This window comes from Lissotriton vulgaris, chromosome 3_1 (genome assembly GCF_964263255.1).
Source record: "Lissotriton vulgaris chromosome 3_1, aLisVul1.2, whole genome shotgun sequence".
NCBI classification, from domain to species: Eukaryota; Metazoa; Chordata; class Amphibia; order Caudata; family Salamandridae; genus Lissotriton; species Lissotriton vulgaris.
In genome coordinates this window covers 1,081,160,139-1,081,448,496 of record NC_141689.1, presented here as the reverse complement: position 1 = coordinate 1,081,448,496, position 288,358 = coordinate 1,081,160,139, and the positions used below count along the sequence as shown (strand labels likewise).

The window sequence follows — 288,358 nt, the reverse complement described above, 5'->3', positions numbered from 1 at the left end:
GAGCTCTATGCCATTAGCACTGAGATGGATATTACAGACTCATCATGCTGTAAATCCATAATTGTGTGGAAAAGCATCATTACAGCACATATTGTCTTTCTCAATAAAAAATTCATAACACTTTTACGAAGTTTTAGTAACTTTTATTGCACAACTGCTCACCAAGCTAAAGTTTTAAACCCCCAAAAAATTATTGTTAATCACATAGGTGGAACCTAATGCATTTACCAATGCTTGTTTTTTGTGTCCCCTTGATGAATCACCAGGAAACTTTGTATCACCTGCCAATGTAGAAGAAGCTATAGGTCTGCAATGGTTCATGGAGAGTTGTCAAAAAGGCAAAAAGTTATTACTGGTCAAAAATATGAGAATTTCCAATCTCTGGGAACTTTAACTAAAGAATTTCTACTGAAACTCTGTAAAAAATATATATATAAAATATATATTGACTTAAAAAAACAAAGAAGAAGGTTAAAGTAATGTTATAGTTAGGTGAAATGTTCAGAAAAGTTCAGTAGCAATGTAGCATTTTAAACTAAAACAAAAACACAGAGATTCAGAAATTCCCCAGTTAGAGTTATAGTTATCTCAAGTAAGTATAAATCATGCTGTAAGGTAACTATAACTTACGCTCCCCACCATGCACAGTTTTCTAATAAAAAATGTAATTGGAAATGTTGCAGTGATATAATCAATGATGTCATGGAAGATGTCATGAGTAATGTGGTATCTGGGGTAATTAACAGTGGATGACTAGGGCACAAGTTATAATTACCTTAAAGCACACGTTATAGTTACTTTGTATAACTATAACTGGTGAATTTCTGTGTTTTTGTTTAGTTACATTACGTTGTTACTGAATTTTCACCTACCTATAACGTTACTTTAACCTTTGATTTCTTCAGTGAATTTCTAGGTTTGTTTTTAACATAAAGTAATATTTTGTAACCATAATTTAAGCCAAGCCCATGGGGCACGCTGCCAAAGGCAGCCAATCCCATTCCAGACATTGCTTCCTGGCATGTGCAATCTGCAGTTGGTCTGGTTGTTCCTGGCTGCACTTCGGCCATGGGTGGGATGGAGTTGGCTTTACATATGTTTTTTATTTTAAATCTGTTTTTATTGTTTAATAAATCCACACAAAGAACTCATACATCAGTGATTAACATTTTACCTTACAAAGTATTGTCAGTTTCTGTGCTCCCATAGTTTCTCATGACGAGCCATTCCTCCTTAAAAATCTAACACAATATAAGTTACTTCACAGTAGACATCTGGTTATACACATACCCATACTAATAGGATCACATTGTCAATACTGTTTTTAGCAATGTAAGCCTGATAATGAACAATAAGCCAACCCGATCAAACTCCCTCCCCCCCTCCCTCTGCCTCAGGTGCGTCCAGACGTATAATCGTAGAAACCACTATGTTCCTCAGGTCCTTCAAATCTTGTTTTGTGATATTTTGGGGGACAATACCTGCCGATCTCCATGCACCCCACATTATCTTATTCATTCACCACAGGGCTAGGCCCCTACTACCATATCTGCTCCTTGTTCGATCAAAGGGAACCCTCTGGAGCCTCCCCAGCAGGGCCCTCCTCCGAGTCAGTTTTGGGTACTTGTAGTGCTATCACTAGGGCTTCCCACGCTCTTGCAGCTTCCATCGCCTTCTCATTATTAGTATGCATAGCCTGCTGCAATCTAACTGCACTCTCACTTTTGGACCATTTGAGTAGCTCCGATTTCCACTTCCCTATCTTAGGCCCTTGTCGTGACTTCCATTGGGCCGTGAACTCTCTCTTAGGCAGCAGTAAGCCTGGGTCCAGAAACTTGCTTGTGATTTTTGTCTTAGAAGTATGTGGAAACCAATGTAATATACAGGTACCCATGTCAGCATCTATGTGTCGCTCGGTAATTCCACAAAGCAGTTTGACTACCTCCCTCCAATATGTTCCCAACTGTCCACAAGTCTACAGCATATGAGGTAACTCAGCCCCCCCTAAGTTATAGCACGGGCACTGGGCGGTATCCATTTGAAAATATCAATTAATTCTGGCTGGAGTTAAATAAGTCCAATGCAATATAAAGAAATGTATAAATTGAAACCTAGCATTCCGTGTTCTCTAAAACGGTACAAAAAGGATGATGGATTAAACCCAGATCTTTTGACTGGGTGTGAGTGTTTGATTGATTCAGATGCTCCGTCCATCACCACCCCCCTTTTGTACCGCTTTTGGTCACCATAACTGTGGCAGGGTATGCTCAGACGTGAGTCCCTTGCTCACTTTGCCACTGGATTCAAGCAAGACGGGCTGAAGACGGCTAGAATGCCAGAAACCGGTCCTCGGAAGCTTGTTTCTGGTCCAGGGAAGACATGGCTTGGCAGTTCGGGCTGGACTGTTCCCATGAGGCACAGGGTCAGACTGATTTGCATATAGTCACGTCTGAACTGGGGTGGCAGAGTAGGCTAAAGAACGGTGATGGATTAAACCCAGATCTTTTGACTGGGTGTGAGTGTTTGTTTGATTCAGATGCTCTGTCCATCACCACCCCCTTTTGTACCGATTCCGTGTACTCTTCCAGGCCCTTTCAATCAATTGAGCCCACGTTGCTTTCGGTATGTCCTTCCCGAGATTCTCCTCCCATTTTCCCCGTAACTCCGTCAGTGGGTGCAGGCCTTCCATAACCAAGTGCCTGTATAGACACGTAATCGCCTTAAATGTGCCTGCTGCCATCACCACGTATTGACACGTCATAGAAGTCTGGGGTTCTGAGAGCCCTTCCTTCCAGTGGGGCTGTATAGCTGAGACCAGTGCTGCATGCAGCAAATAATCCCCTTGTGGCAGGTCGTACCTTTCCTGTAATGTTTGAAAAGGCAGTAGCACCCCATCCTCATACAAATCCCCCATGACCTGGACTCCCACCGTCTCCCCAACCAGTCCCTCGTGAGGAAGGACAGTGCACATGCCCAGGTGGATCTCGGGTGCATATGGGCGACTAAGTTTGACTTTGCAGTGGCTCCGGTTCCAGCATTGTCTCAGTGTCCGCTCCTCGGCAGTGAGCGACCCAAGATGCAAGGGTTGTTGTAATATAGTAAATGAGAGTACATGCCGCAGGATCCACTGACCCTCTTGGCCTTCTGGGCCCCAAAATTCTTGAGCCACCGCCTGTGTGAGCCACCGCAGCTGAGCTGCCAAGTAGTAAAGTTCGAAATCTGGTACTGCTATGCCCCAACTGTTCTGGGTCGCATCATGGTAGGTAATGCCACCTGCCTCCTGCCATTGCCCCATAAGAAGCCCTTACCATGGAACTAATTTGCCTGAAGATTGCCCCCAGTATCCAAATCGGCAATGTGCGAAAATAATGCAGCAGGCGGGGGAGCGCCACCATCTTCAGGAGCGCCGCCCTTCCTGCAACCGAGAGTGGCAGAGCACTCCAAAAAGCCAGGTTCCCTCGCAGACCACGAAAGGCCCTTCCCACATTCCCTTCCAGCAGATCCGCAAGGGTATGATATATACTGGTCCCAAGATAGGGCAAAAACAACAGTTCCCATCGTATTCCCGCTAGTCGATCAGGGCCTGCTGCCACCAGAACCACCAAGAAGAGATAGGTCTTCCCCCAAATAACCCTCAGTCCCGACATCTCTCCGAACAGCCGCAGTAGGCGTGTCGCTCCATCCAACGCCACCCCTGTGTAAGCCAGGAAAATTAGTAGGTCATCAGCATATAGGGCTATATATTGTTCAGCGCCCCGCCTGGTCAAGCCCTGATAATGACGCCCCTGTCTAGCCTCTACAGCCGACAGTTCAATAGCCAACGCAAATAACAGTGGGGGCAGTGGGCATCCTTGTCACGTTCCTTGACCTACTGAGCAGGGGGAGGATATCGTCATCCCCGTCCGCACACTAGCTGACGCATCTATATACAGTAATCCCGCCCATCCCACAAATGCCTCCCCAAGGCCAAATGCGCGCATACCGTGGTACAGATACGGCCACTCCAGACAATCAAAGGCCTTCTCTATGTCCACCGAGAGCACCGCAGCACTGGGAGTGTCACCATGATCTGCATCCAATATACGTAGGAGGCACCGTACATTAACGGCTGTGTTCCGAGTTGGAATAAAACCTGCCTGGTCACGATGGACTACTTGTCCCATGTGGGGCAGGAGCCGCAGCGTCAAAATTCTGCTTAATATCTGTTGGACTTGGCCCTTCTGGCAGGTTCACCCCTAAATGTTTTGCTTATGAATGTGAATTGGTGGTAGTGATTTTTGGTTTCTGTGCACTTTACCACTTTGTCCCAGGGTAAAGTGTGTGCGTGTAGTGAGGTTGGCCTGCCCTCCCATAGGAATGCATGGGGAATGTGTGTGACCATGTTAGTTCCTGATGTGTGGGGAGTGCAGGCTCGAGTTTGGTATGTGCGGACTCGTGTAATTAAATGCTGCGCAATGATGGATGCGGCGTGATTGTGTCTAGTGTGGAAGTGCCAATTCTAGACATTGGTGTGCTTGTGCAGTGAAGGTGCTGGCTTGTGATTGGCTGGAGCTGGGTGGTGAGCCTGGCTTCAGGAGTCAGGATGGGTCTGCCCCGGTGGTGAGTGGAGAGATTAGCATGCTGATGTGAGGGAGGGGTGCACCTGTGACCTGAATAGGGCTGGGCTTTCCCCACACAATGCTGGCTCCGCCCCCTGTGATGCCACTGATGACCCTAGCCGGTCCTCTGAATAGTTAGAGGGGCTGAGCACATCAAGGTGCTCCAGGGCGCCACTTAACTTGCAATGCTGGCTCCGGCCCCTGTGGTGTGTCTGATGTGCCTGACCCACCTTGTGAATAGGCAGAGGGGCTGAGCAAAACAAGGTGCTCAGGAATCAGTTGTATCTGGTTCGCCCCTTGTCTGCACCTTGTACAACAAAGAATTTACCTGTATAAAAAGGGGCTGTGTCCCCTTGCAAAATGTTCTCTTCCTGATCCGAGCTAAGGGGGGCTGCTGCTGCTGTGCGCCAGGAGGACCGCCACTGGGGATTGCCTCCCTGCCTAGGAGGACCCTGGGAGCTGGATCCTGGGCCCAGCCTAGCCGCCCCCACCCCTAAAGGACTTGTTGCTGGACTTTGGGGGCATTAGCGCATGATAGTGCTTTACTTTTACTTTGCTGAAGCCCTACAGCGCCTGGGAGCGCTGGGTTTGCCCCTAGCACTCAGAGCGCTTTCTTTTCACTTTGGCGGCTACCCACGCCGCATATTGCCGTGTTCCTGCCCTTATTTGACCCCTGACGGGTGCCCACCCCGCCAGGCACCCTGCCATAATTTATCAAGAATTTATCGAGGGAGTCCATCCCTCGTTTCGGCCTCCGAGATCACCGCTACAGCACCAGGGCCGAGAGGAAGCTTAGGGAGCAGCCGCTGACGTCACCCGGGAGCCGCGCTGCCATTGGTGGAGGCTGCAGGAGGCTCCCCGGGCGACTCGCGCTGCGATTGGCCCCCAAGCAGGAAGCAGACGGGAGCCTACCCCATGCTCCTGTGCCGAAGAGCGAATGTTGCCATTCCCCCCCCCCCCCCTTCCCCGGGCTCCCAGGGGTGAGGGAGAGCCCCAAGGAGCGAGAGAAGACCACGAAGTGGGGGAGCCCCGAGGAGCGGGACCTCTCCTGCCCCAGCCGCCACACGAATCTAGTGAGTGCACAGTTGGGAGGAGAGAAGGGGGCGTCGGGGGACATTGCTGGTGCCCGCCCCCTCCTCCAGTGGTGCAGGCATCCTTCTGCAGGCAGTGTCCAGGGTAGAGCGGCCCCGGCAGGCAGCAGGCCGCTCCCCGAGCAAGGCGGCATTTTGCATGTAGAGCCTACGAAGGCTCCGGGCATATTTTTGTTCTTGAGTCCCCCAGAGTGGGGGGGCTCCAACCGGGCGGCAAGTTGCTTCTCGAGTCCAGAGAGGCTCAGGGGCATTAGTAATTCGAGCCACAGAGGCTCTTGGCGGAATAGTTTTACTACAAGCCCGGAGAGGCTCAAGGGGGCATATTTGTTTTACGAGCCCTGAGAGGCTTTTGAGTGCCGCATTTGTTCTCGAGCCCTGAGAGGGTCCAACGTCTTCGGGGGCAGCATTTTCCTTCATGGTAGAGTCGTCCCCGGAAGGCAGCGGGCCGCTCCCACCTTGCCCCACAGTTTGCTCTCGAGCCCAGCAAGGCTCACGGGGCCACAAGTGTCTTGGTGGCCAGAGCCTGCGAGGCTCCACCGTGTTGGTCCCATCATTTCTACAGATGCCCAGCACTTAGTGGGCAGCTGCTCCATTTAGGCCCCCCTGACATTGGGACACAGGGCGTTTCAGCCCCAGAGAGGCCAGTTGGCCTGGGGACAGTCACAGGTTGTGGCCAAGGTGATTTCTAAGCAATTGTTCTTTGCTGCACCTCTGAATGTGTTTTTATGCATCATGTGCTTTTCCCTACACTGCTGAATGTATGTTTATGCATCATGTGTTTTTTCCTACACCTCCGAATGTTGTGATGCATCATGTGTAATGTTCTTATGCCTATACCCTTAAACGTACAGTGATACTTAGGTGGTTGTTCTTCCTAGTACAGGTGTTGCTAGTGAGGTCCTGGTTCCCTGCGTGACATTATCCTAAGGTGGTTAGGGTTGCGTAGGTGGTACTTACCTCCCACCAGTGGTTACTGGTTGTGTGCTCTATATTCTATTTTGTGTTACAGTTATTATTGTTCTAGTTCTAAAAGTGCTTATTCCTGGCAGTGGTCCATGTGGCCCTGTCCTGTCCATACATCCCCTGTAAATTCTGCCCGTGCCTGTTGGCACATTGTAAAGTGTGTGTTTTTATCTAATGTGTTTGGTACATTACAAAGGCTATTTTTATATATAACCTTGTGTGGAGTTTCCTTTGTGGTGGGCCTTGGGTGTTGTTGCTGGGTGCGCGTGCAAACACTTAACCTACATTGCCTCCGGGATAAGCCTTACTGCTCGCGCCACGATGCCTAGAGGGTGAGCAGGGGTTATCTTTGGTGTGTAACTCCCTTGCCCTGACAAGAGTGGTGGTTTCTGCCTGGCTTTGGCGCAAGCCTCAGGCAACCCGAAATCGCCATTTCTAACAATATCTTATAGTCAGATGTCAGCATTGATAACGGGCAGTACTTCGACCTATCCAATGTGTCCCTTCCTGTTTCGGAAGTGGGACAACAACAGCCTCCCTCATAGAAGTTGGAAGCCTCCTAAGTATGTCAAGTATGTCAATATAAGTGAAATAAAACTCAATAGGTAGGCCATCCAAACCAGGCGTCTTATTATGCACCATGTGCTCAATGGCACCTCGTATTTCCCCTACGTGATGCCCTGCCCTACCAGCTCCGCTTGTTCCTCCTCCAGCAGGGGCCGTTGTATACCCGCCAAAAATGTCTCAAGTGCATCATCAGAGACACTCGAGCAACTCCTATACAACCCATCATAGTATTCCAAGAACAGGTCATTAATCCCTATCTGGGTTTAGACCGGTGCTCTAAATGGAGAGTTTAGCGCCAGGATAGGTGTGCGCAGGGTACCGGGTTAGCCAGCCAAGCCAGCAGTGCACTCGCCTTGTCCCGTTCTGCGTGCATCCGTCCTAGGTAAGCTCAGTGATCATAACAACACAACCTCTCTATCTGACTCGCCATCTCCTCACATGCCCCCACCTGTTCATCCTGCACTTCCGGGCGCTCAGTCAGCTCTCTCGCTACCCCTCGCAGCTCTCTTTCTGCCACTTCAACTTCCCGCAGTAATGTCTTCCTTACCCCCACCTGTTTGGCAATGCACATTCCCCTCACCACCACCTTAAAAGCATCCCACTCTATCGCTTTTCAGATGCCGCCCCTTCGTTGTCAGCAAAATATTGCTCTATGCCAGTTTCTATTTCTCCACGTAAGACAACATCCTCTAGCGTCTCCGGTCTTAAGCGCCACATCGGTATTGCTGGCCTCTCCTAAACCCACCTAATCGTTAAAATTAGAGGGTTGTGATCTGATATTGTTCAAGCCAAATACTAGAATACTCACTGCTGAGCACCTTTGCGTGTATGTCAGGCGTGCACAATATGGCATCCAAGCGCACATGCAGGTCATGCAAAGCAGAAAAGAAAGAAAAGAAACGATCCTAAATGTGTTGCATTCGCCATGTATCTACCAGTCAACATTGATCCTGCCAGTCTCTTCTGGCCGTAGATATTCTATGTACAGGGGCCTCCGGCAATGGAGATGCAACCTATCTATATCAACATCAGCTATGGAGTTGAAATCTCCTCCTAATATCACAGGGCCAGTCAAGTAAGGTGCCAGTTTCCCTGACAGGAGATTAAAAAAGGCCATCTGGTCAACATTAGGGACGTATATGCTACATAATGTTACCTCCAAACCATTCAGTAACCCCCCCACCACCACAAGCCTCCCTTCTGGGTCAGCAAACTGGCAAGTCATCTGGAAGGTCACCCCCGCTCGAACCCATATTAATCTACCCCTAGTAAAAGCTGAGTATGTTGTACAATAGACCTGCCCCGCCTTCTTTGTTGTAACGCTCTTCCCTCCGCTCAATCAATATGGGCCTGCTGTAGGAAGTCTATATGCACACCCCTTCGCACCAAATAGGCATGTACCTTGTGGCGCTTCCGCCTTGTATGATTTCCCTCTCACATTCCACATTAGGCACTTAACATCAAGTAGGGTCCCCATAGTGGTCCTCCTCTCCCTGGAACCTCTGCATCTCTACCATGGACACCCCGGCAGCCCCTCAACCCCAAAAAACTTGCACAACATTCCCCAACTACCCCTCCCCAGAACAGGTCCTAACAAAGCGGTACCCATCCAAATTCTCCACTAAATTGCTTCCTCAGTAGCTACTGGGGAGTGCTATCGACAGTAACAAGAGGGGTGCCCAAGAGCCAGATGCTGCAGAATCAAAATTTCACAACAGTCTCGCACCATACCCCACTCCCATTAACGCAACAGCTCCTACTGCCGTGCCCCAAGTTGAGGAGGCTCCACCCCAAGGCCCTCCCCCTAGCCCTCCACCCGCACCCCCTCCACCATCAACTCACAGTCCACTCCATCAGAAAACAAAGGGGAGTGTTGATACACAAAAGCACCACAGAGTCTTGGAGAATGTCTTACTGCGCTACACATCGACCAGCTCGTCTGCAGTCACTGGTGTGACATGAGGCGGAGTGACACACGCTGAAGCCGATTCCTCTGATGCTGTCCCAGCTGACCTCTTCTCAGAGTCGGTCGATCCCCTCTATTTTGGTCCTTTTCTCTTGAGATATCTCCGTCACTGTTTTGAGCGCCGCTGAGCTTTCTATCTCCGTCTGAGATGTTGTTGGCCACTGGGAACGAAGCCTCCATCTCCCAAAGCCATGGCCGATGAGTGCGCGGCCTCTAAGCCTCGACCAGCTTCTCCCTGTCCAGCCTTGTAGGTCTCCAGCCAGTCCCATGCTTCTTCAGGGGTGCTGAAGAAAAAGGTTTTACCCTCCATGGCCACTCTTGAGTGTGCTGGAAACATCAGAGAGTATTGTAAACCTTCCGTACTGAATGCTTTCTTGACCTCTAAGGAGGATCGCTGGTGCTGCACTTCAAAGATATTGTGAGAAATTAGCGTCACACTACTGTTATCCACCTTGAAGGGTACCACAGTGCGTGCTCTATTCATAATCAGATCCCTGTCGTTGTAGTGGAGTAAACGTGCTCACAGACCTATGTGGCCTCCCAGAAGTCAATGGACGTGCCGGCACCCTATGCGCCCTGTCCACGGTGAAGATAGGGGGCAATTCCCCTGGGGCTACTTCTGACCTCAACCAGCCCTCCAGATAGTCCACCATGTTGGTCACTTCCACTCCTTCAGGTAGTCCAATCACCCGTATGTTGTTCCTTCTGTTCTGCCCTTCAGCATCCTCAGCTCTCTTTTCCAAGATTTTCTAGCAACGATGCACGCCTCGCATCTGTGTCTCAAGCACCTTGTGTTCTGGATCCAATACATCCAAAGTGGCCTCGGTTTGTTTTACCCGGTCTGCTAGTTTTGTGTGGTCTGCTCGAAAAAGTCCCAGCCCCCTCATACCTGTGTTATGTCCTGCTGAAGGGCATCTCTAGTATCTGCAATGGCTATAAGTATCACTCCCACTTGCTGCTGTGCCATTCCCTCAGGTTGCGACTCCAACGCCTCCGTGTTCTGGCTATCTGTTGTCTCCTCCTCTTTTTCCGGGGGTGCGCCCCCTGCTTGCCACACGGCTTTCCCATTTTCGCCCTTTCCCCAGGCCCAATGAAAACGATGGTATCCTACCATTTCTCCTCCAGCCCTCAGCTCCTGCCAGAGATAGTGCTCGATGTTCCTCATTGCAAGACGTCTTCCCCCCACCTCTCAGTAGAGGCCGGACATCCCGCGGCCCTCAAGGCTCGCAGGGCACTCTCCCGGGTTTTTATTTTTTTACCAGTCACAACTCCACCCGGCGCGGTGCTCAACCAGACCCCTGGTTGTCCAGGCGGGTCTACTCTCAGGAATACACCTCAATGTTGGGCTTTGAATCAATGGCTGCAACCATCCTTATCGCAAGTATAATGTTCCCGGTGAAGAGCGCTCAACCTGTCCACCATTGCACTTTGCTGTACGCAGTTTTCCAGGACCCCTAATTTCTGCGCCCTGGCCTGAGCCTGTGGGTGGCAGCATCTGCTCCCTGTCCTGGTGTCACACTTGGAGTATATACTCACAATTTAGCAGGTAGATTTTGCCACCCCTAGGTCGCTGGGGATAGAGACTGCTTGTACCCCGCCACAGCTAATGGGCAGCTCCAGTTCCTGCTCCAAATAGCCCTTTTCATGCCTCAGAACCTCAACTGATGCCTCTTCGCTGCCTCCTCATGCCACAGTGGCAGAGATATGGGTGGTTCCCCAGGTTCCTGATTTAGTGGCCCAGGAGCTCCTGTGTAGAGTGCTAGTGCTCGGCCCGTTCCGCAGGATCCACTTTCACAGGGGTCTTTCCCCCTACAAACTTACCACCAATGCAGGTGAGGACTGTCCCTGTAGCTGCTTAAGCCAGAACTATGCCGCACCTCCGTGGCTCAAAATGGTGGCTGTGCAGGGATCGCGAGCAGTCCACCTCCAATGCAGCCCGCAGTCCAAGGCAGGGGAGATCCTCTTTGCTGCACCCCCAGTCCGCTCCTGTGGCGCGCCAGGGTCCCGCACCATCAACCCTCCATTCACTACCACCATGTCGTGATCCCAGCACACCATTGGGAGGAGGAGGGCAGGATGGGGGAGCTCAGTTTCCCTATGCGGCCGCCGCCTCTCCAGCAGCACCTCTGCAGCACCAGCCATGGCCTGCACCTGGAGCTCTTCAGCTCTTGGCAAGTAGTGGTGGCAGTCCGTTCAGCCGCTCTGCTGGATCACTGGACTTCCGCCGCTCTCTCCACAGCTCCACTCACTGCGGCCAGACCCTGTGCCATTTTGAGCGACCAGGGTCGCGCCGCATTTCTGTCCCCGCACCTCAGCAGTGATGTCGCTTCTGTCTATAAGTGACACTTCCAGAATTATATGGCAAGTCACCAGATGAATTTGTAGCCGCAAAATCGGTCTCCAAGCAGGATAAATGGCGGGGTCGGCGCGGAGCCCTCAGCTCACGCTGCCATCCACATCGGCTCCTTTGCCACGACCATTGCTTTACATATGGTAATGCCCATCTTTCCACCCCATCCTGCAGGCTGCGAGGTTGTCCTCAAGACCTGGGTTGCAGCCAGGCCCAGTGGCCAACATCCCACACAGGCAGCCAACCCCACACTGCTCAAAGCTTTGGCCCTGCTTAGTGTGAGGGTTGGCCACAGGGTCAGTGATGTCATCAATTATGTCATTTGAGATGTCATCAGTGATGGTATAAATTATGTCATGGAACAGAACTTGAGTGATGTTAAATGTGAAGTCATAAGCAGTGCTGGGCAGGGAAGCAAGTTATAGTTAGGCTTGCAAACCATAACTGGTGTATTTATGTGCTTTTTTTTTTTCAAAACGTTAATGTTGTCGCTATAATGTTATTTTAATCTTTGTTTTTTTCAGTGAATTTCTATCATTTTTTTAAACAAAACCTGATCTTTTATCAGACCTAACTATAATGTTAAGTTAACCTTTGTTTTGTCAGTGTACTTTTAGATTTTTTTTAACGTAAAGTAATATTTAATTACCATATATCAAACTCCCGCCACGCATGTCCTTCTGCGGTGCACAGCAGGGAGTTGGCTGCAGGGCCTGGCCTGTGGCTTGGCCCTGCGACCAACCCCCCACATGCAACCAACCCCACGCTGCACATGGCCTTCCCCATGCCCAGCGAGGGTTGGTCACAGGGCCTATGCGCAACCCCATTAGGTCATCCAACTCCGTATTGCGCAGGGCCTTTGGTCGTGCACAAAGTAGGGTTGGCCATAGACCCTGTGGCCAACCCTCGGCATGCAACCAATCCAACACTGTGCATGGCCTTTGACTGTGCGCAGTGAGGGGTAGGCTACAGGGCCTGACCTCTAGACAGGCCCTGTGGCCAATCCAATTAAAGCCCGCAAACCCTACACTGCACAAGACACTCAGCAATGCCGGCGGGGATTGGCTACAGGGCCTTGCCCTGCTGACTCCATTTCACAGGGCCATATGTATTTTGAAGGGGAGGGGGCAATGTGACACCCCTCCCCAAGCCTCATTAGGCATTGGAGACCCATTCCCCAGTACCACATTTGTTTTAAAGGAGAGGCGGGATATGTGGCACCCCTCCCTGAGCCTTATTACGTCCTGGAGACCCCATACTACAGGGCCACTCATTTCAATAAAGAGGATGTAAAACCATGCAGCCCTCTCCCCAATCCTTGATAGTCTCATTCCCCAAGGCCACTCATTTATATAAAGGTGAGGGGGCGCTAGGCCACCCTTCTTGAGCTTTGTTAGGCCTTAAGGACCGCATCCCCCAGGGTCATTACTGAATATAAAGTCAAGAGGGGCTTCCCAGGGGCTTTAGAGGCACAGGGAGGATGGCTGCACAGACCTCCTACTTTTATAAACTGATTTCGAACCCAGGGTAGATTCCCCAAGGACCTATGGAGGCTCAGGGAGGGAGGCTAGATGGCTCCCTTCACCTAACATGCACATTTCGGCCCTGAGAGTTGGCTCCCTGGGGCCTTTATTGGCTAGGGGAGGGAGGCTGTGCCACCCCTTCCCCTCTTTGATGTTTGCGGCCTCAGGGGTGTGCTCCCTGGGTCTTTAATGATTTGGAGAGGGGAGCCGTGCAGCCCATCTTCCCTTTATGAATACAGCCCCAGGGTGGGGTTCCAGGAACATAAACTTCATAAATGCGGCTCAGCTGCCATTTTTTTTTCAATCCAGCAGGATTTCAGCATGGGGTGGTCAGGGTATCCCTACCCTGCCCCTTAATACTACTTTTCTTTTTTTACTTCAGGACAGGGAACTAAGGGCCACATGCATCAAGCAATTTTGCCCTTGCAAGGCTGATTTGCAGAATCGGGCCGTTTGCGAGGGCATAAAGGCCTTTTCTGATGCTTCAAAGGCTTTGCAATTGAAAACTAGGTAATCACAATTTTTGTGATTACCTAAATTGCAAATGCATTTGACATTCCCTAATGCTGATGCATGTAGCCTTTCCTAAATGTGAATTATGCATTTAGGAAACGCTAATTACCATCAACTTCAAGTTGATGGTAATTTGCACATGAAATGAAAAAGGCACAATTTTTTTTTTCTAAGTGACAATTGGCGCACACGTACCTTTTTGGGGGGTGCATCAGGTGGGCCCTAGAATTTGGGAATGCATTGCCATTCATTCCTATGGGCCAGTAGGCCCATAGGAATGATTGGAGTAACATTACCTAAATTGCGAATCGCTATTAGGGAATGTTAAGGAATCACAATTTATTTTGCGATTCCTGCTTGCATAAGGGTTTGTGATTCCCAAATAGCAATTCCTTCAAAAATTGCTGTTTAGGAATCGCAAATCCTAATGTTGATGCATGTGGCAGTAAGTCCCTGAGTCCTGTAATGGCTGCTTGCAACATTTTTCTCATGTTGTTGGCAGCCATTCAGAGCATTGGCTCCCATGGTTGTTGACTCATTCACGAGCAAGATGGACCAAGAGAAATAAAGCTCCCTGGGCAAATCAGAAAGCTCATTATTTACTATGCATACAGGCAACCATTGTCATCAGGAGCTGATACAGAGGCAGTAACCACATTGATAGTACAGTTTGTCTAGTACTCCTATTGGGGATGGTCAACAATACATTGTCATTAGTCCTGCGACTACTCCCCCATCTCAGAGCAGCCGGTCTCATTCCTTTATTTGCAACAACAAAACCAGTAAAGACAACACCAACCCCCTTCCCTCCCTCCCCTCAACCCCAGCACATCCAGGAACTCCATACATGTTAAGTAATACTACCCATGTTGCGGCTAGGGACACTTTGCCAACAGCTTCATTGATTCTCTGCATCTTTGTTTGCTTGTGTGCTGGTCAGTACCATCCAGTTATCGTCGCCTTCTACATTATTCATCACAGTCAGAGTGCAGTTCATCCGCTATCATGTCCGTCTCGTTGGCCTCGCGATGTGGCATGTCAGCGCAGTCTCTAAGATTTTTCTCAGACTTATCATGATTCATTTGTTCGTACTTTCTCGAGGTGGACTTCTTCTGCCATGCCCAATCCAGAATATCATGTAGCCACTTGTCTGTCGTAGGTCCCGTGCTGGTCAGCCATCGTATTGCTATCCGTCGTTTCACCAGCTAGAGACCCAGTTTTGTTAATCTCTATTGCATCGCTCGTTTTTGGGGTCTGAGCATTTGGCCCAGCAAGCAGTGATGTACCATTCTCTGGACACGTATACCAGTCACTCGTGTCAATTGCCCAGTCACTGCTTCCCAGTAACTCGTCAATACCCTGCGTGTCCAGGTCATGTGGATGAATGTGGTGCTTGATCTAAGCATCTAGGGCACTCTGATGTCCAATTATTGGAAAATGTCTGCAACCTGTCAAGTGGCATGTACATCCTGTGTAAGTATATGGAGCGAATAAGGTTGAATCTGGTGTTGTCAGTGATTCCCTGTACCTGTGTACAAGCAGATGCCTATTGCGCTTCAGTCAGGGGCATCTTCAAATCTGCATCCCACGCTTGTCATGCCCTAAGCAGCAGCCTTGGACGATCATCTGCCAGAGCCCAATACATTCTAGTAATTAGTTGTCGACCCATCCCCCTCCAGTAACATCTCACACATTTGGGACACTGGTGGTATGTTTGGAAAGTCTGTCCATATCTCTCATGTGGTACTCCCTATCTTTTAAAATTGCAAAAACTGCCCTGCCGTAACCCCGAAGCCTTCCTGGCCTCCTCAAATGTGATGAGCATCTCTGCTGGGACATATCTTCTAGTAGGAGATAGTCCCCTGCTGGCAACTCACTCAGGGGCTTCTTTATGAAAAATTTTGCATCACTGTGTGAAAACAGCAATGCAACAGTTTCACTGTGCCCTCCTTGCGACACGATGGATGCACTGTATTTACTGTATGGCACTCCATGTCGCAAGGATCGACAGATGCGTCAGGAATCCTGATGTGTCTGTGGGCGCAAAAGTCATGCCTTGATAGATTGATATATGTCACTGCTCCACTCCTACGAGGCTTTGTTGTGTGGGAAAGCCCAACCAGCTTACATTATACCTGATGCAGCAATAATGTGGCGCAGGGCTTTACAAGGTGACGTATCTGCCTAGATTTGTCACCTTGTAAATATGGTGCAATGTGGCGCATTATTTATGCTGCTGCTGTGTCACGAAAAGTACCCCAACAGCATCGCAAAAGTGTTGCAAGTTCTTCATAAATAAAGCCCACAGTGTCATAATGACATCAATTTGTCAATAGGGTTCTCAGTCAGTCCAGTGGGAGAGACTTGAGGAATGGTGGATGTTTGAGCACCCTGCAGACTGCCATGTCCCAGACGACCGCAACCTGAGCCACCACAGCTGGCACCCCAGCAGCCTGACATGATGTTGCATCTGACAAACAGGCAGAGAATTTGCCTCTATCAGGCCACTCAGGAGACATGTCTCCCAGTTGAGTTCACCTGCACACCACTGCATCGCGTGCTGCAGCTGTAAAGCAATGTAATGTAGTTCCAGGTCCAGCAGTCATATTCCCCCCTTCTCTCTGCTCAGTTTCGGCACCTCCAGGCAGGCCGTGTTTTGTCGCCCAGTCCACATTAAGGTAGTGAGGAGTTTTGTCTATTTCTTGGAAGAGCAGCAGCGGAACTGGGTAGAGAGTGTTTTGGAGCATGTGTAGGCACCTAAAGAGCAGGACCATCTTGGCAAGCGCTACCTACTATATTACTGAGAGGGGGAGCATTTTTCAGAATGCGATGGAAGATCTAAGTCCCTGTAATATTAGCTCCATGTTGAGCTGATGATATTGCGTCTGTCACCCATATACCAAGGTAGAGGAATGCACCTCCCTCCCATGGGATCCCGACCTCAGGTAACTCTTCACTAGGGACACCAGTCAGGGTCAATCACAGGTATAGCACCATCTTCTGTCTATTGACTCAGAGCCCTTCTCAAAGGCCATCTCAGTACATGGAACAACAGTGGGAGGAAGTCCTCTGTCTGTGCCAAATACACCAAAGTGTCATCTGCGTAGATGGATACAATGGGGACAATAGGCACCCCTGTCTAGTGCTGTGCTCAATTGACCACAGAGGCGAGAGCTACCTGCTGGTGCAAAGCCCCAGGACCTTGTATAGGAACTGCACACACTTCTGGATTTGTGGGCCAAATCCAATCCCATGTAGAACCTCAAACATGTTGTCCCAGCTTAGGCAACCAAATGCCTTCCCAGTATCTAAGGCCACCAGTGCTCCACTCAATGCGACATGTCTCGCAGAGCACAGGATGTGTCTGAGGCACCACAGGTTCATCATGGTGTTTCTACCTGGGATAAACCCGCATTGGCCTCCGTGTACTAAAGCTCTCATCTTCAGGAGAAGCCTGTTTGCAAGCACACTAGCCAGAATATTAATGTCTCCATTTAACATGGAGAGTGGTCTGCATGAAGCCATTCCTATCAGGTCTTTATACAGCTTGGGGACCATCACGATGATGGCCTCCATCAAGGAAGCAGGGAGAAGGCTGCTATCCATTACCTAAATACACCTCCGGGAGGTGAACCGCAAGGATGTCTGTGTAGCACATGCCTGGTAAACTCATTGGCAAAGCCGTCGCTTACCGGGATCTTCTCCACGGCTAGCCCTTGTTTGCAACCAGTACGTTCTCCTGCATGGGTGCAGCTTTCAGTCCCACCCTTTGGTGTCATGTCGGCAGTTGAAGGTCTGCCAAAAAAGCGTTCATTCCACCCTGTTCAATGGCAGGTGGTCTCGTATAGAGGGTCGCCGGGTATGTCATCAGTTCTTTAATTATGCTCGCCTGTGTCACAACAGTCTCTGTGTTTGCTTTTTGAAAAATAAAATCTGTGCGTGCAGGTTCTGACATTTAAGGAGCCAAGTGAGCATTGGGACCAACTTGCCCCCTCTGCATGAAGTCTCTGCCTAAAATCCTGTATAGTGTGCATATTGAAAGCATTCCATAAATCAGCGATCTCTCGGCGCAACGCCAGGGGAGGTGCTGACATAGTCTCATCAGCCTCACTGTGGTACTGCAATCCTGCTGACTTACCTCCTTCCACTTTAGTTCACTCGTCAAGTGCTTTTGTTGCCATAGGTTTTTGACATACACTCTCCACTCAACACTGCCTTCAGTGGCTCCCTCTCATTTACCAGTATTTGCACCTATCCACCGTTATGCCTCAGGTAGTCCTCCAGTGCCTCTCTTGTGGCCCTTCAGGAGGGCTGATCCATCAGCGCTCCAGGGGGCAGTCTCCACAAGGGGGGCCCTGAGTCCCCACTTCGTCCCACATATGTTATCAGTAATGGTACAAGATCTGAAAGAAATGTATTTAAGTATTGTGCCATTTGCATCCCTGGGACCAGGGTATGGGTCACCAATATGCAGTCCAACTTGCTTTGTGTGTTGTCGGTGGCAGAATAACACGAGTAGTAGCCAGAAAGTGTGGGTGATGGAGCCAGTGCCCTACAATACCATTGGACAGGGCCCTATGAGGGAAAAGAAAGAAAAAGGAAGGCCACCTACTTGGTGGGCCTCAAGAACCCCAGAATCCCCTTAAGGCAATGCCATGTGAATCACCTCAAACCCCACTACGAGTGTTCTGAGGTCAACATGCTTCAGTGGAATGTGTCAACCTCTCTCCTACCAATTCCAGAACAGCAAAGGGACTGTCACCAGTTATTGGAACACTTTGCCTCACCCTTCACCCTCATTACTGGTCTTACACACTTGTGTACCCATAATATAGACACCGGAGACAGCCTCCCTGTCACAAATAAAATCTACAGGCTGTCAGATAAAATGAAGGCCAGCATTAAGGAAGATGTATCCAAGATGTCAGAATTCAGAGTGGTTGAGCACTCCAATAGTCCCTAATCCAGCCCAGTGGTGCTGGTAGCCGAAGACTCCCCTAAGGGCACACCCCGGAACTAAGGTTCTGTGTGGATCGCAGGGGGCTTAACGCAGTCAACAAGACTGATGCTCACCCCATTCCCAAATATGATAAGTTCATAGAAGGGTAGCAGGCTTCCAAGTTCCTAAGTACTTTTGATCTTAATTTGGGGAACTAGCAGATAGCCCTAACTGAGGGGGCAAAAGAGTGGTCAGTGCTCTCTACCCCAGAAGTCCACTTTCAGTGATGCTCTTTGGATTGAAGAATGCCCCTGTCACCTTCTAAAGGTTGGTGAACAAGGTCTTGGATGGGATGGAGGCCTTCAGTATTGCTTACTTAGATGATATAGCTGTCAACAGCTGCAGCTAGGAGGGCTACTTATTTCACCTCCAGGACTTTTCTCAGGCCCTGCAATAGGCTGGCCTGACTATCAAGGCCACTAAGTACCAGATAGAGCAGGGTTCAATGATGCACTTGGGACACCTTGTGGGTAGAGGCAACATGCAACCCGTCCAGGCTCAAAGAGAGACTATCCTGGCCTGGGAATCCCCCAAATCCAAACAGAAGTGAGGGACTTCCTGGGCATCACTGAATACTACAGGAGCTATGTTAAGGGTTAAGGCATCATTGTTGCCCCCTTAACTGAGCTGACTTCCAAGAAGCAGCCCAAGAAGTTGATCCAGATAGAGGTCTGTTTGAAAGCATTTGATTCCCTCAAACAGGCCATGTATACAGCACTTGCACTCATTGCCCCTGACTTATCTAAACAGTTAATGCCTCAAACAGACACTTGAAGCATGGCATAGGGGCTGTGTTAGCACAGTTTACTGCTGAGATGGTCCATCTCCCTGTAGGGAATGGACTATAAGGGTGAATACTCCCCTGGGTCAGACCACTCTAAGGCTAATGGTCTTTGCGGATCACTGACAGAATATCGAAATCACAAATATCGACCTACAAGAATATCGAGTCAACAATATCGAAGGCAAAAATATCGACATCCTATCTACAACATGGTAAGTACAAAAATATCGAAAATTTAATATCGATGTAAAAAATATCGATGTTAAAAATATCGATATTTTTTTAAATATATATAAATGTAAAATTAAGTATATAACACTAATAAATAAATTATACATATTTAAAAGTATCTAAAAATGTTTAAAATTAAATAATTAATACATATATATTACTAATACATTAATTAAATATATACACTCAATATATAATATATAAATACAGAACAATAAGTATTAATACTTATTTTACTAATTTATAAATTAATAAAATATATTCTAATTTACTAATTAACATTTACAAACATAAAACAATAACATAAATAAAATGTAAGTAATAAAAAATGAAAAATAAATTTTTTACAATTAATTATATAAAACATTGGATAACATAATGGTAAAAATTACTATTCCTACTCCAGAGAGTGCAACAGTAGTCAAAACTGACCCTGATCCCTAAAAATACCCCTTTACCCAAAAACTGAAAACTGACCCTGAAGCCTAAAAATACCTTTACCCAAAAACTGAAAACTGACCCTGAACCCTAAAAATACCCCTTTACCCAAAAACTGAAAACTGACCCTGAACCCTAAAAATACGCCTTTACCCAAAAACTGAAAACTGACCCTGAAGCCTAAAAATACCCCTTTACCCAAAAACTGAAAACTGACCCTGAAGCCTAAAAATACCCCTTTACCCAAAAACTGAAAACTGACCCTGAACCCTAAAAATACCCCTTTACCCAAAAACTGAAAACTGACCCTGAAGCCTAAAAATACGCCTTTACCCAAAAACTGAAAACTGACCCTGAAGCCTAAAAATACCCCTTTACCCAAAAACTGAAAACTGACCCAGAAGCCTAAAAATACCCCTTTACCCAAAAACTGAAAACTGACCCTGAAGCCTAAAAATACCCCTTTACCCAAAAACTGAAAACTGACCCTGAACCCTAAAAATACCCCTTTACCCAAAAACTGAAAACTGACCCTGAAGCCTAAAAATACCCCTTTACCCAAAAACTGAAAACTGACCCTGAAGCCTAAAAATACCCCTTTACCCAAAAACTGAAAACTGACCCTGAAGCCTAAAAATACCCCTTTACCCAAAAACTGAAAACTGACCCTGAACCCTAAAAATACCCCTTTACCCAAAAACTGAAAACTGACCCTGAAGCCTAAAAATACCCCTTTACCCAAAAACTGAAAACTGACCCTGAACCCTAAAAATACCCCTTTACCCAAAAACTGAAAACTGACCCTGAAGCCTAAAAATACCCCTTTACCCAAAAACTGAAAACTGAAAACTGACCCTGAACCCTAAAAATACCCCTTTACCCAAAAACTGAAAACTGACCCTGAACCCTAAAAATACCCCATTACCCAAAAACAGAAAACTGACTCTGAACCATAAATATACCCCTTTACCCAAAAACTGAAAACTGACCCTAACACTAAAAGTACTCCTTTACCCAAAATTAATTAATATTACAATTATATTACTTCCCACCCTATTCCCCTATAAACCCACAACCCGCTCCAGTAGTAAAACATATAATTTACTTAAAAATATACATAAATTATCAATTAATTAATCAATTAATCAATTAAAATAATTAATTGACAATTAATATTTAATTATAAAATAATTAATCTTTTAAAAATAATTATTTAATTAAAAATAAATTACTTCCCACCCTATTCCCCTATAAACCCACAACCCGCTCCAGTAGTAAAACATATAATTTACTTAAAAATATACATAAATTATCTATTAATTAATCAATTAATCAATTAAAATAATTAATTGACAATTAATATTTAATTGTAAAATAATTAATCTTTTTAAAAAAATTATTTAATTAAAAATAAATTACTTCCCACCCTATTCCCCTATAAACCCACAACCCGCTCCAGTAGTAAAACATATAATTTACTTAAAAATATACATAAATTATCAAATAATTAATCAATTAATCAATTAAAATAATTCATTGGCAATTAATATTTAATTGAAAAATAAATTAATCATTAAAAAATAATTATTTAATTACAAATAAATTACTTCCCACCCTATTCCCCTAAAAACCCACAACCCGCTCTGGTAGTAAAACATATAATTTACTTTTATATTTCTTTAAGTTATAAAAACATATTAAACACATATTATAACAATTACTTTAAATACTTAACTAAAATTTCTAACACATATTAGTAAATCGAAATTACTTACATCGATATATATGCTATCGATATTAGTGATTTCGATATTACTTACATCGATATATATGCTATCGATATAAGTAATTTCGATATTACTTACCTTAGGGTCGATATTCTGGCCATCGATATTCTGGCCATCGATATTCTGTCCTATCGATATTTGCAACTCGATATTAGTGTGGTCGAAATTACTGTAATCGATATTTTGACTGTTTACCGGTCTTTGCTGGTTGTTCCGTGTTATTGATGAGAACTTCCAGTAGATTGGCAAGTTCTCCCCCCTTTCAGCTGGGGGCACACATGTTAGACCTGTAACTCTTAAGGTACTTTTCACCCAAACCTTTTACCTTCATCTTTCTTTTTTTGCAGAATTAATTTTTGTTGGCCTTCGGTCTCTGCACTTTACCACTGCTTACCAGTGCAAACTTGCTTCTGCTCTCTCCCTAAAATGTGTTAAAATTTGCTTACACCTGATTGGCATACTTAATTTACTCATCACATCTTCAACAAAGTCAGCACAGCCATTGCACCCCATCTCCGGAAAGTAATCAACATCTCCTTCGAGACAGCAACCTTCCCGGAAAGCTGGAAGCACGCCGAGATCAAAGCCTTACTCAAGAAACCCAAGGAGGACCCCAAGAACCTCAAGAACTTCCGACCCATCTCCCTGCTCCCGGTTCCGGTGAAGGTCACAGAGAAAATTAGCTGACCTGCTTCCTCAAGCAGAACAGCATCCTGGACCCGTCCCAGTCCGGGTTCCGCAGCAACCACAGCACCGAAACCACCGTTCTCGCCGCCACCGATGACATCAGGACCCTGCTCGACAATGAAGAAACAGCTGCCCTCATCCTCCTTGACCTGTCAGCTGCCTTTTCCACCAATGGCTCAATAATAGGACTGAGTATATCAAATTCAGTGTCCAGCATTCTAAATACCGACTACCGTTCCTAGATGTGGAAGTATATTGTACGAATGGAGCTTTAGTCGCCACATTATATAGGAAAGAGACAGATCGCAACAAAGCATTGCATTTCTCTAGTTTCCATCCTTGAAGCCTGAAAGAGATTTTACCCCTGGGTCAATTCCTGCGTATCCACAGGAATTGTTCCTACAAGGACGAATATATGCAACATGCCAATGCTCTGACGGAGAGAATACGTAGTCGTGGATACCCAGCAAAGTTATTGAAACGAGCCTTAAAAAGAGCCTGGTGGACTCCTAGAGACACACTCCTCGCCAAGAAAGAAAAAACTGACCAAACTAGAATAGTTTGCGTCTCAACATTTTGTCCAACCTCAAATTGGCTAAAGAAAGAAATATGTAAGAATTGGCATTTGGTAAAAGATTGGACAGCCAATTGACAGAATTGCCGCTATTCACATTTAAAAAGGATAAAAGCCTGGCAAACAATATAGTTAGAGCAGCCATGCCCAAACAACTGCCTTTATCAATGAGAGACTATCTCAACTTACCACCGATTACAGGACACCACCAGTGTGGGACATGCGTTTGCTGTCCACTAACGATAGAGGGTGACTTATTCCAACACAATGGGATCTCATGGAAGCACTGCAAATTCACGAATTGCAAGACAAAGTTTGTCATCTATGGAATATTGTGCCCATGTAATAGACTGTACATAGGCAAGACCAGCCAAGAAGTGCGACAAAGAATCAGCAAGCACAAATCGAGAATAAAGAAAGCTATTTTGACAGCACCACTTGTGCAACATTGGATATATCATGAACATACAGAAAATGACATAAAATGGACAGTGATCTCAAAGGTAGAACCGGACCAGAGAGGAGGTGACCTTGAGGCCAAATTATCTTAAAATACAACTCCGCAGTCACAGGATTGAATGTGATGTCCGAGCTATACCATTTATGACGGAGGTACTGTTCACAATTCACCATCTTTAACCTACCAAGATGATTTGCTTTTAAACAGATTTGTCACTCACGTATACAAGACTAACCACCTTTCCTAACTTGGTCCTTACGTTTTACAACTAATCTTTAGCCTGCCATTTTTCAGACCTAACAGCACACAAGTTCCAAAAAACCTCATATACCAGAATCCTTAGAACTTGATTAGGAAAATGAACTCAGAACGTGGCCCTCCTACTAAACTTGACAGCTCATTAAGACATTGGGTGTCTAGTCAAGTGCTAAACTACAAATCCCAGATGTCCCTTAACTAACTCCGTGTATACGATGCTCTCGTTGTTTTCATTACGCGACGGCAGATTCAGAGACGCCGAACGCGAGAGAGGAGGGACGCAGCCCGAATGCAGGTAAGCCGCCATCGAGCTCTTTCAGTCCCGATTAGTTCACCGCTGTCAATTTTATGCCCACTATAGAGTTCAACCAGCCAGTTAGTACAATTACGGTCCCGTTCTTTTTTTATTTGCAGGGAATATAAATTTGTGCTTTAAAGGGACACAAAAGAGAAAGGAAAAAGTATCAGTGTGTGGCACCCGACTCCATTACAAAGGTAGGAGTCCTCGTTAGTCTTTTTCAAGTGTTTTGACACATTCGGCATTCTTAGACATAGAGGCAAAACTGATAGTTTATTTTCACCTACAGCCCAGTATTTTCGCAGTACCACTATTTTGACAATGGATTTGTCATAGGAGAACGAGGTTTCTTCACAAGACAAGGTAATTTGCTTTGTTTTTGCTGACCCGAAGACAAGTAGAAGGTTAGCTCAGTTTCAAATTTAGTAAGACAATGTTCTCTTTTTTGTTTTGTCATTTCAGGATTTATTCCCGTTAGGTCCTGAGGAGAACCCCCATATTAAAGGGGCTTCGAAACGCGTCGACCTGTTTTTCTGCTCTTTGATTTGTTTTCCTTGTTTGGTTCAGCGGCCAATCTTTTGGAAGTGAATGTAGTTGTATATAGATTAACCTACATATTGTTTAAATGGCCTGTTATACCATATATTGAACAGTGATGTTAAAATAATATTAGTGCCGCACCATTCTTCGAATAAATTGTTTGTTCGTTTTTTGGTTAGGATACTGGTTCTTTCAAAAAGTAGCTTAAAAGCACTCGCTTTGTAGACATTAGGAATTCTTCCTTTTTTCTTCTTTTTCACTGCGCACTGTCTGTCCTGACTTTTTGTTGTTTGTCCATTTATCGCTGTGAGTTTGAATTGCTGTATGAAAGGTCTGCACAAAGCAAATGTGGAATGTGAGTTTTTGAGCATCATTCACTTATGTTGTATTTGTCCTCACTTGTGTGTATCATCTCACACCTTTTCGAATTTTAAAATATTAAATAAATCAAATAGACTCCTCCCCTCCCCAACATTTAGATTCTGTAGAAAATTTAAAATTTGTCAATTTTTTGTACACTTTTGAAAAAGAAAAATTAAAAATATTGAATTTTGAACATATGGTGGTCATGCTCCAACTGTTTGATATCATTGGACATTGAAAGTTTGTTGATCTATTGCGCAGTATTGGCAATTGTTTTGTTTTGACTTTGACACAGTCCGCCACCACACACTACGAACACGCCTACACGACTCCGGGATCCGAGAGAAGGCCTTGTCTGGACCACATCCTTCCTCTCCGGCAGAACCCAGAGCGTCCGCCTGCCCCCCCTTCCACTCCACTGCCACCTAAATCATCTGCGGCGTACCCCAGGGCTCCTCCCTCAGCCTGACTCTGTTCAACATCTACATGGCACCGCTAGCCCACGTCGCCCGACAGCACAACCTTAACATCATCTCCTACGCCGATGACACCCAGCTGATCATCTCACTCACCAAAGACCCTCACACCGCCAAAACCAACCTCCACGAAGGAATGAAGGCCATCGCCGAATGGATGAGGAACAAACCAAAGGAAGGTCCTCATCCTCGGCTCCACCCCCTCAGCCTGGGACGACTCCTGGTGGCCGTCAACCCTAGGAACAGCCCCGACTCCCACTGACCACTAATGCAACCTGGGGATCATCCTCGACTCCAACCTCTTCATGACTAAACAGGTCAACGCCGTCTCCTCATCATGCTCAGAATTGGTAAATTACATTCTACTAGTAGCCCTGAAGCACTTATTGTGCCATCCACATCAGTGCCTCATAAAACATGTATCAGGCTTGCCATTGCATTCTGTTAGCAGTTTAAATCTACCAATTCAAATAAAGAGTGTAGGGCCTAATTTAGACCCTGAACAGCCCATGGTACAGAGTAGATTTTAATTAAAAAGAGGGGCAAGTCCATTCAAGTTTCACAGGTCATGGTACTGAGAAATAATCAATCTTTTTGTTTTTCACTACTGTGAGACCTACCTCTCCCACAGGATAACAGTGGGTTACCTTATTACATATGATAGGTTCTAACTTTTGTTTGGCAGCAGGTTCAGAAAGTCATAATTATGGAATTGTAATTTTAAATCCTCTTTAATGGTAAAGTCGAATTTTTAGTTACAATTCTGAAAATGCAACTCTTCTGAATTAACAGTGGCTTGAGGTGATCCACTGACACAGTTTGCACGCACTCATCAAAGAGTTTTTCATGCATGCATCTTATTAAGGAGAGGAGTGCAATCTCTTCTATGATGGTTCTACTTTTAAAAATTTGTCACTTTAGTGATATACATTCAGAATGTCTAGTGTAAATATTGTTATATATGTCCATTAAAAGGGTGCACTCCATTTAACGGACACACATATTAACGCTCCAAACCAAAAAAATAAATATTTGTCACCTTGAAGCTGAGTGACTCCATGCTCAAGACCACTGGAATTAGGCGATTTTGGGAAAGAAGATGGCGGATTGATGCCGCCACAAGAGCGGTGCCCTGAGTAATCATTGCACTGCCCTTCCATGGCACCGCGGAGCACGCTAGCATGGCTGCACAGTTTTGCCTACCTGGCGGATGCTTCCTCCATGGAGGCTATTGCTGAAGGTGGAATCTGCCGGGACGGGCTGGTTCGGGCTCCGGCACCGTTTTGGTGGGTTTCAGTCTCGCAGCAAAGGGAGGCCGTGGCGGCGGGCTGGGAGCCTTCGGGGTACCTACAGACGCTACCGCTGCACGCAATCTCAGTTGGGGGAGCTGGGTGTGTGCAGCTCGGATTTCTGCCTCTGCTGCTGATACTGCACGCACCCGCCACCACAAGGGACGTCTTTGGAGGAGGCTGCTTGCTTGACTGAACACTGGAGCAAAGTGGAACGTGGTATTTTATTTTTTTATTTATTTTATTGAGTTTTATATAGCACTGGCTAGACCTGGAGGTATCAGAGCACTTTACATGAGGAAGAAACATTGTTTCAGAACATGGTTACAAAGTTACAACAGTTACTGGAGCTTAGTTGCAGGAATTACATGAGTACAAAAGCATAGCATAAACATGAGGAAAAATAGGCAAGGAAAGAGAAGATTAGGGGAGAGAGAGGAAAGGAATAGGGGAGGTAGAGGAGAATAATAGGGGAAGAGGAGGGGGAGGGTATATGAGGCACAAGGGGGAGACGAGGAAAAACATTGTCCGACGGCCAGCCGTGTAAGTGACGGCCGAAGGGCGAACCAGAGAGAAACTCCTCTATAGCTGTGTGGGACAGCTCCACCGGTCATCAGCCAAAGGTTGCTTGGGCACCGCAGTACATACAAAAGGGTTATAGTTTCCGCCTAGAGGGGCACAGTCCAAAAAGTTCCATCGAGCGTGCCGTCACTGTGTACAGTGCTATGCTCCCAGTGGTAATGGGGTAAGAACCCAGGCCTCTGCATTGTGACACTGCCTTGTTGCTGTGGACTCTCTCAGAGGGGTCACTGAGACTCCAGGGCATAAAGTCTGGATCCCTCCCCAACAAGGGAAGAGGAGTGCTTTGGAAAGGGGGCCACTCATGGTGGCCATTTATTAGAAAATTGATGTGTCAGATGTCCTCAGAGGTGGCCATTTTGACCTAATATTGCTTCAATAGACCGGATAAGCTGGTTCGGCCAGGCTGAGTACTTTTATAGACTTGTATACAACAGGGAGGTGCAGGATTTCACAAGCCTCCGTGCTCAGAGGGTGCTAGCTGACAGTATTTTGCCCAGATGGCTGGCATTTAGTTAGGATATCTGCTAGTCAACTGCTCAACGAGGAGCGAGCCACCATCTAGAGGTCATGCAGAGTTAGGCGTGGAGTTAACGGACATTGAACTCCCGCTCGAGTGTCCATAGAGCTGAGTCCCCTGTGGTCTCGCTACACCACACTCTCTCCAGGCTGGCCCGTGGTTGCTCCTACCTTCTTCGCCGCATTGGAAGTCGGACGTCCCCATACGTGTGCCTCGCAGCGCAGCTCTCGGTCCCTGCCACGTTCCTCCGAGGTCTTGGGCCACCCGGAGAGGCTCACCCCGTCACAGGCATTGGCTCCAAGGGCCGTACAGGAGAGCAGTCGTGCTAGTGGGTCACTCGATCTTCGCGCGGGGTGAGCCGGCATTCAGCAGTCAATCAATTCAATTCTTTCTTACTAATGAGGGATTTTGCTTGACAAAGAAACACTTGCCAGGGAGAGGCTTCATCCAGGTAATCTGCAGTCAGGGTTCTTGTGAACTAAAAAAAAAAAAGGATTTTCCAGGAAAGTTGGTTAGAATCAAAATTACCCAGTGTGTTCTGGATCTCAATAGGCTTCTCTGTGGTTAGCAAGATCTCTTTGCCATCATAGGGGGACTTGAAGTGCACGCCTTCTTCTTCAGATAACTCGACCGGACACACTCTCTGGAACCCACTGTTGCGTGCTTATCTAGGTTCCTGATCGATACTGTGACCTTATGCCCCTATTCGGCTATAAATCCATTTATTCCCTATATTGGCATAACCGTTCAAGTGCGATTTTCTGAAAAGTCATCTCTGGCCTCACACGAACAGAGCCACATTCCAGCATGACTCTCTGCTACTTCCTTTGCGACCAATTAGTGCAATGACAGAGCAGCAGTCACTATCTGATATTCCTAGATAACACTCCGAGTTCTTCAACAAGATAAAAACTTAGCAAACCTGGAAATCCCCGCTTGCTATGTTTTGATTAGTAATGGAACTCTAATGAGCAACTGATAACTGTCACTTCCTAGTGACATCTTTAATTGACGTCTTATGTCCAGCAAACTTGCGTCAAACCCGGCACCTGTCAGGTATAAATATTACCAACGTTGCCTTAAGCAATGAGAGAGATACGAGCTGTGAGTTCGTTGCCTGTTGCTGATGCCAGCTGCCTGCATGACCCTGTGTTGGTAAAAACTAGCACTCTGTCGCTGCAGCCTGCTATCCTGTGGTGGTGAAGCTGCTGATTACCATTATCGCCGCTACAGCGCGAACTATGGTGCAGTACGCTTGAGGAGCCGAGCAGCCGTCCTCTGCGAAGATATCCAGCCCAGCTGCCCGCGGACGCTGTCACCCCTCCTTCCTCGACACGCTGAGAGAAGCCGCTGCATTTCTCGTGCAGAGAAATCCAGCCCCGGCGCTTCCGGTTTACCCTCGCGGGTGACTGGGATATCGAGAGAGACCCCTGAAGGAGATACCAATCCTCCATCATTCTATTCAGAGGTATGGTGTTGACTAAACCCTTAGACGAGAATTCTTGAAACAAACCTTGGCAAAACCAACTTAACTAAAGCTACTTACTTACTCCCCCTTTCACGTGTTAGGCTTAGGTCAGGCACACTGGGGTAGGCTTAGTTAGAAGCACCAGTTGAGGATGTTAGCCTAATGTATATATGACTGTATATATGTTTTATTACTTTTAAACCATTGTATGGCTAAGAAACCATATCAATGCTTTTACAGTTCTATTTCGCAATACTTATCTTACTGTACGTACTTTTTACAATAACAGTTATTGCAATTGTGGCAATACATTTCTCTTGTACGAGAAGAAAGACTGTTCAATAAATGTTAACCCTTTATTGATACACGCCCGTCTCTCTATTCTCTACATACTGTGAAAGTAAACTGCACTAGACTGACTGAGTGAAATCTATGTCTATTGTTTCACACGACCCTAGAGATCGACTCTTGATCTGAGGAGCAAAGTTGTCATGTTGCACGGTTGTTGGAAAGCTGAATCCCTTCTTGTCTGTGCCAAGGAAGCTGATCACTTCCTATGCAGAGAAGAAAGTTTCCAGTGACCTCTGAGCTAGTTGGTAACACAACCCAATTAAGTTTAGCATAGTCAGTGGAGGCCTGGAATATCCGCAGTTCCACGTCGATACTACTGTTTATGTTATTCCAATGCGCAGGGCCTAGTGGGAAACTAGGAACTACACTACATGGCGCCCAACGTTTGGTAAGGCGATAAACTAACGCAAGACTTGTAGAGTAACTCAGTCGTGCATATTTCACACCCCTTTCTCCCGTAAATACTCCAATAGACGTCTGGAGTGGGTGAAAGGTTAAAATCCGCCCGACCTTAGTAGGAAGAGATTCCTATGTAAAGCTCTGGTTTATTCAACGTTGAAGGATACAGTGTTCCAAAATATTGTGCACCTAATCTTTGTCTCCTTGGAGACCTACTCTGCAAAGCCTGCATTTTTTAAATGTCAGACAATGAAGAAGAAAGGGAAGCAGCTAGGCTGGCTTCCATACTAATAGAGGAGGACTTGAGTCTCCTACAGGCAGACCCGGATGCTATTATCATCCCGGTCCACTTAAGAAGATCTATAACTTTAAAACTTATAGAAAACGGACTGACACCACAAGGTGGTACAGTAATTTTCGTGATAGAGGCTCACGAGTATCGGTAGACAGAGGTATTCTATTCATGGATAAACTTTCCAGCGGTAAACGCTATAACAAAAGAGTTTCACTATTACAAAATAGAGGAACCTCCGGAAGAGTACGCTCCTTTCGAGGAGATTGAAATTCCACTTAAATTTCAAGAGCACCTGCTCTGGTTTAATGGCGCCCTAAAACACACTGATCAAATAACTATGCTCGGTCCACTAGGTAGACCAGGAGCCACGTGGCCGGTTTTAGCTAGCTACACACCACATCCTGACATTGCAAGAATGTCTAGAGAAGAGCTGTTAGCACAGCTAAACACATTAATAAAAATACATAGGCAATTAGTCCAATATGTAATGCGGACTGCAACAGTCCAGCCAGCTGTTAATACGCCACAGCTGACCCCTCATCAGGGGAACACAAATAAAATTACACCACAGAACATACAGTCATGTCTTGGTAAAACACCCGTTAAACGGGAACAAATTCCTTTCTGGTTAGCCCAGAAAATCACTCAAATAGAGGCAGTATTTCCTGATACTACCCCTATTGAGAAACACAGAATCTTGACCATCTGCCTTCCTATGGGAATCGCACCACACGTGGAGGACTGTGACACTTGGGGTACAGTCTTTGCTTCCATTTACACAAAAACACACGGTGTTCCGTCTATGGCGGTAATACCAGAAGTGCTAAAACAGATTCAAAATGAATTCGGTCCAGAGCCCGCTTTAAATCTAGGTATGAAATTACTGAAAGACTTCAAGCAGGTCACGGCTATATTATTAGCCAACATAAAGGGAGAAGCAGCATCTGTGGCGATTCGCCAGAAGTTGAGGGAAACAGATATAAAAGATCCTGTTGAGCTTGCAAAAATCATAGAAAAATGCTATGAAGAATTAGGTAGAGACAGCTTGGGTGGGAAACCAGTTAAGCCCCAACTGCTCGAAAATCCTGAAAAATTATTTATTAAAAATAATTTAAACACTCCTAAAAAGAGCTGGGATGGAAATAAACAATCCACTCCCAAGGAAAAAGTTTTCCAGTCCAGAGGAAGGTCTCCTCGACGGAGGGAAAGAACTCCGACTCGAGAACACCAGTCTCCCCAGAGGGAGCCCTCTGAGAAAAGATATAACCTTAGAAATAGGGATAATCTGAAAAAACCTGATAGATATCAAAGTATTGATACACGTCCCTCTCGATCTTTTCCACCGAATTCGGAAAGAACAGGATGGTCAGACCCAGGAGAGCACACCAAGTCCAAAGACAAGGAACCTGCTCAAAATAAGAAATCTCAATTTCCTAAAAAGAAGGTAGCCAGTATTAGAGTAATCAACCATGCCGAGAATACTGAGGACACAGTTGAAAAACGGGGAGTGGGCATTGACAATGTTGGACAGTGCAGCAGAAATAAGTATAGCGCGCAAGATCTTGATGAGTCATCTGGAGACAGTGGACACGAATGAATTCATTCAGGTTGAAACTGCCGACGCCAGACTTAGCGAGCCCCATAAAATATACGAAATAACATTGCGTATAGAGGGTGATAAGACTAGGAAAATTAGGGGTCTATTTTGGGATAAGCTCTCAAAAGGCTATGATATTCTGTTAGCTGAAAAAGATTGGCCCCCAGAGTTTGTCAGGGAGTGCCCTCGTGGCGAAGAAATGATTATGCCTGCCTTCTCGAATCACATTCCGATTCACAAAAAATATACTTATGCAAGGAAATGGGCAGTAGCCCAGGCACCTGCATTGTATAAAAATCATGTAGGATGGGATGAGGATTCACCGCCTCACAAAATCCAATTAAAAAGTGAACCAACTGCCCAGCGGCAGTATCCCAAACAGCAAGAAGCTAAGAAACAAGTCAGGGAGATCTTAGATCAACTTGAGTACCAGGGGGTGATTGAAACATGCACCTCTCAAATGAACAATCCTTTGTTTCCTGTCTCCAAGCCAGACAATTCATATCGTCTAGTTTTGGACTACAGACATCTTAATACATGTTGCAAAACTTTTGCAGTACAAAACTCGCATAGTGCAGCCCTAATGAATAACATAGTTAGGAAAAAATATAAAACGACATTAGACATTTCTAATGGTTTCTTTTGTCTTTTGTGAGAAAATTCTCGTCCCACTTCATAAAACCATGCAAGCCTTTGGCTTTCTTAACCAGGCCTGGGTCCGGGTGCATGCCCAGATAGCATGTATCCCCGAGGCAGATGCAGCAACAAAGTGCCCGCAACTGATGCACCGTGACTCCTTTCATGGTGCCCTGTGTCCCTACGGGCATAAAGACTGGAGTAAGTACCTCCCCATGAGGCAATCACAGCTCACATGCCTGGGCTTTGGATACGCTGCATTCCACTAGCAGTCGTAGAGAAAGCTGCGCTGCTGTGCTAATGGAGGCTGCCATGCTGCTCCTCCTGCTATTACACATTTAGCTTGCATTAGTTATACATAGCTTAGTAGATGCTACTACACGTTGCTGCTGACTGCTGGGAACACTACTTATACCCTCCTTGCTACGTTGTTTCAAGGAATTGTTTTATAGTGGATCAATTTGATTAAGCAAGGAGAGGCATTGTTAAACTGACCTGTAACTCCTCAATGCTGTTTAGGATTGCTGGGAAATCGCGGCTTTGGCGCTTTGTTTGGTGCTCCCCTCTTCTAGGGTCTCCTTTTGTGTCTTTCTCCCCAGTTCCTGAGCTTGATTGTCCAGAATGGCACCTACTAAAACAACAATTCAGAAAGGGAGCAGAGCTGCCACCTGCGCCCTTGCAGCCGCCTCTGACCAAACTACATTGAGTAAGGAGGAACCACAGCTTCAGTCTTCAAAAGGCACTGCGAATCACTCTACTTCTAAGGTTGGGTGTCCTATTCTTAAAATCTTGCAGTCATAAATCCACCTCCGGAGGGAGAAATGGTAGAAGCACTACTGGAGGCTGTCCAAAATGGCTCAAAGCAGTCGGTTGCGCACTCTTCGGACCACTTTTCTCAGCTCAGTACAGAATGTCTTCATTCGCAGGATTCTATACTACCTTGCTCATCTGGAGAAGCGCTGATTGATGAGGTCTCGAACAGTTTATCCCTAGTAACTCCATCTAAACATGATGACCATGCTACAATAGGGAACACGCAAATAAGAGATCTGCTATCAGCACCCTCTCAACAAGCGAATTCAGGACAATCCCCTAATGTAGACAGCGTAGATTATGTTTCTCTACCTGCTGAACAATACACAGACAAGAACAGTCAAATAGGCAAAACTCCATTAGGATCTGATGTTGATGCACAGCTTGATGATTCTCAGGTTTTTTTCAATGGTTAGGCAAGTCACCTTTTCTCCTGTTTCCTCAACTACTAATGGGGCTCAGATACATGGTAAAGATGGTACTCTTCAAAATTATTATTTACTGGCAAATACTTCTGGCAATAAGACATCCAGCGACACATAGATAACAGACCAATTGATCTGCTTATCTAGTGGGAAGAAGAAGAAGAAAAGACCTAATTCTAATAATAAAGTCACCAGAATTACTGAATCTGTTTCCACTAAACTGGCCATCACTAATAGCCCGCTCCGCAAATGGATTTTTGCAAAAGGTGGAGTGAAAACTCTGAAATTGAGACTCTCTGGTTCTAGCCTTGGCTCTGACTCTGGCCTCTCTAGCAGCCGCACCGTGGGTCCAGGGCTCGCTTCTGGCTCCGTCTTGCCACGTCAAGACTTAAGCTCACCACGGGACTCGATCTTAAAATCTGATAACGTCTCAAGTCACTCAGTAAGTCCTCCTTCCTCTTTCTTCAACATCTCTAGCCTCTACTCAGCTTCAACTGAATGCTCCACCTGCTGTCTTACTGGACTCTTCTGCCACTGCTGTTCTACAGGCGCTACAGGGAAGATGCCCAGGCATGCTATACGCTGGCAAAAGTAGACAGCTCAGCAACTAAGCAGACCCTTGCGTAGGTAAACAACAAAGTAGCTGCATTAACTGCAGATATTATGGAGTTGCAACAATGAGTATCAGATACGGAGGACCATATGACAAGGGTTGTTAAGACCTCTGCGCACATGAAAATCAGCTTATTTTCTAGCAAAGTAAAGTTGAGGATTTAGAGAACAGGTAACAAAGCAATACCATCCGCCTGTTTGGTGTGCCTGAAAATGAGGAAGGTGCTGGCCCGAGAGCATTCATAGTAAAATTACTCAAGAGTGCATTTCCAAAGATGGATGATTGAGACTGGGACTGCCAGATACAACGCGTGCATAGATTACCTTCTGTTACTAACAACTCGGCAGATCGCTGCTTCCCTTGGCCTTTCCTCATCTTTTTTGGAAACTATCTTTTACGACAAGCAGTTTCCATTACAGTCCGTCCTACTGCCCCTATTAGGGTGGGCTCTCACTCTGTCTTCGGCAGGTCAGATCTGTGCAAGCACACGATGGACAGACGATGGAAAATGCGTCAGTTGATAGACCCGTTAAAAGCCGCAGGAACGCAGGTTTTCCTACAAGAGCCAGCTCGTCTGAAAAAAATTAAAAATGGCCAAGTTCATTTAGTGCATACTGAGCATGCTGCTCAGCAGGTTTTGGCAAAGTTGCAGTAGGGAACTTTATAATGTTGACTTTTTGGTTTAACCCTTTCTTTTTTACTTTAATGACATTATAAATGAAACGGTCAGGGAAAGGAGAACATTGATATTTAGGGGATTGTACTCATAGCAAATAACACACTGTTATGCTGAAGCTGATAGTGTTGGCTTTATTGGGTAGGGTTCCCTTTATTATTAGTCTTGCCCTTGTTATTAGAGGGATTTCCCCACTGAGCTATGATTGACACAACTCTGTTTCCCCCTCTTTCCTCAACTCTTGAGTTTTCTATATATTTCTTCGGCTGAGCAGACTTTGCTGAGTTTTGCAGTGCAGTGGGTGGGTGGGTGAGGTGGTTATCAGGATGCTGATGCTCTCAGTAGCTGTCTAATCAACGACAGCAGGGAGGGGGCAAGATTATTTTCCTAGGACACAGTGTGGGATCTGGGTGGGTTAGTTTTGGGATGCTGGGTGGGTGCTGGTTCAAGGGATTGGGTAAAAGCAAAGGGAGTATACTTACCACAAAGCAGAGAGCAGGTACTAAGCTGATTATGTGCTGGGGTGGCACTAGGATTCAGGGTTATACTACACGTATTATACTAAAAAGGATTACTTCTATGTATGGGAAACTCTTTGTATTGGGTCATATCGTGTTCAATCTATGATGGCTTATGTTGCTACTTAAATGTTTATGTTGGAACGTCTCTGGTTTGAATGCTGCTAGTAAACGCTGACTTGTCCGGGAAGAGCTGAATCTATAAAAACCACACTTAGTATTCTTATCAGAAACCCATTTAGCCCATAAAGATAGTAGACTTCTTAATGACGTGAAATTTCATATTGTCGTCTGTACATCACAAAATCTTTCAATTAGGGGAACTGCTATTCTTGCTATCAAAACACTTACAGACACAACACTTAGAGTCCTAGCGGACCCAAGAGGAAGGTGGGTAATAGCTCAGATGTTTAGTTTTGATGTGAAATATGTTTTAGTTAATTTGTATGGCCCCAACGTTGATGAATCCGGGATTTTCAAAGAGCTACTGTTAACCTTTCTGGCATTACAGGGGCTGCTTATAATTATGGGAGATTTTAACTGCGTGATGGACTACTCTATAGATTCCACTAGTCAGCGCACCGCCATTAGAATGCGCAAAGTTAGGGCAGGGATTCTGGAATTAGCACGCATACATAATCTTAGGGATATATGGAGAACGCTATAGCCAGGTCTCTCAGGTTTTACTTACTATTTATGCCCACACAGGCAGTATTTCACGATCGATATTGTGTGGGCTCATGATCAAATCCTTAAGACGGTGAGGATCGAGCTGTGTCCTAAAATTACTTCGGACCATAACCCTCTGAATCTTAGCTCTCAAACTTGTCAACAATCAAAACTAGACGCACCTTCTCTTTCCCTCAATACTTATTGTCAGACAATCAGTATACTCTACATATGGAAGGACTCTTGTTAAAATTTCTCCAAAACAATATTAACTCTAAACATTTTTGTAATCTCTGGGATTCAATGAAAGCTTATATCAGAGGTACTACTCAACAGTTTATCTGGAGAGAGAATAAAACTAAAAAGGCTGCAATTAAAACTGCTTGGGAGCTACTTGCCAATTTGGAAAGATCTCACGCTATTGCTGTTAAAGATAATGAAGCGAGCCAACTTCAGATCTACTCTGTCCTGGTCTCAGCTCAAGCTTTAGCTGGTCGCTCTTTAAGGGAGAAAGTCGCTGCAAACTACAATAAACTCCGATCCTCGCAGTATGAATATGGTAAAAAGTTGCGTCAGATATTAGCATATCAAATGGCCGACAAAAAAGCTAAAAACTCAATTAAGGCAATTAAAGGAACTGATAATACACTTACAGGCACCAACTTGATCCTCAAACAGTTTACAAGATACTATGAAACGTTATATGCAGAATCTGATTTGATAAATACTTTTTTTTAGTTGAAGAAACAATTTACATAATTGCTATGCTTCACTTTTAGAGAACGCTAATTTCATGACAATTCTTTATTCATGACTTTACGCATTATTTCTTGTAATGTAAAAGGGTTAGGTTCACCTAGTAACCGAAAAGAGTTCTTACTCATTTAACCAAATGAAATGCTGATATTACTTTGTTACAGGAAACTCATGTTACTGAATTGGACACCAAAACACTTGTTAGACTTTGGGGGGATATGCATTTTCCTCACCAGGTAATGGGAAAAGTAATGGCATTGTAATTCTGTATAAAATACATGGAGATTACCTCATTATCACAGGAATCAGATCAAGAAGATCGGTGTTTTCTCGTAAGATTACAAGTAAACAAATTACAAATCTCTATTTTTAACATGTATGCACCCACACATCCTGATAAAACATTTTGACCCTCAATTACACCCAGAAGGATGTCTATCCCTGATGGCTACTTAGAGCCTTATTTATGAAGGCCTGCAACATGTTTACTCTGCCGTTGTATCACTATTTGTGATGCTGCGGTTTAAATAATGCGCCATGTTGTGCCATATTTACAAAGTGAAGCTTCTAAGCAGATGCATCACTTTGTGAAGGCCTGTGCTACATTATACCTGCATCAGGTATAATGTTTGCAGGGTGGGCGTTCCCCCACAACAAAGGGTCATACAAGTGGTGCAGTGAAATCTATGTCATTTCACTGCGACTCATCTAGGACGCCACTGCGTCAATATCTGGCAGGCCCCTTCACACCGGGCTTGCCTCATGTGAAAGGACACATTGCTGGAGTTGAGTCTGTTATCAGACTCACCCCAGCAATGCATCACTTTTGCACCTACAGATACATCAGTAATACTGATGTATCTGTAACTTCTTAAGACATGGAGCGCTGTACATTAAATACGGCACATCCATGGTGTCGCAAGGAGGGTGCAGTGAAAACTGTTGCATCGCTGTTTTCACTCAGCGATGTGACAGTTTTCATAAATGAGGCTTTATGTTTTGGAGGGGATTGCAATCTGGTAATAAATCCTTTTTTATATTGCTCCTGAAAGTCTTCTCTTGTCCCTTCCTACATTCACAAACTATTCCCCACAGCCATCAAACAAAGATCCCTCATTGACTACTGGAAAACATGCGACCCCTGTTTATAAGAATATAGGGACACATGCATCAACCAAAATACCATTTGCAAACAGGCTGATGCGTAGAATCGGCCTCTTTGCAACAGGTATTTTCGCATTTGGGATGCATCAACCCAAATGCAAGTTCGCAAAATAGGTAATCGCTAAATTTGCAATTACCTAAATTGCAAATGCATTTAGGGAATCACAAATTGCAATTCCCTATTTGGGATGCAACAAGCCTTTCCTAAATGTGACTTCGCTTTTAGAAAATGCTAATTATGATCAACTGCAAGTTGATGGTAGTTTACAAAAACTTTGAAAAATGCACAAAAGTGCATTTTTCAAAGTGCCATGTGGTGCACAGACATGCCCTTGGGGCATTTGTGTGTACCACATGTGCACACATGCCAATTTTGGGGGTGCACCAGGTTGGCCTTTTGGTACTCACAAATTGCGCATGCCATTCCCATTCATTCCTATGGTCCTCTAGGCTAATAGGAATGAATGGGAAGCTAGTCCTTAATTGTGAATCATAATTTGCTATTTGCAATTAAGGAATATGTAGGTATCACTAATATTTTAGCGAAACCTACATGCATAGGCAATTGCAATTCCATAATTGCGATTCCTTGATAATCGCAATTGCCTACCTTGATACATGTGCCCCATAGTTTATGCTCACCTGTACATTTCTCTCAATCTAGGTTTGATCACCTTTTTGTTTCTGCACATGAGCTGAGATAGGCACTGTTTTAATTTCTGATCATGTCCGGTAATTCTAGATCTAGACTTCCTTCCTCGTCCTACCAGAGTTAGACATAAGCGATTCAATACTTCTCTTTTATTGGATACCTTTCTTTACACAATGTTTTGATACTTTTATATCATAATTTTTTGCTTTGAATGAATCTCCTGACTTATCATTTCCAATTATCTGGGATACAGAGATGTTATCATTACTTATGTTTCCATCAAAAAGAAAATAATACATTTGAAATAAGCGCTGTATTTGACTAAACATATTATATCTTTAGTACAATCCTACTTTGTACCCATATCCTAGACTTGTTTAGATAATTTAATTAAGGCCAAATTTGATTTCAATAAATTCTCCAAGGACGAGGCTAATTCTTATCACCGTAAATCTAGTTCCAGATACTATGGTGATCAAAATAAAGCAGGTAAACTCCTAGCAGATTATCTTAAAACTAAAAAGAAACAAACATATATAGAAACTATTTTAAGAGATGAGTCCATACCTCTTTTTAGAGACAATGATATCCTAAATTATTTTACTAAATTCTATTAAAATTTTTATACACTAGAATTAGATGCTCTACAATCTGATATTAACTCATATCTTTCTTCTATCCATAAGGAATTTGATTTAACTACTGATTTTTCTTCCCATGATTCTGATATCACAGCTTATGATATTTGTACTACCATTAACTCTATAAAAAAAAGGTGAAGCTCCTGAGCCTGAAGGTTTTCCTATTGAATTTTGCGTTCATTTCTCTAAACAATAAATACCTAAACTACATTGATTATTTACTTTCTTTACTTCTTCCAATTCTGATTCAGGGACATATCAAGAAGCCTTAATATGCTGTATGAAGTCATTTGCTTGGATGGTGAGAAAGCTTTCGATCGCATACACTGGAAATTTGTATTCTCTAACACTTTCAGGGTTTATGTTGGGGTAAAGTTCATTAACTCTTTTATATTCTTCCCCTTCCACATCTATATTTGTCAATGGCCTAATCTCAGCTCATTTTACTTTACACAGAAGTGTACAACAGGCTGTCCCCTATCACCTCTTCTTTTTATTCTGGTTCTCAAACATTTTCTATCTAAAATTCGACAAAACAGTGCTAAACAAGGCTTCAAATATGGAGATAAATTAAATTTTCAGTCTATACTGACGATATTTTTTTTATATATGGCCTCTCCTGATTCTTCTTTAAAACCCTTTTTAAATGCAGTTTCCACTTTTGCCTCATTTTCAGGTTATGAACATAATTCTGACATATGTGAAATCCTTCCACTTAACAAATAGTGTATCAAACAAGATTTCCTCCCCTCAGGATTTCTTTGGACCCAGTAAAAATTAAATATTTGGGCCTTTGGTTCACTGCTTCTATAAAAGACACTATAAGACTCAACACTACTACTTTACTGTCTACTTTATCGAGCCATACTTCAAGATGGAATCCACTATTTCTCTCCTGGTGGGGTATCTTAGATTCTATTATGATGCTGTTTGTCCCCATTACCCTTTTCTATCTTTCAGCAATTCCAATACCTTTCCAACTTCTACTTTAAAAAACAATTTATTCTATTCTCATTGAATTCTTATGGAATAATAAAAAGCATTGTATATCTTTGTGCAAATGACAAAGGTAAAAGCAGTAAGGGGGAGTTAATATAAATTTTCCTCATTTCCAGTCTTACCAAATACTTAAATACTTTCTTGTTAAAACAGTCAAGACATTTTCAAGATGGCCTAACCACAATTCCATCTCCCTTATGGACAGAATTGGAGTCATCTTTTATTTAACCACATCGCTGCTTGAGAGTTTCCCCTGCTGTGCTGGACAGCAATGAAAACGGGTGTGGTCATGACAAGCTCAGCTCGTCATGAGCACAGGAGCACTGTGCTGCATGACGAGCTGAGCTCGTCATGAGCATGGAAGGGGTTAACCTTTCTACTTTGCAGCATTTTCATCCTTTACTCAACACCCTTATTTCATGTCTCTTCCTATTCTCAAAAATGCTTGAAGAATATTACATCCATTTTATATTTCTTCAATTTCAACTCCACATCAATTCCTTCAATCCTCGATCAGGTATAATACATTCATTAAAATTAATGATAAAACTATCTTTTGGAAAGGCTGGAGAGATAAACATCTATTATGGACTCCTAAATTGATAAATAGCCACTCACCTATCTCTTTTTCACAGGCTCAATCCATCTTTCACTTTCCTCTTTCGTATCAACACAAATTTCAGTCACTGATCTCTTCAATTTCTACCACATATTTTCACTTTATTTGTTGCCCATTTCCTTTCTTCCTATTTCACCTATACCAACATTACTGCTAACTGCCCCTACTTCTTCTCATATATATATACCCATCTTACCTCTCCCCCTGTTGACTGACAAAAGCCAACCCTAGAATTGCAATGGGTATTAGATCTTCACACCTCCTATCCTATTCCCTTGTGGAAAGTATTATGGCTTACAATTCGCAAGACATAACGTGCTGCCAACGCAACTCAAACACTCTTTTTTATTTATAACTGCCTCCTAATCACACCTGCTGCTTTACATACGTTTGATAGCGCCACTCAGTTGTTTTGTTGGTCGTGTTCTGAATCAATTTCTGACAATAAACATATGTTATTTGAATGTCCCACCACCTATCAATTTTGGTAACAAGTATGGAAACAAATTAATTCATTCACATATACCATTCTCCTTTACTAATTTATTTTTAGGTAGTCTTTCTGATGATTGGCATTGTTGTACTTATGATATACAAATTGTAGATTTATTATTTGTTGTCACATTGCCACAGGTTACTAGAAACTGTAAGAATACTCTACATATTTCCTTTCAAGCATGGTGGTATGGTGTTTGTTATAATCATAGACTAGATAGAGTGTATACTGTGCCAATGTCTCTAACTAGTAAACAGAATTCTCTCTGGTCTCCACTAACCATTTTTCTAGATTCCTCAGTTTTAAAGACTTTCATACATCAAACCTTAACTGATGAAGTATCTAAATCTCCTTGAATACATCATTTTTCTTTTTTGATCTTCCATTCTAATAGTAATCTTTTGCTTTTTTGTTTCCCTGATAATATGTGCCATATGGTTTTTGCAATTCCACTACTGTTTAAAATGATGCTAATTTCAATATATGAGAAGTGCTTTTATTTTTTCCCTTTCTATTTTCTTTGTCCGTCCCTCTTATCCTATCTTCCACATATAATTGCAAATAGTTTCTTGTTCTACCTTATTATTATCCAAATGTTTTCTGTACAGTTATATTATATTGTGAACCTGTTGTTTTATTATTTCCCATTTTCCTACTTAAAAAACTTTACTTTTCAATCTTAAAATAAATAAATGTCATCATTAGTGAAATAGGTGCAGTGACACTTTTGCCCTGGGCACCCACTGCATCACAATTATGAATGTTTTACAATAAAGAGTAGTCACTGGGGTGTAATAATCCTAGCTATTATTAGGGAAGATGACACCCTTGGTACACAAAAAAGGAGAACTGCATGCAGTAGCTCATTTTCTCAGTAGGAGACTGGACTTGTTTCAGCCAGACATGGTGGAGAAGGAGTGAAAGAGGAGGAGGTATCCTGCTTCTCTGGGTTGCAGCCATCATTAGTGCAGCAGGTGGAAGGCATTGAGTCTACAGCACCAAATTTATGGGCAGTTGTGCTTTTGATCAATTCTACATTTACATTTATTCTTGTTTGATGCATTTGCTTTTTTATAAGTCCCACATTTAGGGGCCGATTAGGATGGCGGACGGATGCATGACCGCTGGGTTGGAGGCGGCGGAAAATGTACCTCATCGTCCGCCATCAGCGGGCCTTCCGTCCGCCATATTAGGGAGGGGAACAGGGCACATTTACTGTCCGCCGCGTAAAAACAGGATCCTCCGCGGGAACACACCAGACACCATGACGTCCCGACCGTCCGCAATATTACGATGTCGCAAACAAACCAGAACACTGCAGCGGAAACACCTCCATCTCACAACGGAGAGGGAAAGCATTGCCACGAGACCCACCGCAGGGACCCGACCGCCATGGACCCAGCCCTACACGCCTTCCTGGCCCGGTTCCTACTTCACTACCAGCAAGTGGACGCCGCCGCAGGTACGCAAGCATGCAATACACACATACCACGCCACAGCATGCATGAACACTGGTACCTGTCCACACCAGATACCCTGGTGGGGACAGGAACACACACAAGTGACCCACATTAGTCCCACCTCAGCACAATCACCCCCCCGCATCAGGCACACGCGGCCCACGCAACACCACAGCCAGCCCACGGACGGACTCCACTGCACTGTCGGCGGTTGGGCCTATTACCACGGCCACTCCATCCGCGGCGGCCGGTTTTTGAATGGTTCCGTCCGCGGTCGGCGGTCTTTAGAGACATCCGTCCGCCGCGGTCGGGTTTTGCTGGAGGGGAATCCTAATAGCACTGCCGATTTCCCCACAGTGCGGTCGGACGGTCATTTCCCATGAGACTGGCGGTCGGGACACTTTCCGTCCGCCATCCTAATCGGCCCCTATGTGTGGAGTTCGTGCTACAGAAAAACACCTCTGAAATGATCTCATGATCCCTGCCCCCTGCTATCGTCCCTCGCCCTCCCACTCCAAAGTTCTTCCCATGTAGTTTTGGAGGTGGACCCAACTTCAAAACATTTTGCTTGGGGGGATTCGGAAGCAAAAAAAGGTTTGAAGATGTCTGCAATAGAGGGTCTGTGTGTTGGCAGGATGGGCCATCTCTGACTTGATAAGGGGAAGAGTTCTCACCTAACACACTTGCACTTCAAAGGCACTGGCTCAGCTCACACAAAAGGGCTTCACACTAGTCTATTGTACCCTCAGGACGGGGAGGCATGAAACTCAATATTCCTCCATAAGGGGGAAACTCAAGAAGGTATTCTTACTTAAAAAAGTGGGCACCAGGAATAAATATTAGACTCTCAGACCCACTCTTCAGTACACTTCTGGAACTGTGGATACTATAGAAGACAAATGCTCTCTTGCCCTGATACTTGAGGCCTACTCTGCTTGCAAAGAAGAAACACTGGACCTGTTCCCTTCTCTCAAGGCTGAGTCACTTCAAGGGACCTGCAACTGGAACTGCCTGAGCCCTGCTTGCCTCTGCAAGAGTGAATTGTTGATCCCCAAGAGGTGCCTCTCCTGGTCCTAGGCTGGCATAAGAGTGCACCGCTCTGACTTAAAAAGGAACAATCCTCACGTTTTGGGCTTTCGTGACCATGAGTTTGTCTGTTCACACAAAGAACTTGCCTTCCATACTGATCGCCAGTGAAAGCGAAGCTCCAATACACCCAGCTTTTCATGCTACAACGTCTGCCAGCGATGACCTTCCATGAGAGATTTGCACTTTGCTCTACAGCATTGACAGACCACACTGCCTGCCAACACAAATCTCCAGGAAAGACTTTCCATAACGCTCAACAGTACCTTGGTACTACAGTGACGATTTTCCACAATGCCAGGCCTACTTTTTGGCTACAACAACCATCCAGGACACTCTCCCTGGTCCTTGTGGCCAGAACTCTTCATGCTGAACTTTAGAAGGTAAGTTTTTCAGTGGTTTAACCTGGTCCCTTTATCCAGCCTGTGCTCCATCCTGGTCATCTTGAACTTGTGACTTACACTCGGTCTCGCAGAACCAGATAACCATGATTGGCATTTTGTGACTTTAGGTTCTATACTTACCGTAAATTATTGAAATTTAATATCTCCTGTTCTGCAGATAGGATTTTTGTTGCTTTGGAATCCAATAATGAATTACCAATTTTTCTAAAATTTTGTTGGATTTTTCTTGATTCTATTATCCCCTTATTAATATTTGTTTGCTACACAAATACTTTTCACATATCCTCTAATGTAAGCCTACCTGCTTTTGTGCCAAGCTACCAGAGGGTTAAGCACGGGGTCATTTAGTGACTTTTAGCGATGAACCCTGACAGGAATTGTGGCTATTGTTTGAGCAGAGCTTGACCAAACTGGACCAAAAACCCAACTTCTCAGAAAATCTGTCTCATCTAAGAAGCACTGTTACCGTTGACATTGCGCACATTGTTCATAAAGCACACTTCCATCTCCACACTTCCATCTGCACGTGTGGCAATACCCTTTTCGATTAGTGGTATTATTCCCCTTGCAATGAGGAATAATCACAAAAGCCAGTCCTTATTCCTCTATTTCGTCAGGTTTTCCTGCAATTTTGAGCACTTCTCTCCTGATATTTGTTGCCTTCAATTGACAGAAGAAATATGTCTTGGGGGAAAAAAATTGAAGGTATGGATTTGATCAGATATCTTGTATTACCATTTCGGATGTAATCTCCCATTTCCACATGTATCAGGATGCAATGGGGTCTGTTTTGTGCCATTGAGTGGTATGTCTTGAATGTTAAATCTTTACCTCATTTTTCTGTTTAGATGCCCCTGGATTACACATGTATCTGGGAGATAAACATTCCTGTATAATTTAGTTTCCATTAAACATTTTCATGTGATGATTTCTATATGCACATGTGTGCCTGTGGAGTTCTCAGGATGAAAGCGTGAGGCTGTATACATATTTCCTGTGTGTGCATGTGAGCATGCAATGTCGGTCGGTATATGTGCCTATATACGTGGGCCCAGATTTACTAAACTTTGATATAATACTACCTAGCAAGCTAGCAAGGCAAGTTGCTGTGCTGTGTTGTGTGAAAAAGAAAGAGACGAAATGTGCATTAGCTACTATGGTATGCTGCATCTCTGCTCTCTTGTAACGCTGGCACACTTTTTGCTGCCTAGTGCCAACTCAGATACCCTTGCAGTACGATTCAGGGGAGCCTGCAAGGCGGTCAGAATTGTTTTTTTTGGGGGGGGGAGGGGGCATGGCTTGCAGCTGGCAAAGATGGCTGCATATTGAGTGTGCTGCATCAGCCGTCACTGGATAACCCCTAAAATATCTGCCATAATCCGTCCTGAAGAAGGCATGAACGTACCCCGGCACTGGAGGTGAAGGCGTGAGATGGGTGAGCTACCTGGAATGCCGCGGGTAATGGAAAGACCAAGTAAGTGCAATATACAAGGGCAGCGCTCAGAAAAACAATATGGCGTTGGCCGCAACCTGTGGCTAAGTAAGGCTTGCGCTGGCCTACAAAAATCCTGACCGAGCTGACTAGTGACGTGAATAACTTCTCTGTTGGGGCTCCCGGCTGCACAACTGTGAGTGAGGAAACACCCATTTCTGAATGGAGCCTACGCCAACTGTCCGCTGAACCAGGCGCGAGTCCCAAAGAAATTTGGCTGCAGGGGAGAAACAGCGCAAATCGAGCCCAGTGTTTAGAGCCCTCCTGGGGTAAGGAGACTGTCGCTAACTGAAACAGCAGGGGCAGGTGCCACAGGAGTGCAGGGGTCAGTGCCCCGGACCTGCATTTGGCTCTCCTTAAAAAGGAGAAAACAAAACGCCCAAATGAGTGGCCTGTGGGGAAGCAACCGCCACGTGAAACCAGAAGGCCCCACGGAAGGCAGCCGAAGTCGGAGACACTGCCAGGCCAGGGACAAGAGGAACAGTGAATAAGATCCTCACCCCAAACCCCCGCGCCTTGTGAATAACATATCGCCAATACCCTGGAGGGCATCCTGGCGGGAGCAAGGGTGCCCGATGAGAGAGGACCCATAAAGTAACACATCATCAACTACTTAAGAAGCGGGGACACCACCTCCTGCCCCCACCATATGTTGTGCACTCCTGAGACCCGTTTAATGAGGTGCATGCTGATTGAAGAGGCGAGTTGGCACTCCTACCCTGGATAGAGAAAGTTGGATTCATCCTGTGTCCATCGACGTGGACACCACGCGAGAAAGGGAGTATGCGTGCTACAGAATGTTCATGATACTCCTCCCTGACACAAGGTAATGTAAAGCGGTGGTATCCATTGCATTGCAGTAATTCGTTTTTTTACAAACCACACATAGCCACAAAAATCAGGCTTTGTGTGGTTTAGTAAATACCAAAGCCGTTTTTATGTCAGGGCTGTGACCTCTATATGTGCATTTAGCATCTTCTGTCTGCACATTTCATATAAGAAATGCCGACTCTAAGGACAAAAGTCCTTGCTATCTGGTGCAGCAGGGGTTTGCATAGTTTTTCAACTTTTGTCCTATTTGTTCCCACTGTGTTTATCGGCCCCTGGCAAGAGTGTCAGGACACTCATAATGTTTAATTGAATATTGGATGCCTGTGGTTGCTCATAGGGGAGAACCCAATTCGATTCCTCACCTGTAGAACCACCAGGCTTGTTCCAGTCCCTGGATGGTGTAGTGGAATGTAATTTTTGGTATACCATTGTGCACCCAGGGGAATTGCCTTCGAGACTCCTCGTTCTAGAGGCTTTTTGGCGAATGTGACGCTGTTTGTTTTTCTTATTAAATGTAGTGTTTATGAACATTACCTACTGCTTTATATGGAACAATACTTTACAAAATCATTCAAGTCTTCTTGAATTAAGAAAAAAACTTTAAGGGGCACATACATCAAGCAAAATACTGGTCACAATCGGGCCGATTCGCAGAATCTGTCCCTGTGCGACCAGTATTTTGCCATTTGGGATGCATCAACTCAAATGCAATGACCTATTTTGCGAATGCAGTTAGGGAATCGCAATTTGCATTATGGTTTCGCAAATTGCATTTTCGCAATTTGGAATAGCAAATTACTATCAACTTAAGGTTGATGGTAATTTGCATTTCCTTAGAAAAAAGCAAAAAAAGGCATTTTTCAAAGCGCATTGTGGTGCATTCACATGCCCTTAGGGCATGTGTGTGAACCACATGTGCATACTTCACTCATTTGTGGGTGCATCAGGGTGGCCTTTAGGCCCCCTTGAACCTTTGAAATTGCATGCACAATTTGCAAGTACCTATTTAGAACTCGCAAATTGTGAATGCAATCCCATTCATTTCTATGGGCCTATAGGCCCATAGGAATGAATGGGAAGCCATTGCCTAATAGCGAATGTGTAGGAATTGCATTTTTTTGGTGATTCCTACATGCATAAGGAATTGTGATTCCTTAATAGCGATTCCTTAACAATCGCTATTAAGGACTCGCAATTGCTTACTTTGATGCATGTGCCCCTAATAGTATTGATGACATGCCTAAGTTAGGGTCATCGGTAGATCTGTGCAAAAATAGTTGTAACATAATAATGCTGTTTGAAAGGTGGAGGGTGCTTGCTGCTCTCAGACAACACTTTATCTCCAAATTTTCCTTCTTACTCTTCTTTTGTCAGAGCTAGTCTGTATGGAATATGCATTGTATCCCACCAGAGTAGCACATGTAAAGCTCTCTTCTGAGAGAACTTGAAAATTGGAAGAGGATCCTGCTTACCGACACTCCTTTCTGGGAAATCGCAGCCTGGTTTGTTGGACCTTTACAGTGTTGGAATGCACTAAACCGTGATTGGACATTGGACTTCAGCCAAGTGCCCAATTTGTGTATAAAATGAGGAACTGCCTTGAAACTCAGTATGCCTGTATAATCCTTTGCTGCTGACGTTTATCTAGAGTGTGGATCTGATGTATGTCCCTCAACCCTCCCAGCAAGGATCAAACAAAGACTGTGTTGAATATCGTATTGCCTGCCTTACTGTTGCTTCTAACAATACCCACCATGGAAGTCCCAAGCCAGCACAAACAATCCTGCATGCCTACAAACCAACAGATGCCGGGGGAGGGTGTTACGAAAGATTCAACCATGTTGGAACCACATGCTTTTTAGCATCTGTTCATCCCATTTCACATTATACCAGTAGCAGAGACGGCTATATTGACTATACATAAAAATTGTAGTTACTCAACCTGCCAGCCACACCCCTCGATGTACTTTTAGTTAACAATATTCCCTTGGTTCAATTTGTTGACCAGCTGCTTTGGTTGGGTAGCCCCTGCTGGATAGATATCCTGCCTAATCCAGGGACTCATTTACATGGACCCTAACAGCACTTTTGCACCACTGGAGCGTCACTTTTTGGACGCTCTGGTGGAGCACTATGCTGCAGCATATTTACAAGGCCACACCAAGCCACTTTGAGTAGCTTTTCATGGCCTCCAAAAAAATGTGCCCCTTTCACACAGAACATTGCGTGAAAGGGGTATTCCATGGGTGTTGCTGTGGGTGTTCCCAAGCAATACCCATGGATCTAAAGCATTCCCAGATTTACAAGGAATCGTAAATCTGGGAATGTGTTAGATTCTAGCGACGGGGTGGCGTTAGGGAGGCACAATGAGGTGAAATATCTTATATCTCCTTGGAAATTGGAAAACAACTCTTGTGATTGTTTATGGGCAGGAAAGTGTCCCTTCCTACACATAAACAATTTGAAATGGTGTTTTGTAACTTCTATGTGTGCTGCTTTGTGAAGCACAGATAGAAGTTGCAGCTACTCATTTTCTTTTATGATTGTTTATGTGCAGGAAGGGACACCTTCCTGCATATAAACAATCAATGGTGTTTTGCTGTTTCTATGTGTGCTGCACAATGGAGCACACATAGAAACAGCAAAAACAAGGAGAAAAAAGCATTTCTCCTCATTTTGCCCGGGTAAGACTAGGTTTTTTAGAGCTACACTTATTCTGTCAGTTCTCTTGATTAATTTTCTTTTCTATTTTCAAGTTTTCATAATGATGTCTAATATTAATGGTATTAAAATTGTTTCTTTCAATGTTAAAGGCTAACGGCACTCTGTTAAATGTACTAAGGTATTGGATATTTTAGCTAAACATAAGGCTGATATTTGTTTACTCAAGGAGACTCATATAGATGACATTGTCTTATCATACATGAACAGAAAATAGGTTTGGGAAGAGTATCTCTTCACCTGCTCATAATAAGAAAAATGGAGTTGCTATTTTGTATGCAAAAAAACTGCATCTTCAAATTTTACACAAAAACTCTGACTCCAATTGTTGTTTCATTATAACTAAAGTTAAAATTGATGACACGGTTTAACACGTGATTAATCCTCCCAATTCATATTCTTGAATTGATTTTTTATCAATATCCCGTCATTTAACACCCTCTATTATTGATCCTTGTATCCAAAATGTTGATATTTCTGATCATGTGCTTGTTTCATGCATTTTAGACCCTAATGTTTCTCAATATTTTCGAGGAAGATGGCGCATGAATATTAATGGTGTTCATAACAAAAAAGCTTGTTCATGAGTATTTTTCTTTTAGTCCTGAAGGTTCTACATCAATTGTTAATCGATGGGATGCTTTTAAGCATATATCAGAGGGGCTTCAATTTATGTTATGACACATAATTATAAAATATTTAATGCAAGAATTCAAGAATTAGAAAAGCAAATAGCTAAGTAGGAACGTCTTTTCATTTCATCTCATCACATTAAATACAAAGAACAACTACAAAAACTTTCTTTAAATTACATATTAAATACTAGAGCAGGCATACAAATTTATCATTGTAAAGTTAAATTTTGTTTTAATGCTAATATGGAATATTTTTAGCCATTATCTTCGTATTAAGAAAGATAAAAATCAAATTAATGCTATCCGCAATTCTAGTGGTCAAACAGTTTTAACACATAAAGCAATAGTAAATGAATTTATTAGTTATTATTCAACATTATATATTAAGCCTACTTCTAAGGATTTATCACATATTGATAATTTTTTTAGAGAAGTGTGGTTTACCTAGAATTACATCATCAGCTAGAGATAAATTTGATGTGCCAATATCCTTAGATGAAGTACATTTAGGTATTAAATCAATTAAGTTACTTAAATCTCCAAGTCCAGATGGCATTCTGACAGAACTTTCTAAAGAATTTGCTCCTTTCCGATTGTCGCATTTAGTCAAACTAGTTTTTCATTTTAGCATTACAGGAGCAACTTCAGGATCCTGAATCTTTGATTATAGTCCTTCCAAATCCCGATAAAGATCCCTCTATTGTTTCAAATTATCGCCCTATTTCTTTGATTAACCAAGATTGTAAACTTTATGCAAAGCTCCTTGCAACTTGGTTGTCTTAAGTGTTGCCTACCATTGTACATATTAATCAATCTGGTTTTATGAAAACAGACATTCAGTGAATAATTTTAGATTTTCATTTCATGTGATTGAAGTTGGTTCATCATTACCTCAACCAGCTGGTGTCCTAGCGAATATATGTCGAAATTCCGCATACAATCATCCCGCATACCATCATCCCGCATTTTTCATCCCGCATATACTATAAGGCCGCAAACTAAAAGAACTAAAACTTTTAGATCGAATATGCCTTTAGCACGCATGCCTTTACAACGTAAAAGCATGCATGTTAAAGGTATACTCATTGTAAAAGTTTTAAAGGTAAGTGAAAGTACACTACCCTACCATACACTACCAAACACTACCCTACACTACAGTCCTTTTACTACATTTACACTACCCAGCACGACCCCCCAACACTACCATTAAGCACTTTACTTCCCTACACAAGCACAACAACAGTACCTTAATACACTACCCCCAGCATGACCCTACACAACACTACAATACTACACTAAACCACTACAGCCCAGCATTACCCTACACTACACAAACACTACACCACTACAGTAAACCCTAAAAGACAACCCCCAGCATTTTTTTTTTTTTTTTTTTAAATATATTTTTATTGCAGGAATCAGTAAATCAGTACAGTAGCGACCAGCACAGTATCACAAGCAACATTAACAGAATAAAGCCCTCTGGCCCCCCTCCGTAAAGTCTGTACACAGCCAACCGGCCCACAACCCTGGGGTCGGGCGGCGAAATGCAACGGGGGTCAGTAGGATGCTAGAGCTGGTCCGGATAATACACTGTCCGTCATCTGCTTTTCCAAACAAGCCTAAAACCCCCAAAACAAACCCCCCCCCCCAAAATGTCTACTAACTGAGAAACCCCCCCCCCCCCACCACCAGCGCCAGGGAGCTATCAACATAGGATCTGCTATTTGACCCACGGGGAAGACAATAGGACTGTCAGTGCTGACGTTCATCGGGACTCGGGGCGAGTCGCTTCTTCACTTTCAGAGTCGCTGGGGGCACAATAATCCCTGAGGGCCTGCACCAGCATTTCCCACTCCAACGCGGCCTCCTGCGCCTTCTCATTACCCTGCCTCCAAGCCAGTTGATACCTCAGCGCGCTCTCTCCCGCCGCCCACTTCAAAAGCTCACTGTGCCATCTGCTGCCTGCCGGACCAGCTCGTGCCTTCCAGTTCCTGGTCACCTCTCGCTTAGCAAGGAGGAGCCCCAGGTCGATAAATTTACTGGAAATTTTATTCTTGGGGGTATGGGGGAACCAGTGCAAGAGCCCCACCGCCGCATCTAATGACAAGAGTCTCCCTGTCACCTCCTCCAGAGTCGTCGCTACCTCCTGCCAGTAGGACGTCAGTCCTGGGCAGGCCCATAACATGTGTAGGAGGTCCGCCTCCTGAGCCGGGCATCTAGGGCATTCCGCCGAAGCCGTGGCAAAATAACGCCTGATTTTCACCGGGGTCAGGTACGCTCTATGGAGAACATAATAGTGGACCAGTTGGAAACGGGCGCTACGCGTGCCCTTCCAGGCCCGTCTCACCAACTGGGCCCAAGTCGTCTCCGGGATCTCCCTACCAATGTCCTCCTCCCAGCGGGTCCTCAGGGTGGTGAGAGGAGCCAATCCCTCGGCAATCAACCTGCCGTAGAGGCAAGTGACCGCCTTCACCGTGCCCGCCGACATCATTACGTACTGGCACACCTGAGACAAGTGGGGTTCCTCCTGCCCGTTCTTCCAGTGTGCCTGGATCGCTCGCACTATGGCCGAGTGCAGCAGAAAGTCACCCCGGGAGATCCCGAAGCGGTCAATGAGATCCTGAAAGGACAAGAGCGCTCCGTCCTCGTACAGATCACCGACGAGCTGTAAACCAGAATCCTCCCAGGCCGCCAAACGTGACCAATCCCCTCCGTGGGGGAGGGCCGTCAGCATCCCCAGCGGTATTTCAGGCGCATACGGTGTTCTCAGTTGGCCTCGGGCGTGGGCCCGATTCCAACACAGTCGGACAGTCCGCTCCTCCATCGACAAGTCCCGCAGGACCAAACGTTGTCGCAGCGCTATAAAGGAGAGAACATGCCTGGCCATACCCGTCCCTCTACCGTCTTCCGGGCCCCGGAATTCCCTGGCGATCTCCTGGGTGAAGGTCTGGAGCTGCGCCGCCAGATAGTACTTCTCGAAGTCCGGCACAGCGAGCCCCCCCTCGTCTTTCGGCCTCATCAAGGTATTGAGGGCCACCCGCCGCCGGCCCGTTCCCCAGAGGAATCCGACCACCATAGAGCGTAAGCGACGAAACGTGGCCGGTGGGACCCAGATCGGCAAAGTTGGAAGTAATACAATAACCGGGGAAGCGCCACCATTTTGAGCAGGGCGATACGTCCCGCCACTGAGAGCGGCAGCGTGGTCCAAAAGTCAATGCACCCTCGGAGTGCTCGAATGCAGCGGGCAATGTTCCCATCTAGGAGGTCGGGGTGGTCGTGGTAAACGAATACCCCAAGGTACTTAAAGCAGTCGGGTTCCCATCTAATTTCCCTACTTAGCGCAGGGGTGGGGGTACCCCTGCGTACTGGAAAAAGACAGGTCTTAGACCAGTTCACTCGGAGGCCCGAGACCTCTCCGAACTCCGTGAGCGCCAATTCCGCTCCCCGTAAAGCGCCGACCGGGTCCTATAGGAAGAGCAACAGGTCGTCCGCATATAACGAGACATAATGCGGGCCCGCAGACGTCCATAAGCCTGTATAGTGGGCTCCCGAGCGAAGGTGCATCGCCAGTGGCTCCACCGCTAGCGCAAAAAGAAGCGGGGACAAGGAGCACCCTTGCCGCGTGCCTCGTTCCACCAGATACCGCGATGAAATCAATGGGCCCGCTCGGACCCTGGCCGAAGCAGAAGCATAAAGAACCGCAGTCCATCTGACAAATCCCTCCCCGAGGCCGAATCTCCGCAACACCGTGCAGAGGTAGTCCCACTCTAGGCTATCAAAAGCCTTCTCCAGGTCCACCGACAAGACTACCGGGGACGGGGCATCCACAAATGGTTCCCCTAGCAAGCGGAACAACCTACGAATATTCATAGTCGTGTTCCGCCGTGGGATGAAACCGGCCTGGTCCTCATGCACCAGGGAACTCATATGTCCCAGCAGCCTCGAGGCCAAGATGCTGCTCAATATTTTGTAGTCCACCGTCAACATTGATAGGGGACGGTAGGACCCCGGGTCGGATGAGTCTCGGCCCGGCTTGAGGAGAGGAACCACCAACGCCTCACACATCGAGCTCGGGAGTCGCCCCAGCCTCTTCGCCTCCCTGTAGACCACCAGTAACCGAGGGGCTAGGAGGTCAGCGTAAGCTGCATAAAACTCCACTGGTAGGCCATCTAGGCCCGGGGTCTTGTTCCTCGCCATCCGTTTAATGGCCCCGCGGATCTCACCCAAGTCGATGTCGGATCCCAGAGTTTTCGCCACTTCCTGCTCTACTGTGCGGAGCTCCAGTGGGCGAAGATAATTATCAAGCCGGTCTGGGTCACGTGCGGAGTGACTGCGGTATAAACATTCATAATACTGCCGGAAGCAACTAAGAATCTCCGGTTGGGTGCATACCTCGGTCCCGTCCGCCCCACGCATATTCGTCGTCGTCTGGGACTGGCGCGTAGGGTTGGCCAACACGCACTCGACCTGTCTCCCTCCGCGATAGACCGGACCGTATAGGCCTTATAATCAAAACAGCGGAGCCGTTCGACCTCCACCGCTACCCTCTCCCTCGCCTCCGCCGTTTGTGTTGGCAATTCCGGGTGTCCGGGGCGGCGAACTTCAAGCTCGCGGAGTGCCCGGTCCGCTGTGTCCAAATCAGCCAGGATGACGCGCCTCATGCCCACCTTCTTAGAGATACAGTAGCCCCTCACCACTACCTTAAAAGCGTCCCATTCTAACGCCCTAGTACTCGCGGAGCCGCCGTTGGACGCAAAATAATCCGATATTCTCTCCCCCAAGTCCGCCTTGAAGACACTGTCTTCGAGGATCTCGGGTCGCATCTTCCAGGTGGGCACCGCCGGCGTCCCAGGAAACCAGCGAAGGTCTAGCAGGAGGGGGTTATGGTCCGAGATGGTCCTCGATAAGTACTCCGATCGGACCGCTGCCGAAACCAGTTCGGGCGAACCAAGAAAGCCATCTAGTCTGACATGCAGCTCATGGAGGCTCGAGAAATATGAATAATCCCTAGATGCGGGGTGATGCGCCCTCCAAATGTCCGTCAAACCCCAGCGGGTCTGCCAATCCTGACGACCCTTAGCCGTGCGACGGACCGGGGAATCGGGAAGCGGGGGATGCGAGCGGTCTATGTCCACATCCACTACGGAGTTAAAGTCTCCCGCCAACAGGAGGGGCCCGGCAAAAAAGTGGGCCAACGAGCCCGATAACCTGGAAAGGAAGGCAGTCTGGTCTACATTAGGAGCGTATACACAGCAAACGTTCAGGTCTCTCCCTCCTAGAGTGCCTGAGATGGCCACGAAACGCCCCTCTGGATCCAACACTGACCTCGTGACTTGGAAGGGGACCCCCGCCCTGATCCATATTAGCGCCCCCCTGGCATAAGCAGAGTACGACGTGGAAAAGACCTGCCCCCGCCATCTACGCTGAAGCGCCGCCCCTTCCGCCTTGTTCAGATGAGTTTCCTGCAGCAGCGCCATTTGCACTCCCCTACGCACTAAATAAGCATGGACCTTGTGGCGCCTGGACATAGTGTGAAGCCCCCTCACGTTCCAAGTAACACATTTCAAGTTAGCAACATCAGCCATTGTCCCAGATTGTTCTTGCACAGTCCCCCCATCCGGGTCCCCACAAAGAAAAGACATCAATCCTCCCAGCGCTGATGGCGGCCATTTTCCCCAACCAAAACCAAACCACCCAAGAACCAACCAAACCCCCCCCCACCCACCCCAGAACAGGACCCAAACTGCACCATCTAGATCCCATCCAAACCTCGTCTTTCATCAACCCCAGAACCCCCACTAATCCTACCGTCGCCACCGTAGGAAGGCCTTATGGGCCAGGTGCGGGCTGGGCGGAGGCAGTGGGCCCTCGTCGCCCAGGCCACCAGGACTATAACAAGCCCCAAACAGTGCCAAAACCTTCCGGGGCAAAAGCAGAGGCCCCCCAACCCTCTCTCCCTCTTTGTCAGCAATAAAGGACGGCAACCGCCTCCCCCCTGCCGGGCCCCCACCCAAAACAAGGCAGCATACCCCGTTACCCTTGTCCATCTAGAAGGTCCTCCACCGATTTCGGTGTGATCACCGGTGTATGGGTACTATCTGCCACTGAATCCTCCGAGTCCGATGGTGCCCCCTCAGCACCCGGGTTTTCTTCCTCCTCGATGACTTCACCCCTTGCTCCCGACAGCTCCGACAACACTTCCAGCACTCCCCTCCGTTCCGAAGATGTCTCCGCAGTCGAGGGCCCTCCCGTGCGGCCGCGGCGATTCCTGACCCTCTTGGATCGCCTCCTTTGTTCCGGCTCATCTGCCTGTTGGGACGAGGAGCCAAAACCATCTTTCCCTGTCCGGTATAGTTCGAGCCAGTCACAGGCCTCCTCCGGGGTGTCGAAGAACTGGGTTTTGTCATCGACAATGATGCGGAGCCTCGCAGGATAGAGGAGTGAATACTGAATCCCCTCGCTCCTGAGTTCGCGCTTAACCGCTAGAAAGGAGAACCGCTTGCGCTGCGTCTCGTAGGTGTAATCAGGGAAGATGTTCACCTGACTGTTCGCTACTTGGAACGGGCCATTGTGCCTGGCGGCATTGAGGATTAAGTCCCTGTCCCGAAAATGCAGCAACCGCGCCACCACCGGCCGCGGGGTATGTCCCTGCTGTGGGGGCCGTGCAGGGACTCTGTGGGCCCGTTCCAGAGTGTAGAAGGAGGACAGACCCTCCGGGACCACCGTGTCTCGGAGCCAGGTCTCCAAGTATCGCACCATGTCGCCATCCTCGATCTTTTCCGGCAGGCCCACCACTCGGATGTTGTTCCTCCTGTTGCGGCCTTCCGCATCCTCCGCCCTCCGTTCCAGGGTCTCAATTCGGGATAAGGCGTCCTTCATCGTCGCAGCCAAGGTTCGCTGCGCCGGCTCCAAAGTTTTCACCGTGCCCTCCACCTCCTTGACCCGGTCTGAAAGTTTGCTATGGTCCGCCCTGAGGAGGCCCCGGCTCGTCGCCACCTGCGCAATGTCCTGTTGGAGGGCCGATCTCGTAGCCTCTATCGCCTCTAGGACACGGTCGAACTGTTGCTGCATCGGCGCGCTACCAGAACTTTTTGGGTCCCCATGCTCCTCTTTGTCTTGGGCTTCAGAGTCCGAGGTGGTCTGGGTGGATCCCTTGGCTCCTCTAGGTTTTCCCATGCTTCCAGGGGCACTCCGTGAGGGTCCCGGAGTAAGCGTCTCCGTGCACAGGTGACGATCACGACCTTCCCGGGTGCTTGTCCTCAATTCGGGTATGGGCGACCTCCTTCTCCAGAGCCTGTGGAGACTCCGCCGCTTCGGCTCACGCCACCGCCACGGCGTCCGAGGGCACCGATGAGGGGGCGGAGACAGCCGTCGCCTAGTCGGGCAGACCCGTTCACCCACTATAGCCCCGGGGCGAGGGCCACCAACTCCCTCGGTTGATCTGTGGCGCCAGAGTGTCGCGCCTCCCATATAGGTGGACTGGCCAGGAAGACGTAGCTAGTTGCGGAGTCGCGAGGCGGGCCACCGCTTGGATCACAGGGCGTCCGCTCCCGGTGCCCTCCACTGCGTGGGCACCCGTCCGGCCGTCCAACCGAGTGCAAATCCGTTGCAAAAGGTCCAATCTAGTAGATGTCCAATGTCCAGAACAGCCGGGGATGGCGAAGCCGGGCGCCAGTCGACGCCCGCGGCACCTCTTCAACTCAGTAGTTCCGACCAGGGGGACAAAGGAGTCCGGGCGCCATGTTGGGTCGCACTCCGCAACTCCGCGAACTTCGGTAATACTCCGGAGCAACCCTCGTCCAAGCTCCACCAGGGGCCCCGGCAGGTTGCCGTCGGCACGCTCAGCAGAATGCGGGGTCTGGGGTGCCCCGCAGCCTCCGATTTTCAGGATAATCCCGGGCTTAGTCCCGGAACCGAGCTCTCAGGCGACCATCGCCATCGGCGCCCAAGCCACGCCCCTCGACAACCCCCAGCATGACCCTACACTACACAAACATACAACACTACCCTAAACCCTAAAACACTACCCCCAGCATGACCCTACACTATGCAAACACTACAACACTACCCTAACCCCTAAAACACTACCCCCAGCATGACCCTACACTACGCAAACACTACAACACAACCCTAAACCCTAAAACACTACCCCCAGCATGACCCTACACTACGCAAACACTACAACACTACCCTAAACCCTAAAACACTACCCCCAGCATGACCCTACACTACGCAAACACTACAACACTACCCTAAACCCTAAAACACTACCCCCAGCATGACCCTACACTACGCACACACTACAACACTACCCTAAACCCTAAAACACTACCCCCAGCATGACCCTACATTACGCAAACACTACAACACTACCCTAAACCCTAAAACTCTACCCTCAGCATGACCCTACACTACGCAAACACTACAACACTACCCTAAACCCTAAAACACTACCCCCAGCATGACCCTACACTACGCAAACACTACAACACTACCCTAAACCCTAAAACACTACCCCCAGCATGACCCTACATTACGCAAACACTACAACACTACCCTAAACCCTAAAACACTACCCCCAGCATGACCCTACACTACTCAAACACTACCCTAAACCCTAAAACACTACCCCCAGCATGACCTTACACTACGCAAACATAGAACACTACCCTAAACCCTAAAACACTACCCCAACCCCTATTACACTTTCCCCAGCACGACCCTACACTAAACAACCACCACAACTCAACACTACAGTAACACAACACCTCACTACACAATCACTACCCCAGCACGACCCCCACCCTTAAAAATGAACCCAAACCCACTTACCTCTCTCATCGTCGTGGTTTACAACGCAAATACATTTACCATACATGCCTTTACAACGTAATTAGTTGTAAAGGCATGCGTGATAAAAGCACATGCGTTATAAAAAAATGCGGTGTAATGGTATGCGGGCTGAAAGCAATTGCGGGATTATAGTATGCGGGCTAATGGTATGCAGGATAAAAAATACGGGATAAGGGTTGATTACCGTCCTAGCATTAGATGCGGAACAGGCTTTAGACAAAGTACATTGACAGTATCTTTTACGTACCTTGTATTCATTTAATTTGGGCTCCTCTTTTATTTGTATGATTTTGGCTCTATATTCTGGTCTGTCTGCTCATCTTTCTTAATGGTCAGATATCTAATACATTTTTACTTTACATGGTACTAGACAAGGATGCCTGTTATCACTTTAACTTTTTCTGCTTGCTATTGAACCTTTACCAATTGACATTGGAAACTCTATTGAAGTTGAAGGTCTTATTATTAATAATGTTCCTATAAAAACATCAGCCTATGCTGATGATGTACTCCTTTATATTGGTGATAAGGCTGCTTCCATTCCTCCATTTATATATTTCAGCAACACTTATTCTCAGTTTTTAGGATATATGCTAAATACTAATGAAATGTTCATTATTTACCTGTTATGGTTCCAAACAAAGAAACTATTTGGACAAAAGACAAAATCAAATACATTGGTATATTATTTTCACATAACATAAAACAATCGGTTTCCTTAAATTGTTATAGCATTTTTGATTATATTAAGGACAAATTTTGAAAATGGTCTGCACTACATTTAACTTGGTGGGGAGAAGTAAATGCTGCAAAAAAGGTTATTGCTCCAAAACTTGTTATCTTCTTTCTATGATACCCACACAGCTTCCTCTTAAGTTCTATAAAAAATATGGATACATTTATTGCCAAATTCATTTGGGATAACAAATCTCCTCATCTAAGTTATAAGAAATTAAAACTGGCTAAGAGCAATGGTGGTTTCGGTTTACCAGATATTTTAAATTATCATAAAGCTTCCATTTTAAAACAAAGTATTTTATGGTTTCACTCAACGGCACTTAGTGATCCACCTGCAATTTTTTTGATTGGACCATTTCCTCTGCCTATATTAATCACTATAACTAACTCTATTGTTTTCCTTCAGAGATCAGTGTTATTGAAGACTACAAAATTAATATTACAAGATGTTGATTCAATTGTTCCATTTCCTTTGTCACTTACACTACATTCCTCATTATGGTATAATCCTCTGCCAAAAATAACTTGCAACCAAACATTTGGAAATTCCTGGATTAAAGCTGATATTGTCCATTTAACCTTTTGCATGCCGCCCGACGTCAAGGTGGGCGTGTGGATCGGACCGCCGGGGGCCGTCCGGACCGCGCACACGTGGAATTCGCCCACACCGAGGGGGAATTCCAGCCGCATCTAAGGGGGTTAAACGATATTCATCATAACAATGCATTTGTGACCTTTGATGAATTACAACAACTATGTAAGTTAAAGTCTTCAGATAGCTATAAATATGAACTTTTGTGTAATTCAATCCTTGATTCCTATCCTAATATTTTCCTCGCTTCCCACCTCTGACTTGGCATTGTATATTCAAACTATTGCTTTCTCCTCTCACGCCGTGTCACTCTTTTATAAAAGAAATTGAATGGTTATGCAGTGGAAAATATTAGCTTTCTAACCTTTTTTTGGAATAATTAATCAGAGTTGTCATTTTCCCTGGATATTTGGAGGAAAATCTGGCTGAATAATATTCGGGATGGTTTCCTGTTTCACTATATCAAACTAATTAATTTATAATATTCAATTGCCTGTGGACTCCTTTCAGGTTATTTAAGGCGAAACTGTTGAATTCGTATGACTGTTGGAATTGTTCTATGCATGTTGGATCGTTGAGACACATGCTTTATGACTGTCCTGTTATTGGTCAGTTTTGGTAGGCTGCTTGGAATGTCATGACCAAAATATTGAATATCGCAGATAATTTTTCTTATGCTATATTAAATTGTAAGTCAGTCTCACCTACAACAAAATTGTCTGATCTTCATGGCAAACTTCTAGATGTTTTAATTTCCACGCCATTGAAATCCATTACTGCCAATTGAAAAAAAATGCTTCATTGCTCTCAATGCAGACATGGTGGGCATGGATAATTTTACTTGAAGAGAAGCCAATTTGTCGCTTACAGGTGTTACCCATAATGCTTCTAATTATCATTTATTCTGGAAACCAATTGATGAGTATATAGCTTTACAGTAATACCTAATCTTATTACTGTTGATTAATTATTGCATAAAAGGATCTATTTGTTAAATTTAAGTAGCTCTATCTAAGATTTATTATGATAATGACAATATCTTCAACTTTTTATTTTTGTTTCCTCTTCTTTTTCTATATATTCCAATTGTATTTTTTTGGCACTCAAGAGTCTCTTACCTATTAATAATTTGCTGTATATTTGTTATTGAGATGTGAATTGCTTGTATCTCTTTTTGGTGCACTTATCTGTATGGTCTTTTCTATCCTTCATCAAAAATCAAAAAAATATTTTAAACACAGTCATACAGACAGACAGGCATGTCAGGAGAAAGGCAGCTAAAGAGAGATTGATAACAAAAAGAACAGACTGTCAGAGATAGGGCAAAAACAGTGATAAGTAATGGGTCGGTATTTGCCTTGAGTTTCCTTTTTCTGAGTAGCTTTACATCAGTGTGTACAGGCCTCACAGGCATGAGGCTCTGTATTTGGGTGCACAAGGCACTTTTCAGTCATGGTCACATTCCAGCAGAAAATTACAAAAATAGCAAGTCATTTCAGAATATTTATTCTTCACTGCAAACAAGACGAGCAGGGGATAGCTGAGATGTAGCATTATTTTTCTTGTGATGCCATTCTTGTTTGAAGCAGGAAATCAGAGGATTATTGTTCAAGGTTCGGAATTGTGAAGTAACGATGTCTTGGCTTGGACATATCTTTGGATCTTTTCATTTCTGCAATACAAAAATAAAACCAAGAAAATTTGAAGTAGTCACATGGTGCATTTGTTTTCAAGCTGTAAAAATAATGTATACACAATCAAAAAACCCAACGCAACCAATAAGTGGAAATTACCGAGGTGTAAGGAAAGAACATATACATTAAAAAAGAAGTCTGTGCCATGCTAACAGTAAAAAGTGCTACACAAATGCTGATAACATAACACATGGTATTGGACAATAGTAAAGGAAAGGCTACCTCTGCACTTGCGAGTACCGTAAACATATGGATTTCCTTTTAAAGGTCTGTATGGAGAGTCAGGTGCAGTCATGGCTGGCATCTACGGGGAGTGGTGGGGTGGGCAAATGGGTGGTGGGTAAAAATAAAAAACCCTTACCTTAAACACGGCCTCCACCTCGCTGCACGTCCTCCTCCTGCTGCTGTAGTCTGACGTAGGCCCCAGTCAACTGCCTTAACCAATTCTGGTGCTGCTCTCACCAGCACGAAAGAAGCTCCAGGATTGGTGGGAACAGCCTCTCTTGCTTCTCCTGAGGACACTACAGCCCTACAATTGCTCTAATCCGGCTGTCTTAAGACAGCTGCGTTAGAGCTTTCAAAGTGTGCATGTCAGGCTTGCTGTCATAAGCCGGCCGGCCAAAGGAACATGCGCACTTTGATAAGTGCCCAGCAGCCCTCCCTCCTCCCTGCTGCCGTCACTCTGCAAACCCCCGCCCGTCCTGACCCTCAGTTTGGGAATGGGGATGAAAAATAAAATGGTAATAAATTAACTTTATTACCATTTTAATTTTTGTCTCTGGGGCTTTGGGGGGAAATTTAGATGGCGGGGTGAAGCTCCTCTACTCTCATGGAGACCCACCCTTGGTCAGTTGTATTTCGACCTGTGGATATCTGCTTTTAACTGCTAAGGATAGGAAAATTGATTGATACCTAGGGTGCAGAACAGCCTCAGTTTTCATGTGAGCTGTGGTGGAGCTCTCTAGAAGCTGAATAAACTAATGCCTACAAGGTAAAAGCAGGTTTCTGTGAGGACTACTTGCCTTCACTTTGTAGCTGTGGATTAAGTAACAGACATCATATAAAATGTGGTTAAAGCCTTTGAGCACCAGTAAAAAAGATTATATTCAAGAAAAAAATGAATACCATTTTAAAACCACTTTAGTAAAAGAAGAGAACAAGGTCAAAAAAAAGTTTGGGTATTTAGGAATTATGAATTTGTAAAAGAAAAAGCAAAAGGCATCTGCAGAAAAAAATTGGAATCTCAAATCATAGCGCCAGTCTACATGGCACTGGTAACAAGGAGGAACTTTTTCAGGCCTACCCTGGTCAAGAGTAAATTGATTTTCTAACTAAAGTAGAGGATAATTTGGAGTCTGGAAAATATGGGACATATGTCAAAAATAGATGGATGTCCCATCCACTCTCTTTAAAGTTTCTAAGTGTGGCAGACAGGACATCTTTCTACATTTGGCAGACAAACTCTAAATCGACCCTTAAATCAGAAGGAACAACTGTTGACAGTGGCACACTCATGCTCCCTTGGCAGTTACAGTTTGTTAATTTGTCCCATTCAGAGCATTTGACTGCTTATTTTAAAACTTTGACAGGATTTTATATTTGATGTATCGGACCTGTGGAGCCTATCACAGCCACGGTTCCATGCCGTGTCAACAAGAGGTTTATGACTTCCAAAAAAAGAGTAAGAGTTTGATTTGGAAATTGGTGGATGCAGTGCATATGCCAAAAATTTGTGGATGTTCAATCCTCCATATCGAAACACTCTAAGTCAGAAACCTAGTATCTTTTTCAGAAAGTGAAAAGCTCCAACGGCCCAACCTATGGCTGAGATAGGCACCAGATTGTCTGAGTGGGATAAACCTATACATTATAGCCACCAAAGGATCTTTATTGCTGTGGTCATTTTACAGACTATACCTTTCTTCATTTATTTTATAGAAGTAATCATGTAGTGATTGATGATGCCCTATATGCATCACTATTCTTTCCCAAGCTCGAACATCACTAGTTTTAAGCAGTTCCTTTGTTTTATGATCAAAACTATCCAAATATGCATGATTCCAAAATAGTGGAAGGAGGTCTCCAGCCTTCTCATCTCATATGGTCTCTAAACCCAAATGAGGCTGGTACATTCTTATAACCTGCTTCCATCTCCACTTAAAAGATAATCCCTCTTCAGCTTGTCACTCTGCCTACTCCCCCTCCCGCGCCCCTACCGAGGTGATAGGATCCGTTGCAGCTGATGGAAGACTTACATCAATAGTCTTTTCCTACTCAGGTTCACTGTTGGAATGGGACTAAAGAGTTAGGAATACATAACATGCAATGGGAACCTGGTTGGCTGTTTCACCTTGTCCAGAGGTCAACATGTATCAAATGTTCATTAAAAATGGTTAAACGTAAAATAATAGGCACTTTCATACAGTTTATAAGGAAACCCATTACACAGTTTATCTTAGAGAAAGTCTGTGATAAATTGGCATCTTCCTAAACCTCCTCCTATTCCAGTACCTTATCCCACCTCACAGCAACACAAGTGTCCCCTGTGGAGAAGCACTGCAAGAATCAGGTAAATGCAAGCACCTGTAAAAGGCCTTACCCCGGCTAAAAGAGGTGTTGATCTTAGATACATCTGTCCAGAAAAGCCCACGGCAATGCATCAAAGAAGATGCCTGAGACCCAAAGTAAGGAGGTTGATGAGGATATGGTCAACAATGCTGTCAATGACTCCTCCTCCTTCTTTGTCCAGTGATATTGATGATGGCTTTAACCTAGGTGATTTTCCTCAAGATCTTCTTCATGGTGCCACTGCTACACTGGCCCACAAAGACCTTACCATCTCTATATCCTCCATTCGGAATTTGCTAGGAGAGCCTATGTTTGACGCTCTGAGAAACTCATTGACTCCAAATATTGCTCCCCCTCGCCACACGAAACAGGCATTGTCCTCCCCTGGCTCTCTGCACCACTGGAGAAATCAACTTGGTGCCCCATCCACCTTTAAAAAGGTGCACCCTGCGCAAAACAATGAAAATGGCCCCTAGGTCCATGAATGTGCTGCCCCCAGGGCAGCCGCGAACTCGGGCTGCCCTGGGGGCAAGGCATTTCTTTGAAAAACAGAGCAGCTGCTTTACAGCCCACTCCATGTTTTCACAGTGGAGGCAGCAACGCTCCTGCACGTTTAAAGAGAATTAGAGATCCCTTGCAGGCGGGTGCAGTGAGTGACTGCAACTGCCTGCAAGGGTATGACTGCTTTCCCCCTGCCAGAGGGCTGCACTCAGTGCGCCTTCTGAAAGCGTCTTTGCCTCTGTGCCTGTGTCTTTAATAGGGCGCGGGCCCATGGGCAAAGTGATTCCCTCATTTGCATGGAGCACGCCCTTATGCAAATGAGGGAACACCCCCTCAATATAGCGCTGGTGCTTTATGTGCGCTAGCACAATCGCTATTACAGAAGGGGCAGCACAACTGTCTGCGGCCCCTTCTATAATACCAAAGTGCCCCGGGGTCGTGCAAATGCCCGTTGCACCCCAGGGGCACTTGATGTAATACGGCCTATGATATTTTGTACATCTGTCAAATTGGTGACTGCCATCACATATGGTGACTGAGAAGAAATTGGTAGGGTTTTATGCATGAGGAGTAGAAGTATGCATCATTCAAAAGTGAAAAGAAAAACCTAAAAAACACTAGCTTTCAGAAAATATTAATTTAATTGTACAAATCCGGCATACGTTATAATATGATACAACTAGGCTTACTGTCTGTGTCCCCAAATTGTAGCATTAAAACAGCCACATATTTTGAAACTTTGGAAGAAAGTATGCATTCTTGTACATTTGAGTTTAAAGCGTTATTTTAGGACTGCTGGTCAAACAATACATTTAATATTTGAGTTGATGTATGGTAAGAAAAGGTTGTTGGCACTACATGTTTGTAATTGGGCCTTTCACTCACGTAAATAACCTCCATGCTTTTTAATCTGTTCAGCTCTTTCCGTCTTCATAACCCCCAATCCCCCACACTCTGGCTTCTGTTTTGCAGCTTGCCTATGCCATCATCCTAAAGTCTGACTTCCATATTTAGAGCCTTTAGAGTAAGCGACTGAGACAGTGAACTCCATTTTATGAAGCTCTGAGAGTGAGGGCCCTATCTGCCAGCTTCCATACCCGACAATTGCCTGTTTTTAAAGTTAAACTACAGCTTCGGCGTTGCTCTTACTTCATTCTAATTATTGCACAAAGGGCAGGCAAAAGGCATGTCTGTGGGCAAGTTCCACACAGAAAGAAACATTAGTCTTTCTTTCATTTTCATCATTTTCATGTTGTCTAGCTTAGAGTCACCATACATTGATATTTTGGCTACGTCAATGCATCCGAACACCACCATCATATTCCTTCCTTTGTACATAACAACCTTTCAATCATGCATTGAAATGCATAAAGTAACGTGTATTTGTATCTTGGTGCTTAATAGCAGATGTTCATTGTTATTAGACAGTACTCACTTTAACACCTGGAACGACGGAAGGCTGAGTGAACCCACTTCAATTTGGACATTGTGACCATGAGGTCAAACACAGACTCCTGGAGAGGACGCATCTGTTCACTGATCCAGTATCTGTTTGTGTCTTTTATTAAAATATTTTCAACGTGCTTTACATGCAGTTGTGGGTTGAAACATTTAGAGAAGGTGAACCAGTGGTGGATGATGCTTGCAAATGACTGGCATTGAGAAAAGAATATACTACGCATGTTTACCCGGGGGTCTGGAACCATGGGGGAAGTATGAAGTCTGAAATATCGAGTATGACAAATTATTATACCGTACTATCATAGACAAAATAGCGGAGACGAAAACATTAAACAGTAAATGCAAGTAGGGAAGTATAAAATGTACTATTCTTAACTCTACTTCTATGCACAGTGAAGATATATATTACAATTTGGCGGTAGCCACTCTGTAGTTATAGTTAGGGTTAGCAGAGATAGGAATTCTATGGATTTTTCACCATTATTAACTTTGGGCCTGTTTGGCGAACCTTGAAAAAACATTTGCAGACCTACTTCTCTTTCTACATATGTGGAGTATACAAGGGGGTAATATATATATTACAGAGTGGCAGTTGCCACTCTGTAACTACAGTTAGGACAGTTAGGATTCCTAGAGATAGGAATTACTCAGATTTTTGTCTGCTAATATCCTTTCCACCATTTGATGAATGTCCACAAAACTTTTCAGACCTATTGCTTTTCTACTTTGGCGGACGATGCTAAGTTTTGCTGAGATTTGTCTAGGGACCCCAAAGAAACAAGCATTTACAATGCAACGGTCTCGCCTTTGCCAAAGTTAGAGCTATTGGCATTGTAAATGACAACATTTTTATTTATGTGTTGGTTTTGAAAACAGATAAATAAATGGCATTGTCATTTACAATGTCAATAGCCATACAACTTGTAATTACATTACACACACAGAGGCTCACACGCACACATACAATCTTACTACCACACACAATTTCTCTCTCACACAGTCTTCTCTCTCCCACACAATTTGTCTGTCTCTATCGTGCACACACACTTACAATCTCACACAAACGCTCACACATAAACTCTCAACCACACACACAATAATTATCACTCTCACATACACACTCACACACAATCTTTCTGAGGCAAACACTTGCAATTATTTCCACACACACAAATGATCTCTCTCACGCACACATAATCTGTCTATCTTTTACACACACAATCCCTTTTACAATCTGCCCCCCTCTCTCATACACACAGACACACACGCAGTACGGAGGTGACAATCAGATGCACCCCTGAGAAGCCTGCCTCAGGAGACAGGCGTCTGTGGAGACACAACCAGGATGAGACAAGCACACACTCTCTCAGGAGCCGTCACGGGTGGAGCGAGCCTATTGGCACCAGCTGCGCGTCACCAGAGAGGCCTTAATTCGGGGTTATTCACACATTCATGGAAAGGTGAAATGAGGAGAGGGGGTTCAGACTGCAGGCACGAGCAGAAATGTGCACAAACGCGTCTGCACGTATATAATTACACACTGAACATACGTGTGGGTGTGTAAATAATATCCAATGTATAGCTACATTAAACTGCCTCACTACAACCACATATAAATGTTATTATATACGTATCTATATGAGCATAGATTATGCAGCCCTATATCACGGAAATAAACGCCCCCTTCATCGCCGTTCCTGCCCGGATCTCACTGTCCTCAAGAGCAGGTTCAAGCCTCGGTTGTTTTAAATGTCTATGCTTCTCAGAAGTAGCGCCCAGATGCCCCACCCGGGCATTATAGAGTAGGGATCAGATTTAGATAAAATAAAGTCTTAAAAAAACAAACGCGTGCCTTTCATTGCTATCCATGTAGACTCCAAACGGACTGTCATGAAAAAGCACATTAGGTACAAGCCGACCAGGCAATCCGAGCAGAGTGAAGCTGAACTGCCCGTAAACTGCTGAGCTGCCGGTAAATTATTATAATGCAGCTACAATCTATTGCCGGAACCTTCAGAAGACTAGAATATCATAAGCAGCGGCTGCGTTTTACTATCATATGGCACCTTACCTAATTGAAAACACTGCCCCATCTTTAAAAAAGTACACTTAAAAGCCAGCGCTGTCACAATATTAAATCAAAGCCATCAACGAAATCAAGTAATAGCCGCTCTAATGACTTACCACCGCTGAACCGTAATTACAATGTTTTCCATTGTTTACTAGCTCCGACAGCGGAAGCGAAACCTTCCTTGGGGCGGGACTTCCGTCTTTGGAAGCCCGCGCACGCGCCCACGGAGAAGCAGTGCTGGTGACACGGGGCTCATGCCCGAGGGAGGGCTCATGCCCGAGGGAGAGCCCCGCGGAGGCTGCAAGACTTTAGAATGACGGTAAGTAGGGGGGCGCTTGCATGTATGCGGGGGGCGGAGCTTGCATGTATGGGGGGGCGGCGCTTGCATGTATGCGGGGGGGCGGCGCTTGCATGTATGCGGCGGGCGGGGGCGGCACTTGCATGTATACGGCGGGGGCGCTTCTATGTATGCGGCGGCGGCAAGGGGGAGGGGGGCCCGCCTCTATGTATGCGGCGGCGGGGGGAGGGGTCCTTCTATGTATGCGGCGGCGGGGGAGGTGGGGGGGCTTCTATGTATGCGGCGGCGGGGGCCTTCTATGTATGCGGCGGGGGGGAGGGCGCTTCTATGTATGCAGCGTTGTGGGGGGGAGGGGGGCCTTTGTATGTGTGTAGGTGCGTTCCTGTGTGTGTGTGCCTTCCTGCCTGCATGTGTGTGTTCAGTGTGGCTTTCCTTGCGCATGGGATTATGAGGCACGGCGACGTGCGCTCTCACGAGGTACAATCTCCGGCAGGAGAAGCTCGTGACAGTCTGCTGTCCACATTCCCCCAAAAGTGATTGCATAAGTTGTCTCGCCCTAGACGCAAAAGCTTCGCCTTTGCTTCGTCTAGGCGAGACCTAAAAAGGGGGTCTCAAAACGCCTAATTCCACCAATGCATTTGCCATAGACTTCGCACTCTTGCATAGCGTGAGAAATAGCAGTCGGATTTGAATTAAATTTGGCAGGAATATAGTTTATGGTATGTAGCTGATCCTATTTGATAGTAGAAATAAATAGGGTAAGTATTTTTAAAGATATAAGGCTCTAATAGTTAGTGATGCATCAAGCTTCTGTTTTTTGTGGTCATTTTGCTGTAGTTCTGTGGTACTTGCCAAAGACAAGGCAGCAGCCAAGTTATTTTTTAGCATATTCTGCCTGTGTTGTGGATTAGGGCCTCACATAAAGAGTAGTAGGTTTTATATTTTTCCCTATCTATTACCATTTTAATAGAGTGGTAGGAGATAGGTTTATAGGTTTCTATATGTTTTTTTAAAAAGGCCACACCATATCTAGGAAATACAGTGGTACTTAAAAAATGTATTGCAAACATTAAATATGTTAAAAAGTTAACTATATACTATTCTACACTAATTTACAAATATAGTGTCCTACAGCGCATTTTTTACATATTTGCTTTTTAAAAAAAATGGAAAAAAGAAAAATACACTGAACTGCACTATATATCACAAATCTAGTGTCTAACAATGTATTTTTTATTTAACATATTTTTTAAATAAAAATTCTGGTAACTACAGTGTTACTTTTAGGTACTAGCAGGGTACTGCCTAAAACTTTCTTTTAAATATATAGAAAATATAAATACATTTTCTTACCTATTGCTACTTTAATAACGTGGAAAAGGTCAGTGAACAACAATAAAACCTACTACTTATCTATATCCAAGGCCCTAACCCAGAACACAGCCAAAGTGCGGTGAAAACAACTTTTCTGCCTTTTATATTTGTAAACAATATATTGCCTTGGGATCAGCATTTATCATGGAATACCACAAAGTTACCACGGTATACGTGGCCCAAGATAGCTGAGTGTTTTGTCACTTATAACTTTAGAAGTACTTACCCAAATTTGAGCTAATATCTAAATGTACCCTTTCCATAACATACATTCCTGCCAATTTTACCTACATCCATTCAGCCACTTACACACTACTTCTCTTTAACCCTTTAATTGCTGCCGACGGCCAACGGTCGTCACGAGCGCTACCTCCCCAGTGCTGCGCACGACCGTTGGCCGTCGGGTCAGCATTCGTTCTCCGAACGTTCAGCACTGGGCGCTGAACGTTCGACGCGTAAAGTACACTCTAATACAGCACACTCCACTCTACTGTATGCCACTACACACTATGCCACTACTCTCTATGCCATTCCACACTAGACTATTGGACTCTACGCCACTCCTCTATATATGTCACTCTACTCTATGCCACTCCACTCTATCACACTCCTATGTATGCCACTCCACTATACGCTATTCCACTCTATGCCACTCAGATCTACACCACTCGATGCCATTACACACTATGCTATTCTACTCTACAACTTTCAACTATATGGCACTCAACTCAATGACACTCCACCCTATGCCACTCCACTATACATTATTCCACTCTATGCCACTCCATTCTACACCACTCCATGCTACAATACACTATTCTACAGCACTCTACACCACCCCACTGTACGCCAAAACAATGTACACTATTTCACTCTATGCCACTCCACTCAATGCTGTTCCAGTGTAAGTGGCAGTGCACTCTAGTCAGCACTCTAGACAGTTCCACTATATGCCACTACACTCTAGACCTTTCCACTGTATGCCACTCCACTGTACGTCACGCCACTGAACATCACTTCACTATATGTCACTCCACTGTACGCCACTCTACTTGGCGCTATTTCTCTTAATGCCACTCAACTCTACACCACTCCACTCTACTCCACTATATGCCCCTTTACTCTATGCCATTCAACTGTGCGACAATCCACAGCAATCCATTGTACGGTATTCCACCCTATGCCACTTCATTATGTGCCACTCCATTATACACACTCAACTCTATGCCGCAACATGCTACGCTATTCTACTCTATGCCAATGGTCTCTATGCCTCTCCAATATTCCACATTATGCCATTCCACTCTATGAAACTCCAATCTATGTCACTCCATTCTATGCCACTCCACTGTACACCACTCCACTCTATGCTACTACACTCCACACCACTCCTCACCTTGCTCTATGCCACTCCACTCTATGTCACTCCACGCTACGCCACTTCACTCTATACTACTGTAAGGCACTCCACTTTAAGCCGCTCCTACTCTACTGTATTCCACTCAACTGTACGCCATTACACTCTATGCCACACCACTCTATGCCACTCTGCTGTATTTCAGTCCACACTATTGCACTCTACTGTACACCACTGCACTCTACACAACTCCATTGTATGGTACTCCACTCTACGTTATTCCGTTGTACACCATCTTACTCTGTGCCACTGTACACAACTACATTTCACTCTACACCATTCCACTCTATGACACTCTACTGTACACTGTTCCACTCTGTGCTACTCTGCTATACACCACAACCCTGCACGCAATTCCACTCTATGCCACTCCACTCCATCCTACTTCACCCCACTCCACTATAATCTGTTCCACTCTATGCCACTCTACGCCGCTCCACTCTTTGCTTTTCCACTCTACACCTCTACACTCTATGACACTCCACTCTACACTGTTCTATACACTCAACAGTACACCACCTCACTCCGGGTCACTCTACTTTACATTATTCCACTCTATGTCACTCCACTGTTTTCCACTGTACGCCACTCCACTCTACGCTATTTCACTGTTTCCACTTCAGGCAACTCTACTGAATGTCACTCTACTGTACACCAATGAACTCTTTGCCAGTCCACTCTACACTATTCCATTGTATGATACTCAACTTTACACCACTCCACTCTTTGCCACTCTACTGTACACCGGTGAACTCCACCCAACTCCACTCTATGCCACTCCACTCTATGCTAGTCCACTGTACGCCACTCAGCTCCATGCTACTGTACTCCACTACACTCTACGCCACTCCACTCTAGGGCACTCCGTTGTTCACCACTGTACTGTATGCCAATCCACTATCTCCCACTCTTCTGTGCCACTCCACTCAACACAACTCAACTCTATGCCACTCCACTCTACTCTACTCCACTCCATTCTACTCTAGTCCACGTTATGCCACTTGACTGTATGCCATTCTGTGCCACTCCACTCTCCGCTATTTGGCTCTATGACACTCCACTCTACACCAATACACTCTATGCTATTCCACTCTACACCACCCCACTCTGCACCATTCCCCTCTTCATTATTGTACTCCATTCCACTCAAATCTACAGCACACTCCTGTACACCACTCAACTCTATGAAACTTCACTCTACCCAACTCCACTCCATGCATTTCCACTCCATTCCACTTGACCATATGCCACTGTTCGCCACTTCACTGTACACCACTCCACTTTACATCATTCCAATCTACGCCACTTCACTTTTATGCCACTCCACTCTATGCCACTCAAATTTATGCTACTCCACTCTACGCCAAGCCAATGTACCCTATTGCACTCTACGCCAGTCTTCTCTGTCACTCCACTTTATGCTATTTCCCTCTATGGCACTTAACTCTTTGCCACTCTATGCCATTCACTCTAAACTATTCTACTCTACATCACTCCACTTTACACACTCTACTGTAAACCCCTCTACTCTAAGGAACTCCACTCTATGCCTTTCCACGCTATTCCATTCTATGCCACTTGACTCTATACCAGTCTACACTGCAACACTTTACAATATTCGACTCAACACCAAATGACTCTATGGCACTCTATGCCCCTCCATGCTATGCTATTCAATTCCACACCACTCTACTCTACATTACTCCACTATATGCTATTCTACTCTACGCCATTCCACTCTGCTCGAATCAACTCTGACATTCAACATTTTGCTACTTAACTGTACCACACTCCACTCTACCCCATTCCACACTATGCTATTCCACTCTACACCACTCCACGCCACTTAATTTACTCTATTCCACTCAATGCCACTACACTCTATGCCACACTAGTGTATGCTAACCAATCTGCAAACCTCCAGTATACACCACAACACAGTACGCTATTTCACTCTCCATTCCACTCTACTTCACTGCACTCCACTTCACTCCACTCCACTCCACGATATTCCACTCTGCACCACTCCAATGTAGCCCCCTCTACTGTACGCTAGTTTATTATATTCCACTCCACTCTATGGTACTCCACTCTGCATCACTCTACTCTATGCCACTCTAGTGTATGCCACAACACTGTATGCCCCTCTACTCTACACCACTCCAGTACACTCTATTGTACGCCACTCCTTGCTAAGCTACTCTACTTTATGCCACATCACTCTACGCCAAACCACTTTTACGCTTTGACACTGTGCACAAGTTCACTCTATGCCACTTCACTCCATCCTACCCCACTCCACTCTACATCACTCCATTTTATTCCAATCTACTCTACACCACTCCACTCTATGATATTCCACTCTATGCCACTCCCCTCTATGGCACTCTACTCTACGTTACTCTATTCTATGCTACTGCACTCTCTGCCACCCCACTCCACTCTACTTTTATTCCACTCTACGTCACTCCACTCCCCTCCATTGTACGCCGCTCCACGCTATGCTGCTCCACTTTATGCCACTCCACTCTACCCCACACTACTGTACACCATGACACTGTACACTATGCAACTCTATTCCACTCCACTCCATTCTACCTCACTCCACTCTACTGTATTCTGCTCTACACCACTCCACTTTACGCCACTCCACTATATGCCACACCGCTCCACGCTATGCTACTCCACTTTATGCCACTACACGCTACCCCACACTACTGTACACCATGACACTGTACACTATGCAACTCTATTCCACTCCACTCGATTCTACCTCACTCCACTCTACTGTATTCTGCTCTACACCACTCCACTTTACGCCACTCCACTATATGCCACACCACTCTAAGCTATTCCACTGTATGCCACTCCACACCACTCTACTGAACATCAGTACACTGTACGCCACGGCACATTTCACCATTCCACTCTATGCTATTCTATTGTATGATATGCTACTCTATATCAACTCAAGTAAGCTTTATTCGGCTTTTGAATTTAAAACCATAAAAGCAGCAGAGAAAAAATACAGACATGCAAAAATTAACTCAGCAAGTCAATTCATAATTAAAAGAAAACATTTAAAACAAACTAGAACGGTTTAGCAAATCAACTATTCAAAATAATAACCCAAGATACACAGAGTCCTCCTTTATCACCAGGTATTGTGGTGATTTGGTACTCGGGGGCCAGGGTAAAAGTCATGCAGGTCCCAAATACGAATGGAGCCATCTCCAACTTTGTGCTGGGTAGAACGTAAGTAGGGGGCAATGTTCCTGTGTTTAAATTTAATTAAAATCAGATCTCCCGGAACGTCTTTTGGCAGAGAACCAAGCCACCCCACCCTCCTGACGCTCAGTATCCCGCCATTTAACACAGATAGTAACGGTCTATTGTTTTTGAGCCAAAAAATTGCTTTATTCAGTAGGTCCTGGTGTAGTTCACGTTTACCCGGGCTGAGTGCAGGGACCCCAGATAGAACGGTAACGTATGGGGCGGCTTCGGGGGGTAGATCAATTCGATGCCTTCTTTCTGGTACTCTGTGAGGGGCATGTTTGAGATTAAGAGGAGCATTGCGACCACTTAGAATGGATGGTATAAAAGGGGGGTCACAAGTTGGAAGTATACTGGAAGCATTGTTCACAGACCTTTCATGAGTGTTAGTGAGGGTAGAGCATGTGGGTGTCACGGTGTTAACAGTTAGCGGATAGGACCTTATTACAGTGTTTTCGATCCTGGTCAGCCTGTCCCCCAAATCATTAATTTTTTCGACCAGTGGTGAAAGAGCAGTGTTTAACAGTCGTTCGATTTGGGCCAGTAGGGTCGAGTGAAGGGGGGATACGGGGTCATTTGGTCGAGTTTCAGCCTTATCCAATGTTAATAAGACTGGGTTTGGGGCGGATAAATGGGGGCTGCAGATATTTGTTTGAGGGGGGGTTGTTTCGCGGTATGCGGGGGGAGTGCAAATTGCTTGGTCAGTGTCTCTAGCCGCAATAGGGGTAGTTAGTACATCCTGGACATAGGTTGTGCCACACATGGCATTCAATTCTTCCCAGATGGACATCGTAGTTGGGAGACAGGATGCCGGAGACAACAGTATACAGTACACAACGGTAGAGATGGGAAGGATAGCGCCTGACTGTACCTCCTCCTGTGATGGAGCCAAGTGTAGTGGCCCGTCCCGTCCTCCTCTGGCCTCTGAGGGCCACAGAGGGCCCGCCCTTTGCCCGGGCTTCGCCCGCGCGTGTCCCGCGACGCGGGAGCTCTGCTTCAGATTTAGGCGCCGGCGGGCGCGGGCACAGCGTCAGCGGCGTCCTGGCCGCAAGTATTGCCGGGATTTGTAGTCCCCCGGTCAGGAAGCACTGCGGAGGTGACCCAGTGTCCTCCGTGGGTCTGGGTGCCTGTGTTGTGGCGTGGAGGTAAGGAGCGTCGTCCTCCGTGCTCCGCTCTATGCCCCTTGCTCAGTCCTCTATATCACTATACACCACTCCACTCTATGTCATCAAACTCTATGCCAGTCCAATCTATGTCACTCCACTCTGTGCCACTGCACATTTCAACAGTCCACTCTATGCTATTCTATTGTATGATATGCTACTCTATATCACTATACACCACTCCACTCTATGCCATCAAACTCTATGCCAGTCCAATCTATGTCACTCCTCTCTGTGCCACTCCACTCTACGCCAGTACACTGTACGCTATTCAAATCTGCGCTACTCCACACCACTCTACTGTACACCACTGCACTCTATACCACTCCACTGCATGTCACTCTACTCTACACTATTCCCTTTTTTTGGTCCTCATCCTGCCAATTAACCTGTTGGCAATACTCACTTCCCCCTGCGAGAACAAAATGGGAATAGAGTCTTTCCAGATAAGAAATCTAGCTGTTTCAATTCCAACCCCTCTTACACATAAGACGCAAGAATACCAAAGAGAGGGAATAGGACCGACAGCTATTTGTTGGCTTAATCATTGGATCCCGTTCCTCTGGCACCACTTAACCAACAAAGCCCAAGTCATTCCTCGACTTCTAGGATCGCACACCATATCTTGTTGACTTATATATATGATGCTGTTTTTACAATCCAAGACAAGGGGTGGGACAGCCGCTTTCCACGCTATACAGATCTCTCTTCCTCCCAATAAAATAACATAAAAAATTAGCCTTGCCGCAGGCTTATTTGAAACCAAAGTACCATCCTGTCCTAATCCGAAAAATATAAGCATAGGGGTTGCTTCTATTGGGATTCCTGTTACATCTGTCAAAAACTCACATACTTCCTGCCAATATTTTGTAATTACGGGGTAAGTTAAAAACATATGACTATCATTTGCAGGGGGATCCTGACATCTTGAACAGAAGTGCAGAGTTACTGTAAATTTTGTCAATTTCGCCAGGGACCAATAAGCCCCATAAAGAGTATAAAGATGGTTTCATTTAAGGTAAGCTGGTTTAACTGTATCACAAAGCAATGTGAACGAGCTCAACCAAACATCGCTCAAATTGATAATATCCACATCATCACCCCAAAGTTTTTGGATATCCTGACTCATATCATCTTCTGCTTCAATCAAAGTTTGGTACCACAAAGCCACCTCTTCTTTGATGCTCCCAATTCTCATAGCTTGAATCAACCAGGCATCATCCATCTGTTCTTCTCATTGTTGCCGAGCCCACCATGCGGACAGTTGATAATATTTGAATCTTGTTAATTGCCCACCAGTACATGATGTCATAACTTCCCAGCTCATCAGGTCCATACCAGTTTTTAAATCTCCCCAATGAGAGATACCTGCTTGTTTCAATGGTAGGCTGAGTAGGTCATCTAAACATGCGGGAGTGCATGGGGACCCCCAAATTGGTGAATAATCTGAGTAATATGTGGTTCCCAATTGTTTCCGTATGAATACTCATTTCTTTAGCGTCTGTAGGAGAACTTTTAACCTTATTCTCTTAAAGAATTTCGGGTCTCCGAACTTAAACAGGAACTGATCTTGTCCGTTCCCCAATTCACTAAGTAATGCTCCATACATTATGCCTAATGCAGAGTCATCTAGCTTACTTAATAACATTCGAAAATTCTTAAAATGAAATACATGTGCATAGACCCATAAATCCAGAAGAGCAAGACCACCACTCTTTAACCTTCTCCTCAGCCTTTTCCAAGATATACGCGGGCCTTTTGACACCCAAACAAAGCTTCCTATCTTGCCCTGTAATTTTGCTACCTCGTTCTTATCAAATGGGAGGGGTATATTATTAAAAAGAAAAGTAATCTTGGGAAGTATAATCATTTTGATCAAATTTACCCTTTCATATACATTAAGGGGAAGATTAGCCCATCTGATCAATAATCTTCCAACCTCCTGGCTGATCTTTCTCCAGTTGACCCCGGGGAGATCTACTAACTTTTGTGTAATTAAAATGCCAAGATATCGCATTTGAGGTTTCATTCCCAGGGTCTGAGAGGGTTGATTCCACTCCATTACCTCAGTCTTATCCCTATTTATGATTTATCCGGAGACCTTCCCAAATACATCTGCTTTATCCCACATGTTAGGAATAGCCTCCTTAGGATTCTGAATGTAAAGAATAAGGACATCCGCTTATAAAGCTAGTTTAACCTCAAGATTTTTATATCTAAAAGGAAGAATAGAAGAGTTCTGCCTAATTAAAGCTGCGAAGGGTTCAATATATATCTTAAACAACAAGGGGGACATTGGGCATCCCTGCCTTGTTCCCCGCATAATACCGAACCAACCGGTTAATTCTCCATTAATGAAAACTCTGGCTTTAAGTGTACTATAAAGCAACTGTAATGCTTTTATGAAGTTTGTAGGGAAACCGTACATTCTTAGAGCTTCCCAGAGGTGCATCAAGTGAACCTGGTTGAACGCTTTAGCAGCATCTACTGCCACCATCGTTACTGGGAGATTAAAAGATTCTGCCAAATCGATTATACCCATCATTGTGAAGGTAAATTCAATAAGCTGCCTTTCCGGGATAAACCCCCTCTGATCTCCTTGAACTATACTCTTTATAATCTTGGCTACTCTAGTTGCCAATATCCCTTTGAACACTTTATAATCAGTGTTCAACAGGGATATAGGCCTATAGGACTCTACTGCCAACGGATCCTTATTTTGTTTCAAAATTGAGACGATCGTTGCCTCAGCCCAGGATCTCGGAGGGTCCTCGCCTTATATCAAAATCTTATCAAACAGCTCTTTAAGTACTATTATTAGATTATCCTCACAAGATCTATAGATTTCTATCGGAAGACCGTCTCCCCCAGCCGCCTTCCCTGTCGACAATCTTCTCAACTGTGCTTGGAACTCTTCTTCACTTATCCCCGAGGCAAGATAGTTTCTTTGATATTCACTCAGGGAAGGAAGCTCAACTCTACCAAAAATGCTTTAATCTCATCCAACCCAGGTGTAATATCCTCTTTATATAATTTAGCCTTATAGCCCCGGACTTCAGCTCCTATTTTTGTACTTGTGTCTAAAATCTGGCCTGTTGAACTCTCTCTCAGAGTATTTATATAATTGCGAACTTTATCAGTTTTAGCTTTCCAAGACAAAAGCCGGCCACTTTTCTCCCCTTATGAAAAATTATGCAATTTACTGACCTTCCATCTATTTATTATAATCATATCCAGTAGCCCCCGGTATTCTGATTGAAGGTTCTCCAACTCCTTAGTAAGACGGGAGACCTCACTAAAAGAGTCTAAGGAAGCCCTCCGCAATTCAAACTCCTTAGTTTGAATAGATTTCAACAAGTCATGCTCACGTTGCCTAGAGCTATGTTTCTTCCCTGCCATTATTGATGTTCCCAAGGCCCGAAGGTGCCTTGAGCGCATCCCAAATGACCTGACTTTTTGCTGACCCGTTATTATCTTTAAAAAAGGTCATAACCTCTTCTTGAATCTTCAAATGGACCTCCTCATCTAATAAGATTGTCTGATCTAGAGTACATCTGGTTAATGCCCTTTTTCCCTGAAATCTCAACGAGAGTAATACCCCAGAATGATCAGAGAGAGTAGCTGGAAGATGTTTAACCTTTTCAACTTCCTCCAACAAACATTGATCTATTAAAAAGTGATCTATACGGGAATGGTGGCCGTATTTTTTACTAAAGAAAGTTTAACCCTTCTTAATTATCCCCCGTTTTAACTCTCCAGACATCGGCTAAGTACTCTACACCATTCCACTACACCCATGAACTGTACACCACTCAACTCTATGCCACTCCACTCTATAACGCTCCATTCTATGCTATTCCACTCTATGCTTCACTACTGTACACCACTCTACTCGCCGTTATTGCACTCTATGCCACTCCATTCTACGTTACTGCCAATCTATGGCACTCCACTTTGCACTATTTGACTCTATTAAGCTCCACTCTATATCAATCTACTCTATGCCACTCCTCTCTACGCTACTCCACTCTAGACTATTCCACTCTATGTCACTCCACTCTATGCCACTCCACTCTACACTATTGCACACTATGTCACTCGACTTTACACCATTCTACTGTACGCCACTCAAACATCTGCCACTCTATTCCACTCCACCTAACTCTACTCTATGACCCTCAAATCTACGCCACTGTACTTCACTTCACTACACAGTATTCCACTCTATGCCTCTCCACTCTATGCCACCCACGGTACGCCACTCACTGTTTGCTGGTCCACTCTATTCCACTCTGCTCTATGCCTCGAAACTCTACACTATTTCACTAAATGCCACTTGACTGTATGACACTGTATGCTACTCATTCTATGCTATTTTACTCTCACTCCCCTCTAAGCAACTCCACTTTACTAAACTCTACTACACTCTACGCTATTTCCTTTTATGCAACTTGACTCTATGCCACTCTACACCATGCCAGTCTATGCTATTCAACTCTAGGCTACCCTAAGCCCCTCCACTCTAAGCTATTTAATTCTATGCCACACAATATAAGCCAGTTAAATCTATGCTGTTCTACTCTATGCCAATAAAATCTACGCCTCACCATCTATGCACTCAACTCTATTCCACTTCAATCTATGCCACTCCACTTTACGCTACGGTACTCTGTGCATTCCACTTTATGCCACTCTACTGTATGTTATACAACGCTATGCCACTCCACTTTACTAAACTTCGCATTATGCCACTCTACAACCTGCATGGCTCTCCACTGCATGGTTTTTCACTCTACACAACTCTGCTCAATGACATTCAACTCTACACCACTCTACTCTACGCCACTCAACTTTATGCCAATCCACTGTACGCCACTCTACTCTACACTATTCCACTGTAAGCCACTCCTCTCCATGCCACTCCACTGTATGCCACTCCACTTAATGTCACTCCACTTTATGCTATTCCACTCTACACCACGTCACTTTGTGCCACTCCACTCTACGCTGTCCACTCTACACCACTTCATTTCACACCACTCTATGCCAATAACTCTATGCTATTCTACTTTATATCACTACACTTTACGCAACACTACTGCATGCTATATCACTCTACACAACTCCACTTGTTGCCACTCTACTCTACACTATGCCATGACTAGCCACTCGACTTTACATCACTCTATGCCACTACACTCAATATTTCACTCTATACCACCCCACTGTACGCCACTCCACTCTATGCCATTCCACTCTACGCCACTCCACCCCATGTCACTCCACTCTTTTCCACTCCATTGTACGCCATTCAATGTTATGTAATTCCACTCTACTCCACTACATTTTATGCCACTCCACTCTATGCTATTCCAATCTGCCACTCTGCTTTACACCTCTCCACTGTACACGTCTCCACTGTAAGCCACTCCACTCCACTCTATGCCACCTCCATCTATGCTCTTTCACTCTATGCCATTCCACTGTATGCCACTCCACTCTATTCCACCCTACAACACACCATTGTACAACACTACACTGTACAACACTGTCCCTCACTGTACCCTATAACACTCCACTTAACATTACTCCACTCAACGTCAACAATACTCTCCACTATGTTATTCTACTCTACACCACTCCACTCTAGGCCACTTCACTCTACGTGACTCAACTCTATTCCACTTCACTCTACGTCACACCACTCTATGCCAATACACTCTATAATATTCCACTCTACTCTACCTCACTCCACTATAGTCTATCCTATTCCACTTTACTCCATGCCACTTCACTCTATGCCATTCCACTGTATGCCACTCCACTCTATTCCACCCTACAACACACCATTGTACAACACTACACTGTACAACACTGTCCCTCACTGTACCCTATAACACTCCACTTAACATTACTCCACTCAACGTCAACAATACTCTCCACTATGTTATTCTACTCTACACCACTCCACTCTATGCCACTTCACTCTACGTGACTCAAATCTATGCCATTTCACTCTACGTCACACCACTCTATGCCAATACACTCTATAATATTCCACTCTACTCTACCTCACTCCACTATAGTCTATCCTATTCCACTTTACTCCATGCCACTTCACTCTATGCCACTCCACGGCACTCAACGCCACTCCACTTACACTGCATGCCCCTCTACTCTATGCCACTGGACTCAATGACACTCAACTCTACGCAACTGCACTCTATGCCTCTATGTCTACCCACTCTATGCAGTAGTAATAATCTTTATTCAGTAAAAATTGTTCACCATAAAAGAGTACATATTCACAATAAATGTACAATTCCCCCGCTAAAAACAATGATAAAATATAGCAGCATAATTAATATAAACCTAAGATGAAGCATACTCAACAGTCACTAGATTAAGTGAGGGTATCTTCAGTTACATACATCAATCGATAGGTAACCTAGAATACAACTTCAGTAACCGTGAGCGCGTCAGCCAAACACTACTCAAAAATTTTGCCACCCCGCATATCATGACAGTGGATGATGAATCGGTAGAGAGTACACGTAAGGCCAGACTTTGACACCTCAACCCCAACTCCCTACATACAGGTTTCAGCCAGATTTTCCGGGCCACTTTGTAGGCAGGACAGGCAAAAAATAGGTGGGCCACAGTCTCCTTAGGTACTGCACAGCCGGGGCACGAACGCAAGGGGGCACCAGATTTGGACCACCTTATGGTAAAATCATACACCGGGAGGGTCCCGTACCTTAGTTTTAAATATAGCGCTCTGTCTAGGGGTTTGGTTATCAGGTCAAGGAAAGGTTCCAATTTTCTCACCCATTTAAATTCCTAAAACCGATCAGTAAGTGAACCCCCAACCGATCCACATAATGCCTCGCCCTGTACCCAATCCCAGTATAGCTTCTTGATCACTAGCTTGGGTGGCGGCATTTGTGACTCCCATGCATCTCTTAGTCCAAGTTTGAAAACCAGGTCTCTCACATTGTTCAACCATCCAATTTTATTGCCAGTGTCGAGCAGTAGAAGGTCATCCAACCCTTCAGCATATTTAGCAAGCTCCTCAGTCCTTCTTAAGCGGGCCCAGAAGAGCAATGGGCATAGCCTCACTAGGTCCTTAAGGGCTCGTCTACCCAAGTCTAGTCGCAGGGGGATCAGCGGAGTAGAGGCAGGAAGAGCCACCACCTCCCTCAAGAACGTATTTTCTGCTATGGAAAGTTCTGAAACATTTTCGAACCCCCAGAGCTCAGAGCCATATAATGCCGCCGGGAGTATCTGGCCCTCATAAATCGCCATGGCCGGGGAGACAGGTTTGCTAGTTGACTCACGAAGCTCCCTCAGAGTCACCCCAGATACTCTTTTGTGACCGAGTGACATTTTGGCCAGATGGTCCTTCCAAGTCATTCGACTATTTATCCGAACTCCTAGATAGTCAAATGAGTCGACCATCTCCAGGGGGGCCCCATTAAGCGAAAAGTTATTTTTAAATCTTTTGGAAGGTGAGAATGCCATCAATTTAGTTTTCGAGGTGTTGATGATTAAGCCTCTGTTAGTGCAAAAGGAGCTAAATCGATTCAAGAGTTTTTGCAGACCCACTGGGGATTTGGAGATCAATAAGGTGTCGTCGGCGAAGAGTAGGGTGGGGATTCTTTCCCCCGCCATGGATGGGGCATCCGACTCTTCCCCTTTCATATGGTCCACCACTCCATTCACAAACAGGGAGAAAAGAGTCGGGGCCATGACACAGCCCTGGCGTACTCCCCTCCTCACAGGGACCGTATCCGTTAACTGGCCCTGGGTACCCCATCTGATCCTCGCATAATTCCCCTCGTGGAGCTTTACAATTAAACTCAAGAGTCTGCCGGGGAATCCCATCCCTCCTAGGATTTCCCACAATTTAACCCGAGGGACCAGGTCAAAAGCTGTTTTAAGATCTATGAAGGCCATATATAAACTGCCTTTTTTGATGGTAACTGTCTTCCAATAGATAACAAAAAAGCGAAAGACCTGGTCCATCGTGCCTACCTTTCTTCGGAATCCTGCTTGGAAGTGGGAGAGGATGCTAGCCTCCTCCATCCAATCGCCAACCCTTGAGATAATGACCCTGCCAACCACTTTCTGGATTACATCTATCAGACTGATAGGTCTGTAATTGGCAGGGTCATCTCTTGCCCCCTTCTTAAACACTGTTACCACCTCAGCCCCCTTCCACGAATCTGGCACAGGGTGTCCCCTTACAATCAAGTTCATTATTGTGGCGATTAGGTTGGCCCAAGCCCGAGGTTCCGCAATCAAGAGGTCCCCAGGGATCCCATCCGGACTGGCCGCCTCCTTGGGGGTTAGGTGTCTAATAGCCACTGCAACTTCAGAGGCCGTAAATGGGAGGTCGTCCACCCCTGTGGGATCCCCATCACCAGAGCTGGCTACCCCGGGGCAATTTATATCCTCATTACCGCCATATAAGGCTAAAAAGTGATTAAACCATTGCTGGCTAGTTATGTGAGCTGCTAATGGTTGCGATCTCCCTTGTCTAGCTCTGTTAATTAAATCCCAAAAAAGGTTTGGGTTCCTCCTACTCACGGCATTAGTTAGGTCTTGCCAATGCTGTTCCTCCCATTCGCGTTTAGCCAGCGCTAATACTTTCAAATAGTCCTTCCTAGCCGCTCTAACTAGTAAAGGATCCCTTGAAAGTAGGGCTTCAGTCAGATTTTTCCTTTTGCCCTTGCACTGGTCCGAATACCAAGGTTTACTTGAGATGGGGGGTGTGGTGTTTTTCCTATGGCTTTTCCCTTTGGTGGTAAAGAAGTGACTTACTTGCTCAATTGTGGCTTTATAGACTGAGTCAAGGGAAGTGGGAGGGTTCATGCTAATCTGGTTTTCACAATCCCAAACCTCCAGATCCGAGTACAGGCCCTCCACAAGGGATTTAATGGTCCCTAGATCGTCCTCCTTCAGGTTTGCCTTATCCCATTTCAATCTGCGGTTATTGTTGTATGGGATAATCTCTTTAGTTATCTTTGTGGGGGCACTCACCCTCCTATCTTTAGAGATACCCCACTTAAACTTACTACACAAGGGGTTATGGTCGCTATCCTGACTTGGCAACACCTCCATATCAATTAGGTCAGCCCACAAACTAACATCCATTAGGATGTAGTCAATTTGGGACGGCCCAGTGAGCCTAATAAAGGTCAGTGCACCTGCCCGGTCGGACATGGTCCTACCTTTAAGAGCTCTTAACTTGTGATCCCTAGTTAGTGCATTGATTTGGATTGCCCTAGCAGACCATTTCCTAATAGGGGGCAAGGACAGGGTTGGGATGGACGATTTCGAATCTTCATCTTCAATACCCAAGGGGTCGTCTCCGAGGAGGGGTTCAAACGTACAATTGAAATCCCCCCCACAATAATTTTCGCTGCAGGAGGGCAGTTAGCTAAGGCTGAATCTAGTGATAATAAGGTTGAGAAGGTGGTATCCTCTGGTGCCCCTCGGGCATACACGTTGAATAGATCAAGCCTACATCCCTCGGTGTGACTCCTAGAAGAGAGGTGAAGTATGTCACTACACTCCGAGTCGTGGTGGGTCACATCCCAGTCTAAATCAATTTTTATCCAGACCGTGAGGCCTCCCGCCGGTCTGCCCTTCCCTCTGCTTACTGCTGGGGAAAAATAGGTGGTGTAACCCGGTTTGTTTATGGGTAGCAGGCTCCAGGTTTCCTGAAACAGACAAACATCGAACTTCTCGATGAATGTATGCCATTCCAGTATATCCAGCTTCCTTTTTAACCCCGCTACATTCCAAGATAACAGGTTTATTACCCATCGACCCTTGGGTACTTTGGTATGGACCCCCTTACTCCCCCCATCATTACCCACCGTGGTCGTGCAGCTACCCACCTCCCGAATAGAAGATTTAGGGTGTACAGGGCAACTAACCGTGCTGACCATACTCACATCTACCAATGGAGCCCCAATAGTGTTGGTGGTAGCGGCAGTTTGAACTACAGGCTATCCCTCCTGCCCTATGTCTGTACTGCCACCTGATCGCGGAGCCTCCACACCTAACTGACCACGTCTCTCCCCCTTAGACAGTGAACATCAATCACAGTCTTCCAGCCCGGAGAGCTGCGAAAACCGATTATAAGTGTCCAGAGGGGTAAAGGGTCTTAGGTGTTCCATCCTAATGTCGTGGTTCATTGTGTGTCTATGGGGCACTGTAATCCAGGCAGAGTGGTCAGCAGCCAGGGCAGAGTACTACCCATGCTGAGAATAAATGTTGCTGTATGGTAAGGGAGGGGATGGTCTACAACAGTGGAACTTGTTTTGGTATTTAGGAGGAAAGGCCTCTGACCTGGGATAGAAATAAGTTAGGGCCCGAGGAATGATACGAGTGTCCCCATTTCCAGGTGGCCAGTTTAAGATGTAATCTGCTACCCGAGGGTCTCTAAAGTTAACCACCACTAAGTCCCCTTCAATATCTTTACGTCTGCTACCCAGCCAGTTAATCCGCCTGACATGGACTATATCCCCATCTATATTATGTGCTATGGGCCTATATGTCCTTAACCAGTGAATGATTTTATTTTTTAATTCAGCATATCCCTCCTTCTTGCTTTCTGCTAACGGTGGGACCCCAGTCAAAACTACCACAAAGGGCACTGCTTCTGGGGGAATTTCCACTTGCGACACCTTTTTCCGTGGGTCTCTAATATATCTGCCTTCCCCATGATCATCCCGTTTGTTACTTGTGGGGGCCTTTAACACTGGCCTTTTAGAGTCACCACCCGTTACAGTTACTGGGGTGTTTAAGTGTTTAGGAGGGGGTGGATTTTGGGAGCCGAGGTCAGCCCTACCCTGGGGCTGTGACTTCTGTTTAGTCGGCTGGGGTGGGGCGATTGGGGTGTTAGCAACATTGGTAGCGGGTAACCTAGCTGAAGGTGTGGGATGCACCACCCCGCTCCCCTGGGCTTTGGTTAAAGTAACCATGCTATTTATAGCAGTCTCCAAGATTGTCAGTCTAATTTCAACCTTTTTAATGGTCTCATTAATAGGTAAGAGGAGAGATCTCAATAAAAATTCCAAGTTCCCTATTAATGTGGGGGGAGATGGGATATCTGGTGCTACAACCCCAACATTACTATCTGAATCCACGGCCTGTGTAACTACTTCAGGTGATCTGGTTTTTGGCGGTGGTGCCTCAGCTGATGGAAAGTCCGGCCCCTCTACTAGGACACTCTCATTTGAAATGGGAGTTTTTAACCCTTTACCAAAGTCAGAATGCGGGATTTTAGCTTTACCTTGGGCCGCCCTTGATTTCCTCCTTTTTTTACTTGGTGGTGGGCGGTGAATCTGGGCAACAACTAATTGCTTGGGTTTCGGCTTCCTAGGCTTGGCCGTAACAGTGATACGGCCGGGACTAGGAATAGGGGAACCAATTACAATATGTTCTGAGGGCAAGCAGGGTGTGGGTGTACAATCACGCAGCAGAAGGGGAACACCTTCTTGGCTAGCATTTTCCCCACTCATGTCTAGTAAACCTCCCTCCCGGGTCAAAGCAAGAGGAGTACTGTCAGTAAGGGATCTGTTTTTCATACTCTCGACTGAACGTCGCCGCTCAGCCTTGCGCTCAGCTAAAATAGAGTCCTTATCACCCTTACATAGAACCTTTGGGAAGTAGTTGTCCTAAGACCCATTGCGTAGTCTTCCTCTTTTCCCAGGGGTTTCCTCCTCCGCCAGCATAGCCATTCGCCTGCCGGAGCACGGACCACTGAACTACAGATGTAAATGGGTGGGCCCAGCCCAGCCTACGAGGGCCTCAGAGGGCCCGCCCTTTGCCCGGGCTTCGCCCCGAGCTCCGTCCCGCGCGCGTCCCGCTGCGCGAGACGGTTAGGATGATTGTATACTCCTGGGTAAAGGGGGCGGGGCCGCTGCGGGAAGAGGCTGCAGGTGTGAGGACTGCCTCGCAGTCCCGCAGCGGTGTGGTCGGTGAGGGCGGGTCCTACCACCAGCGACAGCAGCTCCCTCTGCAGAGCCGCGTCCTGGGCGTCAGGGGTTCAAATCCAGCGGAGATCCAAGCAGGAGCAGCACAACGCCCAGACAGGTCAGCCCACGACACAGACACAGACCTTGAGTAGCTATACTCTATGCTATTCTAATCTGTGCCACTCGAATCATCACCACCTTACACCACTCCAGTGTATTATATACCACTTTATGCCACTCCACTGTACCCTTATCCACTATTTGCCATTCAAATCTTTGCCACTCCTATCTATGCCAATCAACTTTTTGCCACTCCACTGTTCACCACTCCATGGTACACTACTCCACTCTGCTCTATCCAACTCCAAATGTACGCTACTCCACTGTACATCAGTCCACTCTACAGCACTCCTCTCTGCGATATTCTACTCTTCACCACTCCACTCTGTTATTCTACTCCACGTACTTGCACTACACGAGTTGTGTTAGAGCTCGAGGGGGGAAACTTTCTAAGGACAGGTTAGGGGTCTAGCCTTCACACCAACTCACGTCAGGCCGGCCACGATAAATTGCCGATGAAGCGACCGCGCTTTGGCGCCAGTCGGCAAAATCTGTGGAGAAAACCGTTATTACTTTGTCTCACATTTTTAATCTGATTTTAAAATTTAATTTAGAAATTATATTGCACATTGAACTTGCACATTTGCACTTTGTACTTGCACTACACGAGCTGTGTTAGAGCTCGAGGGGGGAAACTTTCTAAGGACAGGTTAGCGGTCTAGCCTTCAAGCTAACTCACGTCAGGCCGGCCACGATAAATTGGCCGATGATGCGACCGCGCAGCGGACGCGCTCAGCGGGTGTGCCTAAGGCATGCCAGTCTGCGCCCATCCGTGCCCATACGGGACCAGGGGCAGGAACCCATGCCGGTTTTGAGAGGATAAGAACTATCTCTACTACTGCGCAACTCTATGACCTTAGAAGGGATGTACGACGGTACGACGCATGGTTTTACCATGCGTACCATTACAACGCGCTTTTTACAATGCAAGTGATTACCACAACTTGCGTTGTAGGGGTGCGGACTTAGGAATTTTTTTATTTACTATTCCAACACCAGCCTACGTACAGTAGGGAAGGTGTTAGATAGTAAAATAAATTATTCCTTGTCCTGTAGCGACCTCCAGCGCAAGTCGTGGTTACGACTTGCGTTGTAAAAGACGCGTTGAAAGGGTACTGCGGAGTAAAATCCGCGTTGTAAAGGATGTTCCCCCCTTAGAAGAGAAGTAGATATTAATTGCGCCCATGCTATGCCCCCTGATAATGCTAGCTCGCATTGCACTCATTGCAGTTTTCACTTTCAAACCTTAACACAAAGACCAGTAGTTCCTTCATTTAAAAGGCAGGTTAATATGCTTTTGCTTAACTGCACTTGTTCTCTAAACATTCTACTGAAATGTATCTTCTTCTTGAAGAGAGAAAACCTGATGCTTTATAGTTTTTACCGAGACGTGGCTTAACAAATACACAGACTTTGATATAGTCCAATCTTTGCCCCCGTATTATGTCATTCAAAGGCTCAACCGTAATATAGGTCGCGGAGGCGCCTGGCCATAATTCATAAGGATTAGGCATGGGCGGATTTTGCGGATCCACGATCCGCGGATTTTGCGGATTTGCGGATCGTGGATCCGCAAAATCCGCGGATTTTGCGGATTTGCGGATCCGCGGATTTGGGGCGGGGGCGGGGCTTCCATGCGAGTGCACATGCCTCTTGTGAGGCCTCTACCCAGCATCACAGCTTATTTTCCACGGTAGAGTTGGGAAGAAGGCACACCTGTCCAGCCTCGACGACGCTCACGATTGTTTTTGGGCTAATGAATGAGTCACTGAATTTGAGCATCAACTAGTTCGAGCGACCGTGTGTGTGTTACCGATTGTTTTTGGGCTAATGAATGAGTCACTGAATTTGAGCATCAACTAGTTCGAACGACCATGTGCGTGTTACCGATTGTTTTTGGGCTAATGAATGAGTCACTGAATTTGAGCATCAACTAGTTCGAGCGACAATGTGTGTGTTACCGATTGTTTTTGGGCTAATGAATGAGTCACTGAATTTGAGCATCAACTACTTCGAGCGACCATGTGTGTGTTACTATGCAATCGCCCCGATGGGCGCAGGGGTCCCTTGAGTGAGCTGTCCATCATAGTGGGTGAATGGCGGGCAGACGGTGCAAACCGCGAGTGTGTGGGCGGGGCCAAACGGGCAGGGCTACCATGCGTGGTCAACATGCTTCTTGTGTGTATAAAAGGTCAGAGAAAGATCAGTTCAGCAGATGAAGAGAAAGAAACCCCTGGTCACAAGAACAGCACGGGTATTGTGCTCGTGAAAGTCAAGGATGCAAAAGCCTCTATCCAGCATCACAGCTGATTTTCCAGGTTGATTTGTGACAACAGGTTCAACTTTTGCCCCCGGAAAAATCCGCCGCTCGCGGATTTGCGAATTCTCTGTAAATTCGCGGGAGTTCGCGGATCGCGAATTTACCGAAAATTCGCAAAATCCGCGAGCGGAACGGATTTTCCGCTCATACTTAATAAGGATACATTTGCATGCAGAACCACTGCAAATCCAGTGCCCGATTGTGAAAGTATGTCTTTTGTGATTGAGTTATCACCTACATATACTTTTTCAGGGATTCTGGTCTACCGTCCCCCGGGTCCGTGGGTCTTTTTAAAAAGGAACTACCCGTTCCTGGAGCAAATTTAGCCAGTGCTTCCCCTAATTTCACCATTTGGGTTATTTTCATCTTCATTTTGGTGATGAAATTTCCGTCACCCCGGTAGTATTAGCGGATGAACTTGCAATGTATCCATTGATGCTAAAAGTAAACGGGCCTACCCACACCAAAGGCCACTTGCTTGACCCCATTTTTTCTAATATAAACAATTTATTGATAGAAGATGCTGTCTCCATTCCGTGGTCTGACCACTTCCTACTCTCTTTTAACTGGACTCTACCAGATGTCAATCCACCTACTATTCGAACCACCAAAATTGCTCGTAGGTGGTTAAAACTTCCCCTAGACATACTGACCAATAATCTTAGAAATACCCTCCCTCCATCTGATCCTACCCCCATTGTTGCTACAGATAACCTCAATAAATGGCTCAAGCATGCATTTCATTGTGTCCTTCCTAAGAGGGAAATTCCAGAAAGGATGGGAGTAAAAAAAATATCCTTGGTACTCACAAAAACTACGTCAGTTAAAACAGACATGTAAAAGGCATGAAAGAAGTTGGAGGAAGGATTTTTCTGCGGCTAGTAAAGTAAGGTACTGTGAAGCGATTAAAATTTATAAAAATAAAATTAAAAATACTCAAGCCCTTTATTATCAGGGAATCATTTCATTGGCTAATTCTCCGTGTGAAATTTTTAAAATCGCCAATTCCCTTCTATCACTCCCTGCTCAATTGAAGTGTGATCAGATCGCCGAGTTCTTCTCAGAAAAAATACAAACTATCTATGACTCTTTTCCTCCTATTGCTGCCAAACAGATTCCTGAATTAGGTGATATAATCACCCCCAATAACTCTATTCTTCTGGAGGAATTCCATCCGATGGACCTTAACACTTTACAAAGGCTGCTCAGTGAGCTTAAATTGGGCTCTCCTCTAGATGCTGCCCCTCCCACTATCCTCCACAAAATCTCAGAGGTGGTCTCACCTGTCATACTTGATTGTATAAACACTTCACTCAAAACTGGAATTGTTCCACCACAATGGAAACATGCCAGGGTGGAAGTACTTTTAAAAAGAACGAATTTGGATCCAGACAACTGGGGAAACTATCGTACTATCTCCTTGTTGACAGGAGTTAGTAAATTAGCAGAGAAATACATCAACGTGATTTTATCAGCTTTTTTGGAAGAAAACAACCGTCTGCACCATACGCAGACTGGATTTAGACCCCAACAAGGCACTGAGACAGCTATTTTGGCTGCAGGGGAGGAAATTAGGAAGACTCTTGACAACGGAGGCTGTGCTGCTCTTATCCTATTGGACCTTAGCGTGGCCTTTGACACTGTCAATCATAAACTTATGATACAAAGACTGCGGGAGGTCGGAGTGACCAGAGTGGCATTGAAATGGTTACAGTCCTTTCTACAAAACTTCGAACGAGAATGCTCATCGAAACCTATTCCGCTGACAAGTGGGGTCCCACAGGGATCTTCCCTAAGCCCCACGTGTATATGAGTTCTCTGGCGGAAATAGTACACTGATTTGGGGTACAGATTTTCATATATGCTGACGATACGCAATTAATTATGTCTTTGAAGCAATCCAACCTTCGTGACCCTGATCCTGCCACATGCCTGGAGAAAGTTTTTAATTGGATGAGTGGTTCCCTCTTGAAATCTAACGGATCTAAGATGGAACTCCTTTTTTGGGTGAAATCAGCACCCCCAAATGTAGATCACCTCTGGCCTAGCTGGCTTGGTCCTCCCTTGCTCCAAAAAATTAAATAAAAAGTTTAGGAGTTTGGATTGATTGCAATCTCGATTTCAGAGGGCAATCACGCAAAATAGCAGGGAGTTGTTACGGCTTATTGAGAAGGTTTAGAAAGGTGTTTCCTTTGCTTCCGTTTACCGTGAGGCCACTGCTGGTGCAGGCCCTCGTTTTGTCACGGCTAGATTATGCTACTGCCATATACCTTGGAGTCCCTCAAATCACTATTAAAAAACTACAAACAGTTCAGAATTGTGCAGCCCGCATGTTGCTGAATATTCCTAAATGCACCTCGGCAAGGCCTGCCCTTGCAACTCTGCACTGGCTCGCAGTTCAAGAAAGAATTCGATTCAAGGCTCTATGTATTATCGATAAGTCGGTCAGAGTAAAAAGGTCCCCCCCTGATTTGCCCTTGGATTCATCCCTATGTTCCTAATAGAGCCCTTAGATCTGGGAATAAAGGACTGATCTCAGTTCCTAAGATTAAACATGTACGGAGCGGAGGCCGTTTTTTCACATACAATACATCCAGACTTTGGAACACTATCCCTATTCATATTTCTCTGGAACCGGATCACCTTAAGTTCAGGAAATTGCTGAAAACCTTTCTCTTCCAGTAATCTCTCTTAATTTCTGATTTGGTGCCTAGCGATGGGATGCCCCTGGGTAACCATGCGCTCTATAAATGCCCCTTCCATCCACGTCACTATACTTTACTCCACTCTAGTATACGCCATGCCCCTCTACATACTTCTACTCTATGCCACTCCACTCAATGCTATTCCATTGTAGGTCACTCAACTCTACACCACACTACAGCACTACACTCTATGATAATTCACTCAGCACCACTCCACTCTATGACACTTCACTGTAAGACATTTCATTCTATACCACTCCACTCTACGTCACTCCACTCTATGTCAATCAAGTTTATGCCACTCCACTCTGCGCCAATCCTCACAGAGCTATTCCACTCTACGCCGCTCTGCTTTACACCACTCCACTGTAGTTCATGTAGTTTAGTTAACAAGATGACAGTGTTCGAAGGTGTGCGAGTCATACTAATTTGTAAGTGGTGTGTAAATTATAAATCTAAGGCATAACTATGACCTTAGAATGTGTAAAAACTCTGTGACGCATATTCCCTTACTTGGGATTTCCACACAAGGTCCAGGCTATTATCTATCTTGTTCTGTCTAAACCCTATTACACCAATAGCCTCTACCATGGATCATCTTTAACAACTAAAAAAAAGTACAACAGATTCAGAACTCTGCTGCCACTCTACTCCTACATATAAAGCCACAGGCCCATATCTCCCCTGCCTTGCAGACCCTACATTGGCTACCCGTTGCAAGAAGATTCACATTCAAGTTGCTTTGTATCACCCACAAAGCGATATGTGGAACAGAACCACTCTGTATCTGGAATAAAATCACCAAATGCATTCAACAAAGGAACCTCCGCTCCCAATTGTCACCATGCCTCAAAATCCCACCATATAGGAAAACAACCATAGGTAGCACACACTTCTCGGTTCAAGCAACAAAACTATGGAACTCTTACCTCAAAACATAAGATCCATGGATGACTAGCTTAACTTCAGAACACTACTCAAGAGTTGGCTCTTCTCCACATAAAAGTCATACTCAAACATAAATATAAAGCATATCCATGTGTATATACGCATTTAATTGGACTATATATGTATACCTAGATAAGTGTATTCCTTTGTCTAAACTTCTATAATAATTATGTTTATAAATGTGTATCTATTCGTTAGTTCGGCTTAACAAATATACAAATTACTTATGGTTATAATATTCTATGTTTAACATGTATATAGGTAATTGCATAAATAAGTATATTTTTATCATACCTATTCATCTACAATTGCTTCACTATTGAAATACAAATATATACATATATATTATTAATTTAAAAAGAAATAAATTAAATTAAAGTACAGAAACACTTGAAAGTAAGAGTTTATTAAATACAACTTAAATCTACATATATTACCTTCCTCATACATATATACCTTTCATGTACTTATGTATCTTTATATTTATTACTTCTAATTCAGCCTCTCCAATGCACCAACTTATTTTTCCCCCTAACGCTCCCTCAATATATCCTCTACCTCCACTCACTATCTCACCCCAAACCTCATTCTACTACTCTCTCAAATGCTCTACCCTATTTCTCACCCTATACCTCTCTCAATATATCCTCTACCTCCATTCTCTGACTCATCCACATAGCCCATTCTACTAGTATGATCCCAAAAATAACCCTTTCTAGACTCTCAAACCTTCCCTCTTCTATCCCTCCACTATCTTTTTCAATCCAAATAACATACTCACATGTCTACTGCTCAAATTAATTTAATACTTCCCTTTACTAATTCCCCACTAATCCTGTTTGGATTCCAGAGTAGCTTGCTACCCGCCGAAAAGTGCTTTGACGCCTCGTCTATAAATATGCAATTGCAATTATGATAATGTTTGTGTAGTTTAAGTTTGGTTTGTATAGAAAGAATAAACAGGTTTCCCTAACTAGAACTACGTTTTAACCATTGTTTTCCCCATTGTATATATATCATCAACACGGTACACATAAGTAGAGTTAGGTATTGAAAATCTAAACATTCTTGCCTGTTTATATTTTTGTCCTTGTTATTATGGCTACAAAATTAACAAATAACTAAATTCTCGCTATATTTCTTACTCGATATTCAGGACCCACACCATGAGGGGTGGGGAGGTCAGTAAAAGGCTAAGTTGTGCTACGTTGTGAATGTCAGAAATGTCTTGATTCCACATCCTTATATTCTGTGATTTCAAACATAGGGTTTACAACAGTGTCTAGATAGATAAGATCAATTCAAATGCATATTTATTTATTAATATTCAGTATTCACCAATTTCCGTTACTCCCTTTCTAGATATGGAAATTAAATATTAGGTACAACCAGTGACAAAAGGACAAAATCAAGAACATTTGAAGTGAAAAATTCTGGAATTGGCAAGCTGGTGAGATGGCTACATTTCTTTAAAAAACAAATATTGCAAGCTTATACCACAAAAAAAGAATTAGAAAATGCCACTGATACATATTTTTAAAACAAATAACAATTGCTTATATATTTTATAGCACAATACATGTGCCTGTTACGAGAAGGGTGTAATTAGAACAAATACATAAAATAATGTGTGTTACATCTACACTATGATTCCTATTGGCCCAAAGAAAACATACTATTGGCTTTGTATTAATGTAACATAAAGACATAGGCTAAACACACAAGATCACTAATAAAATGGGGAAAAATAAGAATTAAAAAAGGGAAAGAAAAAAATGACAAAGTAAGGTATTGAAGGGTGCTGTCCCCAAACCCTTCAACTTATGTATTTTGGTGATTCGTGTTGATGATATGAGGCTAGTGACATGAGAACTAGAGCTGCTCTACGCCAGACATACACATGGGGGTTTGAGAGAAGGAGCTTTTGTAGCTATCCTTATAAAGAGACACAAACAAAATGTAACTATTATTATTTTTTTTATTCTATTACCTCAAATCGTTTACACATCAACTTGAACGTGAACTGCAGCTTGAATTCCAAGAAGCACCAAACATTTCTCTAGCAGTTTGGGACCCTGAAGAGGGAAAAAAATATATATATATATTAAAAACAGTTCAGTAAAATGATTTCTGTGTCTTCATTAACCTATTTATGTAGGAGAATTATACATTTGAAGGAATTTTTAATGAACTGTAAGGTATGAAGTTTTTTATGCATACAGAGTTGGGCTAAGTTCCTTCCGAACTTTTATATTTTTATTACTTGTTTTCCCACTTAAAGCACTTCAAAAGCGGGTCCCAAAACATTAATTGGATGGCACAAATATAACTGATGTAGTTACAATAAAAATAGAAGAATATGTAGAAATATCCTCGGAAAGTGCAGTGCCAAAACGGATGTAGCCCTTTCAACAAGTAAATGGAGAATACCTAGCACAAAAATATGGTTTCTGCTGGTTTTCCAACATTTCCTTGTGCAGGCACACCACTAGACAGACTGGCTGCAATGGCCATGTTTGTTCTGTGCAATATTGAACCATGACCATTTTTTTAAAGCAGTATAACACGGCAATGGCCGTCATATGTAGGCAATAGTGCCTTGGAGTTCCTGGAGCAGAGATGGTGGGAAACCATAGACACCAACAAGTTATTGCTGCTCATGTTTGTATACTGGTACCATAGAGTTTCTCAAGAGAACGAGGTCACATGATGTCATACCTCAACAGTAAAACATTCCGCGTGGTTATCAGCTTTGCAGCAATGCTCCCTCATAGCACCAAACTCTGAGGTGACTTTTGTCACTTGTTCTTCTGTGATGCCGGGCTTCTGTTTTACCAAGAGGATAAGGAGCCTGTTGGGACATTAAGATAACAGATCTGAAGATTATGTCATCTAATCAAAATTAAAAATTGCTTACAACATCGTTAGCTTTGTGAACGAGTTTTTCTGCTGTACATGCAGAATTTGAGAGCGTTACCACATGCGTATTTATGCCTCGGCCTTCTTTACTGTGCAGTGGTTAAATAAGTTCCAGTTTGCTTATCTGCTACTAATTGTGTGGCCATTTCCTTCTTTATTTTTATGTTGCGCAGACATTGCTAAATGGAGTTAGTTTGCTTTGCATTTATCAATAATACATTTACGAGAGACAATGATCGATATCGATGAGAGCCACATGCATTTTGCTAGGAGCTGAGTAAAATGGAGGAGACAAGGTGGAAGACAACCAAAAACAACAGTACACATTTGAAACAATTTAACCAGATAGAAAATCGTGAACAAGACAACAGGGAGCTCCATGTCAGGCAGATGAATGATAATTCCTACTGATCAAGAAGTTAAGACATGTCAGTAGCCCCTGACTCTTTTCTACATTAAAAGTGAAACTATCCAAGTAAAATTGTGTCATGTGAAATTCCTTCCTTCTTTATCCATCGCTTTGAATTGGCTTGAGGAGGATTTTGGTCTGCTTTTTCTGAAAGCTAGAGACTTAGAGCAATCTGCTGTGGGGTTTTGCATGGAACCCACAATATTTTCTTTCGAGAATGATGAATCAATGTCAAAGTGTGGGTTAGCAAACGCATGTGCCAGTACATCACTTTTCGTGACGTTCTGGTGGCGATAAGCCCTTTGCCGTATTTACAAAGCTACGTTAAGCCACTTCACATGGTTTTGCGCCGCCTTGTGAATAAGGCCCCCTTTCGCACAGCACTTAGCCTGAACAGGGAGAGAAATGGGTGTTGAGGTGCACATTCCGATGCAACCCAAATTTCTTTTTTACGCTGTCCCCTATTTACAAGGCTGGAGTAAATATGAGGCAGCTGCAAAACAAGACGAGGGAATTCCTGGTCTTAACCTGGCGAAACGAGGAGAAATGATTAATTACTGATTGTTTATGTGCAGGAAGGGACATTTTCCTGCACATGAAGAATCATTCCCACAACGCAGGCACACTTGCCCTATGGTGCAAGGGGGCCTGCCGTTCTGCTAGGCAGCTTAATTTAGCGCCAGCGCTAGGGGAAATACAGGGGTACACTGTATTCTTGTTAATAAGGCGCATCCCTGCATTTGGAAACTATCGGAGTGTGGAGTTAGCAATCATGGCTTAACACACCGCTCCAACTGTTTCCTTTTAAATATGCCCCGCAATTTGCCCAAATTTATATGATTGAAATCTCAGGCGCTTCCAGCCAATGGCAAACAACGTAACATTCTCTATTCCCACATTTCTACTGAGATAAACAGCATCTCACCGGTATGGGTGTACCTAATACACAACAGGATTGGATCAAAACAGTAAACCCCAGGTCTAATAGAGCAGCCTCCCAAATTGGAAAATGAGAGGAAATTGGGTTTCTTTATCCAGTTAGGATTTTTGCAAGGACCTTTTAGATAGGAAAATGTAATACGATCCATACAGGCCACACCAGTATTGATTTTCTGGGTGTCTAGTGTTTAGAAAAGCCCACAATGGTAGGATTTCAATGGTTAAACCCTTGGGTCAATAGATGCTGCTATTGTAGCTCGAGGCCTAGCCATAGTAGAGTATCCCTTTTAAAGGACGGTTTCCCTCATCCATCATAGGTGGCAGTCTTTATCATTGGGAACGTCCTCATACCTTGATGCCTAGTCACGGTATGGGATGCAACCCCCTCTTTGAGAGGTAGGCCTCAGGTATGTTAGTTGAAAAAATTGATTGACTGATTGACTGATTGATTGATTGATTGATTGATTGATTAAGAGAAATATTAAATACCCAAATGATGAGCTGGGTTGGGGTGGGCAGCAGGGGAAAGTGATAATTGAAAAGAACTACAGAGTCCGAAAGTACCTTTATCATTGCTTCCCTGGGACAGGATTAAAAACAGGGCACTGTGGGTAGTGATTAAACCTGCCTTTAGTGTCAAACAGAGGTCGACATGTTTCAGCCTATAACCCTCTGCAGAGGTTTTTCGGTTTTCTTCAGGACCTAAATTCAGTGCTGCTGCTTAAAAATGCTCAAATAAAAAAAAAAAAAACCGAATAAAAATTATGTCATACACAAAACTGTCCAGTGATCCTAAGAGACTCATAAAGGAGGTTCCTCCTCCTTGGCATGGTGTGGCGAGTGGCCGGTTGTAGCTCTGGTACCAGGACAGAGAGCACCCTGAGCCCCATGCCAGTGTAAGTTTAGGCACGGCTCTCAAATTAGTGGATTACCGCCAGTGAGTCCTCCACCTTGTGAACACAGGACGGTTTTGTATATGTTATAATTGAATTTGTTTTTTGACTTGAGCACTTTGAGCAACAGCACTGAATTTAGGTCCTAAAGAATGCTGCAACACCTTTGTGAATGGTTATAGGCTGAACCATGTCAGGTTTGGTTGACTTCCCTGAGCGCTGGCCAACTCTAGAACCAAATCCTGCAGCTGACATCAGAAAAATGATTGTAAATCAAAGGAAAAATCTTCACATTTCCATATTGCACATTGTGGCTTTTCCTATTGCAGATGATAGGCACCTTTCTGTCAAGAGAAGTGTGGCATTGTAGAGTAGTAGAACTTTTGTCAATCCCCTAGGAATCCAGAACTTTGCCTCACGAAAATTTGAGGATATCTGCTAGAAATAACAAAAGGTAGTGGTCTTTGAAAAATACACTTCTATGGACTCCCCATGAGATGTAAGTTTTCAGATATATCTGGGTTTGGTTTTTTTCTGGGGTGCCAGCAGAGTACAGGCCCAATTAACATCTATCTCAATCCCAAGAAACAATGTTAATCAAAAATCAAAATATTCTAGCTACTTAATCTCCTGAATATTGGAATTCAAAGGGAACTATCTTGGTCTTTCCACACAAGTGTTGTACTATTTTTGTCAGGAAAAGTATTGGAATGCTGAGTGGTAAATATTTGTCGAGCACTAGAGATTCTGGAACATCAACTCACGGAAATGTGAGGAAAGTCCATGATTTTAGCTAAAGTTTGACGCTTGCACAGTATTCTGGGTAAAACGAACACTGAGATCTCTGTAAGCCAAACCACCAAGGTTCCTGTTTTTTTAAAACTTGGTAGGTTATATTGGGTACCAGCCAGCCTAGGCCCAAATACAGAAGTTACCAAGCTCCTAAAAGTCTGTGTCATTCAAATAAAAATCTGCATATTTTCACTTTCCATTTTGGAGCCTTTCTTGTCACTGAATAGGCCCACCCACACAAATGGGGCACAGTGTTTATCAGAAGAATAGGATCACTCCATGGTAGTGCTTTTGACAATTCCTTCAGATTCTGGATTTTTTTTCCACACAGAAATGTGAGTAAGATCTTTGATTTTGCTCATAGTTTGACATTTTCAGAGGATCCTAGGTAGGCAAAAGAGTGTTATCCATTAAAATCACTTTACCCGGCACTCTCCCTATAGTCTAGTTTTCACAAATGCCTGGGGTTGGAAGGTTTCCCAGTGGAATGGCTGACCCTAAGCACAAATACTACACTATCATAATTCCCAGAATGATTGAAATTGATTGAGGAAAAATCTTGAACTTTTTTCTGTCATAGAAATATTGAACTCCACTTGGAGAAAAAAGTATTCTACTCTGTATTCATCTTAAAGCTGGGGAGAGTTCAGCCTTCGCTCAAGAAACTTTTTGTGGATTCTATGTTTAGAAGAGAAAACACACTTTCTTGTGCATCACCTATTTTACCATTATTCATAACATTCAAATTGACCCATTTTGCATATCTTTTCAGGTCCTTTGGATGAAATCACAAATCTTGGATAAAAATGTACTCTCCAAAATGTGGGAAATGAGGATGCCCGGAGCCCTTGCCCAATAAGGCCTCAATATGCATCAGCTTAAGCTTGGTATCTGTCTTAGTGAAGCATTCTATTTTCGGACCTGGAAACTTTTCTACAAGTCAGATCTCAGTCAGCGGTGCAAACCAGCAAGTTCAGGCTGACTGATGATTTTAGGTTGACAGCTGTGGCTTCAACAGCAATCCTGGTTTCTCAAAAGTTTCAAGGCTGAAAGTCAACAAAAACTTTCCAAATTCCACTTCTTGCGGTTTTCTGGATAAGAGGAGTGCATTCTAATACCAGCCAAGGTTCCAGGACCTGGGGGTCATGACTTGAGAGTTAGGTTCCAGCAGAGGCCAGGAGCAGGATGAAGGACAGAGGCAGTTCAAACTTCTCAGTTGGACAGTAGCAGGGGGAGATGCATTTAGAAGCGTGTTGTGTCTCTGTAGCTCAAACAGGAGGTCGCCAACTGACCCTTGGAGTAACTTATGGGGTCCTGAGTTCAAGGCAAGCATGTCTCAGACAGCAGTGCCGTCCTTCTGATTTTGACAGTGCTAAGAGTGTTCATAGGAGAGGTCTGCTGGGTTCACTTGTATGCCCAGCACCAGCCAGTGGGTAGAGGACAATCCGTTGTCCACTGCTAAACCAGTTCTGGTCACTTCCTACCCTCCCAATGGGTTTAGTGCCAGTCTGACTAGTGAGACAAAAGTAGACAGGCCTAGGTATGGGCTTCATTGGTCAATGACAAAGTAAGTATCCTTTGAAACCCAGGAAGGGACTAGGCACAGTCCGAGACCATCCTGTCAAGAGAGGAGCCTCCCTCCCTATATCCATTGTTCTCTACCTGCTGTCTGGGAGCAATACACAGTTCACCACAGGTGGAGTCATAAGGTGTCAGGTGACAGCTGAATGCTGTCAGGAAAGCTTTTTGGTTTTATGTAGGAAAATTAAAAAAATGTAAAAGTGTAAGTTGAAATAGTAATATAAAATCCGACTTGACCATTAACTTGGATTTTAAATTGCTATTGAATTGCTCTTAAGGCTGGTCCTCTAGGGGGTCAGTCAGGACTCTACTTCGGACATCAGCGTGCTGCGGACTTCACGCGGTAACGCTAGACAGGCAGCGCTTCTGCACATTTTAAAAGTGCCTGTTTTTCCTATCTTGGTTTATATTATTTTCATTTTATCCCTGATTTTAATAGGGTTTCCTGGCCCCCACCTGCACCATAATTGTTTCAATCACCGCTGCTTAGCGGGTCCGGGTCTGTGGGCTCCTAGCCTGTTGCTTGCTTTTTGGACGCCATCTTGGGTATGGACGCGCCGTTCTAGAGGCGCCGGACCGAGCGCTCTAGTCTTGCGGCCCTCCTCCGGCCGCCCCTCTCAAACCTTCCCTCTAACGCGCAGCGGTGACGCACAACGGGCGCGCCTTCACTGCGCCTGAGTCGTGCCAGAGTCCTGCCCGTCTGCGCCCGTCAGCGCTTAGGAAGTGCTAAGGCAGGGCTCTATAGTTCTCCTCGTTTAGCGACCTTTGCCCTCTTTCTTGTAAGTATGTACTCCAGAGCTAAGCTGCTCTGTCTACGCCCGATTCTGTCCCCCTGCTCTGATGCTTCTCTACATCCTTTGTGTGGCCCTTTTTGCTGCCAATGGTGTGCTTTTTCTCTCCCTTCTCCTGCCCCAATTTCTACACACTGCTTAGCCTCTTCAAGAGCGTCTAACAACATTAGCTCTTCCCAGGTGCCAGACTCCACTATCTTTAAGGTTTGCCATCTTAACGTTAGATCTTTGGTGAAGCATCATCTAGATATCCATGACCTATTAATAGAGGAGACTCCTGACATTTTTTACATGACAGAAACATGGCTCCACGATGATGCCTTGGCGGCGATTAATCTGGCACTCCCTCCTGAGTATACTATTTACACCCTCAATCGTAACTCTAGAGGTGGTGGCATTGCGGCGGCTGTTAAATCCTGTTATCCATGTATCTGAAAGGCCATTGATATTGCTTGCTGCGAAAGCGCCCATTTTTCTGTCTCTGTTAACCACCATTTTACTTTTTCTGGCCTACTTATTTACCGGCCCCCCGGGCCCGGATGCTGCCTTCAGGGCCGCTCTTCCTGATGTTGTTGGTTCTCTGGCCCTAAAAGCTGCTAATTTTAGCATTATCGGTGATCTTAATCTCCACTTTGACTCCCCATGCCCTTCGGCGGCCAGCATCACTCTTGTCGATCTGGAGGCTCTTCAGCTATTCCAACTAGTCGAACATCACACACATGTTGGTGGTCATATTCTTGACCCCTTTTTTACTAACCTTGCAATGGTTAAGGTACTGTCTCCGAGGCCTATGGCCTGGACGGAACACCATTTAATTGAAATTCACCTCACGCTGAATGATCTACCTCTCATAGCCCCTACTCCTACTATTCTCAGACGCCCTTGGAAAAAATTGAAATTGAATGATTTCCATCAGCTTCTTGGTGCTTTTCCCTTGGGCCCTTTTACTGATGTGGAGTCTGGCTATGATCTTTATTTTAACTGGCTGACTAAAGCCTTGGATAGGCTGATCCCTATCGCTGAGAGCAAACAGCGGCGTACCGATTCCAGCCCCTGGTATGATGATTCGCTTCGGCTCTTAAAAAAATCTTGCAAACAAGCTGAAAGAGCCTGGCGTAAATCATACCAACCTGAAAGAAAAATTCAGTACCTCGCTGCTATTAAGAAGTACCATAGAGCAATCTGCAGGGCTCGGGCTGCCAATTTCTCTCGTGAATTTAGTGCCAGCACCAACCCAACCAAACTCATTTTTAAGGTGCTTAAGGATCTTACTACTAGCAGAGCATCAGCTGCTGAGATTTGCTCCTCCTCCCATTGTGAGGATTTAGCTGCTTTTTTTATCGGTAAGGTGGAGGGTATCTACTGTGCTTTTTCCAGCTCCACAGGGTCTTTGCAGAAATTGATACCTGCATCAAAAACTGCTCTATCTTTATCTTACCTCCCAGAGCTTTCTATGGAGGATTTTAATAAACTTGTAGCAAAAGTTAAATCAGGTTCTCCTAAGGATCCGCTACGACCTGTTCAATTTAGAGAATCTGCTTCCCTCTGTCTCCCCCCCTCTATGTGAGCTCATTAATTTGTCCTTATCTTCTGGCTCTGTCCCTGGCACTTGGAAACAAGCCCAGGTGATTCCTATTCTAAAAAAACCTGCTCTGGACCCACAAAAATTGGAGAATTACCGTCCCATTTCCCTCCTCCCGTGGGCAGCTAAATTGACCGAGGCCCATGTTAACACCATCTTAGCCAACCATCTCCATTCTGCAAATATCTTAGATCCATCGCATAACGGTTTTCGGCCCGGTCATAGTACTGAGACTGCGCTTCTCTCTATGGCTGAACATCTTCGCATGTTGGTTGATTCTGATTAAACTGCGGCACTGGTTCTTCTTGATCTCAGTGCCGCGTTCGACACTGTCTCCCACAATATCCTACTTCAGCGTTTGGCTGAGGCGGGTGTCGACAATTTGGCACTTGAGTGGTTTCGATCATTTCTATCTGGTCGCATCTTCAAGGTTGCCACTCCACCTTTTGAATCTAAACCTTATGCGATTTCCCAGGGAGTCCCGCAGGGATCGGCTCTTAGCTCCACTTTGTTCAACCTCTATGTGCAGCCGCTGGCTGCTGTCGCCAAACGTGGGAACCTGACTATGGTGTCCTACGCCGACGACACGCAGCTGGCGGTTGCAATAAGTGGGGCTTCCGATCTTGAGGCTGCTAAGTTCCGTGAGGGGCTTATTTCTGTGGCGCGCTGGATGACTGACAATTTCCTTCAATTGAACGCCAAGAAAACCGAGGTGCTCATTGTTGGGAAACAGACTCATCTATGGGGCGACAATTGGTGGCCATCTGAGCTCGGTCCTACTCCTATCTCTGTCACTGAGGTTAAAAACTTAGGGGTTTGGTTCGATTCCAAACTCAGCTTCTCCACTCACACCAAAAAGGTTGCTGCCACTTGTTTCGGGACTCTGCGTCAGCTTAGATCCACTTTTAAATTCTTTGATGCACCTACTAGACAGCTCATCGTTCAAGCAATGATTCTGTCTAAGTTAGACTACGCCAGTTCTCTTCTTCTGAGAGCTAATCAGGCTGAACTCTCTTGACTCCAACGCGTCCAGAACGCTGCCGCCAGGGCTCTGGTTGGCTTACCCAGATTTTGCTCAGCCAAAAAAAACATTCACAAGCTCCACTGGCTCCCTGTTGTCCAGAGAATTAAGTTTAAGTCCCTTTGTTTGTCATTTAAAATCCTTAAACACTCTTCCCCTCAGATTTTGGAGCACCTCATCTCCTCATATGTTCCAGCACGGTCTCTGAGGTCCTCTGGTCTCCACTTGGCCATAGTGCCGCGCTTCAAGAGGTCTAGGGTCGGCGGCCGCTCCTTTAGAGTGCTCGCTGCCAAGCTATGGAACTCCTTTCCTGTTCATATTTGTGCCATTGACGGACTTCTGTCGTTCAGGAAGGCTGTAAAAACTTTCCTTTTTCCCCTAGACCCCTAGTGCTGTTGTGTTTTGTGTTCCTGTTATCGCTTTTGTCCGGGTTTTCTGTTCTGTTAGCGCCAGGACGCCCCTTTGCTGGGGCATCTGTGCGCTCTACAAATCCGGCTAACATAACATAACATAACATAACAAGTGAGTCCAGGATCAATTTTTGAAGCCGTTCCCCAAATTATTTTTGCACTTACTGAATGTAATAGTGAAAACAAGTGTTAACCTGTGGGAGCGCCACCCTTGCAACACCGAAAAACGACGTTTGAGGTTTTTCACTGTCAGGATATGTAAATCCTGAAATATAAATGTCCAACTTTTTTAATACAATGCTCTCTGCCATATGGCTATTCAGAGAGTACCTTCGGTAACTTGTAAGTATTAAAAATGAAGGTTTCGGTGCGGCAAAAGGTCTGTTGTGCCACGTTAAAATGGCAGTTTAGAACTGCACAACCAGGCTGCAGGAGCAGGCCTGGAGACATATTTTATGTGTTACTTTAGTGGGTGACCCAATGAGTGCTGCGGTCCCCTAGCAGCACTTAAGTTACAGGCCCAGGGTACTTGTGGTACCATTTAGTAGCTACTTGCAACTAAATTAAAGGTACCCGTTAGAATTATGCCAATTCTAGCAGGTGTAGAGAGGAGAGCATAAGCACTTTACCAAGCAGTGGCCCACGCAGGTAAGAGGGGTGGGACTGGGGGATGGGAGGCGAAGGGGAATTTCGACGGACAATGGCGAGGGATAATTCAATAAATTATTTATTTTCCCTCGTCATCGTCCGTAGAAATTGTCCCACCCGGCCCCACCGCTCTTACCTGCACAGGCCACGGCTGACTTCCACTGGTTAGCAGGGTAAAGTATGAGTCCAAATGTCAGTAAAAACGGGTTTAGCAAAAGAAAGCAAGAATCTGGGGTAATAACACGCAAAAGATGGTTATTTCAAAAATGATCTGTGTCAGGTTCACAATGGAATCTTGCGACCATGAAAAGTGTACTATTTTGTAAATGTTCTTTTTAGCAGCAAGCTTTTTTTAATTTAGGAGTGCAATAAATATTCGGTTTTACTGGGGAAAGGTTGTCAAATTGGTGCATTGCAGTTTGCCACATTGGCTCACATCCCTGAGGAAGGCACCCAGGTCACGCAAGATGGAAGATATCACTTACGCTTTGTGTTTATAGATCAGAGCCTCTGATGAAGAAGTGTTACACAAGGCATCGGTGAAGTCGAAAGAGTCGACTGAAAGTTTTGGAGGCACGTAGGTCTCATCTGGTCCCAGCGAAGTAAAGCATGACCTCTGGTGGCCATAGGAGTCACTGCAGCAGTGAGCAACCTTTTCATTCGAAAAATTGGCCGGCAGCTTTTCACACATCTCTTCAATAACCAGAGCCAGCTGCAGAAAACAAAACAAGTATTGGAAATGCTATCGGTCTCACATTTGTTTGAGTTAGAGAGTTTGGCATTGTAAATGGTAATTTACTTTACCTATGTGTTATGGAGTTCATGTTTGTGCTGTGAAGTGGAAGTGTGTGGGTTGGATTGGAATAATTATTTGTGGAATTGTGTGACATGGAATTGCGTGTTTGGAGTGGATTTGTGTAGTGGAATAATGTGGCATGTTGTGATGTGGAATGATGTGGTTAGTAATGATGTGGCATTAAATGTATTGGAATTATGTGGAGTTGGATTGTGTGTTATGTAGTGTAATTATGTGGAATGGCATTTTGTGTTGTTGAATGGTATGTTGTGGAGTTTAATTATGTGGTGTGCTGTTGAATTTTGTGTCATAATTTGGAATTGTGTGTTGTAGATTGGATGTATGTGATGTGTTGTGTAATTGTGTTGTTGAGTTGAATTAAGTGGGTTTGTATTGAATTATGTGGTGTGGATAGGGCATGTGTGGTGTTATAATGTGTGCCATGGAACTGTGTGGAAAGCTTTGCCTTTTTGATGATAAAAACACAAAAGGCAGGATCTAAGCTCCAGATGTGTGTTTGTAAAAATATGAAAATTTGCAATTAGTGCGTTTTTTAGGGATGTATAAAGGATCTGCAGGTAATTACACACAATACATGTAGTCCAAATTTACTGCAAAAAGGGCAATGGCAAAATCCTCCATATTGAAAATGTGGCTTTGGAAATTAGCCTAATTTATTATTTACAATGCTGATGAGGCTCCTAAGTGCATTTATTATTAGATACAACACACCCAGAACAGAGCACCAGACCTGGCGAGACTCCCCCTCCCCCCCCCCCCTCCTTGGATTTTGAAATATAAAGATTATTTGTGTGTCCCTTAGGTACCTTAATGTCCAAAGTACCAATACTCTTCACTGATTAGCAACTGTACACGGATGTGCTGTAAAGTTGCCACAAGACGGCATTTTAGTAGACAAATACATTAAAAAAGGCAACAATAACACCCTTAAAGTGTGTGTGCACGCATGTATAAAAGGGAATAAGATAACACGTTTTCTGATAGTTGGGATTACAATCAATGCGGACTACAAACAGTAAAACAAAGAAGAAAGGTCTCAATAGTGTGGAATGGAACTCCTTGAGTAAAGGTGGAAAGTATTGGTACAAGGCTAAGTTAAAGTGCTATGAAGTACATTCACATACACTAGTAAGTGCTACCTAAACTCGTTCTCAAAACGTCCCTGTGTCGTTTGGTCCATTGCATTCTCTTCGCCTTCTATTCTTGCTCTGGAATCACAAGCAGCATTAATAATAAGACATAATAAGGCATTTGTTTGTTCTGTTAGCAAATCTTACATCCACTCTTGACAGTGCACCTTAAACCTGAAGTAGCATGTCTGCGGTGTGTTGCTTGTTTGTGAAGAAGTCTGTGTGAATTATTGGAGACTGATAATTTAGAGTGCTTTTGAGGTCCCACTGCAGTGTTTTGCATTCTAGTGATTGATGTGTGTGCCCTGTTCTGTTTTCCATCACGTGCTGTTGGCCTGGCCTTGGCAGCACCTCAACAAGAGATTGTCATATCCATGCTACGGCAAGCATTCCCATTCACACTGATGCAGACTAAACACACAATGGTTTCAAAATTAGGCAGATGTATGCATTAAGGTTTAAGGATGGCAGACCAATGTGAACTCCAGGCGACTACGTAACAATTTTTAAAACATCTCTGTACATGCCGAAATATGCCGTAGCTCCCCCTGCTGAAAATGTTTAATGTAAGCTTGCTTATCTCAGAGACCTTTCTAGCCAATGTGGCTGCACTGTTTCCACCACGTTAATACTTACGAGTTCTATTCCAATGTCTCACCTGTCCCTCGAGATTCCTTCGGAGTGGACAAGGTAAGTAAGAAATATTGGTTTGTGCAGCTCCCCTTGCTGCAAACTCTCGCCAGGGGCTATGCCTTTGTATGTAGGTGCAGTAATAGTGCCTAAACTGCAGTGGCGGCTGGTGACATTTGAAAGTGGTGGGGCGGAAACTGATAATCACACTGCACCGTAGCGAGCGAGCGTAGCGAGCGAGCCCGAACCCCCTAAGGAGGGTTCGGGGGGATTTCCCCCCGAGAAAATTTTGAAAAAATAGTGGGAAAATGGTGCATTTTCAAGCAAATTTGAGAAAGCAGGAAGGTTAATACAAGTGTCCTGATATTTGTAGTAATACTCTGCCTGAATACATACAGCTAGTGCCTGGTGCAGTATATACCAATGGATGGCATTGCTACAGGATTGGTTTATGGTATAAGTGAAAGGACGAGGAGCTGAAGCGCATTTTATCTAATGTATCAGAGAAGGCTGATGAGTTGGGAAGGTCTACATCACTACATGGCTTGTGTAGCACCAGACAAACAGCTCCTATAATGATGTGGGAGAATACTATTACCTGCTTACCACTGACATGAGCTAAAGCTTGACAGATGCTCAAATGGATTGTATCATAGGAAGACTAGAGATTGTGTGTGTCTGAAGACCTCCAACTCGTTCAAGTATCTCCAGAGTTTCTCCAAGACCTTCCTGGTATTTATTTGGGTGACAGGCAGCAACTTCTGTATATTGACCCTTTACCTCTGGCAAATGCAGCAAGCTACAGCTCATGCAATACTGATGCTCAGCAGACATGTTAACATTTCATTATTCAGAATGTGGACAGTGCACGAGAGATTGCTCATGTTCTTCCAGCTTAACACCCACCCTTCCATCCATCTACTGAATCACCCATGCACACAAGAGCCATTCATTCATACAAGCACGCAGCTGTCCATCCACATATGTGTGCATTGCCCCACTGGGCTACGGTGGCACTATCTCAACGTGGTACTCCACGCCCCTCCTCTTGTACTAATGAGAGAATTAGGGAAAAACATGAGCACACTATTCGAGGATCCATCACCAACCCAGTCACACAGCAACGTTTAGTACCTATACTCATGCTTTCCGACGACCCCTTGTGCCGGAATGAATAGCTTAATAATCGAGGCGCTCAGAAATCTTAAGTTGTTGTTGTCTCAGTAGGTCATTTAGTCGTGGATGTCTGATTTACATTTTGGCTCTTGTGGGTGGGTGTCACTACAAGTACCAGAATGCAACGTGACTCACGACCGCAAAACCGCATGCGCTGCTATGACGTGCCACAGGGCACCTTGCGATCACCGGAAGACCCAGGCACACAGCGGAAAGCAGTGCAGGGCTGCCTTACCTGAAGTGCAGCCTCCTGGTGCCGGGCTCCAGGTGCTCGCTGTGCAGGAGAAGAGCCATGCACTGCAAGAGGAAACACACAGCTGCTGACACCCTTCCAAACACTGCCCAGCCGAGGTTACCACAAACTGGAGGGGAAAGGCACAATCCACCCCGAAAACACGCCGGCAGCGGCAATACAGGGGCCAGGACGCATCTGCTCCCAGTTCCTGGTCCGTAATGTAACTGTTCATGCTCTGGCAGCTAGGAAGTGAGGTATAGAGTACACACAAACTGTGCAGCAGGCCCCGCCCCGCGCTGTGATGTCACCGCAGCTAACATTGTCAAGAGTGTGCGAGAGAGGAGGGGCCGGGGCTGCCCAGTTCTCTCTATTTCTGCCCAGAAGGACCTCGGTCTGTCCCCGTCTGAAGGGACGAGCCAGTCAGACGTCCATGAGCAGTGCCACCCTGTGCAGTCAGAAAGTGTGATGTGCACTACGGAACTGCTTTCTCAACTGTGGCGTGTGAGAGTCCTGCTGCCGTCACACCGCTGCTCTTTCACCACCCATGAATCCACATTCCTCACTGCTACCTTTTCATTATGTCATTGCATGGCCCTTCCCCGGGAATGACAATGCAACTTATGCTTGGGAGGCAGCGAGGTCCTGCAGCTGACCTGGGTGAGACCAGGCCTCGCAGGTGGCATTCAGTGCCAAAACATTTTCAAGCAATTACATCTGTCGTGTTAAATATACCTCTCATCCAACATCCCTAATGATTTCAACATGAGATGTAAACAAGTGCCCAATGTCGGTGGATTTATTACTTTTTGTGTGTTCAAATGAAGGCACGCAGGTTCGAAGGGGGGCCACATCCTTACGTGACACTAGAAGGTGCATTGCCTCATCTTGACATAAGGCTCTAGAACTCTCTATGCATGTGCCAAGCAGGTGCTTCTCTCATCACCTGTGATTTAGGAAATATTAAAACATTGGCTTTTCTCTGGCCCAATCCATTAATGATGCATGATGTTTAGTGTCCATGCTCTGATTTGTGCCAAGGCTCTCTTATTGGTTGAGACAGGTGCTTAACAAGACCCATGTAGCGTAACGTAGCACAAGTTCAAGCATCCAAGAAATTAGAGCATGATGCTAGGGTCTGGTGTGTGAGTTCTCAGGCTATTCTGTGCAGGAGGAAAAAAAGATAAGTGGGGCTAAAAAATATGTGTTTTCCCATTTTAGCTCCTATAGGAAATGTTGCCCATCACTACAACTCGAACCACTGAAAGGAATTATGGCAAACTTGGCATAAATGAAGATATTTATTAAAAATTGGTATTTTTGTGGTTGGGTGTAAATCTGTGCAATAGTGTTGAGATACTAGGGTTTAAAAAGGTGCAGAGTAGGCTCTAAAGGATAAACACTAGTATATCTAGACAGTTGCTTGACAAATATGCATGAAATTTACCAGACACTTAGCTTACTAAGCCTACTCTTGGCTTTTCAAAGGCATGGAGCTCCATCAAGGGGGTGCTCAGTTAAGAAGGGGGGGTATAGAAAGTGTTAATTTGTTAATAATTTGGCACTAGGAGATACATCTGCACAAAATATGGAGAAAATGTAGAAGAATGAGTCTTCTTTTAGTATGTCAAGTATTGTGCCAATCTAATGGGGTTGAGGGATTAGGGGGCGGGGGTCAAAATTAAAAGGGGGCAATAAGATTTTCATTTGCTAGTAATAACTTTGGCTCTGTTTGCTCAATGTCTGGGAAATGCAGCAAACAGTGAGCAGGTTACACTCAAATGCAGGTATTTCAGGTTTTGTGTAGCTCCAATATAGGGGAGTTGGGAAAATTAATAGGAAGAGTAAAATAACATTTGAATTGGTTGTCACGCTGGCACTGTTTGTCAGACCTGCATGAAATGAGGTAGATGCTTAGCATATTCAGCTTACACTTGGTGTTTTCAGTTTCAAAGGTCTGTTGAGGCAGGCACATTTAATTGAGCAGTCAATGAAGTGTTCATTTGCAAAACATTTGGCACAGTTTGATAAATCCACACAAAATATGGCAGACATTTAGCAGGTTTCACTTTTTTTTGGTATTTCACGTTTAAAGCAGATCCATCAGAGGACAACAACAATAAATGGGGTTTAAAAAAAAGTTACCATTATTAATTTAGGTATCAATTAATGAATCTGCATGAAATTTTGCAGTTACCAGATTAAACATATTGCAAGAATATCAAGTTTCATGCAGATGTGTAGTGTGGGATGTTTACCCATGGAGTTTGGGGACTTGGCCTATCCAAGGCCATATTCTGCGACTGTAGCTTGCTTGCGAATGTCAGGGATTTTTCGGTTTCATATTCTCTGAAACTTTCAGTAAAACACAGATACACACACCATGACTCTGAGAAATGAAACCTCTAGTGGTTTATGATGCCCCTCAACAATGGTGGTAAATAGCATAGTATACTCTGCATGTCTGGACAGTGGCGGCTGGTGACTTTTGAAAAAGGTGTGGCGTAAAAGTTGTGCGTGAGTTATATGCGACAAGAGAGACTGACGGCCAAAAGAGGGGTTCAGGGAATTACCCCATGAGAACATTTTGAAAAAAAGAGTGGCCAAATGGTGCATTTCAATCAAATTTGAGAAAGCAAGTTGGTTAATAAATCAATAAAAAGATTTCATATGATAATGACATAGGTAGCTGCTTATTACCCAGTATATCCACAGAACTTCATAACAGACTTTGCGATAATACCTCTGAATATGCTAGTGAAGTATCTTACATCTGATGCTGTGATGGCAGCAGTGCTTCGTTATAGGAACAAGACTTACTAAGTGTCATTGGTGGTTGGTGAAGTCTGAGAGTGGTGAGCTGAGAGGGGGCACAACATTTTTATGGAAGTCTGTGGCGATTTACTGTGCATTTTGTTATGGGGTTATATTAGTTCTCGGGCTGATTGACAGAACGGAGTTACACATGTAGGGGCCAGGCAAAGTTATTTTCATTTTAACAGTCGAGTGCATTGTTTACAATATATATTTTGTGAATGGGGAGATCAACGCTGGCTCATTAATAGGCCTAGCAAAAAAGTGCCACATGCAGGCAAGTCTGCACCTGCAGCGTTTAAAGAGGAGACTCCCTTCGCCTTTCCATAAATAAAGTCAAAATCAGTGGGAGTCTGAGACTTTTGACACAACAGCACGCTACCATCGCTCTCAAGATAAGGGGCTGCACTTACCCCAATTATAGAGCATATGTAATTGTAAAGCGACAATAAAGACAAAAGAGAGTTGATAAGGCCCCATAGCCACAGAAGCTTGAAAACACTGGGGTTTACAGTACCCTTTGATTTATGGCAAGGCAATATTCCCTGCTCTTCACAAGGGCGAACAAAGAGCACTTTTTTACTGTTCCCTCATTGAAAAAATGTAAAGAAATTCAGTCACACTTCATCCAAGGAAAAGGCCAGACATTCATATTAATCTAAAATGTTCGCAATAATATTTACATGATAAAGATTTGTGATTCCATTTCTTTCTTGTCGTTTGTATATGCTGTTGAATATATATATATATATATATATATATATATATATATATATATATATATATATATATATATATATATATATATATATATATATATATATATATATAGAACCCCACATGGGTAGTTACTAATGGAGAACACGTTTTGCAAAGAAGGGCCTTCACTTTCATCACCAACAATGAGGTAATTGTGCTGTCAATTATATCACCAAAAGCCCCTCACTCAAAACATCTCTGCTGTGGGCCTCTGCCCATGTACAGTGCTATGATAATGCAGAAGCCCTGCTAATGAGGTACAGCGGACAAAAAGAAGTGTCAGAGATTGTGCTAGGCTGTAGAAGCCATGACGTAGCACATAGTGATGTTTGTTTTCTGTAATAATGATTTCATGCGCAAAAAGCATATTCCTACTAATCTCTCTTGCTGTTTGTTTAGAAAATACATTTAATCACCAAGATTCATAAGTTATGACAACCTACTCATTTTTCATTTACCAAACAAGAAATACTGTTATGGATAAAAACAAGAGATATATTTCTGAGCCAATACCCTCCCGCTTCAGGGAGCAGTGATTCGGTTGTGGGAAGGAAGGCTGTGGAAACAAGATTTTCAAAGTGAGGCTTCAAAGGCCTTGGCGAGCGAGATGTGGGCTGTTGGGGAACCTTTATTAGGCTGAGGTCGGCCATAACCCCACAATTCCTTTGAAACGAGTGGGTGTGTCACTTACAACATACCCTTTGCCTGGAAGAACGACCGTCTGCAATGCATGTGTAGTTATTATACCCGATATGAGAAAAATAGTCATAAAACAGCTATTTTACATTTTTGTGGAATTTACAAACAAAACGGTACTAAAGACGGCTGGAAGTCTGTTTCGTGAACCCCTTCCCTAAGGAGCTAAATGATGTGATCGAGTCCTAGGGCTATGGAAGTCAAGATGATGACGACACAGGAAGTGTCTGTGATTGGGTGATCTGATCTCCTTCAAGCTTTGCTTTTCAGTTCACAGTGCTATCGAGTGAAATCGACACATCCACCGAATGCAGTTAGGCGTCTTACATCAAATGACAGCTTTATCACAAATGTCATCAGCTTTCAGTGCTTCGGTTTCTGTGCACTTTAAATGTGAAATTCTTAGTTCTGCAAGACTAAATAAACAGCAGCTCTAGCCTACAGCTACATATTCGCACACTGGCGACGGCGGCATTGGCATACCATTAAAACACTCACAGTCACTTAAACACAGAAAATAAAAAAAACGGAGTTTACCTTTTGTTTTCCTCTGTGTGGCCCACCGCTTCTGTGACTTGGCAGTGGAACATGCTAGTAATTTCGGCCCGCCTGGGCCATGTCCAGTGGCAAGGGGAATCACGAGGTCATGAAAGGAGGGGTCTTGCTTGCAGCGCTCTCTCATTGAGCACAGCCAGTGAGTCAGCCACCCACCCACGCTCGGCAGCACCACTATCCTCGTGCGCGGTAACTTTACTCAGCCAATCCTGGCGCAGCATAACCTCGCCACTGCGCCAGGATTGACTATAGAGCAGGGCTAAAACTGCCCATACTGAGACCCGGCTCCCCCGGGTCTCTGCCTGTGTGACGGCTTGGGGAGGAGGAGGAGGGAAGGGGCTATTGCGTGTGTGCGCATGCGTGGGCAAGTCATAAAAATGACTTGTCCTGAATGCGCACACTGCTGCTGCCCTCCCTGCCACACTGCTCCTGCCAGCCTGCCACAGGCCCGCCCCCACTCCTTCCGCGATGCGATCGTGATGACGTGACTCCGGCCTCAATTATGACTGTCGGCAATTTTTGTGCGCTCTGCCCTGTGCTCATAATTTTACTTTTTGCGCAGTCAGTGCAGTGTAATTGACAGCAGTGACGGACATCAATGTGGCTAGTGGGGCAACGCCCCAACGCCCCCAATGGACGAACCGCCACTGCTAAACTGTAGTCTCTAGGAGCATTGCCCCAGTATACTCTTTAGGACTGGTGCAAATGGGGTTCTGGTGAGATTTTTGAAGCTAAGCAAGGATCAGCAACACTCTTTCCTTCTTTAAATTTAGCGCTAGAGCAGCAGAAGTGGACGATTTCACCGCTCATAACAGTTCCCTCCTCGGCTGAGGAAATTTCGTGTGACGTCATCTCGGCAATTTACGTGACTATACTGTCTGCTTCTTCTGAACGATGACTCCTCTCACCCAGAGAATAGGTTTAGGATTGTCACAGACCCCAGTTCAGCCCCAAAACACTGCCTTGTTTGGAGAGAAACCTTAGATGCACCCTTGTTTCAACTGTTATCCTTTAAAAAAGTAAAACTACAATGAACAGTTAACCTTAAAAAAAACAGATAGGGCTCAATGGCTCATGTTAGCATTCACTGCGTAGACAGGGTGCCATGATGTTTCCTCCAATGCTTAGCTTGCCTGTGGTATGGACTCGCTTTATGGTAATCATGGCAACCAAACTTGACGCCACCCTTGGGTGTGTAGGCCCACTCCATGGTCTCCAACGAGCCCTGACTGACATTGCTGGAGTCATTACGTGGCGAGAAGAACACCTGTCTGTTCAGAGTGGCTCCAGCGATACCAGCAGTGAGCTGGCCCACATGCGGAGGACATGGTGCGTATGGAGGTGGAAAGGATGGCAGCCACCGCTGCACATCAGTGGAATTTAGTTGGGATCTACCCTGCCCTGCAGATCCTCATCATGGCTTTGCTGCCACAAAGCTTGGTGATGATGAATGTTGCTGCCCCCACACCATCCACATCTCCGCCCCAGGTGTGTCAGTGCCTCCCAGTGCGGCAGGCCTATCCACTCCGGCACCTGATGTGTCAGTGGGACTCAGTATGGCCAACAATCCTCCTCCGGCCCCTGATGTGTCAGTGGCACATCAGTGCCGCAGCCGGTATAGCAACACCAACAGGTGGGGCGGAGCACTCATCCGGGGATGAGGACGTGGATGTGCCTGTGATCAGAAGGACTCAGAAGCATTCAGTTCCACCACCTGGCCTGTTTCTGCTTGGTCCCGCACATGGCCTCATGACCTTCCACTGACCCCTGAATCACTCAGATGCACTCACCTTGGACAGCGACAATGACTGCCATATCCTGTTTGATGACCAATGACATGGCAACCAGACTGCAGACTGTACCCTCCCTCTTCCGCAGTACTTGCCATCCCCGGACGGACTCTGGCTGGCCCACCACTGGTCCATATTGTGTAGTGTGCTCGGCATTGCCCTGGACCGCTCCAGCTGCAGAACTGCACAGGATGTGCAATAAACTTCCAGTGATGCACTGCTGTGTCATGTCTTTCATCTTTCATGTATGTATGTGTGGATGAATGTAGGGACAGTTATTTCCCTTGCGTCAATGATGCTCATCCTGTGGAAGCCATTCAGAGGGTGCTACATGGCAGTTTGTGTAATGGGTCCCGTGATCATCAAAACAGGGACACACACATCAGCCACTTCCTTGTCCAGACGTGGACTGAACAACTCTCAGAGCCCAAGTGTCATTGTTGCAAGCCCTGCGCTGTTCCAGCGTACGGCAAGACCAATCCACTAACACTCCGAGAGGGGCCTCATTGCTACCCATCGCAGGCCTACTCGCTGATGGAGTGCAGGTCACTGGTCTAGTTGTCAGCATGTCACAGCCAATCCCTGAGGGCAGGTTAGCACGCACACCACACCCATCAGGCACAGGCGTCACAGGCCTAGTGACCCCGCAACTATGAGGGGCCGACAACATCACATTCCCCTCTGCCAGTTGTGACTGGATGATGGACTCTCCACGGTGCTCAATCATAAAGGGCCCATGATTAGCTGCGCACACGGTTTGTGGCACATGGAGTATTGCGGCCGGCACGTGCCTACCACCACGTGGAGCTGACTGGGGTTGAACAGGGTTCTGGCACATGGTGAATTACGGCCGGAACGGGCCCACCACCACAGGGCGCTGAATGATGTTGCACAGGGTTATTGCACAAGGAGCATTGCGGCCGGCACAGGCACCACGCCACAGGTCGCTGACTGGGGTTGAACAGGGTTAGTGGCACATGGAGCATTGCGGCCGGCACGGGCCTACCACTGCGTGGTGCTGACTGAGGTTGAACAGGTTTAGTGGCACATGGAGCATTGCGGCTGGCACAGGCAACCCCGCCATGGGACGCTGACTGGGGTTAAACAGGGTTAGTGGCACATGGAGCATTGCAGCCGGCCCAGGCACCCCACCATGGGGAAGGTGACTTTGGGTGCAATCAGTCATTGCGACCTTAAGCTGCTGAGCGGGTGTGTAGCCTGCGATGATGTCCCGTCCCAGCGGTCCAGACAGCTCAGGTTTTGTGTGCCCTGCTGGACCGCAGTGTAACCCAGGGCCAGCGGGCAGCACAGGCCTACCACCATGTGGCTTCGCTTCCGGGATCACAGAGTTAGTGGCACTGCTTGGGCTGAGCGGGTGTGCAGCCTGTGATGGTGCCGGATGCACTGGTATGTCCTAAGCCATGGAGTATTCAAGATCCAGCACCAGACTTGAGACCTGGTGGCCTGCGCAGCATGGCTGTATGGTGTGGAGGGTGCTATGTCCACGGGTCCCGGGCTTGTGGCTTGCAGCAGCACGTTGAGGGACCTCCTGTTTACATGCCAGTGGCGGAAGGTGAGCAGTGAAGCCCGGGTGTGCATGGGCAGACATGCTCCGATAGGCATTGGGAGGTGCTGGGGTGCCTCTGCCTGGGTGTGCATGGGCGGGCGATGTTGTGTTGTGCAAGTGTGTGCACTATGCCAGTCATGTATCTGGACTCCGTTTCAGATGACGGCTCTGACTCTGTTGTTATTATTATTATTATTAACGAATTTTGTACCGCGCACGGTTACCCAGGGGCATCCCAGCGCTTATAGAGACCTAGAGCGAGCTGCACATGCAGAGCAAAAGAGCTAAAGTCATACCGGGAATAAATAGGTTTTTAAATGTTTCCGGAACCTGAGAAGATTTGGTTCAGAACGTAGTGAGAGTGGGAGGGAGTTCCAGGCCCGCGCTGTATGGATGGAAAAGCTCCTGCCACCTGAACGTGCTCTCCTAACTCTCTTCATCTGAAGGAGGTGTTTGTTGTCAGAGCGTAGAGCTCTTGTAGGCTTGTAAGGCCGGATCATATCCTTCAGGATGGCTGGTCCTGTCCCCTGTATGCTCTTATGGGCAATACAGAGGGCCTTAAAGGTGACTCTCTCTCGGATAGGGAGCCAGTGGAGTGCTTTTAAAGCGGGCCTGGCTGACTGCCTAGCCGGAACGTTCAGCAGCAACCTTGCTGCCGCATTCTGCACTTGTTGCAGGATCTTGAACGTTGACTCCGGCGCTCCGAGAAAGAGCGCATTACTGTAGTCCAGGCGCGAGATGATTAGACCTTGGACTAACAGCTTCCGAGAGAGTTCTGGTAACAGAGGGAGAACCTTACGGGCCGACCGGAGCATTCCATAACACACACCAGCGGTCTTCTTGGCGCGTGTCCTAAAGGACAAATCCGGCTCCAGCCAGACCCCCAGGCTCTTGATCTCCTTCTTTGGGTCAGGCGGGGTGCCCATGCAGTTGGGCCAGCTGCTCGGCGAGAGGGCGAAACTTGACTGGCCCAAGATCATCAGCTCTGTTTTTGATCCATTCAGTTTGAGCGATGACCTGGACATCCAATCAAACACCTCTCCCAAGCATGAGTGGAGCATCTCAGGCTGTTTCTCCAGCTGTGTCAGACCCACCACTAGCTGGGTGTCATCCGCATAGCTTATGGTCTTGAAGCCAAACGGAGACACCACACCCTCCAGGGGTGCCATATACACGTTGAATAACGTGGGGCTCAGGGATGAGCCCTGGGGCACCCCGCAGCGAAGTGGGAGGGGAGGGGATTTTGCGTTTCCTTCCCAAACCTCGAAGGTACGCCCCTCCAGAAAGGAGGCCAACCATTCCAGGGCCACTCCTGTGACACCTGACTCTGCTAGACGTTGTATCAGCACTCCATGATTGACCATATCGAAGGCCGCACTAAGGTCCATGAGGATCACTGCCACTGACCCCCCTGTGTCCAGAGTGCTTCTGGCCTCCTCTACCACTGCTAGCAGAGCCGTGTCTGTTCCATGACCCGGTCGGAATCCCGTCTGGGAGTCCCTCAACCGGCCATTCTCCTCGAGAAAGTTGGATAGCTGTCGGTTTACCAACCTCTCGGCAACCTTACTAACCCCTGGTAGCAAGGAAATGGGCCTGAAGTTGGCCAGGTTCAGCGGGTCCAAGCCGGGCTTCTTCAGAAGCGCTTTGACAACCGCACTTTTCCAGTCAGGCGGCACAGTGCCGTGGGCGAAGGAGAGATTGACCAAATCGGTCAAGGGCTCTCCTATCGGCAAGACGGCCTGCTTTAAATACCGCATTGGGACGGGGTCCCGGGGTGAGCCACTTTTCAGGCTCCCGAGGACCTTCAGTACTTCGCCTGAGGTTACAGGGCCAAATGACATAAGTCGCTTTTCCGAGATGCTCGAGTCCCCAAAAGAGGCCGAAGTCCCCATAACCGGGGGAAGAGAGCTTACAATGGTGTCAATTTTATTCTTAAAATAAGTGGCCAGTTCCAGACATTTTTCCTGTGATCTGTCGGGGACAAGTGGGGGATCAGGCGGTTTAAGAAACTCCTTCATCACTAGAAAAGCTTCCCTGGATGAGGACGCAGCGTGCTTAACTCTCTCCCCATAAAAGGAGGCCTTTGCAGCACGTATTGCAAGTTTGTATGTCCTTAGTTCCATGCAATATTTCTCCCTGCTATCTGTCCCCAAATTCCTCCTCCATGTCCTCTCAGCCCGTTTACAGTTCTTTCTCAGGGTTCTGAGCTCTAGGGTATACCATGGGGCGGACCCCACTCTCCTATCCCTGATAAGCATCTTCTTAAGTGGAAGCACATGGTCCACTGCATTGGTCAGTCAGTTCCTCACAGTGGCATCTGCAGTCACCGGATCCCGACCCTTCTCAGGCAGGGTGACCTCCAAGCGGGCATTCCAGGCCTCTACAGGGTCGGACCAGGGAAGAGCGAGGGGGGGCATAACTGATATACCCGCCATATTCGCGAAGAAAGGATCCAGAAGGTGACTCTTAACATGTGTGGCCCCAGTGTTCATTAATTTAATCTGCAGGGCGCTCAGCTCGCTCATCAGATTAGTTGCCATTGGGTCAGTTGCTTCATCAAAGTGGCAATTGAGGTCTCCCAACAGGATGAAGTTGGACGAGGCCGAAGCCAGGAGCGTGGTAGTTTCCATTAGTGAAGATATAAAATCACCCGCACTCCCAGGTGGCCGGTAGACTAGGAGGCCTGTCAGCGTGCTGGTAGGGGAGAATTGAAGGGAGAATTGGCAGCTCTCACAGTCTTTCACCCCTGCCTCCCGTGCCTTACAACCCAGTGAATCCCTGTAGATAATGGCCAGACCCCACCCCCCTCCCTACGCCTCTGTCAAGATGGTAGATCAAATATCCCGGGGCCAACGCTGTAACCACGTCCGGACCCGAGGTGTCAGATAGCCAAGTCTCAGTAAGAAACAAGGCATCAACCTTGTGGTCCAGGACTAGGGAGTTAATCTCCGTAGCATGGCAGGGGAGAGACCTACAATTCAGCAGGGCGAGACGACGCAAGATGGTAGGGGTAGTTTCTCCTATTCCTGGTTGACAGACTCTACATCCCCTAAAGCACTTTCCCCCTTTTGCAATATAGCAGCATGTGTCAAACTTAGGTAGTCTATAGGATAAAAGATCATTCTTCGTGTACCTGATCCTAGCGGCTTGTTGGGGGCTCGCATCAGGCATAGCAGCTGGCCCTAGTTCCGTCTGGGCCCGGGGGCAAATGCAGGGGGGAGATCGGACACAAAGGAAAATTCAAGAGCAATAATTTTAAAAGCTAAAAACGACTGAGCGCTCAACTAGCAGCCTCTCAGTAAATCTCTATCTCCCGGTCTGGTCGCTAAGCCCTCCTTTTATAGGGTGACTAGACCGCTCGGCGAATGTGACCCCACCTAAGATGGCCGCCAAAACCGGATCGAGCCCGGGACCTGGTAGAAATGCACCACCCAGGGATCGGGGACGAAGGGAAATGCCTCGATGAAGTCTAAGCCCAAATGAGGGTAGGAGCGTTCAATTAAAAAGATTTTTAAAAAGAATTTTAAGAATTTCTGTTGTGTGACCTGGTGTACTTCTATACATACCAGCTAGTGATTGGAGACACACCGGTGGCAGCAGGTGAGCAGTGTGGCCTGGGTGCGCAGGAGCGGCACTCTTTCTCTCCCCCTCTTTTCTTCTCTCTCCCTCTCTTCTTCTCTCTCTCTCTCTCTCCCCCTATCTTCTTCTTCTCTCTCCTTCGCTCTCTCTCTGTCCCTTTGATGAGCACAGGACACACCTTCTCATCATGTTTTTGTCTTGCAGACTGTGCACTATGGATTGTCCCGAGTGGAGGCGCCATGTGCCTTCATTTGATTTCAGTGTTCATTTCAATAAAGTATTATTGGTTGCTTCTAAAGTGAATGTGTGATGCTAATTTCTGTGACAACACATGCATGTCACCATTTGTGATTGCACGACATCAGTCGGATTATTTTGTACATGTTTAGGTGTCGCTTATGTGGCATGTCTTTGGTCGGGGGTGCCAGGGAAGGGTGGTCCTGGGTGTGGTGTCGGTGGGTGTTGTGGCCTTCATGGGTGTCCGTGCTGCATGTTCAGTTACTCCATGGCATCTGTTTGTCTTTACATGTGGCTCTGGGCTGTGCTCCCTTTTGTGGTGCAGGCTGTGTTCCGACTTTACACCAGATCAGAGCAGGTGCTAATTTCCTGCTGCTAACGCACCTTACCGAGTGTTTTTCTTTCTTATCACGGATCTGGCTGGTCGTTGAGAATGTTGCGGAGTGGTGTTGTCACGGCCTTTGGCAGGGGAAAGCCTACTCTGCATCTGATTACATAGAGAATAATTTATCGGGTCCAATAAAATATCAGGTTTGATGATTCAATTATGTTTGCCCTTTAAGTGGCCCTGATGCAGTTTGGGACATACCCCTTCATTAGAGGGTGTATAAATAGTTTTTGTCTACTCCTGAGACAGTCTGATATATTAATTGTTTAGGTTGAGCATTCAAGACCTCTTGTATATACGTCAGTATTATACTTATTATATACTTATATCCGTACGTACTTTGTGGGCTCTGGAGATCTGCCCTAGGACTTGTGTGCTTCCGCTAAGGGATTTTTTTTCTGTTCAAATGCCTCTATTTAACTCTCTTGATAGAAAACAGCAGTGAAGGTCAATAAAATACCAGAATTGCTTTATGCTTGTTCAACAGCCTCTATTTAACTGTCTTGATAGAAAACGACCAGCAGAGGTAAGTAAAATACCAGAATTACTTTAGCATTCTCTAGATATCAGTCCATCGAAATTGTCTTCCACGAGCACCCGTAGACAATAATATTTTTTTCAAATCTTGTATTTTCAGTGATATGACCACCAAAGGCCCTGATTTTATATTAAAAACAGAGCTTTGGACTACACTGTTATCCGCTGAAAGGCAATATTTCTCTCCATGTGTTTCCATACCTGGCGTGTTATGCAGTTTGGTGCTTACTTTTCCTCCATGTTAAAGAACAGTAGATGTTTCAGCACCAAGGCTATTGTGCTGCATAGCTAAATACATATAAGGTCCCAAAGGCAAGACTGATTGCGTTGTGGGAGTTGTAGCACGTCAAATCAATGAATCAAATGCACTGGGCCATTATTGAAACTGAATCTGAGGTATTTATTGGACCTACAAGCTATTCTCCAAATTTTGTTGCAAACTAAACTAACTTCTTAAACCATAATGTTAACAAATTGAGTATGTGGTTGTCATGGTTTAAGTTGACCATTAATATCTACTGGAATCACTTTAGTGCACACAGCGACTCTTCAAGGTTTTCCTTGGGAGTGTTGATTGAATTATTTCTGTGTTTCCATGCTGGAGGGACACACCCAGTTCTACACCTAGGGGCAGATTTACAAGGACTGGCGCATCCCTGCATATTAGCAGCGATGCGCCAGTAAAGATGCGACATGCAGGAATTCCCTTGCGCCACCACGGATGCGTTGCATTTACAATGCTACACACCATGGCACAAGGATAGTCAGATGTGTGTCGCATCTTCTGGCGTAATGGCAGTCCATGGCTGGAGTCGTGTCGCAAGTGCGTAGCAACTCCAGCAATGCTCAGGGACGCCCTGTACTTAACATGCTGCATCACTCCTTACGCCTGCTTCAAGCAGGTTTCAGGTTTTGACGCAGCATGGACGTAAAAGTGACTCAGTGAAATCTTGTAGATTTCACTGCATCACTTTTATGGGGATTCCTTGTGATGTAACGCCCACCCTGCATTCATTATACCTGACCAGAGGCGCAACTAGAGCCAAATTTCGGGGGAGTGTGAGGGGGGGGGACTAAGACAAAATTTCGGGGGGGGGGGCTGAACCTTTAATCAGTAGGCAGAGTGGAGCTGCAGGGGCTCTTAGAAGGGGTGAAACAACTGCAAGGCCTAATTAACATTCAAATGGTCTTTTAAAGACCTGTGAAACGTTCGGGTGCGGTTCTGTGTGTGCCCGGGATCTGTCTCATCCCGGGCTGCCACACACGACGGGGAGGGCTGAAGCCCGGTGAGTACAATGGGTGTTGCGCGCCTGTACCTGACGCAGGTATAATGTAGCGCAGGGTTTTACAACGTGATGCATCTCACTAGATGTGTCATGTTGTAAATCTGTTGCATTGTGGCACATTGTTTATGACGCCACTCCTTCACAGAAGTGACACAACGGTGTCGTAAAGATGACGCAAGGGTCTGTAAATCTGCCCCCTAGTCTGCACTTCACAGCCCTCAGCAGTGCCAACGGTACAATCCAGATACCATTGTCATGTCCTAACTTTGTCAGCTCACTAAGCTGGCCCTCAAACCGTCAAATTATGAATAGCTCCCTCATAGTAATTCCACAGGTTTAATACAGGGCTGCCTGTCACGCTGCTAATCAATAATTTATGAAAAATGTAATGCAGGATACACCTTTCCCCCAGTCTCTACCTTACACTTAGCTTGCAACACACACTATAGTCTGGCAGCTTTCTAATAAAACGTTATCTCACTTCTGAACTGGATCTAAGAAATGAAGCAAGTAGTAAATATAAATCTTAATAGTATTTTAGCCTGGAAAATGTAAATCTATAATCAGATTTGTGCAATCTATATATAGCTTTTTGACGATTAAGACATGATACATTATGACCCCAATCCAATTTCATTGGCCAAATGAGACTTGTACTTCATCTGAATCATTTTATATATTTTTTACACCTCTGAACCCAGTTCAACCTCACATCCATAGACTGCTTTCCTGAAAAATATTTATTGCTCAGGCTTCAAAAACGGACACACGATGGCCAAAAAACGACAAAAGAGTTGATCTGTGTGCAATGTTTGCACAATTATTAGTAAAGCAATTCTAAAAAACGTAGGGCCATATTATCAAGAACAGGCAATAAAATTATCGCCGCTTTATCGTCAGGAAACTGCCGCTAAAGCGGCGATATTGGGTTTGATAATAGGCCCTTGTGAATTCCCATAGCAGCCCAGGTTCTGGTGTTAACCTGGGCTGCTATGGGAATTCACAAGGGCCTATTATCAAGCCCATTATCGCCACTTTAGCGGCAGTTTCCTGCTGATAAAGTGGCGATAATTTTATCGCCTGTTCTTGATAATATGCCCCGTAGTCCTTTGAAAGACAGTATAAGGCGCGGCACAACAACAGAGTTGCCAACACTGGCACTGTGGACCAGGTTCAAGTCCCAGTCTCAGTTCAACATCCTGTGATTGCGGGCAAATCACTTCATATCCCTATGCCCAGAAAAGGAAAATGTTTAACATAACCTGGTGCTCATAAAAGGTGCTCTAATGCCCTTGGGTCACATTTAGAAGAGGGGTTCCTGACACACTCATAGGGCCTTATTTATGAGGCAGTGCGCCACTTTTACACTTCTGGTGCGCCACTTTTTGTGACGCACCAGCGGAGTAAAAAATGGGGCTTGTTGCACCATATTTACAAAGTGATGCATCTAGGTAGATGTGTCACTTTGTAAACCCCTTCGTCACATTATACCTGCGCCAGGTATAATGTATGCAAGGGGGGGGGGGGGCGTTTTGACCCAAGAAAGAGTCTTAGAAGTGACACACTGAAATCTATGAGATTTCACTGCGCCATTTCTTGGACGCTAATGCGTCAAAATCTTATGCCTGTCTCATGGCAGGCGTAAGACTGACGCAGGCACTAACAACATGGGATTTGCCCATGTGAAAGTACACATTGCTGGAGTTACATCACTTTTGTGACACACTCCAGCAATGCATCACATTTGCGCCTACAGATGCGTCAGAAATATTGACGTATCTGTAACTCCTTGCGTCATGATGCGTCATACTGTAAATATGACGCATCGTTAGTGTCGCAGGGAGAGCGCAGTGAAAAGTGACGCATTGTTGTTTTCATGCAGCGATGCGCCACTTTACATAAAAGAGGCCCATAGTGTCCAATGTCCAGTAAAAATCTATTTCAATTGGATTAGGCTGGACTACAAGGTGAAGGGAAGGCTGGGTGGTGTGGAGATGAGCTCTGTGCCCTACACCTGTCCTCGCCATTTGTGGTGTGAACATATAAAAACAACGAGAGAGTTGTGGACACAGAACCAACATCACTGTGAGGTAAATGTTACGGTGGAGGTTGTGGGAACATTTTACAAATTGGTTGAGGAACACCCTCCAATGAGTGCTAGTGGCCATTTTGAAAATAACTGCTGTGTCCACTGTTCCTCCCCTCAGAACAAGCTCAGAATCGTAAAAAAAGATTGTACTGCATGGAACTGAAGATTTGCGAGATTTAGATCCACTCCATTTCTTGAATCAATATGTCCACGACATTTGTTAGATCAGTGAGAGAATATATCTCCTAGTCCAAAAGTTGTTTTCGTGGTGCTACTTTTGGGAAGACTATTTACTGGAGGAGCTATTTTCAAGAAGCTGTAAACTGAGAGTATGGAAAGTTTCAGTAGATGTTTCTGACTACAGAACATTGCACATTGGGTACTTAGGTAGGTAAAACCATTTTAAAAGATCTGTAGTAAAATGGGGTTAAGATAAGTCAGTGCCAACATCTAAAGCAAGCTGGGACAAATTAAAAGGATAACTGTTAGACCAGCATTAAATCATAACCTGAGAAAGCCTTGTTTTTTTTCAAATATGTTCCACCATAGGTCAAAAATCAGTGTTGACTTGCTACATATTCATCTTTGTCTTTGACTCATCAGGAGCAGCACCTATATGCCAGGCAGCGGGTTCCAATACTCCCATTGGCCTTCCTGACTTTTTTAAACTAATGGTTCAATGGGGTTCATTTACGAGAAGTGTTGCATTGCTGCGTGAAAGTGGCGATGGGCCACTTCTCAGTTCGCCTTCCTTGCGACACCAATGATGCGTCATATTTAAAATATGACGCATCATGTCGCAAGGAAGGACAGATCTGTCAGTATAACAGACGCATCTGTCAGCGCAAAAAGTGGCGCATTGCTGGAGTTGTGTCGGAAGCCTGAAGCAACTCCAGCAAGGTTCCTTTCACAAGGGGCAAGTCCCATGTAAAAGTGCCTGTGTCCCCCTTATGCCTGCCATGAGGCAGGCATAAGGTTTTGATGCATTGGCATCCTAGAAGTGGCGCAGCGAACTCTCAAAGATTTCGCTGGGCCACTCCTACAAGCTTTTTTTGCAGGGAATGCCCACCCTGCATACATCATACCTGGTGCAGGCGGAGCTGCTCAACGCGCCAGTTTGCGCTACGTTTTTGATGCTCGGCAATGCAACATGAGTTCTTGTGCTCTAAATCGTGAGCGAACGACACTAGTGAACAAAGTCTGCTTAAAGTTGCATCCATATGCAGCTGAGGCCACTGCCATTCTCTTGCGCCTACTGTCTTCACAAAAAAGGCACTGGATGTTGTAAGCGTGGCCTAAAGCAGCACCTACAGCCAGCAAGTCTTGCAAGCACTCTCTGGCAGTTGACAAGTCTTGGTGGCACTGGCCGGTATCAGGCAAATCTTGTTGGCGCTCGCAGGCAGCTGGCCTGCAGAATTTATTGGGAACTCTGCATTCTCTGCAGATTGCGGAGTTCCCAAATTCCTCAACCCAGGCCTACGCTTATGTCCTTGATGTGGAGCAATGGGCTGCACAGCAGCAGTTCGATGGAACAATGTGGAGGTCCTCTGTGATGGGTTGCATTGTGCTGCGTTGGTTCCAATGAGTAGCCATTAGGGCTGCAATACCAGGTCAGCGTTGAATTGTGTCATGCTGTGTCTGTTCTGATGAGGAGCTGCAAGTGCCACAGGGCAAGGTCCATGTCGAGGTGTGTTCATGCTGTGGATGTTCCAAGGAGGAGTCATGTTCCAATGAAGAGATGTGAATGGTGTGCCGGGTTCTGTCATGGTGTGCCACTTCTGGTAAGGGACCATAGCTGTGGTTGCAGAGCACCTTTATACCCATTTCCAAGGGTCCAGGACTGGGGAGGCAGCACTTGTGGGGGGTTGGGCAGTAGGACTCAAAGAAGGCATAGTCCAGGGGCAGGGTTCAAGATGGTTGTAGCCTTTTCTGTCTCTTAGGCTCTGATCAGTCACTCTGGTGGTCCTGGGCTAAAAGAGTGCATGTCCACTCCCTCTTACTCAGGCAACAGGGTTGTAGGAAACCAAGCAGTAGGGCAGCAGAGCGGTCATTTTAGCACTCTTCTGAGTCTTCCACAGCTTCAGAAGTGATCTGAATAGTGTCTGAGGGTTCCAATTTTATACCTGCTGCACACTTTGCAGTGGACGAAGCTTCTGGAGTTTACCCCTACAGAGATGTCTGGAAATCCCTGCCTCCTTGCCTTGATATCTGTCTGGGGGCACAATAGGTTAGTGTGAAGTCCTTTGTGTGTGTGTGTGAGCTGACCCAGTGCCTTTGAAATGCAAGTGTGGTAGATTACAGCTCTGCCACCCGATCAAACCTGTGATTACCCATCCTGCCAACACCCAATTGTGATTCTGTCTGGAAGGAATACACAAAGGTCAACTGCCATCTACACCTAGTCTTGTGACCCAGTAAAAGGCTGCCGTCACCAAATAGTTAGAATAAGAGAATGAACGTCAACGTTCTAAAAGTGTCATTTTCAGAACTGTAACTTAAAATTTTACTTTACCATTAAAGAGGATTTTACATTTCAATTCCTCAGATACCAAATATGACTTTCTGATCTGCTTCCAATCATAAGTTAGCACATATTAAATGTAATAAGGTAACTCAATGTTATCCTATTGAAGAAGTAGGCCTCACAATAGTGAAAAGGCAAGTAAAACTTAAAAGTACATGTCCAGCTTTTTCATTACAATGCACGCTGCCCATGGGCTGTTTAACCCCTTAAGTGCTGCTGACGGCCAATGGTCGTCAGCAGCGCTACCTCCCCAGTGCTGCGCACGACCATTGAACGTTCATTCAGCACTAGTTCTAATGGACAGCGCAGCACTGGGGAGGAATGTGTAATAGCAGCTATGAGGTTAAGGCCTACCTCAGGGTTGACATATGTAATAAAAAAGGCACTTTCAGATTTGATGGGGGTCATTTTGCTGAGTCGAACTGTCAGTTTAAAACTGCAAACAGGCTACTATAGCAGGCCTGAGGCATGTGTTAAGGAGCTAATTGAGTGGGTGGCACAATAAGTGATGCAGGCCTGCTAGTATTATTACATTTACCAGCCCTGGGTATGTGGTATACCACTTTACTATGGACTTTTAAGTAAATTTAGTATGCAAATCAGGTGTAAGTCAATGTTACCATGTTTTAGGGAGTAAGCGCACGCACTTCAGCACTGATTAGCAGTGGTAAAGTGCACAAAGTCATAAGGCCAACAAAAATGAGCTCAGCCAAAATAGGAAGGGTGAAGGCAAAAAGTTTGCGGGGAAGACCACCCTAAGGTTAAAAGTGTTAGCAAAGTGCTTGCTCATGCTAGAAACAGCACTATGAAACCTTAGACATGAAAGCAACACTTTTAACAGTGGAGTAATATTGGGACGTAACCCTGAGGTCAAGAAGTACACACCATGTGGCAACATCGCTGTTAATTTCTACTTGAGGACATTTTGATAAACCTTGCACTAAGATGGCCTATTTAATGTGTCTTTCGTTCAATAGCAAATATTTTAGGAGATTCTGTCAACAATTATAGATGGTGGATAGACTGTAACTAGTGTTTTACATTAAAAGGAAATCTCAGTTACCCTTTTGAAAGAACTGACTTCCTGCTGATACTAAAAGCCATTGGGGTGATTCTAGTGCAAACCAGCATAATGACAGAGGGAACGTTTGAGTGCAGTTTACCATTACTTGAAAGATACAGCAGATTTAAGGAGAACAAGTGACTAGTTTCAATAATATTTATACTTACACCGCCATCAGAGCAGGACATCTGTTTTTCTTGAGGTACTTTACAGCACTTTTGTCCTACAGATACCATTCCAGTTGCTATTTTAATAAGCGACTCAACTGTTACTTGGGGCATCTTTTTAGTATATTCCGTCAACATCCTGAAATTAGAAGAATTCAGAAGTAATATATCTTCTGTATTAAAATGGTGAACTTGACTGAACACATAGAGACTCAATAATGACCCCAGAAAAGGTGAACATCGAAACACTATCAGCAACAGAACTCCAAACACCAAAGGGTGGAATCCCGTGCATTTTTCTGTGAAATATGTTGCTTCTGCTGTTATTGAGCAATAAGTTGACTTTCTAAATCACACTATATCTGGACAGAAATGCTGTGGCTAACTTCATAGAATTAAATTGCCTCCTCATGGATGTTACCTTTTAGTTTTCATCAATAATTATTCATTATTTATTTATTTCATATTCTAGATGGCCCGAAATTAAGCTTGTCTCAGGCATCAGTTCTACAGCAGTTTTAAAGTTTTGGGTGGAGGTTTTGAAATGAGAGGGACTACCTAATACTCTTTTGATGGATAACGGGGTACTGGTTAGTTCTAAATAAATGAAGGCAAGATCTAAGGTTGTGTTGTAAGCAAGAGGTCTTAAGATGGTCAGAAGCATATTGTCTAACTCCTCACCAGTCCGCAAAATGACTCAGTTTGAGCTGTTAAAAGGAATCAAACCCAATTCTAGGATAGTACCTCAGTGGATGAAGTGGCACAAAGGTTGGGTGAAGGTTGATGTTAGTCAACAGTGGAGGAAAAAGGAGTTGGAATTGCAAGCAGCTTGTTGAAGAGATTTGATCAATTGCATAGGTCCAAGTTGTTAGATTTCAAAGTCGGTGAGTGGGTTAAAGTTAAAGCCCCTACTGGCAACAAGAAATTCCCCCAATTTAATGAACCTATGAAAACCACAAATCTCTTTCAGAATGCTGTCAAGACACAAGATGGTAGAATGAACATGGGGAGAGTACTAAGACATTCCTGGCCTAGTCAAATTAATGATAAAAGAAGGAAAAGCGAAGAGGTAATACCAGAAGGTGAGCATATGGCTGAGAAACATGAAATACACAATAGTGCAAGTACTAATATCAGAATCTGATCAAGTGGACATCTGATGCGTCTCACCCCCCACTGCCAAATACTCCAGTGCACACCACAGACAAGGTCCTCAGAGACTAATTACAGCACTGATCAGTCCAAGAGATATGCGTCATAAGCATCCGACTCACCAGGAGTCACCAGGAGTACTCTTATTATTTGGCAGTTCATGACTTTCATGTCCACTTGGATCATTTCATTGGCCATTCTAGATTCTTTTCAGGGGTGGGCGCTGCAGAATATGTAGGCAAAACCATATCAAATTATAACCCATTAATGTAACACATTTTGTGGGGAAAAGGCACAACACTGAATTCCACATGAAGGCTTCAGCACAATGCTCTAGAAGACCCAGCGTTCTGTGCATCAATCAGGGAGTTTATAGAACATTGATACGAAGAAAATGAGGGCTCAACCAATCACACTCCACTATATGGGAGGCTTTAATAGTAACACGTTAGCAACATTGTATACAAACAACTGTACGGATCAGGAAGCTAATTATCAATCAGCTAGATGCTCTTTACAGACAGCTCCATGACCTTGAGAACAGGATGGTAGACGATTCAAAACATCTTACTGTTTTGAAGGAAGATAAAGAGCATGCTTCCCTAGTCAAGCGTTATAACTGCTTTATCTACGCAGCATATTTAGCTCACCTGCGCACAGAAGGTGATACATTTGGCACACTTCTAGTTTAGTTAGTTAATCCAGACAAACAAGGGTCCACCTTAACAAAAATTGTGGACATAGAGAGTCTCTACAGCAGTCCCAAGAAACAATTAACAACGTGTTTTTACGCTGCTACAAATGACTATAGGCTAGTAGTAATGGTAGACCAGACTCTAATATAGATTACTGTCTTGAATATTTCTCATTGCCTAAATTAGTGCGCTAGGTGAGAACAGAACTTGGATGACCAATTTCCTTACAGAAGGTGAAATATACAATATATCTGCTGGCAAAAGGTAAGGTGTCTGGGGCAAACGGCCTGCCTATTGTGTTTTACACATCTTTCAGAGATCAACCAGCACCTAAATGTAAATGTAGTGCTTTTTTTTAAATATAGCACACGCATCACCCCCGAAGGGGTCTCAAGGTGCTGTGCACATACCGCTGTGGAACCCTTCCTGACCTTTCCCCGTGAAGTGCCCACTCCTGGGCACCCCCAAGATGAAGCCAGGCCTCCTAGCGCTGTTGGGGCCATTATGGAGATTAAGCAAGCTATTGCCCAGAGTTGCAGAGTGGGACCCATGATTAGAATAGGCACCAAGGAGATAATTATCAGGTCCGGGGAAATTGAGCCCAAGACCAGCAGAGGTGGGACCTGAACCCTGGTCCGGGCCAAACTTCTGCATCAGGGTCTGCCGCTCTAACCTTTGAGCCACACTTCTCCACAAGATCTAAGATGGTCAAGCTCTATAATGAAGCATTTGAACATGTGAAGCGCCTCCCCATGATTTGGGAGGCACTTGTAGCATCCGTCCTGAAGCCAGGAAAAGACCAAGAGGAGTCGTCAGCATACCGCCCCCTCTCAATATTGAATGTGGCCTATAAGATATTTGTGAAAATTCTTGCTAACCGACTACTGCCTCACATGACTCCCTTAGCTGGAGATTCCTTGACAAGGTACTGCACCGTTTCAGCCTGGGAGAAACCTTCATAAATGGGTTAAAGTCCTGTGCAACCTCTTGACAGGATGAGAACGCACTGGTCAAGTGATCTTGTGGGTAATATATAGTATGCTGGGGAACAAGCAAGAAGGCACTATCTCCACCCTCCTATTTGCTCTAGTAATCATGCCCTTTGCGCATGACTTTGCTCAATTGGCAGAGAATGGGGAATTCCAAATAGAACAGCATACAAAATAGTTTCACTTTATGCTACTGACCTCTTGTTATATGTGCGAGAAACAGAGACCAACATCTATGAGGTCATTAGGGACCTTGAAGCCTTTGGCGGCTTATTAGGTCTGAAGGTGACCTGGTCAAAACTAATCATTTCCCATTGAAACCCCGAGCCCCATCAACCTGGGATAACTCCATAGCCAGTCTTCCTAAATCGGAAGCCTCCACTTTAGATATTTAGGGGTACAGTTTTATAACACCAAAGCTGACATAATAGAGAGGAATATAGGAAAGGCAGTAAGATCACTCCATTTACAGCTCCCCTTTTGATTTTCTCTATCTCTCACAGGAGCAAACTGAATAGAATTGAATAAAATGGTAGTGTTAAATCATCTGCTCTATTAGTACACAATGTTACTGATGCAACATTTTAAAAGATTAGACAGTTTATTATTGTATCTGATTTAAAATGGAAGCTACCCTAGAGTGGTTTAGCTACTTTGAAATGACTGGCAGTCCAGGGCGGTCGAGGAGTACTTGATTTTGAGCTAAATAACTTGTGCCTTTTCAGTCGGTTGGCTCACTTATATCCGGGCACTGTTAGGAATTCTTTGAAGTCAGTAAAAATTGACCACCTTGCTAAATTGGTCCTGCATCTGCCTGGGCCACAGAATACGGCACTCTGCCTCATAAGAGTAATGCCATATTGTCATTGGAGTATCATGCAGTGTGTGACAAACGCTCAGCCCTATGCTTATTGGCTCAGCTGTCAATGAACAAAAGCATAGTAGTAGCTCAACAGAAGCAAGCAGAACGTACCATAGCAGGCGACCTGTTAGGGAATGGAACCCTGACACCCTTTGAAGCAAAACTAGTGGGATCGGATCTTCCATCTGTTGGGTTTCTGATCCACAGCATGGTATTGGCTCTGATGTATACTTACTGGCACATCATTGATGCAGAATCTCTCCTACCTGGCTACATACAAACTGTTTCAACATGCGGACGGGCCATAAGCTTTTCACATAGCTGCACAGACCATTACTGACTTTTTTTACTCTCCTGTTAACGAAACTGAACTTCTCTGGGAGAAAGATTTAGAGCATCCTCTTAGTGACAGAAATTTAGATAAGTTCCTTAAATTTTGGAAAGTCTCTTGCAATGTCAGGCTTCAACAAATGTAATATTACCAATCACACAGAGGTCATGTGTCCCCTCACATGATTAATGAAATACAACAATGAAACATCTCGGTGTGCCCATTGTCATGAGGAGAATGCTGATTTTTTTATCACATAATGTGGGGGTGTCTCATTTGTGGCCCAGTTCTGGCACTGATTCAAATTTTTCCAAAGACTGTACCAGGAAGGTAGACATACAATACTCCAGAAGCCTGACTTATTGGCCTTGTAACTCGCACCCACTAAGGAAAGGCGGGAACAAAATTTGCTGATTTGTTATTGATACTAGCGAAGCCGCCCATCATTATGAACTGGAACTCCCCAACAGAGCGGCATATCAAACATTGGGTTGCAGCCATCAAATTACATCATGTGAAAGTGATGCATTGTACAAGGAGGGGGTCACTGTAAATTTTGAATTTCCAAGGATTGGTACGAATTATGCTTCCCTAGCTGAGGCCAGAAACAATGACGAAATGTCCAAATTAAAGCAAAGACACACAGCCCCAATGATGCGTATCCCCCACAGCTTAACAGTAATACCTGAAGTAAATTCAAATTCAAATCAAATTCTATTTTTAATTGATTTAGATCTCTTTTGAGATCAACTATTTAAATAAAATATATTGATTCATAATTTTTTATAAAAACCTTATACATGTTTAAAAAAATCTATTTTAAAACATGAATAACACTGATTTAATGAATTTATACAAATTATACCAAATAAATTCATTCAGTGGATGTTTAAAAAAAGCGATCAAGTCAGTAGGAAAGTATAGGCTATATCTAAAGGTTTCATAAAACAGTTTCTAGCCTCTACTACCTCCTTATTCGAACATACATATAAAATATGTAGTAAATCCTGGATTCCATTATTGCATTTACCAGAAGTAATTTTATAGGAAATACCAATATAAACAGATCAAAAAAAATTGGTGTAAATTAATTTGCCAGTTTTTGCTGTAGTGGAGAGCATTTTGCCATGGAGATTAACATTAGCAATGCAAGATTTCTGATACACCCCTTTATTGCCTTCACCTTCTCAGACAGAGCTGACGACAATTTGAAATGCTAGTGGGGTTTACCGCTATTTGATGGAAATTTTTGGGCAGGTTTGTCAAATATAGATTGGACGAATCAAAGAACAGTGCAATTCTCCATGAGATAAAAATCTGTGAATTGAAGTATGTCAGTATTTATTAAAAAACTCACGTGTTCTCAAATGAACAGGATCCCTGATTTTCGAAGGCATCACAAGTCTTTTTCATTAATTTTACGCTTGACTCAATTTCCTTTTTCAGTTCGTCTTCCTAAAAACAAATCAAAATAGTAACTACATGAACCCAGATTGGATCAAGAATGAAGAATTGAGACATTTAGATTTTTTTTCTTTAATTTATTGGCATTTAATAAAAAGGACAAACAGTCTCCTGCATCACTACCGTTTTAAATCTGTTTCGGCTTAAAGTCATGATTTGAAAATGCACTAATTCATACTTATTCACCACTGTGACGTAAAAGTGTTAGGATATGTCTGTGTCTTCATTAGTAGTTTAGGGCAATAAATTGGATATAGGCAAAATGTGTTGGACCTCTAAAATGCCTGTTATGCTGGTCACCTAACAAATTTTCAAAAGCCCCTGAAAAATGGGTACTCCCTAACTCTTATTTTTAAGTCTGAACCCTCAGATTTACCCACTCAAACTTGTGCAATTGTATTTTGTTTAGGTTTATTTTATTGTCATATGGAAAATATTCATCCCTGTCTAGAAAGATCTGCCCTTTAACCCCCAATACATTCAAGGTTTTTTTTTTCAATTCCCACCTTGGGAAGGGGTTTAATCCTGCCCTTGACAGGAGTAAATTGCCCACCATTTTTATGGTGGGAATCAGTTATTAAAAAGTGTTTGACTATCCACAAACATAGGGAGTTTATGGGCTCTCTCAATCTTTTCAAGCTATCTCTTCCCTAGTTTAAGAAATCCTAGCCCCCTTAGTAGGACCACAGGTGCAAGATATGAATGCATTGTGGGGTAAAAATATGCTCGATAAATGGTTTCACAAACACAATTTCACCAACTGTCAATTCGTTTTATTAGTAATACAGATTATTTGCATGTAAATTGACCATAAACATACAAACGGCCTGTCTTTAGAGTTGGTCCTTAAGCACATATCTGGATTAGGAAAAACATTACAACTATTTCAGAACACAGATTCTTCCTTATAGTGCATGTTAGATACCCGAAGCACATTCAATAACAATTTCACAACAATTAAAAATATAGTCCAAAAATGTATAATATAATCAGTGCCGCATGTTCCAATAAAATTGAAAAAAACCTCAGTTCAACAGATATGTCAAGATCCTGCATATGCTCCAGTAAACAGTGTCAATGTGATACTGAATGTTGTACTTTCAAAATGCAAGATCAGGTAAAACCTTCAGGATCACAAAAAAAATCTAATAGAAGATGAACACTAGTCCATAAGCCTTCTTAGTGATCAAGAAAGTATACTAGCCCACCTCATTTGCATGTCAATTCCAAAAGAACACTTCACAGGTTTTTTAAACACATGTATGACAACTCTCAGAGGGCCTTCCAACTCATTTCCTGTAAGCAGCCATTTCAAATGATAAATAATCCAAGATTTCAATCGATTTAAGTTGCTATGTACAATGAAGCAATCAAATGTATTGACTTTTTGCCCTGGGTATGAGTGTCCTGTTAAAGTGGATATGTGTAGTAACTCCGGTTGCCCACAGTAAAATGTGGAGTTTTGTTTGCAAACACCACACACTTGCAACTTTCGGCAAGTACATTTTACCAGGTCAATCCTGCTGAAGTCTACCATTGGAAAAATGCTGAGAAATTTGCGTTTTGATTCAGAAAACAATGAAATCATTAGTATGCCCCATTTTTGTGCTAACTCACAATAGGTGGTATTTTTTGCACCATATAAATCTGGACTCCAGCAATGTTGTATTTTGTCCTCTGGGTCACTCGTAATATGGGCCATAATAAATTATACAAAATGTTCAGTTTCTGTCTGTATTGCTGCCCATGGACATTCATCTCTCCTCAAAGTGTATTAATGTACAAGACTGGAAAGATATGTCCGCTCCATAGAATTGGGCTCTATTCCGTAGCTCAGAGTCATGCCAGCACCTATAGTGTTTAGAAAACAGTGCTGATATTAACATCTCTACAGCACAGTATGTTCTAGAAATCAGACTCATGTTTTTTCAGTTTGTTTTCTTCTTGAACGTACTACATTTTTCTTATTTACATTTTTATCGTTCCGATTACATTTTTCTTTTTTTTTCAATGATCAATAATTTCCCCTTCAGGCAAGTTACTATTTTCAAATTAGCAATACACTACAACGAAAAAGAACTAAGGGACCAAATTAGAGTTTGACAGATGGTTCTCTTCCCATCAGACTGACAGAGGACTTAAGTGTCTCTCAAATTTAGAGATGCTCGCAAGCCCAACAGTCATCGCTGTACATTAAAAGGAATCGTCTCTCAATGTACAAAAGGTTTGGTCAACATGCCCACCAAACTTTTAAATCTTTTTTGTTTTTCAGAAACCCGAAGTGGGCATTTGTTTCAGAAAACACAAAACTAATGACCCCATCACCCAGGAAGTTATCCAAAAAGCCGAACAAAAGCAGAGTTGGTGGCCTAGGTAGCTCTGAAGTATTAAAGTCATGTTTTTACACAAAAAGTACCTCAGATGACTTCTGTGCTTGAGATGTAGCAGTGTCCAAAAGATGACTGTTAAGCACATGAGATGACAGCCCACAGCTCATAGCAGCAAGAGGGACAAATTGTGTCATTGGTGTGCATACTTTGCTTTTTGGTAATTTTATATTTTTACCTAATTTTCATCAAATTTCTTTTCAGATGGAACTTAATAATGGAAGAGTTTATTTCTATCATTTTGGACTGAGGAAAAAAGTGTAAGATTAACAATCCTGGTGAATATTTGTATACGTGTCAAAACTGTAATCAGAATTCTTATATTGCAATTTGGCGGCTCGTCAGTTATGGCGGAGGAGTGTCGCACCACAGCTGAAAGGCTGCAAATGAAAAAAAAAATTATAATAAAACTATTTTATTATCATTTTCTTTTTCACGTACTCTGACTTGGCTGAGTCCACAGAGTCTAGGGAGGGGTGGGGCCATGCTCTGCGTCTGCAGCAGCCAGGAGTAGGGAGGAGGAGTGCTACGTGAACTGTAAGTGCACATGTGGGTTTCAACGGCTGACTTAGGATGGCTAAACCGACATGCACACTTACATTTCTCCAACACAGCTGTCTTGCACAGTTGGGTGGGAAAAAAGGCACAGGCTCGCTGTCCCTAACTGAGCAACATGTCAGCCCGCTCAGACCAATCTTGGTGCTTCTCTCATGCACAAGAGCAGCGTCTGGATTGGGTGGGAGGGGAGTTAAGGAGCATCAAGGCTGCATCCGAGAGCAGCAGGTAAGTTCTTATTCCATCCATCACCCCCTCTTTGCTGTCCACCAAGGTTTAGTGTTACAGTATAACAGAGAAACCCAGACATCCACCAGACCCGGGTTGAGTATAGTACAAGTGTTGGAAATGGCCCTTTTTGCAGGGTTATCCCCAAACTTTTTGCTTCTTCCTCCCTTGTTTTTCCTCCCTTGTTTTTGCTGATTTGTTTGTTGGCAATAGGACTCTGGGCACTTTACCACTACTGATCAGTGCTAAAGTGTATATGCTCTCTGTGTAAATTGTTATTGTAATTAGTTATCCATGATTGATATATTTGTATCACCAAGAAGTCCCTAAAGTGCACTGAGTATGCCAGGGCTGGTGATACAAATGCTACTAGTGGGCCAGTAGCACTGATTGTGCCACCCACATGAGTAGCCCTAAACTGGTGTCTCAGGCCTACCACTGCAGTGCCTGTGTGCAGTCTGTAAACTGCCATGTCAACCTGGCCAGTGTCTCCACTGACCAGGCCTAACCCTTCCCATTCTCTACACATTGGACGCCCCTATGGAAGGCTCCAGGTACCCCCCTGGGCAGGGTGCAGTGTATGCGAAAGGTACAACATGTACTAGTGCAGGTGACATGCTCTTGTAGTGAATTACAGCCATTTTTGTTTTTCTCTATTGTAAGGCTATCTTGCCCATAGGCTATCATTAGGAATGCTGTGTACAGTGGTTACCTGCAAGATAGGACATACAAGTCTGGTATCCCTGAAACCAGAATTTAATACCACATCTTTTGGGAAAGGTGCTTTTAAATCTTGTGTTTGAAAGCGGCACTTTTAGATAGTGGCTGCTTTCTTGTCTGACCTTTCTGTGTGCCTTTAACTGTTTGTGAATTGACTGTCTGGTTTGTGAGTGACAGGGCTGGGGGATTCCAGGAGACAGAATGAGTCCGCCCTGTGGTGAATAGAGAGAGCTACATCTAGATGGGAGGGAAGAGTTGCACCTGGGACCTGAATAGGACTGTGCCTGCCCCCCACAGTGCTGGCTCCACCCCCTGTGGTGTGTCTGATGTCTCTGCCCTGCACAGTGAAAGGAGAAAAGGAATCATGTCAACAAAGAGCTCCAGGGCTGTGCTTTCCCTCCACAATGCTGGCTCCACCTCCTGTGGGGCGTCTGATGTTTCCGCTCTGTACTGTGAAAGGAAAGAAGGAGTCATTTAAACAGAGTGCTCCAGAACTGGTTCAGACCGTGCTCAGAGCCCTCCTGCACAAAGGCAACAAATACTTTTTGGGGTATAAGTACAGGACCCCAGACTACAGAAAAATAGATCATCCTGGAATCAAGAAGGAACCTCTGCCAAGGAGAAAGGTGGAAGACTGAAGAAGGAAGACTGTTCTGCTGTTGCTTTGCTGGACTGACCTGCAGTTGCTTTGCTGCCAAGTAGAGGGGGAGGACTTTGCTGTGTGCTGTGTCCCCTTGCTTGAAGGAATCTCCAAGGGCCTGAAGAAGAGCTGGCTCCCTGTTAAGCAGTCCCAGGAACAAAAGGACTTCACCCCCAGCTTCCCTGAACTCTGCGGGAGAGTTCTGTCCTTCCTAGAGTGCTTGGGCCAGTTGTGGTGCTTCTGGAAGTTGTACCTGTGTTGGGAAGCTGGAAACCAAGATTTAAAAACTTTCTGCAAGTTTTAACGCATTGCTTGCTTGCGGAGTGCATCCCCGGTGCGAGGAAATTCCTGCCGCTACGAAGGCCGAGATCGTCGCAGCGCCTGTTGCCACTGCCAGAGTCGTTGCATCCTTTGTGAGACGCACCAGTCCGGTGCAGGAAGATTACCATTGCTGCGAGTATCGTCGCAGAGCCCGACGTCACTGGGTGAGATCGTGGCACCACTTGCTTGTGGACCGCATCACGTCGCTGCGAGAGTTGTTGCGGAGCCATCGCATCGAGGGGCTGCGAGAAGAGAAGATCGACACGGAGCCGCTCATCGTTGCCGCACCGGAGATTGTCGCCGCCCCAATGATCGTTGCATCGTACCTTTTGCGAGCCTCTTCCACCGAAACCTGTGCACCAGAATCCACGCATGGTATCGCATTCCTCCCTATACAGACCGGAGTCATCGCAACACACCCGCTGCATCCAGTGGGCTTGTCACATTGCCTCCCCAGTGTCTCAGGAGTGACGCATAGCTTGCTTTTCAACGCTACAGCTTTCACTTGGAACTTTTGTCGCATCTAAAGGTACTGTTGGCTAAAACGTGACGCAACTGTGTATTATTTTAACGCAACCTTAAGAACTCATTTGAAACCATATTATTGAACTGTGTATGTTGGATTTTTGTCATTTTGGTCTTGTGTAGTTTAGATTAAATACCTTTATTTTTCTAAACTATTGTGGAGTCCGTTTGTGGTGTTTTCACTGTGTTACTGTGAGTGTTGGTACAAATACTTTGCACAATGCCTTCGATAAGCCTGACTGCTCGTGCCAAGCTACCAAGGGGTTGATCAGGGGTTATCTGAAGAGTGTATCCTTCTTACCCTGCTTATAAGCAAGGGCCCCTGTTTGGGCAGTGGTACCTACTTCTGCTAGCTAGTGACCCCCAGTTCTAACAACAAGATAAAGTGGTCAAAGTGGAAATGAACTTAACATCAGATACAACATCACCTATAGCAAATCAAATTTACAATGCATTCATATTTAGAGCAAAAATATATTCATATTCAATCGCAGCACCCTACCTCCAAGTTTATGTCAGCATCTACCTGCTGATCGGGTTACGTGCCCATCAGGTACGTGCACGATGACAGCTCTGCGGTCTGCATTTAACAGACGCTGCCACAGCCTCGCTTGCCAGATGTCCGGTTGATCCTGACCGATTGCAGAGGTATGTCTCGCGTACTGCCCCTCTTTGTATTAGTTCCTTGTTTAAACTTGAAGGTAGCTTGTGAAGCCAACCATTCCTTCTTGTGCTTCCTCACTAGATTGTTTACAGATTCCTTCCTGTCTGGGGCTCTCAGATTATTCTTTCGATGAATTCTAACTTCAACTATGATCTTTGCTCCAAAACATTTATTGAGCAAATTCATTACTGCTGATACACTCCTTCTGTTTGTTTTCAGCATGCACATTGACATGCTTCGAATACAGACGCACGCCTCAACAACAAAGAAACCTTCGGTCCTCATTTTTGAGCATATCTTCTAGGTGGATTTAAGAGTAACATTCATTGCCTCGCATAGATTAATGAATTACGACAAATTTTTCCATCACCTGTAGCAACTAGGCAACTTTATTTTTGACTATTCTCAGGTGTCTCCCCTTGTCCTGCTGAAGACCTCCATGTTAGGATTGAAATTACCAACCCAAACCTTTGGGGTCGAAACGTCAATGGTTTTATCTGGTTCCACGTAGAGACAACAGCAATTTATTGACTGTGTTACTACGATACTATAGATTTTCATGTATATTTAACCTTAAATGCAGCTGGATATGTTTCTACTAATTGTTGATGTATATATTGCTCATCGCCCTTCCTTCCTTTCGTCAACCCTCACCAATGCACATCTTCAAGCACTCCCTCTCTTCCCCCTTGGAGCACCCCCTCACAACTATGTAGATATTTGTGCTGCGATTTAATATGAATATTTTTTTTTCTAACTATGAATACATTGTACATTCGATTTACTAAAGGTGATATATCTGATGTTAAGTTCAATTACACTGTGACCACTTTATCTTGCAACAGGAATTAGTGGCAGCAGCCGCCACTGATTGTAATAGGTTGGTTAGGTCAGTCTGTGTGAAGTTATCTCTCAGGGATCTCCTTATAAAAAAGCTTGGGTGATGAGCTGGAGAGGAGAGGCAAAAAAAGGCAAATTATTCTGGGTTATAACTTTATGTATCGCTATAAGACTCAAGGCTGCCAAGTGAGCCTCTGATAATTGGACCTTGTGTGATGCTTCAAGGTGTCATTCCTTGCATTAAAACAATCACATGTATAATTTAGAACTGCTCATTTATCTTGTGCGTGTAGCTGGAGTAAAGCAAATTCCAATCGGATTTTTCAAGGCGGTTGGAAGAACAAGGCCCAGCAAGAGTTCAAATGTTCTTCATGTGGAGGTTATTCAGTTTTATGATTGTTTTATCATTAGGTAGGCATACAAGAGAAATGGGATAGGTTTGCTGTTACAAAACGTCACCTGCTTGAAATATAGCTTGGCTGCCATAGGTTCCGTAATATTTTTTAGCGAAGAAGTAATGAGATGTGCCTTTGTTCGCCTATAATATCAAAATAGCTAAATAAAGAACTAAATTATAGATTTGGCTTAGACGACAAAAAATATGTTATTGGGTGGTATATGAAGCAAAGGGCATATAAAATTGCAGAAAGATCACAATAATAATATACCAAGGGAACATGAGCATTGCTATGAAAAATCTTAAGAATTATTAGCAATTTAAATACTGGCATTAATAGGATAATTCCCCGAAAATATTTAACACTTATGAAAGAGGGAGGGTATAAGGGCCTTCCACCAATTCATATCCTAATCACCACAGGATGCACCAATACTGGCATGATTTGTTCTGTAGAAAATGGAAAATAGTGGAACTCACCCCTTTAACCAAAGAATCGTGCGGGTTTTCCCCAGCGCAAGATTTGGTCAGAAGGTCTTGGTAACCTTTGCTGATTCTCAAAAGCAGCTGTATCGAGAATTCAGGGTGCCTCTTTGCATAGTCACAGGTGAACCTGAAAAGAGGCAAAATAAAGATGAACCAGTTGAGAAAATACTACTCTCCAATATTACCTTGCTCAATCTTTGGCGTGGTGTGTTCTCTTGTGAGTGAGTCTCGAAGATGCAATGACGCCATGCGTTTTAATGCAGGGAAAGAGGATGGGCACCAGTGTACTGGTTAAGCAACACATTACAGCCTAATTTTGAGTCAAGTGAGTCCCTCATAGCCCCCAGCCTTGGTACTACCGCTCTAACAATAGCCATGCCCTAGATGGTTCTGTGAGTGATCTTTGGGAGAGGCACCCAATACTAGGTTGCCGTAAACAAAAAAGATTTATATGTTGCTGAAGCTATGTGGCAATAGGTATATTAAAGGAGTTGTATAATCATCTTCATTATATATATATGTAAAAAAGTAGTAGGAACACGTTCACGTTTGATTTGTTTAGGTACCCATCATCAGGTTTATATTTTAGAGACTCCAGGGCGACCTCTATGACCTATTGTCTATTGTCTATGTGGAATATGTGAAATGCAGAGAGGGACGACCCCACACTCTTCAACGTATCCTCAGTTTCTATGGAAAGGGATGTATTTTTTAAACTACTTTTAATGGAGTACATGCAAATATTGACATATAGATGTGACATAATCAATCAGCAATGTCACAGAATCAGGTAATAATTTCCCCTCTACGGAGAGGGGTGTATATGACTGCAAATTTCATTGTATTATTAGTCTGTATGATTAGAACAGCATCATCAGGCAAATACCCCAAAGGTAAACTTGCATGCTTAGCAGTGTTGGGCCCCTCAGCCTGTGAGTTACATCCTGGAAAATGACGTACATTTTTTAGGCCTTTTTGGGTTAATCAAACGGTCCTTAATGGCCTCACCATGCAAGGCACTTGAGGAACCTATTTTTTTCTTATTTTCTTATTTATTTAGTTATTATTTATTTAGTTATTTATTATTTACTTGTATTCTTACTTTCATTCCGACTGCATTCCACCATTGTGCTTATCATTTCCCTTATTTTGTCGACTCCTAAAAGTTCAGTTCGTAAATTTAATAAAAAAGATTTGAAATAAAAAAAAACCCTAGTGAGGTGACAAATGACTGGAATCGTAACAAGGTGATTGACTAAATAGTATGGTTACTTGGGTTGAAACCTGGATTTCTTGTACTCCAATAACAGAGCTACACATCTTGAGGACATCTTTGGTGGGTTCTGTGTGTGGGGGGGGGGGGAGGATCAGAGATTGCTACCTCCCTGTACAACCCTAAAAACAGGAGATTCACTCAAGAATTTAGTGGGGTAAATATTCGTCAATCTAACATTATTACACAGCTAACTACTGATTCTACCACAGTTGTTCCATTAATAAACCGTGCAGTGAGCCCTCCCGAAGTCTGCCCTGAATCGATTGGATTTTTGTTCTGGAATGTGGCAGGTCTCCGGAACAAAATTAACAATTTGGAATGGCAAGAATTTCCTGCGGACTTAAAATGTATTTGTCTCGAAGAGTCCTGGCTCCTGGAGCCCCTGCAGATAAATGGTTATAGATCATACTATGTTGTTGCCTCTCCAACATCACGTAGAAGATCAAAAGGCAGGTTATGAATCTTCGTTTCTAACAATCTACAACTTGTTGAAATAACTAAAGAAGTAGTTAATCCTTGTTATCAAGTAATTGTTTGTGAAGGTACTGACCCAGCGCGGTTAGCTGTAATTAACTTCGATAATAATGCACCATATAGTCTAGCTTCTGAAAAAATATGTGGTCTGACCAAGCAAGATGATGTAAGCAGCCGCGGTCCGTGCAGGTAACAGAGGTGGGGCCGGTTGGGGGGGATTTCGAAGGACGATGCCAAGGAAATATTAAATAAATAATTAATTTTCCCTCTGCATTGTCCCTCGAAATACTCCCACACCGGCGGGTACACCGCCCCACCACTGTTACCTGCATGGACCGTGGCTGGATGTAGACCAAACACATTTTATACATAATGGATATGGGGATAAGCTAAATGAATTCATGTTTAAATTGGAATTAGTGTTCTCTAATAAAATGTCATCCCCATATGATCCATTTAGGTGCACTTTTAACGGCAGAAACACCCACCTGCAATACTGACTACATCCTATTACATAATAATTGCGCTGCTTGTGCTTCTAATTTTAATACTCGTTCTACCCCACTAAGCGACCACTTCCCACAGTTTGTCTAAATTTCACCTTTGTTACTATCCAAAAAGCACAGTAGCCACACCACCGTCCAGACTGGAGGGTTCGAGCTAGCAACTCTCAATGGCTACTTCCTGCAGTGGCAACAGATTATCCCTGAGGGTTTTTTAAAACAACTAATCTGTAGTACAGGGGACGCCTTTGAGACTTGTCTAGATGAATCCTCACAACCAAAAGCTATCATTAATTCCTTCTTGCCAATTACACAGGGCATGAAGGAGAATCTCCTCGTTACCAGGAAACAAAAAAAGGAGAAAAATGGATGGTTTGATTCATCATGCACCAAGGCTAATAAGAGGCTAAAGGACACATTACACAAAAACCCGAGATGTAGATCTAAGATCCAGGCCTGCAGACTAGCCTATAAATAGGCAGTGAAACAAAGGAAACTAAGACTATCTGCACCTCTGAGAGCAGATAAGGGCCCTGGGATCGTGGTCGCCATACCGGGCAATGACTGATTAAAACATTTCTCTGTTATTTTTTCCTATTTAATCCCTATATCGAATACTATAAGACCCACACAAGAATTACATCTTAGTCTCAACCCAATCTCCCCCAATTCTTCTGTTTGTTTTGGAGGAAGTCAACAGGGCAATTACTGCTAGAAAGGTGGAAAAACACCAGGCCCTGATGCTATCCCAGTGGACCTGAACAAAGCTAACATTACTTTATGGGGACCGTTATTAACTGTTGTATTAAGGGACTGCTTAATATAGCCTTTCTCACCACATGGGTGGAATAAATAATTGTACCAATCTATAAAAAGGGAGACAGACATAATCCTGCATATTATAGGCCGATTTCCCTGCTTGATTTTTTACTGATAGTGGGTTGTATTAGTTTGAGCAGGCTACAAGAGTGGGCATCATCAAAGGATATTTTGTTAGACCTTCAGTACAGATTTCACAGTGGGGTTGGGACAATTGAACAGAGTCTCAATTTAAGCATGTTCACAATAAAATATACTAGGATTAAGGGTGGGTATTTATTCCTGGGATTTGTCGATCTGTCCTCAGCATTTGATTTTGTCAGTCACTCTACGCTATGGACAATTATGTCCAATATGGGAGTGTAGACACCGATCATTATTTTTCTGAGGGACCTGTATACAGGATCCAAAGCTAGGGTCAGATACGGCATTAGGGGAGAATGCGCCCAGCCCTTCAGTGTTGAGAGAGGTGTAAGACAAGGTTGCGTCTTAGCTCCTTTTCTTTTCTCCTTATATATAAATAATGCAGGCATAGGGCTGACTTTTTATTCTAAAGACCTTCCACAGGCAGGTCCTGGCCCAGTGCTGGCCCTCCTCTATACAGATGATGCCGTTCTTATCGCCTGCACTCCCCTTGCAGTCCCTACTTAACACCTTAGTTGAATTTATGCAGGATCACAACTTGCTAGTTAATCAATCTAAAACATTTATAATGAAGTGTGGCAGGAAAACCCCCACCTGTCGTGACATACAAATCAGGGACACCAATTTAAATTTTACAAACAGATTCCTCTATCTAGGTGTCCTCTTTGACAAAGAAGGCACATGGAACTGCGCCATATCTACCAGGGCATTATTATTTAGAAAGGCTAGCATGGTCTTGTGAAATTTGCCAGTAGGTTGGACACAAATCCCACAGTGAAGATGATTATGATTTACAATCCCAAATGTTTAGCATAGCATTATATGGGGCGGGGATATGGGGGCATACCAAATGTAAAGCTCTGCAACTGGTAAAGAATGAGTTTTTGAGGTATCTGCTTGACACCCCCAAAAGTGCCCCTACATATGTTTGTTACTCTGAGTTGGGGGTTCTAGTTTTCATTGACATAATCAGGATGCAACCCATATTACTTTGGCATAAACTCTGCTATTATTGGTAATTGCTTAAAATCAACTCTGTTCACTTTCATTCCGTGATTGGTATATAACCAACGCGTTTGCTGAGACTTTGGGCATCCAGACTAGATTGAAGAAACAGACTCCCTGGTAGCTATTACTAGAACAGCATTAAAAAATGAATGCGCTGCGCACTTAGAGAACCTTAGTTTGACCGCCAAACTATCAAAACCTTCTATTTTTACAAAGATGTATCTAATTCAAGGCATAAATTTGCCCTGACTCATTTTAGAATGGATTTTTTCCATCAGCTGGTCAGCTTTCCTGAACCCAATGATTGATCACTAAATTTAAGCAATTACCCTTGCAACGGCATATTACCTCAGAGCAACATGCACGTTGTACTGTTTTGTAAATTTTATAATAAATGGAGTAAACGCTACATCCTACCTTTCCTAAGGTCCTTACAGTTTACACAATGTCCTGCATATCTTTTCCTGCAATCACTACCTACTGTTAAGCTTTGTTGCAGTATGTCAAGCTTCTTGTGGGCTGTTTTTTATGCAAAAAGAATACTATATAGATGATATGATTCATTCTGTATACATTTTTACAAATAAATAATTGACACAGTGTTTTATCAATGCGGATTTATCATCCTGAAATATATAATGAATTATGGATTTGAAGAAACCTCTAATATCTGCTATTATGATATTTAACACAGGACTATTAGAAAATAGCTAAGCAATAATGCAGAGGGAACCCTTAGCTGAGGTTTTTCCATTTGTTCCTCATCACTTTTCCTCTGTGTTAAAGCTATTATCTTAATACAATGTATGGATGATATAAATGGAGAATATTGGAGTCTAATTATTATTCATATCAAAAGATTTTAAACTGTATTGTCAAAATATGTCACATTTTTATTGGATTTTGCACCTCTTTGTATTGGACTTTTATGTTCTAATTTATTTTGATCGAATAAAGTTAATACTGAATGACTGAGGACATACTCAACAAGGTAAACAATTTACGTGCTTGTCTCTTTTTGTGTGCCCTCTCTTACTTGACACCTCAAGCATATTTTTAATTGAATGGGTCTTGAAGACAGAATAACTACTACACAGTGTACACTTCTATTGGTCTCAAATAAACATGTAAGGATAATTGATAATCAACAACATATAGAAGTATAAATGATACATCTAAAGGCCTGATTCGCAGTTAGTCGGAATTTTCAGATACCTGTTATCATGTTGTACCTTTAAATATTATTGTAGAATTGCATTTTCTGTAACGTTCTTTATGGCTGTAAGATTCTTTCCCTGCTTCTGTTAAGGCAGTTGCTGGGAAAGAAGTCCTGTGTAGGCTGCGTCCTACCTTGCTCCTGTGCTTCTCCCAATAAAATGATTTTATCATCAATTCTGCGTGGATTAAACATTACAATTTTGGCGACGATCTTACAGAAGCACCAGGAAACCCTCAAACCCTTATTTATTAATTTTTAATTTTCACCGAATAAAATTTTCGAAGAAGAGAAGAATTGAACTTTTAACTTTATTGACTCACATGAAAAAGAACTTTCCATTTCAAGCCTGAAGTGAAATCGACCAGCTCGTTCTGTGAGTAAAGCTTGCGATTTATTTCTCTTCTTCTCAAGAATACCTTTGTTTCTATTTTGCGCATTTAATTTTTATTAACTTCTGAAATCATTGCGCATGTATTCTGCCGTGTATTTGAGGATTAAAATGTTACTATTTTTAGTAATACGATCACCTTCCTGCGCATTAAATTGCCAACGCATCTTTTGAAAAAGGTTGAAGCAATTACCTGAAGCGCGAGTGCATCTTCCTCTGCATTCTTTACACGCGCACTGATTCTGCTTGTTGGATGATGCTGGCACATCACGCATTCTGCACACAGCGCAACGGGATGATGTAAGACGCTGGCGGACATTTTGAGATCACCATTGCAACGATATCGAGTGAAGATATCGAGTGACGATTTTGAAGTAATTTGCGCGATTTTCATCGTGTAACTCGCACAGAAGGGTGTTTTTCACAGCGTTTGGAGGTATTCTCTTCATTTTATGATTAAAAGGTATTTTTTTGTACAAGTAAGCTTTCTTTTTTCAGTAATTTTTATTTTCTTAAGTCAACTACATCTTCAAATCTAAATTCCTTAATTGTTTAGATTTAACTTTACAATTCATTCTTCAATATGGCTACACAAAACTTTACAATTCAATCACCACAAGCTGTCTGTCCTTCTGGAACTGAACCATGCATGAAGTGGCTTCAATGGAAAGCATATTTCTTGAACTTTATTGATACCATTGACGAAGAAGGAAAGATGAAACCAGAGAGGAAGAAAAAACTCTTTTGCATTCTCTAGGTGCTGGTGGTTTAAAAGTTTTCGAAGAAATGACAAAAAGTGTTGGAGGTGGAGATTCAAATGTTTTTACAGATATTTTAAAAGATTTTGATAATCACTTTCTCCTAAAGTGTGTATGGGTATTACTAGATTCAATTTTTTTCGCAGGAAACAACAGCCTAGCAAAACCATTGATGTGTATGTTGCTGAACTTAAAAAAATGGCAGAAGACTGTAAGTTTGACCATCTTGAAGAACAGTTTATTAGAGATCAAGTTGTTATGCATGCCTCAGACCCATCAATCCAAGACAGACTTTGGATCAATGGTGATTCAGATCTTAAACATGTTTTAGCTATTGTCAGAAAGGCTGAACTTTCAGGTCGGAGTGCCAAAGCCATTAAAATTGAAGAAAAAATTGTTTCTGAGCAAAAAACAGTCTCAGAACAAACCATCTCCAAAGTTCAAAACAAATCTAATTATAAACAAAAGTATCAATTCAAGTCTAAACCTAATCAAACTAGAAATAGTGATAATCTTAAGTGTTTTCGGTGTGGGAGTAATTCACATTTAGCTAATTATAAATTGCGTCCAGCCATTAAGGAAAAAAGTTCTAATTGTGGGTTAATTGGACATTACTCCAGAGATTGCCACAGAGTTAAAAGTAAAAAGTGAAAATTATTTGTGATTCATCTTCCAGTGATGACGAGAGCATTGTTAATAAAGACATGCACTGTTCTGTTGAGGATGATTGTGTTAAAAAAAATAACGCATTGTTCAGTTGAAGACGAATCTGTTCAAAGACCTCTTGACAAAATTTACATATTTCATATTGATGATTCTTATCGGAAAGAATTCTCAAAAAACTTATCTGCAACATGCTTATCGGTGGAGTTCCTATTAATATCTACGCTGATTCTGGTTCTCCATAAGCCATAGTTAACGAGAATGTCTGGAATTCTGATTTTGTACGTTACTTTGTAAACAATCTCTATACATCAGACATTGCTCCAGAAGGATATTCAGGGGGAAAGGTTGATATGATAGGTTTCAAAACCTTGAAGTTTAGGTTCAAGGGGAGGGGATCTTTTGGAAAGCTTTATGTTGCTAAACAAGGACCCTCTGTCCTTGGGTGGAGGGATCAAAGGGATTTGGATAATATATTGAACCCCAATAGTCCCGAACCTGTTTTGGTCATCAATGATGGTATAGAAATTGGCGATTCCATGCTTAAAAAATTTCCAAAAGTGGTAAAATCGGTACTTTTCAAGTATTTTCTCATTACATTGTTTTAAAGAGTAATGCCAACCCAAAAACTTTTAAAGCTAGAAATATTCCTATTTTGATACGTGGTGATGCTGAAAAAGAGTTGGAAAAATTAGTTAAGGAGGATATAATTGAACCCATAGAGTCCTCAGAATGGATTTCACCAGTTGTAATCGCTAGACGTTCCAATGGCAAGATTTGCCTATGTGTAGATCTTCGCCATTTGAATGAAAATATAGTTATAGACAAGTTTCCATTACCAAAAATTTCTGAGATGTTGTCTTCAGTTAATGGTGCCTCTATTTTTTCTACACTGGATCTTTCTGCTGCTTATCATCAGATCTCACTTGATAGTGATAGTAAGCATCTCACGGCATTCATTACACCCATGGGTTGTTTTCAGTTTAAAAGGATGCCGTTTGGATTAGCTTCTGCAGCTGCCATTTTTCAACGCATTATGCACCAGCTCTTTGGTAAACACTTTAAAGTTAAATTCTTTCAAGATGACATTCTAGTATATGGGAAAGACAAAAAGGAACACAATTCTATTCTTTAAGAAGTACTAGGCACACTTGAAGAAAAAGGGTTAACCATTGATTTTTTTTTAAGTGTCATTTTGGGGTTAAATCTGTGACTTATCTTGGACATGTTTTATGTTCTGATGGCGTATCTACCAAGCCTAAATTGGTTGACGCCATAAAAGACGCTCCTCCCCCTTCTAATAAGGATGATGTTCGATCATTTTTAGGTATGGTGAAGTTTTATTCTATATTCATTAAGGGCTTTTCTAGCAAAGTTTTTAATATCAGACAAGTTATGAAGAGTAAAGTCAAATTTGAGTGGGCTGCCTTATGCGAGGATGAATTTAATGGTATCAAAATGGACATTATTAATGCTCCAGTATTATCTCCTTTTGATTTAGACCTTAATTCTGTGATTACTGTAGATGCTAGCAACAAAGGTTTAGGTGCTATGCTTTCTCAAATTGATGGATTGGGTAAAGAACGCATTGTTGCGTTTGCTCCCAGGCCTCTTTCTATTCCAGCGAGTAAATTCTCTGTGATCGAGAAAGAAACACTAGCGGTAGTTTGGGCTTTAGAACATTTCTGTAGTTTTGTGTGGGGTACGAAAAGCGTGGTTAGATCTGACACAAACCCCTTACTAAGCCACTTTCAACTGAGGGTCTCTACAATGCAACAGCTAGGATGGCTAGAATGGCTATGCGTCTACAGGATTTTATAATTAAAATTGAATATTTTCCAGGTAAAAGCAATGTAATTGCTGATTTTCTTTCCCGCATGCCTTCTGATATACAAGAGTGTGAAGTGAATGAATGGGATTCTTTACAGGTTGCTCTCATTCATGATGAAAATCCTTTCTGTGTTGATAAGAAGGTATGGAATGAAGAACACTTAAAAGACAGTACTGCTGCTATTTCATTCATTCACAGAGGTTGGATAGAAAAAAAAAATTATCATCTGATCTAAAACCATTTTGGGAAGTAAGAAATGAACTTACTATTTTAGATGAAACAGTTTTTAGAGGTAATAAAGCTGTTCCTCCTTCATCTTTAAGGGATTCCATTTTACAGTTGTGTCACAAAGACCATTGCGGTATTGTCAAAACTAAACCAAATGTTAAACTAGTGTATTGGTGGCCGGGAATTGATATTTATGCTGAAAGAACTGTCAGTGAATGTGTCATTTGCTCAAATTCGGATAAGGTACTCAATACTCTAAAACCTGACATGTGTGAACCTATTATTCCTGAAGGTCCTTGGCACACTGTTGCCATGGACATTATGGGGCCCATAGGTGATAATCACAAATTAGTAATTTCCATTACTGACATTTTTTCTAGACAGCCTTGCATCACCATTGTAGATAAAGTTGATTCAGCCACAGTTTTAGATTTCATTGACAAAGTGTTTATTGAAGAAGGTCTACCTACTCAAGTCGTTAGTGATAATGGGGTACAATTCGTGTCAAAATTAGCTAAAGCTTATTTTGATAGAACTGGAATTACCCACAGGACCACTTCATTATACAATCCCAGTGGAAATGGATTATGTGAGAGATTTATTAAAGTTTTAAAGAATGCTATTCAAATTGCTAATTTAAAAAAAGAAGACTGGGAAACTCACATTTACAAAGCTGTTTGGTCATATAGAACCAATATTCATGACGCTTTGAAAATTTCACCTTTTGAAATTATCAGAGGTCGTATTGCTAGAACTAAATGTAATCCTAATTGGTTACATAAAAAATCTTGCTTAGACATATGTATGAATAAAGTCAGGAATGATATTCTAGATAAACACGTGGGACCCGATTCACAGAATGAATTTAAGACTCAATCCTAAACTTACTACTGTTTTGGTATTCACAGATTGCACTTACTACTTTTGGCATTCACAGAATGCACTTACTACTTTTGGCATTCACAGAATGCACTTACTACTTTTGGTATTCACAGAATGAACTTACTCATTTCGGTATTCACAGAAGTAAGGACTCCTAACTTTAGGACTCCTAAATGCCTTCTGTAAATCCCGAAAGTCTTAAAATTAGGATTTTTCTCAATTTAGTAGTAGTAAAGTTAGGACTTCTAACTTTAGGACTCCTAAATGCCTTCTGTGAATACCGAAAGTCCTAAAATTACGATTTTTCTCAATTTAGTAGTAGTAAAGTTAGGACTACTAACTTTAGGACTCCTAAATACCTTCTGTGAATACCGAAAGTCCTACAATTTCGATTTTTCTCAATTTAGTAGTAGTAAAGTTAGGACTACTAACTTTAGGACTCCTAAATGCCTTCTGTGAATAACGAAAGTCTTAAAATTAGGATTTTTCTCAATTTAGCTGTAGTAAAGTTAGGACTTTACAAGTCATCTTTACAGATTTGGCGACAACTGGGGCAACTTCTGGTACACGAAACCCAAATAATTTATTTTCCATAACTGAAGAGAACCATTACAGCTTATAGGGCACGTTACACAGCGGATCAGGCAGGCTTACAGAGCGGCACACATGGTGAGAATCCTTCTTACATTGACTTTGGCTCAGACTATAAAAAAAATATTTAGTCTTAAAAAATGAAACTGTACCGTTTATGTGGCAGCTGTGAGGTGTGCGAGTGCTTTAGCACACGGACATTCTTCTACTGCTTCTGAGCGTGAGGTTCGACTGGAATGAGCGAGTGCGCTGATGATGTTGATTGATGTGGAACATCAGTAATTGGCGAGCGAACTCGTGTGGCCTATTGGCTTTGGAAAGGATGCACAGTGGTCACTGTGAAAACAAAATCAGCACGCAAGGTGGCTATATATTGGGAAACCTTCTCAACAGTACAGCGACAGGCATGCTAACAAGTCTAGCCTGTCAGTCTTCATGTTGCGCAGCAGCAGGCGCATTTTTGCCTATCTTAAATGGAATTTATACAGCGACAGGCATGCTTTAGTTTGAATATCCTTGTGGATCACTAGCCTGTCAGTTTTCATGTTACACAGCAATAGGCTCGTTTTTGCCTATTTTGCATATCTTTAATGGTAACTCTACAGCGATAGTCACGCTTTCGTTGAATAGCCTTGTCGATCGCGTGCCATAAACGAGAATAAAAAGACAAGCTTTCTACAGCGACACGACTGCTTCTCCATGTGTTGCATACCTTCAACAGTGAAAGGCATACTTTCCTCATTCACAAATTCTTATAAACAGAAATCCGATTTATATTCAGTAATAGCGTCTAAATATTTTAGAAAGAGTGTCCTTTTAATTAAATAGTGCAGTTCTATTGTGTGTGTTACTATGACTGCGGGAAATATCTGCAATTTGTCACCCCTCAGACCTTCTTAGCAGGTAGAGAGGAGCCTATCTTAAAGTGGAATGAGTGGAAAGAACATTTCCACTTTCGAAGACAATGAGGAACTAACACCTGAAAGAATGAAAACATGTGTATCACCCTGCTTAGGGGCTGGGGAATTGAATACATACAATCGTATCCAGAAGAAAGTCAGACCATAAGGTCAAGGTGATGATTACAAACATGCAATAGAGGATTTGGATGCTTATTTTAATCCCACAGTGTGTGTAACGGTAGAACACTACAAATTCTTCCATAGGAAACAAGAGAAAGAAGAGTATTTGGAAGATAATGTGGCTGCTCTGAAGAACTTAGGGGGTGATTGCGATGGCAGAGGGTCTGCTACCACCAGCCATGAGGCGACGGGCCCTCCGCCATCGGAAGACGATTCTCCACCCGCCAAATTAGGATGGCGGGTGAGAATCGGGCCATGACAATGGCGGGCGCAAAGACCGCCAGCCATGGCACAACTCCACCACAGACTGTTCAGATAGCTTAAAATGGTGGTGCCTAGTAGGCACTGTCTGCCAAATTACGATGCTGCCCGCAGGCAGCCTTTCCGTGGTGTGTAAACCACCATTGAAAGGCTGCTGGAGAATGCATTTGGAGGCCCGTTGGGGGGTGGTGCACTGTGGGGGGTACCCAGGGTACCCCGCTACATTTCACTGCACTAAGTGGCAGGCATTGTGTAGTGATTGCCACGTAGTACAGAGAAAAGCACAACCAACATGCATGTTTAGCACTGCGGGAGTGATGCAGCCAGCAGCACCCGCCGCAATGTTAACCATGCAAGATGCGACCAACACGGTGACGGTCGCATCATAATCTGACTTGCGGGACCACCGTGTTGTAGGTGGGCGGTCCCAGGCACCACTACGGTGGCAGCTGGACTGGAGTCCGCCCCCCATCATAATGACCCCCTTAACATTAACATGTAGATTCACTTTCCTGCACAATGAACTTATACTTGATGAAACTCTGATAGGCTGCACTAATTCTAACATCCAGAGTAAGTTATGGACCATGGGAGAGTCGTCCCGACACAGGGCACTGACTTAGGGTGGGGGCGCCATGTTCATTTTTCAAAAGCACCTGATGCTGCATACATTGACTCAGCAAATTCCAGACATCAACAAAAATGACAACTCAGGTGATTAATGTTCTTCCAGGAGAAAGACCGGAGCTTTGTCTAGTAAACGTTTTGAATCACCATAATGCAGAGGGTTAATGTGCCTGCTGCATGTAAATTGCAAGGAAAAATTTAGAGCTATATATTCTTTGCCTAGTTTTTTGTTGTCCTAATGTTGCAAAAGGGATTAATTTGGGGAGAAATCAATTCTTAATATTAAAGAAACCCCCTAACAATGGTACATTTTAAATTCAGAATTTGTTCTTTTTTCGGTCCAAGGACCCTTAAACTATACTGGCTACCAGTAAGGATGACCTGTGACTCCTACTCCTTGTAGGCCTCTGTCTTGCGTAACCTTTCCTATATACTGATTTGCACAGCTATGATTGTCTCTGTGCAATGCATGTGTGATGTAAAGTGTTCTGGCATCTTAAAAAAATGGTATGAGTGGTGCTATAAAACTAAATTAATCTAAGAGACAGTGGTTATAGAACCTTGGGGCATTGTTAAAGGGTGGCATTGAGGGAATCCATGGCGGAGGTGGTCATGGGGGGGGGGGGGCACCAACAAATATTGTTGCACAGGGTGCCGCTAGTGCTAAAGCCGGCCCTGCGTCCCGTCGGAAGGTAATTGAAATTGTGAAGAAAGTGGAGTTGACGGAAAGATGTCCCAAGCCTGTTATTCCACAGAGTGGACAGAATAAGCAAAGATGTTGAGAGGGGTGTAATAGCTAAAGTGCAAACAAAGAAGTAAAAAAGGGTGGTAAAGTGGGAGCCCAAGACAGTAGTGAACAAGAGTAAAAGCAGGGAACATTATAACTGACCTGTATTAAAAGGTAGATGTTTTAGGTGTGGGAAGTTGGGGCATTTAGCAAATTACCAGAAGTGCCCCACATGGAATCAGAAGTGTGCAGGATGCAGTAATATTGCATATTTCCAGAAAGTGTGTAGAAGGCAGAAAGGTGGAGTGCAGGGGTCAACCTTCTCACTTAGGACTCCACCACTGACACGGAGGAGTCAGGTGATGACAATGTTAATATGTGTGTACTAAACATTAATGAAGTTATCCTTATTGTAGGGGGTCAAAATGAAAGAAACCCAAATGCTATGTTACTATTGGAGGATTTCTCATCACAATCACGACTGACTCAGGGTCACCTTACACTATTGTAAACCAGAAAACATGGTGTGATGAATTTGTTCTGGTGTTAGGAAATGTCTTGACCCTACGGATGCTAGCCCCAAAACGTTCACAGAAGAGGACATTATGATGTCTAGAGTGAAAGAATTGGAGTTCATTTTCAAAGATAGAAAAGCAATGTGCAGGCTGTACGTAGCTGAAACTGGGCCATCTGTGTTAGGTTCGGGTGATCAAGGAGAGTTGGGAATAATTTTCAATCCCAATAGCCAAGAGCCGGTGTTAGTTGTCCAACAGGAAGAAGCTTTTGTAGAATGAGTTGGAGAACTTATGTACAGAAGGAGTGATTGAAAAGGTAGATGCAGCCGAATGGGTGTCACCTTTGCTGATTGCTAGGAAGGCTTGTGGGAAACTGAGATTATGTGTGGATATGAGAGATCTGAACAGGAATATAATAGTAGATCAGTTCCTCCTACCGAAGATCAGAGAGATGTGGTCAGTCACGAAGGGAGTAAAGAGGTTCACAAAGATAAACCGAACTGTGGATATCATCAAGTCGCACTTCACAAGAAAAGTGTGAACCTTACCACGCTTATAACCCCGTTTGGTTGTTTTCGGTTTGTGAGAGTACCTTATGGATTGTAAGCATGGGCGAATTTTGCGGATCTCGCGTTCGCGAATTTTGCGGATTTGCGAACTCGCAATCCGCAAAATCCGCGAATTCTCGCGAATTTGCGGATTTTTTTTTTTTGTGTTCGCCCGTGTTTCTGCCAGTTCGCGAGGGTTTTTACAATTTCGCAATTACCTGTCGGGTCGCAAGTTTTGCGAACTTGTTGTTTCTACGTGTCCAGCCTGTTTGGGACACTCTTCTTCATCACTGCCACTCTCTGTCACCACTGCCACTCTCTGACTACTCATGCCACCCTCTGGCCCACCCATGCCACCCTCTGTTTCATCACCACACCCTCTGGTTGTCCAGTGTACATTATTTTCGGCAAAGCAAAGCACACCTTCCCTGCCTCAAGTGACCTGAATTAATTTGGGGCTGATTAATGTGTCACAGAATATTTTTTTAGCTGGCACCTGCTTCCTTAGTGCGCCCTGATTAGTGATCTTTTGCACTTGCTAAGTGCTTTCATTGTTGCAAAATTAGTTACAACACCTGCCCTGCCCCAACTGACAATAATGAATTAGGGGCTGATTAATGGATTTTAACTTCCAGCCTGGCTCCTGCTTGTCTCCCTTCGCTGTGGCATATGTGTAACTATTCTGAGGTTCAGAGCAGGGTCACATAATAGTTGCAACTGGCAACTGAACTCTGGAGGGGCCCCTCAGGAAGCACTACAGGAAATGGCTACTAATGATGAGCCTGAACTTTTGAACCTGGCAAGTAGTTTCAGTTTTGCTAAGATCGTATTTCTGCAATTTAGCACTTATTCGCGGGGCGCGAAGTTGTACTGGGAAGCCGCGAACTCACGCGAACAGTGCGAGCAGTGCGAGCAAAATCCGCAGCTCGCGGATTTGCGGATTTTGCGGGAGATTCGCGAATCTCGCGGATTGCGGATTTCCCGAAAATCCGCAAAATCCGCGAGCGAAACGGATTTTCCGCCCATACCTAATGGATTGGCCTCAGTGACACCAATGTTTCAACGTATTATGTATGAATTGTTTAAAAACAAGAAAGACGTTATGTTCTTCCAGGACGACATCTTAATAATGGGTAAAACCAAGGCTGACCATGATTCAACAGTGAGAAAAGTAATGAATGTATTAAAGGTGAAGTGGCTTATGGCAGAATTTTCAAAATGTAGATTCGCTCAATGGAGCCTGACGTATTTGGGTCATGAAGTATCTGTTGAGAGCATTAAACCTAAGAAGGAATTTTTAGAGTCCATAGAAAAGTCCCCTATACCTAGCAACAAAGATGAAGTGAGGGCTTTCCTAGGTTTAGAGGGAGTTATATTCCAAATTCATCAAGAATTTTGTGAGCAAAATATACAGTGTGAGGCAGCTCCTTAAAAACAAATGTAAATTTGAGTGGTCAACAAAGTGCCTTGAGGAGTTCGATTCTATTAACCCTTTGCATGCTGGTGACGGAACCACTCTGTCACCAGCCACAGATGCGCTGTGCTGGTGACAGAGTGGTTCCGTCACGGCCTGGCCGCCGCGCATGTGCTGCATCAATTTCGCGCCTGCGCGGCGCGTTCTATTGAGCAGGCGGGGCCGTGACCGAACCACTCCATCACAAGCACAGAGTGCCCGTGGCTGGTGACAGAGTGGTTCCGTCACCAGCATGGCGCCGCCGAGCGGCCCCCTCCCCCCCCCCAGCACCACAATGGAATTACCGCTGCGGCCAAGGGGTTAAGAAAGAGATGTGCAGTGCCTTGCTGTTACTAGGTCTCGATCCCAAGTTAAAGTCCTTTGTGACAAGTTCTGATGCTAGTGGGAAGGGCATTGGAGCAGTGCTCACCCAGTTGAATGAGAAAGGGGATGAATGTGTGGTGGGTTTTGGATCATGTGCTTTGACAACCACAGAAGAAAAATATTCTTTGATAGAGCGTGAAGCCCTAGCATGCGTGTAGGGTCTGGAGCATTACAGACCTTTTATTTAGGGAAGTCATGTGGTGTTAGGAAGTGATCATAAGCCTTTAGTAAATGGTTTATCTACCAAGGGGTTGTTTTCTGCATCCCCTAGATTAGCAAAGTTGTCAGTGAAACTTCTTGACTTCAGGTATAGGGTACAGTACATGCCAGGGGTATGAAATAGAGTTGCAGACTTTTTCGAGCAGATTACATCTTCCTGTTATAGGCAATATGAGAGAAGACATTGAGCAGTTCAGTGTTATGTGTTTAGAAGGTCCCAGAGTCATTTTATCTGAGGAATGGTCAAAAGAGTATGAGGACGATTATGCATTGGCAAATGCCATGCTCAATGTCCATTAAAGATGGTCAACTGAAGACCAAGTTTCCAAGGAGTTGAGAGCATTTTGAGAGTTGAGACATGAATGGTCTGTGATGGACAACAACTTATTAAGGAATGATAGGATTGTTCTACCTGTAAAACTGAGAAACCAGACAATCAATTTGTGCCATGGGGGGCACCTAGGAATTTCAAAGATAAAAGATCAAATGAAGGAGTTGTATTGGTGGCCTGGTATGGGATTAGCCATTGAGAGGAAGGTCAGAGAGTGCAATTTGTGGGAGGTGGTGGATAATAACCAAGTCACCTTAGGTTCTCCATTGTGTTATGTTAGCTCTTCGAGTATACTGTGAGGGAAATTAGGATTAGGCCTTACAGGTCCGATTTGGAAGGGGCCTGTTCCAAAGTACTTGATTGTGACAGTGGACCATTTTCTAAGTAACCAGAGGTAGAAATTGTTGACCATGAAGATACTGAGACAGTGATCTAATTTTCAGACATTTTCTAAGAGGATTGCCCTAGTCTGTGACTACTGACAATGGCGTACAGTTTGTAGCTGCAATGTTTGAGACATTTTGAAGCACAATGGGGTAAGACATTGCACCACTTCCCTTTATCATCCAGTGGGAATTAAAGGTGTAGAAAGGTTCAATAGAGTACTTAAGGGAGCAGTACGGCTGGCTAAAACAGTGTTTTGAAATGGAACACAGAATTATTTAGGACTGTGTGGGCCTTCAGAATGGCGCCTTGTGTTTCCACTGGACATAGTCCTTTTGAATTGATGAGAGATAGAACTGAATTTACTAAAGACAATATTGGATGGATGCCATGTACCAGAAGGGTGAACTGGAGCCGGAGATTGTGAAAACACGCATTGAAAGAGTCAAGCAGGTTTACAAGCAGTAGTTTGATTCTAAACATAGTTGTAAGCCAGTTAATTTACAAGTAGGAGATGAAGTAAGAGTCAAAAGAACAGGTGTGTTAAGAAGGGATCAGAGCAGATTTTCAAGACGACATAAAGTGGTCAAAATATTTTGCAATGCTGCATTGTTAAGTATGGGAAGGTACGTCATTTGAGCTCATTGTCCGTCTGCAACAAGAGAGGCAGGGAAAGATGGAGAAGTGTTGGAGGTTGGTGGACAGATGACTGTATGCCTAAGGAAACCGAGAATGGATGTGGTGAGGATTCATGTAGCAGAGGGAATCCACTACATGTAGAGTGAGGTAAGTGTGGGGGTGAATGGCACCTGCAAAATAGAGGACAGTTCAAAGTGATTTTAGAACGGGTAGATTTGGCAGGATTGTAAGAAAACCAGCTTGGCTGCGAGAATATGTTGATCACTAGATTGATCACTAGATTGTAGTACAATGGGGGTGGGGGGGTGGACCAATATATCCTTATCCCATCTGCAGCATTTTACCCACGTGTTTTGAGACTTGTATTTAATTTTATTTCTCTGTTATGTATTTTGTATAAAGAGTTCATCTTTATCAAAGGTTAGGTATTTATTGTTATTATATTCACTTTTTTCATGTTATGTAGAGGGAAAGATGTATGGTGATCCTGTCCTGGCCGTGAATGTCAGAATGCGAGCTTGGAATGGGACGGTAGAATATGAGAGAGTGGTAGAATGTGGAGTGTTGGATGAGACAAGTGAATCAAGCGGTCAGGGCTTATGCGATCTGCCCTGAATCTGCTGTGTGTATTTACCAGGAGTCTATATTAAAGAGCATTAATTACTATAGGCGACGATTCATCATTACAGATTTGGAGATGACTGGCCATTCCAAGTAAGCAACAAAATCTGCATGCTATTCTCCAAAAATGTATGGTATGTGTTATTTCTCAAACCCGATAGATAACAAACCCAACAGTATCTTTCTTTATCAGATGCTAGGAAAAGCACCTTTACATGGCAATAGTTTACAATATATTCTATGGAGACTAGTTTTGCTTAAAAAAAATAAATGCCCAACTTTTAGTCTATGCATCCCACTCGGCCCTCGCTTGACGAATCCCCCCCAAACTTTCAGGGAAGGACCGGAGCGGCGCGAGGCAAATTTGAGGAAATTTTCAGGCAAATTCCTCAATCGGCGCCAAAGTTAATACCCAATAGAATGTTGAGATTTTTCATTGAAAATAATCCTAACTATAACTACCTACTGCGACCGCCAGTAGGTAATATCTATCTATATATATATCCCAGAAGGGGATTGTAGCAGGAACTTCATTAAGCGTGCAGACAAACCCCCCCGTCTAATGAAAATCAGATTAAAAATTTAATGAAGCGTATGGAAAAGTGTATGAGAAACGAAGTCATGAAGTGGTGGGAGCACAAGTCATTGTCTATGTATGTAGCGGAGGGCCGTGTTCCACGAGGGTTGCGTATCCTCCTGGCGCCCAGCTACGAGAAGCCGCACTCAGAAATGCTTAAGGAATGGGGACTAAGCAATTTGGAAGCCTCAGGTAACTTGGTCAAAATCTTGATAAAGTACGCTGAAATCGACCGTTTACAGCTTTTAAAAGAAATGGAGGAAATTAATGAGGAACTACTGAAATTCGAACCAAATGAGCTTATAGCTACAATGAGGAAAGAAATTCAAGAGCGCCTAAATAAGCATGAGGAAAAGATTAAAGCTCGCAAAGCTTGGAAATTTGCGCGCGATAAGGATGATTATGAACACGGAAAAATATACACATTCACGCGTAAATTTGACAATGCCAAACGCAACAAAATGAATCAAAAATCAGCCCCGTCAACCTCAACATCCACATCTACATCTATGACGGGGCTGCATAGCAATCTTCCCGAACAGACTCCAAGCTCTAACGATAGCATGTCAACACTAAGTAGTAACAGCAGTACATACTCTGATGATGACCTACCGAGAGAGGCTGGTGGAGGGGAACCCCAAATGGTGCTTGACTTAGGGGAGGAGATTGATTTTTTAGTGAACGCACGGGTCCTAACCCCACGACCATGGATCAAGCAACAAGAGCAACAAAAAGGGTCAGAGTCAACCGACGCCGCAAAGTCCGCCGGAAAAAACAAAAATGCAAACAGCAACAAAAAGAAAAAACAGTTCTGGCACAAGAAGAAGTAAGGGACAAAACGATTATTATTCTGTCCACTACAATACTAACAACAGCGGAAAATCAACTAGTCTTGGCCTCACCTTTTGTCCCCTCACAGATTTTAATTATACATCGACAAGGATTGATGTGTTCCGTTACATTCGGAAACTCAAACTACGCAAATTTTTCAGTATCAAGGAAGGACTGGAAAACATCAACACAAATGCTGCGGAGTCCTCTAATCCTACTCTTCAGGCGCATGATGCAAGAGCGCTATTAACACTACAACAGATGGGGGACCTGCAAAGAGACATTGATACAAATATGTCCACCCAGGAAGAGCACAGAGAGGCAGAAATACAACAAACTGGAGCAGGGATGAGTCCTTTTAAACCTGCATCTTGCTTTATACCAACCATGCCAAGAGATGCCATAGACTCTTTTCACGAGGTAGTCACGTCAGATGTGGAAAAATTGTACCATCAAGTTAAACATCGCAAAAGAATCAAATTGGAAAAAGAAAAACAATAATGGGCTCTGGTAACCAAACTTAAGAATGACCATCAAAATATTATTTGTAGCTCTGATAAAGGAGGCAATATCGTGATCTGGCCTCAAATACAATATATTGCAGAGGCAAACAGGCAACTCTCGGATGCGACTTGCTATCAAAAAACATGTTTCAAACAATATGACCTGGCAAGGGAAAAGTTGAAAAAACTGCTTTTCAAATACAAAAGGGAAGGATTACTTTTCCCACAGGAATTCAAGTTTTTACATGTTGAGCAACCAGTTACACCCAGGTTTTATCTTATACCTAAAGTGCACAAGGAAGCATCACCTACCCCGGGAAGGCCAATAATATCGGCCATCAACAGTGTAGCTGAACATCTGGCACAATACATTGATTACTTTTTGCAAAGCTTGGTTATCAATCTACCAACCTATGTAAGGGGCACTGGCCACTTCTTGGAAAAAGTGAAAAATGCTCCATGGACAGAGAACTCTTTACTTATTACTTTAGACATTGAAGCTGTATACACAAGCATAGAACATCCCACAGGGCTCAAAGCACTTGAATTTTTTCTGGGCACAAGATCCCTGCAATGTTACAACCACAATATGATGCTAATGGATCTTGTAACATGGAGTATGTACCATAACTTTTTTGTATTTGGTAATGATGTCTATTTACAGAAGAGGGGTGTGACCATGGGGGCCTGCATTTCCCCTAGCTACGCGTGCTTGCACGTAGGCTGGTGGGAGAAGCGGGTCCTCATGGGTGAACACCATAAAACATTTTCTGAACATGTAGCATTATGGGTTCGTCATATTGACGATGTGTTTTTAATTTGGAGGGGGGATGAAGCTAGTGCCAAACAATTTATTATGCAACTTAACACCAATGAAGACAATCTCAAGTTTACCTATAACATAAGCAGGAAAACTGTAAACTTCTTGGATGTCAAAGTATACACTAAGGCAGGTAAAATAGTTACCACCCTTTTTAGAAAAGACACAGCGGGCAATACGACCCTCCACGTGAGCAGTGCCCACCCTCGCCATGTAGTTGATAATATCCCATAAGGGGAATTACTTTGTCTCAAAAGGATCTGCAGCAATGAGGAGGAACTTGCCAGATGCACAATGGAGGCTCTAGCTAGGTTTAGAACAAGAGGATACAAAGAAACAATAAAAAAAAACAGTTAGTAAGATGGAACAAAGAAGCAGGGAATCTTTATTCAAACCAACTTTCCTGATCCCTGATACAGTTGAAGAATCGGACAAGTCAACTGTCAGATTCATAACGTCATACAGTTGCCAAGACAGAAAAATCAGGTCAATTTTGACCAAAAGTTGGCCTATACTGATGACAGACGGGGTTTTAGCTTCACAACTGCCCAAAAATCCCAACATCACGTTTATGAGGGGACCCTAATTGCGTTCTCATGTATCCAACTCCTCCCTGAGTTGCTTAAAAAGAAATCTTGGTTTCAACCCCGGCGGGGGTTCTTTAAATGTACAAGCTGCAGGGCATGCAAATTTGGTGTCAATACCAGTACGTACACCACTCCCTTCAGTCCAGTCCCATTGCAAATTAAGGGCAATTACGGTTGCAAAACAGAGTATGCTGTTTATGTTCTGGCGTGCACCTGTGGCCTGAGATATGTTGGCAGCACCAGGCTTCAGGTGCACACCAGAATATTGCAGCACCAACGTGCGATCATAAAAAATGACAGCTCCTATCCTGTTGCGAGACACTTTAAAGCTGTACACAACAACAATCTACAGTGTCTCAGCTATTTTGTCCTGACATCAGTCCCTAAACCACGTAGGGGAGGAGACAGAGATAAAATGCTTCGGCAATTAGAATCTAGAATGATTCTAGAACTGGACACTAAGGTACCTAACGGTTTAAATTTGCCTGCCGCTTTACATGAACTGACATTAATCTGCAATAGTATCGAACTGAGGCCATCATCCTATACCTAAACTAGAAGTACTGATCGTTCATTTTTTGCCACTTGAGATATTTTTATTTCGAGTTGGCTTTTCTGTCACCCAATCATTTCTTTGACCTTTTTTTTAGATGTAGTTATGGATTATGAAATCCCACTACTTTAGTAACACATACCATATCACAGGGTTGTGATGGGCACTTATCTTTCCATTTATGTATTTGCCTATAGTAAGCCCATCATTCACATAGCAGAGGGGTTGCCATCTATGTTTGATGTCCCCATATCATTAGTAAAGGCTTTTAAACTTGTTGTTTTTATTAACGGCATGGTTTTAATTGTCATGTTTACATTGTATAAGATTTGTACTTCCCAACGGATAGTTTTTAGATTAACTTATTTAGTGGTTTTAAGTATTTGTTTGATTACTTTTAACTTGATCTATAAACCCTTGAACGTATTTATAATACTTACAATGTTTACTACTGCGACATTTGCACAATTTTGCGTTGATTTGCACATGACCATTAGGTGTCAACAATTGCACTTTATACAAGTACTGTATTAATCATGTTTAAATGACTTCAACCTTTTTCTTTTGCATTTATGCTGGAACAATATGAATTTTTAAGAATTTATTCATCAAATATCATAAAATTCATTTTTTGATTTTGTGGAATTGGCATTATACCCAATCGTAAACAAACCAAGTCTGCATTAGGGTGTACTACATAGTATTTTGTCACTGTTTACTTATCACATGGTGTGCACAGATGCATCACTAAAAAGGCATTTTGGGTAATATCCTACTGTGATCAAGGGCATCCGCCCGAAACGTGTCAGTCCGCTGCGCTGCTCATTTTGTTGAAATAAATAACCTTTTCTTGCCTCAACTTGGGATTCGTTTGGTCTTTTGTCTCTGGTTGGCAGCTTTCTGGAAGTTCAGGACTGACTGTTTTCGAAGATATATATAGAGAAGGCTAAAACTGACCTGTTTAAGAGACTAAATAAGAGGGGTTACAAACTACAAACACTGGCTAAGGCTGAACAAAAATGTAAAACTAAAAACAGGAAGGATCTGTTATTCTCCAAAGATTTGGAAAATAAAGAAAAACAAACAAAGTCCACATTGAACATCCCTAGGATGATAACGGGATTCAACATGTACCGCAATCAAGTTAGGAGAATCTTACAAAAGCACTGGCCACTGATAAAAAACGACCCAGTGATAGGACACCTGAATGGCAACAAACCTTCCATAACATTCAGGAAGGCGAAGTCAATGCGCAGCCAATTAGTCTGTAATGCACCAACATTGGTAAAACCCGCCACATGGCCCCCACCTCAGAAAGGGTTTAGAAAATGCACTAAGTGCAAAGCTTGTAAACAGGGTGTAAACATGAAAGAGGTTACAGTGCCATTCAGGAAGAAACCCTATATCATCAGGGGCGGATACTCATGTAAGACCGAGTATGCCGTATATGTTCTGGTCTGTAGTTGCAGCAAGCGCTATGTTGGGAGCACAATCCATCAAGCCCACATCAGAATTCTCCAACATTTGCGCGCGATCACAAATAATGACCCAACCTATCCAGTGGCCAGGCACATTAACACACAACATGAAGGAAATATCAAGCATATCTCCTATTATGTTATAGACAGTGTCCCCAAGAATCCCAGGGGACAGAATCGTAGACTGGCCCTAAGATGTCTAGAATCAAGATAGATTATCTTGCTTAATTCAAAGATTCCCAATGGTCTGAACTCGGACGAAGCTTTAACTGTACATTTATAATCCAGTGAGAGGCGTCTCCTGCTTTAAATCCATTCCATGAACAACTCTGCACATAAAAATCTATTGTGTAATTAATTTTGTTTGATTACATTTTATTATTTGAATTTGTATGATACATAATCATTAACTATGCCATGAACACATGTAAGAGATATTCTCTATGGTCATGCAAATTTTATAGAGTGTACTACGCCACGTTAGCAGTCCTACATACCTGCCTATGATTCACTTACTCCACTGGGAGACGATGTGTATCGATATATAAGTGAAAAAACAATATGATATAGTGCATTCTATATTCAATGGGAGAGTCAGCACTTTTTAGAAGACTTTAGCTAACACAAGTTAAAAACAAAGCCTTATCTCATGAGGCGATAAATAATAGGCTATCTACTCTAAGCATTCTATGTATATGACTAGATGCTAAGTTTGAGACTTGCTTCCTTAGTAACGGCATGACACTACTATTTATTTTGATCTTTTGACTCATGATAATATAATGTCTCGGAGATACAATAACCATGTTCTGGCTTGAGAATGTTACCGACCATACAATGATTGTAATTGTATAGTGGGTTGCGAAGCAATGTGATGTTCATGTATGTATATAATGTAACAACATAGTTAATCAATTCAAGGTGTGTTTTGCAACCATGATGCACACTTAAGCAACATATATTAGTTCTTAACATTCGCTGTTTCTTTTTCAGTCGATTGGAATGTTATATTTACTTTATGGTTAACATGGCATCTGTAGCATGTCGTAGAGGCAACCAATTCTTCTATGTTCATTACTGCCTGGTTCATGACTCATGGTAACTATGGTAATTGACTTCCAATCATGCCATAGGTCCTGTTTTTGATGTGTCATCATGTCATGTGTTATATAAACTGATGTAACTTACAGCAGAGTAAGTGAGCAAGGCGGAGGCTTCCGCCGAAATGCATCTGTGCAGCATGTTGGATTAAATACTTTTCCTTGAGTCAAATTCATGGAGTCAATGCCTTCCTTTCATTGTTTGGGAATTTGTTTGGGAATTTGGATTGGTAAACAATATATATATATATATATATATATATATATATATATATATATATATATATTCACTTAAAAAACATAGGTTTCACACTCGTTATAGTTAGGAATTAGCATTTAAAAAACCTTTGAAATTCACTGAAAAACCCTAGGTTTCACACCAGTTATAGTTAGCTGAACATTTTACTCACACAAAACCATTGAAATTCCCATGTTATAGTTAGTTGGACTCACTATAACTCGCGCGCCCGCAATCCACTGCTGATGATGTCACATATTACATCATTCATGACATGGTCAGTGACATCACTGATTAAATCACTGATGACATCTCAAATGACAATATATATATATTACCTACTGGCGGTCGCCAGTAGGTATATATAGTTAGGATTTTTTCTCTAGATCTTTTAGCTGATGTGGTAACCCGTTAATTAGCTACAGTGATGTGGTTATGTGTATTCAGGCACTATGTCTTGATTTATATGACATGTGTGGTTCATCTTATGTTGCTGGCTCGTATTTGCTCCTTCTGGTTATTTTTGGCACATAACACAGATTTTGGCACTATGCCATTATACCTGCAATTTGCTTGTTTCTGTGCCTTCACTACAGTATTTGACTAGTATTAAGCCAGTTTTTTGAGCTATTCTTGCCAGCGTCATTGTTTGTATGTTATCATTCTATAACGTGTCAGATCTTTGTATTTTTACTTATTCACCACATATTGTTATTACTTGTCCATTTTGCCACTATCAGCTTATTGTCACGCAGCAAAGATTATTGCTTTATCTTTTATTTGTTTATTTCTGAATTTCACTGCTCATGTCATTGCATTTTTTAAAAACAAAATTTGTGTGCACTGTTCTTTTATTTTTCTTGTCTGGGCGTGTTCCCTCAATTAAGCCCCTCCCTGTGTTGTGTAAATATACCTTTAGTTTTTTCTGAGTGCTTGTATGTGAACAAGCTCCCTTGCGGAGTGAAACGCGTCATTCTTGAAATAAACGTTTTTCCTGCATACTCACTTGAGTTGGATCCTTTGCGAGCCTCTCTGACTGTTTGATGTGGCGTTCTGAGGTCTGCACCCTGCCGTAGCCTGTCATCCATTTACGGGTTGGGATTTCTTCTATATATATATATATATATATATATATATATATATATATATATATATTTATATATAAATATATATATATATATATATATATATATATATATATATATATATATATATATATATATATATTACCTACTGGCGGTCGCCAGTAGGTATATATAGTTAGGATTTTTTCTCTATGGGACTTTTGAAAATTCTATGTCTAATAACTTTGCCGTTTGTGGACGGAATCAGCTGAAATTTTCAGGAAAATGGCACATTTTGTTTCTGAGCAGCCCCTAAAAATTTTGGGGGGTTTCGTCAAGGGGGGGCCGAGAAAAAAGGGGGATCCCAAAACGCGTTTTTCCCATTCATTTTTCCATAGGGCGTTTGGCCTCACTTTTAGCTCGAACGGCTGAATGGATTTGCACGAAACTTGGCAAAATTGTAGGGACTGTTAGCCCGATGTGCCTTTGCTGGGTCTCAATATATGTGCTCCAGTTGATTTTGAGAAATTAACGTTTTAAAAAACAGATATATCTGTGACAGCGTCCCGGGTAGCGATCCGGTTCGCGTACTTTTCGCGTTACGGAACTTTGCGAAGCGAAGCTGATTGGCTCTCCGGTGTCTGTCAACATTCTAAACAGTCCGGAACGGCCGCCATCTTGTCTCTCGGTAGGATCGAGAGACAAGAGGAGGAGAAAAACGAAGGGGGAATTTAATGAAAGGGGGCAAGGTAGACCCCTCTTGACCCCCTAGGAATGATGTTGGAGTTAATAAAGGGTCCCGTGGGGCAAATAAAAAAAATTTGATTTTTCGCGGTAGAAGCGCTTCCCGGTTCGCGAACCGGTAGCGAAACGGGAATTCGCCATTTTGTGTTTCGTTTTAATTAAATTACAAGATGGAGGAAAAACAATGTGAGAAATGGGTATAAGGGGGTACGGGAGACGTATCCTGACCCCCTATGTTTTCTGAGGGTGGCTGAGGATGCTCATATATGTTGATACATGTCTTCCAGCGGCTACGCGTGAGCGGATTTTTATTTTTTTGCTGCGTGACGTCTGTTAACGTTCGATTCGAAGGAAATCAGTGTTGACCGTCATTTTGTCACTGCGAGTAAATATATTGTTAAAAATAATTGTTATAAATTAATCCGTATTGATAAACATTGTTTGCGCCATTTTGCCTTTTTTCCAATGCCACACTTTTGTCGTGCACGGCAGCCATTTTAGATGCCTTGACCCGACCCACTCTCTGCACGCCGCCGATCCTCAGCATGGCTCCCCACCCTCGCAAGCATCTCCTCCACGCACTGGTCACCCCCGCTCTCTCTCTCATGCATGGGCCATAAACCTCCCCCCATCTGCGCTGCTCTTCCCTGAGAATCACACCCTGTGCAAGCCCGACACCTCCCTTTCACCCTATTCACTACCGCACCCTCTGGGGGTACGGGAGACGTATCCTGACCCCCTATGTTTTCTGAGGGTGGCTGAGGATGCTCATATATGTTGATACATGTCTTCCAGCGGCTGCGCGTGAGCGGATTTTTATTTTTTTGCTGCGTGACGTCTGTTAACGTTCGATTTGAAGGAAATCAGGAAGTGTTGACCGCCATTTTGTTACTGCGAGTAAATATATTGTTAAAAATAATTGTTATAAATTAATCCGTATTGATGAACATTGTCTGCGTCATCTTGCCTTTTTTCCAATGCCACACTTTTGTCGTGCACGGCAGCCATTTTAGATACCTTGACCAGACCCACTCTCTGCACGCCGCCGATCCTCAGCATGGCTCCCCACCCTCGCAAGCATCTCCCCCACGCACTGGTCACCCCCGCTCTCTCATGCATGGGCCATAAACCTCCCCCCATTTGCGCTGCTCTTCCCTGAGAATCACACCCTGTGCCCGCCCGACACCTCCCTTTCACCCTATTCACTATTGCACCCTCTGACACTCGTCTTCCTCTGTGAATGATTGTCCAGGCCGGTCCCAGGCTATCACCTAGCCCTGCGGATGTAGTTTATGGCCCCAACTATAAAGAATCACCTCTCTTCAAAGGAGTTACAGTAGATCAAGGCCCCCACCCCATGAGATCCGTCACACCACACGCGTTCCTACTATCTGATAACGATCCTGTATTGTGATTGCGGAGGGGATTCTCACTGTAAGGGTGTGTGGGACCGAGCCTGAAGCGGAAGATACCAGGGATGCCTTTTTGTACATCAAAGTCTTCACAATTATGTGTCACATTAAAAATGTATAGCACTCCAAAAAAGTAGTAGGATTATAACACTTTAATAACTTATAAATATATACAACGCTCCAACAAAGTAAACACGTTTAAAAAAACATTTTAAACAACTATTTACATGGCAGCCTGCTGCAACATCCATCTGAAATCAACAATGGGCTGCTTTGGTCTGTCTTTTAGTCTGCAAAATCCGATGGCCAGTGTGGTCGAGTCAGTAGCAGTCCGTTGTGCGAATAGGCCAAAGGCAGCACAACGCGCCAAGATCCGGGCGGCATCCAGGTGGTGTCCAGTAAGTTGCCGCACTGGTCTGGCCATCCTACAATGCTGCGCCGAAAAATGGTGTGGGGCGCCCCGGGAGGGGGGGGGGGAGGCGGTGCGAACTGTCATCCCCCGCTTCCCCAGGTGGAGGCTCCTCTCCTGCAGTGGGGCGCCCCTTAGCGTTTCAGTCACCATTCAGCTGAATTGCACCCGCTCTTGCGGCACTGTGCCTCATCCGCCATTCAGCTGAGTTGCGCCCGCTCTTGCGGCTACAGCGTCTCACCCACCATCCAGCTGAATTGCGCCCACTCTTGCGGTGCAGCGATAGGCGGCTGCCACAGGATTCTTAAAATGGCGGCCGGCTCTTCGGATTTGGGCCTGGTCCACTAAAATGGCCCTGGGACACATTTGAACTCGGACATTTGCCTGCTAGGGCTTGGGCCCCATTCTCAAAAGCGTTCCCCTCAGCCTTGAAAATTCTACAAAAGTCATCGGGGCCCCCGACTCCCGCAGGCTTCCGGTGGGGAGCGGCTGCCATGATTGCTTGCGGAATGGCCATGACGGAGCCACGAGATGATGGTGCTCTCATGCTGACGCTAGCCTCAGTCTGAAACATCCAGAAACACTGTAGACTACCAATTCGATGACTTCCGGAGGAGCCCCAACGTGACCCGGTAGGGAAGAACTTGCCCTCCCCTCTTTTGACTGATGGTTCTTGTTGCCTGTCCCCTCTGTTTTCATGTAACGGAACCTTTTTGGACTGCCGAGTGAGAAAAAATAAGGTGGGGCTTTCATCATTTGGGAAAACAAAATGTTTCAATCCAATGAAAAGTGTTATTTTTAGGTCATATGACCAAGCCTTCCATCAATAGGAAACCAAAAGTAAAATGAACCAATGAAAAGTTTTATAAAGAAGTCACATGACCTGTTATGCGGCTTTGGGTTATAAAAAGCCTACAAAATTCGTTGGCCTGTGAGGCGGCGTCAGTAGCGGACCGATGTGCGAATAGGCCGAAGGCAGCACAACGCGCCGAGATCCGGATGGCACCGAGGTGGTGTCCAGCAAGTTGTTGTACTGGTGTGGCCATCCTACAATGCTGCGCCGAAAGACGGCGTGGGGTGCCCGGGGGGGGGGGGGGGGGGGGGGGGGGGGAGGCGGCGTGAACGGACCTCTCCCGCCTCCCCAGGTGGAGGCACCTCATCTGCAGTGGGGCGCCTTTTAGCGTTTCACTCGCCGTCCAGCTGAGTTCCACCCGCTCTTGCGGCACAGTGTCTCACCCGCCATCCAGCTGAGTTGCGCCCGCTCTCCTGGTGCAGCGATAGGCGGCTGCAACAGGACTCTCAAAATGGCGACAGGCTCTTTGGATTTGGGCCTGGTCCACTAAAATGGCCCTGGGACACCTTGGAACTCAGACGCTTGGCTGCTAGGGCATGGGCCCCATTCCCGAAAGCGTCCCCTCTTTTGACTGATTGTTCTTGTTGCCTATCTCTTCTGTTGTCATTTAACGGAACCTTTTTGGACTGCTGAAAGGGGTTCTGGTCCGACCGCTGGTTGGTGGAGACATTTTGACTATATCCTGGACCTGCCCGGCCTCGCCCAAAATGGCGCCGGTATAAATGGGACTCGTAACTCCTTGTTGTGTACTGGTTGCCCAACCTTGATATCACGAGATACGTATGCAGTTTTGAAGCACATGGCGGGCGGGGACGAGTACTGATTGAACATTTGGACATCCCTATTGATATTAAGTTCTGATGTGCTATTGATTACTGTACTATTGAAAGTTCGAATTAACGTCACCCATGGTACTTGCCCGCAAATGTATATCTAGATAATTTTATTGTAACTGGCCCTGTCGTACTTTAATTATAAAATGTACGTTCACCGATTCTGCAACTGTTAGACACCTTAGTTCTTGCAACCTAATGGCCCGCCCGTTACGTTCTTCTACAGTGTAAATGTCCCCTCATCATATACGATTACAGTTTGCTCCGTGGCCGGCCCACGTGGTTATAGGCCCGTATTTGTATACTGACATTTTCACAATAAAGGTTTTTAAAACAAAAAAAGGTAGTAGTACCCAGATTGGTAAAGTTTTGAATAATAGCCAATGTTTTCGAATCAGTAAAAGGCAAGTGAAATAAAGCAGCCCGATTACATGACGGTTAAAAGGTATAATACGCAGGAACGCAGTAAAGATAAATGGTCAAGGGCTGTTGTGTTTTCCACTCCTGCAACATAAAGTGATCGATAAGAATCCGATATTCATGCCTATCAGCGACTAAGACAGTTTTACCCTGTTACTTTGCTGGTGTGTTGTATATATTTATAATATTTGCATAGGGTTTGTTGTTATTTTGGGTGGGGTGGGCGGCGGAGCCGAGCTGTCTTGCAGCCATCATGGTGTCGAGCTCAGTTCCTCTCACTAGTTTCGTATTTCTCAAAAGGGGTTGTTCATAATGTTTCTATTTTAGCGAGGTCAAAAAGAGATCCCATTAGTGGCCTACTGATTTTGCTTGATTCCTTTTGTTTTTTTAAAGATTTTTCACTATCTGCAAAGACTAAACAGAGTATTGCGACTCTGTGCTTGTTTGTAAATAGAGAATGAACCAAAGAGAACCAATTCCAAAACAATAAATGCTAGGATAACAATCAATCAAATGGAGAGGGAAGCAGGCACGACGGGTTACAACGGGGGCAAAGGCCTGTGTTACCTACCCTTCACTATCTGCAAAGAGAGAATACTCCTAAAAGAAAAGAGGAGTGGGGGGGCAGCGTTCAAAGTACATCAGCGTGCATAAACACGAAAATGTTTTTACCTACCACGTACTTGACATTTTAAAGCTTTTGATATTTGCTATTAAAAAACCATTGAAATTCACTGAAAAAACCATAGGTTATAGACCATATATAGTTAGGAATTAGCATTTACAAAACCTTGAAAATTCACTGAAAAAACCATAGGTTATAGACCATATATAGTTAGGGATTAGCATTTACAAAACCGTATTTTACTCGCACAAAACCATTGAAATTCCCATATATAGTTAGTTGCACTAACTATATATCGCGCACCCGCAATCCACTGCTGATGATGTCACATATTACATCATTCATGACATGGTCAGTGACATCACTGATGACACTAAGGAATGCCAACCTACTTAAGGGCATAACAAAACGCTCACCTTACAGGACTACAACTCCCACAGATCCTGGCGCTGCTAAACTCCTCCCACTCAGGGCGGACGACGCCCATTGATCAAATAAAACGTGTTTGATCAGTTAAGGCGAGCATGGCATTTTTCTTTCCTCAGTCCATGGATAAGGGGCGTGTTCAGGGCCGAAACGCGTCGGACTTATCTTTTTTAATCAGGAGGGAATCGCAACTTTGCAGTGGGTGCCGCCAAGAAGCCGGAGGCTCGGGCCGCTGTGGTGAGCCCTCATCAAAGCGCTTGCGCTCCTTGCTCACACAATTTCCAACGGCCCGCCATGGCCGGGATGAGGAGCTCCACTCCGTGGGCGGATCAAGGTTTTCCTGCCACTGGAGGCTGAGGCGAGGGAACTGTAATCGCCTGTCAGCACAACGACCCCTGAACTTAAAGCAAGGTTGAAGATCTCTCTCCCCTTCCTACTCAAGGATTAAACGGACAGCTAAACACTAATGAATGCCAACCTACTTAAGGGCATAACAAAACGCTCACCTTACAGGACTACAACTCCCACAGATCCTGGCGCTGCTAAACTCCTCCCACTCAGGGCGGACGACGCCCATTGATCAAATAAAACGTGTTTGATCAGTTAAGGCGAGCATGGCATTTTTCTTTCCTCAGTCCATGAATAAGGGGCGTGTTCAGGCCCCGAAACGCGTCGGACTTATCTTTTTTAATCAGGAGGGAATCGCAACTTTGCAGTGGGTGCCGCCAAGAAGCCGGAGGCTCGGGCCGCTGTGGTGAGCCCTCATCAAAGCGCTTGCACTCCTTGCTCACACATATATATATATATATATATATATATATATATATATATATATATATATATATTTTTTTTTTTAACAGGGCGTTATTAAGGAAATTGACTTACACTACACATATGCAAATATGACGAGAGAGAGACCAAATATACACGGTGCATATTAATAGAATGTTGTTAACATGAAGGGTAGAGTATACATATAACTGTCAATAGTTGAATATGTAGTGCTTCATGTAAATTTTTGCATAAGACTCGCAATGATACCAACTTAAGATATTCCAACATTTCAATGTATTTACAGTAACATTTGCACTGTGCGTATATGTGTATATATATGAATTTATTTCGGTCACATGTTTACACTCTCTTGTTCTTGAGTAAGTCATCAAATATTTAAATGGATTACGCAGGGATTTCTTCCCTTGTTGTTTTTAAATGCACGAGCACTTTATCAATTGCCATTTTTTCTGTGTTTTATGGTGAATTAACATGCATTTGCACTTTACAATATGTCTGCCACTATTCTACCGTATTGTTGGCTTAGTCCTCTTTTTATAACCATTTAGAGGTGGAGATAAAATGGCGAGTTTTTCTATGCACATTGACACTGAGAAAGCCGTTTCACGGCGAAACGCGTTTGTCTTTGATGGGGTAACGGGGGTCTGTCAATAAACCACACAGTCATCAGCTTCGAGTGCCGTCTGCTTTCTTTGGACACAAGCGAGCGTGCAGCAATATATATATATATATATATATATATATATATATATATATATATATATATATATATATATATATACACACCGGTAAGGAGGATTTATCACCACTATTCTAAAGATACCAAACATGGCAATTCCACTCCTTTTTGATAGGGAATGACCTTTTAAATACATGTAAGGGAATTCCAATTGCTAGCTTATGAGAGGAGTAGGCCTCACCATAGAGAGATACAAAATAGGTTGTCTGTCACTCCCAGGACATGACGCACAATAAAGGGACATGTCCCCATTTTACTCAAACCACATTTGCGGAAAAGTTGAGCACAGCAATAGTCGTGATCAACAAGGTATTTTTATTTATACCGAACCAATCTAGGAATTAATCAAGTTTAAACCAACATATTTTCACACATAAAGACACATAGATACAAGAATTATTTACAATGTGAATATGAAATACATTCAAAAAACAAAATATGATCCTGGTTCTATTGAGCAAAACCATTTAGAAGCAAAAATCAGTGATAATTCAGAGACAAGACAAAACCATTATAAACATGTGTTGCATACAGTGAAACATTTTGGACTATGGATGATAGTTAAAGCAAGAAAAGTAATGAAGAAAAAAGGGGGTAGGAAAGAAGCAAAGTAAATTTGTGACTTTTGCAGTAGCAAAATTACTACTGCCTCGAAATGACTCAAAACAACTCCTTTCTAACTGGCCGACGCGTTTCGATTCCAGTGAGAAATTTCTGGAATCTCATCAGGGCACAAGTGAAGTTCTGTCTGTCGGGAAAGAACGGAATTGAATAAAAAGTCTGAACACTATGAGTTCTTTCTCCCGCTAAAATGACGCTCAGCAAAGGACCTACCAGAGTGTAGGAATTGAAGAAATGCACGTAAATTCTCAGTGTGCAACGTCAAACTTCTAAAGCAAAGGATGGGATGGAGGTCACCTACAAATATAAACATTATGTGGTCAGACATAAATTTAATGTCCAAACACATTTATGAAGTGTAATGAAAACGAAAGGACATACCGTCCGAGGCGAGTGTGAAAATTCCGCCTGTCGGCGCTATGTCACCGTGTAGTTATCAATGAGGGGGAAGGCAGGACACAGGGCTCTGGTTCGCGCTGTGAGGAAAGAGGGCCACAGGTCAGGGTCAAAAGAATTATTTGTATGGAAAATCTGACTAAGGTTTTATGGGGAAAAACGTACCTTTCTTTTAACAAATGACCGGGCTTGGCGCTCCGTGAATAATTATCAAGGAAGTCCCGTCATGGCTTCTAATTAGAAGAGACGTCCGCTGTAAAAAGGAAGCGGAAAAACATAAGAACGCGTCCCTGAAAGTTGATGTGAATAAATCAAGGAGCAGCGCTGGGGAGCATTGCCTACCTATGTCCTGTGAGTCTCTGCCTTCTGGCGTTCTGGCGATCTCTGTCGGTTCCAAAATGGGCGCCAGGTGTGTTTACCTGTATGTAGCTCACAGGTAGAGGAGTGGGCATTATGGGATTTGTATATTCAAGCCCAACGGGTGTGTTAAACGATGAGATACATATTAAAAAAATGAGGTTTGTGTGGGGGTGACCAATACATGCACATCTTTGGGAATTTAAAAGAGGAGGAAAGAGACAAACAGGGCCGCCCGGGTGGAAGCGGCCTACCGCAGCACTTAGTTGGAATGTCTAGACTCTTGAAATTTCCGATAAAGTGTTGAGACCATTTTGCGCACTCTTGAATTTTAAGATAAGATATGCTTCTTTCTGTAGGAGCATTCTGTCAATATCCACGTTTCGATTGGAGGATCGAAATGTGTATAAAACCGTCCACTTGAGGTCATTGGCGTCATGTTTCTCGTTTAGGAAATGATCCACCATGGGGGCATTGGCAATCTTATTTTTTAACCTTGATCTGTGCTGGCAAATGCGGGTGTTGACTTGTTGTGTCGTCTTGCCGATATAGATTTTGGCACAGGGACATTGGAATAAATAAACCACATTCTTGGTTTTACAATTAGAGAATTCTCTGTGGTTCCATCTTGTCCCCTCGTGAGTGAACTCGTCCCCTTCAATGGTGTTGGGGCATACTACACAGGTACCGCATTTGTGGTGGCCTGTGATTGGTTTAAGATTCCACTGAGTCAATAAGTCACATTTACTTTTGGGTAGCGATACATCTGCTCTCGTGATTTGCTGCCCTATGCTTTGTTTTTTTTTGTACGCGAATATGGGCCGTGGGAATGGGCATTCAAGATTGGCAAGTAGATGCCAGTTACTCAAGACGGCTTTTCTCAATTTGTGGGTGTCTGGTCCAAAAGTGGACACACAGACCAATCTGTCAAGAGCAGGCTTAGGTCGAGTTTGGAGAAGGGTTCCTCAGGGGTATAGCGCGCTCTTTTACAAGCGTGCTTGAGTAACTTTTTAGGGTACCCCCTATCTTCCATTTCTTGGCAAAACCTCTCAGCATGGTAGGAGAAATCCTCCAAGTGTGAGCAGTTTCTCCTGATTCGTAACAGTTGCCCGTATGGGAGATTGGATTTAAGATTACGGGGATGCGCACTCTTATGGTGCAAAATGGTGTTTCGATCAGTGTCTTTTTTATACAGGGATGATTTGAGTTCCCAGTCAAAGGATGTCATTTCTACGTCAAGGAAAGTCATCTTAGAATTGCTGTGGGCCATAGAGAATTTAATGTCACCATGCCTATTGTTTAGCCAGTCGTGGAATGCTACCAGTTCGGTCTGGCTCCCCTGCCACAGGAGCCAGACGTCATCTATGTAGCGGAACCACTGGAGGATGTGCTGTCGGAAGGGGTTATTATTCTCAACAAATCTCTCCTCGTATTGTGCCATATACAATACGGCCATTTCCGGCGCATAAGGGCACCCCATAGCGGTGCCCTTGATTTGCATGAAGAACTCTCCGTTAAATGAAAAATAATTCTTCTTCAAAGCAATCTCTGCAAGTTTGATGATAAAGGTTGTGGGTACTTGGTGGGGTCTGTCTCTCATCTCCAGGTATATCTCCATCACCTCCAAAGCTTCTTCCTGGGGAATCTGCGTATAGAGGGAGGAGACATCCATGGTGACCATTAATTGGGTCTCCTCGTCAAATTTGGTCCCCTCTACCTTGAGTAGAAAATCGGTGGTATCTCTCAAATAGGATTTTACCTTCGTCAAGAATGGTTTTAAAAAGAAATCCACATACTGGGAAAGGGGTTCAAGACAAGAATCACAACCAGAGACGATGGGACGTCCTGGTGGATCTTGGAGGCTCTTGTGAATTTTGGGCAAGAGGTATAGGACTGGTGTTCTAGGACTCTTTTTCAGAAGATATTCATACTCTTTTTTGCCCAAAAATCCTTCTTCAAACCTTTTTGCCAATGTTTCTGAAATGAGTCGTTGAATATCAATGACTGGATCTTCATTGAGGCGTCTGTACCAAGTCTGATTATTGACTTGCTGGGTGCCTTCAGCTAGATATTTGTCGCGTGCCCAAACAACTACTGCCCCACCCTTGTCAGCCTGTTTTATGACTATTGAGGTGTCTTCTTTAAGGGATTTCATAGCTGCACGTTGTCTGTGGCCGATGTTTTGATGAACAAAATGTTTTCCTTTTTCAAAGTTGTCAATAGATGACAACAGGACTTGTTCAAAGGCTAAAACTTCTTTTGGGATGTTTTGGTTGGGAACAAAGTTGGACTTGTTTCTTAACCCCGTCACTTCCACATTGGGTGACGGTACATCATTGCAAAAGAATGTTTTAAGGCGGATTTTGCGACAAAACTCAATTGCTTCCAATTTGAGTCTTGTGTAGTCAGTACGTTTGCTTGGCACAAATTTTAATCCCAGATTCAAAACCGAATATTCATCCGGTGTAAGGGATTTAGTAGATAGATTGACGACCGTACTCCCGCTGCCTACGATTTGTACGAGCAGTTCCTGGTCCTCATCTCCCAAAGTTGTTTGAAGCGGGTTTTTGGCTGTTGGCCCTGTTCTAAAAAAGACACCTGTTTTTTTAAAATGCGATTATCAGAGCTCGATGAGTCAGAAGATGACGTTTCCGAAAATGTAGTGAAACGGTTTCTAGACCGGCCCTGGTATGTGGATAACGCTCTGCGAGAGTCCTGTTGGGTATAATAATCCTCTCTTAAAAAAGGATAAACCTGCTCTATCTTGAAGGACTTGGCATCCCTCTCATACTTAGAGGTTTTCTCATTAATGGTGTTATCTTTAAAAACCCTAATGTCTTTTTCTATTTTTTCCAACAATGCTTTAATATAAAAAAATGGAAAAAATAGAAACAGTGGGAAGCTTGAGACAGGTTTGAAAGAATACGTCTGAGGGTGGCACAGGAAGTGATGCAGGGCCGCTACTTGCACTTAATTTACAGCCCCTGGGTATATGAGGTACCATTTACAAGGGACTTATAAGTAAAATAAACATGCCAAACAGGTGTAAACCAACCATGTTTTAGGGAAGAGAACACATGCACTTAAGCTCTGTTTAGCAGTGGTAAAGTGCATAGAGTCCTAAAGTCAACAAAAAGAGGGTCCGAAAAATAGGAGGAAAAGGCAAAAGGTTTGGGTATAACCCTGCAAAAAAGGCCAGGTCCAACAGTGGGTACATTAAAAACGTTTTCTGTCCATGTCAATTAATTTTACTTTCAAAAGTACATTTGATACTTAGAAATCTTAGGCACTGACACACAGAGTGTCTGAAATGTACTGGCCATTCATTCTGAATGTAGAAAGTTCTTTAATTAGGTCCATTTTCTGCAGTTGTGCATGTGAATTTGGAGGCAGGAAAATGGCAGTTATATGGTATTTAGCAGCACATATACAGTGAACACAAATAATAACTTTGTGAGTATTTACAAATAATTGCAGTGCCTATTCCCACATAAGCGGAGTACATCTTTCTTTCCTTCACAAAGATACCCTGTATCCAGGCGAAAAAATATTTATAATATAAGCACTTGGATATTTAGCATAGTAGTCTCAAGAAAAGAACAGTGTGGCTGACCCTGGTCAGGCACCTCAATTTCGCAGTTAACAAATTAGTCCTTGGTATATGCAAAGCGCATCCGTAGCTTGACACACGTATGCTCCACTGTTCAACAGATACCAGACGTTTTTCAAGAAGGGACGGTGCACCAAAAAACAAAATTCAGAGAACTTCCAATATCTGCAATCATTGAATTCTTTATTATTTCAATCTTTAAAAAGCCTCAGCCAACGCCTTTCGTTCCATTGGAACTTTGTCAGGGCTCGATGGTCACTTTAGGTTCAATACAAGGGGTCCGAGGTCATACTAGACCGTATACATTCACATTCTCCATCTTCGCAACGTCTTTGTATAAATACACAAGAAAGGTTGAATCTATTTCATCAGACAGTATCAAAAGTGCCCCAAATCCTGGCACACAAACCTCTAATGTTCATGTTTGAAATTTTGAGGTACTGGGGTTCGAGTTCAGAAAAAAGGAATCAGAAAGGCTGTGGTATTTGATACGACTCGTGGTCCTCCTAGGGCAATATTAATTTTTTTTTTGTTTTTCGAGTTCCCGCTATGACAGCTTGGTTCTTCGACCATATGAATGGTGGGCCATTTTGCCGCGCACATTTGGATATTACAAAATTACTTCCGCTTTTACTGAAGCAGGACCTTATCACTACTGGACCTTTGAGTTTACTACTTTTTTGAGGGGTTATTATTGCCTTCACAAAAGGATGCTTGTTCCAGTCCAGGGAGGACCTGGTCTTGCAGTTGGGACTGGATTGTTCCCATAAGGAACAGGGTTAAGACTAATTTGCATATGTCTGAGCTTGAATTGAAATGGCATGGGGAGCAGAAAACAATGGATTAAGGCCCAGGTCTCTGAACTGGGGTGAATTTTTGACATTGTGCAACATTCTGTTCATCAATTATTCTTTTTGCACTAGCTGGAATCAGTAAAAGTCAGACTACTAATTGTTCGTTTTTTTTTTAAAATAAGGTGCACACGCATGAAACCCTGAAAGAAAGAACCCTGAATCAGCAGCAAGGACTCATTATGAATGTTATACATAATGCAAATAGTATAATAGAAATTGTGACATGGTACAAAATGGAATGTACCTATTTTACCAACATGGTCAATGGTGCTCATAAGAAACAAAGCATTTCTAATTTTTCATTTAACCCTTAGAGTGCAAAGCTGTCCAAATGTTTGATCCAATGTGATTCCCTCTGTGCTCTATATGCTGGTGTTAGGATTCACAGCAATCGGTTCGATAACTGTGAACCATAACTGTGCTATGTTGTGGTTGTGATCTAACCAATGAACTACCAGACTTTAGTTGTGTTTTTTGTTTTTATATATACTTTTGTGTACTGTGACTCTGACCTTTACCTTGTGCTCTGTTTTCCCCACATACAATAGGCTACAAGGGCATTTTACGGCATAGATCAGTGTGTCTGAGTTACAGTCTGACATATACTGCAATCTACTGGGTTTACTTGTCAAGAGAAGTGACAGTGTTTGACCAGTAATCATATTGTCACAATGAATACAATTAAGTAATTTGCGCATGCCTTTATGATTGTGTGCCTGTTCCTTTGGAGAAGAGTTTAAAATCTCACTCAGATTCATTGAGCCTGGTGAATATGCAAACAGGTTTTTCTTTAAAAAAACATTTGGAATCAGGTTCTGTTTGCAGTAATTCATTGTTGGAGAATTTCATGATGAAGACTTCTCGCGACAAGTTTTGTTTATGTAACTGCTGAAGCAATGAGGTATGATCCATCTTATTCACTTGGTGTAAGGCTATGTCCAGTACATTGTCTTGGCCCCATTATTGTTTATGTTGTTCTTGTAAGGTGGAATTTCTTCTATCTTGATTAAATGTAATCCTTTTTATGTGAACATGTGATGTTTCTTTCTGTGATTTTTTATTTTTTTAGTTTGCGTTCCTGGTGCAAGTGCATAAAGGCAGGGGCTGTGCAAAACATTTTTCTTTTTTTCTCTGTTCTTTTTCCTTTACCGTGTTATATCATAGGCACACAGGTTCAGGTGTACAAAATTGTAATTTTTTTTTGACAGGAAGGTATGAGTGGCCTTTCTACTTTGTTTACTTTGGTTGATGCCACCGGGGACGTAATGCTTTAAGGAGGCCTACATCGGGAATTCAAATATTTGCATAAGAAACAACATTTTATCATTTGGGTAGTGGAGGTTTCGCTCCACTCGCTAACTGGGTAGAGGGCAAGTAATGCAGCACTTGATGAAATCATCTTGGCGTAGTTTTTTTTTCATCATTTGCTTTTTAACCTGGATGCGTCTCATACATTTCTAGCATTAAAAAAAGTTGAGGTGAGGCAACACACAAAATCAAATGGTTATAGTATACACAACGCAAGGTACGGTCTTCAGACATTGATTTCAACCGAACAACGAGATTAAGCATGTTGTCTCTAGTGTGAGCAACAAGAATGAAGGTTTGAAACCTAAGTTCCAGCGGCTTGAAGGACTCAAAAAGAATGAGTTGTCCAAGTGGTGGGATGGGGTTACTCTGAAAACGCTACTTAGAAAGTAAAAAAGTCTGCAGAGAACTTAGGGTCCTCACATTCCCAACTTCAATGATCTGGACCTGGATCTACTAAATATGGAAGGACAATTTACATAATTTGTCATTTATCATGATGAGAATTTTAATTCGGCATGCTGATAGAAAATGTACCAAACTCCAAGCTGAGATCAAGGCTCCGGAAGAAGAAATCAGTCAACTTAATCTTACTGAGTCCACCCCTATAAACTATGCTATCTTGAAAGACCAAGTCTCTGCCCATCAAGCATTAGTTAAGAATAGGAAATTAAACAAAATCATGTACAATGACAGTGATTATGCCCATGGCCACATCTTCACCTTTGCAAGAAGGTTTGATGATATACAGGTCACCAAGGGCACAACACCAGTCCCTTCCAACACAGGCAGCAACTCTAGAAATAGTGCCAGCTCAGACGCTTCCTCATTGAATGAACCCAACGCAGAGGGAGGCAAGGAGACTGAAACACAGGGAGCATGTTCCTCGACATTTTTAGAGGAGGTACTCTGATTCAGGATTGGCAACAAAAAACGAAGAGAAAACCCAAGAGAGGGGGAGGAGGAAAAATCATAGACAAGGACCGGGTCTACGAGAATTCAGAGGAAGCAACTGAACAAACGCTAATGTCATTGTTATCTGAACGAAGTACTGTTGATGATCTTGCAGTAAACTTATCGGATTATACGTTGAGCCTGCATAAGAAAAATGTCTTGAATAAAGAAAGGACTTGGATTCTATCCTGTATCCATGGGTGTGTTTCAGAATTGCACGTTGATTTGTTTAAATTTGTGAGAAAAGCTAAGCTGAAATGTCGTTTGTCACTAATTATAATGAGCGTACCACAGAAAGAGCTATTGTACCATCCACATTAGTCATGCTTTCACAAGTCAAAGATGTATCCACACTACTATCTCTTAACTCTAGCAATGAGTCCTCAATAGAGCACGCCCTGGATAGCTTGAACATCCTACAGGACTACACCTGTGACAGTGGTCTACACAGAAGCAGCAGATTCACACCGCAAGGCACACACCTTAACAGCATTGACGTTTTCTTTAAACTTGTTACTGATGACTTACACCACTTAGAGTAGAGGCTCAAGTACAGCCACATGAAATATACCAAGGACAATCTGACGACAGATGAGAGGAAAGCCATCACCAGTCTAAAGAACAATCAGTCCCTTGTAATAAGGAAAGCTGACAAAGAAGGTAACGTGATTATAAACGGAATTGACTATGAGGGAGAGGTAATGAGGCAGCTTAACAACATGGCACACTACTCTAAACTGACACATAATCCATGTGCACAAGCCTCCTCCGTGATTAATACCCAACTTGCGCACTGGAGGGAAGTGGACCTCCTATCGGACACAGAGAAAACGTTTCTCAGCATCAAAAACCCCAGATACCCCTCTATCTATCTTCTACCAAAGATACATAAGAAATTTTGTTTCCTGCCAGGACGTCACATCATCTCTGGGATAGGTTTAATGACGGAGGCACACTCCAAGTTTGTTGACTCTTTCTTACAACCATTAGTAGTCAACTTGCCTATGTATATCAAAGACAATATGGACATATTGAACACATTTGAGGAACCCGATTGGAATGAGACAATGTGGTTGGCCATATTAGATGTAGAATCTCTCTACACCTGCATCAGTTGAGACCTTAGGAAACTGGCCGTAGAACTTTTGCTCTCAAAAGATGAGCAAACCTCTTTGATCACAACACATTGCAGCTTGAAATCCTTGACAACAACTTTTTTCTCTTTGACACAAAGTGGTATAAACAGCAACAGGGGACCGTGATGGGTTTCAAATTTGCCCCTTTATATGCCAACCTCTTTATGGGGTGGATAGAACACACATTCTATTGGTCAGCAGAGCCCAATGAATGAATGAGGCACACCCAGTTCTTGGGCAGTTACATTGATCATTTAGACAGGTACTGGACCAGAGAATATTTTGATTTTCTCAATGTTAACACCCTGAATGTCCCCTTTACTCTAAAAATGTCCCAAACAAGAAAATACTTTTTGGATCTTGAGCTATACATTAATAACAACAGACTAGAAACTACTCTACACAGTATCCTACCCTACTCCAGCTCACATCCACCTTCCACCAAGAACTCCATCCTTTGTGGGGAGTTGTGACGCATCTGCAGATAACTGCAGTGAGGAGGCCAACTTTGCGACACAGGTCAGACTAGCCACGGATAGATTCAAAAGGCGGGGCTATGATCAACATATCTTAGGCTTGGCAGAGGACAGAGCTAGGGATGGCAACAGAAAGGACACACTGATTTGCAAGAAACACAAAACATCTGACCTAGATGATCAAAGGCTCTCATTTATCACAACACACTCTGCACTGAACCATGAGGTTTTCAAAGTGCTTGGGAAATATTGGGCATCACTCAAGGGTGTGCCTGGAGTCAGTAACCTCATTTCAAAGAAGCCTTCTCTTACATTCAAAAGAAGCAGAACCATCAGGGATGCACAGTGTCCTAGCTACACATTACCTAGCAATACATCAAAACCACAAAGTTGGCAATTAAACGCAGTGGCTTCTATACCTGTGGTAGTTGCAACATATGAAGTTTTGTTTGCAATAAGACTACTAGCTTTAGCTACAACACAGGAACATGTTACTTGGTACACTTTATCAACTGTCTCACCAACTGTACTGATCTGTGGATGTGACAAGATCAATATTGGCAGTACTAAAAGGCAGCTCAAGACTTGCATTCAAGAGCATCGCAGGGCATGCCTGAATGGGGACACTACATATGCATTGGTTTCGCATGAATGTAAAAGTGGTGTTGACAAAACTAAATTTCAATTCAATGGCATTGACGTTTCTAAAGGCAACGTGATAGAGGTTGACAGGGAACTTGCACTCAGACGGTTGGAAGCAAAATGGATATGCAATCTCCGCTGAAACACACTGGGTCTCAACACTGACAATGAGATGCATTATTTTTGTGAGAATCTCTTGCAGGGTCCCAAAACACCACATGTCTTTTAACACCTTGGGGTACAGGGATGTACAGGGATGTATTGTGAACTTAAAAAACTGGTATTGCTTTTACCAGGGTTATGACTGCTAACAATGCCGCACCCAAGGGACACTGTAACCTTATTGCTCTGGTTAGAATTCAAGAAATAGTTTATGTGCAGAACATCTGCAATGGTTTCAAATAACACAAATATGATGATATGTTGCACTTGAATGTGTAATCACCTTTTACATATTTTGCCCCCTTTCACGTTTTATAAAAACACCATATTGTGTGACTTTCTGATCTTCACAAGGGCATGCTCATTTCCAGTATTCTATTTTTTCCTTGGATCTTCCTGTTCACCCTCCTGGGTTGTTGCAGCTAACTCCGAATAATACTTTTCTTACTAATTTTTCTGTGGACATGGACGTCTTTCTACTTGTGCAACAGCAGTTAACTATATATGTACACAGGTATTGCTTATTGCCTGCACACCTCTCAACAAATTAAGCTTTTTTAGCCTTTTCCCTATGGTTCATAACATGAATGGTTACTTTATATACTTCTCATTCGCCTTTAACTTTTTAACATTTGGTCAGACAACCTACTACCTAATAAATCGGACTTAATACAGTTTTTAAAATCTTCTCATAGGCACACTTTATCACTTTGTCCATATGGCTGAGATACCCGCCACCCCCTCTCAACACAATCCCCAAAGGAGGGAAACCGGAAACAGTTCTTGAAGTTTTTGGAAGTGGGAGGGAGTGACCCTCCCGGCCGTATTTATTAAAACAAAAAATTATAAACATTTAAACATTAATGTACAATTTCATACCACATTGCGATGTTTGGCTAACCTTAACAGATTCTCTAATACAGAGGTTCTCCTAGCCGAACTAACATCCTACAAAACATTTACTTGAAATATTGAAATTGTACATCCTAACGTTTAAGGGCCAACGGCAAGGTCGTAACCGGTGTCAAGATCCCTAACCAGACATACCCCCCCCACTTGGAGGGGCGACAGCACTGAGGCGTACTCAAGTGCAACTACTACCAATTTCCCTTGACTTGACGGGGGCACTTATCAACTCGACGCCAGTTAAAGGTCGTTCGAAGACTCGTGTGAGGTATCTAGAAGGTATCGTAGACCTCCCCCCAACCCCACACAACTTACCGCATCTGCCGTCGCAGATGTCACTGGCCCCGGGAAATTCCCCAGGAGGGGGCTGTAACCCCTCCTACACAGGAAGGGGCCTTGACCGCCTTTCCTCTTCTTTCGGCGACCCATCCTTAGAAGGGACCGCCTCCCCGTTGAGGGGCCAAAGGCCACCTCCCCCGAGCGCTCCCATCCGTGTTGGGTGACGCCCACTCATAGGGATCTTCCAATTAGTGCTCACCGATCATGACCTTACCGCCCGACCAAAATAAATACGACAAATGCTAACTAAACGTAACTACATTGGCCACTATGACCGAAAAAGCCTGTTTATAAATGGACCTTACACCCGAAGTTCTTTAATCGCAAACTTGTAAAATTAGACCAATCTTTATTACACATTTCAACATCAACACAACACTACAATAACCTGTAAACGAAATAGAATAATTGATCAAATTTATTAAAACCACTGGCTGTCCTCAGGGGCTGGTGGGTGGGTCAAACTTGGCTCTTCGTTCCGTCTCGAGCTCACGTGCAGCGAGGAGGTGCAGCTTCAGAGCACAGGAACAAGAGGATGTCTTCTGGTCTTGCGTCCCTTTTTATCCATCTTCAGGGCGGGCGTAAACCCGCCCCTGCCTGCCCCGAGGGCGTGGCCAGCCGCGTCAGTGTCTAGGCCAGCCCACTCTAGGGCGGGAAAAAGCGCGCCCCGGCTACGCCGCTTCGGTCATACCAGCCGAGACGCGCCTCCCGCCCAAAATGGCTTCCCGGGGGGATCGAGGCACTCTGCCATACGTTCGGGGGGACCGAGTGGTCGCCCCTTTCCATATGGCTGAGATACCCGCCACCCCCTCTCAACACAATCCCCAAAGGAGGGAAACCGGAAACAGTTCTTGAAGTTTTTGGAAGTGGGAGGGAGTGACCCTCCCGGCCGTATTTATTAAAACAAAAAATTATAAACATTTAAACATTAATGTACAATTTCATACCACATTGCGATGTTTGGCTAACCTTAACCGATTCTCTAATACTGAGGTTCTCCTAGCCGAACTAACATCCTACAAAACATTTACTTGAAATATTGAAATTGTACATCCTAACGTTTAAGGGCCAACGGCAAGGTCGTAACCGGTGTCAAGATCCCTAACCAGACATACCCCCCCCACTTGGAGGGGCGACAGCACTGAGGCGTACTCAAGTGCAACTACTACCAATTTCCCTTGACTTGACGGGGGCACTTATCAACTCGACGCCAGTTAAAGGTCGTTCGAAGACTCGTGTGAGGTATCTAGAAGGTATCGTAGACCTCCCCCCAACCCCACACAACTTACCGCATCTGCCGTCGCAGATGTCACTGGCCCCGGGAAATTCCCCAGGAGGGGGCTGTAACCCCTCCTACACAGGAAGGGGCCTTGACCGCCTTTCCTCTTCTTTCGGCGACCCATCCTTAGAAGGGACCGCCTCCCCGTTGAGGGGCCAAAGGCCACCTCCCCCGAGCGCTCCCATCCGTGTTGGGTGACGCCCACTCATAGGGATCTTCCAATTAGTGCTCACCGATCATGACCTTACCGCCACAGGCCGGATAGTTGACCGGCTATCCGGACCCCCCACACAACTCCTACCTAAAGGTCATGTTTCAACGATTTTAACCATGCTAAGAAGTCTCCTAAGAGTAACTCATTCCCCACCCAAGACAAATGCACACCATCCCCCGAATACATACTGTCATCATTAATACAGCTATGAGAAATAGAATGCAATGTCCTGGAACGGAACAACCTACTCACTTTATTGTTAAGCTTTCTAACAGAATGGTTCAAAGCAGGAATAGAGATAGCCCCCCGCCACACCTTTCGTGGAATCAAATGGGACCATGCAATCGTGCACCCCGGAACTCTCCTCGCCAACCAACTTACGGTGGAAAGCATTGCCTCCAGGAGTAGTCGTCTACCGATGGTGACCAAATCATTACCCCCAACATGCACTATAACTATAGACGGCGGTGACCTTGTCCGCCCTAACAAACCCTCGAAAAATTTTTGAAACTGGTCAATACAGAGACCGCCCCTTCCGTAGAAGGACATCCTGTACCCGTATTCCCCAGCTACGTGAATCATGTCACCTGCTTTGAATACGTCTGCGGCACGCCTCACGTATGAGTGGCCCACGACCCACACCTCCTTTTTCACAGCCGGTGATGTCTGACCGCTGGCCCGGTGTAGGGTCGACTGCATAGTCCGCCCCGCCTCGTAGGCTTGCGTAACTGAAAACCAAACAAAAACAAGAAGCGTGAGTACATTATTACAGCTTCACAACATGTGCAACCGCACGTATCTTTTGTAACAATTGGAGGACCAACGCCCCACTCGTTTCACTTGCTCAACATTAAGACCCCTGGCTGTAGCTTCCGTAGCAGCCCCTATCCGAAAGGAATGGGTCCCAAATTCGCCCGGGTTCAAGCCCGCAGCGGCAATTGACATCGCAAGCACCCGCTGAAACTGAAATTTCGTCAGTGGGGTGGCGTCAGCGTGTCTTAACAAAGTCCCCCCCCATGATGCCACCCTTCGTGCTAGGTAATCCTCTAAACACTTTACCGGACACATGGAGGACCCAGGAATCCTGCGTATGACGACGCAGTCACCCATCCCATCTTGATCAGTCTTGGATTTTACAAAGGAGACAGTCATTGTTTCTCCCCTGATCTGAACGTGTTCCTGGCACAAACCCCCTGCCACATCCAGTTTGTTCCTTGTAACTAGTTCGCTTACCCGCATTGCTCCGTGAAATGCTAGCGTAAAAGCGGCTCGGAACAGCACCGCCTCAAACTGAGATGAACATGTGGCCGGGAGTGTGGCCAACAACCGGGACAATCTATCCAAACCTATCGGGCGCCTTTCATCTACTCTGCGACCCTCAAGGCGTTGCCACCCACGCAGCGCTTTCTGTACAACGAAAGACGCTGTTGGGTCCTGGATAGCGTGTGCTCTGGCAACAAAGGAAATGGCAGCACGATGCCTCTGGGCCGTAGCCACCGATTTCCCAGCCCTACGTAAGGACATCAGGAAATTCACTACCCCTTCCTCGTGACCCCAAAGTCGCTCTCTATCACTCCCCAAAAAGGCTAAATAGGCCCGAAACGCCCCTTCGTATGCCTTCCTCGTCCTTGGTGCTAGACTCTCCCACGAGGTGACGAAGTTCGGGGCACCGAGAGACCAGAGAGCTTCGGGAAAGGGTGCCGGCTCTGGGTCCGCTGAGGGGAGGAAACCCGAAAAAGCCTGCATTTGAAAACGAGACAGTGCGTCAGCCGCCTGATTCATCACCCCTGGAACATGTTTTGCTCTGAATAGCACGTTCAATTGCATACATAGTAAAACAATTTCCTTAAGCAGTCTTAAAATCAGTTTACAACGTGCTGCCTGACTATTGATGCACTCGACCACGGTCATATTGTCAGACCAAAATATGACAGAGTGATCTCTGAACCCATCGGGCCATGTTCTCAAGGCCACCAAGATGGGAAACAGTTCCAGGAAAGCAATATTACTCGTCAGACCATTCTCATGCCACCATGTCGGCCATCTTTGTGCCGACCATTTCGAGCCGAAGATGGCGCCAAAACCTATGCTTCCTGCTGAATCTGTCCACAGCCCCAGCTCTTCAGAAGACACGGCTGGTTCGTTCCAGACGATTCTACCATTGAAGTCCGCCAGAAATGCTAACCAAATACGCATGTCCTGGCGGACCTCGGCCGATAGTCTCGTGCGATGATGGCACTCTTTGAGGCCGACCATCGCTTGGGCAATTGAACGTGAAAAGGGGCGGGCCATTGGTATTACCCTCAGGGCAAAATTCAACTGTCCCACCAACTGCTGTAATTGTTGCAGCGTAACTTTTGATGCATTTATACACACTTGCAGCGCAGCCCTGAACTTCAACACTTTCTCAGCTGGCAAACGGAAACACCCTTCAATGGAGTCCAACTCGATCCCCAGAAACTCGAGGCAAGTCGTAGGACCCACTGTTTTACCCGGCGCCAATGGTACACCAAACTGTTTCATTAACACACAAAATTCGGCCAAGGCCCGGCCACATTCAAGATCCCCGGCTGCCCCAAGAAACAGAAAATCATCAAGGTAGTGCATTACATCTTGGAAACCTGTTTTCTTTGTGAAGACCCATTGTAGAAAACTACTGAATTTCTCGAAATAAGCACAGGATATAGAGCACCCCATTGGCATACACCTATCCATGTAATAACAACCCTGAAACATGAATCCTAGGAGACGCTGGTCGTCTGGGTGTACCGGGAGCAATCGGAACGCTGACTCGATATCTGACTTCGCCATCAGCGCCCCGGGCCCCAGGCGATTTAAAATGGCTACGGCCTCATCGAAGGATGCGTACCGCACCGAACACACTTCTGGATCGATTGCATCATTTACGGAAAGACCTCGTGGAGCTGATAAATTATGAATCAGTCGGAACTCACCGGGGTCTTTCTTGGGGACTACCCCTAAGGGGGAACAAACAAAATTCTGGACCGGGGGTACACTAAACGGGCCGGTGACCCGACCTCGAGTCACCTCTTTCCGGATCTTATCCTGTACTACGGTCGTATGCTGCAGGACGGAAAGTTGATTTTTACACTTTTCCACACCTTGAAAGTCCCCTACCGGGATGCGGAAACCATACGAAAAACCGTTCCGCAGCACCCCAGCAGAAGTACGATCCGGGTATTCACTGAGCCAGGGAATCATCGCCAGGGTATCAATTGGGGTAGGTAGAGGCGCCCCTCGGACTATATTAGACCTGTTTGGCACCTCCTCTCCCCCCATTATCACCCGTTCTGGCTCTGCACGAGGCCTCAGGATGGGACGACCCACAACCACTACATTCATGTTTGAATTTACACGATCCCTGGGGTCTAGTACATTTACCTCTGTTGTAATTAAAGCAGAAACCCCTTTTTCCGGTATTGCCTGCAGGTTTCGAGTAATCGTCGGCACCCGTACCTGATCGAAAGGGCGTCCCCGCATATTGCCGGGAGGATTCGCCAACATTACTTCCCACCAACGGCATTTTCAACATTCCTGACTCCTTCATTTTATCCCAAGTCAAGGAATCATAACAATCCCAGGTTAAACTTTTATTATGCTCTTTTTCCTTTCTGAACAGATTATCGTAACAGAACCAATGATTACCCTGGTGCGATGTCGAGTACCCCATGATTCGTGATTGATAGATTGGGAACTCGGAAAGCAACTCAGGTCTACGTTCCCCCAAGATTGATGTAAAGATTCCCCAAGCATTGCCCCAATTGCCGATATTCTCATTCACTTTAAAGGCGGCCATTTTTGCGCGCCAAACACTCGGATGCATGAGATCCTTCTGACTCTTTACATGCTCTACCTCATAATGATCAACAAGCAGTGAGAAAATGTTCACATACTCCCCCGCCCAAATCTTTTCCTTAATTGCCAAAGGAACATGTTGCCCCAACTTTTCTCTCCGAGAGGGTGTTGACTCATCCCTCGCGATCGGCAATGGCCGCTTACCTGCACCTGACGCTGCCTCTGTGGTCGCAATCGTCCCTGGTGTCTTATCCCCTACTGCAGCCGGCACGGGCACCTTGGCTGCTTCCCGTTTCTCACGCAATTGCTTTATCAGCGCCTGCGCATCGACAGCCGTGGCGCCCTCGTTACCTTTTCCCAACCACGCTGCCAATTGTGCTGCCAGCTCAGGCGGCATATCATCCTCGGACACGGGGGTGACCACAACGGGAATTGGATTCCCCTCCTCCGGCACGGGAGTTGGAGCCTCGAGCGGGGCACTGGGACCCGGGATGTCTTCACCCGCTGCCCCCCTCCTGGGCCTCTTGTTTTTCCCTCCCGGAGCTGCTCCCGCCAAAGGACGTTTTGGACCCCTTCCTCATTCTTGTCCACCCGCTTCTTTAGCTCGGACATCTCCTTCATGAGAACACGCAGCATCTGGTCAGTAGTCATGCGCTTTCCCATCTTCTTCGGCATTCTCCAACAAAGTAACTGTAAAACAAACAAGAACGATTAAAACGCTCAAACTTGGCTCTTCGTTCCGTCTCGAGCTCACGTGCAGCGAGGAGGTGCAGCTTCAGAGCACAGGAACAAGAGGATGTCTTCTGGTCTTGCGTCCCTTTTTATCCATCTTCAGGGCGGGCGTAAACCCGCCCCTGCCTGCCCCGAGGGCGTGGCCAGCCGCGTCAGTGTCTAGGCCAGCCCACTCTAGGGCGGGAAAAAGCACGCCCCGGCTACGCCGCTTCGGGCATACCAGCCGAGACGCGCCTCCCGCCCAAAATGGCTTCCCGGGGGGATCGAGGCACTCTGCCATACGTTCGGGGGGACCGAGTGGTCGCCCCTTTCCAGATGCCATGCATTCTTGCATTCTTTCTTATCTAGCAAGCTATTAATACAACTTTCCCACTAGGTGTCACCCTTTTAAACATATCTTTTTATTCAAGTCTAGCGTCAACATTGTCTTCATGCGCATCATGCGCCAATTTCGTTTCGTTTTTCATAACATTGACTCATTTGGGCAGACACTCTTACATCGCTCCTCTTGGAGTCATCCATCCCCTTTTCTAATGATGTTTTTCCAACTTGAACACTTTTTCGTAGCCGCTCTAACATGGCGGTTAGCGCTCTAACCTCAATTGGGCTCGCCTGCTGGAAGCGACGTGCTTGTTTGTGTACGTCGGTTGCCTTAGCAACTGGCAGGATCTTAAACAGCAGCGCAGCGATTTCACTCCATACCACTGCCACTGCTGGACACAGGCCGTCTCTTCACTCAATGGAGGATTACTCAAGTAAGTACTCTTGGACCATGGTTTTTGAACCGCACAAAGGGTATCTTCATGTTATAACTCATCGAGGTTGGTGTTCTAGCCTCTAATGGGCTTTAGTGTCAGTAGTTATGTGTTAGCACATGCACATCTAGTGCTTCGTAAGCACAGTTAGATAATCGCCAAGGGGGGGCATCACTACTTCTCTTGCTTAATTCTGGACACCTTTGCTTTGGGTTGGGGGTGGACATTGCACCGGGTGACTTGTAACATGGCAATTCACCAATTGACACATCTATTTAATGGAAAAATAAAAGAGGAGATAGGTAGTAGTGGTCCCTGTAAGGGAAAATTACAGAACAATCAAAATCAGCCTGTGTCATACACCACAATTTAAGTGTGAATAATTATGTCACTAGAGTTGAATCGGGGTCCTAAAGTGGCCTAAAACATCTACCACATATTAAGGACCAAGCTACACTTTTTTACACCTAGGGTGTTTCTTTCTGGTCTGGGGTTTATCTCACCAGCTTCCTCTCACGAAGACGCCATGCTCACATTATTCTAACAGCAGTCTCTCTTTGGGCTGTATTACCCTTTCATCTTCCTACCTTCACACTTATGCATGGATGTTTCCTCTTTCCACCTCTGTTGTGATTTCTTCTGATCCTTGCATCACGTCAGACTTTGACCGTCCTTCATTCGCCTTATCTTTTACTTGTTCTAATGCGAAACGTCTCCCAATTTGTATATTTATTATTTTTTAATCAAGTGGTTTCTAACCATTTATTATGGTGTATGATATTCACAGCCCTGAAGAAGCCCTTGTGAAGGTTGAAACGCGTTGGCTGTTCTCTACATGTACAAAAAGGATTTTGAAAAAATACATTTCTAGCATTGTTGAACCAGGTTGTGCCAAGGCAATTTACGAACATTTAAATGTCACCAATTTGCATTAGCATGTCTCTCGCTAAATAATGCTTTGTGCAGTACAATAGTATACCTTTCTATTTCTTCTTTTTCTGATTTCTTATTAGAAGTGTCTAAAAGATTTTTGGAGTTCTTGATAATCAACACAGCATTATTGTATATATTGCTTCACAGTAACCCCTGATGAATGGTGGGATCACCAAAATGCATTGGGTATCATCTGGACTCGTTAAGTGTGGGCGTGTTGCTGTAGGTATTGGCCTTATGTTATACAATGCATAACCCCTTTTTTCTCTATGGTGAGCTTCAATAGCACTTTTGTGTTTTCTTCATCCTTGTGCACATTATTCCCTGGAGTGAGTCACGATGGCTGACAGTAACCGAGGTTGGAGTTTTGTCTTGTCTTACTTGGAAGAAGACTCATGAATTGTATGTTGGGATTATGAATTCATAGTTCACTGGGGCCTTTTTCCGTATCACACAGCCATTTTTGCAAATTAGGAGCACCTTGCTGACACAGAATATGGGTGTTTTTTGCATCATTTATTGTTTTTAGATATACGATTTTAATTCAGTAGTATGTGACACATGAGGTTTTCCCATTTCGTATCTACCACTGACTGATAGACTTTGCACATAAGGGCCTCGTTGGCTTTGGTTTCACCAATACATGCTATTGTGCAGAAAGCTGTCTACCTTTCCTTTTCTTCGTTTTTATCTTCTGATTTCTTATAAGGAGTGTCTAAATGTTTTTACAGCTCTTGATAATCAAAAAAAGTGTAATACAGTTTTATTGTATATATTGCTCCACAGTTACCCCGGATGAAGGGTGGGATCACCAGAAATGGATTTGGTATCATCTAGCAAGTGGTGTAGTACAATTTAAGAGATATTGTTAATGTATTCAATGTGAAGTTACATTGTTTGGAAAATCATGAAATGTCTTATGAATAAATCATGTTTAGAATGTGCATATTTTGAATGTAAACCAATATTATTGATGTGCACTTTTTTAAGTTGTGACAAAAAGTAGCATACTGGCACATATAGTTGTGTACTCTGCGTTAAGAACCCTTAGGATTAGCTTGATTTTTTTCAGATTTACTTACGTAGACGGACAGGCTTCACTCCAAAGTAGCACACTCACACAGATTACTTTAGTTGAAAGTTCTTTCATGAGGTCATAGGATTACGTTAATATTTCAGAAAAAGATATATTTTACCATGTCGAATTGGCAACTGCACAGTTAGGCTGAAGTGACAGGCATAAAGTTATGCTGTCACTTTGGTGCTGTCACAATAAATGCTACTGTCCACTAATGACATTCAACTTATAGGCCCTGGCACACATGGTAACATATACTAGGGACTTACAGGTTCATGACATATACCAGTCAGGCAATTAGGGATTAGCCAATTGTACATGTTTTAGGTGTCACAGCACAAACAATGGGTGCTGGAGCAAAGCAGTGTTGAGAGGCCATAAACCATCAGTAAAATCTAGAAAAAATTGGGATGACTATGAAAAATTGTATTTTCTTCTAACCTGGAGTTTAAATTACTCATGTTTTAGACGGAAACACAACACACACGTTTTTCTGTTTTAGTGTCCACAAAATTAGAGATAATGCTAAATTTGATAAACCTGAAAATTCACACTACTTGTTGATTTCTGTATTTGCCATTTGGGAGGCTGATATTCTGCCATCATTTCGGAATCAGGTCCATTATATTGACATGATTATACAAAAATTTAACATTACCAATTATTCATGAACTAATTAGAAAAGAGATGTCTTACTTTGCCAAATGAGCATCACCTTCATCTGCAAAATGTTTGCATACATTAGGGTCTTCAATATATTCACGGACGTGTGGAGATAGGTCTGCTGGTTTTTCATCATTTTCCATTTGGACAATGCATACTGCTCGCTCTAAGATGTCCTTGTCACAGCATTCTTTGAGTTTAACAGATATCTCATCCTTCTTCTTGCACGTCTTGGTAGTAAGTTCCAGCTGTGATAGAAGAGATCCAGGAAGATTAATGTGATCCATGTAATAATCATAGTTTGATCAGCATTTGTCCATATTTGCTGTATTAAAAGTAGCACATAGGTGAAAAGATTATATGCCAGATTATCATGTACAGAAATATTGTCTGGCATACGTTTTGTGCCCCAAACATTGTTTACAAACGTTTCTCCAATTGGGTGTAGATTTTCTATTATTAACTCCAATGGGACTATACCTTTTTAGATTATATTTAGGACAATAATCTGGTACCACACAACAGAAAAAAATTACATTATGTTAGAGAAGTGTAGCTTCCACGTGAAACCAATGGTAGTGTTTCCCATGGAAAGGTAGGATATCCAGGAAAAAGATAGTTTACCTGAAATGATTCTGAGTGTGAGGTTATGACAATTAATATTAAAATAAAGAAGAGGGATTAATGTAATAAACTGAATGTTTTGGCTTGCACTTTTGTTGAGAATCGAGTCAGAAAGGAAAGGCATTTTTCAGGAATTGAAAGAAGACAAGAAGCAACAAGGGAATCATTGGGAATACAATTTTCTTTTCTGAAAAAAAAAACACATGAAAGAAATTACAAATTTACTCAAAAGCACATTGTGGATTTTAATCTTCTGTGAATCCGGATTTGGTAATTTCCACCCTAAATCAAATGTGTTACGATCTTAGGTGCAAATTACACATGCAATCAATTTTGTGAATTGGGGCTGTCATGGACAATTTCTAAGTAGTGCACCACGAGCAGGTATGCTGGTTTCTGAAACTAATCTAACTTCTCTAGGCATTTAAACTCCCTCTACGATCAAAAGCAACAAGGGAGTAGTAACAAGTGGAAAGGCATTGCAGAGAGACACTTGTCCATCTATTGGTGTTAAGGGCACTAAGCAATGGGGCGCAGACAGAGTATCAAGTTTAAAATAGTGACAAACACAAATATCGAATTTTAAATATCGTGATTCAGAAATATCGACAGGAAGAATATCGTGGTCAAGAATATCATCTTGCAAGTAAGAAAAATTGTTTTTGTAAATATGAAAGTTTTTAATATAATTTGCAAAAATATAGTTGTTTAAAATATCGATGTTTGAATTAGTGTTAGGTATTTTAGTATGTATTTTAAAAGTATGTGATTTTTTTTGTTTTAGAATTTGTTTAGTTTTTTTATATATATGTTCCATTTTTAGCAGTTATTAATTTTATCTTAATAAAATTTTGCATTTTGAAGTTCTGTTGTGGGTTGTGGGTTTATGGGGGAATGGGTGGGAGGTAATTTGATTATAATTAATGATTATTTTGTATGTATTAGTATTTTATTTTATTTTGATTTCATAGTGTTAATTGTGGTAATTAATTTATTAATATTTATTTATTATTAGTTGTTAATTATTTTCAATTTATTAATTGTCAATTATGTTAATTGTGTCATTTATTTAGAAGCGGGTTGTGGGTTTATGGGGGAATAGGGTGGGAAATAATTTCAATATGATAAATTAATTATAAGTTGTTATGTGTTAGTATTTATTTAATTTAGATTTTGCTGTGTTAATTGTGGGAGTTAATTTATTATTAGTTAATAATTATTGGCTGATAATTAAATATTAATTAATTAATTTATTGGCAAATATGTTAATTGTGTCATGTTTTTAGGAGCGGGATTGTGTTTATTAGGGGAATAGGGTGAAAAGTAATGTCATTATCTATACTAATATAATAAAGAGAGAGCCCAAACCTTTGAGGTGGGTAATCTCAGGAACCACAGCACCAATCACAACACCCAATACAGCGTTGGAAAGGGCAGTTGCAGCAGAAGGACATAGGCTATGCAGACATCCACCATATATATTTAAAAGGTAAAAGAACCGTGCCAGCAAAGTAGTCCCTTGTGGGCGTGTCTGCGTTGTGCTGTGGGCGTGTGCTAGGGCGTGACAAATGCTGGGGGCGTGTGGTATGTTCCGCCCTTCATGCCATCTCTCATATCGTGTGCTGTGGGCATGTGCTGGGGGCGTGGGCGTGTGCTGGGCGCGGGATTACGGAAAAAAAAGCGAGCATTGTGCCCAATATTTCATTGTTTTTACTTCCCAGGTTCTGTACATTCCGGCTCCAGGTGTCCACTCTGCTCCCTTCAAATACCCCTGCACCTCATAATCATAACCCACCCTTACTCCTTAAAATACCCCAACACCCTTAAACACTAACCGATCCTAACCCTATAAATATCCCTGTACCCCAAAACCCAAACCTATCCCTAAACCCTAAATATACCCCTGTACCCAAAAACCCAAACCTAGCCCTGAACCCTATAAATACCCATGTACCCCAAAACCCAAACCTAGCCCTGATCGCTAAAATACCCCTGTACCCCAAAACCCGAACCTAGCCCTGAATCATAAAAATAACCCTGTACCCCAAAACCCAGACCTAGCCCTGAACCCTAAAAATACCCCTATACCCCAAAACCCAAACCTACCCATGAACCCTAAAATACCCCTGTACCCCAAAACCCAAACCTAGCCCTGAACCCTTAAAATACCCCTATACCCCAAACCCAAACCTAGCCCTGAACCCTAAAAATACCCCTATACGCCAAAATCCATACCTATCCCTAACCCTAAAACTACCCCTGTACCCCATAACCCAAAACTATATCTGAACCCTTAAAATACCCAAACACCCAAAAACATATACCTCAGTACCCCAAAACATATACCCCTATACCCATACTTATCATATCCCACATTAAAAAAAAACATGCCTTCACTATTCATGCATTTACAACGAATTTCGTTGTAAATGTATGCATGGTAAAAGCATATAAAATGTAATGCCATGCGTTATAATGACATTGCGGAGTCATGGTACTTTCGTAATGAAAGTATGCGGAGTGTTGGTATGCGGAAAGAAAGTTGTGTAATAATGGGTGTTTACCCTCTCCCGGTAAGAATATTGGTGGCACGGCGGCCCACATCTTCAGCAACATACTCATATTTTTTCACCACCGATTTGAAAAATGCACAGGTCTCTCTCATTGATGGCCAGCACCGACATACACTTTTAGACACACCTCACCCACAAGTTCTAGAATTGCGAACTTTAGAGCTGGGGAGCTCCGTTCGAATCTCGGCATCAGCTCAACATCCTGTGATTCCAGGCAAATTGCTTTGTCTCCCTGTGCCTACTACAAATGAATGTGTTCTTCTGTAATGTAAATTGTGCTCATGCCATGTTGTCGAGTTCGCGCTATATAATATTGCAAGGAAAAATAAAGTAGGGAAACTCGAGTTCACACACTACTGAACGCGCACTCTTAAGTGCATCAGCAGTGCACTGTGAATCGGAGCGTTTCACAGGTCTGTCACAGATAAGAAATGCTATCAAAACGAAATCCTACAAAACAATATACTACTGGCCGGCAGCAATTCATACCCGCACAACGTCGGGACGGGCTGCTAGTAATAAATGTATTAATATGTTTTATTTATTATTATTTATTTCATTTATATTTTGTAGTGTTAATTGTGGGAGTTATTTTATTATTAAATATGTATTAATTGGTTGTTAATTATTATTAATTATTTAATAAATTAATTTGTAATTAAATATGTTGATTGTGTCATTCTTTAGGAGTGGGTGGTGAGGCTTATAGGAGAGTAGGGTGGGAAGTAATGTATTTACAATTAATTCATTGTTAATGGTAATTAATTAATTAAAATTGAAAGATGGCACTTGTGCATAAAAAAGTATGTACGTTTTGGGGATTATAGTGGTATCGGGTGGGAAGCTAATTCTTTTAAATTCATTAATAAATTGGTGTTAATTGATATTAATTTATTAATGTAAAATTAGTTATGGAATTTGAGTAATGATTTTAGGTGTGACTTGTGGTGTTTATTGGGGTAGATGGTGGAAAGTAATTTTTGTTTAATTAATTAATAATTAGTTGATAATTAATATTAATTTCTCAATTGATGAATATTTATGGTAAATATTGTTATTTTGTGTGTGTATTTTGGTTTTATAGGGGTAACATGTGGGGAGTAAATTAATTTTTATTTATTTAAATTATTTTTAATTAATAATGTTTGCTTACTTGATAATTAATTATGTTAATTATGGAGGTACACTTAAAAAAATATAAATGTGAGTTGTGAATTGAGTGGTGTTATAGGGTAGGAAATACAACATTTTACATTTATGTAATAATTAATGTTTTTGTTTATAAAAATGTTCTATAAAAATAGTTATTTGTTTTTAAATTATTGCTGAACTTTTTAAATTATTCTTTCTAGGTATTTGTTAGATCATTATTAACATTCTAATCTGTTTCTATCTTTTGTAATACTTAAAACTTTTATATATCTTTTTTAGTTTTTGAAAATCTTTTGTGTTGTTAATTTGTTTGTTTTTAATTTTGAAATGACTCCATTGGAAATATTAATGTGTACCCCTCTGCTATCCAGCACTTTCCCTACTGTTGCACAAACTGGAGTTGGAATAGTAATTTCAACCCCTCCGCTATCCAACCCTTTCCTCACTGTTGCACTCAATGGAGTGCAAAATTAAGTTTTACGGCCTAATAAATATTTTAATGTTTTAATTTATAAGAATATGTTCTTTTATTAGATTTTATGTTATATGTATGCAAATATATATATATATATATATATATATATACATATATATATATTCATATGTACATTTTTATATATTTATAACATTATTTAAAAAAAAAAAATTAATAGTTAATTAATTGTTTTAAAGAAAAAAATATATATATATATATTACATTTTATATATGCATGTATGAATAGTAATGTTATAATATTTGTTGAATGTATATTATTTCAAGTGAATTTTATTATTTGAAATATTTAACATTAATTTGTATTTAAATTAAAAAATGATATTTTGAACATCTAAATTTTTTACATCAATATTTTTGTTTCAATATTTTTGTACTTACAATTTTAAATGTAGGATGTCGTTCTTTTTTACATCAATATTTGTGTATGGGGTTATTTTGGGCATCAATAGTGAACCCTAAGCAACCTGTGTCACCTTCCAATAAACGTGCCAGTTATGTATTATAGCCACAGTTTAACAATATATAACATGCAGTGCATATAACATGATCCTGAGTATGAGCATTGCAAAATTGATTTTACTGGCTTTTAACACTGTGTGTAGCAGTGGTGATGCACTTAGTGTAGGTATGAACATCCTCTCAACTCTGTCAGCTCTCATTAAAAAAGTATTCATTTTGAAAGATGGATGTAAAAAGAAAGAGAACAGTAAGCATCTTAGAACATATTTAAGAATTTAGTTGTTAAGAAGTCGAACTTACCCTCTCGATCATACATCCCATCATATCTCCGCTACAGCAGGTTTTATGCTGGTGTGTGACACCTAGCACAATTTCGTGTACATTTTTGAATGAAGCCGCAGGAAATTTTTGGCATATTTGAATCAGTTTCCTGTAAAATAATGGTATGCATTTGACGTGAATTAACAAGGAACATGTTTTTTTGTTTTTTTGCCGACAGTTTTGAACAAATTATTCAAGCAGTAAATGGGTGGTTGGAAAAATCTCCAAAAATCCATACTTATTAACGAGCTTATAAATTAAAGAAATGTAGAAGACAAGACAATGAATTTTGACTGCAAAGTTGGAACCACCACACTATGACCTCCCTATGCCAAACACAGTGCTTCAACTCCTGGCTGGTATAGTGTGTTCTTGGTGATTTGTACAAAGTTTTAGTTTGCAGAAGGAGTGTCTCAAAAAGTGTCTTTTATCTTTGGGGGGAGGTTCTTTGGGGGCATTTAACACAAGGTCTGAAAAATCACAAAGTAAATTAAGGGGAGTCAGTGTCAGAATTGAGTGCACAGTAAGATGCTAACACTATTTTAAACAACACTTTTTTTAAAATTTAAATTCAAGCTTTACATTTTCTTGGTCTATTTCATTCCCTTGCATAGTCTACTTTATTTCCTTGCCTAGTTGGCCACTGATGTGCATTTATCTTTAAGCCCTAATATATAAAGCATCAAATTCAATTTTCAAGTAAATAAAATCGAACTGAAAAGTAAACGTGCAAGTCTTACGTGGCCTTCAGCGCTCTCTCTCCAAATTTATTTAGAATATAACAGTTGTGTTTGTGTATAGCACTCACAAGCCTCAGGTTTGTCACATGAGCTGGCATCTGAAATACAGGAAAAAGAGGCAAGTTGTGGAACATACTTAGTTATAGTTTTGTGCGAGTAAACAAATGACCTATGTCTATAGATAATCTTTTTTCTTGTATGCAAAAAATCCTAGGTAGCATTTGTAGGAAATTGGAATACTGATTAAGGAGAATGAAACCCTATTCAAGCACCAACCACAATTCTTGTCAGAGTGAAACACAAGCAAACCCCAAATTGAGTTGTGCTCAATATTATGGTAGTTTGGCACAAAAACAGTTAATCTTAACTTAGAGGTAGTGTGTAAAGTATTTATTTGAATTTTTGAATTTAAAAGTATTTATTGAGCGCTCGTACACCAGGCGGTTTCATGGCGCTGTTGAGGAGAATGATTTATGCAGCATACAAACAGTAATAAAGTGAAGGCACAACACGAAAAAATGTCTGCACCAATTTAGAAAAATAGAGTTGAATTTAATAAATTATTTGATACCCAAAAATCATAAATCCAATCAGCAGAACCAGAGGTATGTAGTTTTAAAGGTTTAGGTAAAAAATAGTGCTTAGAATTATAGAGTGCCAACTGTTTTTATCTGGTTGCGTCAGACTGGGATAAAGTCACAAGTTCAGGCTGATTGTGATTGAGAGTGGGCCAGATACAGGGATCAAGTTAGTCACGTGGAAAAATTTACCTTAAGTCCTGATTGTGGAATGCTGTGGGATCCTGAGGAGTGATGTGAAGCTTGGGTTAAGAATGTGTTGCACAGTAGCAGATCAGATGAGCTGCAAGTGCTGCAATGCTAGCTTGAATTGAGGCTTTGTCACCCTGCATTGGTTCTAAAGAGGAGCTGTGAGGTCGGTATCGAGGATGCATCATGCAGTGCTGATTCTGTTAAGTTGTGATGTGAGCCTGCATTAGGGTGCGTCAAACAGCGTCCGTTCTGCTAGAAACTTACAGAGCACCTTTATCCCCACTTCCAAGAGTCCAAGACTGGAGGGGACAATATTTGCAGGGTTAGGACTCACAGCAGGCAGAGACTAGATACAGGGGTCAAATGGTTGGACCCTCGCTGTCCTCAAGGCACTGATCCGGAGGCCAGCCAACTACCCCTTGGAATCACTCTGTTGGTCCTGGGTTCACAGTGCAGGTCCAGTCCTTTTTAAACAAGCAACAGAGCAGCAAGGCAGCATGCAGCAGGACAGCACTGTAGTATGACAGCAATGGAGTCCTTTTTGAAGCATAGCAGCACATCAGTCCTTCTACTGAGTCTTCCACAAGTTCAGAAGTGTACTAAAGAGTTGGGTCTGAGGGTCTACTATTTATACCTGGTGTCCACTTTGAAGTAGGAAAAGCTTCTAGAGGATACTCCTACAGAGATATTTGGAATTTATGCCTCCCTGCACTGGCCTCAGCATGTCTAGGGACACAAAAGACTAGTGTGAAACCCTTTGTGAGTGTGCTAAGGCAGAGTCTTTGTGATGTGTAAGTGAAGTAGGTGATAGCTCCGCCTCCTAAAAATTCAGAGATGGCCCATCCTGCCAACACTTATTCCCCGTTTGTCTCACTGTGTGGGAGAAATACACAAAAGTCCAACTGCGACTACACTTAATCATTTGACACAAGATATAGGCTGCAGGTACCAAACGGTTGGAACAAGAAAAGGACAACTTCCTAATAGTGGCATTTTCAGATTGAGACTTAAAATCTGACGTTACCATTAAAGAGGGTTGTAAATTACAATGCTGTAGAGACCAAAGGTGACATTCCCACCTATTCCCAATTGAAAGTTATCACTTATTAAATGTAATAAGGTAGCCCAATGTTAACCTATCGGAGGGATGGGCCTTGCAGTAAGGAAAAACAAATTCAGGAGTTTTTCACTATGAGAACATGTAATAATTAAAAGAACATGTCCAACTTTTCAAATGCAGTCACCCTCTGCCTTATGTGCTCTCCCAGCCTACTCTAGGGGTGGCCTAGATGTATTAAAATGTAAGGTTTAGGCCTTGCAAAAGGTTTCTTTTGCCATGTCGAAATAACATTTTTAAAACTGCAAACAAGGGCTGCAGTGACAGACCTGAGATGTTTAAAAGGGCTTCTTAAGTGGGTGGCACAATCACTACTGCAGGCGGAATAGTAGCATTTAATTTCCAGGCCTCGGGAACAGGTAGTACCCTTTTACTAGGGACCTACAACTAAACTTAAAAGTGCTAATTTGGTGGAAGTCAATGTTATCATGATTAAAGGAGAGACTACAAGCACTTTAGCACTGGATAGCATGGTAAAGTGTGCAGAGTCCTATGGTCAGCAAAAACAGGATGATTGACGGCATAAGTTGGAGAAAAACCATGCCATGGATGTCAGGTCTGATACCATTCAGTGTAGTTATTACAAGTTTGTTGTTGAATGGGTTTCTTGGAGGAGTACCACCAAGTCATCCTGTCACATTTCCTCTCATTGCCCATTTATTCCACCCTCTCATTCCCAGAACACTTCAGGTGCAGCTTTGAAACAAGATCACAAATTGCAATTATTAGAATAACTGAGTGAGACAGAGGGCCGGGGCAAGACAATTGCTTATTGTGAGAGCAGTGTCAGCCAGAGAGCGGGCAGTTTCATCTCTAAAATGTCCTGGTAGATCAAGGTAGGATGTGAGGCTTGTATATCATAATATCAATAGCACTTTCATCATCCGGACAGACTTCTATATATCAAACCTAGATATGACTGGCGGGCCGGACCAACCAAAATAGTGAATGAAGGGTTATAAACTCTCTGGTCACTGATTCAGATTGAACCACATCCAAGTGCTGACTAGCCCTGCCGCCCTAGCCAATACACACAAGGGGCCCTCCAAGCCTGGGGGCCGTTGTGGCGTGCCTTTTTCAGCCCAAAAGGGCTGATTAAATTCCTCACCTGGGTGCAAAGTGCCAATCTGGGGCCGTGGGGCTGCCAAAGTTGCCAGTGTTCCTTGTTGGGGTGTTTTCTCACACATGCATGACTGGACAACCAGTGGTAAGGGGTCTCGTCTTGCTATCCTGTCTTGGGGGTGTCAGCTAATGCTCTCAGAATGGATGGGCCCAGTCATGCGGCTCTGGAACCAGAGACTGGGGTCTGGGCCATGGTCTGTTTGCAGCGCTTCTCTCAGCTGTGGAAGCAGTGAGAGGTCACCCGGGTTTTGGCTGAAGTGGAAGGCAACCATGGATTACCTAGGAAAAGAGTGCGGCCCTGATGAGTAGCCTGGGGGGGCGACATACTGGGTTTGCCTGAGCCTTCCTCTCTACTCCCATTCCAAAAGTAGAAGCTTTGCCTTGGTGAAGGGAACAAAAAGGCCCCAAACCTCCTAGAGCACCAGCTGTTCATGCTGCCCCAAGGGCTAGTGGGTCGAGCAAGACCCTACCTTATATGACTTCTGTATGGACGGGCCCACATTACAGTGTGAATGTGGGCATAAGGACGTGGCCTTGCTAGTGGTGAAGGAGAGATTACGGAGACCCACCAGGTCCTTAACTCACAAATGTTGATTGCCAAGTTCTTCAAGTACAGAGACACAATAATCAGTGTGCTGAGCTGGGTTAGGGACCTCCAAAACCAGTCTTCCCGGACTACACTCACTTGGTCCAGAAGCAACAGAGATCCTACCGGAAGTTCAAGCAACACCTCCAGCCTGTGGCCTGCAATACATACCCCACTTCTGGAGAAGGCTTAAGGTGATCCACAACCTCAGATCTTTTATCTTTGAGACCACAAAAGCAGCCTGGACATAAGCAGTGGAGCAGCATTCCCAGTCAAACAACCCACAACCACCACGGGGGAATGCTCCTTAGGGAAACTAAGCTAAAACCAAATACCCGAGGGACGCCGGAGCTCAACAAGATGGAGGTGCCATGGATTCTACTCTCGATTAGCTCCTTACTCCAAGAGGGCTGATTCAAATCAGGCTCTAGTGCTTCCCCGAGACTCATCGCGGACCGAGCTGACCCGTCACCACCCCGATCTGAGCTACAGCAGGCCTCTCATATCTCAGAATGACCAGACTGGCAACACTTTCTCAACTCTGTATAGTCAGCACAACTATATTGTTTACGAAATACTTGTCCAGACTGGTAAGCCGAAGCGCTGAAACTTTTCAGACACTCACCCCTAGTCAGAGATTTAGGTTGAATCCATCATCGTTCTTTAGCTCACTCCGCAACCCCAGTTCAGACCCAGCCATTTGCAAATCAGTCTTGACCCTGTTCCTTATGGGAACAGTCAAGCCTGAACTACCAAGCCAGGACTTCCCTGGACTGAAAGAAAGCCTCCTGGGACCTGATTTGGGGTAACACCCCTCGTCAGGTGGGCTAGCTTGAATCCAGTGGCAAAGTGAAGAAGGGACCCACGTCTGGGCATACCCTGAAATCGAACACAAGGAGATGATGGATGGATTGCTGAAACTTTTCACTCAACCCCAGTCACAGATCTAGGTTGAATCCATCATCGTTCTTTAGCTCACTTTGCAACCCCAGTTCAGATCCAGCCATTTGCAAATCAGTCTTGACCCTGTTCCTTAAGCGAACATGCCAGTCCGAGCTGCCAAGTCAGGACTTCCCTGAACCAGAAACAATTATTCTGGGACTGGTTACTGATTTCCCATCTAATAGATGATTGAGGGAGGGTGACAGATGCTTCTGGGGTGGAAGCCTGGGGAGGAGGGGCATTTATATTGTGGGGGGTTTCGCATATTGTTACATTTGAATTGCTATTTTTGTTTAATAAATATTAGTTCTTGTAGATTACACAGGCTGCATGACTCCATCGCACCGAACAGTCCGCACCTTCTCTCAAACCTCAAGATGGACGTCCCCGTGTTGGGTATTGCACTCACATGGAATGGTAATTGCCTCAAAAATATGGTTAAAAGGGGGGGCAGTATTTAAGTATGTAATGCACCACTCTCCACTTGTAGTGCTACTGCAAGAAACACACCTGCTATGCAAAAACTGTCCCTCCATACAACAAAGCAGATATACCAGAGCATATCATGCCGACAATACCCTAGCATCCCTTGGGATGACATCCTCCTACACAAGAGCATCCAGATGCACGTTTCGACAATTCACTGTGATGCACTTACAACTTTGTGGTTATCAGTGGAGACATGGAGGCTATCCACTAGACGATAGCATCAATCTATGGCCCCCTCCCACAATGTGTGACTTTGTAAATACTACCGAAGAGTTTGCATTTCCCTAGCGCCACATTTTTTGAAGGACAAAGCAACGCTTTGATAAATTTCAACCTCAGCGTTTATAATGAGGCGAAGTTACACCTTACAGTGAGTAAGTGCCTTCAGTGACTACCAAAATGAGTAAGTGCCTTCTGAGAATACCAAAACGAGTAAGTGCCTTCTGTGAATACCAAAATGGTAGTGAGTTTAGGATGTTGTCCTAAATTAGTTCCCTGAATCGGGCCCGTTGTCGGTGTTACTAATTTATCAAGCACAGTATTCACGATATAAAGAGGCGGACGGGGAGACCTGCTGAATATTTGACGTTGTTTGTGTACCTCGCACAGTGCACTTGCAATTGGGCTCCGAAGGGATGTATGCGGACGTTTATGTCTCAAATAGTGCTATGCAGCAATATTTCAAATATTTCTCTTTGCACACCTTCCGCCATGCAGAGACCTTGATTTATTTTACAGGATCTTAAATTGGTTTATCAAATATTACACTATCTATTCATCAAAGTTAGACATTTATAAGTACTCAGTACAATGATGTTTGTTAAAACCAGGTGGCTGGGCTGGTACCTGCATTAAGTCCCCAAGGTATCTGGAAGGAAAGGGGCATTAGAGAAGGTTCAATGAGGGTTACACTGACAATATTTTCAACTCTGTCAATAGGATGTGCTTCAGACAGAACAACCAGTTTTCAAATGGACAAGGACTCCCTTTCACACTGCAGAGTTGTGATGAGGCCCAGTATTCCAATCCTGGACTAAATCAAATAATGCAATTCAAAGCACAACAGTATTGGCCCGATTCACAGAACTAACTTAAGACTAAATCCCAAACTTCCTACCATTTTTGTATTTACGGAAGGCACTTACTCATTTTGGTATTCACAGAAGGCACTTACTCAGTTTGGTATTCACAGAAGTTAGGAGTCCTAACTTTAGGACTCCTAAATGCCTTCTGTGAATACCGAAAGTTTAAAAGGTAGGATTTTTCTCAGTTTAGGAGTAGTAAAGTTAGGACTCCTAACCTTCCTGTACATAAACAATCGCCAGAGGTGATTTCCACTTTCTATGTGTGCTGCTGAATGGAAAAAAACAAGGAGAAAAGAATATATTTCTCCTCTTTGCACCTCCCTACGGCTTACCTGGGTAGGCATAGCATTCAAACGCATTTCCAGGTTTACTATTTCGCGTGAATCTGGAAATGTGTCAGGTTCCATGGGTGTTGCGTGGGAACACCCTCAGTAACACCCATGAAATGCCCCTTTTTTGCAAAGTGTTGCGTGTAAAGGGGCCATATTTAAAAGAACAGGAAAAGTCACGCAGGGTGGCTTTTCCTGTCCTTGTAAATATTGGGCAGAAAAAATGCATCGCCGGAGCACCACAAAAAGTGACACACCGGTGGCGCAATGGGCTTGTAAATAATCCCCTTAGTATTCACCGGGTTTAGTGTGCAGACATACATGTTTCTGCCCCTTATATCTGTGGGTGGGGCCTCCTACAACAGGATTCACAAGTGTAAATTTACTACTAATGCATTTACACATGCTGGTGAAGATCTCTATCACCATGGTCGATATCTCCATTGTGAATGAGTGGGAAAAATGATTAACCTTTTTTAATATTTCTAAATAAACTATTTAAAATATTTTAATGAAAAATCTAAATGTATGTTAAATTTTAATTCTTATCTTGAAAAAAATACATAGAGATAATTTAAATTAATTTAACATTAGCTCTCCTGGGTTGTTATTGTATTGCCCCATTTCCGTAACTTATGGGTGAGTGGTAAGTGATTTGCTTGACCTACTCCAAGGCTGGGCAGGAGGATGTTTATTTTGACTTTTTAAGGGCTGTAGTAACTTTAGGAGTATAGTTTGTGACTTCCAATTTTCTATCTTTTTGTGGATGTGCCTTTGTATTAGTATGTCCCTCACTAAACCCCTACTTAAGTTTCCCTAAACCCCTCCCAATTAGTACTAAGGATTCCCCATTTACCAGTTATCCCTCTTTAACAAACCAAATACCTAATGGTGCTGAGATCTCAGCCAGCATGGCATAGCTCTCGGCACAGAAATGATAGGCGAGGTGCAGGCAGAGGTTTCCGGCCATAGGTTTGGTGAATTGCAGTACATGATTTGTTCTGCTGGGTACTAGTTTACATACTACATAAACAGATTGTGCTTATGCTTCATTTATTTTATGGAGAATGTAGGGAATAGATTAACCCCCTTGCGTTGGATTAGGGATTTATAGGGACCAGAAACAGCCTGAAATAAGACTGGTCAGTTGTTCCGAAAGCCCACAAGTCTGTCAAGTTCTGTTGTCCCCACTTCCTTTACGATCCTGATTTTGCATCTGTTGTGCGATTAATGTCACTCACATATCACTTTATGTAGAAAATGTATGTGGTTCAAATCAACACCACACTAGATTAAAAAACTGTGGCCTCCTAGGCTTCTCCCTTCATCAGAGTGGATCAAAATGAATGGTGAGTGTTTTATATAGTCAGTAGGTGCCTTCATTGCTGAAGTCACTGCCTATGTTAAAGCGCATTGTTATTGGCAGTGCCGTAATAACTTTAAGGACTGAGTAACGTGGTTTGCTATCCGAATATCTTTGAAACAATTTACAAAATTAAATGTGGCTGTAAAGTTAAGTTTATAATCAAATGTACCCTTTTTATGCTTTTTAACAAATATTTTATTGATTTTTACAATACAACCCAAAATTATTTTCAATGTTACATCTGTTAACAACACACAGGGCATGTAAACTATTCTGTATAACAGTACAGTATATAATCATTTTTTCTTGTATTGTGGAAATCGTACATTGTAACAGTGCTGATGACCATATCTTAACATTTAGCTTTCTAATGCTTTGCAGAATTTTCAAAGAGATTCCTAGCAAATGTAAACTGTTTTACGAGTGTAGATTTTTTCTGCAATGGGTACAGAGAAATCCACACTTGTAAATCCCATTCAAGTGGTTGGAAAAGGTCATTCCAGGGCATGGTTTATCTTGGAAATATTTTCATTTGTGGGCCTTAACAAACCTCCATCTGACCTCTTTCCACCCTGGAAATGGTCTGAGATTTAACACGCAAACACAAGGACGGAGTGCTGAAACTTTTAAACAGTCACCCCAATTCACAGATCTGGGTTGAATCAATCCATCATCATTCTTTAGCTCACTTTGCCAACCGCAGTTCAGACACAGCTATATGCAAATCAGTGTTGACCCTGTGCCTCATGGGAACAGTCCAGACCAAACTGCGGAGCCATGTCTTCCCTGGTCCAGAAACAAGCATCCTGGGACCGGTTTCGGGCTAACAGCCCTCATCAGCCAGGCTAGCTTGAATCCAGTGGCAAAGTGAGCAAGGGACCCATTTCTGGGCATACCCTGCCAACGTAGGGTGAACAGAGCAAACACAAGGAAATGATGGACAGAGTTCGGAAACTTTTCAAACACTCGCCCCTAGTCACAGATCTGGGTTGAATCCATCATCATTCTTTAGATCACTTTGCCACCCAAGTTCAGACACAGCTATATGCAAATCAGTATTGACCCTGTGCCTCATGGGAACAGTCCAGAACGAAATGCAGATGGCTGGCATGGCTTTTCTTTCAAGACCTGGAAGAGAAAGGTTCTTCCTATGTAGGAGGGCTTTGTCAATGGAAAATGTGTTCCCAGCAATGTAGAAAAAAGTATGCACTGTCACAGAGGATTGCATTCTGTCGTGTGTGCTCTTTGTTATCTCGACATAGTGGAAATAGGAGCCTTTCAAAAACAGTCACAAGCCATGCCCAGAAAACGCTTGGAAACATGCACCTCACACAGTGATCCAAGCATACTTCTGGGATTGTTTGTGAATTGGAAAAAATGAGAATATATGCTTAGGCCAAGAGAGGCCTGAACATGCAAATCTGAGCAGTTCCCCCGCTTTTACAGGACACAGGGTAACCCCATGTGTGGCAGAATAGGTCATCCACCAGGTGCCTTGATACCACAGTACTCTAACTAACCCCATAAAGAAAGCCCTGTGTGTCTTCTAAGAATATATGCAATATTTTTCACAGGTCTTGCCAACTGGATAGATGTGAGAAGTGTTTTTAAAGGTAACAGGTCATTGACTTTTTCTTTTTATATATAAAAAACATCCACATGCCTTTACAGTCAGACGTGCAAAAAGAACAATTGATGGACGGAATGCACAACAATGCCATACATTCACCCCAGTACAGAGATCTGGGCCTAAATCCATTGTCTTTTTTGCTCACCATGCCATTCCAGTTTGGACCCAGTCATATGCAAATCAGTCTTGATCCTGTGCCCAATGGGAGCAGTCCAGCCCGAACTCCCAGGCCTGGTCCTCCCTCGACTGGAAACAAGCAACCAAGACCGGTTTTGGGCTTTCAGCCCTCATCAGCCAGGATAGCTTGACTCCAGTGGCATGGAGAGCACTCACGTCCCACTCGGGATTACAAATGCAGAAAGAACAATTGATGGGCAAAATGCAGAACAATGTCATACATTCACCCCAGTGCAGTCACACGATCATATTGGTCAACGTTTATGTCCAAGCTTGATAGATGGTCCATTTTAAACCTCTATATAATATTCAATTGCGAAATAATCCTGGTAGTTAGTATTTTACCTTTTTTATGGGTGTGGTTTCAATGCTTTTTTGAATTATACAGTCTGTTTGATCTCAGAGAGTTTACTTAAGGGGGTTATCGGTAGTTTGGAGCTGAGCTTGATAAAAAGAGGCCAGTTCCCGAAAAAAGCTTTCCATATTTGTCAGGATTTATTGATGGGAGCATAATAGTTACGGTTCTACTCAGGATGGAAGAAGTGAAAAATAGGCGCTAGGAATTTAAAAAGAGCATATTTATCAAGACGCAAAGGGATGTAAACTGGTGCAAAGTCTTGATAAAGTATTTATTTTTTGGCGAAAACATTTTTTGTTTTAAAAAGTTGTCCAAAACGTAATTTAACTAGCGTGTCTTGCTGCTTTTCATTACTTTGCATCAAGGGGGCATCCCATGGATGATACTTTGGGTCACCCATGCTTCCACCCATGATTTTGATGCAAAACCCAATTTAATAACATTGGTACTAAGGGCGTTGCAACCAAAAACAATGCCTTCATGAGACAGATCTTACCAAGGAGAAATATATCAATTTCTTTAAACGTTTCTCACATTGCGTGTGTGCTGCAATGCCCAGCACACATCCAATGTGTGATAAGTTTTAAACGTGTAGAATTTCTTACTAGTAGAGACTTGGTGCTAGACAGCCTGTTTGTGTGCTAACTCTGGGGAAGAGAACAGCAGTGCTTATTGCTTATCTTAGTAGATATGACTCATTGCTGCTAAGCCAGTGGGGCAATGCAGAGCAACAGCTTAGGTTGATGTGCTGTACTATGCTAAAAAATAATAACTTGCTTAAAAAAAGCTACAACAATTTGGGAAAATCTTTACTTTGTGATGTGTTCTTTACTCTTTCTGGACTGAAAAACATGCTAAAAAAATTTAACAAAAGCAGTGACTGATCCTCTGCTTGCATGCTAATTCCCTAAAGAACTTAGGGCCAGACATACTGAGCCATTTAATGGTCCCAAATACTCCACTTGAGCATTTGCAACCATTGAAATGATATTTTGAATGTATTAATCTAATTTTAGGAGTCTGGAAAATGTTACCGACTAACTAAGAAAAATGGAAAACCCGACCGTAGCCAATATGAAACATGAAGACAAGGTAACAAATATGGGATTTAATGAACATGTCTGGTACTAACCATATTTCAACATCCAATTTGATGACCTGGTGTAGAGAAATCATTATGAAATATTACTAATGAGATATCAATCAACACTGTTACCATAAACACAACCGGCTCAAAGTCCTGATGAAGCTCTAGGTATTGGAACGAAACACGTTGGCTGGATTCTAACATTTGTTATTTTGGAGAAAAAGAATAAAAAAAATACTTTGAAACTTTTATATTGGAATTGGACTCTTTTGTGGTGCACCTAATATTTTTTTGTAATTTTTTGGATCTGCTGGACAGTGGCACCAAACAGTGGCAGGTGCAGGATTATTTGTGAACAGGATAGTATACTCATTAGGACAGGTGATATGGATGCAGACTATATAGTCCATCGCTGGTCCATTTAGTTTCTAATAAAAATAGTATTGCAACCCTAGACCAATTCGGTATTTGGAAGGGGCGTGTTATAGGCGTCCCTTTCAATGACTAAATATTTTGAAATCAGTGGTGTAGCTAGATGTACTGCTACCCGGGGCTGCCCCTAAGTTTACCACCGGGTGGAGGTGGCCGAAGGAGGATTTGGCCTTCATGGCCCTTTCTTCCGCGTTTGACTACGTCAACAGGGCCAAGCTGTGGCCGTCCATTAGGGTCATGGGGTGGAGGACAATATTGTCAACTTCCTAGAGGATCTGCATAGGGACACCAAGGCAAATGTCAGATATGCTCAGGATCTCAGTGTTTCCAGGGATTTTAAAGTCGGGAGAGGGGTTCGGCAGGGTTGCATATTGGCCCCTTTTCTGTTCAACCTCTATATAAATGAACTAGATAGGGCCTTGGTTGGAAAAAGGGCTGATTATCCGTATTTAGGGGGACGGGGTCTCCCAGAGTACTGTATGCGGATGATGCGGTACTCATAGCCAGAACCGCTAGGGGATTTCAATCCCTGCTTGATACCTTTCCAAATTATATGGAGTACCAAGATTTGGGCATTAATAATGCCAAATCCTACCCACTGCAGGTAGGGACGCGGCCCAAGAAAAAGTATCCCTTTAGTGTAGGTCCCGAGAAGGTTCCTGTGACAACTGTGTTTTCGTATTTGGGGGTTTTACTGGATGACCGTCTGAAGTGGGGGCCCCTTATTCAAAAGAAAAAGAGGGAGCTAACAAGGGTAATCGCTGCCATTTTTAACTTTGCTGCAAAGATGTGTTAGCACCCAATTGAAGTTATGTTGAAAATCTATCAGGTAAAAGGCGTAGCAACTGCCTGCTATAAATCTGGGGACACACCACCACAGATATATTGCATGTGGCCGAGAATAACTTCTTGAAGCACTTGCTGGGTGTGCCAAGTGGTATATCAAACCTGGTGGTCCATGAGGAACTGGGGGTACCTTTTGTATGTGACACCCTGGCCATGTGCCCCTTAGTGTTCTGGCTTAATTGTTGGCGGAATGAGGATTTAGCTCTCAGTCAGCAGATTATAACTGATTATATGAGCCTGATACCATTGTAAAAAAGGATGTGGAGTCTGTAAAGAAAGCCTTTAGTTGTACAAGAAAGCTAGAAAGAGATGAGGTAGAAGTGCGAAACCCCAGCGTCCGTAAATTTCTGACGCTAAAAATCAACTCGTCAATAGAGCCTTATCTCCTAGGGTCACTGTCCACCTATGAACGATTTTTATTGTCCAGGTTTCGTCCAGACCTTTTTCATTTGTTACTTGCCGTTCCAAAAGGGTGTCGTAGAGGACAGGTGTTAGCACCCTGTGGCTGCAACGGCGTGTCTCCACAGGATATGCTACACTTCATGTTAATCTGTAAACTTTACGAGGTGGAGAAGTGTGGCTCAATGATTAGAGCGGCAGACCCTGATGCAGAGGTCTAGCCCAGGACCAGGGTTCAATTCCCCGCCTCGGTGGGTCTTGGGCTCAAAAAATTCCATGGACCTGATCATTTTTGCCTCGTGCCTATTCCAATCATGGAGTCCCACTCTGCAACTCTGGGCAATAGCTTGCTTAATCTCCACAATGGCCCCCACAATGCTAAGGATGCCTGGCCTCCACCTTGGGGGTGCCCAAGAGTGGACGCCTCACAGGGAAAGCCAGGATGGGTTCCACAGCGGTATTCGTACAAGCGCCTTGAGACCCTTGCGGGTGAGTAGTGCGGTATACAAGTTATTATTATTATTATTAAAAAAAATTATAGAGCGCGTAGTCACCCGGAGGTATCCCAGCGCTAAGATCCCTACCTCTACAGGGCAGTGGGCCAAGATAAGGAGGGGAAGGGGGAACAGGAGTTCGGATTTCCGGACGAGCAAGTTTTTTAGGGAAAAAGGTGGGTTTTCAACCGCTTCCTGAAGCGTAGATAATTTGATTCGATTCTCAGGTCGCGGGGGAGTGAATTCCAGAGGCGTGCAGTGTGAACTGCAAAACGTCTTCCGCCTGAACGTGCCTTCTTGAATCTGGGAATGATGATGAGATTCTCCTTGTCCGAACGGAGGGATCTTGAGGATTTATAGGGTCTGATAAATTTTCTGAGAATGGGGGGCCTTGATTTTGTAGCAGTTTGTGGGCTAGGCACAGGGCCTTAAATTTGACCCGCTCCCTTATTGGAAGCCAGTGAAGGAGCTTCAGTGCTGGTTTGGCCGAGGCTCTAGCAGGAGTGTTAGTGAGAATCCGGGCAGCGACGTTCTGGATTCTCTGAAGCTTGTTCATCGTTGCCTCGGGGGCGCCCAGGTAGATAACATTGCTATAATCAAGCCTAGAGAATATCAGGCCTTGAATTAGCAGTTTTTGCGAGTTGGGGGGCAAGAGGGGCAGGATCTTTCTCAATGATTTCAAGAGCCCGAAGCACGTCCCGGCTACTTTTTTTGTTTGTGCGGTGAACGAAAGGTCTGTATCGAGCCACACGCCCAAGCTTTTTACTTCTTGTTTTGGGTCAGGGGGGGGACCCAAACATACTGGCCAGATGTTCTGGGAGAGTGTGAGTCCTTTCTGACCAAGGAGGAGAACGTCAGTCTTTGCTCCGTTCAGTTTTAAGGCTGAACTGTTCATCCAGCATTGAATTTGCGTAAGGCAGTTCAATAAGTCTGCTGGTTGTTGGCTGGGATGGGACAATGACACAACTAATTGTGTGTCATCAGCATAGCTGACAACGCTTACTCCGAACGGGGTGATAACCTCCTCCAATGGGCACATGTAGATATTAAATAATGTGGGGCTCAGGGAAGAGCCCTGAGGCACGCCACATTGGAGGGGAGTTTCGGAGGAGCAGGTGTTGTTCTCCCAGATCTGAAAGGAGCGCTGGGCCAGAAAGGAGGAAAGCCAGGATAGGGCGGAGCCTTCCACACCGACTCTCTTAAGCCGTTTAATGAGAAGTTGGTGGTTGACGGTATTGAAGGCCGCACTCAGGTCGAGGAGGATCACTGCCACTGATCCTCCTTCGTCTAAGAGTGCTCTGGCCTCCTCTACCGCTGCCAGGAGGGTGATGTCCGTGCCCTGCCCTGGACGAAAACCTGTCTGTGAGCTTTTTAGCCTGTTGTTGTCCTCCAGGAACTGTGAAAGTTTCTTGTTAGCCAGTTTTTCAGCAATCTTGCTGATCCCTTGGAGAAGAGAGATTGGCCTAAAATTGGCCAGGTTCTCGGGATCCAGAGAAGGTTTCTTCAGTAATGCTTTAACAACTGCCGCCTTCCAGCTAGGGGGCACGACTCCCTGTTGGAATGAGGCGTTGATCAGGTGGGTAAGGGGAGGAACAATAATGGAAGCTACTTGAGGGTCCGAAGCGGGGCGGGGTCCCTGGGAGATCCGCTTTTAATGGAATTTAGCGTATTTCCCACTTCTTCGATGGTTACTTGTCCCCAAGAGGAGAGGCGAATGGATGTCGGAGTATTCGGGGGGTCGTTTTCCTCGCACGGACTAGTAGGGGGGATTCAATCAAGTATTTTTTGTATCTTTTCTTGGAAGAAGCTAGCCAACTGATGGCATTTTTCCTGATCAGCCTTGGGGTCTGGGGGATTTCTCGGTCCAGGATCTGGGGTCTTCAGAAGTTCTTTTAAAATGACGAAAGATTCTTTACTCGAACATACTGCTTTTTCTATTCTTTCCTGGAAGAATACACTTTTTGTCTTACGAATGGATGTTTTGTTAGTTAAAAGGGAAGTAGAATACGCGTCTTTATTCGCTTTAGACTTATCCTTCCTCCAGGAGCGTTCCGTTCTCTTGCATTCCTGGCGCAGGGCTTTGAGCTCTGGGGTATACCACAGAGCAGAAGACACTCTTTTGGTATGTTTGAGAGTGGCAGTTTTAGGGAGGAGTTTGTCTAGCGAAGATGTAATCCAAGAATTAAACTGTTTATCGGCCGTACCAGGCTCGGTAGAGAGCTCAGGGATGGAGTTTGAGAGAGTGGTGGCCCATTCAGTAGATACAAGTTTGTGCCACCGTCTATCAGTGACCTGGATTTTCATGGTTTGAGGGGGCATAGTGGGTGCATCCCAAGAAATCGGGACTAGGAAATGATCGGTCCATGGCAAAGTCAGGGGTGAACTGGTAGTGATATTAGCAACATTGGTGAGGACGGGATCTAGTAAGTGTCCCTTCTCATGGGTGGGCTCGTTGTTGACCAACCGGATATTGAATGTCCAGAAGAAGATCGGAGGCTATCCGGTCAGTAGGGTCCATGAAGTGCAGATTAAGATCACCTACGATAAGAAAGTTAGAAGCAGAGGAAGCTAATTGTGAAACCGATTCGGTAACGGCATTGAGAAATTTCCCAGGAGCACCTGGAGGGCGATAAATCAGGGTAGACAGTCAAAATATCGAGTTGGAAATATCGACCTACCATAATATCGAGTCTGAAATATCGAAGGAGCATAATATCGAAGGCAAGAATATCGTAGGACAGAATATCGACCCAAGGTAAGTAATATCGAAATACTTAATATCGATGTAAGTAATATCGAAGTTAGTAATATCGATAGCATATATATCGATGTTAATAATTTCGATGACACTAATATCGATATTTGTATTATTTTATAGTTTTTTATTATGTATGTGTTATATGTTTAATTTAAGTATTTAAAATAATTACTATTATATGTGTATACATTTTCTATAATAATATAGAAATTTATAAGGAAATTTGATGTTTTAGTACCGGAGCGGGTTGTGGGTTTATAGGGGAATAGGGTGGGAAGTAATTTAATTATGGTAAGTTGATTAATAATTAGTAGGATTAATTAATTAATTATAATTATTTGCTAATTAATATTGATTAATTGGGAAATAATTAATTGATTAATTGATATATATTTTCTGTAGCGGGATGTGGGTTTATAGGGGAATAGGGTGGGGAGTAATTTAATAATAATTAATTAATTAATATATGTTTTCAAATATTTATAACTAATTAATTGGCAAATAATTAATATTAATTAGTTAATTAATTAATATAATTTTGTACATATTTTAAATTAGTAATTAATTGGTAATTAAATAATATTAGTTAGTTAATTACATTATTAGAGTAATTTATTTATATATATAATTTTTAGTTACTGTTAAATAATTAATTGGGGAAAAATGATATTAATTATTAAATTATATTAATTACAGCTTATGTGCTAATATATTTACTTTATTGTTATTGTTAATTAATTATTAATTGCTAATTAAATAATATTATTTAACTTTGGGTTAAGGAGTATTTTTAGGGTTCAGGGTCATTTTTGGGTTTTTGGGTAAAGGGGTATTTTTAGGGTTCAGGGTCAGTTTTCAGTTTTTGGGTAAAGGGGTATGTTTAGGGTTCAGGGTCAGTTTTCAGTTTTTGGGTAAAGGGGTATTTTGAGGGTTTAGGGTCAGTTGTCAGTTTTTGGGTAAAGGGGTATTTTTAGGGTTCAGGGTCAGTTTTCAGTTTTTGGGTAAAGGGGTATTTTTAGGGTTCAGGGTCAGTTTTCAGTTCACGGGTAAAGGGGTATTTTTAGTGTTCAGGGTCAGTTTTCAGTTCATGGGTAAAGGGGTATTTTTAGGGTTCAGGGTCAGTTTTCAGTTTTTGGGTAAAGGGGTATTTTGAGTGTTTAGGGTCAGTTTTCAGTTTTTGGGTAAAGGGGTATTTTTAGGGTTCAGGGTCAGTTTTCAGTTTTTGGGTAAAGGGGTATTTTTAGGGTTCAGGGTCAGTTTTCAGTTTTTGGGTAAAGGGGTATTTTTAGGGTTCAGGGTCAGTTTTCAGTTCACGGGTAAAGGGGTATTTTTAGTGTTCAGGGTCAGTTTTCAGTTCATGGGTAAAGGGGTATTTTTAGGGTTCAGGGTCAGTTTTCAGTTTTTGGGTAAAGGGGTATTTTGAGTGTTTAGGGTCAGTTTTCAGTTTTTGGGTAAAGGGGTATTTTTAGGGTTCAGGGTCAGTTTTCAGTTTTTGGGTAAAGGGGTATTTTTAGGGTTCAGGGTCATTTTTGGGTTTTTGGGTAAAGGGATATTTTTAGGGTTCAGGGTCATTTTGGGGTTTTTGGGTAAAGGGGTATTTTTAGGGTTCAGGGTCAGTTTTCAGTTTTTGGGTAAAGGGGTATTTTGAGTGTTTAGGGTCAGTTTTCAGTTTTTGGGTAAAGGGGTATTTTTAGGGTTCAGGGTCAGTTTTCAGTTTTTGGGTAAAGGGGTATTTTTAGGGTTCAGGGTCAGTTTTCAGTTCATCGATAAAGGGGTATTTTTAGTGTTCAGGGTCAGTTTTCAGTTCATGGGTAAAGGGGTATTTTTAGTGTTCAGGGTCAGTTTTCAGTTCATGGGTAAAGGGGTATTTTTAGGGTTCAGGGTCAGTTTTCAGTTTTTGGGTAAAGGGGTATTTTTAGGGTTCAGGGTCAGTTTTCAGTTCATGGGTAAAGGGGTATTTTTAGGGTTCAGGGTCAGTTTTCAGTTCATGGGTAAAGGGGTATTTTTAGGGTTCAGGGTCAGTTTTCAGTTTTTGGGTAAAGGGGTATTTTGATTGTTTAGGGTCAGTTTTCAGTTTTTGGGTAAAGGGGTATTTTTAGGGTTCAGGGTCAGTTTTCAGTTTTTGGGTAAAGGGGTATTTTTAGGGTTCAGGGTCATTTTTGGGTTTTTGGGTAAAGGGGTATTTTTAGGGTTCAGGGTCAGTTTTCAGTTTTTGGGTAAAGGGGTATTTTGAGTGTTTAGGGTCAGTTTTCAGTTTTTGGGTAAAGGGGTATTTTTAGGGTTCAGGGTCAGTTTTCAGTTTTTGGGTAAAGGGGTATTTTTAGGGTTCAGGGTCAGTTTTCAGTTTTTGGGTAAAGGGGTATTTTTAGGGTTCAGGGTCATTTTTGGGTTTTTGGGTAAAGGGATATTTTTAGGGTTCAGGGTCATTTTGGGGTTTTTGGGTAAAGGGGTATTTTTAGGGTTCAGGGTCAGTTTTCAGTTTTTGGGTAAAGGGGTATTTTGAGTGTTTAGGGTCAGTTTTCAGTTTTTGGGTAAAGGGGTATTTTTAGGGTTCAGGGTCAGTTTTCAGTTTTTGGGTAAAGGGGTATTTTTAGGGTTCAGGGTCAGTTTTCAGTTCATCGATAAAGGGGTATTTTTAGTGTTCAGGGTCAGTTTTCAGTTCATGGGTAAAGGGGTATTTTTAGTGTTCAGGGTCAGTTTTCAGTTCATGGGTAAAGGGGTATTTTTAGGGTTCAGGGTCAGTTTTCAGTTTTTGGGTAAAGGGGTATTTTTAGGGTTCAGGGTCAGTTTTCAGTTCATGGGTAAAGGGGTATTTTTAGGGTTCAGGGTCAGTTTTCAGTTCATGGGTAAAGGGGTATTTTTAGGGTTCAGGGTCAGTTTTCAGTTTTTGGGTAAAGGGGTATTTTGATTGTTTAGGGTCAGTTTTCAGTTTTTGGGTAAAGGGGTATTTTTAGGGTTCAGGGTCAGTTTTCAGTTTTTGGGTAAAGGGGTATTTTTAGGGTTCAGGGTCATTTTGGGGTTTTTGGGTAAAGGGGTATTTTTAGGGTTCAGGGTCAGTTTTCAGTTTTTGGGTAAAGGGGTATTTTGAGTGTTTAGGGTCAGTTTTCAGTTTTTGGGTAAAGGGGTATTTTTAGGGTTCAGGGTCAGTTTTCAGTTTTTGGGTAAAGGGGTATTTTTAGGGTTCAGGGTCAGTTTTCAGTTCATCGATAAAGGGGTATTTTTAGTGTTCAGGGTCAGTTTTCAGTTCATGGGTAAAGGGGTATTTTTAGTGTTCAGGGTCAGTTTTCAGTTCATGGGTAAAGGGGTATTTTTAGGGTTCAGGGTCAGTTTTCAGTTTTTGGGTAAAGGGGTATTTTTAGGGTTCAGGGTCAGTTTTCAGTTCATGGGTAAAGGGGTATTTTTAGGGTTCAGGGTCAGTTTTCAGTTCATGGGTAAAGGGGTATTTTTAGGGTTCAGGGTCAGTTTTCTGTTCATGGGTAAAGGGGTATTTTTAGGGTTCAGGGTCAGTTTTCAGTTCATGGGTAAAGGGGTATTTTTAGGGTTCAGGGTCAGTTTTCAGTTTTTGGGTAAAGGGGTATTTTTAGGGTTCAGGGTCAGTTTTCAGTTTTTGGGTAAAGGGGTATTTTTAGGGTTCAGGGTCATTTTTGGGTTTTTGGGTAAAGGGGTATTTTTAGGGTTCAGGGTCATTTTTGGGTTTTTGGGTAAAGGGGTATTTTTAGGGTTCAGGGTCAGTTTTCAGTTTTTGGGTAAAGGGGTATTTTGAGTGTTTAGGGTCAGTTTTCAGTTTTTGGGTAAAGGGGTATTTTTAGGATTCAGGGTCAGTTTTCAGTTTTTGGGTAAAGGGGTATTTTTAGGGTTCAGGGTCAGTTTTCAGTTCATCGATAAAGGGGTATTTTTAGTGTTCAGGGTCAGTTTTCAGTTCATGGGTAAAGGGGTATTTTTAGGGTTCAGGGTCAGTTTTCAGTTTTTGGGTAAAGGGGTATTTTTAGGGTTCAGGGTCAGTTTTCAGTTTTTGGGTAAAGGGGTATTTTTAGGGTTCAGGGTCAGTTTTCAGTTCATGGGTAAAGGGGTATTTTTAGTGTTCAGGGTCAGTTTTCAGTTCATGGGTAAAGGGGTATTTTTAGGGTTCAGGGTCAGTTTTCAGTTCATGGGTAAAGGGGTATTTTTAGTGTTCAGGGTCAGTTTTCAGTTCATGGGTAAAGGGGTATTTTTAGGGTTCAGGGTCAGTTTTCAGTTCATGGGTAAAGGGGTATTTTTAGGGTTCAGGGTCAGTTTTCAGTTTTTGGGTAAAGGGGTATTTTTAGGGTTCAGGGTCAGTTTTCAGTTCATGGGTAAAGGGGTATTTTTAGGGTTCAGGGTCAGTTTTCAGTTCATGGGTAAAGGGGTATTTTTAGGGTTCAGGGTCAGTTTTCAGTTCATGGGTAAAGGGGTATTTTTAGGGTTCAGGGTCAGTTTTCAGTTCATGGGTAAAGGGGTATTTTTAAGGTTCAGGGTCAGTTTTCAGTTTTTGGGTAAAGGGGTATTTTTAGGGTTCAGGGTCAGTTTTCAGTTCTTGGGTATAGGGGTATTTTTAGGGTTCAGGGTCAGTTTTTGGGTAAAGGGGTATTTTTAGGGTTCAGGGTCAGTTTTCAGTTTTTGGGTAAAGGGGTATTTTTAGGGTTCAGGGTCAGTTTTCAGTTTTTGGGTAAAGGGGTATTTTTAGGGTTCAGGGTCAGTTTTCAGTTTTTGGGTAAAGGGGTATTTTTAGGGTTCAGGGTCAGTTTTCAGTTCTTGGGTAAAGGGGTATTTTTAGGGTTCAGGGTCAGTTTTCAGTTTTTGGGTAAAGGGGTATTTTTAGAGTTCAGGGTCAATTTTCAGTTTTTGGGTAAAGGGGTATTTTTAGGGTTCAGGGTCAGTTTTCAGTTTGTGGGTAAAGGGGTGGTTTTTGGGTTCAGGGTCAGTTTTCTCGACTGTTGCACTCTCTGGAGTGAGAATAGTAATTTTATCCCTACGCTATCAAACGCTTTCCCTACTGTTCCACTCTCTGGAGTAGGAATAGTAATTTTTACCCTTACGCTATCCAACGTTTTATATAATTAATTGTTAAAATATCACATGTTTATTTTATTTTTTATATTACTTACATTTTATGTATGTTATTGTTTGATGTTTGTACATGTATTAGTAAATTAGAATATATTTCATTAATTTAGAAATTAGTAAATTAATTATTAATACTTATTGTTCAGTACATATATATTATATCTTTACTGTATATATTTAATTAATGTATTATTAATATATATGTTTTATTTATTAATTTTAAACATTATTAGATACTTTTAAATATGTATATTTTATTTATTAGTGTTACTTACTTTTACATTTATATATATTAAAAAAAAAAATCGATATTTTTAACATCGATATTTTTTACAACGATAATATTTTTTCGATATTTTTGTACTTACCATGTTGTAGATAGGATGTCGATATTTTTGCCCTCGATATTGTTGACTCGATATTCTTGTAGGTCGATATTTTTGTAGTCGAAATTCTGTCATAGATCCATAAATCAGTAGTCCCGAAAGGGAGTGGGCCGGGGAGGTTTGAATGGAAAATTGGCAACTTTCACAGTCTTCAATGTGAGCGTTGGAGGTTCTACAAATAAGATGTTCTCTGTAGATTATGGCTAACCCCCCTCCTCTCCCTCTGGGTCTATGTAGGGCTTGACAAAGATAGCCTGGGGGGGAGGACAATGATGATGTCCGAGTCAGAACTGTCAGATAGCCACGTTTCAGTAAGAAACAGTGCATCTAAATCATGATCTTGTATTAACAGGTTGGTTTCTTGTGCATGCTTAGGAAGGGAGCGGCAGTTAAGAAGACCTATCTTAAGTCCGGGTTTGGCTGAGATCTGGGTGGTTGGGTTGCAACGCATACAGTTAGAGAAAGGTTTACCTTCAGTGTGCGTGTGGTGACAGGTCAGATTTTTTTCCAGTTGGAGAGCACGGAGCATGTCTCCTGAGTACACCAAGCGATCAGGAGGAAAATCCGACAGAGTCCCTGGGCCTGGGTCCGGTCGGGCCCGGACGGGCCCAGACGGGCCCAAACGGGCTTGCCTTAGGCGCGCCTTCGGCGCGCTAGCGGCGCGCCCGCTGCGCCCGTCCGCTGCGCGTACGTGGAATGCACATGTTTAAGTAGGCAAAAGGGGCGTGGCCTCGAGCGAGTGGGCGTGGCCACAGGACCGGCTCACTCGCTGCTAACGGCAATGATCTGGGCGTTCCCACTGCAGCGTTAGCTCTGCTGCGTGGTGCTAGGAAGAGCGAAAATTAGCCCACAGAAGATCAATCAGGTAGGACAAAGTATTGCACACAAAGTCTTTAAAATCAGCGTAATTACAAGTTTTAAAAGCGCTACCGGCTGTGTGTATCAATTTACATTTTTACCCCGGGGATATTTTTTAGTCCCCCTTTTACAGAGGCTGATTTTAATCATGTTTGCCCTGCGCTTTTGTATCTGCAACTGTGTAAAGCAGATTGTATCTTTTTTATCATGGGCTACCGGAAATCTATGGTGAGAATCAGGGCTTCCCGGGAAACCTATCTATTTTATTGGTATATTATCTTTTTACTTATGGATCCATTTTCTCTTTTATTACCGATGTGAATTGTAATTTTTGATATTCATGTTTTGAATGACATCCGGATGCTGAGTAACTTTTATGGTTTTCCATATGTAAAACCAAATAAAGTTGTTTTTGATTTGACTTGATGTGACTTGTTGTCGGGACCGAGGGGATGGTGGTAGTCGATAGACACGACTCCTGTTGCCCCCGAAAACAGTGCCGCCCAGAGCGGATCGCCCCTCCCCAGTTATGCTTCTGTTTGAAATGAATTATTGTTTTGAGGTCATAATGTGGGTGAAAAACATTGAAAAATGCCCCCTCTTAAGTCAGGGTGATAATGCATAAATGGGAAGGGGTCTTTTATGAGTTCTAAAAAAAAATTTGTTTGGGAGTAAAAAGTGGTCAAGAGTACTACTCCCAACTGGCTACATTGAAAAAAAGTTATCTTTTCTTTTTTTAAGGCAATCACAGACGTGGTCTGCTGAGCCACCATCCCTTTGATGGCCTCCAATTGGAAAGAGTCTCAATTTGTAACCTCTTTCTTTAATATTCATGTGGTAGGTCAGGATGCAACCTTCTCTGAATCTGATTTTTATTCACCAACATAGTACTTAGACTGGTTTGCAAAATTATTTACTGGTTGAAAATTGCGGACATATTTTTTCGGCCGTGTCTTTGTACATCTGATTCATAATACCTTCTCCAACATGCCTCAAATATCTTACATCTGTATCTTGTTAATTACCTTATATCTTTCATTCCACTGTTATCCCTGGTTCCCTAAAATCACTTTGCCCTAAGCATGTTAGAAAAATAAAAAGATAAGCACAAATTAAAATAAAAACAATTAACGTGTTAGTTGTAGCAGGCTGCTGAAACAGTGCATAAAAAAAACCAAATACCTTTTCAGAGAAGCACTGGCTAGCGGCCTCTAAATCTTTGCAGCACTCTTCAGCAATGTCTTCAAAGTTGTGCGCAATGCTTGTCAGGGCGGGTGGGTACATCTGCAAGTGTCTTCGAGCCACTTCATGAACATAACTGTCAAAAAGAAAGTTCCGGATGTAATCACAGCGCAATATCTAGAATTCCGAGCTGTCCAATGCCTCACTGGCTGTTGACAAGATAGGTTTCACTTTGGCAACTGCTCATACCTGCACCTCAGTAGAGTGGTCACCCTGAATAAATAGTCATATTCCAAGCATTTTAAACCAATTGAAATACGCTCTTGTAATTTGACCAATGCAGCATTGCCAAATTTATTGAAAATTATACTTTTGGCCGTTTCATACGGAATGTGTATGTCATCAAGCAGCAAGCATGTTACATTTTTTAAAGACCATTCGATGACCATTTTTCCTTTTTCAGGACACAAGTGTAAATTACTATATACACATGCAGTGCATCTAGCCATGGGCATAATTTACCCTTGCTTGGCTTGCTCACAAACCTTTCCAATTTATGCTTGAATATATTACAAAGGATGTTGTTACCAGGCATAATTCAACGGTTTTTGCAGAAAAGCGTATGTGTACTTTTTTTTTATTAACGCCCAGTTTGCTTACTTTATGGGTTACACATAGTTACAAACCTGAAAATTATTGAGTTCTCTTTAGAGGGTTGAAATCTTTTAAGGAAAATCATTGTTTCATGGCTGTTGTATTGGAAGTACATTTTCAAATGTCTGTGAATTACTACAGAATCAGGTCTGTCTACTATCCTCGTGGAATGCTAATCCATTGTGCTATACTACTGTTGCCATGAAAGTATTATGCATTGTAATGGTATGTGTTGTAATGGTATGCGTTGTAATGGAGTGCGTTGTAAGTGTAGTTTCTAAAAATGCGTTGTTATATGCATTGTAAAATCAATCAATCAATCAATGCATTTATAAAGTGCGCTACATACCCGTGAGGGTCTCAAGGCACTGGGGAGGGGGGTAGGGGGGGGCGCTACTGATCGAAGAGCCAGGTCTTGAGGAGTCTTCTGAAGGCCAGCAGGTCCCAAGTCTGTCATAGGCTGGTGGGGAGTGCGTGCCAGGTCTTGGCGGCGAGGTAGGAGAAGGATCATGCATTGTAATTAATGTTGCGATGTAAAAACTGCTTTGTAAAGGCATGCATTGTAAAAGTTTGCATTGTAACGTGTCCGATTCCAAGTATGCTTTGAATCCATCGCCTTTCCTGGGGGTCTCCACTTTAAACCCCATTGCTGCTGTTGGTTGGCCTGCCTTGTGGCAGGGACTATTACACTGCCTGGGAATTAAAAACCTGGACCAACCTCTCGCTTCTTGAGGTGGGGGGGGGTTCTTTTTCTGAGGGCCTACTTTTCCCCTTTGACCAGCTGACCTAGGAGAGTGGGTTCCGTCCGGGGCAATTCCTCTTCCATTGGCAGTTCATACACACTTTCCAGCGCCTCTGGGATCTATCTGGAGGCAAGCCTACGACTCACTCAGTGCCTCATGTTGTGTTAACTATGGGCCCGGGCAGTCATCTCATCACTTAGCTATATAAGGCCATTCGTGAACTGTTGTACGTCCCACTCGCCCCACTTTGCCTAAAATGGGAGTAGGAATACGGGTGGCCACTCCATAACAAAGAATGGGAGCGATCTCTAGAATTTCCATTAAAGGTCTCCTGTAACTCTCCCTTCAAAAATATACAGTTTTTCATACTACACCGGGCCTATCTGACGCCGGCACAGCTGCATTGCCACTTACCAGAATCACAATTCGCTATATAATCTGGGCTTACCCAACTTTAAAGCCATTACTGGCACACTACTCATGCTACATTGCGAGAGGTTGTAGGACTCATTGACATCTATTCCTGGGAATCCTGTTCACTAGGCATATTTAGGCGTAGGAAGCAGCACAAAATGCAGAAACGCTTCATGGCCCTGGCCCTCCTTTTAGCCAAGCGAGCTATCACACTACATTGGCGCACATCCGCGGGTCCTGGACAGGAGCGGTGCAGAAATTGGGTGCTGCAGAGGAAGACGCGATCTGAAACGAGGAAGTGCGCCGTGTGCCCTGAAACCCCATTTCCCCCTAATGGCAAAGCTGCTTATGCGCTTCCAGCAAACAATTGACAACAATGCTACTCCCCCACAGTCAGAAGACTCGTATGGGTTGCGCAGCTGAGTGTCCCTCCCAGGGGGTGAGACCTACCTCCCCTCTGAGGTCCCCTTTTCTAAACTCGTAAGTGCTTCAGCTGCTGTCAAGACCACTGAGACACCACACAGCACTTTCCTACACTGGAGACTGCACTGCCAGCCACCTGCGCAGTATTAATACACACCCACACTAACCCCCCCAACACCGTCCATCCTAGTATTTTCTCCCAAAGATATCAGTTTAAGTTCTTCTCTTGTGTACGATAACAGGAGGCAACACCTCCATCAAGGGTGGCTCCCAGTTCCAAGCTGTTCCACCGATTGCTGCCTGATGCTTGGTGTGTAACCAGTGGCAGCTCCTCTATGGGGGCGTTTGGGCGCCGCCCCCCTGCTTTCTCGCCATGTGAGAAGGCAGAAACAAATGGTAGTTATTGCCCTAATTATAGGCCCAGATCCATTGCTGTGCTTCACTCAGTCGCGGCCGGCATTACGGGCGGGTGGGGGGGGAATGGGGTCCCAACGACCGGAGGGGATGAGGGGGGAGGCGGGAGGGGTTTAATGGAAACAAATATATATAAATTAAAGTATACTTACGGTCCGAGACTCCTGCCATCCTGTTTTTCAATTCCTGCTGCACTGTGCACGTCATCGGGAAGGCGGCAGGCAGCCTCATTCCCCTCCACCACAGCTCAGCGCTGTGATTGGTCAGGCCGCTGCCCCACCCGCGTCATTTTCTCTCCGTATGCTGCAGCATACTGAGAGAACAGGGAGAGTGGGCGAAGTTGCTTGAGGGCAGGGGGAGTGGCTTGTCCACTGTTGTTCATAATGACTGTTTGGGCGGCCTCAAACAGTCAATATGAACAATGGTGGGAAAGCCACTCCCCCTGCCCTCGAGCAAATCTGCCCACCCCCTACCAGGAACTTCTGCTTTCTCGCCGGGCGAGAAGGCAGAAACAAATGGTAGTTATTAGGGCAATAACTACCATTTGTTTCTGCTTTCTCGCACGGCGAGAAAGCAGGGGGGGCGGCGCCCAAACGCCCCCATAGTGGAGCCGCCACTGCTAGTTTGATGGGGAAAAAAAAGTCTGGGGCATGGCCAAGATGGCGGCGGGGCGTGGCCAAGATGGTGGCGTAGAAACTCGCAAGTCCTGTGTGCTCCCCGACCCAGGCCCTTCCGTGGACTGTTAAACGCATGATCCTCCCCCCACGGAGCAGTGTCAGGGGTGGGAGATCTAGAGGATGCTGCTGGGCCGCTGCAGTGACCGCCGGTCGTGAGGAGGGCAGCGAAGGAGCGCAGTACACACAGCCGCTAACGGCCGCGAAATGGCACCCGCAGAACGCGCCTGGTGAAGGGGACGCAAGGTGGCCAGACAGAGGGGCCCAGTGGTTGTGGGGCTCAGAGCGGACATCGGGCTGGCGCTGGAGGCTCCCGCGCCCTCCACCAGAGGTTTCAGAGGCGCCGCGAGCCGCAGCGGGGGGACGCTGTCAGCCCTGCAGCTCAAGAGTGGTGTGCCGGCAGCGGAGCAAAAATCGAGACCGGAGACAAGAGGACTTACAGCTGGCGGCAGTGTCGGGAGCCTCCCGACAAGGCGGAGACTCGTAGCGCTCTCCCCAGTGGGGTAGCTGGTGCATTGGACACCCCTGCAACGACGAGACGAGGCGGACTGCAGGGAGGTGAGGAGTAGGGGGGCTGCTCAGCAAGGGGAGGCGGCCACCGGGTGGCAGCCGGCGCCATTTGGAGGTGAGACAGTGGCGAGAGGCACAGAGAAGGACAAGTGGGTGCCCCAAGGGAGTGACAATTTCCTGAAGGTGGCCAAGGCACGGCACTGGCCAAGGAGGCGTCCGGCAGGCCTTGGGGCTTCAGGAGGGCACTGCCACCGCCTCCGCAGTGACAGGAGAGACGGCCACCGCAGACGGGGCTGAGAAGAGAGGGCCACGAGAAGGCCCCGGCATCAAGCACACCAGGGGCTGTCCGCTTGGGTGGAGAGGCCTTGACCAGGCCGCATCTAGAGACACATGGCCAGTTGTCAGTGCCATCCCCGGACCCACGCACCAAGACGGGGGTAGGGGCGCCTCCGGGCAAAGACACAAGGGGTGGTGACCTGACCGGGGGGGTCCAGGATGCTGGACGCCCCAGGATCTTAGCTGGAATGGAAGGAGCCAGGAGCTCTACATAGGGGGCGCCCGAGGGGCTGAGAGAAGAGCCCAGCACATAACGCACCTGCACAGGGTGAGGAAAGCCTCCCTCCAGCAGAGCAGTGAAGCCAAGAGGGCCAACACCAGAGGCCACCGGGGTGACTAACTGGAGAGGAGAGACAGCGGCAAGGAAGGCACGAGCACCAACAAGAAGCACATCATGGCCGGTCTGAGGAAGAAGGGAGACTGCATACTCCTAGAGATGTGGTGCATCCGCTGAGTCGTCTCACACTTCTTGACTGCCTGATTCCGTGGGTGTCATTTTTTTACCCTGTCAGTGCATGGTGAATGCCCTTCTCCCGCTATACCAGCCACATACAGCAGCAGTGGCGGCAGTGTTTGTCCAGACTAATTTTTGGGGCCTGTGGTGTTCCTCATCAGAGGAGCCATGACTCAGCAGTTTCCGCACACACCTTGGGGTGAACTTCATTCCTGTTCCACCAGTCCTGCATCCGTTGCCTCCTCTCGGGATGCACCTTATTGTAAAATATTCCTGGGCCCTCGTGAAGATGGCAAGCTCCTTTTTAATCCTCTCGGAAGCCCACCTACTAGATACTGTAGATGGGACTCATTGGAGTAGGCAGTCTGCTGATAGATGTTCTCCACAAGAGATGCCAGCTCGAGGAGCTTTCTTTTACAGGGCGCACAAACCTGTAATATTGCCAAACACCACCAAACGTTGCTTTGTGCAGAAATCGTTCATCTTGCGCAGGTACTATCTTAATGGGGCTGGTATTAAAAATAAGTAATGGCGGGTTACATTGTTTGAAAAGACTTGCAAAGACACTAACTTAGAAGCAAATCTCATTGCATTCGAAGCACTGGCCTACCTGGATGAAAAACAGCGTACTAAGTAACCGAGCATGAATTGTGTAAAGTGTAATATTACCCTCTGTATGAAAATGACTGTGGTACCTATATAACGCTTAAAGTTGTTTACGTTTATGGCTTTGCTGCATTGGGCTTAGTTTTTGTGCGGTTTGATGTAGTTGTGAGTGTCTGTCTTTTCGAGTTGTTGGTTAGAAAAAAGAAAAAAGTTTTAGTAGTTTTAAAATTTGTCACGTTTAGTTCAGTTTGCAGGTGGAATACTATATCATTCCGGTTTTTACTTTGGTTATTGTGAATTACTTCAATGGAAGTTCTTTGTTTTTGGTCATGGAGGATTGCTACTTTTGCCTGTTTGTGAATCGTTGTTGCTAGTTAGAGGTCTAACCTTTATTTCCTAGTCATTTGGCATGATGTATATGAGGTATGGAAAGATGGTGCAGCTTTGACCTTGAGTTCTCCATTTCAAGATCATCTAACGGAGACCTTGGGACATATGGTAACTGCTCTGGCTGCCCCTTACTAAGTCCTATAGAGTGCATGTAACTGCCATTGATATGGGTGTTGCTGTTCATGGCTGTTGGCACTCACGTACAGTCTTGGAGTAATGATGAGACTGGGTTCATCTTGTACTGGGCATGCTGCTTTGCTTTGGATGGGTGGGATAACCTGTGAGCTGCCCAGTATGGCATGGTTTACTCCTGCATAGACGAAATGTTCTTTTTGTGTTACCCCTCTATCTAGGGGTATACTTTGTTCCTCCTTTTCTAGGGGTGGGCTTCCAGTATCTAAAGAGGCGATTATTACAGGTGGATAGATGAATTGTGTGATTGCTGTTTTGTCGGACTGTGCCGTGGAAAGGGGTATTGAATACCACTCTTAACTGGATGACTTGTGTGTTCCGTATTGGCTTAATGAGGATTGGCTTGCTGTTCACTATTTGAGAAGGGTGTAGTGAAGCTGTTGCTGCATACCTTGTCGGGGATATGCTCTGGGCTCATAACCAGTTGCTTGCACAATTCCTTTTCAGCTTACCTCTGTGGGCCTGAGGTTCCTGGGCAGTGGGTGTAGTTGGCATTCCTGCTGACTGGATATTTACTGTTCTTTAGTGGTGTTGACTTTGAGTGGGCAAGTGTTTGACTTGGAAATCGTTGTGTTGGCAACTCGTTTGACATGTATATTTTTTGTTCTTGGCTGTTAGTGTGGTTTATGTCGGTTGTACTTGATTGATTCTTGTACGGTTGTCTTGCACAGTGGTTCGGCGACCCCCTGCACAGGTTCTCCAGAGGAAGCTCTCACCAGACTGCATACGATTTTGTGAGGCATCTTATCAAATGCAGTGCTCAGATCCAATTAGATCAGGGCCGACAAACAGCCTTTAACTAAGGCACTACAGAGTTGTTTAGTGACTGCGAGAAGCACTGCTTCCGTACTCTGTCCAGTCCTGAAGCAATTTTGGGAGGGATTTAGGAGGTCATTGTTGTGCTGTGAAAGCAGCGTTGACATATTTTCCATTATGTTGTTGTCCACATTCTTTGAGGCTATTTGCTGCTCTGCATGACTTGTTGTTGTGGAGTAGCGAATAGAAGATTGCCCACTCTCAGTCTATATTTGCCATTGGCTAGTGTTATTGTCTGTCCTAAATACTGGCTTCTGATTTGAAAATAGGTTTGTTAGTCCCTCCTTAGTACCGCCTTTCTTCATTTGTCACCTCCCATGACAACTGGCCCCTTTCCTTCAGTCGTTACACGATATGTGTTATTTAGACTGTTAGCACTTTATTTTTCAGTTTATCTTACTGCAGACACAACGTGCTTCGGTGCCTTCTTTACCTCCCCCCTCCCTCCCGCTGTCATACCTTGTTTACCCAAATGTCCGTGCCTTCTCCCTCCCTGTCCCCCGCCATCCTGCTATCCGTGCCTTCGACCACACACGCCCGCCCTCCTGTTGTCTGTGATGCCTTGCATTTTCAATGCAATAGGTCTTGCATTTAAGTGATTTTGAGCTATTGGCATTGTAAATGACAATGCCTTTTATTTATGTTATGGTTTTTAAAACATAAATAAAATGCATTGTCATGTACAATGCCAATCACTTAAACTCGCCTAAATGCGAGACCTATTGCATTGCTAATGCTTGTTTATTAAATGAACCAAATGATGGATGCAAAAAATAGGTTAAATGTGCACACAAACGCTTTATGTAAAAATTGTGTCCCAGAAGAAGATTGTAGCTGCTGGGTTTTCTCAAAAAGGAAGGGAAAAAGTAAAAAAATAACATCTGTAGTGAAGCAAAGGAGTGGTGGAGTATAGTGTCTGAAGAGTTGATGTGCAGTGGTGGAGTGGGCAGCAGAGCTGTTTAAAAGTAAATGTTGCCAAGCAATTACAGCCAGGCAAGAGGTTGGCAGGATATAAGAATGAGGTGTGCAGTCGCAGAGTGGAGCAATGGAGTGAGGGAGAACAGTGAACTTGCAATTGTATGGGGGGTTTAAGAAAAATCATCTGGGAGTAGTGGGGAAGCAACAGATGAGCAACACTCATAGTGGGAACTCGTTTCTTGCACTAACAGCCGCCGTGAGGGAAACGGCCACTCGTAACTACCTGTCCTTTAGTGGTGTTGACTATGAGTGGGCAAGTGTTTGACTTGGAAATCATTGTGTTGGCAACTCGTTAGACATATATATTTTTTGTTCTTGGCTGCTAGTGTGGTTTATGTCGGGTGTACTTGATTGATTCTTGTACGGTTGTCTTGCACAGTGGTTCGGCGACTCCCTGCAGAGGTTCTCCAGAGGAAACTCTCACCAGACTGCATACGATTTTGTGAGGCATCTTATCAAATGCAGTGCTCAGATCCAATTAGATCAGGGCTGAAGAACAGCCTTCAACTAAGGCACTACAGAGTTGCTTAGTGACTGCGAAAAGCACTGCTTCCGTACTCTGTCCAGTCCTGAAGCAATTTTGGGAGGGATCCAGGAGGTCATTGTTGTGCTGTGAAAGCAGCGTTGAAATAATTTCCATTACTTTGTTGTCCACATTCTTTAAGGCTATTTGCTGCTCTGCATGACTTGTTGTTGTGGAGTAGCGAATAGAAGATTGCCCACTCTCAGTCTATATTTGCCATTGGCTAGTGTTATTGTCTGTCCTAAATACTGGCTTCTGATTTGAAAATAGGTTTGTTAGTCCCTCCTTAGTACCGCCTTTCTTCATTTGTCACCTCCCATGACAACTGGCCCCTTTCCTTCAGTCGTTACACGATATGTGGTATTTAGACTGTGAGCACTTTCTTTTTCAGTTTATCTAACTGCAGACACAACGTGCTTCGGTGCCTTCTTTACCTCCCCCTCCCTACCGCTGTCATACCTTGTTTACCCAAATGTCCATGCCTTCTCCCTCCCTGTCCCCCGCCATCCTGCTGTCCGTGCCTTCGACCACACACGCCCGCCCTTCCGTTGTCTGTGATGCCTTGCATTTTCAAGGCAATAGATATTGAGATTTTGAGCTATTGGCATTGTAAATGACAATGCCTTTTATTTATGTTATGGTTTTTAAAACATAAATATAATGCATTGTCATGAACAATGCCAATCGCTTAAACTTGCCTAAACGCGAAACCTCTTGTATTGCTAATGCTTGTTTATTAAATGAACCAAATGATGGATGCAAAAAATAGGTTAAATGTGCACACAAACGCTTTAAGTAAAAATTGTGTCCCAGGAGAAGATTGTAGCTGCTGGGCTTTCTCAAATAGGAAGGGGAAAAGTTAAAAAAAAAACATCTGTAGTGAGGCAAAGGAGTGGTGGAGTGTAGTGTCTGAAGAGTTTATGTGCAGTGGTGGAGTGGGCAGCAGAGCTGTTTAAAAGTGAATGTTGCCAAGGAGTTACAGCCAGGCAAGAGGTTGGCAGGATATAAGAATGAGGTGTGCAGTCGCAGAGTGGAGCAATAGGGAGGGGGAGAACAGTGAACTTGCAATTGTATGGGGGGTTTAAGAAAAATCGTCTGGGAGTAGTGGGGAAGCAACAGATGAGCAACACTCATAGTGGGAACTCGTTTCTTGCACTAACAGCTGCCGTGAGGGAAACGGCCACTCGTACCTACCTGTCCTATGCTGCCATAAGGGAAACGCTCTTCAGGCACCGCACTGACCCGCAAACCTTCACCGTGACGGCAACAGCACAACAAGGGATACATTCCCCACAAGCCCAAGCGCCCTGCGCACCCATGGACGCTGACAACACGCCACGAGGCGCGATAAGAACTGCGCTGCAGCCCTGGGGTGTCGGGGAACTTGTTTCTTGCACTAACAGCCACTGTGAGGGAAACGGCCACTCGTACCGAAATGTCCTCTGCTGCCGTGAGGGAAACGGCTCTCCAGGCACCGCATTTACCTGCAAACCTTCGCCGTGAAGGGAACGGCACTCCAAGGGAATACATCCCCCACAAGCCCGAGCGCCCTGTGCACCCAGTGACGCTGAGACCGCGGGACGAGGCGCAATAAGAAACGCGTCACACCCCCGTGGGGCGGGACGCGCACGAGCGTGCCAGGCCAAGCCCAGGCCAAGGGCGTGCCCGTTTGAGCCGGTTCGAGACTGTACGAGGCTGGGATGGGCCACCCCCCTTTCATCTGCATGCAGTGAGTACTATCTATAGGACATTAGCCTCTGTGGAGCAACTTTCGGAACTGGGGACTTGAGAGAGTACTTATCGTACAGATAATATGATAAATTAAGTCATTGGGGAATTTGCGTTTGTTATATTACTGCATTTATATTTATTTGTAACTACATTTGTAGGTTCTGTCTGGTTTAAGATAGGAAATCCCCATGGGGAAGACTACTCCCCCTCGGTTAAAACCTAATACTAGACAGAAACATCCCAACCAAACCCCATTAACCAGCCCACCGCCATTGATAGAATGCTACAACAGGTTTCCAGCGAAATTGAACGTACAGAGAGGCGTCTTTCATTAACCCCAATAATGATAAGCACCTCACAGTCCACGGAGTTAGACACCCCTACCCCATCCCAACCATTAGCTCTTCCTACTTCCTTAGAAATACCCCCGGCACAAGCTAACATGGCCCCAACTAGAATTGGTAGGGCGGGCACGGGAGAGAGGGTGAAAAGGAATGGAGCCCCCCCCCTTGCAAATAGGGCTGGGATATATGAGGAACATCCCCCTGGGACAGAAGCCACTAACATTTCAGGGGACAAACACCCTGACGTTAGTGACAATAGATTTTCTGATCACCTGGACTGGGTCCTATCACTGAAAATGGAGCTGAAATCTTACTTAGACCAGCTAATAAAATCTGAAATGAGAGATGTAGTAAAAAGCATCAACAAACTAAAAACACATATGGATACACAGGGAACTAAAATTGATGTTGCCCTGAATACAATCAATATTATTAATTCTACAAAAAGGGCCACTTCCCCCAATGAACTCAGGTCACCCTTCCTCCCTGTATTCAGCAGTCTATATCCGAAGGCCCAACGAATGCTCTACAACTGAATCTGCCCATTATGACCAACTGCCCACCCAGATTGAATCAACTTGTATGTAGCTCCCACACCAGGGCGCCCCACTCTTCTGGCAATACACTCAATTCTAGGGTTGCGACACACAACATAGTTAGACCAGATAAGCAGCAGACCCAGACAGTAGTGATGACAACTTAAAGTAAAGTAATCTCACCTATTCCAAGTTCGATTAATGTTTGTCATCCCAGTATAGACCTGCCTCCAGCTTCATCACTATATGTGGTAATTTTTACCGCAGTACCACCGCTGGGAGCCGGTCGCGAGGAAATATACCTTGAGTTGAAAAATAAAACTATGCACTGGTTGAGTAAAAACAGACCTCTCCCATGCCAAGTACAGACTGAAATTTTATTTACTAGGAGAGTTAATTGGCTCGGGCATAGACACAAAGATAATGTAGGGGACTGCGTCATAATCAATTTCAGAGACAGAAGGGCGGTTCAGCACATTCTCAATTGGGGTTCAACACCAGCGACCGGAGGCATTCAGACAGTTCCATTGGGTTATTTTTACACCCCCAAGCCCTCTCTTAGATAGAGTGGGCAGTGTCTATAAAAAATGGGAACTGCGTACCCAGAATAGCGCTGTGCCATATATAGGCCAGGATTGGGGCAACAGAGAGCATTTGAACATAACTGTAAGCAATCGATTCTGTCCTCTGGATCTGGTTGACTGACTAGTCCCCAGTGATGATAACCTGAACTTGGTACAAAATTCACTGTCTATTTACCACCTCGCCGAAGGACTCAAAACCGGTGATTAATCATCTGAAGTCTCTTCTGAGATAGTTCTTCTGGTAGATACCCTTGGAGCACCGGATACCCCTTAGGAAATTCAGATCATATAACACAGGTATATAATGGGCAAAATGAGCAGGTCAAAATCATCTACCAGGGAGTACAGCATGGTGGGTATGTACGCGGAACACCAAGATTCTACCCTGGAACATACCAGGCCTCAACTCAAAATTGGATCTTCCAGATTGGGAAGCCTATATAGATTGTCATGAGCTATGTCTTTTTCAGGAAACCTGGTCAAGGAAGCCTTTATATAGAGTGGGGTATGTTGCATACTCTCTCCCAGCTACTCAGGGTCCCAGGGGGAGACACTCGGGTGGTCTCTGTTTCTGGGTTGGCATTCATTTGGGTTGCAAGATCAAAGTTATAGATACATCATCCCCAGATATTCTATGTATTCTCCTCACCTTTTTTAACAACATGAAAATTGTCAATATTAACATCTATTCGCGGCCAGTGAAAGAGGGTTTGGCACCCCCCTAGTCCTGCAGATTAACATTTGTACAGTCAACTGACAAAGTTGCTACTCTCTAGGAACAAATTATTCCCCATCTGGATTTTGCCTTTCAAACATTTGCTAATGGCCAAGGTTTGGACTCTTTGCAGGGAATAGGCGAGAACCACCAGGAAATGCTCTCTAAATTAGCAGTGCATTTTTATAAAAGAGAGCTCAAAAAATGTCCAGACCATAAAAACAGACACTCTTGGGATAACAAAAAGTGTAGGGATTCTAAAAGTGACCTGGTGTTAGCGGTAAAAGACAAGGACATTCAGCTTACCAAGGAAACTGGGGCAGTATATAAAAAAATCATGGTTGAAACAAAGTCAACATGGGAGTTAGACAGATGGGAAGCAATTAAAATGGCCTTAGTTAATAGAGATATTAGAGGCTTTTGGAATTTAGTGAGAAACGGGAAGTCCGAAGGCAACTCAGCAATTGAACCGAACCTGGGGGAGGAAGTCTGGAGGATGCATTTTCAATCATTATACTCCAAACCCGTGGACCAAGTTGTCTCAACTAGGGATCTATCTATTTACAACACCCCCCAGGATAGTAGCGTTCCTACTAGTACTTTAAAGGAGGTTACTGCATCATTAGGTAAAATGCTCACAGCCAAAGCACCCGGCCTGGATAAAATTCCTGGCGATTTATTTAAGAATGAGATATCTGTGTGGGTACCATATCTCTGGGTGTTATTTAATGCTGTCTTACAGGGGATGGCGCTACCCTTGACTTGGGTAGGCACAGAAATCATCCCGATTTATAAGAAGGGCTTCGCGCTTAATCCAGCAAACTACCACCCAATAAGCTTAATTGACGTGACATAAAAGTTATTTGCTCACGTGCTTTTGGGTCGATTGCAGTCTCAAGGAAAAAGATGTTTTAACACCTCTACAAGCTGGGTTTAGAAGTAAAACTTCAACTATTGACCAGATTTTTAGATTGCAACTGATCCACTGGAAAACAGTGACCTTAGAGGGCGGCAGTCTTTACCTAACCTTTGTGGACCTTAAATCCGCATTCGATATGGTGCAGCGAGACCAGCTGCGTGCCTTCCTCCTGGAAATGGGAGTACCAGTGTACTTATGCCATCTTCTGAAGCTTCTGCATCAGGATACGTATGCGAGAATTAGATATGGTAAGAATGGGGAATTGTCAGCTCCCCTCCCAGTAGAGAAAGGGGTGAGACAGGGCTGTGTGCTTGCACCGACCCTGTTTTTTCTCTTTTTAAATGGTTTAATAGACACTCTGCTTGCGGTAAAAGATCTAGACTCACCAAGGTTAGCTGATCGTAAAATTCCCACGCTTATGTTAGTGGATGACATGCTGCTACTCTCCAAGTCCCCTATGGGTATGCAGCGTGTACTGGAGGAGTTCTGTAAATTTTGTAAGCTGAGGGATTTGGTGATAAATATTGAAAAAACGAAATGTATGGTATTCCATGCGAATACCAGCAATTGCCCTCAGCCACTAATGGATGGCAAGCCCCTAGAAAGGGTTTCTACTTTTGATTACCTGGGCCTTACACTCAATGACAAGATGGATTGGGGGACTCAGATAAAGAAAGCAAACCTAAAACTCACACAATCTATAGGGGGCATTCTCAAAGTTTATAAAAATTGTTCCCTAAAAGCTGTAGGATCACCTGCTGAAATCTATCAAATTCAGGCTAGGGGAGCATCTCTCTATGGTGCGGAACTGTGGGGCTTTTGCCCCTCTAATGCTATTTCTACAACTGAGAATATTTTTCTCAGACAACTCTTGAGCCTACCGAAAAGCACTCACTTGACTCCATTGAGGATGAACCTGGGGATTGCCCAGAATAGCGACTTAATTGCTTCTCGCCCACTTTTATTTTGGCGCCGCTTATGGAGTACGCCTGAGATACTACACTACAGGGAGGAACTGATGGACTTAATGTCTATCTTAGGAGCAAGGAACATCCCATGGTTATCATATATTCGTAAGACATGTTTCACCTTGGGGAGGTCAAACATGTGGTTAGTGCCTGAGGAGACCTGCTCCTTCAGTATGCCATTAAAGAACATAAACTAGCTCAACTCCTGCAGAGTACTAATTCTTGCTCTTAGACCTCAAGGTTACTGGACGTCAAACAGCAATATAAACTTGAATTAGAGCTCGATAACATCCAACCATTTCTTGCCAAGAAATTGTTCTTGCAACTTAGACATGGTGTGCTTCCCCTGATAGCATTCACTAATAAATGGAAGGGGAACCCCAAGTTGAACTGCCCTGGGTGTGGTTTGACCAAAGAATCAGAACTCCATGTTCTCCTCGTCTGCCGGATTAATAAGGTCCAAATGGGTACTTCAGTTGCGTAGGAACGTGGGAATTAGAGATCACACTGAGACATATAGGATATTAAAATATGAGACACACCCAGTAATTGTCTTTGCAACTTCCAGATTCTTGCTTGCAATGTGGCATATGCATAGAGCCATTATCGAGAACGAGTGTTGTAGTACAAGTTAAGCGTGTCCATTGAATGAGTCTGTTGCTAGCTCTAAAACTGCACCATCACCCATGAAAGATTTTGCATAGAAAGGAAAGGGAAAGAAGAAAAGAGAAAAATATATATATATATAGATAGATATATATCTATCTATATATATATATAGTTATTTTTTACCTGTTTTTACTGCTTTTTATACTATTTATTGTACTGGTTTTAAATATTATTTTATCTAAGTATATTTGCCCTGTCTGATTGTTACTTTTTAGTCCTTTTAAATGAGATACGTCACCCTCTGGCATGAAACCACCTGACACTTTTGTACTTACCGCGTTTATGGTCCTGTTAATCAAACCTCGTAGTGTTTTTTATAATGTCTAAATTACTGTGCAATTGGAATTCAGTGTCATATGTATGTCTTTTTAAATTGTACTTTTATGGCTTCGCGCCGAAATAACGTTTTTCTGAATCTGAATCTGAATCATAGTGGTGGAGGATGGACATTTAGGCAGAGAACAGCAAGAAAACAAATGCACATGATGGAATGATGAAATGGAAAGAAAATAGCAGTTCCATTAATGTAAGCAGTGGAAGGATACAAGTCATTCAATCAAAAGGATGGTAAAGAAGCTATGTTTCATTGGTGGGACAAGAACAAGAAGAGGAAAGAAACTCATTGAGTAGGAAGCAACCTAATGAGAGTTACAAGAAAGCCATGCAATGATAAGTAATAGACTGGCCCAAAGCCCACTCTAAGTTTTTGGTATGGTCCGTAGGGTGCCTTTCAACAATGGAAAAAAAGCTGTCTGCAGACGGGGACCAAAAAAGAGACTTATGAAATAAGGAGATTGATTTCAGCAGCCATCACAACCAAACAGTCAACACTATTGAGTTTTTCACTGCTCTTGTGAAAATAAAATACTTGTATTAAAAAATGCAAACAGATTTATACATTTTGTATTGAGCCCTTACATATTTCATTGTACACTTTGTACCCAATCACAAATGACCCATACATTTCAGATATAACAGTGCATCTGTTAATCACTGCTACTGGGGCACAAGGTAAGTAGTGGGTGTTCAATTTCTACCTGATTAAATATTTCATACCATGGAATGAGGAATTATATAAAATCGTGCATGAATTCTTTAGATCGGTGTTGCTTAAATAAGGCCGAAATTTGCCCCATCCAATTTGTGGCAGATTTTACACACAGCAGACTATGGGCCAGATTTATTAAAGGGTGTTATCCATTCTGTGTCTACGGGAAAATGTGTTCATACATTTGGCCCTAATTCTATAACTGGGCTCACTTTGTACTCGGTTCAAAGTATGGACTTAATGCTGAAACTGTATATGAAACTGGGTCCATGGTTACCACAAAATGGCCGCATGCAAATCAAATCAAATTACCAAGAGCAGATGTTTACAAACAAACAAGAGCGTTGGGGACTAAAATGTATGATCAGAATCCCGAACAAGAGCCAGATTGTGTTTTAAATGTGTTTGATACACGAAGACACGATTCAGCATTTCACATCAAATTCATACACCCACTCATCATGTTTTTAATGAGGAAACTATCGATGTCATGGGGCAGTGCAGGCGTCATAGAAGAAGGACAAAAGGAGTAAGGCAAAGCCCGCAGTACTTACTTTAGTTTAAACGCGATGCTATCTTCCGAATGTGACTTGCAGAGCTCCCTGGCTTCCGGTATCTTGTAGGCGGGTACCGCATCTGGGTCAGTAAGTTGATGCGCCCTGAAGCAAGCATATCTGTCTGCCCGTGCTTTACCACAACAGTCTTCATGCCATGGGTATTTCTCTGCATTTTCTGGACGTCTACACATTTCATCCATGACAACTGTCATCTGGAGGAAAACATACATATTTCTTACATGCTTCACTTTTCTGAATGTTGTCTTTAGAGAGTATTTTAGTGAGCAAAGAGGCAAGTTAGCATAATCAGTGCTTAATTTGTAAAATATTAAGTGCCAGGGCTCTTACCAGGAGGCCACTGTGGCTTGCACCACCCATCGCCCCTGTCATTGCTACCAAAACAACTACTAACCATCTCTCTCACATGTAAATGCAACAGTTCATATTATTCATGGTCCCCAAAGCTAAAGGAATGGCTGGGGATGCAGGTATTAATCATTTTTTATGTATATTGTTTTCCTAAACAACTGTTATACTGCTCATCTCTAATTTACATGAGCAGCACCACCTTGTGGCAGACTGCCCCCTGTGTGGTGTTGACAATTAGGTGCTGAGCACTGAAACCAATTAAGTGCCAGTGCAGAGCACCGGAATGCTCATGCTCAAATTAAGCACTGCATAATCTTTTGCTAGGGTGAAGGTACATAACCACCGTCAGTTCACGTTTGCTGTACATTGACTCTCGCAGATACGCTTATGTTACTTTTAAGTTTACCTTATCTCAAACATTGTGGTCTCTGTTGTTTGCTCAGACGTGTGCTCCCCATAGAAACACACGCACACAGGTTTTTGTTTTTACTAAGGTTTTGCTCATGTGTTGTTTAGTGACACAAACCATTATGTTGATTTACTTGTCATTGTAAAAGCCTGTCGTGCTGGGCAACTTTGTACATCACCAAATGTTCCCAGCTGCAACCCAGGGACATGAATATCAATAGTCCTGTAGTTGCAGCAGCAGGGCCTAGGTGTGTGAGGTGCTCACTTTACCTAAATAGTTGTTCTTTTTTTACCATAAAACCAGCCCAATTTCTTTGCTTGCATGAGGGCCCATAAACCCTTGTTCCACCGCTGGTGTAATTTTCATTAAATGGCATTGTTGATTTGGTGAAGAGGTGGGGATGTACACCCAACTCCCTGTTATTTTCCCATGTACATGACCTGTAAGGGTTGGATGTAGGCAAGTATTAGTGGCATGCCTCTAAAAAAAGGAGGCTGTGCTAGACATGTCCACATGGGCACTAAATTGTTATTCAAGGCCAGGGGCGCAACTTCCGGGGGAGAGGTGTTACACCCACCCCACGGTAAATGTGTTCTGTATTAAACAGTTGGACACATATGCTTTCAGTTTGGTACGGTGAGGTTTCTCTCAGATTTCACCTGGGATTGTTACAAGCACACACAGTCAAAACCATATACACACTATTGGAAATGGCTCTTTCTAGGGAGCTTTCCCCCGACTTTTTGCTTTTCTCCTTCCCAGTCTTCTGCTAATCTGGGTGCTAACCTTAGAACATGAGAGTATTTGGCACTACTGTGCAGTGTCAAAGCGATGTGCTCATCGTATACATACTGTGGAGCCGTGTATATATGATAGGCTGATTTGAGTAGGCTGTAAGTCCCTTGTTATGGGATAAAACCTATATCAGGGGCATGTATTTTGAATGCACCTCTGTGGGCCTGCTGTACTGGTCATGCCATCCACAGAGGCAGCTCATCGATTGTGCCACAAGTTTGCCCTGGTGGGGCCTGTGTACAGGGGCTACTGTTCCTCGCTTTGTAATTTAGCTACGTGCCACGATTCTGCATGCTTCCTGCTACATCGGAGATCACCCTGGTCACAGGGTGCCAGGTTGGGAAGAGGTTGGGCAGGTGTGTGCATGCGTTACTTGTAAGAGTTATGAATGACACCGGGTAGTGTGTTCTGTATGATGTGGCCTGCTTCTCGCATTGGATTACCATGAGGGGGAGTAGAGAAAGGCTATTGAGCATTATTTCTTATGGGCAATATAGTACCAGTATAATGTTTTGTATCAATAAGTTCATAATGGCAAATCATCTCCAGTAGTGGGAAGGATCTTGACATTACAGTGCTGGAAATGTCACTTTGGGACAGTGCGCATTTCAAATTGGTTGACTCTGTGTGCCTGGCCTGTCTCCTAATTCACAAGTGGGTGCTAGCATGACACAGCCACATCTGTGCATTCCTAATGGAAGGACATAAACTAGGGGTTCATGGAAAACTGTGGACCTCTGATTCTGAGAGGCCTTTCTGTGATGGTTCCGTGTGGTTGGAATTTTCACCTGCAAGGAGCAGGCTCTTGGCCCCACTAAAGATTGTGATAAACCTCCCGGGCTAGGATGGAAAGACAGTACAAAATGTATAGAGGGCCTGAGCATGTCAAAGGTGGCCTTTTGAATTGATTGTATTTTCAAATGCCATATTGCCTATACCTACTGGAGTTTCAACCTCCAAAAGTAGAAACATTTTTGGAATTGGAACCATACTACTCTGGTTTGATGCTGGGACATTGATGAAGAATCATTGTGGACAACACAGTGAGAAGACCTGAGGGGTTATGTGTGCCTTGTAGGCATCTGGAGCTGACTGTCAGGGGTCTTTGCCTCCTCTTGAGGGGAAATCAATTCTCCAGATGTGGAAGTGCACCAGCTGCCTGGGATGCAACCTGTCTACAGGTGACATAGAGATCTGGCCCTCGTGCAGGTGCCGTCAGGCGCCTGGAGTTCTAATCTGGATGGATGAAGCTAAGTAACTGTTTCTTTCCACATTTGGTTGTTCCCACTGTCTAGTCTGCAGGGCGACAGCTATGTACCGTTGGCTGGTGGAGTTGAAGGACTGAGGCGCTGGGTCATGAGGCGTAGTCAGAGACTCGTGACCTTTTGACCTTCCTGCTATAAGAAAGTCTGCAATTGCATATAACTGTAAAATATATATACAATGTGTGTTTTGATTACAATAGAGAAGTTTGTCAATTGTATATAACTGTAGATCTTAAGTATAATGTGTATCTCGTTTTGATTTCAGTGTTTGTGTGCAATATAAAGCTACGTGTTTTTATACATATGGTGTGGAGTATTTTTGTGGTGAATCCAGTGTGTTGCGAGGAGGGTATTCTGCCAATACTTTACACTCGAGCCCTGAGGATAGGACTGACTGCACGGCACCAAGCTACCAGAAGGTGAGCACAGGTTATCAGGCAAGTGTGTCATACTCATCCTATTTGGAACTGCGGATTCTGACTCACTCCGAGGCATCTCAGCAAGCCTGAATCCGCTGGCTCTAACATTTGGGTGCAGCGGTGGGATAGGACGTACGTTGGCACAAACCCAACCAACACAGTTGTCCGCTACGAGTCTGATATACAATATTGTTTTCTTGCCTTGAAGGGTTGTTTTTTTTTGCTGTGGTTTGACATTTTAATTTGGAAACCTTTCTGTGTGCACAAGAGTCATGTCTAGGACTGAAGAGCTAGCCGTAATACTTGCTTTGGGGAGTTTAGCAGGAATGGGAATCTGGGGAGGTGACCCAGCTCAGGTGATGCCACACAGACCCACTGTGTTCTTTTAAAGGCTACTGGGTTAAGGGGGTGTTGCAAAAGTCACGGAGGGTCTGACTGGTGGCCAGAAGTGCACCTAGAGATTCAGAGGAGAGTGAAGTTGCGGAAAATGTATGACAGGGTACCCCTCTTGAAGCTTTCCAAAATCAAGAGCTACAGGGATGTGGTGTGGCACCCCCCAGGCAGGAAGCAGTGTTGCCTCTAAGTGTCAGTCCTTCAGGAAACTGGGGTGCAGGCGGAGAGAAAGGGGCCTTGTGATGGAGCCCAGTAGATTCCAATGGTAATGCAGAAGGGCAAGAGCAGAGAGAAGGCATGGCATGGAGGCGAGAAAAGGGATGTTGGCTCTAGGGTTGAGTGCAGCAGGGTTGGATTTCCAAGCCAAGATGGCTAGGTCATCACTAGGTGGTGTCCGTATATCAACTGGGTCAAGTGCAGGGGCTGGACAGGCACTAGGAGAGGAACCTAACATGGATGGCTCCGGTCATCCCTCATCAGGGGTAAGGGTGGTACGTATAAGCGTGAGAAATTGCCCGTGGAGTTGGGAGTTTGGGAAGGCCATATCTCTTCTCAATCGATAAGGGAGAGTAGGGGTGGACCAAGGTCTAGAATGCTTACTACTCAGCCCCAGGGTGCGGTGTACTCCATGCGGGAGCACCCGGGGAGGAGTCAGGGCAGTATCAGGATGCCTTCAACAGAAGGGTCTTCCATAGTGGAGTGATAACGAGGGAGGTGGCTGACACATGCATCACCACCGTTCAGGATACAGGGGGTACCCCTCTTCAATAGAGGGGTGTGGGACGTCCTAGCAAGAGGTTCGGGGTAGAAAGATCATCCCTGTCCAGATTCTATCCAACAACAGTGTTGTGACCCCATCATGGAGGCTCAGGAGACATTCCTGATCTGATGATAGGGGGGGAGAATAGCAGAGGTCCTGCTCTCAGGTCGATCACCCCTCCCAGAGAATGACCCCAGTTGGGTTGGGCAGGAACCTGGTCCTGGATACTGGCGGTTGTAAGTCTCCTTTTCTGGGTTACTTACCGGAGAACTAAGGTTGTCCGGGGCGAGGACAGGAGTCCGACCCCCAGGCTAACAGGAGCAGTGAGTTGAGCCTGGTAGCACTGGGTTGAGCCTGTGGGGGGGGGGGTTCGTAGGGGAGGCTTGGTGGGCCCAGAGAAAAGCTGGGATGGGTAAGATGAGGTTCCAGGGGATGCAGAGTTGGCAGGTTTCACCAGGGGAGGTGGGCCATTGTCCAGGGCCTATCACTCGGTGCAGGGGAGTTTGTCAAGGTATTGATTTAACTCCCCTGGCTTTTGGCTGGGTGAGGAAAGTCCTGGAAATGGCCCTTTCTAGAGTGCCTTACCTGGACCTTTTTTTCTTTTCTCCAGTTTCCCCTAATCTGGGTGCTAGCCTTAGGATTTGAGTGCTGTGCTGTGTCAAAGCGCTGTGCTCATCTTATACATACTGTGGACCACTGTATATATTATGGGCTGATTCAAGTTAGCTGTAAGTCCCTTGTCATGGGGTAAGACCTATACCAGGGGCATATATCTTGAATGCGCCTCATGGGCCTGCTTGGGCCATCCATGGAAGTAGCTCATCGATTGTGTCACAGGTTTGCCCTGGTGGGGCCTGTGTGAACGGGCTACTATTAGTCTGTTTGGAATTTAGAAAGCTATGTTTCAAGGTTCTGCATGTCTTCTGCTAAATCAGAGTTCTCCCTGATGACAGGATGTGGTACTGGGAAGAGGTTGGTCAGGTGTGTGTATGTGTTACCTGCAAGAGTTTTGAAAGACACCGGATGGTGTGTTTGGTACGATGGGGCCTGCTTCTCGCATTTGATTAGCATGAGGGGGTGTAGGCAAAGGCTGTCAATCATTATTTCCTAATGGCAGAATAGTAACAGTGTAGCGCTTGGTATTGATGGGTTCATAATGGTGAATCATTTCCAGTACTGGGAGAGAGTTCAACATTACTGTGCTGTAAACGTCACTTTCGGACAGTGGGCATTTTGATGTGTTTTACTCTGTGCCCCGGGCGGCCTGTCTCCAAATTCACAACTGGGTGCTAGGGGGACAGCCACATCTGTGCATTCCTAATAGAGGGACATAAACTAGGGGTTCATGGGAAATGGGAGACCTCTGACTCTTGTGTGTGCAAGGATTTGCAGCCATCTGAGGTGCTGGGACGTGAGGAGTTCAAGGAGTGCGGGGGAAGGTGGCAGAAACTGAGAGACCCCTCCTTGGAACCAGGGGACTGTGCTCACTTGTTCTCCAGAGCATGATGTGTCCGAGGGGTGTTGGGGGAGCCAGATCCAAGAGCTGAGATTGACTTTCGCCTCCAGATCAGGAGGACAACAGTGCTTGACATTGCGGTCTCTATCCGAGGTCATTGGCTCCTTCCCCCTGGACTCATGCCACAGGGTGCTTTGTTGTGGAAAACACTGTGACGAGACCTGAGGGGTTTCGTATGTCTTGTGGGTATCTGCAGCTGACTGTCCGGGCGCCATGGCACGTCACACCTTTGCTTGAGGAGAAATGATTTCCCCAGAACAGGTAGCACCCCAGCTTTCTGTGTCACAACCTTTTGTCTATGACGGGAATAGTAATCCTACACTTGTGCAGGTGCCATCAGTCACTTGGAGGTCTAATTCGAATGGACAAAACTAAGTAACTGTTTCTTTCCATGTTAGGTGATTCCAAATGTCTAGTCAACAGGGCGCTAGCCGGGTCAACGTGTATTATTGGCTAGGTCCAGACAATAATTGTAGTCTTCCGAGCACTCAATATTATCAACAAAAGAGAGTCTTTATGTAGTTTTCATTCTTTTAATGTTCACTCTGCATCCACATCAAATCCAATTCTCCATCAAAACGATTGCTTGCAACCAACGCGCGTTTCGTCAAGTCCGTGTAGGACAATCTGACTTCCTCAGGGCTAGCTAGTAGTAATTGTCTACCCTCGGACCATCCAAATGATATTCCTTAGAAATTTGGGTCAATTTCCTTCTCTACACGTTCTTGATCATATAGTGGTAGGGTTATTGTATGTACGCCAGAGTAAGAGACGGAAAACGATACTGACTAAATGACACGGACTCCTGTCACTGATCCTTTTTAACACGGAGGATTTTGAAGATACAGAAAGAAAAAAACGCATATGTACAGATACTGCAAGTTAAGGAATTGATTGGAAAAATACATTGAAATACTGATTACAAGTGAGGATTTGGACAAAAATATACGCGCTGGAGATACATACAATAACCCTACCACTATATGATCAAGAACGTGTAGAGAAGGAAATTGACCCAAATTTCTAAGGAATATCATTTGGATGGTCCGAGGGTAGACAATTACTACTAGCTAGCCCTGAGGAAGTCAGATTGTCCTACACGGACTTGACGAAACGCGCGTTGGTTGCAAGCAATCGTTTTGATGGAGAATTGGATTTGATGTGGATGCAGAGTGAACATTAAAAGAATGAAAACTACATAAAGACTCTTTTGTTGATAATATTGAGTGCTCGGAAGACTACAATTATTGTCTGGACCTAGGTTTGCCTTGGGGACTGTGGTAACCAGCCCCCACCTCTTCCTGAGCACCTACTTGATAATCTGTTTTGCTACATAAACCTTGACGTTGTGCTGTGCGCTCCTTATAGCCGTTACCATTCCCTCTTTTTGTGTATTATTGGCTGTTGGAGTTGAAGGACTGAGAGGCTGGGTCAAGAGGGGTAGTCAGAGAGTGAGGACTCGTTGACCTTTCTCCAATAGGAATCTCCAACAATTACATATAACTTTAAAGTGTACATACAATGTACACTTTTCAATAGAGAAGTTTGACAATTGACTCTAGAGTGTATATGTAATGTGTATCTCATTTTGATTTCAGTGTGTGTGTATGTAATATAATAACTAGTGTTTTTATACATACAGTATTGAGTCTTTTCTGGTGAAGGCAGAGTGTTGCCAGGGGTGTTGTTGTGTCAGTACTTTAAACTCGAGCCCTGATGATAAGCTTGACTGCTCGGGCCAAGCTACTTGAGGGTGAGCACTGGTTTTCGGACAAGTGTATTGTACTCATTTGGAATGGTGGATTCTGACTGGCTCTGATGCGTCTCAGCCAGCCTGAACCTGCAGGGTCTAACACACACTCTCTCTCCTCTCTGCTTTGAAGTTCTTAAAAATGAAAAATGTTGGTTATTTAAACAAATATTGCGTTTTAAGTATTGCTTACAATCCGCACTGCTCTCCCTTCCCACTGACCCGTTATCTCTCTCATGCCCTGCTTCTCATGTATGTATTTAGCCGATATGCCATTGTGAATGCTTAACTCGTTCGCTGCGGCGGCTATTCCGCCGCGGCCCTAACAGGGCGGGGCGGCCGCGCGTTGGCCGCATGCTGGTGACAGAACCGCTCCGTCACCAGCCACGGTTGGGCTGTCCTCGTGACGGAGCGGTTCCGTCATGGCCCTCCCCGCTCAATAGAACGCGCCGCGCAGGCGGCCGGGCCATGACGGAACCGCTCCGTCATCAGCACAGCCCAACTGCAGCTGATGACGGAGCGGTTCCGTCATCAGCATCGAACGGGTTAAAAAATCTGAAACTCACACACTCCCAATCTCACTGACAAAGCTACGCCCCTCTTCATGGCCTCCTTGTTTTGGCCATTCAGGGATGAGCATTTCTGCAGTTAACCACACCAACTCGATTTTTCTTCATCCAGTCCTACCAATAAGTAAGTTATGCCATCTTTGGCAGGCCCTTTATTATTTCCCAGATGCAGGCGTGCAACAATCACCAATGCTATAGATACATTTGCACTGATGCCCAGGGATGTGAAAGGCTTCCTGATGCCCTGTTTTGTTGATTCTTTACTATTGGGGCCAAAGCCCTTGCTTGCAAGGCATCATTGCTATGTTGATGCACAAAATGAAAGCCCCTTCCTTAAGGAGACCTGTGAGTAGCTTCACTCTGTCTCTCTAAGAAGTCCTTCTTGTAAGAAGCTCCATGGGTGTACCAATGTCTAGTCTTGGATGAGAGAGGACGGAAACAGGACTGGAAAAGAAGAAATGTAGAAGAAAAGAAGTGTAATTGAGAATGATAGTAGGTAATCCAAACATCATCAAATCCACCCTCTTTGACACCCCAATTCATAAATAACAAATACACAGTAGCAGCAAACGAATTTGACTGATAAAAATATATTAGGAGCAGTTAGAAAAATAAATGGAATAAAAAATTACTCGCTAGCAGCACCAAATTCTGCTTTTCCAAATTTTGATTAGACTAGGTACAAATCTCATGTGAGAGGATGAGGAGAAAAAGGACCAGTGAATCCCATTGAATCAAAATGAAGAATGTGGCGATATATGTTGAATTTCAAATGTCTAATCCAAACCAGAAGCAAACAAACCCCTCCTCCCAAACAAACAAACCCCTCATCCCAATCCCTCTTCATGCAACCTTAGCATCGGGATATGGAGAACTAGTCACTTTAGAAAGTAATAGTTGGAAGAAGGATCCATTTCTGTGAATTAACTACATAGTGTAGGGTGAAGCCAGGACACTCCCGATTAACGCACAAGGGCTTTGATAACGTAAGAGCTGCCACTTTTGGTCATTGCTAAAATTCCGCCCTCTCAAGAGATTGAGAGAGAGAGAGAGAGTCAAGTTTGGCATTGTCTGCTCCAAAGTAGTAAATTGAGAGTAGGGATTCCTGACTGGATTTAAACATGCCAAGGAATTTCTGGCTCAAGCTCTGGCAAATTTGGAAGTAGAGCTCAATCTTTAAAGAAATACTGTTGCAAATTTAAAAAACCTTGAGAAGTTATACACATGTACATTTCAATTGAAATGGATGCATGGTGTGAGCATCAACATTAAGGAGCAGGCTACTCAATGTAAAAGGAAAGAGCTGTGCAAATTGCGATTCTCTAAATGCTTTTGGCGAAACTGGTAATTGCAAAAATTGTGATTTCGCATTTTGACTTTGCCTTTTGGGATGATACATCCCAAAAGGCTTTTTCCCATTCGCAAAGGGGCAGATTCTGTGAATTGTTATTCTGTTATTAGCTGGTGTCATGCCGGGATACTCTTTTGAGTAGCTGTGTGTATAATAAATTGCAATCATCATCATCAAGCATTTTGTCCGCAAACAGTGGCCGATCACTCATGCAGGCGTCCTGCATCGAAAACAGACACATTTTGACATTATAGAGACAAAATGATCTAAATAGGAGTTGTAAGACATTAATAAGATTGAATGTGTAATAGAAGAATTAAAGATTTGTAACTTAATAGGAAGCAGACAATGTAGCTCTAAAGACAGAGTGATACATATAGTGTGAGAAGAGTCTCAGGATACTGTGCCCACCCAACGGTTGGAGTACAGAGAACTGCAATAAAATGGTGAGATTAAACATGCAGGTGCAGATGCTTACAAAGGAGCATGTTCCACAGCAGAGATTTTGAAAAAAAAGAGTTTTCTTAATTTCTTCAATTAATTCCTGATTCTGTGAGCATTGCCAGAGAAAGATATGTGAAGAGAGTGCTTGAACGCCGCATGGACAGAATTCTTGCGATTTTGCTGAATATGTTGTGGGTCCCTCCAGATATGGCTAGCTTAGGGGAGAAATATCTGGGAAATTGGAGTTGTAGACTACAGCTGACTAGGAGCGGTGCACATTGAAAGAAGCCTTTGAGATTTGTCAAATGCAGGGACGAAGGAGTCGACTTTCCTAGGGTCTGATTCACAAATGTGACTTTTAAATAATCTACACTTTTGCATGAAATTTACTACTTTTTGTCAGTTCACAAAATCCCAGGGTACATTTATTCCAAAAGAATATTTTACACTCTGATTTGTGAATAGCTAAATTGTTGTAAACTTACGCAAAAAATTCAAATTACTCAAACCTTTGTAATTCAGGCCTTGAGTTTTTTAAAGAAACCTGGCAGCAGCAGTAAGAACAGCTCTACAATATATCCCTAATAAATGTTAGGTGCTAACTCCTATCTCCACATTGGTTTGCCATTGACAAAATGTCAACGTTACTAAAACAATTTGTTGTTAATCAGATCTTAACCGATTTTCCAGTTTAGTGCAAACAATACATCTGGCCGTTTTATTGATTGTTCTTTAAGGGGCATACTTAATTCACCAGGCAGTTATACTGATTTATATTTTGCATGAATTTCAAACTACATAGCACACTAAAATTTTCTCTTAGGCAAGGTGCATTTTGTGCCGCTTGGACAGTTCCATACAAGGTATCATGAAGGGTTATCTAATCTACTCGGGGCCTGGTTGGTAAGTAGTATGCTCCTGTTCCAGTGGAAAATATGTTCCTGAGCAACTATGTAATTAACACTTAAGTCGGACAGAACGTCATAAAAAATAACATATTTCCATACCACTGTTTGTCCGCATTCCCCTCTTAATACCCCTTTAGCACAAATCTCTGCCAGCTCTGTCACATATTTCACCCTTTGTGCTTGCTCCTCAAAGGGACACAGCGGGAGATTCTGGGCAAATATGATCATGGCTCTGAAAAAGAAAAAAAGCATTGATTAGAAACAAATTAACCACATGCGTGCGGGGGTTATTTTTGTGCTAAGCTGCTTTTTTTGCAAAAGCCGCGTTACATGACGAGCTCAGCTCGTCATCAGCACACGACCACCGTGGCTGATGACGAGCTGAGCTCGTCATCAGCATTGAAGGGGTTAAACACAGTAGGAGATCATTTTGAAAATGCGCCAAACGTTCACGTGAATTTGCACACGCCACAATTTTGGGCCAAGAACATGAACCATGTTGTGGAGTTGTTGTACATGATGATTCTTTAACACCTGTTGTCAGAGGGGCACACTTACAAGCAAACCCATTTTTTGATGTGCTAGGGCTATTGGTAAGAGGTCAGATGTGTGCCCAGTTTGGATTGTTAGTTAATATTTACAAGGTTTGGTTGGAGTTTGTTTGGTCTCAACTCAGAACCCTGTCTTTACCACTTCTTGCCTGACGTGGTGGTTGCCCAGCCCCTAAACTCAATGTTTGTTTGCTGGAGGATATTCTACCTGGGACATTCTGCATCAGAAATCAACACACCTAGAAGACACAAAGGGATAAACCTTGCCTCACATAGAGTTAAGAAACTTCATCTGCTATGTAAAGTGTGGAGTTGCCTAACTTTATAAGTAACATTTTAATGTAGCTCATTTTGGAAAATTAGTGGGAACTACAGTGTGTTAAACTTTTTAGGGCTACAACAATGGTGAAAAACAAATAGAATTTAAATGTAATTTTACAGGGAAAGTTGGGAAGGTTCCACAATGAATTTCACTATAAGGTTGTGACAAAAGAGAATAGCTCAATTACTTTTGATCAATAGCAACAGTCAAAATTGCATTGACTTGAAGCAGGCTTCTACATTGGCATACACCCCTCTCAGTTTCAGGCTGGTCGTGCAAAATGTGTTGTAAAAAAGAAGACCTTTGTCATACATTGACCTGCAAGACAGGTAGGCATGGTAAATGATAGGTGAATGTGTGAGCCTGGGGTGGGCCCATTGAGGCATGTGTCCTGGCTGAAAACACTAACTGCATCTCCACTTAGAGGAGCCATAGATGGACAGGCTGAAACTCTGCCTCTACGGCATTGCTACTATCACCCCATACCTGAGTGACATTCTGAAATACAAGGAAGCAGCCAGGTGTATAAATATTTGGGACCTGCAGTTGTGGGCTAGATTAAAGCCTTCCAATTGACCAGCAGTGGTGGTTTCACTGTTTACATCTAGAATCCTGTACTGTGATAACCTTTCACTTTGATAATGCTTGCATGGCACACCCCATTTAGATGCTACAGCGTTCTCCACTTCTGGAATAAGGGCTATTCTCCTCTGTTTCACATGCAGTAGACTCCTTGCATAATATCCTCAAGATGGCACCTTCTATGTGCCTACAATTGCTTGAGCAAGCGTACACTTTTCTGAGTGGCGAACATAGAAAGCATGAAGCCTGCCATGTGCACTAGAAATGTAAAATGCTTACTTGCAGAGGAATTGTTCGGCATCACTACAGATGCAAATAAAAGCAAAGCTTCTTGTTATGAAACAGTTAAGAGACTGCCGTATTTAAATGTACACAAGAAAACCATATCACCTCCATAATATAACATGGGCTTCTCAGCATTTAGGTTGCATTTTCCAGCAACTATATCAGCAAATGTAGACATAGCTGATAAGCATTATAAGAGAAGGTGTCAGCACTTCTCACAAAGAGCATATACTAACAAATGTTCAGGGGGTGGCATTGTTAAGTGATTTGCAAATAGCAATGTGAATCAAATAGCAATGGTTAGCCCTTCATATGACTGTAAGGAATGGTATTGCAAGGTGATTTGTGTACCTTACACTAAGATACATTCTAAAAACTAAAGTGCTACATTGTGAACTGAGATCATATTGGGCCAGGGAATTTGGCCAAAACAAAAAGAGCTATATATTCATTAAATACATTTAATCACCATTTCTTCACACATATCAAGCTCGCATTTTGCTCCTTTACACACTCTCTTACTTTCTTTCTCCTTTCTCCTCTCCCCATCTCCTAATCTCTGTTCCCACTGCCTCTCTCAGTCTTTTCGACCCATTATGTTTGCTACTGCATCAATCGTCCCCTTACTGGTGCCTGCTCTTTCTTGCTTTTTCTATTCAATTTCCTTTCTTTGTCTCCTTCGCCTCTTCTTTTCAAGAAACTACTTTATCTTTGTGTCTATCATCTCTGTACTTCTCACTTTTTTTATTCGCTTTCTAGCTGTGAGAATCCATAAAATCCCCACCAAACCAATGTTTCCACACTTCTCCCAATAAAAATGGAACTCCAAATGTTCACCAAGATTTATGCATTTAGTAAAATAATTACATAGAACCTCATAGCTGCAATTCATTTGGTATGACCATAAATTAGATAAAGATAAAGCAGAATTTCAAAGGAGTCTGTAAATTAAAAAAGCAGATGAATATTACACAGATTGTAGATTACAATATATAAAAGTCAAAAAATGGTAGTCATTATTTTGCAGAGATGTCTTCGCGATCAAGTATAATCCAAATGATTGCTGTCTCAGATGCCCTGATAATGGTTTCCAGAATATTTGGTTCAAGAAGATGAATCCTCATTGTGTTACCCTGTCAGACTTATTTAGATATAAAACAATTTTTGAAAGATGGATAATCCGGCATAGCAGCCAATGTATGACATTGCAGGCTACTGCTAATTAAGGTGTTTGCAACCCTCTGTAGAAGGCACATTAACAAACTATCCTGGTTCCTGCAAACAAAATAAAGATCTCTACAGCAGATTCAGTATCTAACTAAGCCATATTTCACAACAGGCCAGTGTAGGCTGCAGCAATGTCAGCCAAATGTAACTTGCAAATTACTTGTGATGAACTCTGCTCCAGCCCACTATTTTATATAAAGCACTATCACATATTGGAATCTGAAGCTCTCCTGATTAGACATGGCTTCTAAATGATTGGTATGGTTTGGAAGTGACAACCACTTATGTATCAGGAATAGAAAAAGCTATGAACGTTGTTGGCTTAAGAGCAACATGACTCAGAGTCCTAAACGGTTATGCAATCTTTTCACACAGCAAATTATTGCCTGGCATATCACATATGAATAGTGAGAAGGGAGTTCAGCTGAAGCCCATTGAATTCTTGGCCTCTCAGCTGAGACTTCAAACTAGTGTTGGTGCTACCTTTCACATCAGTTCCTCTCACAATACGGTGGCAGCCTTCTGGGGTCCATTATAAACCCTCTCTTATTCAACATCCGCCTATCCCCTCACCAAACCTGAATAAATCATTCAACTTCACTGTTATACCTATGCAAATGACACCCAAATAATGTTTTAAATGGATTCCCTTGACAACATTTACAATTTAAAACTTAGGGGCTGATTACGATGGCTGACGGACTTAAGTCCATCCTCCATAGTATCGGGGATTTTGACCGCCCAACATGCTGTTGATGGTCCCATAGTAGGCATTACATTGCGACCGCCACCACGACTGTCGCAATGTCTATATTTTACATTGCGACGGGTGCTGCTAGCTGCAGCACCCACCGCAATGTAGAAACCGGACATGTTACATATCCCTGCAGGACGTGGCAGGCACCGTGCGGTGCCTGTCATATGGTACATGAATATGTAGGGGGACACCGTAGGTGCCCCACAACACTCGCAACCAAGTGCCAGGGGGTAAGGGAGGCCCGCTATGGGCCCCCAATGTCCTTTTCCACCCGCCTTTCAATGGCAGGTCATCCGCCATGAAACAGCAGGCAGAAAGGGACATTGTAATCCCTACGACAGGGCCTGCTAGGCACCGCCAGCATTGTAGGGACTACAAGTTCCTCAAGGAGCCTGTTGGATTTGTGGCAGTCGGTCTTTATCAGGGCCATATTATGATGGAGGGCGGTAAAGTTGGTTACGATGGCGGGGAGACTGCCATTGTAATCATCCCCTTAGTGACTACTTTCAGGGCATAAACACATGGATGACGAATAACGACATAAAGCTCAATATCAAAGATAATGGTCTGCAGACAATGCAAAAACACCAGCCTACTGCCATATGGTCTATGGAACATAACGCCCCTCCAACAATATCAATAGAAGTCAGAAACCTTGGTCTACCACATTCATCATAAGATACATCCCATCCAAAATGCTGCTACAAGACATCTTCTCCATCTTGAACACTGCACTTTACATAGTCCACAGGGACTCCCAAGGAAAAGGACAGCTATACCTACAAATGTAATAAATATAAACAAAACAGAACACTGCGCTCTAGGCTTGCATCACAAATCATTGTACCACTTTACTATAGAAAACTGTTTTCTCAGTACAAGCTGTCAAACTCTGGAACTCGCTACCAGCCAGCATTGAATCATCCAGGAGCATATACACTTCAGAAGACAGTTTGAAGACAACTACACCACCGCACATCCTGGCAAAGGAACACAGAAAGACAATTACACTATCAAACTCAAACTTCGGTTTGCAGTCCACAGATTGGAAACAACCCAACCAGCAGACAACGTTTGATAGGCAGATAAGTTAGGGAGGGGGTGACCTATGGTTCACCAGTGTATTATATGAATATAGAATATCCTATGTAATGTTTTCGGCCCACACTACTACTAATACCATAACACACAGCGATCGACAGTCAACCCTTACCTATAACTCCGGCATTCACATAAGACATATCTGCTACGAGGGTTGTCTGTCACTAGTACTGTGCGTCCAAAAACACAACCATCACTAAATTAACAGGCAAGGAATAACTGAAGAGATCTGTCACACACTGCTGGTCAATTGGAGGACTTTAATCTATTCCACAGCTACAGGTCCCAAATATTTATATACTATGGCTGCTTCTTTGTATCTCAGAATGTCACTCAGGTATGGGATTATAATAACAATGCCCATTCCTGCAGACCTCTTCTCTACTCTCTCTCCCTTCGCCCATGCCAGTTCAGGACAACTACACACAAAATATATGATTGGACAAAACAGTGCAGTAACCAGGTAAGCATATTATCATCATCAGAAGAACCATAAAGGGACATGCAGAACTGTTCAAACCTGCCAGCGTACTGACAAAACATAAACTGTGCCTCTGTGTCTCTCACACCTCATCACCCTCCACAATGTTATGCGCTCCGTCCCGTAACACGATAAATGCACCTCTTGGTTATCACGCACGATATGGAAACACGTATCACATAGAATCACAAAACAAAGACAACTCCCTTCCAACCACACACCCGCTATTGTGTAGCTTGTTTTCCATGTAGGTAAATACTTCTATTCCCCACAAAGGGGCAAAAAATGTGCCCCACATAAGAGTAGTAAGCGCTATACAAATACTGTATTACAACACTATATTTATCATTTGTGCATTGCCAATATTGTTTTCATCCTATTAAAATCATTGTTTCTATCACACTTTAGAATTACAAAACAAAATGTGCTTCATTTGTGCTTTCATAATTTCTGATATATTATAAAATATTCCCACCGCTCATTTACAGGCATTTCAATTCAATTCAATTCAATTCAAAAGACCTTTATTCGAATTTTGTAAAATTCATAAAAGTACACAATAAAAACATTCATTTATACATTAAAAACAAATATGGAATAATACATTTAAAAACTGAAGCATTTCTCATGGGGTAGGTAAACAATTTAGGAAGGGCTTTCCATGGTTTTACCTGCACATGTAATAATTCTCAAGAAAGTGCTAGTGCTGAAAATTAATTCATCTGTGTCCAGGGACAATAACATTGCATAAGATTCCCCTAATGAAAGGGATCTGTGTTTTCTAAAATATGGAGTTAAAAACCAGTTAATATATTTTAAATAAAATTTACAGAAGAATAGAAAATGCAAATCATTCTGTTTACTAATACCATCACATGGGCATGGATTATACTCGTTTGCATGGTGGTAGCCCAAGGGAAATCCCAATAAAGTTTTTATAGAACCTGCAAGATTATTCCTACTTAATTCATTTTCCTGATAAAGCACAACAGTTGATTTGACAGTTTCTTTTTTCATTCGTTCTGAACTATAAAGTGCATACAGTGCTTGTTTGACCTCAATTTTGTCATTCGCTTCAATGTTATTAGGATCGGAGAAAAGATGTTCCCTGTTTACATCGCTCAATGCTTTTAAAACATCAGCGAGCCAGGGAATTGACATGCCATGATCACATTTGAGGCAGTCTTTTATTATATTTTGTGTTAAAGTTGCAGAGTCATTTCTCCAGATCCTTAACCAAAAAAGAGCAGGTCTAGATCTAATAAAGTCGCATACATAGGGGAGGTTAAGTTCCTCATGACAAATCCATTCTGTAGAGGAGATTGGGGCACCCAGGATTTTCCTGCAAAATCGAGCTTCTTCGCGCTGAATCCCGGGGCTTTTTCCCGCTCCCCAGACCTCAGCCCCGTATGTGACTACTGGTAGACACTGTAGCTTAAAATTTTTTTAAATAGCTCTTGTGGCCCCTATTTTCTTAGGTCGGGACAAACTCAAAATAGAATTGTTGGCTTTCGAGAACTTGCTCATGGCGTGGGCCTTATGCCCACTCCATGAGCCGTTCGCAGCGAAAACCAAACCGAGATAGGGAAATGTATTAACAGATTCTAATTTGTCTGCCCCCTATGTGTATCTTATTGAGTTTACATTTCCCGGTGCCACAAGGCATGATAAAAGATTTTTTTAAATTGACTGGCAGGTCTAAGCTCTCCATGTATTGGACAAAACCTCTGACCAATAGACGAAGGGCATTGGGAGTTCTTCCCATCAAGACCGCGTCGTCAGCATATAATAAAACTGGCAGTGGATGCCCCTGGATAAATGGTACGTCACTAGTCACATCTTTTAGTGCCTTAGCCAGGCCATTAATATAGATAATAAACAGAAGGGGTGCTAAAGCGCACCCCTGTCTTACCCCTCTGCCTATTTCAATGGGTCCCGATACTTCTCCACCCGCCCCAATCCTGACTTGCGCTTGGAAGTCTGTGTGGAGATATGCCAGAAAATTAACGAGAGCCTCATCCAGTCCGTAGTTTAAGAGCATTGCCCATAGTTTAGTTCTATTCACTAGGTCAAAAGCGGATGAGAGATCCATAAAAACAGGCATTTCATGTTTTTCTGTATTAGAAGCAAATTGACATCCTACATTCTTTTTTCAGATAATTCATAATATAAAATCCTCTCACTTTGCAGTCATTGAAAAAAAAGTAAACGCCATCATCCTGTTAAACGAACAAGCCACAATTTGTCAGAAGACTTATGAACTCCAGCACAGCTATTAAGGGGACTCTTCTGCACCCCTGACCCCACACATTCACTTTGTTATATAAACTGATTTTTAAATAAATACTGTGATTGCTGCCTTGATCAGTTGTGTGTGTGTGTGGGGGGGGGGGAGATTAATATGGACTGGCCTGGCCCTCAAATACTCCCCCATAATTACAACCCTAGCCCAATCTATTCCTCACTGGTGATGACCGAAATTGGTCTGAGGCTGCCTGTGCTCCTTTCTGGAGTGGACCTGCCCTTGAAATTCAGCTTGGAGCTGGACCAAGACTGATTTACATGTGGCTACTCTCTGTCTCTAGCAACATAATGGGCAAAAAAGGGATGTTATGAAATGCTTCCCAAGTGTCCATCAGTGACTGAGATTAATTAAAGTATTTCTTCTATAATTGTTTTTTTTTTTTGCTACTATGTATTACTATGTTACATTGAATGGGTCCCTTGCTCACTTTGCCACTGAACTCAAAATAGCCTGGCTGATGAGGGTTATGAACCCGAAACTGGTCCCAGGATGCTTGTTTCCAGCCCAGGGAAGACATGGCTTGGCAGTTCGGGATGGACAGTTCCCATGAGGCACTGGGTCAGACTGATTTGCATATGGCCATGTCTGAACTGGAGAGGCGGAGTGATCTATAGAATTATGATGGATTAAACCCAGATCAGTTGACTGGGGCTCGGTGTTTGATTTGCTCAAACGCTCAGTCCATCATCCCCTTTAGTATTGCTTTGTTCGCCCTAAGTTGGCAGGGTATGCCCAGACATGGATCCCTTGCTCACTTTGCCACTGGACTCAAGATAGCCTGGCTGATGAGGGTTATGAACCCGAAACCGGTCCCAGGATGCTTGTTTCCGGCCCAGGGATGACATGGCTTGGCAGTTTGGGCTGGACTGTTCCCATAAGGCACAGGGTCAGACTGATTTACATATGGCCATGTCTGAACTGGGGTGGTGGAGTGAGCTAAAGAATGATGAAGGGTTAAACCCAGATCAGTTGACTGGGGGTTGGTGTTTGATTTGCTAAAATGCTCCGTCCATCATCCCCTTTGTTATCGCTTAGATCAACATCTTGGCACTATAACTCGTACTGAATAGAAAATTAGTACAATATAACAGAGGGCAGAAATAGTGAGTATGGTAAAAGCCTGGTATTGACTGATTACCTACACATAGAGTGATTATCAATTATTCTAATGCCTAGAGGCAGTTGATTACAGGGAACGACAGCCAGACTGTACATGGCCCTCAAATGTACACTTTTAAGTTTAGAAACAGAACAATGTTGTTCTGAAATCGATTTTTATTGATCGCATAGGGATGTATCATGGGAATCCAATTGCTAAAATGAATTGCTCTCTATGTCGTCAGACCTGACGTGTATTGAATGGAGACTTAAACTTGAGTCTCATGGAAAGCGGGAACCATTGCAGCAAATGCACGATTTATGATTGTTTCAAGCCTATGTGTTAATGTACATCAACCTGCTTGTAGGTTTTGATTCTCTTGAACTTCAGCAAACGGAGCAGCAAGCAGCCTCAGAAAATAATCTACCCTTATTTCTAGATAAAATAAACAAAACAATCTTCCACACTTCGGGTTACTCCCCAACAAATATGACGGATACCCTGTCTGATCTATTTCAAATGTGATTAGAAATAATGCACTTGTAATGCAGTGGATGGGACATCTGTCATATTTGTGATGGAGTAACCTGTCCACCGAACTCTAAATCAGACTCTAAGTTTTATAAATCAAAAACATTAGTAGGAGTGGCTAATAAACGCCCCAATAACTTATATTGAGTTCCACGGCAGCCCCTTTATTTTCCTGAAAGTAAACCTTTAAATTAGGCTAATGAAGTAACTCAAATGTCCATCCCAATACTAATAGAAGGTACACACTGAACCTGTGTCTATTTTACAGTACCTATGGTGGTCCCACACTCTTCCCTGACCTTAATAAAGGCCAATATCTATGCCTTAACCTAAGAGATCTCCTTCAAAAAGGAAGTTTAATCACATCTCACCTGTAATGAAGAAAACCTCATTGGCTCATCCAAACCAATACAATTTAAAAAATGCTGTTTGGCTTTCAAGGCTTTACACTCAGGAATCCTGTTACTTGTCATAGATACTTGCAATTTCCAGAGGTCAGAGGGGACCTTGGAGAATATAATTGTTCCCCCTCTCACAAATCCTCAATCTGAACACCTCAAGGGCCTCGAAGCAGTTTAAAGGAATTAAATTAGATTATTTTATTGAGATGAATGAAAGAAATCACATTATAGAAAAGTGATCAGTATTTTACTGCTAAATTAAGGCTGAAAGGGAAATGAAAGATGCAAGGATTATATCTACTAGAATGCAATGGTGCTTTACTGATTCAGCCTTAGTAAAACAAACGCACCAGTGAAAAGTGCTGTGCTGCTTTTGTGAGTGTTGCCACAATCCATGTTTTTGAGTAGGAAGCTCGAGGTAGAGAAGCAGTCTTGTCTAAGTCTGGGGAAGGCCCTTGACCAACACATAAATTAGCAGACATATTCAGATTTAAAACAGCCTAACTCCTCCTTTTGCATGAATAAAGTGTCTGTAGCAGCTGCTTAGATGTATTAGCAAAGAGTACTTTACAGACATGCATCACTAGGTGCCTTACTCCTCGAAAGACCTAAGGTTCAATGTCATAAACGAATGTGAAATGTACACCCATAAGCTTCCATTTACATTTTAAGTAAGTTTCCAATTTTAGGGCAATCACAGAGTTTTCAAAGGTTATACATGGGAAAAGAAAATAGTTTTCCTGGAAAGCTTCTATGAATTGCTGTTTGATAAAAAGCTGCTACCTTTCCATGTCATAAATGTACATTACATAAATGTATGCATGTGAAAATATCCCAGCAGAGAGCATATGCATGTTAAAACATCTTCTGCTCCACTGGGAAACTATTTTCCCACATTGCGAAAAGCCTTCCTCTACCCTCCCAATAGTTATGGATATATCCTCTTCCAAGAAACTTGCACAGGACTTACTCTGAAAAGTTTTAGGGTGATAATAGGCCATGGCAAATTATGTTATACCTTCCAAAAAGTAGCCAAACTTTCCAGGGCAAACCCACTCTTTAATGCCAGTTTTCCTCCTTTCAGTGAATATTTTGTCACATAATAAAGCATATGTGAGTATACCTTTTCACAAGTGAGAAACCACACTTTGTTAAGTAAAAACATGTACTTACAGGCAATGTATGTGGAATGCACTATTATGGGTAAATGGATAAGGGAATTGGATTGCATGTTCTAAATAAATGGCCACCTCCCCACTTCAAGAGGACAACAAGGGTCTGCCCAAGAGAGGGTTATGTGTCAAAATATTGAGGACAAAAACATCATTCTACAAAAATATTGTGCCTTAAATGTAGGGACACAAAGTAGTATGAAGATAAGTATATTTAGTTACATATGCATTTAGTATTCTTAATTGCACATCTATGTACCTTGAACATTTATATGGCATAAAAGTACATAAATGAGGAGATAAGAATACCAAGTAGGTTACCTAAAGTAACCTACCGTTCAAAATATTTTGGTAGTCAATAATTAAGCAGCAATATCTTTGTAGGATGATATTCCAAGTAGGCTGACATGAATCTTGATTTGGCAATCTAGGAAGAGACAAGATTGTAGTATTTGAACCAAATTGCAATTGTCTCATTTTCAGTCAGAATTAGATGTATGTATGTGTATGGTTGCAGGGGGTAGATCAGTTGTGATAACCTAGCCAAAAGGCAACAGAGCACTGTACAGTGACAAAAACCAGCTGGTTTGTGGCCTGTTAATGCATCATGGTGTAGTGCACTTTAAAGAGGTGTGGCTTCAACTCTTTCTTAACTTTGAGCAGCACTACGGCTGTCCTGGTGGACACATGGATGTTGTTTCAGATGCTGGGTACATAGATAGAAGGCCTACTGTCTTGGTTTGTTTTTCTTTTTTACACTTCTTAGTCTGAAGTCTGATGGTATTCTGGCTGTGGTGTGCCAAGAACCTCTGGAGATGGTGAACTTGTCTGCAAGACAAGTGGAGTTGCTGGTTGTGATGGCATATTAATGGATTCAGCTGCTTTTCAAGATGATGCAGGCCAGCAAAGGAAGGCAATGGAGTTCCATCCAGATGAGGGTGATGTGATTACATTTGTTGAGGCTCTAGATGAGACATGTGGTGGCATGTTTGATGCCTTTAAGTAGTGCCAGTGTGGAGTGTGAGGGGCTATGGAGTAGGGAATTACAACCATCCTGCTCAAGAGTTCAAGTGCCTGCACAGCAGTTCTGAAGTCAATTACTGGAAGAAACTGTTGCATTTGTTTGAAATGAGGAAGCTGGTGTCATGCTGACTTTATCTTTTTGGAAAGGTGTTACATGGGGATTCTGTTGATGTCCAGGGTGAATTAAAGTGACTTGGAATTCAGAGAAAGTTAGGATTTGACTAAATGTTTAGTGTTTGTATCTCCCAATTTGATGTCTACTTTTAATAGGTCTGAGGAAATATGCCAGTGGTGTGGATGGTATGAAGTCAGTTGAGCATCTGCTTTACATATAAATTCAATGAATTTCAAATCTGCCACAATACTGTTTCATCTGGCCGATATGAACCAATGATGTGATTTGGTGTTAACATCTCTCTTCCCTTGTTTGCTGGCATAGTGAACTGGAAAAAAACAGACATAAGCTCACAGCAGAAAATCAAAAAGCAATGTACAAAGAAAAGTCCAATCAGTGACAAAGGATGAAGCTTACACATATCTGAAATTTTCTCCTAGTTTGGTGTAGACGTTTCCAAGTAACATTGAAAGATCCAGGTCAGTAGGATGTTCCTCATTTTGCCCATCATGATCTGTGAAAATAGGATGTATTTGACAGTCAGTTAATCAATATATTCTCAATGCATCAACATTTTTCAATAGCCTTTCATTCCTTTTAGACAAGGAGCATGAATATCATCACTTTATCTTTTATAATTGACATTCACGTTTCATAAGTGATCTGAAGCTTTGCATGGTCTACCCCCTGAAACTGCACCCAGCTTTTCCCCTAAAGCTTCACCTGTCTGGCAGTCCCCAACCTCTCACCTATGACACCCACTCTGTCCAACTTCTCTCCTCTGACACCCAGCCTCCTCCGTGTAGCTGCACGACATCCTCTGGACTCAGAAAGCAGAGAGTTGCAGTCCTGAGAATAACACAACTGCTTAGTTTCAGGGCCTGCTTCCCACACCACATGTCATCCACTGGAGCTCCTCTATCCATATGAAGACATCAACACATTCCAGGAGGAAAGGGCTGTGGAGGTTTAGAGACATATCATCAATGTAACCAATCCGGGGTTTTTTTACAGAATGGTTTTGGGGTACATCCAGGGGCACTTTGGTATTACAAATGGGTCAGGAAATGCGTGGTCTGACCCTTCAGTATTACACATTGCTCTGGCGCACATAAAACACCAGTGCTATTCTAATGAATATTCCCTCATTTGCATGAGGGTGTGACCTCATACTATTGAGTGAACCACTTTGGGTCTGCGTAAATGTTGTATTATAGATGAGGTTTTTTTTCGTCATGGTGCAGATCAGGATGCTTTATTGCAGAGACTGCCCCTGAAGGTGGCCTCATGGGCCGGTGCCATAACAACCGCCGGGGGCCTGAAAAATCTGGTTTGGGCCACATTGGCGTGCCCAGAACAAAGGAGGGGTATTTCCACCACACTTCACCCCCTCCCCAAGGGACGGCGCAAAAGGGCACAAGGATGACCTGACCAATGGCAGGGCCAGGTAATGTTTAGAAGCCCCAATGGGGAAGCCACCACCCAGAAAATGGGAGCTATGGGGGGGTTATAAGGGTACCACTTGCCCAGCATATGTTACTTGTTTCAGTGCAGGGGGCTGGGGAGCGGTGCACACAGCAGTTTTTAAGACCCACCTACCCACACCTACGCTTCAGCGTTGTCGCAGGGCTGTATGGAAGCAAGGCATTAAAAAGGGGTGCATTGGTTATGGAGGCACACCTGCAGGGAGTGTGTAGGAGGAAGGCCACTCACTTGGGGATGTCTTACGGTATGGTGGGTAGGCCGGAAAAGGGGGGAGCATAAAATATGGCTCCCCCTCAGACCCGGCCCTGCCTCTCTTTTAGCTTGAGGGGCGAAGGCTATCACCTCACTAGTGCATCAGTTGTTTAATATGTCCCTGACTTCAGCTAAGATGCCCTGGGTTTTGAAACAAGCTAAAATCTTACAGCTGCTGAAAAAACCAAAGGCAGATCCAAATGATCCAATAAACTATCAACCCATCTCCCTTCTCCCAACCCTGGCAAAAGTATTTGAAAAACATGTTAATAATCATATCTCCGCACATTTAGAAAGCAATATCTGTTGCATGCAAGCCAATCTAGCTTCCGACCTGACTATAGTACTGAGTCAGCACTGCTAGAAGTACTTGATTCCATCCGCCTTTGTAATGATAGAGGTGACAGAGTGCTGCTGGTGTTGCTGGATCTATCAGCAACATTCAACACCATATCTCACTCCATGCTCCCAGCTCGTATATTGGATATGGGGATCACAGGGTCGGCATGGCAGAGGCGTAACTCTTTTTTGGAAGACAGAGGTCAAGAGGTCTGGTGCAGCCATTTTTCCTCCACCTCCCGCAAGCTTATTGTTGGAGTGCCACAGGGCTCAACTCTGGGCTCGATGCTATTTAATAGCTACCTTTCTCCCTTGGCCCCCCTTTGGAACTCTGGGGTGCAGAAATAGTATCAAATGCTGATGACACCCAACTCCTTTCTCCTGGGGTGAAAGATGAGGCCTTCCCTTGTGAGAAAATCAGTGAGTACCTGAATGCAACATTTAGTTGGTTATTGAATACCCAACTCAAATGTAACGAGGATAAGACCGAGCTCCTTTTCTTTGGCCCGGAGGCCAAGACATCTTGGCACACTTTCTAGCCGAAGGATGTCCCCCTCCTCTACTAACAAACCAAGCAGTAAAAAACCTGGGTTTTAAATTCGATGATTAACTATCATTCCACACACAAATCAAGTATGTGGTGTGTTTGGGCTTTGCCCTCCTTCATGTGCTTAGGAAATGTTTTTTTTCCTCTCTTTTCAGGCTAGACAACAGGTGACACAGGCCTTGATTAGCTCATGACTGGACTATGGAAAGAGCCTATACGCAGGGTTGCCCAAATACCTGATGGACAGGCTGCAGTTAGTTCAGAACGCAGTAGCACGAACCATCTTTGATCTCCCACGTCACTCAAATGTCTCCAGCCTCTTTCATAGCAATCAATCAATCAGGACAGTTATAGAGCGCGCGAAATAAACTCGCAAGGGACTCAAGGCGCCGGGGGGGGGGGGGGGCATGGGGGGTTGCTACTACTGCTCGAAGAGCCAGGTCTTGAGTTGCTTCCTGAAGGAGAGATGGTCTTGGGTCTGTCGTAGGTGGGTGGGGAGAGATTTCCACGTCTTGGCAGCCAGGTAGGAGAAGGATCTTCCTCCGGTGGTGGTTCTGCGAATCCGTGGGATGGTGGCGAGGGCGGGGCTGGCGGAGCGGAGTTGTCGGGTGGGTGTGTAGAACGTGAGGCGGTTGTTGAGGTATTCGGGGCCAGTGTCGTGGAGAGCTTTGTGAGTGTAATCCTTTTGCTGACGGGGAGCCAGTGCAGGTCTCTCAGGTGGGCAGAGATGTGGCTGTGTCGGGGTATGTCCAGGAGGAGTCGTGCAGAAGCGTTCTGTATGCGTTGAAGTCTTTTCTGTAATTTGGCGGTGGTTCCTGCTTAGAGGGCGCTCCCGTAGTCCATTCGGCTGGTGACGAGGGCCTGGGTGACCGTCTTTCTGGTGTTGGTGGGGATCCACTGGAAGACCTTTCGGAGCATGCGCAGGGTGTTGAAACATGATGATGAGACGGCGTTGACTTGCTTAGTCATCGTGAGGGATGAATCCAGGATGAAGCCTAGGTTGCGTGCATGGTCCGTGGGCTTGGGGGCGGTGCCCAGTGCAGGGGGCCACCAGGAGTCGTCCCAGGCAGAGGGGGATAGTCCAGGATGAGGACTTCCGTCTTGTCTGAGTTCCATTTCAGCCGGGTTAGCTTCATCCATTCCGCGACGTCTTTCATTTTTTCCTGGAGGCTGTCTCTGGCGGTGGCGGGATCATTGGTGAGGGAAAGGATCAACTGGGTGTCGTCGGCGTAGGAGATGATGTTTAGGTTGTGTTGGCGTGCGATGGCTGCAAGGGGGGTCATGTAGATGTTGAAGAGGGTGGGGCTGAGCGAGATGATCTTGGTGGCCGCTGAGCGGAAGGGAGGGAGGCGGACTCGCTGAGTTCTGTCAGAGAGGAAGGAGGTGATCCATTCCAGGGCCGTTCCTTGGATCACGCGTGGTGGAGGCGGCTTGTTAGGGTGTGGTGGCAGACTGTGTCGAATGCGTCCGATAGGTCGAGGAGGATGAAGGCAGCAGTTTCCCCGTTGTCGAGCAGGGACCTGATGTCGTCGGTGGCTGCGATGAGGGCGGTCTCGGTGCTGTGGTTTGCTCGGAATCCGGACTGCGAAGGGTCGAGGGATCCGTTAGTCTCAAGGAAGGAGGTTAGCTGTTTGTTGACGGTCTTCTCGATGACTTTAGCGGGGAACGGGAGGAGCGAGATGGGGCGGAAGTTCTTGAGGTTGTGGGGTCTGCGGTGGGTTTCTTCAGGAGGGCGCTGATCTCCGCATGTTTCCAGCTCTCCGGAAAGGTGGCAAATGCGAAGGAGTTGTTAATGATGTTCCAGAGTTGGGGTGCGATGATGGAGTCGGCTTTGTTAAAGATGGGGTGTGGACAGGGGCCGGCAGGGGAGCCGGAGTGGATGGTGTTCATCACGAGTATGGTGTCTTCAGTGCAGACATGGGTCCAGGCGTAGAGGATGGTGGTGGGGGGCGTTGGTTCGGTGGTTGGATGCGTGGTCTGGGCACTGAAGCTGTTGTGTATGTTGGCGATCTTGTAGTGGAGGAACGAGGTGAGTGCGTCGCAGAGGTCTTGCGAGGGCATGATGTCGTTGTTGCTGGCGCTGGGGTTGGAGAGCTCTTTAACGATGTTGAAGAGTTCCTTGCTGTTGTGGGTGTTGTTGTCCAGTCGTTCTCTGAATGCTGTCCTTTTGGTGGGGCGGATCAGCTGGTGGTGTTTGAGGATGGCGTTCTTGAGGGCTGTCATGTTTTCTGTTGACTGGTCGTGGCGCCAGGCATTCTCGAGGGTACTGCAGGATTTTTTGGTGTCTTTGAGGTCGTTGGTGAACCACAAGGTTTTCTTGCTGCCGGGTCTGCTGGGAGGATTCTTCAGCGGTGCAAGGGCATCGGTGCAGTTGGTGAGCCATTGTGTGAGGTTACGGGCAGCATTGTTGGGGTTCGTAGTGTTGGTGGGGGGGTTTTGGCTCAGGGCGGTGGTGAGCTGGTCGGCGGTGATCTTGCTCCACCTTCTTCGGGGAGCCTGCTGTGGGTGGTGGTGGGTCGTAGTTTTCCTGAAGTTGAAGGGGACGCAGCTATGGTCCGTCCAGTGTAGTCTGGTGGAGTGGCTGAAGGTTGGTGGAGGAGAAGACTGGGTCCAGCGTGTGGCCGGCGTAGTGGGTGGGGGTGTTCACCAGTTGCTTGAGTCCGAGGTTGGCGGGGTTGTCCAGCAGGGTAGTGGTGTTGTTGTCGTTGGTGTTTTCCAGGTGGAAGTTGAGGTCTCCCAGGAGGATGTAGTCTGAGGAGGTGAGGGCTTGCGGGCTGATGAAGTCTGCGATGGCTTCGCTGAACTGTGTGCATGGACCCGGGGGTCTGTAGATGAGAGTATCTCTGAGGGTGGTCTTGGGGTCGGTGTGTATCTGGAAGTGAAGGTGCTCGGCGGCGGTGAGGGTGTCGTCGGAGTTGGTCGTGATGCGGATGGTGTTTCTGTGGACGATGGCGATGCCTCCTCCCGTTTGGTTCATGTGGTCCCTCCGGCTGATCTTGTAGCCATCTGGGATGGCTGTGGCAATGTCAGGGATGGCTGAGGAGGCGTTCATCCAGGTTTCTGTGAGAAGGCGACGTCTGGTGATGTTGTGTCGAGAGGGGTCCAGATTTCGACGGCGTGCCTGTGGACGGAGCGGGTGTTGAATGCACTTGAGGTGATTGTTGCTGGTGCCTGGCCTGGCGGGTGCGGTGCAGGTCCAGAGGCAGGTGAATTTGCAGGCTTGGCAGGTGAAGGGTCCGTGGGTGCGTTTCGGGTTTGGCTCGGTGACAGGCGGGGTTCCGGCCGGTGTTGAGTGCATGGAGGCTGGCAGCGTCGTAGTTCAGACGAGTGGGCTGGTATCGCTGAGGGCCAGGGGTCCTAGCGCTGGGCGTGGTCCAGGCACGGATGGGCGCAGACGGGCTTGCCTTTGGCGCGCCGCTGCGCGTGACCGCTGCGCGTGACCGCTGCGCGTATGTGTGGACTCTGCCATAGATGGCTAAGTGGGAGGGAGGAGCAGCTGGGAGGCGGGAGTGGGGAGGCGAATGGGAGGGGGTACAGAAGAGAAATGGGCGGGCCGCAGGGGAGCAGTGGCGGGGAGCGGGGGTAAAGAGCGGGAAAAAACGGAGGCGAGGGGGCAAAGAAACAAGACAATTACGGGCAGCAATACAGGCACAGAGTAAAACACACAATACTCAGCTGCAGCGACGAGACACGGGCAGAAAACAGGCACAGGAATGAAAACCTGAAGCTCAGCTGCAGGGCAGCGGCGAACTCGTGGCAGCAGCGGTGAAGCCTGGCACACTCACTGGGAGTCGCGCAGTGCGTGGAGCGACCAGCCCTGAAGCAGGCTTCAAGTTAGGAAGATGATCTCCATAAAGCACTTTACGGTACAGGTCCTGGGTATTTGCAAGACACAATCAAGCTCTACACTCCCCAGAGAAACCTTTGCTCCAGAAATCTTTGTCTGGCTGTAGACCCTCAGATTAGGAAGGCGAGGGCGCGGGGCAGATGTTTCTCATTTCTGGGGCCCTCTCTCTGGAATGAGCTGCCACTGACACACTGAAACTTAAGACATGGCTCTTTTCCTCAGCTCAGGCTCTTCTTTTTGCCTGCCTGCAGACAGCTCCTTTGCTATACAGCAAGGACATTCCTCCGAGTAGCAGCTGAGCTTTATAAATCGCCATACATGCATACATAGCAAACGGAGACGGCACTAGCATCCGGACCCACCGAATGGCAGGGCACAAAAGGAACAAAGAAGGTGGTGAGTTGGGGCCTAAATCGGGGGAGAGGCTACCCCCCGCCCCCCCACGCAATCAGAGTGAATACCAAAAGAAGAATTTATTACCCCTAAACCGGGGAGGGATGATTTATGACTACAAAATCATATTTTGCAGTGGCATTAACTGATTCATAAAAAGTAAAGATTTTCACAGGTTGTATTTAAGCAGTATCTTTGGTGCTCGAGAGCTCATCACAATTACGATATCTTGTGTTTTATATGGAGCCAATTAAAACGCAGTATTGCTATTTCCAAGGGCCATATGTAGGTAATTTGTGTTTTGCAATTCTCAAATTGCGATTTTTAGAGAATCGCAATTAGAGAATCGCAAAACGCAATGTAAGTAAGATTAGCAAAATGTTTTGTGAATCCCACTTATTACTTATTTGTGAATCGCAAATTGAGATTCACAAATAAGGAATACCTTCTCATTCATTCCTATGGGCTAGAAGGCCCATAGGAATGAATGGGAAGACATTCTCAATTTGCGATTCTCAATTAGAGAATCGCAAATTGAGAATGCAATTTCAAGTTTGTAAGGGTGTCAATTGGACACCCTTTTGCACCCCTGAAATTAACATGTGTGCACAAGTGGCCCACATACATGCCCTAAGGGCATGTATGTGACCCACATGGCACTTTGAAAAATGCCAAAAAGTGCATTTTTCAAAGAAATCGCAAAATACCACCAACCTAAAGTTGGTGGTATTTTGCGATTCCTTAAGCCAAAATTTGCACAACTTGGGTGCTTCCTTCATTGCATTTAAGGAATCGCAATTTGTGATTCCTTAAATGCAATAGCAAAATAAGGAATCGCAAATTTAGCGATTCCTTATTTTGCATGTGGGTTTTTGTGTGCTACATAGCACACTGCCCTAATTACGATCGCAAATGCTGAAATTCTGCGAATTTCAGCATTTTCGAGCGCAATTAGGCTTCCTACACATGACCCCAAGTGTTGTTAATAATAAGCATTACTGTTAGCCATTTTAAAGGTCCTCATTGTATTGACCTTAGAAGCTCAAAAAGTTTGCCTGGAAAGCATTTGACGTCTTGCACGCATATCACAAGAGTCATCATGTACTTCTTTTGAGAGAAAAAATCCATAGACATCCAATCTCTGCCCAACTGTCATCAAATAAAATAATATGTAAACACTTTTGTAAAAAGATGTGTAAATGGTATTGGCAGTTAATAAAAACCATGACAATACTAAATTTGAAACAGCACTATAATATATGTTTGAAACAATGGATGTTTCAGATACAGAATCTAAAAAGTAATTGCATCCGACATTTCATGTTAAATGTACATAGTACCTTTACTGTTAAAACAATCGCATATATTTCACTTGAAAGATAACATAAAAAATTTCAAATTCTGCCACAACACTGAAAACATCGTTCAAACAAAGAACTATTTCAAGACGTTGATACGTTTGTATCTAGGCACCTCCAGAAACAAACATGGGTAAAAACAATAAGCCACGGTTTATCATAGGGTTTGTAAAACTTTATTATCGGAGACTATGCCAGAACCTTAACCTTATAAACAAAATGCCTGATAGAAACATATTATTTGGTGTCAAAAAGCACACATTTCCATGGTAGTCCTAGCACTTAAAGGAACAACTTTGTGAAAAGATGTATTCCTTAAGAAAGGGCAGAACGCTGTCACTCACAGTGAAGTTAGCCAATGGCTGATGTGGGCTGAACAATTGTCCCGTACTCTATCCTATAGTGGGTGGAAGAAGCATGTAACTGACCAATGGATAAAGAGGGCTAGCTCAGAGACATTTAGAGGTAAAGTGGGCTCTGGCCCAGGGCACCAGCTTTTCATGGGCCCCCTGATAGAGCCAGCTCTGTTCTGCAGATTCCCGCCCTGATGACCTTGAATAATTCTTAAACATATTGTTTAAAATACCGTTTTCCTTTTATTCATTTTAATATGAGTGATGTGTAAGAATCTATTACAGACACTGTGCAGGGAAATGTTATTTTGGTGGTTAATGAAACATCCATAAAAAAAGTTTACTTTTAGATCAAAACAGGACCTCATTTATGAGAAATGAAAGAGTTTCACAGCAATTATTTACAGCAATGCTAATGAGCTGCTGCTGTGTTACAATATTGAAAAAGCACATCATTATCCCTGAATTTTAGATGTAAAAACATTTACAATTTGAACTAGTGTGTCAGTGCACTCTCAGTGACCTTGCCAAAGAGGGCAAGAAAGAGCTGAAATTAGATCATGAATTTAAAAGTGTTCCCAACAGGGCCCCCCAAAATATGTATGGCCCAGGGCCCCGAAAATCCTTAAGGTGCGCTTGTGCTAGCTGAAAGTAAACAAGCATATTATGTATATAACTTAAGTAAAATCAAACCATCTTGGCTAGCACCACACCCAAAACAGCAGTCATTTAAAAAAATGTCACATTACTTATTAGGTAGGAATTGCAGTACTTTAAGTTAACAGTGACAGCCCAGTCCAAATACCAATTTGCAATGTCACTACTAAATTATTAACAGCCCTTGTTTACATCTAGGTATAGTTAAGTGACCATTTCCCAAGGAACCATTTGGTGCAAGATCTTGGGTCTGCTTTTGAATGAAAGAGGGACTTAAGATACTAATTTTTCCCAAGTTATTGACTTTTATTATATCATTTTTTAACATTAGTCAACACAATAATATTCCCCCACCTTTTGGCCAAATTTCACGCATTCCATGCCCTGGTATCAAGGTATTTTAACTCTTCGTGATCATGCAGCGGTTAACAGATGTAGCCCTCATTCAATACATCCCGAATGCCCCTAGAAATACATTTTAGAGCAAATAAATCAATTGCGGGTGCCAACCACCTTGCATGAGGGAGGAGCACATTTAAGCAGGATTTTCACCAAAGACATAGGGTGTCTTGTTTGCAGTAGCAGTTTCAGATTCAGCAACATTTATAAAATGATCCCCTGACACTTTTATTATGGGGACACAAGGGTAGGTGCAACTACGCGCATTAACGTAGAGCAATCATTACTGTTGCAAGAGTTAAGCAGTAAAGCCGAAGCTATAAATGGTGAGAGCCAGCAGACACAGTAACTTTTGAAATACTAAGATCAGTCTCTGGGGGTACTCAGCTTTCTCCCATTGGTCCACTAATAACCCAATGCGCACTTTATTTTACCCCGACAGGCCAATCACTAGCGGTAAGATTATGGTAGTGGAAAAATAGAGTCAAGTCAAGTCAAGTCAAGAGATTTATATAGCGCGCTACATACCCATAGGGTCTCAAGGCACTTGAGGAAGGGTGGGGAATTACTCGTCGAATATCCAGGTTTTGAGTTGCTTTCTGAATGCTAGGTGGTTCTGAGTAAGGCGAAGGTGAGTGGGAAGTGAGTGCGAACGTGCACATGAACATGTCCTGGCTCGCCTCAAGGCACTACAGCACCTGATCTGTTTTATTATTTCAGAAAACAGTGGGCCTTATTTAAAATTTGGAGAGAGCTGAAAATTGTCCACTTTTGGAAGCAATTTCTGTTTACAGAGAACAATGCACTGGCTACATTTCTTCCACCATTAGAATATTATTTTCAACAAACTTTAGCCAGTGGAGTGTACTGTGCTTTGAGAGATTCCTCCTACAATTGGAGGATTTTCAGTTCCCTCAAATGTCTAAGTAAGACCCAGTGTCCCAAGTGACAGAAACTACCATAAACCTTCCCCCATCTCCATCTCCGTCCATGAGGATGGGCAGAATTTCACAATCCCTTTTACCCAATGAATACTAACCAATGCTCTTCGGTGTGCCTTCGATCCAAAGTCCTGATTTAGAAATTGGTGATAAAGGGCCACCATCTGGTTCAAGTGCTAAGTCTGGAAGCGAAGCCACAAGTGCAATTCCATACACCGCGCAATCTTTACGGCAGAAGAAATTACATAACTACATTTTCCACTTTAATACTTCTAAAAATTGGAAAGTTGGAGAATTGTCCTTTGTCAGCCAACTCTAAGTAGTTGGAGCATTGGTCTGTTGTCTGCAACAACCTGCTTGTTGGCTGTAACAAGAAGGAGCAGATGGGGCTGTATGACCCCGGTTTTACAGAGCCCTGTGTTGCAACTGCTAAATGCATTTATGTATCACCAAGCAGGCCTTGCCGGCTTTTATGATATCTTCACGAAGAGGCAAGACTCGTCGCCACTAGGTAGCACCATATATTTGAGCCTCTCGGAAAAGTATTCCAGGACATTGTTTGCTTTAGAACGAAATGTTCTTGTACCAGAGAGTAGCTGGCATGATTTTAGTGACCCCTGCCCACCAAAGCTCCTGATACAACTGACCTGGCCCAGGGACATCATAAGGATTTTGAGGACCCTGATCCAAACATATTTTGGGGGCCCTTGTTTGGAACAGCTGTGAATTTTATGATCCCGTTTCAGCTCTTTCATGCCCTTTGTGTCCAGATCACTGGCAGTGCACAAGCACACTCGTCCAAGTTCTTAATGTGTTTACATCTAAATTCAGGGATGGTGATGTATTTTCAATATTGTAACAGAACAGCAGCTGCCTAATATCACTGCAAATAATCCCTGTGACACCATCTCATTGTGATATGTGAGGTCCTGCTTGGATCTAAAAAATCTTTTTTTATGGACGTTGCATGAAACAAACACATTTTTTCTGCCAAGGGTCTGTAAATAGATTCTCAGACATCACCCACATTAAAAATAAATTAAAGGAAAACGGTATTTAAAACAATCTGTTTAAGAATTATCAAAGGCCATCAGGGCGGGACTCTGTAGAACAGGGCCCCTTGAAAAGCTGGTGCCCTGGGCCAGGGCCCACTTTACCCAAGCCTTAAAACTTCTCTGACTTGGCCCACACAATGTGATGCTATGCATCCTACACCGTGTACATTAAATCAATCAACTCCTGGAAAACACTATAAACTGGGACAGAAATCATTGACTATACATATGGTTGAACTTGCTAGACTTTCATGAAATTACTGTTGCCCACACCTGGTAAAGGTATGGCCATCCCAACCCCTGTCAATGTCACCATAGGTGCATGCACACAAGTCTCCGCCCCTTTGGATGCAGTTCTATGCATAAATATGAGGAAAGTGTGGCTGACTAATCCTTTACTTGAAGAACAATACATATATGTTGAGAAAAATAATAAATATGGTACCACCACAAACAGGCTTTACGTTTTGTCATCTTACCTCGCTTTTGCAGGATCCTGGATTCGGCGACGTTTAGTAAAATTACAAGTGAAATTATAGTTACCCACTTCATGGCTGTGGATTTTTTGGGGCCTGGACAAAACAGAAGCCTGACAAACCGAGGGGACGGGATTTCTTATATAGGATTTTAAGACTGTAGCTGTCAATGATTGGCTGAGTGAAGCCCATGATTGAGCAAACGTTGCCCTGCTGGCTGTTGGCAGATCTTCCTGAATCTTGGCAATAAATACAACTGATAAATAAATAAAAAAGGGGCACAGGTCCTGTTTGTGTGCTGGACCTCGTCGTTTGCAACATGCCCAGGTATTCAACCTTCTGCCCACACATTTTTGCCAACTCGCTTATCTCTTTACAAATAAAAGAGCTCAGCAAAGTGTCCTTCTCGCCTTTACCATGTTCTTTGCCCTTGGGAATATGCTCAGCAGCCAAACGCACAAACACTGCCCACCGCTTTGACCTTTTTTTAGTTCAAATGATGTTATTGTCAATTGGGAATACAAAGAAAGGGAGAAGGAGGAGGCACGGGATATTTTTGACAATCTCAATAGGATAAATACTTGTGAAACAGCATATCATTAAAAAAGAGATCCAACTATAAACATCCGGTTGTAGATCTAAAAACATTTCTGAATGCAGGGATATTAATTTGGCTGGACACCGGAGGGGGGCATTAGGGAATAGGGGAGAGGGAAAGCATAAGGGAACCGCAGAAAGGGACTGGGAAAGAAACAGCGAGAGAGAGAGGGAGAGAGAGAGAGAGAGAGAGAGCAGTCTGAATCGGAAAGCTGTTGGCAATAGGACAGTATGCAGTGTATTTTGGCGCCTAGAGCCAGTCGAGGGCCGCTTTGAATTTCTAAAGCAAATAGACGTTCTCTAGCTTCATTAAACACAGGGGTCATGTATCAGGCGGTGCCCAATGCTGAAAGCTTCCCATCATGCACCAACGTGGAACGAGGCCCCAGTGGCATAGCAGGGCATGGGGGGCAACTGCCGTGAACATTGTCCGATAATAAATTGTTATATTTACTGTAATTATTCATTTACATATATTTTAGATAGCACTGTTACCCTAGTGCAACATTTCCCAAACTCTAACTAAAATAAGTAGCCCTAATAACAGTTAACTAGAGTATATTACTGTAAAGATCGGCATGGAGGGAACCCGAAGCAACCACCACTCAGAAGGGGTATGGCAAGAAAAGGCAAAATGCAAGCAAGCTAAGGAGGGCGTCTCCAAAGAGCATCTCTTGCAAAGAGAGCTCCAGTGTTTATTTTTTTAATCCAGTCCAGATTGCAGCTGTTCATTCTTGTGCCTGTTGCCCGGTTTCTCAAATTATAATTTCAGGATTGCAAGTACCAGAATGCAGAGACAACAACCAGGACTGGATGAGCTAGTTAATAAACAGAGTGGACAACAAACACATCCATGTCTTTACAGAGTGCAAGGTGGAGAAACTAATACCGGCGACCACAGAAATATTTTCTACCCAGAAATGTCATCAACCTCCCCCCACCCCCCTTGCTGCACACTCAGATATATTAGGTTCTATAGTTCCAGGCATATGTAGCTGATCCAGTGAGGCTGTTTCTGCTGCTTGTGACCTTCTTTATTCAATTGCAAAATAGGAAAAAACCTAGACTGGCACACATTTCTAAATGTAAGCAGTTGTGTTGGGCTGATAAATAAAAAAGCTGAGGTCAGTCAAATATGGTAGGGACAAGAAGTGCCTGATCATGAAGGTTAAATGTGGTCAATAGGTTAGGACAACTTAGAAGTCTGCAATCAGCAGTTTACCTTCATGCCACTAGCCAGCCAAAGCCCATAGCTTACCCAACCTCTGACATTTTTGCTGTGTGCAACAACGTAGCCAGCAAGAGAGAAATATTAAGCCATATGTATGAAGGCATTTATCATTTCTCAACTGTGCAAATTGCTATTTCGGGCAATTAGGTAATGCAAAATGCCATTTCGGTATGTACGAAAGGCAATTGCGGTGGTGCAAAATGTGATTTCTATGGTGTAAGGAAGTTACCAAATAGGAAATCATAAATAGGGATTCCCAAATACCAATTCACTAACTGCAGTACACAGGATTTCCTAATTGCTACTAGTTGCAAAATGAACATTTAGGAAATGCAATTACCATTGATTCGGATAAGGTAGTAGCCAGGTGCAAACTATAAAAAAAAAAGGCACGCAAAATACAGCTGGCTTTTTTACACTGGCAGCTATGTTCTGGCGAAGAGGATGAGTATTTCCGCTGAGAGGCAGAGAAGGAGGAGGAGACAGGAGAGGATATTTAAACAGTGGAGGGGATTATTGAGAGGTACAGATTGAGTAGTCAAGTAATATTTGATCCAATTGCTTAGTTACAACATCAGCTTCAGGCCCGAACACTCAGAAGCAATGCAATCTCACCACAAGCACAGGTGTTATGTAGCCTACAACTCTTAGCGTCTGGCAGTTACCAGTGGGTCATATCAGTGGCGGCAGGTGTCATAAAGTGCCTTTTTTCCAGGCTCTTTCGTAGGTTCCTGGACATCAAAGGGAGCAAAGTCAACAAAAATGTATCATTCCTCAAAACCCCAAAATAATTGCAACAAGCCAAATTGATGTTCTACAGGGTTGCACAGTTCCCCAATGCCATTGGCTATGTTGATGGCACAACTATTGCTATATGTTTCCCCTCAACAACTGAATAGTTATACAGGAGCAGGAAAAGCTTACACTTACTCAATGTTCAGGCAGTGTGTGATGCCTTCTGTATCAGAACAGACCTTGTAGCCAGATAAGAAAAATTAGGACACATTTTAAGTGAATTCTCAAATATCTTCCTATTCTATTTCATTAAAACATTCTGACATCCAGACTTAAACATGCACTTTCAGCACCAGCAGCAGCCTGCTAGTTAACTCCCTTGTGATCAGCAGCTTTAGCACAGTGTTCTGATGAGCAACTAGTGTTCTGAACTTATGCCAAAAGGGTGGCACATCTGAATGCCATCTTGAAGAAATCGAAGCGGAAATCTGAAAGCATTTTCCGCTGAGGATACTGTAGTAAATGAGGAAATTATGGAGCTTCATAGCAAGTAAGTCTCACAAGATTGCCCCAGACAAAAAAGAGCCCAAATATATATAATATTATATTATATTATATCTAATATATATTTCATATATATAAAATAATATATATTTAATACAATATAATTTGCAGTTTTATAAAGCACAGACATGACCCAAAGGAATTGGAGTGCTTTACTTGAGCATCATTTACATTACACAAGGACACATTTATTTTGGTTTTAGGCCTGGGGAGATTAATAACCAGATGTAGGTAGTCCAGAAATACAGAGTCCTTAATAGCGATACCATATTTTTTGATTTTTGAGACAATCCTCCACCCACTCCCAGATACAGGCTTTTTAAACGATATGAATATCCATATCGACTAACATCAAATAAACTAAACATAGCAAATAGTTAAATTCAGAAAAACAAGACAATTAATAATTACAATAGAAAAGTAAATAAAGCAATCTATCCTAGATCTTCAATCCAATGCATTAGTGGGTGCCAAATTTCTAGACCCTTCCTTTTTTTTTATCCCTTCCTGCTATATATTGCATTCTCCAAGCTATAGGTCGAGAGTAGGCGAGCCCGCCATTGTTGAAAGGATGTGGGAACATTGTCTAGCCACATAGAGGCTAGACAAATTCGAAACACTGCCATAGAGACAAAGAGAAATCCCTTTATGTTATCCGGATGGTTCACGCTGTCTAGCCCCAGAATTATTTCTGGTGTTGTAATTTCTATTTGTGTCTCCAGTATTTCAGAGAGAAAGGTAGATATCCCTCGTCTAATAGTGCATAATGCCCCACATGTAGCAAGCATATGTATTAAGTCTACTTCTGGCATCATACATCTGGGGCAAAAGGTCCCTTTGCCAGTACTCCATTTAGATAGTTGATAAGGGGTATGATATAAAGAGAAAAAGGTTTTATAAAATTGGGCATGTAGCTTCGAGGACATTAATAGCGATTGAGACATTTGAAATGCATTCTGGATAGCTAAACTTGATATTCCGAGTTTGTTCTGCCATTTAAGTATGTTTTTATCCATATCATCAGGAAAGCCAATGGTTAAATTATTATATATTACCCTGATTTTAACATTACTATACTGTACAACAGATTCTATTAACTCATTTTTCTGGAGAGCCACACTCCCCCCCTCCTTTTTCATGATTTACTCCCTCACCTGTAGGTATTTAAAAAAGTCCCTATGTTCTAAGCCATATTTATTTTTTTAAGATTCAAATGACATGAAACCGGCTGACTCATAAAGACAACCGACTTGGACTATACCAAGTCTGATCCACCGTGTCATACACAAATCCGAGAAAATCTCTGGGAGGTTTTGATTACATATAAAAGTCGTATAGTAAGAAAGCCGACCTAACCCTAAATGTTTGCGAACCTGGTTCCAGGCAGCATAAATACCTTTTAAAGTTTTGAACCGCACTTTCTTAAAATGGCAGCCATAGGTCAATCGCCACAAATGTGTGCCCGCTAGTTTACCTAGAATAAGTTCTTGAGGGGTTGGAACAGATCTCTATATAGTGTCCTCATGGTTAGTCCTTAGTTAAAGGCTACTATATTTAAGAATCGTTGCCCACCAATACGTTTTTAGGTTAGGGAGTGCAAGGCCTCCTCTATCTATTGGTAGAGTAATACATTTGTTAGCGCTACGTGTTTTCCCATAACTCCATATAAAGCAAGAGAAAATTCTATCAATTTCCTTGAATAATAATGGTTCAAAATTCAAGCAAATAGTACGATAAAAATATAAAAATTTAGGAAGATATAACATTTTGATTACATTACATCTTCCAATGATTGTAAGATGTAAATTATGTAATTTTTTAGGCCTTTTTCGGTTTGTTTGATTAGGGGATCCATGTTAAGTTTTACCAAGTTATTTAAATTAGCAGTAAAATTGACGCCCAAATACATTGTCTTGTCCGTTACTCTATCATCCATAAAGTTACATTTGCTATTTCCTCTACAGATTTGTTCGGATCGGCTGTGACAATAGCAATGTCATCAGCATAAGCTAAGGACTTAGTTTCACCATTAAGAGTCTTTATTGGAATTATAGATATATTTTTTCCAGTCTGTGAATGAACGGATCAATAAAAATGGCGAATAGCAACGGGGAGCAGGGACACCCCTGCCTTGTTCCTCTTGTTACTTTAATTGAGGCGGAGTTTTCACCATTTATCGAGACCACGGTTTTTGGGTTAATGTACATCATGCGAACCGCATTATTAAATACCTCCCCGATCTCACTCCTTGACATAGTGGTCCATAGGTATTTCTAGGAGACCCTATCAAAAGCTTTTTCGGCATCTAAAAGAATTAGTGCAATAGGGTCTCCTGTTACGTCCGCTATGTCAAAGAGTGTGATCACCCTCTGGATGTGATCTGTGGTGGATATACCAGGAACGAATCCATGCTGCCTGACAGAGATGATTTTATGAATTACCGGGGCAAGTCGGGTAGCAAGTAGATTAGAATAGATTTTTGCGTCGTTATTTATCAAGGTAATGGGGTGGTAAGCCCCTAATACGGTCGGATCTTTATTCTTTTTAGGAAAGACGATGATTTTGGCCTGATTCCATGATCCAGGTGCTTGGCCACCCTGAAATACCTGGATTACCAGTTTAGTTAGAATATCTTTTAGTTGTTTATGATATTTAGCATAAAATTCTGTTGGAATTCCATCTAGGCCCGTAGCTTTACCAGTTGGTAGGCTATTAATAGACAGTAGAATTTCAATCCAGTGTGGTGTTTCCTCAAGTTTTTCTTTGTAGGTTTTAGGTAATTGAATCCCTGTTCCAAGATCCAAATATGCCTCCATTTTAGATTGATTCTTCCCAGTCTCAGTGTATAAATCCACATAATAATTATGGAATGCTTCCCTAATCTCTTTGGGTTCGCTGGTAATGCCTTTAATGGGATCTCTAATTTTAGTAATTTTGTTATCGCTAATCTGTTGTCTTGTGCGGACGGCCAATTGATGTCCTACCTGCTCATTGAGCTCATAGACTTTCTCTCTGTTCAGGGTAGCTTTTAATATAACTTTGGTGGTAAGTATTTCTGTTATTAAATTTCTTGCAATTACCACATTTCTTACTGCTCCTTCTATATTTCTATATCGGCATCACCATGGACAGCAATCATCAAATCTTCCTCTTTACTAATAAGATTATTTTGTAGTTTAATTAGTTCTGGTTTAGCTTCATGATTGTGTTTGATCGAAAATCTAAGGGTTTCTCCCCTTACTCCGGCCTTTAATGTATCCCAGACAACCTCTAGGGGGGCACTCTCTAAGTTATTATTTAGAAAATCTGGGATCCAATTTTCCATAATATTGCAGTATTTAACGTTGGTCAGTAAAGCCCTTTCAAATGTCCAGTTACTACGGACACGTGGATTATGGTCAGAAAAAACCCTTGGTAGTCGAGCTACCGAACAGTGAGATAATATGATATCTGACACAAAAAAATAATCCAGTCTAGCAAATTTAAGATGGGTGTGTGAAAAAAAAGTATACCTAGGATTGGCTGGGAATTTCATCTCCCAACAGTCGGAGATCGCGTGAGTGCTACAGAGATCCCTCAGGGCATTAAATGTTTTAGGTTTCCTCCCATGATAGCTGAAATTATGCACGGAGGACCACTTAGACCGGAGATTTAAATTTATGTCACCACAAACAATCAACAGGACAGGCCAATGCACTAATTTGTTAGATAAAAAGTTCAATAGCTCAGGATTGTCGGTGACAAAGCCATATACAGAACAAACCGTAAGTTTATTCCCCTTTTCGTAATAGCATTCAGCGATGGCCCATCGGCCAGCTTTTTCTGCTATCGATCTTACGAACTGTATTCCACCCCCCGTGCCAGGATAGCTACCCCTTTACTTTTATTGGGCTGAGTTGTAGCAGTAATAACCCTATATCCTAGTTTTTTTAGTAAGTGTGTCTGGGACCCCTCAACATTGGTTTCTTGCAAACAGACTATATCTGCACCAATTGATTTGAAGCCTATAGCGATTTTCTGTCTTTTGTTTGTATCATTCAACCCACATATATTGATGGATAAGATTTTCAATTTAGCCATTAGTACCTATTGGATCTGTCTTGTCTTCTGTACCCGCTATATTAAAAAATCGAACTCAGTCTTTTACCCTAATATCCTGCCTGTATATCCACCCTCCCCCTGACACTAAAAGCACACCCCCACCTCCCCCCACCATTTCTTGAGGCTTCCTGGGTCATAAGGCACCCAGGTGTGGGCGTCCGAGTGATCCGAGCATCAAACCTCGCTAGGTCGCCTGAATTAAAAAAAAAAATGTAAGCGCATGCTATAACAGATGGCTAGCTTTTGGAATTATTTTTAGTTGTAATTTCCAATAATCTGATTATATTGTTATAAGTACACAGCTAGTATGACATTTGTTCCCACAGGGGTCTCACTTATCCCCGTGCTAGACCCCTTCCTTATTGTGTACTGTTTCTAGTAGCCTATTTATACATAATTTTATTTATTTATATGATTTCTCTTTGAGTATCGGTTATTATTTGATCTTATTTCCCCCCCCCCCGATTTTCCCCCAGATTTTCTTGATTCTGAAAGTTCCTGTAGGTAAACCTCCGCTTGGATCTCGCTTGTAAAGTTCTTAAATATTCCTTTATAAATTACTCTTAACCGTGCTGGATTAAGAAGATAGACAGTTGCTCCAATCTGTTCAAACGGGGCAAAGAGTTGCCGCATCCTCCAGCGGCATTCCACCATTGCGTGGGCAAAATCTAGGCGAACAAAAAACTTGTGTCCTTGAAATTCTCTTTTACTCGTTGGTCGAGCCAGGTCATAGATCGCTTCTCGTAAGAGAAAGTTTCTGAAGCAGACCAAAACAGCTCTCGGGTACTGGTTTCCTTTATGAGAATGTTTGGGGAGTGTAAGAGGAAAGCGATGAGCACGTTGAACTTCACGATCCAGTTCCCATGTTTGAAGTTCAGGTAGGGCAGTTTTTAGGAGGTCAATTATGTAGCCCTTTGGATCGCTGCCCTCTGGTTTGGGGAGATTAAGAACCAGATGTGGGTAATCCAGAAATACAGAGTCCTTAATAGCGAATTTTACCAATTCGTTATTAAGGACTCGGTATTTCCGATGTACGTAATGAATCAGTAAAAATTACCGAGTCAAGATAATTCGGTAAAAAATAGCGATTCGGAATGGATCGGTAAAAAATAAATACTGAATCCCCACTACCGAATCGTTATTACCGAATCTCCAATACCGATGCGGTAAATACCGATTCAGTAATTAAAAAAATCGTTAATTCTGAAATCAGCCAATCCTGTGCATTCCCATTACCTCCCAAACAGGAAGTCGCCACATCCATGCAGCTGCACTGAACCTGGAGCTGACTGTGAGGCAGGGAGCATAGCAGAGAAGCCAGGAGCAACTCAGCTGAATTTTGCAACAAAAACCTAGCAAAATGGCCAACCAGGAGAGGAAGGAGGAGGCAGGTCAAAGGAAAAGGAAACAAAAATTCAGTGAGAGGGAGCTGGAGGTTCTCATTGAAGATGTGAGCAAGGACCACAATAAGTTATTTGGAAAGCAGTCCCCGTACTTGCCAGAGTCTCAAAAAAGGCAGATCTGGCTTGCAATACAGGATAAAATCAATGCCATCTGAGTCACCCAGTGCTCCATTGAGGACCTGAAGAAAAAATGGTACAATTTGAGAAAGACTGCTAAG

At 43.8% G+C, this 288,358-nt stretch overlaps 1 protein-coding gene across 1 annotated transcript; it reads right to left on the bottom strand.

The window, feature by feature from the left end:
* Positions 1–61,946: 61,946 nt before the first annotated feature.
* On the bottom strand, positions 61,947–279,624 carry LOC147727443 (serum albumin-like). The gene is made up of 15 exons (XM_086961515.1): positions 279,513–279,624; positions 267,825–267,921; positions 255,555–255,687; positions 244,505–244,719; positions 228,310–228,445; positions 204,815–204,912; positions 204,054–204,183; positions 198,483–198,697; positions 143,631–143,763; positions 135,767–135,864; positions 130,381–130,519; positions 106,830–107,056; positions 97,078–97,210; positions 96,350–96,434; positions 61,947–62,128 (listed from the first exon to the last, which is right to left on the bottom strand). The coding sequence occupies exons 1-14, from the start codon at positions 279,583–279,585 to the stop codon at positions 96,360–96,362; spliced, it is 1,902 nt and encodes a 633-aa protein (XP_086817641.1). The 5' UTR covers positions 279,586–279,624; the 3' UTR covers positions 61,947–62,128; positions 96,350–96,359.
* Between the last annotated feature and the right edge of the window lie 8,734 nt (positions 279,625–288,358).

Excerpts from the sequence above, each read along its gene's own strand:
- LOC147727443 (XM_086961515.1), bottom strand. The coding sequence starts at position 279,585 with ATGAAGTGGGTAACTATAATTTCACTTGTAATTTTACTAAACGTCGCC. Across the intron at positions 244,720-255,554 it reads GGGAATGCGGACAAACAGTG|ATGACAGTTGTCATGGATGA; the intron begins GTATGGAAATAT and ends GTTTTCCTCCAG. Across the intron at positions 135,865-143,630 it reads ACGATTCTTTGGTTAAAGGG|GAAGACGAACTGAAAAAGGA; the intron begins GTGAGTTCCACT and ends ATTTGTTTTTAG.